The following is a 288358-nucleotide window of genomic DNA, read 5'->3' on the forward strand; positions in this document are numbered from 1 at the left end:
GGTTCCTAGCCTTGACCAACAGACTGCTTAGTGAACAGACCCAAAGAAGGCCAGAGGCCATGGGACCTGGAGTAAGGCCACGGGACCTGGAGTCAGGCCACATAGGCTACACTGAAACGGCAGTTTCTTGGGTTCTTCTTTGGGTACCCTCTGGGTCCTGGAATGGCTAGAACTGTGAAGTGGGCATCCCATGAAGATGAAGTACCCCATCAAGACTCAGATCTCCTTGGAATCCAGGCTATTGACTGACAGGAGAAGGCTGGGCCTTGAAGGAAGGCTGTATTGGCCTGAATAGAGCAGATTGGATCTAGAGATCTGTGGCCCCAGGGCCAGGACAGGGCAGGTTAGGGTCTTGGCTCTCTGGTCAGCCCCTGGCACTTCACAGGAAGGCATCTGGTGGCTCAGAGGTTAAAGCATCTGCCCACAATGTGGGGGACCTGGGTTCGATCCCTGGGTCAGGAAGATCCCCTGGAGAAGGAAATGGCAATCCACTCCAGTATTCTTGCCTGGAGAATTCCATGGATGGAGGAGCCTGGTGGGCTACAGTCCACCGGGTCGCAAAGAGTCAGACACAACTGAGCAACTTCACTTTCACTATCCTCAAGGGCTGCTTCATCAGTTTCACTACACACCCTACTCAGGGCTGCTTCCAACTCTGGGCGGTCCCCTGGGTTGGCCTCAGCTTCAGCCGGAGATTGTTCCTGTTTCGGCCCTTCCCTCAACCCCCACCCTAGGCTGAGTCCCAAGGGCATCTCCCAAGGGCATCTGTTCCTGCTAGAGCCTGCCAGTCCATTGAGGAAAAAGCATTGTAGTTTCTCCTGACCTTGGACAGATCTGGCCGCACACAGCAGACCTGGGCATAGTGCCCTGAGCTACTTGAGGCTCCCCTGAAGGACAGGGCCCCTGAGCATGCCTCTAAGATGGCAGGAACAGAAGAGCACAAGTCTCTGCCTCCTGGATCCCCTCACGCCCTGCCTCTCTCTGGGCCATGGCTGAGGGATGAGCTGTACTAATGATTCCTGCAACAACAATAATATTGTTACTAACAAATGTTTTTGAACACCCTCTCTGTGCCAGGCTCTCTGTGGCTGCTGGGGAAACATAAATAAATAAGATAGACACAGTCGTTGTCCCTACAGATCTCTCTAGCACAGCCCTGGGCAGGCATGGGCCCTGGCATATGGGAAAGCACTCAATATGTTTTTGTTGAATGAATAAAGAATGCATGAAGTGAGCAGTCTGGTTGTACCGAGCAGCAGAGATGCCTGGTGGGGTGTGCGATGAATAAGCGAAGGCCACCAGGGCAGAGGTGACGCATGACCCAGCTGCCACCATCCCCACCTTGGAGAGGGCTCCCAGACCCTGTAAACTGCCCTGTAACCTGGTGCTTCAGCATGATAGGGATTTAGCAGCACAGCAATCCCCCAGGGGATAAGAGCAACGAGCCTGAAAAGGAAATTCTGAGAGTTTCCTGGAGGGTGCATTGGGGATGGACTGAAGCAGCTTGCCTAACTCACTGTCCAGAAGCAGGGCATCTCAGCAGTGAGCCCACAGTGTGACTCCTAAGAAGGTGTGCCTCCAATCTTCAGGAACACAGCCTTGCCCAGGCCTGTGTCCTGTGGGAGGGTGCTGTCTGAAGCGGGCCTCTGATGTCCCCTCAAGTCAGAGGTGCCATCAAGGACCCACTGTGGAGGATGACTGCCATGGACCCTGGAACTACCCCAGAAACTGCTCAATGAAATGGGAAAGTTTATACCTCTGACTTTCGAGGAGCCACTCCCCACCACACCCCTGTCTTCAACGGTAAGGGAGAAGCCTTCAGAGATGGATTACCCAGCCCAGAGCCTCAAGGGCTAGGCCGACCACTCCTGGACAGGGGTGATATACTTCCCCCAAAGGAAGTAAAGAGGAAGGCAGTGAAGGAATTTCAGGATGGGGGTGGTGGTTGGGAGTCCTGAGGGTGTGTAAGCTGGGAGAAGTCTAAGGAAGAGTTTCAGGAATCCACTATGGGATGCCTTGGGCAGGAGCTTCCTCAGCCTCCTGAGGTCCCACCTCCCCACAGCAAAGACCTGCACCATTTACATTCACCGTGGCTCTCAGAGTGTCGATGAGGTGTCTGATCACCCAGTCATGCTGTGCACTTAGTTCTCAGGCAGTCAGCGACAGTGTTAGCTGCTCCCAATCTCCACATCATTCAGTGGGGTCCAAGTCTTAGGGTCCTCTGGCCTAAGGGCCCCTGAGAGACCATCCAGCCACTGACTCTTTACTAGCCCTTCTGCTTTGTTGGTCCCTGTTGGACACAAGTCTGTACAGAGTTGAGCAGAAACCTCCTTGCTCACAGAATTGAAAGTCCAATGGCTGGCACTCTCTGGTTATGTCCCCCCAACCCGTGCATTCCCATATATATCCTCCGACACACACACCACTGCTTCACACACCACTCATGTTTCTCTGCCACCTGAACAGACAGCAAACAGCACCCCTTCTCCCAGAGAGGCATCCACGTTCCACCTTGAAGAGCACACCCACTTTCTTGGACTACCCTAAGTGCGTGCCTCTCAAGTCCTCTTTCTTGAGGTGTTACAGATCTGACAGATCCATCTTACCCCATAACCTGTTAGCCTCCCAAGGGCAGCGTTCTTAACAGAAGCTGGACAAGAGGGCACACAGAGTTATCAAGAACGGCTAAATGAGGGGCCTCTTCAGGGTCTGGAAGAGCACACAGGCTTCCCTAATGTAGCCAGGCCAAAGTGTCCACGGTGGCCTGAGAGGGGTCAGTGGGGCCCTTACCAGGCCATAGCACCTGCAAACGTGGCACCCTGAAGGACGATGGCACCCTTCATGGCACCCTGAAGGACAACGGTTGAGAGAGAAGACCAGGAAGGTCCCAAGTGAAGGGCTGCCCCAGATTCCACTCCGCTCAGGTACTTCACACCCCTGCAATGCTTCACAGCCACAACCCGAGCCACACTAGTTGCTCCTTTCCTAGGTAGGCAGCTTTCCAAAACTCCTTACAAGGGAGGATGAAAAAGGGCCGTGAATGCAGGAAGAAAGCCTGGGAGGATAGGGCAGCTGGAGAAGGCCTGAGTGTCCTGGGGAAGCAGTGACACTTGTAAGGACACGACAGGGCGCCCAAGAGAGCCTTCCTGACCTCCCCAGACGAGGTCGGGAACTTTTCTGTTCCCCCCTCCATACTCGCACTGCCCGCTGTCAGCCTGCGTCTGTGACACCGGCCCAGGTCTGCTCAGGGGCAGGGCTCCCCATCAGTGCTCGCGGTTCAGGGGACTCCTCGCGGAGGTGGGGCCCAGAACTGCCTGCCAGGACCCTGCGGAGGTTCGAAGCAGGGCGAGGCCCCATCCCCCATCTGGGCAGCCCCTGCCCCTCATCTTTCCCCGGGCTGGGGCGCCGCCCCTCAGAAGCAACTTCAAAGGACCCGGCTTTTGCTTCCGCAGCCCGCAGAACTGAGGCTCGGGCAGGATCTCGGACGTTGGAGCCGTCAGGGTCCGGGGTCTCTGAGAACCTGGTCGGGGTGCCGGGCTGCCGGCGGTCGGGGCTGAGGGGCGGGTCCTCAGAGCCCCCCGAAGTGGGAGGGTCGGGTCAGCCGCGGGGCCAATCCCGGCGCGCAGGGAGCGGGGGCGGGGGCCGGGCGGAGGGGGGTGAGGGGGCGGGCGGGCCGGGGGCGGGGCGCGGCGTCCAGGCGGCGGCGGGGACGGCGGCGGCTCCTCAGTGTCCGGCTCAAGCTCCGGCTGCGGCTCCGGCTCGCGATGCCCCACTCGGTGACCCTGCGCGGCCCTTCACCCTGGGGCTTCCGCCTGGTGGGCGGCCGGGACTTCAGCGTACCCCTCACCGTCTCGCGGGTGAGTCCAGGGACCACAGGGCGGCGGGGTGGTCCTGAATCTTGAGACCCAGCCCTTGTGGTCCACTCGGGACCCGGATCCCCGACGTCCTGGAGGCTCGGAGGCCAAGCGTTGGCCTCGGTGACCCACAGGCTGTAGAGGCGGCTTCCAGGCTGGGCAGCGCCGCCCCAACCCCCTCCCCCTCTCCCTGGGCCTGCCTGCCTGTCCCTCGGAGGACCCCCCCCCCCCACAAAGAGTTCACAAAGCAGCCTTCCTGCTGGCCTCATCTGGGGGGACTCAAGCGCAGGCCATGGAAGGACCAAAGTCATAGGCCAGGGGTCGGGACTGGTCAACAGAGGCCCAGAAATGCTGCTTACATTTGAACCCTTCCTGAAGATTTGGGGCAAAATGACTGAGAGACCCCCCCCTTCCCTATCAAGGGTCCCTGCCAGCAGAGCTGTGCGACCCCAGAGAGGTCTGGGGTCCTCTCCGAAACTGAAGAAAGAAAGACCCAGCCAGTTCCCCCGACTGGTTTTGGTCAGTCGCTCATTCATGACCTCAGTTGTCCTAAGGGGAAGTGACCAGGAATTTTTGGCTTCCAGGGAAGGGGAAGCCTGTCTGTGCAGTTCTGAGACCCCTTCCCCACAAGACTCACAAGGCCAGGGGCCAGGATAACCTCAGCCCAGTTCCTCAAGTTTCCATGGCCATGCACTGCCCCAGGCTTAGGACAGCTGAGGAAGAGGAGGGGGCACAGCCTGGGTGGTGGCTAATCCAAGGGGAACAGGGGAGCAGAGGGGAGGACTCGGGCCCTGTCAGGGGGTGCCCAAACTGGGAAAGACGGGATCCTGGCCCAACCTTGGGGTCCCGTATTTGAAGGGCCAGAAGTGGAGACCCAGGCTCTGCCCCTTGGAGTCCCAGTGTAGGGGACCAAAGGCGACAGAACCCTGCCCTTGGGGGCTCCCAGTGCGAAGGGAAGGCAAGCAGGGGCCTGGGCCATCCCTTGACCCCACACAGGCTACTTTGGCCTTCGAGACCCTGTGTCAATGGAACTGAGAACACCTTCCCCCACCCTTCTGCCACTTCTTGCCATGGGGGCTGGACCAAGCTGGCTGGGCTTTCCAAGACGTCTTTCTAGTTCTTGGGAGGGGTTGGGCACCTGGTGGAGCATGGCATCATGGAATACTCTTTCTGGGGGCCAGGGTGACAGGCAGGCCCAGCTGTCCTGGGAGGAGTCCCACATCTGCCCTCACCCCACGGCCACTAGGTCTCTGGGGCTGAGTGAGATGGGCCTTCAGCGCATCCGGGAGCCTTTCATCTCCCACTTTCCTGAGAGAGCCCTGCGGGGTGTGGGTGTGTGTGTGTGTGAGGGGGCGGGAACACATCTGTGTCTGCCTGTGAATGTCATGCTGTGTGTCCACCCACCGAGGCAGGCCAGCCGGCCAGGCACCCTGGGCGTGAGGCCGCTGACAGGCTCAGTGGCGGCGGCTGACGGCCGCAGGCGGCAGGGAGCAGAGACATCTGTTGCCCACGCGGCTGCCTGCCCGCCGAGGAAAGGCCTCCACACTTCACAGCGGCAGCAGCAGCGGCCTTGTTTGGAGCCGATCAGGATGCAGGCCGCTGGCAGGCAGAGAGGCTGAAAAGAGTTTGCTGGGAAGAACCCCTTCTTTGTCCCCCAAAGTCACACAGCAGCAGCTCAGGCCTGAGGAGCCAGGATGGCTGAGCCTGGATTTGGGTGGGATCTGGGGAGATTTACGGGGCTGAGGAGGCACAGGCCACAGCTTGCCCAGCAGGTACCTCAAGGGTAATTCTACAGACACTGATGATATGTGGGAGTGTCCTCACCAGGGGGGTTCAAGACCCAACCCCTCCCACGCTCATGGGGCTTCCCCCACCCAATGGAGGCAGCCACACTCGGACAGTGAGGAGGCTGGCTGCCTGGCAGAGCCGGGACTATGCAACCTCAGCCCACAAAGCCTTGGGGAGCTCCCCCGCAAAAAAACACTGTCCAGGGCTCCTTCCTTGCAAACTATAGTGACTGCTGGCCTTGGCATCCTAATGGGTATTGCTACTACCAAGTCCCTAGAAACTAGTGCCCCAAACAAATACCACCAACTGTATGCCCAACTCCCTGGAGGGGCTTTTTGTATCTAGATCAAAGTGACACAGGGGCTTTAAAAGTAGCTGCCATAGGTGAGACTGCTGGTTCATGCCCCAGTCTCCCAGCTGACCTCCTTTCTCCTCTGTCTCTTCCTTTTATCTGTTTATCCTGCATTCAGCATCCAGAAAAATCGGCCTGCATTCAACTCTGTCCTGTGATTTCCCTGTTTAGAATCCTCCCTTTTCCCCAACTGCCCGGGAGAGATGCCAGCTTCTCTCCTGGGCCTACATGGCCCGCAGATCTGGTCCCTGCGTTTTTTTCTGATTTCATCTCTTCCATTCTCTCCTTACCAATGATATTTTGGCCACAGAAGCCTGCGTTCACTCTCACTCCAAGATGAGCCATTATACATGCTGATCCTCCTACTCAGAACACCTCTCTGTTTTGTAGAAATGCACACTGTGGTTAAGAGCAAAGGATTTGGAATCGGTTGGCCTGGGTTGAAATCCTAACTCTGCCGGCTATCAGCTGAGTGTCCTGTGCTTCTCTGGGCTTTGGTTTCCTCATCTAGGAAATAGGCTTGCCTTGAGGACTAATGAAACAATGCATGTAAAGGCAATTGGGAGAGTCACGGTTTCCTGGCCTTGCGCCCTCTCTGACCAGAACTCCCGAGCTAGCAGCGCTGGCAGAGCCCCAGCCACCCCTGCTTTCGAGAACTTCCTCCACCCACAGGGGCCTGAATGCACCCCTTGTACTGGCTGAGTCATCCTGCCGCTAGCCACCCCCTGAGAAAGAAGACTCCTCTCCAAAATGGGGAATGGGGCAAAGTACCCCATACCCCAAACCTCTCTTTCTTCATCTCTATATAAGGATGAGAACAGCCTCTGTCTCATTAGGTGGTTGAGAGGTTGCCATGAGCTAGTTATGACTAAAGCACTGAGCAGGTATCCATGAAGGAGAGGGTCCTGGCAGGGCCTTGAAGGGGGAGGGTGGGATGGTGCCAAGTGGGTGCTTCCCCTGGGAGGACAGACCTATGTTGGTGCCGGTGTCCAACAAGGGAATATTAATGGTGGCTGAGGGTATCATGCTCTAGAAGAATATTCCTTGGGGCAGCCTATTCCAGGGCAGGTCAGCTTGGCAGTGCCCACACCAGAACTCCAGCCAAGGAGCTGCTAGCACCTCAGCTTTGTCTACTCACTACAGAGAACTGGCTAAGCGGAGCCTGGCCAGGCTTCCAGGAGCTCCCGCCCCATAGGAACAGTGTCACTGACAGTTCTTGAGCCATAGCTTGACACTAGCAAAGAGGCTAGGAAGAATGAGGGTCCCTAAAATCTCTCTCCAGAGGCTGTGCAGGGACCAGAGACAGGGTAAAGGATGTCCTATTGCCTGAATTCCCCCCAGGCTGCTTACTCAGCCATCCCATGAGTCTATCCCCAACCTCATGTGACTCATGTCAAGGGATCAGCATTGAAGGAGGCTCCAGTGTGGACGCTGCTGACCCTCTGGGGTCCACAGTGGCACTGGGGTGGCCTCAGTGCCTGTCCTCCAGAGGAAAGGGAGCTGTGATTCAGGAATGCAGGCTGGCAGCTGGAAGTAGATGGCCTTCAACTTGCCTGGGGAGGTGACAACACAGAATGAGGTGCTAACACTATTAGGGGAGCTAAGTCGTAAAGGGGGCACGCAGGGTACAGTGGGGCACCAGATGAGAGACTCCAAGGGGGAATGCCTCTATGGAGAGCCTAAGACCTGAAGGATGACAAGGGAACTAGGGTCTAGGGGGTCAAAGGAGTGTGTTCCAGGTAGACGTAACAGCACCTGCAGAAGTGTGGCGGTAAGAGAGAGCTCTCTGCTGCCTGTGAGTAATTCACGTGGTCTGGATAGAGTGTGGGTAGGTGGAGGTAAATATGGAGGGATGGGGATGAGAAGAAACAAGGTCACTAAGGGTTTGAGTGTCGGGTCAAGGGACTTACTATGTGGTCTGGCTGGATGGGGCAATGTAGGCTATGTGTCCATGTTTTGTATTAACTATTTATTTGAGAGCACATATCCCTGTGTGTCCCCTGTATGTCCATCGGCATATATGCAGACTGCAAGAATGACATCGTACTTGTTCCAGCCCAGAGGAATCTCCTGTCAAATGCCATCATGTCCTCCCAGACCTCTGTGAGCTGGAGTTGGGGCCTTTAGTGCAGAGGCTCCAGCCAGGCCATGTGGGAACTCAGTCAGTCTTATGGTATGCCCACCCAAGGGTCACATTAGCAGCAGGGCCGCACTGGCACGGTTCTGGGGTTGGCAGGGGTCTGCATGGCCTTGAGCAAGGCCATGTAATGACCAATGCCCAGCCCTCTGGCTTGTCCATCCACAGGTCCATGCTGGTAGCAAGGCTGCCCTGGCTGCCCTGTGCCCTGGAGACCTGATCCAGGCCATCAATGGTGAGAGCACAGAGCTCATGACACACCTGGAAGCACAGAACCGCATCAAGGGCTGCCATGACCACCTCACGCTGTCCGTGAGCAGGTACGCACAGGGCCGACTGAGCCAGAACGAGGGGGCGAGTCAGGGGAGGGCGAATTCTGGGTCACCAGCACCCTGGGAGAGCAGGGCCTCACACAGCCTTTCTACTTCTGTTCCCTGGCACCCCAGGCCTAAGGAGCAGCGCTCTCACAGGGGCTTGGCAGGCACTGTTTGGAGATGTGGGTGGCTTAAGAAAGGAAGAAGCCCCCATTTAATCTATTGCTGGAGTCTATGTTGGGGTCTTTTGGCAGGGGGTAGACAACCCAAAATCAGGGCTGAAATAAGACCTGGGGCAGCCTCACACCGGGGGTGCCGGTGGTGTGTGATATCTGTCCTTTCCCCACCCATGAGTGATGAGCAGTTCAAAAAATTCTATCGACCAACACCTTGTTTAACTGTCAAACCCATTTGATACGGTAAAATCTGATATAGGCTCCACTTTACATGTGAGACAACTGAGATTCACAAAGTCTGGAGGGTGCTTCAGGTCACACAGTGGAGCAATGGGGAAGCACGGTTTGACTGACCTCAGGTCTCTCTCACTCTCACCAAAGAGGCCACTCCCTCTGCTTGACTGCTGACCCGTCAAGCCTTGCTGAGGCTGTTGGCACTTGGCTGGGGGGCAGTTGGCTGGGTCCTGCCTCAGCGGGATCTCCCTCCCCCTGTCTTCCCTGGATCCAGAGAAGTCAGACATAATTGCTCAGCTCTGCCACGTTCCCTGTTAACAGGGACTTTCCACGACCCCCTGTGGATGTGTGTAGGCGAATCCTCCCCAAACCACAACGTGGCCAACCAGGCCTTAGAGCTGGTGGGGCAGAGGGTAATCCATTGGCTCAGAGCCATTAAACATGGTGGGAAGGCTTCTGAAGTAGCCCCATTTGAGTCTGGCCCTGCTCTGGGCTGAAGTCAGGACCTCTGACTCTTCTCCGGGCTGAGTGGGCCCAGCTGCAAGTCCAGGACCTGGTACACTCCACCTGGCCCGCAGTGAGGAGGCACTGGCCCAGGAGTTCAGCAGAGCTGGCCCTCTTCCAGACTCTGAGGTCTGTTAGGTACACGAGATGACCTCCATGAGCCTGGGTTTCCTTCTCCATAAAGCATGATCCCATTCATCACCCTCTCTGAGACGGGGGTACAGGCTAGCTGGGGGAAACATCAGCACTGCTCTGCCCACAAGCCACCCAACTTGGCTGGGTTCTTGGGCCCTGACTCACCTCTGGCCTTGACTCTGCTTGGCTGTATAAAGGAAGCCCTGGTAGTAGTGGGGCGAGGGGCAGGGGAGGCTCACAAGGGGCCTGATTCAGGAGGTCCACAGAGGGAATAATGTCAGGGGAGGGTGGCAGGACGGGGGCAGGGTGGAGGTCCCCCTTCCTTCCTTCCTTCCCTGGTCATTTGTTCTGAGCCAGGCAGGGATGGAGCCAGGGGTCCCCTGACCTGTTCCACGCTGGGTGTTTCAGCTCCCAGACGCTGCTGGACATGGAGCCGGGGAGAGCACATTCTCTCCTATCACAGATTCTGGGTTCTAGCCCCAGTTCTGCACTTGAGAACTGTGCTGTCCTCCAGCTGGTGACTTACTATCAGAGCCGTTAGCTTCCTCAACTTCAAAACGGAGGATCTGGGATTGAGTGATCATGACATACAAGGTCTGCTCAGTCAGGGTGAAAAGCTGGGGTCCTTTCCCCCACCCCCTATCCCTAATTCTCATGCATGCAGATTCTGGGGGATCAAGACAAGGACCACCTTGACTTTCTGGGCCAGCATCTCTTATCCTGGGGACTTTCTCACCTACAAGGCCCCTGATCCTGCTCTGTCCTGCCTGTTGTGCCAGCACTTATGCCTGAGGCCGTGACCTGGGCCTGGCGAGCTGGCTGGAGGGAGCTTCTGTGTGGAGCTCTGCCCAGGCCAGCCTCCCTACCTACTCTCTTATGTACAGAGAGCTCTAATCCTCCACAGACTAATTCCAGTTCATCACAGGATGAAAAGTGAAGTAAAGGCCCAGCTTCCCCACTATGCTTACTTTGTCTGGAACTCAGTCAGATATCCAGCAGTCCAAGCTAACCTGCAATGTCTGGGTACGTTCTGTAGGTCCAGGACCTTCCTGGCATCAGCTCCAACCCCAAGGCCTTTGGTCGGATCCCTGTCACCTATTACATGTGACACAAGATGGATTTGCACAGCCCACCCTTTGGGGGACTTAAAGATGGCAGACAGAGCTACTTGCCCAGCCTAAAGTATGGAGATCTGGGGACGGAATTTGACATACAAATAAGCCTTTCATTCCAATCTGATGCCTTGGGCTACCCTTATGGCTCTGGGCACTTTGTACCCTCTGATCCTCAGACCTCAGGCTTGTACCTCTCTTCTGGGCAGGACTTCAAGGAAGTTTAAGGCCAAAGAGCCACACAAGATGTCCTAGGTTTATCCCGGCAGAGTTCTGAGTATGTCCAGGCCATAGTTAGAGCTGTGAGCTAGGGCAGTATCTTGGGAGCATGGCTGAGGGTGCTGGAGCCAGATGCCAGTAGGGGTGGCACAGCAGAGCCTTGGTGCCACAGGCTTCTGAAAAGCTGTGGAGGAGAGAGGTAGCCTGCAGGGGACCAAGGAATGGGCAGTGGTGAGCAAGAGCAGAGGGACTGTGGTGGTCAGATCGTTAAAATTCTCTTCTGAGTGGAGGGAGAGGGGCAGGGTTGAGCTGCTAGCCCAGTGGTGAGACCCCTGAGAAGTCTCAGGAGGCCCTGTGGGGTGGAGTTGGGACTTTATTCCCCTTCGATGTAACCAGCCTCACTCACACTCACCTGCCAGTCCAGGGTCCACACACCCTTCTGGCCTGCCCTCTCACAGGACTAGTTGGTGGCAGGACTGGGCCCCAGGCCTGTAGCCTCTCGGCCCCGCCTGCCCCACTGATGGCAGGTTTATGATGTTTTTCTCCCTCCTGAGTGTTTGGCTTTTGGTTTCTATGGCGAAGCAGGAATTTCCTAATGGCCTATTTCCCATCTGGGCTGGGCAGACGTTGGTGATGACTCTGCCGGCAGCTACAGGAGGGGAGGTGCACCCCACAGAGCCTCCATCTCACCTCCCCCAACAGTCCCCGGGTGCCTGACCCGCAGGCCTGGGCAGAGCTGTGGATAGAAGAGGGATGAACGGTGGGCTCCCAGCTGATCAGTGTGTGAGGCCTGGCTTGCCCTGCCCCGCCATGAGCTTGGCCCTCTTTGTGTGGAGCTTCCGGAAGTGACAGAGAGGGTGGAAAAGTGGGGAAGCTGTAGGGCTTCCTTCCTAGGAACCAGACCAGAGTGGGAAGGACCAGCTGGTGGAGAAGGGACACACAGCCTACCCCAGAATCCTGAGCTGTGTCTCCTTGCCATAACGGCCGCCATTCTGGTGCAGGGAAAGTGCTGGGGTGGTATCCTTATCCATGCAGAGTAACAAGCCTGGTCCAGAGTGGCCCTGGGCCCAGATCCCAACCCTTCTTGGTCCTCGTCCCAGGCATAGTGGGCTAATAAGCAGAGATTTGTGACCATCCTAATTTCTGCCACAGGCCTGAAGGCAGGAGCTGGCCCAGTACCCCAGAGGACAACAAGGCTCAGGCACACAGGATCCACATCGACTCCGAGGCCCAGGTTTGTACATATACCACCTGGCCTGGCCTGGCCTGGCCTGGCTCAGAGCAAGCCCAGTGCAGAGGGGCTGGGCCTCACCCACAGGTTTAACTGCGGATGTCCTCACCATAGTTCTCAGGTGCCCACGCCAGAGACTGAAGCAGAAGGCTTCTCTGAGCCCTGTCCATGCCCCTTCAGGTGCTGCAGTGGGCTCTGCTGGTACCCCAGGCAGTCCTGGATTCTGGGACAATAATGCCCGCGATGGGCAGGGACTGGGCCAGGCTTTGGCTCAGGGCTACCACCTACCCAGCTGGGTTTCACTCTGTTGCCCAGTGATGCCAGATCAGGAGGAAGTCACCAGGCTTGGGGGCAGGGTGGGGGACAACCACAGGCTGTGGAGTGACCACAGGCTATGGGGTACTCTTCTGTCTCATCCTAACCTTGGGCACCTACCTGGCCAGACCCAACCTTAGAATAAGGCACTGCCCTGCCTATCCAAGACTGAAGTTTCCTCCTGGCCATTCTGCAGTTGCAGCTAGCAGACCTCAGGCTGCAGGCCTGTCCGCTCAGCTACCTTTCTGTGTAGGACAAGAGTCACAGCTATGGTGCTGTCCTCAAGGAATGTAAGGTGGGGCCAGGCTGCTTTAGGGCCTCATTTTGCCATGGGCCGGAGGGGTAGCCTAGTAGCAAGGCTGAGGTATCCAGAGTGAACTTGACATCTCTGGGGCCACAGAGTTTAAACAAGGTAGAGACTCGACTGGTCTGTGATGGATCCAGAACTTGGGACCTAGTATGTGGGACTGTCTGTCTCTCCGTGGCGGCTTTGCTGTATGTACCAGAGGGAGGGATCTGCTGTGGCCTTGCCCTCACCATCTATCCCAGTCCCCATCTTTCTCTGATGTTTGTTTCCAACCTTGCTTTTACTGGCATCCCCGAGGCCAGATATATACCATATGCAGGAAGTGCCCGTTCTGGAAGGGGAGAGGCACCTAGCAGTTCCGGGATGGCAGAAGCCAGGCGTCGAAGGAGTCCAGAGAGGTGAAAAACTCAATCAAGGGTCAAAGAGGACTGGAGGAGGGCATATCCAAGCCATGACCTGAGGGGCTGGGAAGAATAAGGCAAGCAAAGGGGCTTGGAGAGAAGTGTGCCACATACAAAGTGAAGCACATACAGAGGCCCAGAGGTGAGACTGTGCACCAGAGGTTCAGGGAAAAGTCCCAGGGGTGGCTGGGGGCAGAGGCGAGGGCTGAGGGCTCTCAGCTTCCTCTGCCCCGGACCTCAGCTGTTCTCGCAGTGATCTGGGGCCACACCTGCATCTCAGGAGCTTGCTCCTGGTAGTCCCATGGACCCATGGGGACAGGGGGTGGGAGACATAGACAAGTCAGCCAGGCCTGATGTGGGGCTGACCAATGGGGACAGCATGGTGCAGGCCCCCAGCTCATGTGTGAGCCCGGCACTCACGTGTAAGTGTCCTCTGCAATGTGAAGCTCAGGCCTGCTGAGTCCTCCGGGAGAGGCTTTGGGCCAGGGGGGCTGGGGGCTGGAGGGCAGTTCCCCGTGCTCCCACACTTCCCCTCACTGACCTCCTCAAGGGCCAGGCTGCTGGTGGCTCAGGCTGGAAGCAGAAGGATTTTCCACAAGCAGCAGGGCAACCCCTTAGCTGCTGCCTCCATTCTGTACTTAAAAGGTCATGAGCTCCGTGGGTAGCGACAGAAACACCCCCACCCAGCCCCTGCCCGGTCGTGTCCTCAGTAACACAGACACAGGGCCCATTGTCCCCAGACTGTTCCCACCCTCTGCCTGCAGGGGGGATGGGGGTGGGCCCAGCTGGAGCCATCACAGGAGGGGAAAACCACAGCTGGCCCTCAGAGCTGCACAAGGTACCCTGGCACTCAACAACTGGGGTTTCAGGCCCTCCTTCCATATAGGGTCATAGAAGACTTCTCTCAGGCCTCACGTGGGAACACAGCCCAGAGTGAAGGAAGGATGGTGATCAGGAAAGGTTTCCCAGAGAGGGTGGCATCTGAGCTGAGAACCAGGTGATGGTTTAAGGCCAGCCAGGTGCAGCAGGCAGTGCAGGACTCAGCCTGTCCTCTCCAGACAAGTAGAGAGCCGAAGCTCGGCCTCTGGGAGGTGCCACCTGCTCACCTGGAGTTAGTGCCCACCTCTGTCCCAGTTGAGTGTCCCAGATTCTGACCACAGGCACGTGGGAGCTGATGAGCAAGCCCATGGTTACCCCCATGCTGTGGAGTGACACATAGAGGGTTCAACAACTAAATCAGCAGCTGGCAGGGACTCGGGCCCCGACAGCACATGGGCACATCATGGAGAGGGGCAGTTCAGGAGTCGGGGCTCAGGAATGCTCACGACAGCCATTCATCCAATGATGGATGCGTGCCAGGCACTATGCTCAGCACTTCATATGCAAAGGTCTCATTTCATACCCACCAGGAACTTATGATATAGAAACCATCATGCTCCCCTTTCACAGATGAGGAAACTCAGGTTCACAGAGGTAATGTAACTGGCTCAATGAGTGAGTGAGAAAGTTGGGACTCAAACCAACGCTGAGGTCATCACGTGTGTCTTAACCGCTGAGGCTGCTGCTTGGGTGGCCATGGGAAGGGCAGGGGCTCTGATGACCCTGCATTAAACCCCCACACCCTGCTGGGCAGGGGTAAGTGGAGGGCCTTCTTCCTCTAGGTCCTTCCAGCCCCGCATCCTGTTGAAGCCTCCTTTGTATGGGGCCCAGCCCTGCCCCCACAGTCCATGGCCCATCTGGTCCCCATTAGAGGCCAGGCCAGCCCCGGCCTGCCTGCCCTGCAGACACACGTGGGAGAGTGCTCGGGTTTCTCAGGGGCTTTTCTTGGACCCAGTGGGATAAAGGGTTTTCTGCTGCTGTTGCTTCATTGATGGGGGCCCACCTGGGCAGCAAGAGACCCTCTCCTTTGTCTTTTAGGGTGGGAGAATCTGGGACTCCAACCCTACCCAGTCACTCAGCTGCTAGTTCACCCATTCCTCATGCTTCTGCCCAGCTCAGAGGCTGTAGAAAGCAGCAGCTTGGGCAAAGCCCTGCAGGCTCAACTGTGCCCCAGCTGCAGGCTGCCCAAGTCCTAGGCTTGCTCTTTCCCCCGATGGTAGGCCGCCTCTCCTCCCACCTGACAGCCCTGTTCACATTGTAGAGTGGAGGGACAATTTATATGTCTCCTCCCAGAATGGGGCTGAGGATACCTTCACAGCCTGGGCTCTTGGGCCCTACCCTAAAGTCAGGGTGCTCTGGCCACCAACTGTGTCCCTGTCAATGGATAGGGACATGGTCACCCCCAGCATGACCAGCTCTGGTTCCAAGTACACATAAGTCTGTGTGACTGGGTGTATGTAGGTGGACTGGCTGACCCCTGTGTGTTGCCTTCCTGCATGGGTATGTCTGTATTGGTATTGTGAGAGTGTGCATACCTGTTTTCATACTGCTGAGGACAGGCCTGTGTGCCTACAAACTAGAGGCAACACGGCCCTGAGCACTGCAGGGACAAAGGTCCCCAGTCCCCATTCAGACCCACACCTGCAGAGAAACTTCCCTCTTCTCTTGGGTTGAGGAGGCATATTCAGGGCATCCCTCCCCTAGATGACTTGCTCATGGGCATCAGGCTGGCTGTGGGGTTGTGGGATGGGGAGCTTTGAGCCCTGGCCTGCTCTCTGCCCCTCATCTGCCCTGTCTATGGAAGGCCACCCATTTTTTGCCTGGGAAGCAGGAAGTGGGGGTGAAACTACAGGCCTAGAGGGGGCTGACCTCACAATGGTACCTTTTCTTAAAGAAAAAAAATTTATTTATTTGGCTGCACTGGGTCTTAGCTGCAGCATGAGGGATCTTTGAGCTTTGTTATCATTGCTTGCTGGATTTTTAGTTGCAGCAATCAAACCCTTAGTTGTGGTATGTGGGGTAACGTTCCCTGACCAGGGATCAAATCTGGGCCCCCTGCACTGGGACCTCAGAGTCTTAGGCACTGGACCACCAGGAAAGTACCACAATGGTACCGTTAAACCTCCTGCTCCTGCCAAAGGGTCCTGGGACACGATGATTGATGACCCTTCCTGACTGTAGAACAGGAGTTCCTGTTTTGCATTCCCAGCCATGGGCCCACCTAGTACCCAGTGCGGTTCTGACAGGTAAAAAATACCTGGCACCAGGACCACCTTCGCAAGGAAGCCAAACACTCTGCAACAGACATGCAGGCCTTAAAAGGCTTCTTGGGATGGTCCTGCCCAAACACCACCCACATGGGCACTGGGAGTCAGAACCACCACAGGGCTCATGAGCCAAGGTTGAGTCTCAAGGATTCAGGGCTTGCGTGTCTGACTTTCCGTAAGCATTTCTCATTTCTTCAGGGGTTGAACCAGGCCCAAGGCTTAGCCTTTCCTCCACAGACCCATTCCCTGACTAGGCACCATAGCCCAGAGGTGCCTGAGCAAGAGTAGCCAGGCAATGCCCAAGAATGCTTGGCGTAGCAGGGCATAGGTGGGTGTACCACAGACGGTCTCCCAGTGCCTCCGGTTTCTCTCTCTCCTAGGATTGCAGTCCACTGACAAGCAGGCGGCCCTCAGCCACCGGGCTTGGGCCAGAAGATGGCAGGCCAGGCTTGGGATCTCCTTACGGGCAGTCACCTCGCCTCCCAGTCCCTCACAATGGCAGCAACAGTGAGGCTACTTTACTGGCCCAGATGGGTGCCCTGCACGTGTCTCCACCCCACAGGTAGTACAGAGGCAGGACCTTTGATGCCCTACCCAGATCCCATCTTAATTCCTGATCCCTCAAATCTCACACCAGGTCCAATCTTGACCCTTAACCTTGGGTCTCAGCTGGTTGCATTCTGACTCATGAAACCTCACCAGAACCCTGAACTGGCAGGGGGAAGGCTAGTACTGCAACCCTGTCCCTTCGTGCATCTCTTTCGTCCAGCACTGACCCAGCCAGAGGCCTTCCGAGGAGTCGCGACTGCGGAGTCGACCTGGGCTCAGAGGTGTACAGGATGCTTCGAGAGCCAGCCGAGCCTGCAGCTGCGGAGCCCAAGCAGTCAGGCTCTTTCCGCTATTTGCAGGGCATGCTGGAGGCCGGCGAGGGCGGTAGGACTCTTCTCTTTACCCCACCTGCCTTCCCATTCCTTGGAGTCGTAAACTCCGCCCTCCGAACCTGCCCCATCGGCGCTTTTGCGACCCCACGTGTTGCTTCCCAGCCATTAGCCCCTCCCACGTGTCCCTCGTGACTTAGCGACTGAACAACGACGCGTGTTCTCTGCGCCTCCTCACACCCCTTGCTGCACCGGGGCTTTCTGATTACCACTCCACTTGTATCGCAGCTCCTCCTTTCACGCCCTTCCAACCCCCTCCCCAGTCTCTGTGCGGGTGGCTCTGGAAGTAGGGCGCAGCCCCGCACTCCGCAGAAGTGAAGTTTTCCGCTTTTTCTGGCCTCCGCAATGGGCTCTTCCAAATGGGCTTCTTCGCTCTCTGGCTTTCAGGGGAACGGCCCGGGCCTGGCGGTCCCCGGAACCTCAAGCCCACGGCCAGCAAGCTAGGCGCTCCGCTGAGTGGCCTGCAGGGGCTGCCTGAATGCACGCGCTGCGGCCACGGCATCGTGTGAGTACCTCCCCTACCTTCCCCACCTGCCCCCAGCGTCCTCCGTCGGAGGCTCTGAGTAAGGCCGCGCTTTACGGAGCTGTCAGCCCCTGACGCCGTCCTCTCCGATCACCCACTAGGGGCACCATCGTCAAGGCGCGGGACAAACTCTACCACCCCGAGTGCTTCATGTGCAGCGACTGCGGCCTGAACCTCAAACAGCGCGGTTACTTCTTTCTGGACGAGCGGCTCTACTGCGAGAGCCACGCCAAGGCGCGCGTCAAGCCTCCCGAGGGCTACGACGTGGTGGCGGTGTACCCTAATGCCAAGGTGGAACTCGTCTGAGCCGCTCCCGGAACGTCGCATCCCCGCCTCTGCTTTTTTTAACGTCCCCGCGCGGTCCGTGTAAATATGTGTTTGCGTCCTGGCTCTCTTAATAAACTTCCTCCTCTCCACCTGCGCTGTGTCGGTGCCCTGGCCTGCCTCCCTCCAATACAGGCTCTGACTCCCAAGTGCTGCACTGGTTCAGATCCCAAGCATTTTCTCAGGCACTGGGTATAACGGTGAGCAAGATAAATACTGTGCTCTCTGGCTCAGATGGTAGAGAATCTGCCTGCAGTGCAGGAGACCTGGGTTCGATCGCTGGATTGGGAAGATTCCCTGGAGAAGGAAATGGCAACCCACTCCTGTACTCTTGCCTGGAGAATCCCACGGACACAGGAGGCTGGCGGGCTGCAGTCCATGGGGTAGCAGAGTCGGACATCACTAAGCACCTTAGTGTACCTGTCCTTAAGGAAGCCACAGCCAGGGTGGATGGCAGACGTGAATCACAGGCGCAAGTCTGTTAACAGGGAGGGGAGGTCTGAGGTGCTTATAAGGGGACATCACTCTAAAGGGTTTGATTTGGATGGAGTCAAGGAAGGTGTCAGCTGGGAACTAAGGGATGAGGGAGGGAAGAGCTCCTCAGGGTGAGGGGCTGTGTGTGCAAAGGAATGTTAAAAGCGAGCACAGGCAAGAAAAGCCCCGTGTGGGCACCACCACGGAGAAGGCAATGGCACCTTACTCCAGTACTCTTGCCTGGGAAATCCCATGGGCGGAGGAGCCTGGTAGGCTGCAGTCCATTGGGGTCACGAGGAGTCAGACACGACAGAGCGACTTCACTTTCATTTTTCACTTTCATGCATTGGAGAAGGAAATGGCAACCCACTCCAGTGTTCTTGCCTGGAGAATCCCAGGGACGGGGGAGCCTGGTGGGCTACCGTCTGTGGGGTCGCACAGAGTCGGACACGACTGAAGTGACTTAGTAGCAGCAGGGCACAACCAGGAGCGCGGGCGGCCCCTAGCAGCCGCAGGAGGGACTACACCGCGGGGATTTGACGGGAGATCACCGGTTTGGCTGGGGGCGGTATCTGCCTCCCGGCCATCTCAGCATTCTCTCTTCCGGGTCTGCCCCCACCCCCGCGCCACCGCCCCCGCGGCCCCGTCGCTGAATTAGTTCCCTTCCTTCTCCTTCCACAACTCTGCCCGCCAGAGGGCGCGCGGAGTGAGTGAATGAGTGAATAAGTGTGTGCGTATGTGTGTGTGAGAGAGGAAGGTTTTAGAAAGAAAAGAACACTCGCCTCCAAAGTCGAGGGTAAACTCCACTCTTCCTCGGAAGCCCGGTGGTGACAGTGTGGTGAGGCGGTCCTGAGCCTTTCCCTGCTCCGTTGCACAGTCCGGTACAGACTCGCACTTTTAAAAAATATGAGTGGTAGCAGAGTTGATGAATCCTGGCTATTCACACACGGTGATGACGCGTCCTGGACTCCGAGTCACGTGGATTCACCCTCTTGTTAGGTTGCTCAGGACAGGAAGAAGCCTTATTTAGTGAGCCCCGAGTAGTGTACGTTTGTGCTGATTTCAGTTTTGTACTATCACACACCACAAAAGACTGCTATCAGTTCACACTCTCACCATCAGCATACGACAGTACTCATTTCCTCACGCTCCTGCCGACTCAGGGTATTATGAAGTTTTTTTTTTTTAATTTTTGCCAATTTGATAATAAAATGAGATATGTAGTTGCTTTAATTTGCATTTCTCTGATTACTCCTGGTGGCTCAAGATGGTAAAGCATCTGTCTACAATGCGGGAGACCTGGGTTCGATCCCTGGGTCAGGAAGATTTCCTGGCGAAAGAAATGGCAACCCACTCCAGTGCTCTTGCCTAGAAAATCCCATGGACAGAGAAGCCTGGTGCAGGCTACTGCCCATGAGGTCGCAAAGAGTCGGGCACGACTGAGCGACTTCACTTTCTTCTGATTACCAGGGATGAGCATTCATTCAACAAATATTTGTGGTGTTTGCTAGTGAGTGCTGAGTGAACAGGAAACAGAATGGTCTTCTCCTTCCAAGAATTCCTCTAAACCCTTCACTCATTTTTCCGAAGTTTAACTGCTTAATGATAGATAAGAACTTTTTATATTTTTGCAAGAATCTTTGTTACTGGACTCTATTCCACTGAACTGTTTTCTTGTTATTGAGACAGTATCATATTGATTTAATTATTACGTTTTAAAGAGGTTAACGTGCCAATCTCTCCTCCTTGTTCTTCATTTACAAGCATGCCGAGATTATTCTCGTACATTTCCGTTTGTCCAGCAATTTAGACTCAATATCGGGTTCTGGAAAAACAGACAACAAACCTCTTTGAACCGTGACTGAGGTTGCCCTGAATCTACAGACTCAGGTTAGAAGAACTGGCTACAGTCCTTTCCTCCCAGAGAAATCTGTGATCTCTGCTTATTCTGCATTTTTTTCAGGTTGATGAAATAAAAACTCAGATCTTAAGGCAAGACCAAAAAAATGTAAAACATAAAACTTTCTCTGCCCTTTGGCCTCCTCCTTTCCCTCAAGTGTGTATTGTGCAGCTGCCAGGTGGTTAAACAGACCTCCACACTGGCAGAGATGCCTGCTCAACCATAAAGATCAATTTTTCTCCAGGTACCAGCCATGTAATTCCTTAGAAAGTAACATTCCTTTCTCAACCTTGTAAGGGTTCATTCTGACCCACCACCACTTGCCTTGTATGTGCAAACATATTTGGGGAACTTTATATGCAATGCTAATATATAATCTCCCTTAAAGATAGCGACCAGTGCAGAATAGACTGGTCAGACCACCTGGGTAAATACTGTGCCACACCTAATAGACATTCTTAGCTTAAATACGTAACTTATGACCTTATTAAGTTACTAGATATATATCTTATAGTCTGCTTATTTTACCTGATTATTGTTTCCTGCATGATCAAATGTGTGACTGAGCCTCAGATAAAATCAGTGATGATTAGGCAACTTGAAATGACTGACCAAATATATAGTTCCATCAGAGTCATGATAGTGCTAGTATAACTAGATATGTGAAGAAGCAACAAGAGGAAACAACTTCCTGGACCAAAGCAGGCTAGTGAGATATGCAGTCCAAAGGCTTTGGGTTACTGTTAATAGGGCCTAGTCCAGTCATAGCACACTGAATGGCCCATCAGTGAAATCTCCGACTGACCTGGGAATGAACATTCCTAGTGCCGTGAGACAAATTGGTCGTGAAATGTACCAACTCCCCCCAGACCAACCTCTCATTATTATCTCCATAACTGCCTCTCTTCAGGTCTTCACCTCAGGGGCCTTCAAGTCAGAGACTTGGACATCATCCTTGACATCTCCCCAGACATCCCATCCCACCCGTCACTGTGTCTGGGGTTCTGCCTCCTAAGTATTTCTGGGGTCTGTTTCAGGACTCCTGGAGGATTCTCTCACTCCCTTGCTTCATGGACCTTCTTCCCTGGCCAAGGGCATGACCCTAGGGCCCAATCAATTACTGGCCTACCAATTAAAACCTCTCAGATGTCAGGTTGCTGACCAGCTGCCTGTTTTTACTTCCTCTGCTACACAGGACGGGAGAAGGCAATGGCACCCCACTCCAGTACTCCTGCCTGGAAAATCCCGTGGACAGAGGAGCCTGGTAGGCTGCAGTCCACGGGTTCCTTAAGGGTGGGACACGACTGAGCGACTTCACTTTCACTTTTCACTTTCATGCATTAGAGAAGGAAATGGCAACCCACTCCAGTGTTCTTGCCTAGAGAATCCCAGGGACGGGGGAGCCTGGTGGGCAGCCGTCTATGGAGTCGCACAGAGTCGGACACGACTGAAGCGACTTAGCAACAGCAGCAGCAGCCACACAAGACAGTTCACGATTCTCTGAGCAATCCTTCCTTTTCATACCCTCAGACCTTTTCTCAAGCTCAAAATGCTCTTTCTTCATTCAGGAAACACCTAATCACTTTTTCCAGCCCAGCTCCACTGTTTCCTCCTAGAGTAGAGCGTTGGCCAGCCTGACCCCAGGCAAAGTCAGTAGTAGCTCCCAACCACATGCCCTTCCTCCATCCTTCCCCTTCCATTCCTTTCTGGTGCCTCTGGCACAACCTGTTGTCTCCTCAGTCAGAGCCTGGCCAGACCTATCTCCATACTGCCAGATCCCACCCAGGGATGGAGAGGTGCAGGAGCCCTGGGGCCAGCACCTGCTCTCTCTCTCTCACACACACATACCCTGGGCCCCCCTGCCTCTTACCTCTTTCCTCCTCACCTTGCTGTCCTGGTTTCTGCTGGCATACTGCCTAAACCCTGAAAAGGAGGTAAGGCCACCTCAACTCATTCATTCAACTATTTACTAAGACTCTACTATGTTCCAGTCATTGTGCTATGTAATAGGAAACATTTTGAACAAACATATTTAAATGTTTTTTCCTTATTTTTTTGGCTGCACTGCATGGCACGTGAAATCTCATTTCTCCAACTGGGAATCAAATCCAAGTCTCTCGCAGTGGAAGTGCCAAGTATTAACCATTGAATCACCAGAGAAGTCTCCTGAATAAACATATTTTAAAAGCACAGATAATAAGCAGTGCCCTAAAGGAAATAAATAGGATTCAGAGTAGAGTATAAATGATCCCTTCTCATCAGGAGTGGCGGAGCTTCTGTGAGTACATCTGGGAAAACTACATTTCAGGCAGAAGGAAAAGCGGACACAGAGGCCCTGAATGGGGCAGAGGGGAGGAGACACAGGCTTGTGTGTTCCAAGAACAGAGAAGCAATGTCTGGAGTGGTATAAGTGAGGTGCTAGTAGAAGCAGATGAGCTCAGAGAGAGGTGGGGTGGAAATACGGCCCACGTTGACCTTTTAAGCCTCAGGAAGGACTTTGGTTTTTACTCTGAGAAGAGAAGCCAGAGGAGTAGCATGACCTGGGCTTTTATGTTTTAACCAGGATGACTATCTGCTGTATGGAGAATAGACTGTCAGGGGCAAAGGTAGAAGCAGGGAGACCAGTTCGTAGACCTGACTGCATTCATCCCTAACTAATCCCTAACTAGCCCACTTCCTTCTGCCTCCATAGCTCCAGCTCCAGTTCAGGTCCCCCACCTTCCCCTGCCTGGGGCTGTATCAGCCTCCTGCCTGGCCTTCTTGTCTCCTGTCTGGCTCCTCAATCCTCTCTCCACACAAGTCAAAGAGTTTTTTAAAATGCAAATCTGATTATGTCACTCTTGTTTTTTAAAGCTTCTCTGGCTCCCCTTTGTTCTTAGGACAAAGTCTAAATTCCTGCACACAAGGCCCCAGGAGGTGTTCAGTCCAGTTCAGTTCAGTTCAGTCGCTCAGTCATGTCTGACTCTTTGCGACCCCGTGAATCACAGCACGCCAGGCCTCTCTGTCCATCACCAACTCCCGGAGTTCACTCAAACTCATGTGCATCGAGTCGGTGATGCCATCTAGCCATCTCATCCTCTGTCGTCCCCTTCTCCTCCTGCCCCCAATCCCTCCCAGCATCAGGGTCTTTTCCGATGAGTCAACTCTTCGCATGAGGTGGCCAAAGTACTGGAGTTTCAGCTTCAGCATTAGTCCTTCCAAAGAAACCCCAGGGCTGATCTCCTTCAGAATGGACTGGTTGGATCTCCTTGCAGTCCAAGGGACTCTCAAGAGTCTTCTCCAACACCACAGTTCAAAAGCATCAATTCTTCAGCACTCAGCCTTCTTCACAGTCCAACTCTCACATCCATACATGACCACTGGAAAAACCATAGCCTTGACTAGACGGACCTTTGTTGGCAAAGTAATGTCTCTGCTTTTTAATATGCTATCTAGGTTGGTCATAACTTTCCTTCCAAGAAGTAAGTGTCTTTTAATTTCATGGCTGCAATCACCATCTGCAGTGATTTTGGAGCCCAAAAAAATAAAGTCTGACACTGTTTCCACTGTTTCCCCATCTATTTCCCAGGAAGTGATGGGACCAGATGCCATGATGTTAGTTTTCTGAATGTTGAGCTTTAAGCCAACATTTTCACTTTCAACTTTCACTTTCATCAAGAGGCTTTTTAGTTCCTCTTCACTTTCTGCCGTAAGGGTGGTGTCATCTGCATATCTGAGGTTATTGATATTTCTCCCAGCAATCTTGATTCCAACTTGTGCTTCTTCCAGCCCAGCGTTTCTCATGATGTACTCTGCATATAAGTCAAATAAGCAGGGTGACAACGTACAGCCTTGACATACTCCTTTTTCTATTTGGAACCAGTCTGTTGTTCCATGTCCAGTAGTCTCTGCTGGACTTCACTGACAGCCCTGCCGCAGGCCGCTGTAATCCCTGTTTTGCTAATCTGTAAATTCAGCCCCCTCAGGATCTTTTGCCAGATTCTAACAGACTTCCTTGACCTTCCAAAGAGTTAGCAATGAAAACTGAGTTCTCCCTTTTGGTTCTGTGTGACAAGCTTTATTGCCCTCAGCTTCCACCTTGAGAACCAAGGAAAGGGGTGAGAGCAAGAGAAACTCAGCTGCTGCTTCATGCTAGCTCTCCTTTCCTGTCCAGGGTCTGACGCCCTCTGGGGGCACTGCAGCCTGGCCCTGGGGGCATAGCCCATGAAGAGCTCAGTCAGGGGTGTGTGACTGCCCCTGTAGTGCCCAGAAGCCTGGGCTAAGAGCTCAGAGAGTCTCTGACCACTCAGGGAGTGCCCTGCCCCTCCACCTAAGGGTCTCCTTGTGTAGCTTATCTGCACTCCAGCTCCATCCTAGAGCTCATTCTTACCCAAGGTCACACCTTCTTGATTTGGGGCCTCTGACTTGCTTACCCACAGCTCTGGGTAATTTCCTGACTTATCCTTTTCTCACACAATATTCAAAATTTTCCCACAAAATAGTCCTTGGTATCTCTAACAAGAGGTGGAAGTCTAAAAAGAAACAGGTATTAGAGGAGTCTCTCTAATAAGCAGGGACTGTCCTTCTGTCCCCTTTCTACCACAAATAGGAAACTATACTTGGAAAACAACTTTATCGTTGCTCCTGTCTGATGTGGACCATTTGTCGCTGAAGGCAGAGTCTAGAAATCCCAGGAAAGGCTGCCAGAGGCCTCACTTCTTCCTGCAGTGTCTCGTGTTGGCCTCAGCCATGTGGGCTCAGAGACCTGACTGACCAGCCCTGAGCAGGTCTGTCTCTGCTGAAGCACCACACCACACACCAGCTTCTTTACCAACATAGATAGCAGCGAAAGGACACTTGGCTGCTCCCCAGGGTATTCTTGGCCTAAAGGTACATTTCACGGGAAGCCAGAGCACAGTTACGGAGAGAGAGAAATGCAGTTTGCATCTCAGGGGATGCAAATTGGATAAGAAATACGATAGGAGCTAAAATGTCCCAGGCCTTCATCTCAAGTCCTTAGTGAACTGATATTACTCTTCTTTCATCCTCACACAAACCTGAAAGGAAGTACAGTTATTACCCTCATTTCATGAAAAGCTGAGAAACTCGCCACGGTCCCATGCTGGTTAGCTGATCTCCACGGCAAGCACACCTAGAGCGACTGCAAGTCCGTGTCTTCCCTGGAGAACATTGCCTGTCCTGCCGATGGTCTGGAAACCCTTGCCAGGCTACCTCTGAAGGGTGCTGACCTATCTCTGCTCGTCAAGGCTCCCAGAGCAGCCCAGAGTGCAGGTTCAGATTCACCAAGTCCTCACACACAGCCAGGCTCCTCCACAGACCATGAAACGGTGGAAGATGAGTTGAGTCAGGGGCTTCCCTGGTGGCTCAAATGGTAAAGAATCTACCTGCAATGCAGGAGCTGCTCCTGCTGCTAAGTCGCATCAGTCGTGTCCGACTCTGTGCGACCCCATAGACGGCAGCCCACCAGGCTCCCCCGTCCCTGGGATTCTCCAGGCAAGAACACTGGAGTGGGCTGCCATTTTTTTCTCCAATTCATGAAAGTGAAAAGTGAAAGGGAAGTCACTCAGGCGTGTCGACTCTTAGCGACCCCATGGACTGCAGCCCACTAGGCTCCCCCGTCCATGGGATTTCCCAGGCAAGAGCACTGGAGTGGGGTGCAGGAGACCTAGGTTCAATTCCTGGGTGGGGAAGATACCATGGAGAAGGAAATGGCAACCCACTCCATGGACAGAGGTGCCTGGCGGGCTCTACTCCATGGGATCCCAAAGAGTCGGACACGACTAACTGACTAACACACACACACACACACACACACACACACACACAAGCTTTGGGACTGGGTGTAGACAAGGCTGGTGCCCACAACACTTGTTCGTAAGCTCTGGTCAGCACGAAACCACCCCCATACCTGCCTGACTCGTGCTTGAGGTCAGGTCCTGATCCCTGTGCTAAAGAACTACTCTGACTCCTCACCCCTTCCCCTCCTACTTCATGAGATGCCTTCTCAGCCTGTGTTCCTGTCCACTGCCCTGCCTGTCCCTGACCCAGCTTCTCCCTTCTCCAAATGTTCATCCTCAAGAGTGATCCCTTCTGAACTGCTCCTCGCCTCTTTCTATAGTCTCGCTCAGTCCCATTGGAATTGGTCGGGGGAACAGAGCCCAGAGGTCCAGCCAAGAGATGGTTCCTCCTCTACAGGCTTGATGTTAAGCAGACTATGATTCCAGTTAGGTTTGTCTACTTCCCAATACTCAGAACCACTTCCGCAGCAGATTTCTGCTTTTCCCTACCAGGTATCCAGCTCTCCCATCAATTCTTGGAGTTCTGTTCCTTGAAGTCTTTGTCCATGCACAGGGCCTCAGAAACTCTGCACTCAAGACCACTTCCAAACATTATACCTCCAGCCCAGACCTCTAACCAACTGGCCATCTCTACCTGGATGTCCCAAAGACACCTCAAGCTCAAAACATTCCCAGCGCACCTCATCATCTTCTCTCCAACACCTCTTATTCCTGTGCTTCTCAGACAAAGACACCACCATCCACACATCCACCCAATTCTCCAAATTTGTGATCCTCTTTGTCTTTCCCCCTCCCTAATCTCCATATCTAGTTGGTCATCAAGACCTGTCCTTGCCACCTCTTTAACAGCTCTGAATGCATGCTCAGTCATTCGGTTGTGTCTGACTCTGTAACCCCATGGACTGAGCTCTGTAGAGCTCTGAGCTCTATCCTTCCAGACCAATCCCAGGGGGGCTGGGTGAGGAGCCCATCAGGCTCCTCTGTCCATGGGATTCTCCAGGCAAGAATACTGGAGAAGTTGCCATTTCCTCCTCCAGGGGGTCTTCCTGACCCAGGGATAGAACCTGGGTCTCCTGCATCTCCTGCATTGGCGGGCGGATTTTTTTTTTTTTTTTTTTTTTTACCACTGAGCCACCTGGGAAGCCCCCTTAACAGTTCTAGAATCCAGTTTCTCAGCCACCACCACCATCGCCCTCTTGGACAGCTAATCATAGTCTCTTCCCTGGTGTCTCTGCTTCTATTCTAGCTCCCTCCTTTGCATTCTCAGCTTGGCCACCAGAGGGAATCACCCTAAAACATAAGGTTTTCCTCTGACTTCCACTGCCTCAGAATTAAATCTAAGGCCATTTAACAATCAAGAATTTTTAAAAGATACTCAACATAACTAATTATTAGAAAAATTCAAATCAAAACTACAATGAGGCATCACCTCACACCAGTCAGAATGGCCATCATCAAAAAGCCTACAAATAATAAATGCTAGAGAACCTGTGGGGGAGAAGGCAATGGCACCCCACTCCAGTACTCTTGCCTGGAAAATCCCATGGACAGAGGAGCCTGGTGGGCTGCAGCCCATGGGGTCGCTAAGAGTTGGACACAACTGAGCGACTTCACTTTCACTTTTCACTTTCATGCATTGGAGAAGGAAATGGCAACCCACTCCAGTGTTCTTGCCTGGAGAATCCCAGGGACGAGGGAGCCTGGTAGGCTGCTGTCTATGGGGTCGCACAGAGTCGGACACGACTGAAGCGACTTAGCAGCAGCAGCAGCAGAGAATGTGTGGAGAAAAAGGAGCCTTCCTACACTGTTGGTGGGAATGTTAATTGGTAGAGCCACTATGGAGAACAGTATGGAGGTTTCTTAAAAAAACTAAAAATAGAGCTACCATATGGTCCTGCAATCCCACTCCTGGGCATATATCTGTAGAAAACCATAATTTAAGAAGACAATTCACCCTAATGTTCATTGCAGAACTATTTACAATAGCCAAGACATGTAGGCAACCTCAATGTCCATCAACAGATGAGTGGATAAAGATGTGAGATACACACACAGACTCTCTCTCTCTCTCTCTCACATACACACACACACACACACACACACACACACACACACACACACACACACACACACAGTGGAATATTACTCAGCCATGAAAAAGAATGAAATAATGCCATTTGCCACAACATGAATAGACCTAGTTCAGTTCAGTTCAGTCGCTCACTTATGTCTGACTCTTTGCGACCCCATGAATCGCAGCACGCCAGGCCTCCCTGTCCATTACCAACTCCTGGAGTTCACTCAGACTCATGTCCATTGAGTCAGTGATGCCATCCAGCCATCTCATCCTCTGTCGTCCCCTTCTCTTCCTGCCCCCAATCCCTCCCAGCATCAGGGTCTTTTCCAATGAGTCAACTCTTTGCACGAAGTGGCCAAAGTACTGGAGTTTCAGCTTCAGCATCAGTCCTTCCAAAGAACACCCAGGACTGATCTCCTTTAGAATGGACTGGTTGGATCTCCTTGCAGTCCAAGGGACTCTCAAGAGTCTTCTCCAACACCACAGTTCAAAAGCATCAATTCTTCAGCACTCAGCTTTCTTCACAGTCCAACTCTCACATCCATACATGACCACTGGAAAAACCATAGCCTTGACTAGACGGACCTTTGTTGGCAAATTAACGTCTCTGCTTTTTAATATGCTATCTAGGTTGGTCATAACTTTCCTTCCAAGGAGTAAGTGTCTTTTAATTTCATGGCTGCAATCACCATCTGCAGTGATTTTGGAGCCCCCCCCCAAAAAAAAGTTTGACACTGTTTCCACTGTTTCCCCATTTATTCCCATGAAGTGATGGGACCAGATGCCATGATCTTTTTCTGAATGTTGAGCTTTAAGCCAACTCTTTTACTCTCCTCTTTCACTTTTATCAAGAGGCTTTTAGTTCCTCTTCACTTTCTGCCATAAGAGTGGTATCATCTGCATATCTGAGGTTATTGATATTTCTCCTGACAATCTTGATTCCAGCATGTGCTTCATCCAGCCCAGCATTTCATATGATGTACTCTTCATATAAATAAGCAGGGTGACAATATACAGCCTTGATGTACTCCTTTCCCAATTTGGAATCAGTCCATTGTTCCATGTCTGGTTCTAACTGTTGCTTCTTGACCTGCAAATATATTTCTCAGGAGGCAGGTCAGGTGGTCTGGTATTCCCATCTGTTTCAAAATTTTTCACATTTTGTTGTGATCAACACAGTCACCAAAAGGCTTTGGTGTAGTCAATTAAGCAGAAGTAGATGTTTTTCTGGAATTCTCTTGTTTTTTCAGTGATTCAACAGATGTTGGCAATTTGATCTCTGGTTCCTCTGCCTTTTCTAAATCCAGCTTGAACATCTGGAAGTTCACCATTCACGTATTGCTGAAGCCTGGCTTGGAGGATTTTGAGCATTACTTTACTAGACTGTGAGATGAGTGCAATCGTGCGGTAGTTTGAGCATTCTTTGGCATTGCCTTTCTTTGGGATTAGAATGAAAACTGACTTTTTCCAGTCCTATGGCCGCTGCTGAGTTTTCCAAATTTGCTGGCATATTGAGTGCAGCACTTTCACAGCATCATCTTTTAGGATTTGAAATAGCTCAACTGGAATTCCATCACCTCCAATAGCTTTGGTTGTAGCGAGGCTTCCTAAGACTCATTTGACTTCACATTCCAGGATGTCTGGCTTTAGGTGAGTGATCACACCATTGTGGTTATCTGGGTCATGAAGATCTTTTTTATATAGTTCTCCTGTGTATTCTTGCCACCTCTACTTAATATCTTCTGCTTCTGTTAGATTCATACCATTTCTGTCCTTTATTATGCCCATCTTTGCATGAAATATTCCCTTTGTATCTCTAATTTTCTTGAAGAGATCTCTAGCCTTTCCCATTCTATTGTTTTCCTCTATTTCCTTACATTGATCACTAAGGAAGGCTTTCTTATCTCTCTGTTTTATTCTTTGGAACTCTGCATTGAAATGGGTTTATCTTTCTTTTTCTCCTTTGCCTTTTCTCTTCTTTTCTCAGCTACTTGTAAGGCCTCCTCAGACAACCATTTTGCCTTTTTACACTTCTTTTTCTTGGGGATGGTCTTAATCCCTGCCTCCTGTACAATGTCATGAACCTCCATCCATAGTTCTTCAAGTGTTCTGTCTATCAGATCTAATCCCTTGAATCTATTTATCATTTCCACTGTATAATCATAAGTGATTTGATTTAGGTCATATCTGAATGGTCTGGTGGTTTTCCCTACTTTCTTCAAGTCTGAATTTGGCAATAAGGAGTTCATGATCTGAGTCACAGTCAGCTCCTGGTCTTGTTTTTGCTGACTGTATAGAGCATCTCCATTTTGGCTGCAAAGAATATAATCAATCTGATTTCAGTATTGACCGTCTGGTGATGTCCATGTGTAGAGTCTTCTCCTGTGTTGTTGGAAGAGGGTGTTTGCTATGACCAATATATTCTTTTGCAAAACTGTTAGCCTTTGCACTGCTTCATTTTGGAGTCCAAGGCCAAATTTGCCTGTTACTCCAGGTATCTCTTGACTTCCTACTTTTGCATTCCAGTCCTCTATGATGAAAAGGGCATCTTTTTGGGGTGTTAGTTCTAGAAGGTCTTGTAGACCTTCATGCTGCTGCTGCTAAGTCGCTTTAGTCGTGTCTGACTCTGTGCGACCCCATAGACGGCAGCCCACCAGGCGCCCCCATCCCTGGGATTTTCCAGGCAAGAACACTGGAGTGGGTTACCATTTCCTTCTCCAATGCATGAAAGTGAAAAGTGAAAGTGAAGTCGCTCAGTCATGTCCGACTCTTAGCGACCCCATGGACTGCAGCCTACCAGGCTCCTCCGTGCATGGGATTTTCCAGGCAAGAGTACTGGAGTGGGGTGCCGTTGCCTTCTCCATGTAAGTCTTCATAGAACCATTCAAATAATACTATTACTTAATTTGTATGACAACCTCACCCCTAAAATCAAGAGCTAGTGATCAGAAGGCTGATGACAACTGCCACAACAGTAAATAGTATTTCCTTATCAATTTCCCAGATTCAGACCAGTTCACAAGCTCAGAACCTATTGATTGAAAAGGAGGCCAAGTCTCTTTAAGGAATAACTCTCCTATACTGCCAAGTATATATATGATAATTATTTCCCCAGCTTTTCCCCACAAGGGATCTGTGACTGTCTCAGTCTACTCAGGCTGCTATAACAAAACACCACAGATTGAGGGGTTTAAACAATAGAAATTTATTTCCTCACAATTCTGGAGACTGGAAAGGCCAAGATCAACTGCTAATCAATTCAGTTCCTGCTGAGTCTTCTTCCTGGCTTGTAGATACCTCTCTGACATCCTTTTTTCATAAGGGCACTAATCCCACCATGAAAATCCCACCGTCATGATCTAAACCTAATTATTTCCCAAAGGCCCCATCTCTAACCACACCTCTATACTAGAGGTTAGGGCTTTAACATATGAATTTTGAGAGGGTACAATCAGTTCATAGCTGTGGCCTTTTACCTGAATAACTCTGGCCTGAGGAGAAGGAAAGACCCAGCCTTTTTGGATACAGAGTATGAGCTGGCACTGATACCAAGGGACAGCAAGCAACACTAGGATCCCCTAGTCACACTTGGGGCTCATGAAAGCCAGGTGGTAAATGGGGTTCTCCTGCAAGCAAATGTGATGGATCCAAAGATCCACACTGGATCTTTAGTAGTTCCCTGGTCCCTAAGTGCGTAACTAGGATAGATACACTTAGCAGCTGGCAAGACCTTAACATTTACTACCTATTAAATAAGAGCAATTATGGTGAGAAGGACCAAATAGAAGCCTCTAACACACCCACATTCTTGACCAATTTATTTCATCAGAAGTAAAACCACCTCCTGGGAAGAAATGTAGAGATCCACCCCAATAGAAGGTTTTCTTCTTCATATCCTTCAGTGAGGATAAAAATCTCTTCACTTTTATGTGGAATAAATAGCAGGACATATTACTGTCTTGCCCTGGGGTTATGTTAATTCTCCTGCTCTGTCACAATATAGTATTTAGTGACTTTGATTGTCTTAATATTCCATGGAACATCATGATGGTCTATGGAATTGATGTATTGATGTGTTAACGACATAATGCTACTATGTCATAACCTAGTGAGCAGATGTCCTAGAAGATGGGAGATAAAAAAGTATGATTGAGGGCTTTCAATGAAGTTGATTTTTTTACCTTTTTTGTTCCAGAATGAGTTAAATGTATAAAAAGTAGACAAACTAGCGAAAAATGAATCCTTAGGGCTACTATTATAGCCAGACTTATTTCATCTATATCCTTGCCCACTTCTCTCATTCCATATGATTTTGAAGCTAACTGGTGAAGTTATTAGGGATCCAGTTGCCTGGAGCATGCCAGGCCATCCTCTGTAAGGTAAAAGCAAGTTGTTGTACCTTGTACCCTCTACCACTAATAAAGACATAGTGCTTGATGGGAATACTACTGTAACCCACTTAATGGATATTTTGGGAGGCTCCCACTTTTGAGTGAAGCCCAGAGCAAGAGAGAGTGCTACAGAGTATCCAAGGTTCCCTGCCACTTGGACTATGTGACCCATCAGAATCAATAGCGCTAGAGATGTTCATGGTGATAACGATGCTGGCCAGAGTCTCTGATAAGCCCTAATAAAATAATTTCAATAAGATCTCTAGGATGCCAGAGCAAGGTCATGCCTTCTGCAGCAGAGAGCTATTTGCCTTTAGAAAAGCGGCTATTTGGCTATAGTAAAAACTGAGTACCTGGCAATGTGACATCAAGGGTCTATGCAACTAGAAATATCTAGTAAGAGCTGGGCACTGTCAGATTCTATCAAGTCATAAGATTAAGCAGGCACATCAGCAATCCATCATATAATAGAAATGGTAGGGTCAGGATCAGGACTGAGCAGGTCCATACAGCTCATGTAACTTAATGAACAGTGGCTCTAACTCCATGACACCTACACCTCAGCTCTACCAACACTTCTCAACTCAAACCTATGGTTTTATGGGGGTTCTCTATAACCAACTGACAGAGGGAAGAAAATACTCAGCCCTGTCTCACAGATGCTATCAACCAAAAAACGAATTTTTACTGCAACATAGCCCCACTTAGGAGTGGCCCTAAAGGACAACGGTGAAGGGAAACTTTTCAATGGTCCAGGTATAAGTAGGGTACTTGGGCATTCATTATGTATGGCAGGCAAAGTGGTTCAAGGTAGGGATTTACATATACTCGTGGGTTGGGGCAAACTGTTTTGTCAAGTGGTACCTGTTGACTCTCACATACGTGTACAGCCTGGAAGTACAGGGAAGTTGACCAATGGAGCCAGAACTAGTTTAAACCAAAAAAAAAAAAAAAAGCCTCTTCATTCTCTATGGCTCTTTACTTCATTCTCTATGGCTGTTTAGGAGATCCCAGCAGGATTGAACTCCAATTATCCATAGAAGTTAGGGTTGAGAAAAAGCTGAGGCAAGTGAAATGAGTGAGGCACTTGCCTCCGGTGCAAAATTTAAGAGGGTGCCAGGAAATACAATAATCAAGATAAGTAACACTTTAACACAGTATTTTAAAAAATCAAAACCAATATGAAACTCTATGAGGAACAAAGCTCCAAAATTTTAAGTAAAGATATGATCAGTTATTATTGATTTTTTCTTGGTCCTCAGGCTCGAGTCTTAGCATGGCACTGTCACTGATCCTGGTGACTACCAACGACCAGTTCAATTACACAGTCTTGTGTTGGCCTTACCTCCTTTCCTGTTCACTCTCCCTGGTCCTTCATTCCTTTCCCTAGGATCACTACTATAAATAAATGATCTCCACATACATTCTTATCTCAGGCTTTGATTTTTATTGGGGTTGAAGGGAGGATGAAATCTAAGCTAAGTAAGACAATGAGGGCAAGAAATACTGTTCAAAGAAGGAAACTTTTGAAAGGAAAGGAAAACACTTAATGAAACAGTGCTGTCCTGGCACATCCAGACATAAGGTCTTATTACACATAAGGAAACAGGTTCCAAGTGGATAGAAAGCCAGGCAAGACTACAGGTTATAAAAAATGGAGCAGAAATGCCTCCCACCTCTTAATCAGGGCCTGGACGCAAATGCATTTATATAAAATCTCCAAGAGGTGGGCCCTTCAGCCTGTCAATCCCTCCCACCTCAAGAACCCCAGGACTCCCATTGCAGTCCCGGACTCGCTCACACAACAGCAGAGGGGCCTTAGGCCTGCACACTAGCAGACTGGTCCCTGCTCTGGCTCCCCTGCCAAATCTGGGCGACAAACTGAACCTTTTCCTCCTCCCTTCCTGCCTCCCTCTGTTCCCCGACTGGGAGCGGTCACTTCTGCAAACCAGAAGCTTCTGGCAGCCATCCTCGAGGAAGAGCCCCAGGGAATCAAAATCAGAGCCCAGGAGTGGTGACCGCTGGGTCTCCATTACCGTGCTCTCACAAAGGGTCAAGCTCCGCGTAGAATCTTCTCCAGAGGCCCCAACAGGATCCTGGGACCGCCCGGTAGTCCCTGCTCCCCACCTCCCCTCAGTCCGAGCCTGTCTCTGACGAAGTGTGACCTCGAGCATCTCTTCGGGGCGCTGGGCTTGTTTCCCCCTATTCAAGGTGAGGCTGCGGGCTGTCCGGAAGCCGCCAGCAGGTGACCGAATCCGGCAGCCGAGGACTGGGGGTTGGGAGCTCCGGGTCGGCGGGCGCGGGCGCGCTCCTGTCACCCCTGCGCCCGCAAGGGTTTCCCGGGAGCACGGGCTCCACGGACTCGCCCGTCCGCGCCCGGCCCGAGGCTCCCTGAGCCCAGACCCCGAGTTGGAAGCGGCAGCGGAGAGAACCCAGCCCCGGGCGAGGCCTGAGGCGACGGCGACAGGGAGGTCCGACCTCTCAGAGCCCTTGCTCTGCGGCCTCGACTCTGCCCTTAACGCTCGACTCTGCCCTTACACGCTGCCCAGCCCGGCAGCCCGGGGCTGGGCGCTCAGCACTTAGGGGGCGCCGGGGCGCGCAGGGGCAAGGTAGGGGCGGCGCTGGAGCTAGTCCTCTTTTTCCTAAGCCCGCGGCCAGCTGACCTCCTGGCCCCCGCCGGGTGGCCGCGGGCGGGGGGCGGAGCCGCCCCGAGCTCCACCCGGCCCGGTCCCGCCCCGCCCCGGCCGGGTGGGCGGTGTGGTCCCGAGTTTCTGCTTCCAGAAAGTGGCTTCCAGCTTTGCGTCCAGCTCCCAGCAACCTTCTAACGCCCGCAGCCCGTTTCCCAGGAGAGGCCCCGACCGCGTGCCCCGCCGTCCCTCAGCTTGCCGGGTCCGCGAGAACGCTGTGACGCCCACGCCCTGCACCGCGCGGCGCTGCCGGGGAACGCGCTCTCATCACCCCACGTTGCCAGCTGCAGAGCCGCGGGAGCATGCGGGATTACGACGAAGTGACCGCCTTCCTGGGCAAGTGGGGGCCCTTCCAGCGCCTCATCTTCTTCCTGCTCAGCGCCAGCATCATCCCCAACGGCTTCAACGGTATGTCAGTCGTGTTTCTGGCAGGGACCCCGGAACATCGCTGCCGGGTGCCGGACACCGCGAACCTGAGCAGCGCGTGGCGCAACCACAGTATCCCGATGCGGCTGCAGGACGGCCGCGAGGTGCCTCAGAGCTGCCGCCGCTACCGACTGGCTACGATCGTCAACTTCTCGGCGCTCGGGCTGGAGCCGGGGCGCGATGTGGACCTGGAGCAGCTGGAGCAGGAGGGCTGCCTGGATGGCTGGGAATTTAGCCAGGACATCTACCTGTCCACCATCGTCACCGAGGTGGGTGTGTGAGCGACCCTTAATCTGCATCAGTCCCCCTGGAGACACCCTAGCCGTGCCTCCCTCAGCGTCCCCAATTCCTCATCAGACCTGGCTAGCAGTCATCTGGGTTATACTTGTAACACAGGTGTGCAGCCCAAGAGGGCAGGACTCACTTAGGATCATTCCTGGTCAGTTTGTCTAGTAGGGAGGGCATGAAGAACTGAGAAGGGAGGCAGCTGTTAACTGCCCTTTTCTCTGGCAGTTTCACAAGAGGAGGTTGTTTCCCAAGAGCCTAGACTATCAACCCCAGGCTCCCCAGATATACAGACTGAGTCCAATTCCTGCCACAGGCGTGAGAAGGGGTGTGGGGATGCTGCTGAGACCATGTGCAGACACAAAGAGTCTTATTGCTGGGCAGGGCATGGGCAGGTCTGGTCTGTTCCCTGGCCACAGACTTCTGGAAGCATCAGGGGCTCTCCTGATCTGCTATACAACTATGGTAAGGCTTGGGTCCTGTCCTGAGGCTCTAATTTCTCCACAAAGGAGCGGGAGGCCTCCTGATACTGGTGGAGAGGAGGGAACTAGAGGAGGTATAACCCTGGTTCCAAGGCACTCATGAAGGGACAGACTCACAGAGACAGTATAAGCATAGAGCTCAGGGGCTTCTCTGGCTTTGATCCCCTAACTGGGGCTCATAGTGCTTACCTGCCTTCTGCCCACAGTCGGATCCTGAGGCATCTAAAAGTAGGGGTCAGCTCATCCCAGTTCCTGGAAGTGCAGTAAGCATCTGGGCTAGAGCTGGCCCTGCTAACTGCAGTCCTCCTCAACAGTTGGGTTCACCTATCTCTTTCCCCTTCTTTAATAGTTCTGTTCACCTCAGGATGTGAGGGGTGGGTAGGTAGCTGCTGGTTTACAAGTCCGTGGCTATCCTGTTACACTTGGCCCAAGTGGGCCTCTGGGAAAATACATCATTCCCCATCTGAGCATGCACAACATTACACACTCACAAACACACAACCGGATTTGCCTTTTTCAGCAGCTTTTCCCTTATTTGCTTTCTTTTTGGGTACTATAAAAAGTAGTGTTTGAGTAAAATAAAAAGCAAAGGAGCACTAGTCATTGGGAGGAAGGAGGAGAGAAGCATGAAAGTGAGTAGGGTAGGTGATTCTCTCTAGAGAGGTGGTGGGACAAAGAGTTCTGGAGTCAGATAGGTAGACTGGTTCTGGCCCTACCCGTAAGCACTAGCCTTCAAATATTTGCATATTCATGTTTATGGCAGTATTATTCACAAAAGGTAAAAGCAACTCAAATATCCAGCAACAGATAAATGGATGCATAAAATGTGGTATATACACACAATGGAATAGTATTCAGCCTTCAAAAAGGAAGGAAATTCTGACACATGCTACAACATGAATGAACCTTGAAGATATTATGCCAAATGAAATAAGCTAGTCACAAAAAAAGACAGAGACTGTTTGATTTCACTTATATACTATATGAACAGTAGTCAAACTCATGGGAACAGAAAGTAGAATGGTAGTTGCCAGGGGCTGGGAGGGGAGAGAAATGGGGTGTTATTTAATAGATATAGAGTTTTGTTTCGCAAGTTGAAAAGAGTTCTGGAGATTGATTGCACAATAATGTGAATATATTTAATACTACTGAACTGTACACTTAAAAATTGTTAAGGTGGCACATTTTATGTTGTGTGCATTTTATTACAGTTGTTAAAAATGAGGATCATAAGAATGCCCAGCTTATCTGAGTTGTTGAGAGGATTCAGTGAGATCATGCACTACGCAACATCCCTTAGCATCAGCAAACGGGCATCACGGGTGGGTGGATGAGGAGCGGTAAGGGCAGGACCTCGTCATCTCTGGCTGGGCATCAGGGGCACTTGGGGAGCTGTTCTAAGGGCCAGGTTTCAGCCAGTACAATGGGTGATGAGACTTGCTGAAGGCAGAGCCCCTTTCCCAGGGTGGAATTCTAGGGCCAGAGAATAGGACACAGGTCTGAATCCACTGCCAGGGGAGAAATGCCCTCGTCTCCCTGACAAGAGCAAGCTGGGGACCCTGAGCAAGTTCTCTGCACCCCTCTGGCCCCACACTGGCAGAGGGATCATCCTCAGATGGTCTCTTCTGTATACCTCTGTATGGGATCTCCTGATGGGCATATCCTCGGGGACAGAGGAGCCCACCTGAACTGACCCCCTGAACCCTTCACAGGGAAGACAAGTCAGTCAGGGACCAAAGGAGGGCATGTTTTGCCATGCAAGTACTTTGCATGGGATGCCAGGAGGCGAGAACCTGGTATCTGAGTTGGGACCTGTGTGAGTGCATCTGTCTGGGTATATAGGTGTATGAGGTAATTTCCTTCCTCAAGGACTATTTGTGAAATGCAATTTATTTGTCCTGTTCAGAGCTAAGAATCACTTGAAAAAACAAAACCTTATTTTGAAATAATTTTCATTTAGAGAAACGTTGCGAAAATAGTACAGAGAATGTGCTGATCTCCCGGGGGCCTAGATTCAGGAGCAGGGCCACTGGACAAACCTTAGGGGTGAGTCTGGCTCCTGGCCAGAGTCTAGGCATGGGCTGGCCTTTGCCTCAAACGTGCCTTCTTCTCCCATGGAACATCATTAAGCAGACTTGACCCTCTTCGGTCCATGGGCTGGGAACCCTAGGCAGTCATCTCTGAGCCAGGGCGCACACTCCAATGGCTGAGAAAGCTAGGCAGTCATCTCTGAGCCAGGGCGCACACTCCAATGGCTGAGAACACTAGGCAGTCATCTCTGAGCCAGGGCGCACACTCCAGAGGCCCTGGGCGGGGGAGGAGGCGGGGCTTGTTTGGTAAAGAGCAGCTTTCTGTGGCAGACCACCAGCGACCTGAGGCAGGGCTGCTGCTCCACCATGTCAATTGCTATCCTCTCCTTCAGCTGGAAGCATCCTCTAGGAACCCGTGCAGGAGACCCGGGTTCGATCCCTGGGTTGGGAAGATCCCCTGGAGAAGGAAATGGCAACCCACTCCAGTACTCTTGCCTGGAAAATCCCATGGACGGAGGAGCCTGGTAGGTCACAGTCCATGGGGTCGCAAAGAGTCAGACACAACTGAGCAACTTCACTTTCACTTTTCATGCCCTTAACCATGATAGAATGTCCAAAGGGCCTGGGCCTCTGGAGGCACTAGCCTTGTGCTATCTTTCTTGGGACCTGGGATTAGGGCTTGAACAAAATAGGACACACTGATTCCCCACCCACAGCTCAAAGGTATAAAATAGGAACAAAGGAGCCTTATCCTTTGCTAACAGGGTGCTTACGGGAGGCACGAGGAGCAGTGAGAGAGGGAACGACGAGACCAGAATGAGCTTAGCATCTGACAGCTACTTGGGACTCTATATGGCAGCTCAAAGGGATGTACCTCCTTTGAGCCTCCGCCAAAGCTGAAGAGTTTGAGCAAGAAGCAGGTTTAGGCTGTTTTCTTTCCATCCGACTTACAGGCTGCCCTGGAATACTGCTGGCTAGAGTGAGACTGGCAGCTTGGTTGTCGGGACAGCCTGAATATCAGACCTGCCCTCTGGCAGATTCCAAAGGGGATAAAGTGGGAACCTCAGCCTCCAGCCAACACCAACAGACTTTTATTTCCAGGCAGTGCTGCAGAAAGAGAACAAGTACAGGAGACTGGGGGCCTTTTCCTAGCTGTGGCCTCCGTTTGCTTCCCTGTTTATCAGCTGCCTCATGCCAAACAGTTTGTCTCCAAGTTCTGTTCCTCTAACAAAGGCCACCAGGATCTCAGAATGTCCCTTCGTCCAGAGGCTGCTTCACCCAAGCCTCCTGCCAAGTTTCTGGATAAAGATTTTGTCCATCTCTCCTGGTGGGCAGCAGAGCCCTCACACTTTGTCCAAGAGATAGGGTGGTATATTGACCAAAACAAGCCTTGTCAGAGCTGGCCAGAGGAGCCTGTAAATGCCTTGGGCCTGTGAAGGGACTGTAATTTCTTCTTTGTGACAGGCTGTTTGTGTGTGCTAAGTTAGTTCAGTTGTGTCTGACTCTTTTTGACCCTATGGACTGTAGCCTGCCAGGCTCTTCTGTCCATGGGATTCTCCAGGCAAGAATACTGAAGTGGGTTGCCATGAGCTCCTCCAGGGGATCTTCCTGACCCAGGGATTGAACCCATGTCTCTTATGTCTCCTGCACTGGCAGGTGGGTTCTTCCAGGCTAATGCAGGCCTGCCTTGTTATCTGAAGCCTTGGTATAGTTTTAAGCATGTCTCTAGAGTCCAAAAAAATATATAAACAAATAAAATAGCAGGGATCTCCATTTGAAGTAGAAAGAATAGAGCCTCTGGGGAAAGGCTCTGTTGACTCACATATCCCAACAATTGACACAGACAGTCCAAGGCTGGTGGCGCCTGGTCTGTGTTTACAGGACTGGAAACAGGACTGAGTGCCCCTTCTTCTTCCCTCAGGCCCCTCCATTCCCATCCCTACCATCCCACTTAAACTCCCTGGGTCTTTGGCTTTGGCTCCACCTCTGATGACCAGAGAACTCTTCACCAATGCCTCTCCACCTGTGGGTGCTTTTTCTTTACATCTAATATAAGAGAAGAAAGATACTGAGATTTTTAAGAGTTAGCCTCCCAGCTTCTGAGCTCCAAGTGCAGAGGCTTAATTCCTGGTGCGTGCAGCCAGGAGATGGGGGATCCATCCTCCACTCAGTCCATACTCCTGTAGTGGCGCCTCTACTCTAGTGTCCACAGGCTGACAATACGGGGGCCCTGGATGCCCTTATCCCAGTGTGTTGTAGAGTGGAGATTCCATGCCAAGAGAGGCAAGCCAAAAAGGATACTACCACCTCCAACCAGTGTCTAACTCAGAGGGCACTTTCCCTTACCCCAGCCTGAGCAGGGGCTCAGATATTTTCCCCCAGGAGAAGAAGTAGTCTGTAACAATAGAGCGCTCTGAAGCTGTCCCCACAGGAAATAACTTCATTTCACACAGGATGTACAGAAATTGAAGCCTGAGAGTGCACTTTAAAACAACAGAAATCGTGGTGGCAAACAAATATGAGGAGACTGGTAGCTCCATTAGAGCAACAAGCTAACCCATAGGGCAGCTAGATTACCGGAGAGAACCGGAAAAAGAGACAGCTCAGAGCAACACTCCTGGAGTCAGAACAAACCTCACAGACTTGCCTCAAAACTGCTCCTTCAAAGGGGCTTGAATTGAATTGAACTAGTCTGTGGCATGTTTTGTGCCCCAGCGCACACTAAAGGAATGATATAGCAATTGGTGGAGCCTGACAGCTAGGTTGGATGGCATCACTGACTCAATGGACATGAGTTTAAGCAAACTCAGGAAGACAGTGAAGGACAGGGAGGCCTGGCATGCTGCAGTTCATGGGGTTGCAAAGAGTCGGACACGACTTAGCGACAGAACAACAACAGCTGGTGTGATATCAGCAGAGGGAGACAGCTTGATAGAAAATGTGGGGAAAGAGACAGTCAGAAAGAGCCCTGCTAAATCCATTGTTCTCCCAAGGTGACTGCACACATGCCTAAGGCTGTGTCCTCTGAAGAGCAACACCAGAGGCTTCACACTGCAGGGGAAATAGTCTTTAATAAGAGTCCAGCCAAGTCATTAAACAAACAAAAAAGCAAACAAAAACAAAGACAGGTACCCCTGGTGTGTGTCGGGGTGGGAAGGGGTGTGGGGGAGAAAATTCAATGCTCAGAGTTTCTACAATGTATTTTCTGAAATGTCCAGTTTTTAACCAAAAACTACAAGACATACAAAGAAACAGGAAAACATGACCCACACTCAGGAAAAAAGTAGGAAACAGAAACTGCCCGAAAGGGCCTAGATGTCAGGTTTAACAAAAACTTAAAAGCAGCATTGTAAGGATTGTCAAAGAACTAAGGAATTCATGCTTAGAAAGGAAAAGAAGGTACAATGACAGTGTCTCATCAAATACAGAATACCAATTAAGATATTAAAATGAAAGTTATATAAAAAAGATTCAAATAAAGGTTCTGTAATTGAAATAGACAGTAGCTGAAATTTAAAAGTTCACTAGAGAGCCTTACTAGTACTTTGAATAGACAGAAGAAAGAATCAGCAAATTTGAAGACAGAGAAATAGAAATTATGTAATCCAAAAAACAGGAAAAAAAAAAAAGAGTGAAGAAAAATGAACACGTTCTTAAAGCAGTGCGGAACATTGTTAACCAGACTAACGTGCATAAAGGGAACATTAGAAGGAGAGGAGAGAAGGAGAAAAACAGATAGTGAAAGAAATAATGACTGAAAACTTAGCAAATATTAAAAACATTAATCTACACAGTTCAGCAGCTCGATTCCAAGAAGAAACGAAAAGATTTTCGCACACAGGCACATCATGGTAAGATTACTTAAAATCAAACACCAAGGGAAAATTTTGAAAACAGTGAGAAAAATAGGACACATACAAGGGAACCCTAATAAGATTTACATTTGGCTTGTCATAAGAAAGAAAGGAGGGGACTTCCCAGGTGGTCCAGTGGTTGAGAATCTGCCTGCCAATGCAGCGTCCATGGGTTTGATCCTTGGTCCAGGAAGATTCCACATGTTGAGGGGCAACTAAGCCCAAGCACCGCAACTACTGAAGCCCACACACCCTAGAGCCTGCGCTCCACAGCTAGAGAAGCCACTGCAAGAAGCCTGCGCTTCACAACTAAAGAGTAACCCCCACTCTCTGCAACTATGAAAGCCTGTGCAAGGCAAGAAAGACCCAGTGCTGCCATAAGCAAATACATTTTAAAAAAGAAACAAAGGAGGCCAAAGCCAGGGGGGTAACATATTTAAACTGCTGAAAGAAAAAGCACATCAACCAAAAATCTTATTAATGTAACGAGCAAAACTATCTTTTAAAACTGAAATAGATATTCTCTCTCTCTCACACACACATAAGAGAATTTTTGACTAGCAGTGCTACCTTACAAGAAATACTAAAGAACGTTCTTCAGGAATAATTATTTTTCTAAAGCACAACTTATTCTTTGAAAACTACAAAGCATCTTTGAAAGAAATGAAAATCTAAATAAATGAAAAGATATCTCATGTTCTGTTCATGAAGCAGAAGGTAATATTGTCAAGATGGCAACTCCCCAAACTGATCTACAGATTCAACACAAAACAGATTCAATATCGTTAGTCATTAGGAAAATCACAACCACAATCAAGTCAAAACCATAATGAAATACTGCTTAATACCTCCTGGAATGGTTAAAATTAAAAAGATATACAATACTTTGATAGGAATATGGAAAAATTGAAACATTTATTCATTACTGTTGGGTTTATACAATGATACAGCCACTTTAGAAATACCCAAGAGAAATGAGAACATATATCCTTGCAATATCTTGTATACAAAAGTTTATAACAGCTTTATTCATAATAGCCAAAAAGTAGAAACAACTCAAATGTCTACCAACTGCTAAATGGCTAAATAAAAGGTGGTATATCCAAACAGTGGAATATTATTCAACCATAAAAAGGAATAAAGTACTGATTCTTAGTATTTGAACAAAGTACTGATACTTAGAACAACATGGATGAACCTTGAAAACATGCTACCTGAAAGAAGCCAGTCACAAAAGATTGCATATTGTATTATTCCATTTATATTAAATGTCCAGTGTAAACCCATCTAACGTTGTTCAAAATAGAGTAGCCCCTGTCAAGGGCCACTATCAAGTCTCTTTCAGACACCCAAGGACTGGAAAATTACTGAAGACAAGAAGTAACAGATTCTCAGAAAAAAACAAAAACAAAAAACACAGCCTATTGAAGCACAGCTAGCCCAGATGCAACTGTGGACCAGAAAAGATATGAACCCACCACCCCTTTCCTGCATCTTGCCCTTTAAACTCAATAAAAGACTCAAACCCCCACCACTGGGGGCCAGCAACCACTCTATGCATCTGGCCCTTTCCTCCCTTGGAAAGGAAATAAAAACTCTCTTTTCTTTTCTTGTTAATATTTCTGTGAATTCTTTCACAATCCGTGTCAGCTCACCCAACACCCAGAATAGGCAAATCCAAAGAGACTGAGTGTATGTTAGTGATTGCCAAGGCTGGGAAAAGAGAATTGGAAGTGACTGCTAATGGGCATGGGGTTTCTTTCAGGGGTGATGAAACTGTTCTAAAATTAGATAATACTGATGATTGCACAACTCTGTGAATACAGTAAATTATGAATGAATTATACACATATACACTGAATTATACACATAAGAATGAATTTTATGGTATGTAAATTATATCTCAATAAAGCTCTTATCATTTCAGTTCAGTAGCTCAGTCGTGTCCAGCTCTTTGCGACCCCATGAACCACAGCACACCAGGCCTCCCTGTCCATCACCAACTCCTGGAGTCCACCCAAACTCATGTCCATTGAGTCGGTGATGCCATCCAGCCATCTCATCCTCTGTCGTCCCCTTCTCCTCCTGCCCTCAACCTTTCCCAGCACAGGATCTTTCCCAGTGAGTCAGTTCTTCGCATCAGGTGGCCAAAGTATTGGAGTTTCAGCCTTAACATCAGTCCTTCCAATGAACACCCAGGACTGATCTCCTTTAGGATGGACTGGTTGGATCTCCTTGCAGTCCAAGGGACTCTCAAGAGTCTTCTCCAACACCACAGTTCAAAAGCATCAATTCTTTGGCGCTCAGCTTTCTTTATAGTCCAACTCTCATGTCCATACACAACCACTGGAAAAACCATAGCCTTGACTAGACGGACCTTTGTTGGCAATGTCTCTGGTTTTTAATATGCTGTCATATTAAAAGTTTGTCATAACTTTCTTTCCAAGGAGTAAGCGTCTTTTAATTTCATTGCTGCAATTGCCATCTGCAGTGATTTTGGAGCCCAGAGAAATAAAGTCAGCCACAGTTTCCACTGCTTCCCCATCTATCTGCCATGAAGTGATGGGACCGGATACCATGATCTTAGTTTTCTGAATGTTAGCTTTAAGCCAACTTTTTCACTCTCCTCTTTCACTTTCATCAAGAGGCTCTTTAGTTCCTCTTCACTTTCTGCCATAAGGGTGGTGTCATCTGCATATCTGAGGTTATTGATATTTCTCCCAGCAATCTTGATTCCAGCTTGTGCTTCCTCCAGCCCAGCATTTCTCATGATGTACTCTGCATATAAGTTAAATAGCAGGGTGACAATATACAGCCTTGACGTACTCCTTTTCCTATTCGGAACCAGTCTGTTGTTCCATGTCCGGTTCTAACTTGCTTCCTGACCTGCATACAGGTTTCTCAAGAGGCAAGTCAGGTGGTCTGTTATTCCCATCTCTTTCAGAATTTTCCACAGTTTATTGTGATCCACACAATCAAAGGCTTTGGCATAGTCCATAAAGCAGAAATAGATGTTTTTTTGGAACTCTCTTGCTTTTTCATAAATGAAAAGAATTAGATAGCAAACTTTCCCCCACCACTCCATGGTCAGTATATTTCTAGCTTTAAGTTTACAACTAAGTTATAAAGAAGAAATTGTGGATGGAGGTATATACTATTATTAACTAACTACTACTTCCTCTTTTCCCTCACAGAATGAAAAATAAGAGAACACAGAAATTCTTTCTTAAATGAACTATTGCTAGTTTTTCATTCACAGCTGTCTCTGAGATTGAAGTTCATTTATAAAGGGATTTTACACCTTGTGATGAAAACTTTTCTGGTTTTTAGTCATTGAATAGAAAGTTCTCACTTCTAACAATCTCTTCTGCCTAGTCAGATTTAAGTACAACCCGCTTTGCTTATTCATTAATGCTGTTTATAAAAGGCATGAGATTAGTAGAAAGGGAACTACCCTTCAACGAGGTCTGTAATGTGTCAGACGCTGTCAGACACTCTACTTACATTTCCCATCCAATGTTCACAACAGCTTTGGGAGGGAGTACTATTGTCACCTCTTTGAAGATGAGAAAGCAGGCTAACAGGGGTGAATGAGTGGCCCAAAGTCTCACAGTCAGAAATGGCAGAACCCAAGACAGCCTGTGCTCTTTGCTAAGCATCAAGCTGCCTTCCAGAGTTCTCAGTTCTATGTAGTCTCAGGGATACTCTTATCTTTATGACCCTTTATGGCTTTGGTAAAGGCTAAAATTACTAGACTTTGGCTACTTGCAGAGTTCAAGGTTGAGGGTGATTTTCAAAGGACTGTGTGATACCACACATTTCCAAACTAGTTTTCCATTATTCCTAACTGTTCAACATTTGTTCATCAACAATTTGTTAAGCATCTGCCACGTGCCTCGCCTTGTACACTTTAGTTAACTAAAATGATTACATGAATGTGTTCAGGTTTTAGAAGTCTCTCCATCTGGAGGAGGTTGAACAGGGAGGGAGGTGCCTCTCTTCCTGTCCTGCTGGAGAGCAAGGACACGATGGCCGAGAACATCCCACCCAGGATGGCTGGGCCCATGCGTGCACATGTGCACACCTGATCTGTCCTGTAAAGCAAGCTTGACCTTCAGCTTCATGGAGGCAGTGACCACGTCTGCTTTGTGCCCCTTTAGAATCTGACCCAGAGCAGGTGCTCAATGCCTGTTGAATAAATGATTAAGCAGTTCCTTTTACCAGTCCTTCCCTTGTGGCTCAGCTGGTAAAGAGTCTGCCTGCAATGCTGGAGACCTGGGTTCGATCGCTGGGTTAGGAAGATCCCCGGGAGAAGGGAAAGGCTACCCACTCCAGTATTCTGGCCTGGAGAATTCCATGGACTGTACAGTGCACGGGGTCACAAAGAGTCGGACACGACTGAGTGACTTTCGCCTCGCTTTACCAGTCCACCAGAACTTGGGCTAGTCACTTCACTGCAGTGTGCCTTCATTTGCTCATTTGTAAAATGGGGATAAAGGGAATACCTATTTTCAGATGGCAACTTTGAGATCCCATGAATGATGCAAGGCACACAGTGAGCAATCCATACACTGTACTTGTCCTTTCTGCTATTACTGTTGAGGGCATGAGATGCGTGTTCTTCCAGGTCAAGTGTCCTCATGTCATCAATTACCTTGGGACCTGGTTTTTTGTTCTTTAAGGCTACATGACCCAGGCAAACGGGGAATATTGATCTAAGACCTGGAGGATGAGACAGACACAGTAATCCTATGAGGGTATATCCAGTGCCTCAACCGTGCACAGTGTGGGACATTCCACTCTTTGTCCAGAGTGCATGTGGGAGTGTGGGCTATGTTTCAGAAATGGTAGTGTTTGACCTGAGGGCATAGCTCCAGGCCAATGCCAGGCAGCCTCTCACCAGGCCATCAGCCATTCGTCTCTAAGCTGACCTTGTGTATGTATGTTTGTGTGTGTATGTGTGTACACACGTGTGCAGAGACCCACAGGACACTTCTATCTCATCAAGGAAAAGACCGTCTCCCACTGGTCCTGCCATGGCATTGTCAACCACAGGGAGTTCCCTGGGACCTGACAATTGAGGCCCTAAGATACACCCCTAAAAGCCCAAGGAGCTGGGGCAGGCAGGGCCTGGCCTTCTCAAGAATGGCCCCATAGAGAAAAGGGTCCCCCTACAGGCTGGCAGCTAATGTATTGGAACACCAGTCCTGTGAGCTGAAGCCAATATTTTATCTGCCAATTTTATATCCTGTTACCAGGCCTCTTGCAACTTTCAAAGAGACTCTTTGGGTACAATGACTCCCCAAGAGGGAACCCAGCCTTAGAAACAACCATAAGCAGCATGAGGTCCAGCTGCCCTCCTCTACCAGACGTGAGCAGAGACAGACAGCGCTCTCTACCAAAGACAGACAGCACCCCCACGGGCCTGGGGCAGGTGCTGCTGTGTGCACACGGCCACCTTCTGTGCTGCGATGCTGATGGCTGCGGGGGCGCCTCTTCAGGGAGGGAAGGGGGACCTAGAGCAATGGGGAGCTGGCCCCTGCCTCACCTTTCTCAGAACCCAGTTCACAATTCCTTTGGTTGCTGCATTCCCCAAACAGACCAGGCTTGACTCACCATCAGGGCCAGCTTGATGGGCATCAATCCCTGCAGTCACCTAGGACCCCACATTTATTTTTAATGCTCTGCTATTGACATCTTGAAATTCTTAATCATTTTGAACAAGGGGTCCTATATTTTCCGGTTACACTGGGCCTGAAACTTAGGGAGCCAGTTCTGTTTACTATTTTGCTCATGCAAGGCCTGCCATCTGACAGGTGTACTCCTTCCCTTCTGTCTCTTAAGTCCTATCTATGCTGCCCAAAGGCAACGTCCTGATAAAAAAAATGTTTTTAAAACCGCAAAGGAGAGCACGTTATCTTGGGAAGAGCTTTTCTGCTTGGCTGCAGATGGAATGGTGATGGTTGATAATGGATACTTAATAGCCCCACCAAACCTGGGATTTTCTTAGTTCTGTTCAAGGGTAACGGCTGTGGTGGAGGTCTTCTGCCCCTAGTCTTGATGTCACATTCCTTGAAGAAGTGTAGGGGTGGTATGTAATAAACTCAGTTTATCTGGCCTTTGGTGTTCTTGTCCAAAGCAGAACATGGGTACGAGGTAATGTTCTAAGGCCCAAGTTGTTATCTCGCTTGCCCATTTACTTGCTTTGACTTCAGGCAAACACTAGTCTCAGAAACTAAATTTACTCTTCTGCATAATGGGTTACGAACCACACCATGAGGCTTTGGGGCTTCAATCTGTGACTTTTAGAAGTTCATATTTCCCTTGACCCGTGTCCTGGCAGAGCACGTGACTCTGGCCATACAGTTTTGGAGAGTTGGTGCCTTTTCCCCTGAAGCCCATTCAAGGTACCCCAGTTGAAGAAGCCTTCCTCTGGGTATGGTTTCAGACCTATCCTCAGTTGTGCCTGAGGGGCAGAGAGTTTCTGGTTCACGTCGGTTTTTCTTCTGCAGAGCTGTGCCTGGGCAGCCCACCTGTGAGCAGCTTTGTGAGCACAGTGTGAGGCAGTCCCATGAATCGTGCTGTTGTCTCCAGGATGGGCGTGTTCTCAAGGACATTATAGTCAGCATAACAGAGTGGCGCCTTTGTGGAAGGAAGTATAGAGGAGAGGCTTCTCCTAGGTCTCGGTACTCAGACAAACTGAGCTTCTGCAGAATGAGTTTATTACTCTGCACACTGTGATCCTGAGAGCCAAGCTGCTGGGATATTCAAAGCCAGATTTCAGGGCTTCCTTGGCAAGCTGACAGGCCCTTGGGCAGGACAGCCAGAGGTCAGTCTTGGTTATTTTTGTAACCCCTGCTCCTCTGAGATTTTCATTTGCCACAATTCCCTTAGCTTTTTGTTGTACACATTTTTCTTGTATGTATCCTTATATCCACCTCTCTCTGAGCAAATGGGGCATGATACAAATATGTGAATTCACTTTCAATTCTATGTCAGGGAAGTTGAAAGGATTAAGAACCAAACTGCCTTAGGAATGTCATGAGTGCAGTACCACTGCTGAGTAGGGGGCTGGGGTTGGGTGGGGGCCAGGGGATTTTTCCTATAGACTTTATCGTCTTACCACACACAGCAATCCCCTGACCCATTATCCCAAAATACGTATTGGCACCTGCTTCTTTTTGGATTCACAAAAGCTCACTGAACACATTTTGAAATTTTTGCAACCTCCCCTTGAGATTATGCTGAAATGACTTAAGTCAAGAGCTGGTAACAAACTCTAGCTGAAAGTATCATTTTGTGGGTCCACAAGCAGGGACTTGTTAGAGCTACAACAGCCCATGGGCCCTGGGGAGTGGGAGGGACCACACTTCTGGGAGGGCTGCATGGAAAGGAGGGTGGAGGAGTGTAGAGGGGAGATAAGGAGCACTGAAGAGGGGCGGGAACACCACCCTTAGCACAGTGGGGCTCCGGATCAAGCCCTACGCATGGCCTACGGGGTTGCATGGCCTACAGTGTTGCATGGCCTACAGTGTTGCATGGCCTACAGTGTTGCATGGCCCAGGGAGCACAGGGTTCTCTGGAGGATTCTGCTCAGAAAATATAATCACAAGTGTTTGGGGACCACTTGCATTTTTCAACAGGTAGAAGAAGCTTTTCTACCTGGATCAAGTGACCATGCCCACCACCCTGCCCTGCAAGCATTTTGAACACTGTCCCTCCATGTCAGAGGGTCATGCTTCAGTAACTTCTGAAGCAGAAATGGCACCTCTGCTTCATACTACTTCACAGTTGAGGGGTTGCCAGTCAAAGCCATGCCACAGCTCACTTCTCAGTACACAATGTAAGCAGGGCCAGAGGTACCACCCCTCCTTTCGGAAGAGGAGGGTGAGCCTCAGGAAGGACAGAGACTTGCCCCAGTGACTGACAGTCAGCAGTCAACCCCAGGACTGTGAAGCCTATGCCCTTTGCACAGTAGTGAGCCTGGCACAGGGGAGGAGAGCCTGCCTGGCTGCCACACTAATATGCCTTCGGAGCTGGGCAGGGGCCGGACCTGCTGGAGGGCTGGGCTCACACTTTGTGTTTTTCCCTGGCAGTGGAGTCTGGTGTGTGAGGAGGATTGGAAGACGCCCCTTACCACTTCCCTGTTCTTTGTAGGCGTGCTTCTCGGCTCCTTTGTGTCTGGGCAGCTATCAGACAGGTAAGAAAGGTGGGAGGAAGGAAAGGTGATTGTCAATACACTACCTGTCCTGGGGCTGGACTGAATTTAGGGTATTTTCACCAGAGAAAGGGAGACCCCATAGGCCACCAAGTGAGTGACAGGAGGAACTATGATTATCCTGTATCCTCTGTGCTCAGCCCCTTGTGGGGAACCACTGGAAAATGGGGCCCTTATATCGCCAACTGTTAGTTGCTTAGTTGTGCCCAACTCTTTGTGACCTCGTGACTGTAGCCTGCCAGGCTCTTCTGTCCACAGAATTCTCCAGGCAAGCATACTAGAGTGGGTTGCCTTTTCCTACTCCAGGGGATCTTCCCGACGCAGGGATCGAACCAGGGTCTCCAACATTGTGGGCAGATTCTTTACCATCCGAGCTCCTCAAAGACATACACTGCTGCCTCACGGCCTCCTCACCCCACCCTCAGTTTTTTGTTGCCATGTGATCTATCCACAACCAGCCATTAGCCAGAGGCAAAGCCAGATGGTGAGTACCCCTCCTTAACTGTGCACCTGCCTCTGCTGTGGGTCAGGCCCCTGGCTGGACACTGGGGCCGCAGAGCTGATCAAGGCTGCTTCAGGGCCTCCTGGAGTGCACTGTCAGGAAGAGACAGCATCGCAGCTTGGGGAGACGTGACCACACTGACCCCTGGATGTTCTGTAGGGACCAGAGCAGGAAGGTGGAAGTGCTCAATGGCAGTGTTGGGGAAGGCTTTCCAGAGGAATAGCTGTCCCTCCCTTAGTCGTGAAGCCCAATGTGAGCCCAATGTGAGCCCAATGGGACTCCCGACCCAAAAGCCTGAGATGACCCGAGTATGGAAGATGAGATGGGAGATGTCCTGTGTTCCCTTTGAGCTACTGGACAGTATCAGAAAATGAAATTAAGACTTAAGCCAACTGTAGTGTCATTTATGGATGTTGCTGGAAGCTACTTTCCACAGGGCAGTGGTTCCCAATATGGGATGCACAGTAGAGTCACCTGGGAAATAATATCTTTAAGCCCTGATACCCATACTGCATCCAACTGTCTACATCCAGACAATAAGAATCTCAGAAGGCCATCACAGTAGTTTTTTAAGCTCTCTTGATTCCAAGCACAGCCTAGTTTGGAGACCACTGACACAGAGGGACTCTTGGCTCTAGGTTGACAGAATTCTCATGTTGCTGACGTTAGATGTATCTTCAGTTTGTACTGTGCTCATGTTCTAGACGGAGAAGGCAATGGCACCGCACTCTAGTACTCTTGCCTGGAAAATCCCATGGATGGAGAAGCCTGGTAGGCTGCAGTCCATGGGGTCGCTAAGAGTCAGACACGACTGAGCGACTTCACTTTCACTTCTCACTTTCACGCATTGGAGAAAGAAATGGCAACCCACTCCAGTATTCTTGCCTGGAGAATCCCAAGGATGGGGGAGCCTGGTGGGCTGCCGTCTATGGGGTTGCACAGAGTTGGACACGACTGAAGCGACTTAGCGGCAGATGCAGCAGCAGCATGTTCCAGAAATGTGATGACAGCTTCTACCTACGACTCATTCTAAAGAGCAAATTTCCACGTGGTCCTTACATAAGCTGCTCTGTGATTTCGAGATATGCTGCCTCCACAGGAGGCTCAGAATCTCAGAAACTTACCTCCTGGGCAGAAGGATGCCTGAGACCTCACCCAGGAAGAATCTAGGAGGATGTGATAGGAGAAAAGCCTGTCACAGCCCTGAGAAAAACAGTCTGCAGGGATGCCTGACTTGGGGCTTCTCCAAGCCCTGAGTATGGTGCTGCTGTGATCTGCACAGGCCACTTCTTGTGTTGTGCTATACTCTACAGATTTGGCAGAAAGACCATCCTCTTCGCAACCATGGCTGTGCAGACTGGCTTCAGCTTTCTGCAGATTTTTTCCATCAACTGGGAGATGTTCACCGTGTTATTTGTCATCGTCGGCATGGGCCAGATCTCCAACTACGTGGTAGCCTTCATTCTAGGTAGGAATGGCTTCTGACCTGCAGGGCCCCTCCTTCCAGTCCTCTGAGAAGCCTTGGAAGAGGGGGCTGCTGAAGAGGGCACAGGGAGCGCTTTTACTCAGTGCAGAAGGAAGCGCTGTAATTCATGGTCTGTGCTTCCAACATGCAACTAGCTTCGGGGACATATGCACCGGGGAGGAGGCTGTGGTCACAGGGTCTTTGACAGGTCACAGGCAAGGCAGGCACTCATAGGGAGCCAGCTCTTTGCTGGCCCTGAAATGTGACTGTGAGTAAGAGCCAACCAAGTGATAACTGAGACACGTTTCAGGAGCACAGGGCTCGGGAGGGAAACAGAGGAGGGATTCTTGAGGGAGAGACAGACGAGGGATGTATCTGATCTGAGCTATGAAGGCTCAAGACTTCTGCCTGGGCCACGGCTAAATGGTCTCCCCTGAGCTGGGCCTGGCCCACAGGGGGATTAAGGGTGGTTGGTGCACAGGTGGAGGAGGCACGTGCCAGACAGGAGTCTGGTGCCAGCTGTCCATCTTTGGGCAGATCTGGCTTCACCCCTAAGTCAAAGCCCACCCCCAGAACATATCAGCTGCATACAGGACAAGCCTCATTGCTGGGAGCCGTCCTATCTCCTAGCAGCAGCCTTGCTTCTGGAATATCAGGCCGCATGAGGGGTACTCACAAGCTAAAGGTCAGGAGGAGGCCCCCAGGGCCTTCAGCAGCTTTTCCCAGGAGCCAGCAGGGTGAGCTCCAGGCATGTTGATAAGGGTCATCTGCAGGAGTGAGAGTCTCTAGCAGGCTCTCTAAGGCCACCTCCTCAGGTGAGAGAAGGGGTAATGCGGCCACCTCTGGAACAATAGACACTCATTCCTATAACCTCTAGTATGATCATATTTCCTTGTTGGCTGTACCAGTTTGTCCCTATTGCCACAGTGTGATTACCAATAGCATCCCTTTAATGTAAGTCTAAGGATTCTTATCTCAGAAGTCTGAATCTAGTAAGATGATTCTGATAGGTTTTAAGATTCTGGATGACTCATTAGCTTTCAAGATCCTGTGTTCTCTTCGTTGAGGATACGTACACCCTGTCAGATTGCCAACTTGGAACTGCTCAAATTCTGCTCCTTTAATCATTTGTGAAGCACTCCTTGCCAAAGGCCTAGCCTTGGCATATGAAGAAGGAGGTGGGGAGGGTATGCTGCAGTCACACGGCCCCAGCAGGAGCACCCTCTTCAGCAGGAGAGGACCCCTCTCCTTTCTGCAGGGGGAAGCAGGGAGTGGGGAAGGATTTGTTGAGAAGACACGGAGAGCCACCAGCCAGTGGTGCTGGAAACTGGATGAATCCAGGACAGAAGTTGCAACCTCCTAGTGCCAGATGACCCCAAGGACACAGGGCTCTTGGACACAGCAGAGTTTGTTGTTCTCATGGTTTAAACCCCACAGACTCCATCTTCCTTTTGGTGACCACCCCATACCTGGAAAGCCCAATGGGTAGCTTTGCTTGGGCCAGACGTACTAGACACTAAACAGAGGAATCTGCCTGAAGTGAGCAGAGCACCTTTAGGAGAACCTAAAGAATCACCTGAAATGGAAGGGCAAGAGGTTGTAGCGAAGCCAGAGAAGCCCTGTCCTTGGGATCAGGAGTCAGGCGGTGTCTGCGCCATGCACGGGATTCCCCAGGGCCTGCTGAACGGCAGCGCTCAGACCTGCCTTTCCAGGGGCACAGGGTGCTTCTGAAGCCACAGAGCCTCCTCCCCCGTGTGAGTGGATGAGGCCGGGAGAGCCCACTCCAGGCTTCCTGCAGGGAAGTCTCTGCCCAGCTGACCCTGTCACTACAACCAACTTCTCTCCCTGCCCCTTATGCTGACACGAGTGGGAAGGCCAAGGGAAAAGTAAGAGCTGTAAGGTCAGCCGGAGCCTAGATGTACAGCCAGCAACCAGCGGGCGGGCACTGGCTGTAGCAGGCTCTCCATCGGCTGTGCAGGGTGCTCTGGGGACCTCCCTGGCTACGGTGTTACTCCACTGTGTTCCACAGGAAACTGCTGGCTTGAAACTCCTTGTCCTGGATTCTCAGGCCTGAACATTTTGGTGTCACTGAAAGTCAGTCTGCCCCTTGGAGCAGCCAGAAGCCCCCGCGAGCGCCTGGAGTAGGGTGGGGATGGGAGGCACAGCGCCATCTCTGGCTCCTGGCAGCGCCGCAGCGCTCTCTGGTGTCCTCGAACTGAAATAGCCAAATTGTGCGTTTCATTTAACTAAAAGCAACCTAAGCTTTGGATCTGGCCTGAGTTCTGTCTGGCCCTTCACCTTCACTTTTGCCCTCTGGCTCCAGGGAAGGGTTGGCAAGACGCTGTGGTGATAATCTGCCATTTTAGGAGTTCTCGCATTAACTCAGGAAACTGAATTACTCCCACTCTCCACACAGTACAAAAATGGATTCTCTCCTTGCTTTGCTTTTTAACAATTATAAAGCCTGCCAGAGTCACAGGAGACAAGAAAGGGGAAGAAAGGAACAGTGCTTCTTAGAGAAACAACATGGATACACCTGAAAGTGAAGAGGCTGCCAGAACAATGCTGGCTCAGCAGCAAGTGACCACTCAGGACCTACCCACACTGACCCTACCCACACTCCAGCTCTCCCCTCACAATCTCCCACTGTTTCCCAGAAATAACACCCTTGACCTGTCCAAAGCCTCCGGGTGAAAACTAGAGGCATCCTCCTTTGTTTCTCATAACTAGCTGCTTGAATTTATTTTGCAGAGTTAACTGTCTCCTGTCTTGAGTGATTCATTCATTCACTATTTTCCCAGCACTCTTAACAGTATTTGTTCCAGCACGCTGAACTACTTAAAATGCTGCTTCCTCTTCATGTTTTCTTCCTTTTGATGAGTACATAACTGATGGCATCTTCCTTTGTAACTTTGGCTACCAGGAAGCTCAGGCTGTTATGCAGCTTTTATTAGCCACATAGTTTTTAAAAGTTTTAAAACTGAGTTTACATAGCATAATATTAACTCTTTTAAAGGTGTATAAATTCAGTGGTTATTAGTATATTCACAAAGTCATACAATCATCGACAGTACTTAACTCCTGAACATTTCATCATTCACAAAAGAAACTTATTAGCAGTTAACTTCCCCCATTCTTTTCTTTCCCCAGCTCTTGGCAACCACTAATCTACTTTCGGTCTGTATGGATTTGTCTATATTCTGGACATTTCTGATAAACAAAATTTTACAGTAGGTGGCCTTTGTGACTCACTCCCTCACTTACTGTTGCCAAAGTTGGTCTGTGCTGCAGAATGACTCAGTACTCCACTGGGTGCAGATACCATATTTTGGCCATCTCTTCATCAGGTGACAGTCATCTGGGTTGTTACCATTCTTTGATCAATTTGAAGAACGTTGCTATCAGCATTTGAGTCCAAGTCTTTTGTGGATCTATGTTTTCAGTTCTCCTGGGCGTGAACCTAGGAGCGGACTTGCTAGATCATATGGGAATTTTAGGTCTTACCATTTAAGGAAATGTCAGACTATATTTCAAAGCGATCTGTTGCATATTTTTGCTGTTTTCTCTAGGACATAGCTTTTCATTTGTATTTTACTATAATGTTACCCTTATTTTATTTTATTAAAATTATAAGCTACTTCAAGAGAGAAATGGGATATAAACACATAAGATGCAGGGATTTGCTGGCAAACCTTGTTTGCCCTGCCCTGAGAGGGAAGAATTGGGGGCCACGGGGAGGAGGTAGGACTCACTGCTGTCTCTCCTCCAAGAGCTCAAATCTGGTTGGCAGAGGCAGCCAGGGCAGCTGTTACAGAGAATGTGGGCCTTGGGTCTAGGAGTGTGGGGGGAGCACAGATAAACTGTCTTTTGTCTAAAAAGGTCCCTTTTAACTAGAATGATCATGAAAGTTTATAGAGAAGAAAGAGGACAAGGCAATATCTGCTATTTTTTTTTTTTATCTGCTATTTTGATGAGAATTCTGAGTCTTTTCCAGGAGCAAAGAGAGGTTCTTGCTGTCTTCTGTTGGATCTCTTGGTCAAAGGCACTGTGTTTTCCAGCATTCCCCTGACATCTGGTACATTTCAATTGTTTGACCAGGATAAAAGAGTTAACTATTCCCGAGTATCTGCCGCATGCTGGACACCTGACTAGGCTCCTTACCTCCATTAATCTCAGTCCTCATAATAATAACTCCATGAATTAGGACTTATCGAAGCCACCCTAGTAGCCAGTGAGCATCAAGGGGCCCCGCCCCTGCACATGGCTGATAGAGGACCCTGGGTCCTACCCTGTCTCCTGGCAACTGCACCGCAGTCATGTTTCTAGAGCTGGGGTCTGCAGACCTCTGCGAGTCATTCTTGGAGGGGCAGATCCTGCCTCCATCTGGAAGGGATCCAGTGGTTCCTGAGCTGACTACCATAGCAGGGCCCTGGGCAACATGACGGTAAGCCTGGCCCGCTCTGAGTCACTCACTCTCGGGGAGAGTGCTCAGATTCTGGAGGTGGTGACAGGCAGTGGGCAAACACTCCTGGCCAAGACGTGCTTCTTTGGCTTAGAAGTCAGAGTCTCACTCACAAGTGATACTCAGAGGCCCAACCAGATTGAGACCAAGCAGGCTTTGTTCTAGGAGCAAATACCTAAGGGGTAAAGGAGGTCAGGACAGGGAGCCCCTAGTGAGCAGAGCCAGAAGTCACCAGTCACCTCTCTCACTGCCAGCTGAACGCATGGAGTTTGTGACACCTGCTGGCAGTGAAAAGTCTGCAGGAAATAAGACTCCTCTTCCAGTGTCTCTGAGAGGACTGGTTGGCCTCTAGTTAGTTTGAAGACCAGTCCAAGTGGGTGAAATGCAAATCCTAACTTCTAAAATGCAGGTATGGCCCCACCCATCTCCCACACACGTCTCCACTAGAACTCAGTCGAAGGACAGCTTGACAGGGCGAAGGCTTTGGTCCCATGTAATTGTGCTTTTTTTGGACTGTATCCGTAGATTAAACTGATTAGGCTTAAATCCTATCTGTCCCACTTATTGCGTATGTGTGAATTTAGGCAATTTGCTTCAACACTTTAAGTCTCAGCTGATGATATGTAAAACAGAAGTAATATTAGTTGTTATATGATTGTTGTGAAGAGTCAAAGAGATAATATATGTAAACAGTCTGGAACCTGGCTCAAAGTGCCTACGCAAAACAATACTAACTACGAAGATGATGCTGATGATGCTCAAGGCAGGGTAATTTTCCAAAAGTCAGAGAGCAGGAAGTCGTGCTCCCAAGAAACTATTCAGATTTGTGCCCTCCCTGTTGCTCCACATAAGGGCAGAAGGGTATATTAATGAAGCTTCTGTCTGCCATGGGTACTCTGCAAAGCTAGAGCAACTCTGTCCTGGCCTGAGACCCAAGCTTAAAGAGGGATATTATCGAGAAATTCAGTGGGGTAACTTCTTTCTCTTCCCTTATCAGGATCATGGAAGTGTGAGGGAGCTCCCTCGGCCTCATGAGGCTACAAGATTCTCACTGGGTCCTGTGCACTCTCTCTTTTCCACAGTCACATCCTCTGCTGCTTCACTTCTGAATCTCTGCTTAGGAATAAAGCACTATTCATTCTCATATCATGATAATCACAGCCAAAGTGTTTAGAAACCATGGCCTGGTGAGTCTTCTTATGGAGTGACAGGAAGGTCATTATTGAGGTAAGAAAAGATCTGGGAACAATGCTCACGATCCTGAAAGAAGTCTGGCCGTATTCCCGGAAATGAGTTTAAAGGCTAAGAAATGCCCTGGGTGGTTTGAGCTATTGTCCGCAGTCCAAGATGTGAGAGATACACAACACTGGCCATTTCTATCAGTCTGGGTTTTAGAAATGGCTGTTCAAGACAGAAGCACCGAGACGCATCTTCGGTTACGCTGAGTGAGGAAGAAGAGAGGTGAGGAGAGGAACGTGGAAGAGGGGAGAAAGGGAAACCAGCAGAAGTGGCCATTTCACTGCTTCTCTGGAGTTAGTCCTTAATTCCTTAGCCTGTGCTCAGGGCATATAAACACAACTAAGAAACTCCTTCTTAAAACCCAAGCCTGAATAACCTTCAAATCATCTGTTTTGTATTTTCTGGGCTACTTCTCGGTAGTGGTGGGCAGATCTCAGACAAAAGATGGAGCTATTGCCACTGGCCACCTCTCCACCCTGGGGCAGAGGACCAAGAGTGGACTCTGTGGAAAGGGCCTGAGTTTTGTGGCAACAGAAGGAGCCTGTTCTCAGACTCCTTGTCTCAAACCAAGCACTCCAAGAAGCAAGCAACCTCTCTTGAAGAGCTGGGGCTGAGCCATCCACTGTGGTGCTGAGCAGAGCAGGAGCCTTTCCCGAAACAGGGCCAGATGCCAAGCATCTGGTGGTTTTGTGGTGTTCTGGGAAAGCTCTGTGAGTTCCCTCCATGTGCAGCCAGCTCCAGGGCTGCCGCCTGCCAGGCCAGAAGAGCAACTTCTTGTCTTTCACTGGGCTATAAGGACTGTGTCTGCCTGGGGCTGATCCCTGGGCACAGTGCGGCCTCAGTGGAATTCAGCCCTGGGCACTGAGGCCCTGCTCTGTGGACCTCCAGAGCCAGCTGGATCCTCTTTATCATTTCTTAGGGCTCAAGGGTAGCTAAGGGTGTCCTAACACAGCTCAGCAACTGAACTCTCCACTGTTTCTGAGAGACCCACATCTGCTTATTTACAGTGGTGAATGGTGGGAGAGGCTGAATGCCACATGAGCCGCACACCCTCAGGAGAGCTCCCACGCCTCCTGAGACACCCTCACTGCTCCTCACCCTGGGGCTTTTATTTTGGAAATGTGGCATTCTCAGAAGAGGTAACCTCTTAGGGCTGAGCATGATATTCATATGACATGAGGAAACATTAAAAAAAAAAATCTACAGCTCCTTTAAAATCTCATGAAAACTCATCCTTCTATGAAGTGGGAAGTCTTGGGTCATGCCCCACCTTCCTCCACGCTGGCCACTCCTGCTCTGGGCCAGGAGGCAAATAACTCTTTCCTCTTCTAAGTGGTTATATTTTTAACTCTTTAACTAGCAGGTATGATGTAAAAAAGCCAATATTAAAGTGAGTTAAAATGCTAATACTCCTCCCTTGTTTTGAACAGGAGCAGAAATTCTTGGCAAGTCAGTTCGTGTTATATTCTCTACGTTAGGAGTGTGCACATTTTTTGCAGTTGGCTACATGCTGCTGCCACTGTTTGCTTACTTCATCAGAGACTGGCGGATGCTGCTGCTGGCGCTGACGGTGCCGGGGCTGCTGTGCGTCCCGCTATGGTGGTGAGTGTGGCTCTGTCTCAGACAGCTCCCTACTGCGGGCCAGCAACCTGGAGCCCAGAGCCTGGTGCTGACCTTGGCGTGGGCCTGCTGATCTCACTGGAGCAGGCTGAGGCCTCAAAGCCCAGAGACCATTTCCCTTGTTGGGGGTGGGCATGTGTGCTGGGGTTTGATTCCCCACCGTCCCGCAAAGCACCATTCTCAGGAAACCCAGTCCCCCTTGGGCTCTCCCAACTCTTCTCTGTTACTGGGTGGTGGTTGTTGTTTGTGGAAATCGTACTGTTGGGTTTTGTTATTTTTAGCTCTGCCCCCCCTGCTCTTCACGGGAGAAGGAAATGGCAACCCACTCCGTGTTCTTGCCTGGAGAATTCCAGGGACGGGGGAGCCTGGTGGGCTGCCGTCTGTGGGGTCGCACAGAGTCGGACACGACTGAAGCGACTCAGCAGCAGCAGCAGCCGCCCTGCTCTTCGGACACTTTTCTCTCGGAATCTCTTTCTCCTTATGGCTTCAACTAATGTAGCTTCCTCAAGCTTCCCTGTCATGTAATGATTAGCACCTAAGATGTGACTGTTTATCTGCTTTGTCTTGAAGAGCCAGAGAATCACGTCTGTTTAATTAATTGTCAGAGAAAATATTCTCTTCACTCCTCCCACAACCCTTCAACCAAATTTTGACACATCAATGTGGGAATAACAAAGTGTTGAGATGCTGACCCCAATTTTACTGAGTATGACTATGGGGAAGACTTTATGTGAGAGAACAGAATGACAATAATGGAATAAGGTCCCAGCCATACGTTTTATTTGGGGGAGACTGCTCATTTCTTTGGTTTTTCCATATTTAAACAAGAGGAAAGGGGATTTTTCCCATTATTGAGTTCAGTACTCTCTCTCTCTCTCGCTCTCTCTCTCATTGATTAGTCTTGATTTGGTTTCATGATATCAAAATCAAATCTCCCAGCAGTGACTGGTTTTACTGAATTGCTTGACCTCTCTCTGCTTACAAACAATGAAAGTATTTTTGATCATGTTTGGGGACTCACAGGTTAGACTAGCCCTTGTGGTTGCCCTGTCCTATGGACATACTTAGAAAGTGTGCCTTAGGAAGTTTCCTAGAAGGACCTTCATCTTGCTGCAACTGTTAGGCAGCCATAGAGGCTGACAGGTAGTACTTCTTGGCCTTGGTAGACCAGATAGCGCAGATTAGACCACTCCAAACTGCTGTCTTTTTATGATCTCTAAGGCTGCTATGATTTACCAGTGCAAATTCCTTGGCATGAGTGTGCATGGGGAAAAGAAAGCACTTTTTTTTTTCTTATTTCCCTAGAATTTGAGAAACAGTGTGTTATATACTATTCTGATTTCCTGACCCCATCTGAGAGTAGGGCAATTTTCTTGAATGAGAATCACCATCATCACCATCATCATCACATCACATCAGCATCACACCCTCTCTCCACAACACACCCTGCTAACTGAATTTATTGTAGGAGGCGCTGGTGACCAGACAGTCTTGCAAGTCACAAGACAAGATTATTCAGAGGTTACTTTCTGCCTCTTCAGTTGAATGATTTTGGTAATCTGTGTTCTTTGGTTCTAATTGTCATTTCAGCATAAGAGACTAGTACTTTCAAAATACATTACAGTCAACTGTATTACTATATGATTCTATCAGAGAGAGAGAACAAAAATAGAAGGGCCCTGACTGACTGTAAGAGATTAGTACGGATTTTAATTTGTGGGTCTTGGATCTTTGCCTCGGAACCAGATGCCACAGCAAGGAACAGATCAGCCTCTTGGGTTTCTAGCACAGAAGGTCCATCCCACAAGGAGTTGCCTTACTCTTGCCCTGAGGAGAGTTGTTTCTATGTTGCCCACGGGCTGCTCCATGAGTGTTCCCAGCTGTGGGCACATTGTACCCAGGACAGGACTGCCCCAGACAGAGCGCAACCCGGGGCCAGGACAAGTAAGCTGAGTGCTTGTCCTGAAAGTTTAACAGTCTTATCATTTTTCTATAAAAATAAAAACAAAATAGCTCTCTTTTGAACATCTCATCCTTGAGGGTGGGATTTCCTGAAGCAACGCCTGTCCATCGGGGTGGGCTGGGATGATGTGGGGACGGCTTCGGGCTACTGTGACCTCTGCTGCCAACTCAGTATGTGATACAGACTCTCCAGCAACACTCTTCCTCTGTTCAATTTGAATGAAATCTATAGAGAGGCTGTAATGTAAACCTTATTTGGCCCTCCACTAATTTGAAATGATGAGCTAGGCTTGATTATTTATGCACCAAAAAACCATGGCAATTCCAAAGTTAAAATAGCAGCAACCCTAAGTACAATGGGCTGAAAATTGGAGCAGGTGGTTTGGGGACTTATTAATGTGCTCAATTTCCTTTAAAAGGCTTGGCAGTAAGTGACCACAAGTATGAATGGCGTGTTGTAGGTGGGGAAGGAGCCCCTAGGTGCAACATGAGGAAAGTTTTGCAATATCTAGCTGACTAAGCATTTGGAACTTGAGGCCAGTGATGGCTCTCAGAGCTGATAGTTAAGAAAGGTAGGATATGTCTAAGAACAACGTGGTTGGGGAAAGATACCTCTCAGAAGTAGAAGTGCCCATGCTGTATAGTTCTTCATTGATACAGTTGCCACTAGCAACGTGCAATGACATGCTAAAATTAAGAAAGTGCAAGTGTTAATCTCTCAGTCATGCCTGACTCTTTGCCACTCCATGGACTATAGCCTGCCAGGCTTCTCTGTCGATGGAATTCTTCAGGCAAGAATACTGGAGTGGGTTGCCAGTACCTTCTCCAGGGGATCAAACCTGGGTCTCCCACATTGCAGGAAGATTCTTTACCATATGAACCACCAGGGGCCACAAGTAAATATAAAATTGGATTCTTCGGTCACGCTAGTCACACCAACTCAATAACTACATTTGGTTAGTGGCTGCTGCGTTGAACAGCACAGATACACAGCACCAGAGAAAGTTCCCTGGGACAGGACGGCTCTAATTACCAAGGGTCAGTGGCCTAACATCATCACAGTTGCTACAGGGACCAACTGAGTGTGTATTCCGAGAAAGGCAAAGTGGGTTCATTTTTCAACTCATGTGCTTGTGGTAGGCTGGGGATGGAAGCTGGGGGTTAGCTATTTGATATGTTGTGTTTTGCTCTGAGATAATTCCTGTTGAGGCTTTGCAGGGGGCTGTTAATTATAGGAAGACTATATCTGCTACATATAATTTATTTTCTAGGACAACTTAATACGGACAAATAGATAAGGGAAACAAGAGCCAGCAAAAGAATGGCTAAGCAATTCTGAGAAATAAAGATTAGGAAAGAACAGAAGTCAGGGGGTAACATTATAAAAGATAAAAGATAAATAAAAATAGAAAAATTAGGAAAGAATAGAAGTCAGCCATGTCTGAGCATCAGTTAAAAATGTGGGTAGACTATGTAATAAAAAGTCAGTTTCCAACTAACACAACATTGTTAATCAACTATACTCCAATATAAAATAAAAATTTTTTAATGTTTCTAGGCAATTGAAAAAAAAAAAGACCACATTGGCTGTCTCCCCACAACTGGTTTGAGTACTCACTGAGTTGAGAATCTGTTGAAAGCCATGGGACATCCCACATGTCAATTGAGGTGTGTCAATGCGCTTGCCTCCTCCTTTGACTGCCTAAGGAAAAGCCCGAGGAACACAGATGCCTTCTTTTGCCCAGTAAACTTGTGAGCATCACCAGCTGGGGCACCAGGAATTCCCCTAGGGATGGACACACTGAAAAGATACTAGACACTGTTTCTTTAATGAGCCATGCTGGCTGTGAAGTTTTGGGTGGTATTCTCAAGCTGCCCTGGTGTAAACATGCCCATAGTTAATGTTACCCTTTCTAGGCGGGCCCTGGCTTCAAGCACAACTAACGATTGGTCTTATGATTTGATCAGAATTTTCAAATGTGAAGGTACTCTTATTTATTCCTACAAATAATGGAGATCTTACGAAGCCTCCCTCCTGATATTCTTTAAAAAGACAAACTAGAACTTTACAAAATAAAAATTATTTGGGGGCAACTTACAGTTGATAGCATCAAAACTTGTTACTGTGAAAAATTATAAAACATCCAAAATGAATTTTAGGTTTATTCCTGAATCTCCCCGATGGCTGTTATCCCAGAGGAGATTTAAAGAAGCTGAAGATATTATCCAAAAAGCTGCAAAAATAAACAACGTAACTGCCCCAGTGGTAGTTTTTGATCCTGTGGAGGTAAGGATTTGCAAACGTTTTCTCTTGAGATCAGCTGTGCATTCTTGATTATGGAATTTAATTTGATTCAATAGATTCTGAGTGCCTACTATGTACCAGGCACTGTTCAAGACCTTAGAGACAAAATGATAAAGTTCTGAGATAAAACCCATCTCAAAGGGCTGTGGACCAATTAAATATAATAATATATATATAAATTGCTTAGCAAATAGCAGTGACAGTGTTAGTTGCTCAGTCATGTTTGACTCTTTGCAACCCCATGGGCTACAGCCCACCAGGCTCCTCTGTCCATGGAATTCTCTAGTCAAGAATACTGGAGTGGGTAGCCATTCCATTCCCTTCTCCAGGGAGCATACAGCAAGTGTTGATTAAATATTAGTTCCTGCTCCGTACCACTGATGCAGCTACATACTGGTGATTTTTTTAATATCTATATTAAGTGGGGAAAAAATGTGTTTGAGAGATATTCCACCCATGGGTTCCCCACTGTATTCTGAATCTTACCAAAGTCTGCTGGGGAAGCTGTACCTGTCTTTAGTCTTGCTATATCGTGTCTAGAACACTAAGGCCTGAGAGCATAGGCTGGTGGATTCACACCTGCAGGAAGGAGGCCACGAGAAAAAGCAGATATTCAGTGGAAGCATACTCACTTCCTGACAGTCAGTAAGGACTCACCGTGACCTTGGCCATACCTCGTGCCAACTCCCAGAGAAATCAAGAAAACTTAGACACATAAGGAGCATAGACTATAACCCAGAGTGTTAAGAGAATTAGATGGAAATAAGTGATGAGGTGAGGAAGAAAATCCCCAAGGAGCAAACAGGGTGAGCCAGCAAAGAGAACAAGGTGATTCAGGGCTGAAGAGGCTGGTCCAAACCAGGGAGGACACTTAAATGATAGGGCAAGGGCACTCGTGGCTAGAAGGGTCAGGGACTGCTCAGGACACTCCAAGAAGACTACATACGTCTTAGTCTTGTATGCTTGCCTCCACGCTCACATCTGTACCCCTGGCCACCCCAGGACTTTAGATGGTGACGAGCGTGCCAGTCCTCTATCCTCCCTCTTGGCCTTTGGAACCTTTTACAGAAGCAGATACCTTGGTGATGGCTGGAGGTTTAATTACAGTGGCCATGAGCCCAAGCTTTCAGAGAGCTGCCAGGAAAAATATGTCTTAATCCTTTGCTCTTTGGATCAAGATTCCGTTCCCAGCCTTGGTCAATTTAACTGGATGCAAAAATAACATTGGGAGTGTCTAACACTTCTGGATCTCAGGGCTGTGCTGAATTTTTTTTTTTTTTTTTGATGTTTAATGGATACATGGTCTGACTTCTGTTTTGAGGACCTTAGAGTCAAGTAGTAGAGAGAAAGCCTATGTGGATGAAAGCCATCATAAAACATTTCAGAGATACATAGTTATATGGACAAATGAGAACAAAGTCCAGTGTCAAAACACATGCTTTCTTCCTGCCATGAGGCATATTGAACCTCAACTGAACAAACCCAAGGAGGAAAAGGGAGCTTGTGCTTTCCTGAGGCCCAGTCATCTCTCCCTATTCACCTCCTAGGTAGGGTCCTCTGAAGGAGGATATATAGGGCCCTGTGCCAACAAATGCAAACTGCTCGGAATGGTAATAAACAGCCCACCAGATGCCAGGCACATTGTTCAGCTCATCTGATGCTCATGCCAGTCATTGCTAGTACATATTATTATAGGCCCATTTCACAGGAGGGGTAACTGAGGCACAGTTCTTCTTAGTTGAAAAGTTAAATTATTTGCCCAGGATTACACAGATAGACATCTCACTCTAGTGCCAAAATGCACGCTTTTAACAGTTCTTTCTCATCTTGTGTTAAGGGCAGTGGCATTAACTTGGACAGGAAGGAAAACCATGTCATACCATCTTCAAACACAATCTTGGGCTTCTTTGGCTTCCTTTCTGAAGTACCTTCAGCCTTCTCATGGTGCCTGGTCCAAAGGCATTTTGGCAGCTCCGTACAGGCCAGGGACAAGCACTGGATATGGAAATGTGCTTGTCCTGAGGTTTCCAAATCTGGCTGCTTATCACCACCACCCAAAGAGCTTTGAGAAATTACAGATTCTCAGGCCCTTGAGCCCTAGGAAAGATTCAGACTAAGCAAACCCAAGGTGGGACCTGGAAATCTGCATTTTCACAAGGACCCTGTGGAAGTGCCAATTGTCAGCATAGGCCTGATCCCCAGGTCCTGTCTGTGCTTGGTACCATACACATAAAACTTTCAGGACTGCTAGTCCCCAGCAGTTTATGCAGGGACTTTCTTCCTTGTGATAATTGGGTATTACTGCCAGAGGCATGTTCTGGAGGTTTTCACTCCAGATAGAGCAGAAGCAGAAAGGTAACATGACTGTGAGCTGCACGAGGAGGTGCCTGATTGTTCTCGAAAAGAAGGATGCTAATATTTGGGAAGCAGCTACTACAAGGGCAGATCTGGCATTCTTACTTTCTTCATTGTGGAAATTCTCTCCTCGGCCTCTTACTGAATACACGCACAGAGTCACAGAGTTTAACTTTATCCTGAAGAGATTCTCCACCTCAGAGCCTCGTAACTTTTTTAGTTTCAATTCCTTTTTTTTTTAATTGAAGTATAGTTGATTTATAATATTGTATTAGTTTCAGGTGTACAAGAAAGTGATTCAGTTATTCTTTCAGATTATTTTCTATTATAGGTTATGAAAAGATATTGAATATATTTCCCTATGCTGTATAGTAAAGAATACTTGTTGCTTATCTATTTTACGTATAGTGGTTTGTACCTGTTAATCCCATATACCCAGTTTATCCCTCCAACCCTCCTTCCTCTTCCCTTTAATAACCATAAGTTTGTTTTCTATGTCTGTGAATCTATTTCTGTTTTTATATAGATTCATTTGCATTTTTATTGCACATATAAATGATACCTTATAATATTTGCCTTTCTCCCTCTGACTTACTTCACTAAGTGAATATTCTCCTGTTGCAAATGGCAATATTTCATTCTTTCTTACGACCAACATTCCATTGTATATATACCATATTATCTTGAGCCAGTCATTTGTTGATGACTGGCACTTGGGTTGTTTCCATGTCTCGGCTAATGTAAATAGTATAGTTTCAATTCTAATCAGCTTGATTATCTGGATTCCTAACACATGAAAAGTTAACGTCAGTTAATTAAAAGTAAAGGAAGGGAGCCCATTAACAGCAGTAAGAATACCACCAACCATTGACAGCTTACGTGTTTTCCTCAGCGGTGCAGTAATTAAAACAACAGTTAAAATGGATGGGGTGTTTACCATGGTTCAAGTACTATGTTAAGATTTATATATACGACCTCACTTAAACTTCTCAATGCTTAATTATTAGACCCATTTTACAGAGAGGTAAACTGAGGCTCGCAGAGGATAAATAGTAAATTTTTCAAGGTCCCCTAGTTAACCCAAGGGTGTTCTGACACTGAGACAAAAACAGGAAAAGTACAAAAAGCAGATATGAACCTCAAGGTAGTTTGGGGCTATATGGCCCTACCCACTCAAAAGGCCCTAAGGTTCAGTGTGGTTAGGGTCACCCATAGTGATGCCCATGAGTCAAGGCAAATCTATGTTAGCAGTCAGGCTTTACATAAAGAGATAGTGAAGCCAATTTTTATATTTTAAAGGTTTCTGTCTAAAATGGGCCACAAACATTTTTAAATATTAGAATAAGCATCCTTTATTTAGATGCCCTTATTGCATGCAAGGGCTTCCCTGGTGGCTCAGAGGGTAAAGCGTCTGCCTGCAATGTGGGAGACCTGGGTTTGATCCCTGCATTGGGAAGATGCCCTGGAGAAGGGAATGGCTACCCACTCCAGTATCCTGGCCTGGAGAATTCCATGGACTATATAGCAAATTCCAGACTTCTAAGCATGTTCAAAGTGAAGTGAGTTACATGCATAAGAATATACTGTCATAGCCAAAGATACTTCCTCATCATTTCTTAATCTCATAGTTGTGTACGTTACTTTAGCAACAGGAGCAACTCCCCCTGAAGCAGCAGAAAGTTTTCATTTTGGACCTGTTTAGGACTCGGAACATTGCTACAATAACCATTATGTCTTTGCTGCTGTGGTAAGTAATAAGAGATCTGGAAATGTGACATACAGCACGTAAATATAGAGCTGATTTTCTTTAATTCAAGGGACAGGGTCAAGACCTGGGTCCTCCTGAGGCAAAATTAAAATTTTAGAATCTAAGTTATTTGGAAAGCCCTTAACTTAATTTAAGAGCTTCCCTGATAGCTCAGTTGGTAAAACTGTATTGCTCTCGGCCTGCAATGCAGGAGACACCGGTTCAATTCCTGGGTCGGGAAGATCCCCTAGAGAAGGGATAAGCTACCCGCTCCAGTATTCTTGAGCTTTCCTTGTGGCTCAGCTGGTAAAGAATCCGCCTGCAATGCGAGAGACCTAGGTTTGATCCCTGGGTTGGTAAGAAGCCCTGGAGAAGGGAAACGCTACCCACTCAAGTATTCTGCCCTGGAGAATTCCATGGACTCCATGGGGTGGCAAAGAGTTGGACACAACTGAGCGACTTGCACTTCCAACTTAATTTATGGAACTGGATACTGAAAAAAATGTCAAAGGGAACAATATTAAAAGGGAACTTTGACCCACATGGAAAGGGTCCCCTGCCCCTCCTAAAGTTACTGGGATTAAAACTAATGGTATCCCGGATGCCTGAAGCTGAGATGCTGACTCAGCTCCTGCTTCCAGAAGTTGTACAGGCAATTAATTAGAGAGCTTAGAATATGCTGAGTCCCCACGGCCTGACTTGGAGTTTTGACAAGCTTTTTATACTTGCTAATAGCAATTTACTGAGTGATTTTTAAGACACATAAATAATGAACTGACTTTGTAGGCAAGGTTTAATAATATATCTGCCAAGAAATTAGGAAGAAGACAGAAAGGAAAGAACATGCCTACTCCATGATGGCAGCACAAAAAACGATGGTAATCAGAACTACCAGGCTCACACTGCAGCTAGTCTAATTTTAGAGCCACCTCAAATGTTCCCTTTGACATTTTTTTCAGTATTACAATTAGAAGTCATCAATAACAGAGTTTATGCCCCTAAATTAAGCAAGTGTGTCCTGGACACGTGGCTTTCCTCACAATGGACCTACTTAGTTCTTACATGTCAGCAGGTATCACTGATGCAATTGTATCTTGAGAAGGGGCACTACTGGGCCAACAGTGACGTAGTCATTAGTTTTATTCATGCTGCTCTTATTATCAAATGTGAAAATCACTAAGATCCTAGAGGAATAAAGTTTCGTTTTTTGTTTTGTTTTGGATTAGCCCTTGTGCTATCCAACGTAGTAGAGTATGTGTAAAAAGATCCAACAGTGTTCCTGAAAATATTTTTCAGATGTTCTCTGCTTTTCAGTCGTGTTGATAATAAGCAAATTTCTCCACAGTGGGGTCTGCCTAGTGTTATATATAACTTAGTGTTTTTTCCACAGAAAAGCTTTTATGTGGAAGTTAACTATAATGGCGGGATATGCAATATGCATTCTGTGATACCTTGAAGCATTATGAGACTCATTTTTTCCCCTAAAGTGAGTTTTACTAAGTCAATTGGAATTTACTGTAAGTGGATCCCACAGTATTACCTATATACCTTTTTCTTTTTCGGGGAGGTGGGGAGAATGAAATATGGATTTTATGTTCACTGATGTGACAGTCTTTCTTCAAATAATATCTCTAAGGAGATGAGAAGGTATTGTACAAGCTATTCTACTGAAACCTGAAATTAGCTAGATTAGGATAGGTAACTTGAATATTTGTATATTTAGACTTAGTGCTGTCCAACATAACTTTCTGCAGTGATAAAAACATTTTATATCTCTGTTGTCCATTATAGTAGCCACTAGCTCCATGTGGCTAATAAGGAATTGAAGTGTAGCTAATGCCAAAGTGAGGGATGAAATTTTAAATTTTATTTAATTTTAATTTTTACTTTTAAATAGCCCTATGTGGCTAGTCACTACTTGTAAGATACCAAGATATTGACAACTTCCTATCCATCATGAAATTATAAAGTGACTCAAGCCATCCTTTTGTCGTTTTTGTCTTTTGATTTCCAGGATGTTAACCTCGGTGGGTTACTTTGCTCTGTCTCTCAACACTCCTAATTTACATGGAGATCCCTACCTGAACTGTTTCTTCTCTGCCTTGATTGAAGTTCCAGCTTACATTGCAGCCTGGCTGCTACTTCGAACCCTACCCAGACGTTATATCATAGCTGGAGTACTGTTCTTTGGAGGAAGTGTGCTTCTCTTAATTCAGTTGGTACCTGCAGGTAAGAAGCTATCCAATATTAGCAACTTACCAGAAAAGATCCGCACCTCGACCAGGCTAGTTATTAGTCATGTGTGCGTCCGTGTTTAGTCGTTCAGTTGTGTTCGATTCTTTGCGACCCCATAGTCTGTAGCCCACCAGGCTCCTCTGTCCATGGCAAGAATGGACAAGAATACTAGAGTGGGTAGCCATTCCCTTCTCCAGGGGGTCTTCCTGACCCAGGAATCAAACCTGGGTCTCCTGCATTGCAGGCATGTGCTTTACCATCAGAGTTACTAGAGAAGCCCTAATTCTTAGTCACTGTTCTCTATTTATGTAGCTTTTACATAATAAACCATTCATAAGTCGGTTACACAAGAGAGAGCTCACTCTGTGATTTCCTTTGTTCAAAAGTAGTCCCTTCAAACAGAAGGGTTAGCCTCAGAGAGTCAGAAATCACCACCAGAAGAAGAGTCATGCTCCCAGTGCATCGCCTTCATAGAAACTTTCACCTAATCCCTCAAACCTTTCTTTGAGTCATAAACCTGAGTGCTACTTTCTTGGTGCTTTCAAACCTTCTCTCTGACTGATGGATACATACAAGTGTTAAGAGTTGGTAGTACATGCCAGTTCCAGTATAAATTCAGCGATTTTTATGGTCTGTATTCTTTAAGTAGTTAGAAAGCGCATGAAAAGATACATGCTTCTCTTTTCCTCTTATGTCCAAGTTTCTCATATTGTGACATTAAGTCAACAGATTATTGATATTTAGTATCATATATAGAAGTATATATCTCAATAATAATAAGTAGGATAAAAGGATTGGTTCTTCTGTTCAAAGATTAAACTTAACTGCATTAACAAGCCAACAATTGACTATGAAACTGTTGTAATTAAAGTGTAGATAAGGTCACGGAATGCATAAATGATCTGGAATGACAGTAGTGAAACTCAAAGCAACCTTCCCTCTCCATCTTTTTCTATGTCCAATTAGTAAGACTTTGAAGAAGAAGTGTAATTTGGGGAATATCTTTATATTAGAAAATATTTATATATGAAACATATTATAAGACATTCCTATACAAGCAGTAAGGACAAAACAAGCAACTGTTAAGAAAGTATTGTTTCTAAAAGTACCTCTGTTTACACTGGGTCTCTTTTCCAGGTTACAACTTCTTGTCCATCGGTCTGGCCATGCTGGGAAAATTTGGGATCACTTCCGCCTTTGCCATGCTGTATGTCTTCACTGCAGAGCTCTACCCAACCCTGGTCAGGAACATGGCAGTGGGGGTCGGCTCCATGGCCTCCAGGGTGGGCAGCATCATTGCCCCCTACTTTGTTTACCTAGGTGAGATGCATCTTATCAGTCTATCCTTTTTTTAAAAATATATCTATAAGTAATAGACTTTCTGTTGTGAAAAATGCAAACAGCACAGAAAGTACTGGAAAAAGTACAAGGTCACCTGTACTCTCTCAGTTCCTCAAATCACAGCCTTCAGAGGACCTAACACTAACATGTGGTGAGTAGCCCTCCAGACATTTCGTTTTGTACAACACACACACACACACACATTTTTAAATACACAAAATTATATCATAAATATTGTTTCATGACCTTTTTTAAACTTAACACTGTATCAGAATATCTTTCCTGGTTGGTATATATATAGTTTTCATCTTCCCTATACTTTCATACCATGCTCATGTGGTCTAATTGGTATGTATGTAGTTCTTTTCTCTTCTATTTAGTTAGTACATAGACTTCTAATATATGTGTACACATAATTTATTTAACTAGGTTCATGGATGAATATTTAGACCATTTCCAGGCTTTTGTTATTGCAAATAACATTACAGTGAACATTCCCCTACACCCCCACAGCCTTTGTATATATGGATCAATGGATTGCTGGAACAATTTAAAAATTTCATAGATATTTCCAAATTGATTTCTGAATACTATACCAGTTTACAATCCCACTATCAATATATGAGAGTGTCTGTTTCTCCACATCCTCACCAACAATGGGAATCATCCAATTTTTTAATCAGTGATAATCTGTTGTGTGAAAAATGGATATCATTGTTGCTTTCATTTCTTTTTCAACTATGAATGAGGTTGAACTTTTTTTCGTGTATTTATTGACACTCTATTTATTTTTAAGATATCTGACTGTCCATGTCTTTTCCCATCTTTCTAATGGTTTATTCAACTTTATATTTTGAGGGGGGGAGCTTTTTGTAATAGAAAAAATTAGCCCTCTGTATATATATTGTAAATATTTTTTCCTAGTTTACCATTTCCATTTTGACTTCATGACTTTTTTTGCAGTGCAGGAACTTTAGCTTTTATGTGATCATATTTATTCATCAGAAGGGCTTTCATGAGATGTTCCATGTATGTAGGATCTAGCACTCGAAGCCTAAACCTCATAAGAACTTCACTGGTGAGAGGTGGAGACACAGTTCCTTATTCTTCCTAGTTATTCACTGGTTACCTACTGGTTCAAACACACACACATACATCCCCAAAGACATATGTGAATTCTCAGACGAGGTACACCCTAAAACCTTACAGAGAAAGACAGACATTTTCCACACAGCTGCCCTGAACACCTGAGAAAGTCCATTATTATGTAGAATGGTGTCTTTTCATCTTCCCTATACTTTCAAACCATTCTCATGTGGTCTATTGGTGGACCATTTATATTAGAAATGCAGGAGTCTGAGAAAGAGCTTTCCATTCCACAGTAGCAGCTCCTGTTGCTGACAACAGAGGCCTTGGAGAAGCTTCAAGATTTATACATTTTTTGTCAAATAAAATTCTTGGTTATGTTATTCCTCTGTAATCTCTGTATGTAGAATGGAAGCAAGATGAAGATCTATTATTCTCCTGTCTGAGTAACACCAGATAAAGAAGAGGTGGAGTGGTTCTTCCAGTTACATGTAAAACCAAGACATATAAATGCTTCAGAAAGAAACCACAGTGCCTGACATTTATTGATTTAAATTGGATTGAATATATTACTGAGATTTTCTTTGAGAGTCTCACAGCTCTGTGGACCTAGCTTTCTACAGCAGCCTACTGGTCTGGGCAAGTGCAAAGGCCGTATCAGTCATCACAGCCAGGACCTGTCCCTGCAACATCCTGGTCCACCTCTTTCCCTGTGGTGTCTTCCCATCCCCCATCTCCAGTGACTTTTACCTTAAGAGAACTTTGGTAGGCAAAGATTTCTATCAAAAGAACATCTATCACACCTGATTAAGTAGCAGCTTAGAGAATACCAGTTGACATGAAAGACTTTTTGATAATACAAGATCAAGGGTGAATAATTATGGAAATTCAGAGGCAATGACATCTTCCAAACAGAAACTGTGTATTTTGCACACTTCTTCTGTAAGTATTCAGATTTAAAACTGTGTGCCACCATTACAAAGTGATTCTCAAGAGCATCTGGAGAGTCCCTATATCTAACTGATATCCTTACGTCCTGTGTCTTACAGGTGCTTACAACAGAGTTCTGCCCTACATCCTCATGGGTAGCCTGACTGTCCTGATCGGAATCATCACTCTTTTTTTCCCTGAAAGTTTTGGAAGGACTCTACCAGAGACCCTAGAGCAGATGCAGAAAGTGAAAGGGTAAGTGAAACTTTAAAAAATTACATGCATAAAAAAAGAATGAACATGATAGGATAAATAGGAAGGTTCTGAAACGGAAGAATAACAAGTGGAGAGTAGCACTATCAGATAATAAAACATATTATTAAGCAATGGCAATTCAAACAGTATGATAACAGTATAGAAAAATAAATCACTGGAATGGGATAGGGTTCAAAATTAAACTGAATAAAATAAGAGAATTCAGTGTGAGATAACAAGGAGCACTTCAAAATCAGTGGGGAAAAGTTAGATTATTCAGTAAAAAGTGGTAGAATATTCAACTAGCCATTTTGGCTACATAAAAAAAGCTGAAATCCTACTTTAAAATATATCATGATAAATTCCAGAAAGATTAAAAATTGAGACCTAAAAATATAAAGTCATATATGTACCAGAAGAAAACATAAATATTTTATAACCTTAAAGAAGGCCTTTCCGAGTGTGATATGAAAAACAAAATGCCATAAAGGAAAAGATGGACATGTTGGATTAAGCAAATTTAGATATTGTCAGTAGGGCAAAAGTGAAACCATAAATTAGAACAAAGGTCGGCAAACCAGGGGGGAAATATTTGCAACACACTAGACAGAGTTAATAAACTCAAGATATGAGATAGACAGAGTTAATAAACTTAAGATACAAGAAGCTCTTAGCGATCAGTGGGAAAAAGACCAACAACTCAGAAAGCAAACTGGTAAAAGTCATGAACAAGCAGTTTATAGAAAAGAACATTTCAGGGGCAAATATATTTATGAAAAAGAAATACCTGTCCACATTATCAAAAAGAATTTTTAATGCAATATCATTTTTTGGCCTATGAGATTGTGCGAGAGTTTTCTTCCTGGTATCAACCAATTCTGACACCAAAGAAGTGTCCTATAATATCATCCAGTTATGACACTAATTACCCAGGACTAGCATCAGACCCTACAGGTTAAAGGCTCAGTCCCCTAAGACAGCTTACTCTTCAGCTGCCAGTCATAAGTAATGGGTCCCCGAGGTTATCCACATTTCTGGCTCTTGGGGAGGGGGAAATTTACTGTCTGGCTGAACTAATAATAAAATTGACACAAGTCAAGTCAGGAGGAGAAAAACATTTTAATACATGCATACAGAGATTTCTCAGAAAGAGGACTGCAGACATGGCCAAAGCAGGCAGCTTTTACACTTTTTAGACAAAGAAACAATAAAACTGAGAGGAATTGATAGGACAAAGAAATTTAGGTTTGAGTACTTAATTGTTATCGTTCAGTCGCCAAGTAGTGTCAGACTCTGCGACCCCATGGACCACAGCAAGCCAGGCTTCCCTGTCCCTCACCATCTTCTGGAGTTTATCAAAGACATGAACTTGGGTACTTCATTAGTAAGGAATTTAAATGAAGTGTGGGCCTGGGTAGTAAATTAGTAAAGAAGCAGCAAGGCTTATTTATACAGATTTTTTGGTCTTGCCCTGAATTCTCCATCTCTGGTAATAAGGGTGTCCTTCTACCTCCATATGTGGGGAGTGGGCATTTTCCAAGAGGGATTTATTTCCTGCTTTCAGGGGCACAGAGGAGGCCAGAGCTTCCTTCTGCATCAGCTCCTTCACAAGCAATTTGAATTCAAAATAATCATAATGGGGACTTCCCTAGCAGTCCAGTTGTTAGGATTCAGTGCCTTCATTGCTGAGGGCGCAGGTTCAGTCCCTGGTTGGGGAACTAAGATCCCACCTGCTGCGTGACCAAAAGCAAAAACAAAATCAAAATGCAAAATAATCAATATGCCGTTGTGGCATGTTTGGGGGCAGCCTGCCCTGAGCTCCAACATGTCCAACTTGACTACAAAGTCTGGCGTTTCCACAACCCCCCTCCTCACGTTCAGGAATTTGCTAGAGTGATGCACAGAACTCAGGAAAACATTTTACTTACTCGTTTGTTATAAACAACACAAATGAACAGCCAGGGGGAAACGTGAGGTCCAGAAGTGTCCAGCGCACAGGAGTCTCTGTCCTGTGGAGCTGGGGAGCATCACCATCCCAGCATGTGGATGTGTTTGCCAATTCAGAAGCTCTCCAGACCCCAGTAAACGTTTAGGAGATTTTATGGAGGTTTTTCACCACGTAGGCATGATCAATATTGATATAACCTCAGCCCTACTCCCTTCTCTGGGGGCCGGGGGGTGGGCGGAAAGTTCCAGGCTTCTAGTCAAGGCTCGATCTTTCTGGAAACCAGCCTCCATTGTGAAGCTATCTAGGGACTCACCAAGAGTCACCTTATCAGAATAAGAGGCAAGACACTCCTGTTACCCTTGTCACTCAGAAAATTACAAGGGATTTAGGAGCTCTATTCAGAAACCAGGGACAAAAATCAAATATCTTTCTATGACAACACAGACGGGCAAACATTTAAAAGATCAGTGGTATGGTAGTAGAAGTTTAAGGTTTATTTATCTTTGTCTGCACTGGGTCTTCATTGCTGCAGGGTTTCTCTAGATGTGGCAGGCAATGGCTGCTCTTCACTGTGGCGTGCCGGTTTCTCACTGTAGTGGCTTCTCTCGTTGCAGAGCACGGCTCTAGGCCCACGGGCTTCAGTAACTGGGGCTCGCAGGCTCCAGAGTGCTGGCTCAGCAGTTGTGGCTCTAGAACTTACTGGCCCCGCAGCACGTGGGAGCTTCCCCAGCCAGGGGTTGAATCCATGCCCCCTGAATTGGCAGGCGGATTCTCAATCACTGGGCCACCAGGGAAGTCCAAGAGAAGTTTAGATCCTAGAGTGAAACTGCCTGGCTTCAAAACCCAAATCTACTGCAAACATGGGCAATTTGCTTAGTTTTCACTAGACCTCAGTATTCCCATCTGTTATGTGGGAATAGTTCATATGGCTTTTGTGACATTATATAAGATACTGTGTTTTTAGTGCATAGCCATGATAAAAATAAATCTATATGTGAATGGATTGTGATCCAGACTGGATGTACATAGCAAAAGATGCCCAGTTTTGATAGGTTGTTTCTCCTAATGGTAAAACTAGTTCAATATCAACTTTAACTTACCAAGAACTTCATGCTTACCACTCTATTCTTTCCTCAGTGAAAACTATAAAATCGTGAATACTAGTGCTAGCTATCCTCATGAGGTTCTTTTTAAAGTAATTACTTGCTCATTGACTAGAGAAATGTTTTTCTGTGTCAATCTGGCATTTTTTTTCGTTTAATTTTCTTTGGCATTTATCTTATTTTCAGGTTCAGATATGGGAAAAAAACAAAAGGTTCAATGGAGAAAGAAGAAAATCCCAAAGTTATAATAACTTCATTCTAATAAAATTCCCATCCTATTTGGTGAACTGAAAAACATCCATAAGCCTGTGAAGAAACTAAAGCTGTTCCTGATGAAAAGGACTGACTAGGAGGAAAAACACTAAAATGGACCTTGCTATTAAGAAATGCTTGCTATATGGCAAACTCTGGACCAGACTTACAGATAACTCCTTATTGTTTAAAACAAACCATTTCTAGAGACTTTTCCTAATTAATTCGATGAGTTGGGTTTGTCGGATTTTTAGAAAACGTGTTGGTCAAGGACTGGAAAACTCATATATAAAGATTAAACTCATTTCCAAATACAAAGACTATCCAAATTTTAAAAAATTCATTGAATTAACACAACTATCAGGCTTGTGTGTATGTGTGTGTGTGTATGTGTATAAGTAAACCAGCTCATTCAAAATGACCAATTATATGCAGTATTCCTACCCAGCAAATTTTATACACTCCTTTGAGAAGAATTGATGGCAGATACTAATAGCATTTACAAGTGAAATGCATCAAGAGATCAGACAGCCTGGCTCTCTGGCCTGTCAGCATTTAAGAAGGAAACAAGGCAGCTCCTGGCTACCATGTCAGCAGCTATGGCTCACAGGCTATCGAATGAGTCACATTTGTTGTGCTCTTTGTGAGCACTTGACTAAGCTTTCTGTTCCCTAAGCCTGGCTTAAAGGGCCTTTTTTTTTTTTCCTTTTTGGTAAAAAGAAAATCAGGAAAACCGCAAACTAGTTAGATTGGTAGAAGTGGTTTGTGTGCCCCATAGCCAAGAGAAATCAGCACCACAGAAGAAGACTATCCAAGCTAACAATCTGGAGACCCTTTTAAACCAGTTCTTTCCTTTAATACATACCTCCCTAAATACAATACGCAGTTGTAGCATCTTTAACCACGGGTGCATCTGGTCAGCAATAGCGGAATCTCAGTTCCAGGAATGAGCAAGGTAAAAGCCACAAATGGGATAATGTATTGGCATAAGCTCAGAAGATAAATGTCAGCTCTGTGTCTCACCACATTTGAGGCATGCTGAGATGATAACATAGCGAACAGTTCCTCCCGAAGACCTGGGCCCCATACTCTCACCAGGAGCAGCTCCTTTCGGAGCAGCGAGAGACAAGCTGGTGACCCTTTAACACCAGTTTTCCAGTCCTTGCTTACAGTACAGGCAGCCACTGGTTTTAATATGCTGCTCGTTGGCATCATCTCCTAAAATTAATTATCCCCAAATATAAATGTTCACTATCTAAATATGTTTCAAAGGAACCTTTGATGAAACATCTTGGTAAATAATCCTTATTGCTTCAAGACCCTTATCTTGAGCTTTTCAGATTATCTCAGAAGTTTTTCTTTATATTACCATATTTCTAGCACATATTTATATCCCTACTGACACACTAGTCCCACTTTTGAGTGTTACCTTAAAACCCACTAGAATTCTTGAGATAGTTTACACTTTCTCACTGGGGACTCAGGTACACAGCTTCATCTACCCAGCACCTATATCTCCCCCACTGGTGCAACCTGTCTGAATCACCTTTCTACCTACCCTGCTGGATACTAGCTGCCTGTCATGCAAAGAGCAGGTCCTGCTGCCTTCCAGGAAATGCTCCTTCAACTTCCCACCAGCAATGGCTGTTCACTCCTCTGTGCTCTTCTGGTACTTGTTTTTATACCTTGCCTCTGTTGGGTTCTTGTCTAGTTGCCCACACCCTTCCCCTTCCCCACATGTCTATAAGCCTCTGGGAGGCCAGGGACCTCGCCTTGCTTATCTTTTTATCCTTACTGTGGTGCTTTCTTGCATGTAACAGGCATTTGATGATACTCCTTTCAATTAAAATACTTGGTAATGCTAGCTTGGTGAAAATGTTGTTTGAAACATAGACATCTAAATTTTTAAATGCTGAAGTATAAAATGCTCTTAAAGCTTTTATTTTTAATGTAAAAATGAAGGATATGATCATTGCCTTTTACTGCAATGATCATATGCAGATTATATGGGTGCTTTATAATTATATTTTATAACTGTAAAAACATGACTTTTAAAAATCTATTTATAAGAAAGCAATGAGTACACAAATGCATTATCTCTTTGGTAGTTCAAAGCCCAAATAGATCAATACATGCCAAAATAGATGTATTCCTGATTTTGAAAAACAACTTTTAAAATTAGGCCTACAAGGCAATGATCTGAACTGGCTTATGAATATCAGTCTCAGACTGACAGCCAGTATTACACTGTATGTTAGAATGAAATATTGGAGGCATCCCATTAACAGTAATTTTATGGATATGTGTTTTAGCACCCTTTCAACATTTTTGGGTTTTGGTAACTATAGTCATAGTATAAAATATAGATAAAAATAAAACTATTAGAAAATAGGCAAAATTATCAATATTACAAGGATTCTAAAATCATATTCTATTTTATTTTTAAAATCCAAGAGAATTAACTAAAAATTCTAATATTTAGGAGTTTCAGCTTAAGTGGAGGCGTATAAGAAGTGTTCCAAAATCAGTAACTATTTATGTGCTAGAAATAATCAGCTAGAAAATACACTAGAAAAAAACAGATTCCATTCTTAATAGTCATAAAAACAAAAAATATCTACAAATAATCTCTAAACAAACATATAAAGTCTAAGTGAAAAAATTATTCCATTTTATTAAGAGTTGAATAGAGACATGCTGTGTGTAAAATGAATGCTGTGGACCTACCATTCTTACCAAATCAACTCACTAAAATTAATATTTCAGTGACATATTTTAGGAACTCAAAAAATAATTTTAAAGGGCATCTGAAAGAATAATAGGCAAGACTAAGAAATTTGGGGGAAAGAAGAGTTGTAAGGTAAAACATTCTTCAGATTTCAAAATACAAAGATAAATAGGAAGGCCAGAAACAGACCCAAATGTTTATAAAATTATAACATATGATAAAGTACATTACAAATTATCAAGAAAAAGATAAACTATTCAAAACTAGTTCTGGGACAACAGACAAGCTGGAGAAAAAAACAGCATCTTACCATAAAACACATACCAAATCAATTCTTAATGGTTTAAAGATTCAAAGGTAATAAATAAGCTGAAAGAAAATACGGTGATTGTTTAATCTCAGGATGGACAGGGAATTAAAGATAAGGTAAACAGATTTTGCCATAAACTTTAAAAATTTTCTGTACACCAAAAACCTTAAAATTAACACAAATTTGAAAAATGTTAACAAAAATCTACTGGACAAAGTTAGTTTCCTTTCTGTTTATTCCTCAATTTAAAAGCACCAGCTAATACGCCAGTTGAAGCACATAGTAGGAAGGTTAAGTGCATCTTTGGAGACCAGTGTCCTTGGGCCTAGTGCAGGGTCTGTCGTTTATTGGTTGGGTAGCCTTGAGCAAGTTATACGGGCGCACCTCATTTTATTGTGCGTTGCTTTATTGTGCTTCACTGATACTGCATTTTTTTTTTACAAAGTTTTGTGCAACCTTCCATTTTCAGATGATGGTTAGCATTTTTCAGCAGTAAAGTATTTTTAAATTAAGGTTTGAACATTTTTTTTAAGACACCATGCTATTACACACTTAACAGACTGTGGTGTGGTGTAAACATAATTTTTATGTGCACTGGAAAACCAAAAGATTCTTGTGGCTCACTTATTGTGATATGATGGTGGTCTGGAACTGGACCCGCAGTATCTCTGAGATATGCTTGATATCTCTGATATTCTTGAATCCTCCTAAATCTCAGCCTCTTCATCTCTGAAGGAGGCCAAGCAGTTCCATGGGGTGACTCTGAGGAGTACATGAGATAATGCACATATTTAGCCCCCTACCTAGCAGACTTAGATGTTTTCCTCTATCTCACATCTCACTGTACCCAACAGTTAATCATTATAATCAACTTCCCTGCCCCTTTCTTAATCCACCTTACTCTCCTGGGCAAACTGCAGTGCTGGTTAAATCCAGCCCCCCTCCTCCTTCCACCAGCACCTGCACAGCTAGATAGCGCTGGGGGGAAAAGTATGCAAACATGCTGACTGGTTTCATTTAAAATTAATCATCAGTCATCAAGAGGAACTTTAATGCTGACTGACAGTCATGCTCCACTGCCCTGGTCCATTCTCTATCCTCAATGACCTTTGTCTTCAGGACTCTAATGTCTCCTCCCCCATGCTCACCCTCAGCTGTGCCTTTTCTTCCTATCTCACTTGAGCACGTATCGTCTTAATCTACCAATCTAACTGCATTTGTATCCATACACTCTGTCTTTTCTCCTATTATTTGAGATTCATGGTCTCTGCTCCTAGCAGAGAATTCTCTCTCTCTCTCTCCCTCTGTATGTGTGTGTTTCTGTACTTGGTGCCCACATCCCCTCCTTACCTACTCAAGGACATTGCTCCAGCAATTAATTATCCTGTCTGCTCTATGACTGATCTATCAATCTTTTCTCTCTCTACTGGATCTTTATCATTCAGCATGCAAATATATTGGGGCTTCCCTGGTGGCTCAGAGGTTAAAGCATCTGCCGCCAATGTGGCAGACCCGGGTTCGATCCCTGGGTCAGGAAGATCCCCTGGAGAAGGAAATGGTAACCCACTCCAGTATTCTTGCCTGGAGAATCCTGTGGATGGAGAAGCCCCGTAGGCTCCAGTCCATGGGGTCGCAAAGAGTCGGACATGACTGAGCAACTTCACTTTCACTTTCATGCAAACATATTATTTCTAAAATACTGAAAAAGCTCTCCCTTGACCCCACTTCTGCCTTTAACTACTGCCCCATCTCTCCCTATCCCTTTACAGCATAACTTCTCAATAGATACAGATAGCTCTATATTTGCTACCTCCAGGTTTTTCTTTCCAGTTTTCTCTTGAGCCCATTACAATTAAGTTTTAGTCCCCACCTCTTCACCAGAGCAACCTTCAAGGTCCCCAGTGGCCTATATGTTTCTGAACTGAATGGTCAATTCATAGTCTTCATCTTATCGCCCCTCTCAAGGGATCAGACAAACTGATTTCTCTTTCCTTGAAATGTTTTCCTGATATCACATTTGCTTGGTTTTCCTCTTGCTTTGTTGACTGTCCCTTCACAATTTTCTTCACTGGTCCTTTCTCGTCTCCTCTACTGCTAACCACCAGAGCGCCCAGAACTTAGTCTTTGGTCTTCTTCCTTTTCTAAAAAATCAGTCTTACAGTTTTAAATGTCACTTCTATATTAACGACCACCAAACACAGAGAGAGCTTAACTTCAGGTTCACACACCAATTTACTGTCCTCACAGATGTCTAATGGGAATCTTACACTTAACACACCCCAGTTTACTTTGTACTCTTACTCTCTCCCACTTCCGTCCCAAATCTGCTTTTCCTATTCCTATTCTGTTTCATTGGTCTGTATATCTGTCTTTCTGCCAGCACCACAGTGTTTTCATTACTGTAGCTTCATTTTATTCTTCTCAATTTGGTTACTTTTTATTTCTTCTTCTTGCCTAATTATTATGATGGTCAGAACTCCCTACACAGTTCAGTTCAGTTTAGTCACTCAGTCATGTCTGACTGTCTGCAACCCCATGGACTGCAGCATGCCAGACTTCTCTGTCTTTTACCAACTCCCGGAGCTTGCTCAGGAGTCTCATGTCCATCCAGTCAGTGATGCCATCCAAACATCTCATCCTCTGTCATCCCCTTCTCCTCCTGCCTTCAATCTTTCCCAGCATCAGGGTCCCTTCCAATGAGTCAGTTCTTCGCATCAGGTGGCCAAAGTATTGGAGCTTCAGCTTCAGCATCAAGTCATTTCAATGAATATTCAGGACTGATTACCTTTAGGATTGATTAGTTTGATCTCCTTGCAGTCCAAGGGACTCTCAGGAGTCTTCTCCAACACCACAGTTCAAAAACATCGATTCTTTGACACTCAGCTTTCTTTATGGTCCAACTCTCACATCCATACATGATTACTGGAAAAACCATAGCTTTAACGATTCAGACCTTTGTTGGCAAAGTAATGTCTCTACTTATTAATATGCTGTCTATGTTCGTCATAGCTTTTCTTCCAAAAAGCAAGCATCTTTTAATTTCATGTCTGCAGTCACCATCTGCCATGATTCTGGAGCCCCAAGAAAATAAAGACTCTCACTGTTTTCATTGTTTCCCCATCTATTTGCCATGAAGTGATGGGACTGGATGCGGTGGTCTTAGTTTTTTGAATGCTGAGTTTTAAGACCTAGAATCTAGCTTCTGTGAGCTTCCTAACTGGTTCCCCCTCCTTAATCCTGCTCCTGCTTTCCTTCAGTCTGTTCTTAGCAGGGCAATATGAGTTATCTAAATGAGATCATATCTTGTTACTGCTCAAAGTCTTTCTGTAGATTTCCATCTCAGTCAGAGTTCTTAAAAGCTAAAGTCTTTACAGTAGTCTATAAGTAGGATGATCTCACGACCCAGTTTTCCCAGGACACTTGCAGCTTCTATCTATAGACCCAGTGTAATACCTATTAATGGACCTCTCTGGTGGCTCAGACAGTAAAGAATCTGCCTGCAGTGCCAGAGACCCAGGCTTAATGCCTGTGTCAGGAAGATCCCCTGGAGAAGGAAATGGCAACCCACTACAGTGTTCTTACCTGGAAGATCCCATGGACAGAGGAGCCTGGTGGGCTACAGTGCATGGGGTTGCAAAGAGTCGGACACGACTGAGCGACTAACACTTTCACATACTTCCCAATACCTACTGATACCTCCCACCTTTCACTCTAAAAATGTCCTGACTTGGATAATACATTGCATATGGTCACCCAAATTTTAGGACCCTGCTCCACGTGTCCCCACCCTTTAGTTCCCTGACTTCGTCTCCTATTACTCTCTCCTTTGCTGTCTTCATTCAGGTTGCTCAGGCCTTGTTCTCCTTTGAACATGCTTCTTCATTTTATTGAAATATAGTTAATGTACAATGTTATGTTTAATTTCTGCTATACAGAACAGTGACTCCGTTGTGTACATATATATGTATACACACGCTCTTTTTCATGTTCTTTTCCATGATGGTTTATCACAGGATATTGACTATAGTTCCCTGCCGTCTACAGTAGTCCTCGTCGTTCATAACGTGTGCTTCTTCTTGGGAATGCTCTTCCCGTATCTGCGTGGCTGGGTCCCTATTTCCTTTGTGTCTTTGCTCAAATGTCACCTGCCTAATCAATCCTTCCTTGAAGACCCTATTTAAAACTGTAGCCTGTTCTCTCTTCATCTAACCTTACCTGTCCCTGCTTCATGTTTCTCCATATCACTCCCTGACATCCTAACTATTTACTTCTTCACTTTGCATTCTTCTATTTTCTCATGGAACTTACATCCCATGAGGAATACGTTTGTCTCCTCAGCAGTTAAAATAGTGCTTAGCACAAAGCAGTGCTCGATAAATGTTTGTTGAAAAAAATGAATGCATGTGTTACTGTTATCATTATTATAGTTAAATGGGTAAAAGAAATTATTAATTTTCAAAGAAGAAAACATTGGCTGGCCAATAAATATGCCAAAAAAAAAAGTGTCCTTGGGAATTCCCCACTGGTCCAGTGGTCTTGTGGTTAGGACTCTGAGCTTTCACTGCCCAGGGGCCAGGTTTAATCCTTGATTGGGGAACTAAGATTTCATATGCCTTACAAAAGAAAAAAAAGTGTTCCTGCTTCACAGGTGAAGTGACAATGTGATTCCATTTTCCATGTAACACTTTAATAAAGAATACAAAATGACTGTGTCAATATTGAGTATGATGAGATACACATTCATACTCTTCTCATGGAAATGTAAACTGGTTTATTTTTTCTAGAAAGAAAATGGTAAAGTGTATCAAGAGTCTTAAAATGCCTGGGTTTTTTTTTTTAATATAGTAACTCAACAGTCAAGAAATAATCGGCGATACATGAAATATTTATGAACATAGATGTTTATCAAAGCATTATTTGCAATCTTAAAAAATTAAGTATGGCCTAACAAGGGACTTCCCTGGTGGCTTCGTGGTAAAGAATCGGCCTGCCAATGTGGGAGATAAAGGTTCAATCCCTGGGTTGGGAAGATCCCCTGAAGAAGGAAATGGCAATTCATGCCAGTATTCTTGCCTGGGAAATCCAATGGATAGAGGAGCCTGGCAGACTACAGTTCATGGGGTTGCAAAAGTGTCAGACACGATTTAGTGATTAAACAGCAAAACATGGCCTAGCAAAGGAGGTAAAAGGCCTGAAAATATGAAACACTGCTAACAGAAGTTAGAAACAGATGGAAAGACATGCTGCGCTTATGGATTGGAAGTCTCAGATATCAGTGGAATGTCCCTACTAACCAAACTCATCTACAGATTCAACGTCATCCTTATCATAACCCCAACGGCATTTTTGCAGAACTAGGAAAAAGAATCATCCTAAAATTCATGTGGAATCTTAAGGAACTCTGAAGAGCCAAAACAATTTTCAAACAGAAGAAAAGAACTGGAGGCCTCTCACTTCCCAGTTTCAAAAGTAATACTAAAGAGCAACAGCAATCAAGATAGTTTGATACTGGCATAAAGCAAGATATATGAACCAACGGAACAAAGTAGGGGTGCCAGAAACAAACTTGCACATATAGCCAATGTTCACAAGCGTGTCAAGGCCTCACAATGGTAAAAGGACAATCCCGACAGCGAATTTTTTTAAAAAACTGTACATTTATGTGCAAAACAATGAAATTGGACCCATATCTTACACCATATATAAAAATGAGCTCAAAACAGACTTAACTGTAAGACCTAAAACTATAAACTCTGAGAAGAAAAGCTTCAGGACTTTGAATTTGGCAATGATTTCTTGGCTATGACATTGAAGCACTGGCAACAAAAGCAAAAACAGACAAATGGGATTGCATCATAATTTTAAACTTCTGAGTGTCAAAGGAAAGATCAGAACAAAAAGACAACCCGGGAAATGAGGGCAAATATTTGCAGATCATATATCTGCTAAAGGGTTAATACCTAGAATACAAAAAGAACTCATACAACTCAACAACAAAAAAGCAAATAACCTGTTTTAAAATGAGCAAAGGAACTGAACAGACAGTTCCCCAAACAAGATATGAAAATGGCAGGCATTTGTAAGAAATGATGCTCAACATCTCTCATCATTGAGTTCAGTTCAGTTCAGTTGCTCAGTTGTGTCTAACTCTTTGCAACCCCATGGACAGCAGCACGCCATGCCTCCCTGTCCATCACCAATTCCTGGACTTTACTCAAACTTATGTCCATCGAGTTGGTGATGCCATCCAACCATCTCATCCACTGTCATTCCCTTCACCTGCTGCCGTCAATCTTTCCCAGAATCAGGGTCTTTTCAAATGAGTCAGTTCTTTGCATCAGGTGGCCAAAGTATTGGAGTTTCAGCTTCAACATCAGTCCTTCCAATAATATTCGGGACTGATTTACTTTAGGATGGATTGGTTAGATCTCCTTGAAGTCCAAGGGACTCTCAAGAGTCTTCTCCAGCACCACAGTTCAAAAGCATCAATTCTTCAGCGCTCAGCTTTCTTTAATAGTCCAACTCTCACATCAATACATGACTACTGGATAAACCATAGCCTTGACGAGACGGACCTTTGTTGGCAATGTAATGTCTCTGCTTTTTAATATGCTGTCTAGGTTGGTCATAACTTTGCTTCGAAGGAGTAAGCATCTTTTAATTTAATGGCTGCAGTCACTGTCTGCAGTGATTTTGGAGCCCAAAAATATAAAGTCTGACACTCTTTCCACTACTTCCCCATCTATTTGCCATGAAGTGATGGGACCGGATGACATGATCTTAGTTTTCTGAATGTTGAGTTTTAAGTCAACTTTTTCACTCTCTTCTTTCACTTTCATCAAGAGGCTTTTTAATTCCTCTTCACTTTCTGCCATAAGAGTGGTATCATCTGCATATCTGAGGTTATTGATATTTCTCCCACAATCTTGATTCCAGCTGTGCTTCATCCAGCCCAGCGTTTCTCATGATGTACTCTGCATATAAGTTAAATAAGCAGGGTGACAACATACAGCCTTGACGTACTCCTTTTCCTATTTGGAACCAGTCTGTTGTTCCATGTCCAGTTCTAACTGTTGCTTCATGGCCTGCATACAGATTTCTCAGGAGGCAGGTCAGGTGGTCTGGTATTCCCACCTCTTTCATAATTTTCCACAGTTTATTGTGATCCACACAGTCAAAGGCTTTGGCATAGTCAATAAAGCAGAAATAGATGTTTTTCTGGAACTCTCTTGCTTTTTCAATGATCCAGCAGATGTTGCCAATTTGATCTCTGGTTCCTCTGCCTTTTCTAAAACCAGCTTCAACATCAGGAAATTCATGGTTCATGTATTGCTGAAGCCTGGCTTGGAGAATTTTGAGCATTACTTTACTAGCGTGTGAGATGAGTACAATTGTGCGGTAGTTTGAGCATTCTTTGGCATTGCCTTTCTTAGGGATTGGAATGGAAACTGACCTTTTCCAGTCCTGTGGCCACTGCTGAGTTTTCCAAATTTGCTGGCATATTGAGTGCAGCACTTTCACAGCATCATCATTCAGGATTTGAAATAGGTCAACTGGAATTCCATCACCTCCACTAGCTTTGTTTGTAGTGATGCTTCCTAAGGCCCACTTGACTTCACATTCCAGGATGTCTGGTTCTAGGTGAGTGATCACACCATCGTGATCATCTGGGCTGTGAAAATCCCTTTGTATAGTTCCTCTGTATATTCTTGCCATCTTTTCTTAATATCTTCTGCTTCTGTTAGGTCCATACCATTTCTGTCCTTTATTGAGCCCATCTTTGCATGAAATGTTGGTATCTCCAATTTTCTTGAAGAGATCTCTAGTCTTTCCAATTGTTTTCATCATTAAAGAAATGCAAATGGAAATTGAAACCATAATGAGATACTACCTAATACTCATTAGTATAGCCATTATCAACAGAACAGAAGACACGTATGGGTAAGGATGTGGAGAAATTGGAATTCTTGTGTACCACTGGTGAGAATGTATGATGGTACAGCCATTATGGAAAACAGAAATTTTCCATAACACACAGATTATAGAGTTTTCTCAAAAAATTAAAAATAGAATTATCGTACCATCTATCAATCCCAATTCTGGGTATATATCTAAAATGATTCAAAGCAGGATCTCAAAGAGCTGTTTTGCACACCCATGTTCATCACAGCATTATTCACAATAGCAAAGAGCTGGAAGCAGCCCAAATGTCCATCTACAAATGAGTGGATAAAGATAATGTGGCTTATACATATAATGGAATGCTATAAAGCCTTAAAAACAGATGAACCTCAAGATACTATGCTAAGTGAAATAAGCCAGTCACAAAAGGACAAATTCTGTATGATTCCACTCATAGGAAGTATCTAAAACAGTCAAAATCATAGAAATTAGAAAGACAGTTACCAAGTCAGGGGGAAAGAGAGAAAAAGAGATAAAGAGGAATTAGTTCTTGGTACCTTTTGGTTTTGCAAGATGAAAAAGTTCTAGAGATCTGTGCACAACAATGTAAATATATTTAGTACTACAGAGCTGTACTCATAAAAATAGTTAAGATGGTAAATTTAAATTTTTTTAATTACAATTTTAAAAACTCAGTATGGAAATAGTTAAATCAATAACGGTGTATTTTTATGAAAGTATGTTATTCAGCCTTCAAAAATATTGCTTAAGAATTATTTTTAATAACATGATACAATACTTGCGGTATAGGGCAAGTATTTTTAAATGTATACGGTAGTACTGACCAATTAATGAATTCATGGATGAATAAACTATGTTTAAAAAACGTGAAAAAAATAACCTGAAGGAAATATCTCAAGGTATTAACAATAGGTATGTTTGGATGGGGGATTATAGATGACTTCTATTTTAGTTTCTTTTCTGCAGTCTTTCATACTTTATAATTGTTTATAAATAACATATTTTTATAATCATATAGAAGTTAAAAATTAAACTTTTTATTTTTTACTTTCATTTTATTAACAATAAAAGTTTTTCTTTTTTAATTTCTATATGATTATAAAGTACAAAGTCCTGGGGAGCAAAGATGAAAAACATAAAGAATATAAAACTGGAGCTCTCCATGGACACAGTCTAGCCAGATCATAAGCTCCTTCCTTTTGGCCTCAGTAACTAGGCCAGTGCCCCAACCTGGACCTGAGCTCTGTGGAGTTGAAACCCAGGTCAAAGTCATTTTCTCCCATCCCAACCTGGCATTTTTATCTCTCCTCTCACTCTGCTTAAGCAGCAGTCACCTCTACCCTGATTTAGATCAAGTCAAACTTGCTCTGCTGAGGTAAATTACCTTATCATGAGGTCATATTTAACAGACTGATGAATGGGTCATAAAAAATTATGAAGATCTGAACTATCACTTAGTGTCTCTGAGTTAGAACAAAAATGTCTGAAACCTGGTTTTTGGAACCTTGAAAGCGGCACTGCAAGTTTAAGCCCTTTCGTTGAATACTCTCATTCTGGCTCCCCTCTGGCTGCTCCCTGTCCCGGCATAGCCCACCGGCTCCCATTCCCACTGCCCCCTTCCCTGCTACTGTGTCCTCTGAAACCCTGCTCCACTGTGGAGAGGCAGCTTTCCTCCATCAAGAACATCCCTGGTTGCTCTCTCCACATCCTCGCCTTGACAGAGCTCCAGCTTCCCCTGAGCACTCCACTTCCTCGTGCTCTTGTCTCTCAAACGGAGGCTCTCTCTTTTCGACCTCCTGTGAACTTCAGAGCCAAGTAAGATCTTAGGACATTCCTTGTTCTCCACCATAACTTTCTCACCTTCACATATATAAAATGTTTCCTTCAAGGTTTATGCTCTGCCCTTCTGTTTCCTGTTACCAACGACGTGCCAGTTGTTTATCCACATTCTGTGAGTTGTCTGGAATCCAACCTGAGGTATTGATGACTTTCGTGCTCAGGTAATGAGTAATCCTACACCACATCCTCATACTAACTTGACCCTTACAGTTCTATAATCCCTCCCTGACAAGGACACACCCTGGGTCCCATCATCAGTCACAACAACTCCACCTCATTCCAGGACCTTTTATTTTCTTCACAACTGTTTAGCTCTGACCTTGACATCCGTTCCTTTCCCTTCCAGTTGATACCTCACGATCCCTTCATTACAGTCACACTGCTACCCGAGTCATTCTGTTTACCCATCTTACAAACTCTAAGCCCAAGATAAATCAAAACCATTTTACTCTTCACTCTCAATCTGCTCCTGAATCAAGATGAAGAAGGGAAGGGGGATCACTGATGGGCTGGAGGGACATGTGAGTTGGGAGAATAACAGACGGGGCAAAAGTCCACCTGTGATTGAAACGGTAAATTTGTAGAGACACCAGTTCCCATAGTTGTGTGATCTCTACTGTCCCAGGGTCAGAATGAAATGCACAAAGGGCTGGACTGGGGGTTTTGCAGCACAGGAGAGAATGGCAAGACAATGGAGGAGCTGGGACTGAGGCAAAGTGAGTGAGTGAGAGTGAAAGGCGCTCAGTCGTGCCCGACTCTGTGATCCCACAGACTATACAGTCCATGGGATTCTCCAGGCCAGAATCCTGGAGTAGGTAGCCTTTCCCTTCTCCAGGGGATCCTCCCAACCCAGGGATCAAACCCAGGTCTCCCGCATTGCAGGCAGATTCTTTACCAACTGAGCTATCAGGGAAGCACGTTTGAAGCAAAGGACCATAATATCTAGGAAGAAGATGAAAGGGAGTAAAAATGGGACAACTTCTGTTGTTTCTAGGGTGCTGTGTCCATCAGTTTTTTTCTTTTCTTTTTGGTGTATGAGAACCTGGCACAGTTTTAAGATCCAGAGTGTTCAAAAGAAGAGCCTGCAGGTCAGCCTAACTGAGGTATCAGGATCGGTTCCACCTTTCCTGGACCGTTCCCACCAACAAAGACGTGACTGTGGTGATATGAAACCTAAGGAGACTGAATGTAGCCAGCTGGTAAAGGCCGGGGGATAGATTTCATTTTTCATAATAATGACATTAATAATTAATAGTGTAGACTTGAGGTAGACCAACCAGAATTTTAATCTGGCCCTGCCACTTACTAACTATAATAACTAGGTGAATTACTCACTTTGGTTTCTTTATCTGTAACGTGGGGACAATAAGAATATCCTAAGCAGCCACTGTGAGGACTAAATGATGTCTTAGGCTATTGTTAGTATTATTATTGTAATAATACAATAGCAAAGAGGGTTGATACTTTTCCAGGAGTTTCTAATTTCTAACCAGGCATCTAGCTCAGAAGATTAAGATCTTCAATAACTCATATTACTCGAATTTAACTCAGTCAAAACCTTCTGATGAAAGCTTACTTCAGTATGACTGTATCCTATTAGGAGACCTATGTGTTCCTATGTATCTTCTCTTTTGGTTGGTCTCATATAGACCCATGGTTATAAATACCATCCATACACTGATAACTCTATATCTCATTCAGACCTCTCCTATGATCTTCAGACTTGTATGTCTGACTATCTCCAAACTTTATATTTAAATATTAGTTTACTTTTATATTTAAAATAAAACTCTTTTGCACAGGCAAGAAAAGAAAATATAGATAAAATTGAACTTCATCAAAACTTAAAACTTCTTAACATAAAGGGATTTAATCAACAGAGTAAAAAGGCAACCCATGGAATGGCAGAAAATATTTGGGAGCTATACATCTTATAAGTGGTTAATACATAGAACATAAAAAGAACTCCTACATCACAAACAACAACAAAATCACCCAATTAAAACTGGCAAAGAATTTGGATAGACATTTCTTCAAAGAAAACACACAAATGACCAATAAGCATATGAAATGATGCTCCACATTACTAATCATCACAAATCACAATGAGATATCACTTTGTACCTTATTATTAATAGAATAGCTACTATTTTTAGAAAAGGGGAAAGTAACAAGTCAAGGAGGATCTTGTTGCACTGTTGATGGAAATGTAAAATGGTGCAGTCCCTATGGAAAACAGTATGGCAGTTCCTCCAAAAATTAAAAATAGAGTTACCATATAATCCAGAAACTTCATTCTGGATATACACTCAAAGAATTGAAAGCATGAACTTGAAGAGATATTTATACACCTATATTCACACTATACACAACAGCCAAAAGATGGAAGCAACCCAAGTGTCCACTGACAGATGAATGGAAAAACAAACTGTAGAATATCATACAAACAATGGAATATTATTCAGTCCTAAAAAGGAAGAAAATCCTGACACATGCTTTAGCACACAGGAACCTTGAGGACATTATGCTTACTGAAATGAGCAGTCACAAATACCATATGATTCCACGTAACTGAGGTTCAAAGGATGGTCAAATGCACAGAGACAGAAAGTAGAAAGGTGGTTGCTAGGGGCTGAGGAGGGTGGGGAATGGGCAGTTATTGCTTAATGGACACAGAGTTTCAATTCTGCCAGATGGAAAGAGTTGGTGATGGTTGTAAAACATCATGAACATACTTAATGCCACTAAACTGTACTCTTAGAGTTACGATGATTAACTTGACGTTATGTGTATTTTATCACAATAAAATTTTTAATTAAAGTAAAATTCTTAATTTCCCAAATCCCCCACCCCACCCAATTTCCTCATTCCAAAACCTGGCACCAGGTTACTTAAGCCCCAAACCAGGAGTCATTCTTAATTCCTTCTCTCGTGCTCATATGCAATAGTAAGTCACGTTACCTTTTGCTTCCAAATTGTATTCTGAATTCACCTACTTATCTCTTCCACTCCACTTCAGGCCATCCTCCACTCTTGCCTGTGATGCTCCAAAAGTTTCCTAACCAGTCGACCTGTTTTCATTCTTATCCTCTACGGTCAGTTCTCCACGTAGCAGCCAGAGTGCTCTTTTCAGGATAGAAACCATGCCTTATCCTTTCTCTGCTTAAAAATACTCTGATGGTTTCTCATTGCACCAAGTATAAAATTCAAACTCCTTGACACTGTCTACAAAGCACTAGATGGTCTGGCCTCTTGCCAATGTCTCTGACCTTATGTCCCATCACTACTCACTTTGATCACTATGTTCCAGAAATGCTGACCTTCCCTCTGTTGCTCAAACCTCCTAAGTGCATGTCCTCACCTCACAGCCTTTGCACTTGTTCCTCTGCTTGGAACACTGTCTCCCAGTTCTTCACATGATAGACTCCTTCTCACCTCTGCTCAGATATCACCTGCTCAGAAAAATATTCACTCACCATTCAGTCTAAAGCAGCCACCCACTGACTGTCACTCTTTACACCCTTATGCTCTTTTATCTCTACTTGGCACTTAACCACTATTTGACATTCATACTTATTTTCATAAGTTTGAGGTTGGTTTCATCATCCTCCAATTATCCTACCATCTGAGCTCCCTGAGAACAGTGTCTTTCTCAATTCCAGAACAAGGTTGGGCATATAACCTAATTTGCTGAATGAATGAAGAAGTAAATTACATTAACAATCCAATTTTCCTTCTATGTCCCAGATGCTCATAAAATCTTTTGGGGTAAATTTGTATTTCTAATATTAGCTGTCACCAAAGTCTCTTCCATCTATTCTAGAATGTGCTAACCAGCCTTTAAAATGCAAGCAACCTACTTCACATCTCATTCTCTGTAGCTGTACCTGAAGGGAACAAGTTTATATTTCTACCCCCACTTTTGTGGCAGTGAGTATTTATATGAAATTTTTAAACTCTCATGTGTTTCTTGAAGCTAGATTGTGGGGGTTTGTATTGGAAATTACACTCATTCAAAGGAAAAGTCTGGATATCTGATAAGTCCTTTGAAAACTGTTCAAAGTATTTGATTATATAATTTTTTAGTCTGCAGAATGTTTCAAGGCCCATTCTCTTCATGATTAGCTACCTATCTGTCCAGGACAAAATAGTCTAGCACAAATGTGATTTATCTGGCCCTTCTATTTGTGCAACTCCAATATCCAACCACAGCTGGGCTCATGAACATAGACTTCTCTCCCTTTTTTTTTTCCTGAGATGTGTCTGTAGTAGACACCTGGATAATAGCACAAAAGTGCTGCATATCCACTGGCAACTGAAGTCCTGCATGCCAAGCTCAGCTGCAGCTGCTCTACTGTGCCCAAAATGCTGATATACATAGGTGATGACATGCCACTTGGGATGTTGTCTGATGATGTGGATAGAGTCCTGTTCCTTCACTCTTGAGTCATACTCTGGTGTTTTGAGGCCAAGGCAAACAATGTCTACCAGAGATCTTGGGCAAAAAATAGCTATTTAAAATTTTACTCATGGTCCCCTTTCTATAAAATCCATACACAGTCCAAGGGATCACCTGAAGAGGCTAGACAGACCTTCTGCATTCTCCTCTATCCTGATGCAGAAGCTCTAATATTCGTCTAAGCCTGGACCCTCTAGTCTTTTGTTTCCCAAAAGAGTTCTTTAGAGCTTTCCTCTTCCTCAGGCAAGTAAGTACTGACTGCTTCATCCCACACAAGCTACAGACACATCCAAAGGTGTTTCTTTAAAGTCAGTAATCAAAATAGAACCATTAGTTACGGCCAATATTTATTTCACACTTAATGGGTCCTAGGCGCTGAGTTAAGCACTGCTCTGAGTTAAGCACTATCATCTGGGAAATTGAGGTTTGGAAAGCTTTAAAAACCTGCTAAGCTAAGACGTGAAAGAGTCAGCAGTTGAATACTGATCTTTATTCAGAGGTTATGCCTTTAACCAATACAGTATGCTATCTCTTATCAGGGAAATAAATTATAAAGCTTATCTGTAAAATTCTATTCTGTTGTTTAGAAGGTAAAACAAATCAAGGAGTTACAGATGTTTATTCTTCTGTATTTTAAGTCAACATATTGTTCAATAATCTATGTATTAGTTATATATTGCTGCATAACAAGTACCTCAAAATTTAGCAGCTAAGACAATGAACTTTTTTTTTTTTGACAATGAACTTTTATCTCTTCAATTGATGAGGCTCAGGAATCTGGGAGCTACCTTAGCTGGGTGGTGCTGGCTCAGTTTCTCATGAGGTTGCAGTCAAGCTATTGGTTAGGGCTGCAGTCATCTAAAGATTCAACCGATGCTGAAGTTGCCCCTCACAAGCTCACTCATATCAGGTCAGAGAGCCTTGGTTCCTCATTGGCTGTTGGCAGGAGTCTTCATTCCTTGCCATCACTTGGGACAGTCAAAGGGCTGTTCACAACATGGCAGAAAGCTTGCTTCTCCTAAAGAAAAAGACAGACAGAGAAAAGGGTGGGAGGGGTATCTAAGAGGGAGGTCACTTTAAAATGTAATCACTGGAGTGATGAAATATCACGTGTGCTATATGCTGTTGGTCACAAAGACCAATCGCGGTACTAAGTGGGAGAAGCCTACACAAGAATATGAATACTGTCAACAACAACAACAACAAAATTACAGGAGGCTGTACATAAGAATATAGTTTACCTGGGTCTTAAGAATTACAATTCAGGAGACACAGATTAGGGGAACCCTGAAGGAGTGTTCCATGGAAGAGAAAGAGCCAGGGACTTATAAAGATAAAAAGGCATGGAAGTTGTTAAAAGTTGCCTGGCAAGAGCTGTAACTGACTCTGACGCAAGTCAGAAAGCAATTGCCCTTAAGGAGCATGAGCTGTTTTAGGGTAGGAGTCTGAAAAGTAGATAGACTATTACAAGTTAAATCAGAGTAAGGGTCCCAAACTGATCACATGGACCACAGTTTTGTCTAATTCAATGAAACTATGAGCCATGCCATGTAGGGATACCCAAGATGGAGGGGTCACGGTGGAGAGTTCTGACAAAGCGTGGCCCACTGGCGAAGGGAATGGCAAACTACTTCAGTATTCTTGCCTTGAGAACCCCATGAACAGTATGAAAAGGCAAAAAGATATGACACTGAAAGATGAACTCCCCAGGTCAGTAGGTGCCCAATATGCTACTGGAGAAGAGTGAGGAAGTAACTCCAGAAAGAATGAAGAGATGAAGCCAAAGCAAAAACAACACCTAGCTGTGGATGTGTCTGGTGATGGAAGCAAAGTCTGATGCTGTAAAGAACAATATTGCATAGGAACCTGGAGCGTTAAGTAAATTGCATGTATCAAGGTACGTATCCATGAATCAGGCACATTGCAAGTGGTGAAACAGGAGATGGAAAGAGTGAACTTAGACATTTTGGGAATCAACGAACTAAAATGGACTGGAATGGGTGAATTTAACTCAGATGACCATTATATCTACTATTGTGGGCGAGAATCCTTTAGAAGAAATGGAGTAGCCCTCACAGTCAATAAGAGTCTGAAATGCAGTTCAGTTCAGTTCAGTTCAGTTCAGTTGCTCAGCCATGTCTGACTCTTTGCGACCCCATGAATCGCAGCACACCAGGCCTCCCTGTCCATCACCAACTCCCGGAGTTCACTCAGACTCACGTCCATTGAGTCAGTGATGCCATCCAGCCATCTCATCCTCTGCCGTCCCCTTCTCCTCCTGCCCCCAATCCCTCCCAGCATCAGAGTCTTTTCCAACGCAGTACTTGGGTGCAATCTCAAAAACAACAAATGATCTCTGTCTGTTTCCAAGGCAAACCATTTAATATCACAGTAATCCAAATCTATGCTTCAACCAGTAATGCTGAAAAAGCTGAGGTTGAATGGTTCTATGAAGACCTGCAAGACCTTCTAGAACTAACACCCAAAAAAGATGTGCTTTTCATTATAGGGGACTGGAATGCAAAAGTTGGAAGCCAAGAGATACCTGGAGTAACTGGCAAATTTGGCCTTGGAGTGCAAGCAGGGCAAAGGCTAATGGAGTTTTGCCAAGAGCATGCACTGGTCATAGCAAACACCCTCTTCCAACAACACAAGAGAAGACTCTACACATGGACATCACCAGATGGTCAATACTGAAATCAGACTGAGTATATTCTTTATAGCTGAAGATGGAAAAGCTCTATACAGTGAGCAAAAAAGAGACTGAGAGCTGACTGTGGCTCAGATCATGAATTCCTTATTGCCAAATTCAGACTTAAATTGAAGAAAGTAGGGAAAACCACTAGACCATTCAGGTATGACCTAAATCAAATCCTTTATGATTATACACTGGAAGTGACAAATAGATTCAAAGGATTAGATCTGATAGACAGAGTGCCTGAAGAACTATGGACAGAGGTTCATGACATTGTATAGGAGGCAGTGATCAAGACCATCCCCAAGAAAAAGAAATACAAAATAGTAAAATGGTTGTCTGGGGAGGCCTTACAAATAGTTGAGAAAAGAAGAAAAGTTAAAGGCAAAGGAAAAAAGGAAAGATATACCCATTTGAATGCAGAGTTCCAAAGAATAGCACGGAGAGATAAGAAAGCCTTCCTCGGTGATCAATGCAAAGAAATAGAGGGAAACAACAGAATGGGAAAGACTAGAGATCTCTTCAAGATAGTTAGAGATACCAAGGGAACATTTCATGCAAAGATGGGCACAATAAAGAACAGAAATGGTATGGATCTTACAGAAGCAGAAGATATTAAGAAGAGGTAGCAAGAATACACAGAACTATACAAAAAAGATCTTCATGACCCAGATAACCATGATGGTGTGATCACTCACCTAGAGCCAGACATCCTGGAATGCAAAGTCAGGTAGGCCTCAGGAAGCATCACTACGAACAAAGCTAGTGGAGGTGATGGAATTCCAGTTGAACTATTTCAAATCCTGAAAGAGGATGCTGTGAAAGTGCTGCACTCAATATGCCTGCAAATTTGGAAAACTTGGCAGTGGTCACAGGACTGGAAAAGGTCTGTTTTCATTTCAATCCCAAAAAAGGCAATACCAAAGAATGTTCAAACTCCTGCACAATTGCACTCATCTCACACACTAGCAAAGTAATGCTCAAAGTCCTCCAAGCCAGGCTTCAACAGTACGTGAATGGTGAACTTCCAGATGTTCAAGCTGGATTTAGAAAAGGTAGAGGAACCAGAGAGCAAATTTCCAACATCCGTTGGATCATCAAAAAAGCAAGAGAATTTCAGAAAAACACCTACTTCTGCTTTATTGATTACACCAAAGCCTTTGACTGTGTGGATCACAACAAACTGTGGAAAATTCTGAAAGAGATGGAAATACCAGACCACCTTACCTGCCTCCTGAGAAATCTGTATGCAGGTTACAAAGCAACAGTTAAAACGGGACATGGAACAACCGACAGGTTCCACATTGGGAAAGGAGTACATCAAGGCTGTATATTGTCACCCTGCTTATTTAACTTATATGCCCAGTACATCATGGGAAATGCCAGGCTGGATGAAGCACAAGCTAGAGTCAAGATTGCTGGGAGAAATATCAATAACCTCAGATATGCAGATGATACATCCTTATGGCACAAACAAAAGGAGAACTACAGAGCCTCTTGATGACAGTGAAACAAGAGAGTGAAAAAGTTGGCTTAAAACTCAACATTCAGAAAACGAAGATCATGGCATCCGGTCTCATCACTTCCTGGCAAATAGATGGGGAAACATGGAAGCAGTGAGAGTCTTTATTTGGGGAGGGGGGCTCCAAAATCACTGCAGATGGTGACTGCAGCCGTGAAACTAAAAGACGCTTGCTCCTTGGAAGAAAAGTTATGACCAACCTAGACAGCATATTAAAAAGCAGAGACATTACTTTGCCAACAAAGGTCTGAATAGTCAAAGCTATGTTTTTTCCAGTAGTCACATGTGGATGTGAGAGTTGGACCATAAAGAAAGCTGAGCACCAAAGAATTGATGCTTTTGAACTGTGGTGTTGGAGAAGACTCTTGAGAGTCCCTTGGACTGCAAAGAGATCCAACCAGTCCATCCTAAAGGAGATCAGTCCTAAATATTCATTGGAAGGACTGATGCTGAAGTTGAAGCTCCAATACTTTGGCCACCTGATGTGAAGAACTGACTCATTGGAAAGGACCCTGATGCTAGGAAAAATCGAAGGTAGGAGGAGGAAGGGGATGACAGAGGATGAGATGGTTGGAATGGCATCACTGACCCAATGGACAGGAGCTTGAGCAACCTGCAGGAGTTGGTGATGGACAGGGAAGCCTGGCATGCCGCAGTCCATGGGGTCACAAAGAGTCGGACACAACTGAGTGACTGAACTGAGCTGAGAGGCGTCCCCCAAATCAGCTTGAGTTTCTGGTAGGTGTTTTGGGTGACTTCGTCAGGTCAAAAGGTCAGATTCCACTCAGATTAAGACATTCATAAATCAAACTTCTTTAATGGCCTCTGATTCAATTATAAAGTTCTCTTAGCAATACTGACTCTGTTTTGATTTTTGTTTTGTAATAACACAGGACACAATGATCATTGTGTACTATCCTGGAGACCAACTACCACATCTGCTAACATTTTAATCCATTTAATATAGGGTTCTAATCCTGAATCTGCTATCTACCATAAACATCAGTTTTATTTTCTTTTATTTTATAAAGTAAGAATATCCTAATTCAGAATCTTGAGGGTTAAAAGGACTCAGGTAACTGATTCAGATTCTGAGTTCAATGTCTTTTGAAAAGATGCAATTCAAATAATAATAACATTCAGAGAGTAATCCCTGCCCCACCAAGAACTGAAAGGCCCTGAGTTGCTCTTGGCTTTGTGCATTTGGATACGCCATGCAAGAGAAATGGTTTTTCAAGATCTGCAACCTCTTTGGTAGCCTACTGAATTGTTTCTAAACCCTTTCAGGTCTGTTTTCTGACGCCCAACTGATTATTTCTTGAAATAAGACTTTTTCACCTCCTTTGGTCTGGACATAGGTCAGCATTTTTCTCACAGCTTTCATTTGTTTTGCAATATTAAAACAATTCTGAAAGTTTATTTTAAAAGTTTATGGAAGCATCATTTTCCTTTCTGTTAGCTCCAGCAAAGGACTGTTACTTGAGATAAGATCCTAGAAAGGATTAAGTACATTTAATCCTAGCCAGGCATCTTCAGGAGGCCTAAGAGTAGCAGGTTACAGTTGGTGTAAACAAGCAAGACCTGTTTAGTAAGACTAAAACCTGTATTAAGAATTTGAGCCTAATTTTTTTAAAAAATCCTTGCCCCATAATAAACATTTTATGGAAATGTTTATTTCTTTGTATAAAACATCCTGTCAAGGATAGCTTCTCCTCTATTTTTATTTTCAATGTAGAATCCATCACAATTGGTTTAGCCAACAGGTTATATTTTAAAGTGAAAGTTTAGTTCTCCATCACTAAGCCACTATTATTACAAAAAGGAAAATGCCCCAATGTTAAATTTAACAACCCTAATTCTTAAAGTCCTTAGAACAGCGCTGTCCAATAAAATAGCCCACAAGCTACATGTGGCTACTGAGCTCTTAAAAGTGTGGCTAATCCAAACTGAAATGTGCTATAAAATTACACACTAGATTCTTATGATTTAGTATGAAAATTATAAAAATATAAGATCTTATGTAAAAATGTAAACTATTACAAAATTTCTATATTGATTACATTATGAAATATGTTATGGGTATATTGGGTTAAATAAATGTTATTAAAGTTAATTTCACCTGTTTCTTTTGACTTTATTATGTAGGTTTGCTCTACACAATACATTTGAATTTCATATGTCCTTGTGCACATTTTATTAGTATAAAATTATACATTGTTTGCGAGTTCTCTAGCGGTCCAAAGCTTAGGATTTCCAGCTTTCATTGCCGTAGCCAGAGGTTCAGTCCCCTGATCTGGAACTGAGATTCCACAGGCTTCATGGTTTGGTCAAAAAAAATTTCTTGTATATAAGAAATTCAAATTTTAACTGGGTGTCCTACACTTTTACCTGCTAGATCCGGTAACTTAATTAATATGACTACTAGAAAACTTTAAATTACAAATGTAGCTACTTAACCTATCGGACAGTGCAGCTTTAGAATCACGTAGTTGCTTTTTAAAATTACCCTTCAACTCTTAACTCTGTGCAAAAATAACTGATCTGAGGAACATTTAATCCTAGACTGAGATCGTCAATAACCCTGAAGTTAAAATTTGACATTTGCTTGAACAAGTTAAAGGACAACAAAAAGGGCCTGTTATAGACCACAATGTGAAAAGGGCCTGCGGATTAGAATTAAGTCGTTGCTCCCAGTCTCTCCATTGGGGTAGTTAACGGTTCCGGTTTCAAAATAATCACGGTCTCTTTTACAAAAATGGGCGGTGTCAAGGGCAGTACACTAACTACGAGACCCTGGGCTGGTCACCTAGCCCTTTGGGCCTCTGTAAAGGGGGTGGGGGGGGAGGGACGCGGCAGTCTTTTTAACACCTGAGCCTAGCTGCCGGCTCGCCCACTCGGGCGCTCCCCGGGCTCCGCGCCGGGCCAGCGAGCTTGGCCTCCGACGCCGGCGAGGTCACAAGTCTCGCGGCCTTCCTCGGCCCAGCGAGGGCTCCTTCCGCTGTAACCTCAGGGCTTGGCCCACGGAGGCGAGCGGAGACCGAGAGCGCCCGGGGGCAGCGACCAGCCGCAGCCCCAGGTGCGCCGGCGGCCCGGGCCCGCCCACCGCCGTCACGCGCGGTCCAGCTCCACCCCCGTCCACGCCGCACCACCGGCGGGCTGGGCGGGCTCGGCGGCTCAGGCCCAGAGCCCGCCCCGGCCTCGCGCACTATGTAAGGCCAGTGGCTTCGGCCGCGACGGCGGCAGGAGCTCGCGAACCTGTTCAGTCAGCGGGCCGGCCCCAAGCCCCCAGCCTTACTCGGTCGCGTTGTGGGGATCCGCCGCGCACGCGCGCAGGCTCGCCACGCTCCGCCCCCGCGCGCCGCCGCGTCCTCCGACCCCCGGCTGCGGGCCGCGCGCCGCGCGCCGGCAGCTGAAGACAGCATGCGGGACTACGACGAAGTGACCGCCTTCCTGGGCGAGTGGGGGCCCTTTCAGCGCCTCATCTTCTTCCTGCTCAGCGCCAGCATCATCCCCAACGGCTTCAATGGCCTGTCGTCGGTGTTCTTTACGGCGACCCCGGAACACCACTGCCGGGTGCCGGACACCGCGAACCTGAGCAGCGCATGGCGCAACCACAGTGTCCCCGTGCGGCTGCAGGACGGGCGCGAGGTGCCTCAGAGCTGCCGCCGCTACCGACTCGCTACGATCGTCAACTTCTCGGCGCTCGGGCTGGAGCCGGGGCGCGATGTGGACCTGGAGCAGCTGGAGCAGGAGAGCTGCCTGGATGGCTGGGAGTTCAGCCAGGACATCTACCTGTCCACCATCGTCACCGAGGTGGGTACCAGCTCCGCGCCCAGGGCTTGAGACCTAGACGTAGGCAGGACCTTCAGTGTCTTTAAAGTCGCGCACTCCACCCGCCAAGGTGCGTGCTGGATGCTGTCACTCCCTCTCCGCGGACTCACTACATACTCGTGACGGACATCCTCCAGCCAGGTGGCTCAGGAGCACTTTTCCTGGTGACTTCCAGAGAGATGGTGGCCATCGCAGCACGGTTGTCAGTCTGGCCACCCATCCTTGTTAGCTACCTTGGAGAGGAAGCCAAGAAGGCCCTGGCAATTCCTTGTAAATACTCTTAAGATACTGAGTAGTCCGTCATTCCCCATAAAAAATTGTTTACTTTTTACTCATGGTCAGTTATCATTAGTCTTTTAGGATTCTGTGCATCTGAAGATCCATTTGGAGCGATTTCTTGACCTGGAATGTTTTAGGGTATTCTAAGGAAATCTCTTTACCCAGATTTAGTTAAAGCATACAGCCTTAGCTCATCGGAAACAGGGGGAAACCCTTTCTCATTCCCCAGTCCCTTGGATTTTCCTTTTGCGTGTCCTTTTCTATCCCCAGTGACCTTGTAGTCATTAAAGCTGGGTGTATGATGTGATACTTATGGATGCATGTGGTTCTGCTTTGCATCTTACTCCAGCTCTGGCACTCTGACTCTGTGTAGTCTCGGCAGAACTGAGCAAGCAGAACATTGGAAAGAGCACTTAGTGAAAGACTCTTGGGTGCCCAGGTTCACTGAGTGTCAGGAACAGGGGTTTGAGGAGTAGGGAAGCCTTCTTGGGGAAGGAGGCTTGTCGATGAGTCTGGGGTGTATAGTTCAACAGACACAAAGTCTGGAACAGCAAGACACAACCTGACATAAGGTCAGGATTCACAGGGCAGAGGCTGAAGGGAATGGTCCATAGTTCCTGGTATGGCATCAAACCCTACTGGAGCCTCAAGGAGGTTTACATGGGTTCTGGAGACTGTGTGTGTATGTTGCTCCTGGGGGTTGTCACCCTTCAAGGTAGTCTGAGTGCTGCCGCAACAAACTTGTGTGTGTGTTGTGTTTTGTATATTTGGGCATTTGATGTCCCCAGCATCTGTGCCTCCTTACTCCACATGTGTGTAGTAGGAGTGTGAGAAGAGCCCCACTGGGATCTCAGCAAGTGACACCATTCAGGTGTCCTCAGGCACTGCTGCTTCAGAGAACAGGCACTGGTTGGAGGTAGTTGACTGATCTGTGGCCGAAGCGTGCACCGAGTATTAAAACTTCCAGTCATCACAAACCCTCAATCCTAGCCTCCCGAGCGAGTCTGGCACCCTCCTGGAAGCCAGTGAGCATTGTGAAAGTAGAGGCTGTCCCTCAGATTGCAGGCAAAGACCACGGAGGGGAAGCCATACTCCATGACTTAGAAGTCCCTGCAAATTCTGCATCAGGCTGCCTGTGGAAGGAGAAGGCAGTGAAGTCAGGAGCAGCTAGTGGCATTTCTTAAGACTTTGCCCTAACCCCTAATGTTTCTGACTTACTCTAATCATTTGCTCTTTCTTTGCTGTCCCCACCCTACCTTTGGCTGAGAGCAGTGATGGCATTGATGAGCTCCCAAAGGCAAACTGTTCCAGAAGGGTCCTTGAGCTGTTGCTACCAATATCAGCCTTTCCTTTTGTATATTTAGGCTGTTTCTTTAGCTGTCTAAACAGTTTCGTAAGAGCTCTGTGCCCTTTCACCTACTTCCAGGTTGTCAGTCTTTGCAGGGAGGCAAGATTAATACATTACTTAGCTCTTTGTCTCAGGATGCCGGTATGCCAGACTTTTAGGTTCAAGGCTGCTCATTCTCTTCTGGTGAACAGTCACTGTTGGAAGCTGTTACATTAACATTCTGATGGCTCCATTTTTCTAAGGCCCATTTTCCTTCAATCGGACCTGCCCGGCTGACCACTGCAGCTAGTCCTGTGCCTGTTAAATGTCTTCAAGCCTGCCCTCTCCCCCAAATCATGCCTAGAGGTATTTGTAAGTACACTGGTATGGAATTCCTATTCATGTTTTTCAGCAGAAGATGAAACCCCCGGTTTCCTGTTTGATTTTTTTTTTTTCTTTGCTGGAGTTGAGTGCACCCATTGTACTAAACTTTGTCGTGCCCTATATCTTGCAAATCCTGACATTGATGCTGGATGCAGATTAACATGCTGGATGAACATTTTTGTTGAATGGATTAGTGAATAATTTAAAAATCTTCTCCACCGTGGGAGAACTGAAGAAGAAAAGGACAGGTTTAACTCATAGAAGAGAAACTCAGGGTGGTCAAAAAGCATTAAGTGGAATATTTCAAAGTAAATGTAACCCCCCACTCCAGAGACTGGGGCTTGTGCCCGTGTGGATCTGCAACAAGGTGTTGGGATTGGCAGAAAGAAGGGGACACTGTTTATAAGGTGAAAGAGGTTATTCTCCCATGTTTCTGGAATAGGTGGTTCGTGAGCTTCTAGGCTGAACCCTTCTGTAGCCCTTCCGTCACCCCAGGGGTGCTGGGGCATCAGCCACTCCACTGTGCAGTGGCGTTCCAATCCCTGAGTGTTCCTTGGCCCAGCACTGCCTCCTTCTCTGGGAACATGGGTGATTTTTCAGGCTGCCTGGGTCACCTGCTTTTTGGTGTTGCCATAGCACAGCCTGTGGCTGTAGAGTTTTCCTTTGGAAATGTGTAGCTACCCCGGCACTCATGAGTTAGGGTCTCTTCAGCCAAAAATCCAGCAGTTCTCTGGGTCCCCTTTCCCCTTGCCAGTCTCTGCTTCTCAGAAGCCCCCTGCCCCGGCCTTTGGCAACACTCTTACTCACTCCCTGTTGTCCTGGAAAGCCTCTTTTTCTCGACCAGCTTTTCCATCAGCCTTATCTCTTATGTGCATAGTCTTAGAAAATAGGAGAACACCCACTGTTATCTCCACATCCACCTAAAGAAAAAGCTACATCAACTGGGGAGGCAGGCCCCGGGCTGACTGACTATAGGGTGCGGAGACCAAGGAGACCTGGAGCCAGTGCCTCACTGCTCTGCCTTTCTGACTCGCCTCACTCTAGGGAAGTGCGGGCCCTCTTCCCTGCCCCTGCAGCTCATGGCAAATCCCTGAGGGCCCCTGTGTACATACAGTCACAGCAGACCCATCTGACCGTGAGCGGTCAGACTGAGACTCTAGCTAGCTGAGAACCAACACCCTGGGTCAAAGTTCTGAGAGTTGACACAGAGAAGGGATGAGGGAGAAAGGAAAATAATCTGTTCTTGAGAATGAAGTTCAGGGTTCATCTGGGCTTTGGGCAGCCAAGCCCAAGGACGAAACCCAAGGGACAGTATGGTTTGGAAGGTTAACAGTCCTTTATCCATCGAGTCACTCATTCACCTAGGTCTCAAACAGGTACTGAGTCTCTCTGCTGCAGGGCTCTGCCAGGCTTTTAGAGGATGTGATCTCAAATTCTCGTCCTTGCCCTGACAGCCTTGGGTCAAGGATTCACCATTAACTGCAACAGGAGGCAGGATGAAATGTGTGTAGGACTGCACGGCCTTCAGTAACAGGTAGTGCTTACCAGTGTGTTTGACCACTGGTGCGGTCAGGCTAGGTACATCTTAGGAGAGAGCTTCTGCCCTGTGGGCACAGGCTCTATCACTTTTTTCTTCCAGTCATTTCACAGGTAAGAACATTTAGTCCCAGGGAACTACATCATCTCTGTGCTTCTCATAATTGAGAAGTAGCACCAATTACATGCTGCATTCAAGAGACACAGTTCTGTTTCTTTTTAAAAATTTAAACAGCTTTATTGAGGTATAAATTACATAAAACAAACTGTGCCTAACTAAAGTATGTAATTTTAAAAGCTTTATATATATAAGCTATCTCCAAGAAGCCATCACCACTAGAAAGGCACATTTCTAACCAGGAAGGGTAGCAAGCCTAGGCCCCTTGCCAGGGTTATGCTCAGATTTTTTTTTTTTTCCCTCAGTTTGCTCCTGCTTTAATAGCTCACCCAGCTGAGGGGTAATAATGCTAGGCTCATGGCATAAATCTTAAACCTACACATTCAGTTCTAAGGTTAATACTTATTATCATCAGCCAATACAGTTCCTCCTTCATACCAGGTGGCGTCTTCAGTGAGCTGATCTGTGGCTGCCTTAGTCACGGCTGCCAAGCCAGGAACTCAGTATAGAGATACTAGATTCTTTTTGCTGTGAAGACAGCAAACCTTGGGTCATAACCTGGACTCGATGGGCTTCTCATCCCACCCCTCCTTAGGGGGGTCAGGCCAAGTCTTAGAGCCCGCTGCAGTCCAGCTGGTGGTTGCCGGGTGGGTGGGTTGGGTTGGCTGGGTGGAACCTAGTCCATGCTTGCCCTTCTGTCCAGTTTTTGAAACCTAGTGCCTTTCCTGACCCTATATACAGGGCCCTTGTGGCCAGTAGGAAGGAATTGTTAGCCCATGCTTGCTTTTGGAGGGCCCAGAGCCAGGCCATGAGAATTGTTAAGACATGTTGGTAGTAGATGAAGAGCCCAGTTACTTCAGGTAGTTACATGCTTGCCCAGAGTAAGGACACTGAACGGTGGGGGTGAGGCTGCTGGAGCCGGAGAGATGCTCTGGGGGTCCACATGATGAGCACTACAGTCACCTTATCTCCTGCAGAGCATCGTTTGACCTGGTTTCAGGTAACATCTGGCCTTGCGAGTCGAGAAGTCCCTAGAAGCCTATACTGGGAGGCCCAACATGAGGTGGGCGGTTAGAGGTTCCACTCCAGAACTCACTGAAAAAGCCCCTCTGGACTTCTAGTCCGGCTCAGCTGTATCAGACCCCAGCTCTCATGAGAGACCTATTGAGAAGCAGCTAATGACTCTATTTAGTCTTTTTTAAAATCTCTGTCACTACAAAAGTAGTGCCTGCTAGCTGGGAATAGATCCCATCACATTCAGTTGTGACCATAACCATAATCTAGCCCTGAAGCTCTGTCTAGCACCCAGAGGCTGGCACCCCCTCACCGAGTCCCTCAGCTCTAACTCCCTGCCACTCCTATCCTGACTTCAGCAGCCGTGTCTGGATGGCAGCTGCCCCAGGAGCACACACCTTCCTACAAGGAAGATGGTATCTGGGTGCTGGCACCACTGAGACTGCAGAGATGAGAAGGCTGCCATTGCCTGAACATTCGGGCCTTAGTGCTCCTTGCTGTCTCCTGCTAGTCTGGGCTTCCTCTAGACTCGAGTTGGTGACCTCCAACTCTTCCCTGGAGTGGGGATCACCACCCATTCTCAGTCCAACCAAGGCACAGGCTTGCTCCAGAGCGGAGAGCCTGCTTGCGGCTGAGTGAGCCTTATCATCTTCTGCAGGGGTTCTTGATCCATCCTGAGGGCTGCCCTTCTACCCATTCTGAGGTGCCTGGAGGCTTTCTGCATGCACTGCCCAGCAGGGCTGAGAAGCAGACTTGTTTTTCCCTCTGACCTTGACCTGGAAGAGATGCTTTCTTCTTGGAAGCCGCGCACTCCCCAGGAGCCAACAGGATCCATGGAGGGCAGGCCTGCAGCCTGTCACCGGGCAAGCATGGGGCTGAATTCCATGGAAGGTGGCCTTCTTGGTTATTACAGAGCACCATCTCTCTGTTTTGGGAAACATTTTTCTGGGAACCAGCAAGCTTCCTATTTTGGTTTCTCATCCTTCTCTTGGCCCTTGTTAGGTTGGAGCAATCTCATCTGTGAGTGTTCAGTGCTTCCCCATGCCCGCACATCTCTTCCCATGCCAACTGTGGGTGAAACTCTACACCAGGTTCTGGGAACCAAGCACTGCAACCTGTTCTGTCCCCCAATCACTGTTTCATAAATGGGGAGATTAAGGCACGATGGGGTTGGATAACTAGTTAACAGAGTAGGAGCTACAACCCAGCTTCTTGGCTCCCAGCTCAGATCTCTTGGCTGTAATTGGGCCGTATGTTGGCACAGCATCAGGGATGCCAGCTCTAAATGTCAGCAGGAGCCAGGGGTAATTGGCCCAGAGTCAGGACCTGAGCAGAGCTGAAGGAAAAGATCCAGAAGGTGCATCCTAGGCCTTCTGGCTGCATCTCCTTGCTGGATGCCTTGACCCTTGGAGCTGCAGAGCCCTGCTCCAGAACCACTCATACGCCATCCCTGCCAATGGCCTGGACCCCACTGAGAGGTTGCCTGCTCCACCCACAGTCCCAGCTTCAGCCCACCTCCTTAGAAGTGACCATGTGAAGCCTCGCCCTTCCTCCTTGGTTGGCATGTGGGCAGAGTACCTGCTCCCTGCCTGTCTCCCTTCCTGAAACTGATAACAAAACAATGAGGCTAAAAGCTGTGAAAAACAAGATGGCCAGTCTCTCCACTGAGGGGAAACCTGTGCCATGCCTTGCTGCCCGATGGGCTATCACCTGCCTTAGTGAGCTCACACACCCCTGCGGTCATGTAAACAAAGCATGCAGGGATATGGGATGTTCTGATTTCATTTTCCAAGAAGCTGAACATTTACAGCACTTTTAAAAAGAAATAATACATCCCTCTCTCCTCTTTCAGTGGAACCTGGTGTGTAAGGACGACTGGAAGGCCCCGCTCACAATCTCCTTGTTTTTCGTGGGTGTGCTGATGGGCTCCTTCATTTCGGGGCAGCTCTCAGACAGGTAAGGTGGGTATCTGTCTCCTGCAGCTGCTGGGGCCCCCAGCACAGAGCCAGGTAGTGTCCTCTCAGCCTGGGCTGGGTGTTTGAAAAGAGGGAAGGCACATCAATACTATAGACTCCATTTCCAGTAAGGAGAGTCAGCAGCCTCCTCTCACTGACGCTTGCTGAGCAAAACAACCTCAGCTGAGTGTATCCATGATCCAGTTGACCAGGAAATATGCCTTGATTCACTTCTGTGGCGCCTGGCTGGCCTTCCCTAGGTAAGCGTAACTCTTTGGTGTCTTCACTCATTAGGAGAGGGAGACACCACGCACAAGCACATGAGCTGTATTGTAGATCTTCAGTTCAGTTCAGTTCAGTTCAGTCGCTCAGTCATGTCCGACTCTTTGCGACCCCATGAACCATAGCACGCCAGGCCTCCCTGTCCATCACCAACTCCCAGAGTCCACTCAAACCCATGTCCATCGAGTCGGTGATGCCACCCAACCATCTCATCCTCTGTTGTCCCCTTCTCCTCTTGCCCTCAATCTTCCCAGCATCAGGGTCTTTTCCAATGAGTCAGCTCTTCACATCAGGTGGCCAAAGTACTGGAGTTTCAGCTTCAACATCAGTCCTTCCCATGAACACCCAAGACTGATCTCCTTTAGGATGGACTGGTTGGATCTCCTTGCAGTCCAAGGGACTCTCAAGAGTCTTCTCCAATACCACAGTTCAAAAGCATCAATTCTTCAGCACTCAGCTTTCTTTATAGTCCAACTCTCACATCCATACATGACTACTGAAAAACCATAGCCTTGACTTAGGGCATTCCGTAGACAGTTGCCTCTGTGTTCCCAAAAACCATCACTCTTTCCTCAAGGTAAGAGGAGGTCTCACTAGCCAATGGCAGTGTGATGGGCAGAACTCTCATGTCCACAGGGCTGATTCCAGTTAGCTAACAGGCTTGTGGTTATGGTACTTCACAGCAATCAGGAAGTGTGCTCTTTCAACCCATAAGCAGGTGATTTGTATAATTCCAGGGCTCTTGACTCAAGGTCTGGGCCTTAGGGAGTTCCTCTCCTCTGGAGATTACCTACAAAATTTTAGAGATTGTATGCGAGCATTTTTCTGGAGAAAGTTCTAGAGTTGCCACAATATTCAAAGAGGGTTTCATGCTATTGTGTCTTTCTATCTCAGGACTTCAGGGTCTGTGAGAGAAGCCTGTGGCAAGGAGAATAGCCTTCAGCAAGGTCCTTGGCCACGGTGGATCACCTAGTGGAGAGGAGTCCCAGCATCCTCCCAGCAGGGGGAGTCTCTCATAGAGAGGTTCAAGCTGAGGATGTCATCCTGCTTTGAGAACACAGCCGTTTTACCCTGTAGCTTTCATGCAGAGGGATGTTTGGGCATATTGCATCTATGGATTAATATCTTTACCTGAGAAGGCTTTCCTCCAAAGAAATACGTGCGTTTTTCACTAGATTCGTCTTTTCCAGTGTGTAATCTAGTGATTTTTGAAAGGGACAAATTCCCACAGTCACCTGTGAGCATTAAAGAGTTAAGTAGGCTGTGACCACTGACTAGATGAGCCTGAGAAACTTGCTCCTTTAGGGGAAAGGCCTTTGCTTCCCCAGACTCTTAACCTAGCAGCAAGTATCAGTTAGTCACTTACATTTATTTAATAAACATAGAGGATCTGAGAATTCCTTGGTAATCCAGTGGTTAGGACTCCGTGCTTTCATTCCCAAGCTCACAGGTTCAGTTCCTACTGGGGGCGGGGAACTAAGATATCTCAACATTTACATACTTAAATACATATTTAAATGAAGCTTTTTTTCCCCCCTGTTTATCCTTTATAACTACACGTAGAGCACAGCAGTATTTACTGAAGATGAATATACACTTACTCTATGACTCAGCTACCCGACCCAAGAGAACTCGTAACCTACAGCAAACATTGGTTAGTTACTTACATTTACTTGATAAACACAGAGCATCTGAGAATTCCCCAATGGTTAGGGCTCTGCACTTTCATTGCCAAGGTCACAGGTTCAGTTCCTAGTCGGGGCAGGGAACTAAGATCTGATAAGCTGCACAGCACAGTCAAAGTAAATGAATAAATAGACAAATACATACATACATGCGGAGCTTCTAACATGTGCCATTCACTCTTACAAGTACTGTATAAAGAAACAACAAATAATTTAATCTTTGTAACCCTATGATACAGGAAGTATTATTATTCTCATTTTACAGATGGGAGAAATGAAGCCCAGAGGAATTAAATGACTTGCCCAGAGTCACATAGCTGGCAAGTGGCAGGGCTAGGATTAGGGCCCAGAGAGTCCTGATCCTCTGTTTCCTGTGAACTACTATTCCAGGTGCCCACTGTTCTAGAACTTGCCTTCTAGCAAGGCAGAATGTATTAAACAACGAATTGAGGGAAGTACTTATTACCCTTTGTGATGGTAGGTGATACAGAGAAGTACAAGGTACTCAGAGAGGGTATGACAGAGGAGGCCTGAGATGATGAACCATGTGCTAAGGGTTGAAAAATGAGTAGGCATTAGCCAGCTAAAGGGATGGAGAGAGGAAAGAGTGTTCTGTGCAGGAAAGCTGAGAGTGCTTAAGCCTAGACTCAAGAAAAGGCATGGTACACTGTAGAAGCTTGGAGACAGTGCTCTGGGGTGGTGTGGAGAGTGGAATAGAGACACAGCAGTGAGGCAGGCTGGGTCCCAAGCAGAAGAGCAGGCTGGGCTTAGCACATAGCAGGGTGGAGCTTTTGAGAGTGTGATGTCATCAGATTTGCATTTTTTAAAAAATGTTGTTTGATAACTTGGTGGAGAAAGGATTGAAAGGAAGGAAGAGGGATGGCAGAAAGACCAAGTGAGAGGTTATCACAATAATTTATACAGGAAATGAAGGTGACTTGGACTAGGCTGAAGGCAGTAAACACGGAGAGGAGTAGAAGCAGGTAAAACCAACAGGACTTCGCTCTGTGCGCACAGGAAGTGAGGGGAGGGAGACTCCTGGCCTGCACAACTGTGTGGATGGTGATGCCCTTCCCGAAGACAAAGCCCTGTGGAAGAGGATCAAGTTTGTAGGAGAAGATATTGAGTTCCATTTGAACATACTTAATTCAGGGTGACTATGAGACTTCGGGTCTCATAGGAGTAATTGAGTATGGAGCTGGATGTATGGATAGGGTGCTCCATGAGAGGTTTGGGCTAGAGAAAGACATTTGGGAATTGTCCGTTCACAGAACCCTCATCAAAGCCCGGAAAGTGGATGGGAACAGTGTAGAGTGAGAGGAGGGCATGCCGTGGACTGAGCTTAGAGGCCTTCCTGGAGCGGAAGTGGGAGTTCCTCCTCACAGGGTGGGGTGGCAGCTGAGACTCAGAGTAATTACCTTGATGTGAAAAACTAGAAGGAAGTACCCCAGTTTCAGAGTTGAAACCCAGTGCATTTCTCTGGTCAGCTGTGTCATAGAATAGGTAGATCATTGTGGGTCAGCTTCGGAGCCTGATGACCACGTAACACCATGATGATCTGAGGAAAGTGTTTAAGTTTCAAAAGATCTGCTCCCAAGGAAACAATAGAAACAAAGTTAGTGACTGTGGTGAAGACTACCTTATTCTTCAGAAGGGCTAGTACAGTGCTTCTCAAACCTTTAAAACAGTTTGTTTGCTACCAGACTTCTTTTAAGTAGGATCCTTTAAGTCCAGTAAATGAAATAGCCAAAAATGTGGCTGTTCTGGGTGTGGCATCTGCCTTTAGCTCCTTGTGCCACCCCTCAAGCTTGTCTGCACCCCCTTGGGCAGCCCCAAGGCTCTGCGGGGTGGACAGTTTTCTCCTAAGTGAGCCAGGTCAAAAACCTAAGCCTAACAGATTGCCTTAGAGCAGTGCATTCATGCCAACAGTGTTGTCTGTGATATCAACAGTAACTTTTTCTAGGACTCCTTTCAGGACTATGAATAAGCCTAAAAATCAAGAGCGATAAAATAATCCTGGGTTGCCAAAGCATTTTATCTGAGGTCACTGAGTTACCTTTAGGTGCAGAATTATAAGGGATGCACAACCCTAGGGAAGAAGTAGCTGATATTTTTATTTTTGTGGACATGTGTGTGTTTAACCTTTTGTTGACAGATTTTAAAAGTGAGCCTCTCTTGCAAATCAAAACTACAGTGACAAGTATCACCTCATACCAGTCAGAAGGCCATCATTAAAAAGTCTACAAATAACAAATGCTGGGAAAGGAAAAAAAAAAAAAGAAATGCTGGAGGGGGTGTGGAGAAAAGGGAACCCTCCTGCGTTGTTGGTAGGAATGTAAGTTGATGCAGCCACTATGGAGAACAATGTGGAGGTTTCTCAGAAAGCTAAAAATAGAACTATCACATGACCAACAAGCCCACTCCTGGATAAAACCGTAATTCAAAAAGGTACGTACACCCGTGTTCATAGTAGCACTGTTCACGATAGCAGAGACATGGAAACGGCCTAAATGTTCATCGGCAGGTGAATGAATAAAGGCAATGTGGCGTATGTGTACAATGGAATTCTACTCAGCCATAAAAAAAGAACGAAACAATGCCATTTGCAGCATCATGGATGAAACTAGATATTATCACGTTAAATGATAAGTCAGAAAAGGAAAGACAAATACCGTACAATATCACTTATATGTGGAATCTAAAATATGACACAAATGAACCTATCTACAAAACAGTAACAGACTCACAGACAGAGAACAAAGCTGCGGTTGCCAAGGGGGAGGGAGGTGGGGAGAGATGGACTGGGAGGTTGGGGTTGGTAGATGCAAACTATTCTGTTTCGAATGCATAAACAGCAATATCCTGTTGAATACTGTATAGCACAAGAAACGATTTCCAATCTCCTGGGATAAACCGTAATGGAAAAGAAGAGGAAAAAAGAATGTCTATATGTGTATAACTGAGTCACTTTGCTGTACAGCAGAAATTAGCCCAACACTGTAAACTGGCTATACTTCAATTTAGAAAAATAAAGAAAAAAAAACTGCTAGTGGCTGTGAGAGAATATAGCTGATTTTTATTTTCTTCTCTGTGCTTTTCTGTATTTTACAAATGTGCTGTGTACACATAAATATAATATCAAAGAATAAAAACAGACAAAGGTTTCTTTTAAAAAGTGACTGTTTTGAGCCCCAAACCCAGATTGCCAAGGATTGTTGCAATGGAAGGGCTCCGGAGTTGTCCTCTTCACTACTCTCCAGGGAGCCCTTGGGAGGGGAGAGCAGGGTAGGGAGGCCCCACCCCTTGGTTGGCATGCAGGGCACTATTGTTACAGAACAATGCAGGGGAGTCTCCTTTTAGGCTAGGGTTGCTTAAGCTCGGCACTGTTGACATTTTGTCCCAGAGACTGCTTTGTTGTGGGAGACTATTGTGGGTATGTTCAGAACATCTCTGGCCTCTATTTACTAGATGCCAGTATCATCAAAAACAACAAAACCCTGTTGTAATGAGGAGAAGCACCAAACTCTTTACCGTGGCTGAAGGCCTGTGCAGTCTGGCCCCCTGGAACCCTCTGCAGTCTCCTCCTGACCAGCTGCCCCTCGCGTGTGTTCATCTTGCCCCTCCAACCACAGTTATACGTGCTCTTCTCATAGTCACAGTAAAACATTCCCAGACCCCCACCCCCATGCCACAGCCTTCCTTGACCACACAGGTGACCTCCTCAGGGTGTCTGGTTTACATTATTACACTGGTTCCTTGTGCCTTGGCTTCACATTGCCTATCAGAAATAAAATAAAAGATGTTATCATAGGATTAATGTTGACCTCCCCCACTGTACTGTGAATATATATCATCAAAAACTTGGTCACTCTCCCCTACTCCCTCTTGTCAACAGCTGCTTCACGTTTGGGTCTGATCTTGGTGCCCCATCTTCAGGGAGACCTCCCCTGAATGCCCAGGTCCCCAGCCTCTACCTGCAGTCAGGATAGGTTCCTTCGTTGGGTCCCTGTGGGTCAGGATGCTGACCCTTCAGCACTCTTGTTTCAGTGTGTGATTGTACACTGAGCAGAGTGATTAAAATGTGACTACTGTCTGTCTCACCAACTACACACTATACGCTCCCTGAGGGCAGAATCAGTGTCTTTTTTTCTTATTCAAATACATTTATAGTGACTAGTATATAATAGATGTTCAAATAAATATTCATTGAATGAAAATGGGTGTCTGCTAGCCCTGGCCAGGCTCAAGCTGAATCTGCTAGGTTGAATGAACTAGGTCGACTTGTTCCTACTTGCTGTAGCACTGCCTTTGAAATGAAACAAATCCAAAAAACACGACATTTTAAAACATTTTAAATTGAACATAGGTATAGAAAACCACACAGAACAAATGAGGTTTAATGAATTATTTCAGGGAAATAACCATATAAATATCAAGTCAAGAAATAGAACTTTGCTGGCCACCAGGAAGCCCCACTCATCTGTCCCATCCCAAGGACAATAGCCTCCCTCACCTATCAGTAAACACTAGCTTGACTTATAATAATCACTTCCCTGTGGGTTTTTGGTAGTTTTATCATCCAAATGTGCATCCTTAAACACAAGTTTAGTCTTGCTCACTTAAAAATTTTTACATGTCTGTTAGTCTGCTTTAACCTAGGGGTTCTCCATCCTTTTCTTTGCCTGGGCTATTCTACTTGTAGAATTTTCCAGTCTGAATTTTGCTGAGGGTATACAGTGCAATTGAACGTATTCCTTTTCTCTCTGCATTTCTTGCAAATTGCAGCTAGATTCAGAGACTTCGTCAGATTCAGATCCAGCCCCTTTGGCAAGACTGTAGGAGTCATACAACGTTCAAGTGTCTCTTTTTATGATGTTAGCAGCCACTGAAACATGATGCCCATATCTGTTCATTCACTGGGAGCTGTAAAAGGATGATGTTCTAATTTTATCACTTTGGTTTCATTTAATAGTTGGAATACTTTTATGAAATGATACTTTCCCTCATCTGTTACTGGTTACTGTTCATATAGTTTATATAGAAAAGTTAGGACAAATGTCTTCCCCTTTATTTAAACAGTTTTCATCTATAATGAATTGTTTCTCCATTATCCTCCAAAGTAAACCAACTCTTTCAAAATATTAATTATGAATGTATGAACTTAAGTATAATGAATGTGTTTCAGTCCCTTGTGATCATTGTGTTAACTCTGGCACTGCCTTTTGGGCAACGCTGGTGCCCAGGCTGTGCACTGGTAACAGCCTAGGGACCGAGAGACCAGGACGGCCCCCACACCAAGTGCCCTGGCAGCACTGTCCACAACCCCTCCCTGAATGACCCCGGGGAAAGCCCCCCTTGGGGGGCCCGTTCCTGCTGCCTTCTCCCAGCTGGTTCTCTGCCACTCTCCTTTCCTTCCCAGGTTTGGTCGGAAGAACGTGCTGTTTGTGACGATGGGCATGCAGACAGGCTTCAGCTTCCTGCAGATCTTCTCGAAGAACTTTGAGATGTTTACCGTGCTGTTTTTCCTTGTAGGCATGGGCCAGATCTCCAACTATGTGGCAGCATTTGTCCTGGGTATGGCCATCAGTTTGGAGTTGAGTACTTGATTCTGTGTTTCACCATCATCCCACCACCCACTTTCTGGGGACAGCTGTGATGTCCCTTCGGGGAGGTGGTCTCTGCCAGTGCCAACCAGGGATCCTTGGTGGACCCAATTAGGAGGCATAGAAAGGGAGTCCTCCAAGTGCCCACCCAGCCTTGTGTCCCCAGCAGCACGATAGCCTAACTGCTGATTTCCAGTTCTTCTCTGGCCCCCAACGTGTGGCACCTTGGTCTCATTAGTACTTGATGGCCATTTTGCTAGAGTTCACCTAAACATCTTCTGTTAAAAATAGGGCCTGCCATTTCCCAGGGCTGGGGTAGCTAAGGAAAGAGGAAGGCATGACATGAGGACCAAGGGCCATGATTGGCAGGCTCACCAAGGAAGAAAACTGCCTCTTCTGAAACACACAGTGGCTAGTGAAATTGACTGGCAAGAGTGAATTGAGGGACATCCTTGGTGGTCCAGTGGTTAAGACTTTGCCTTCCAATGCAGAGGGTGAGAGTTCAATTCCTGGTTGTGAAGCTAAGATGCCACATGCCTATGGGCAAAACAAAACAAAACAAAACCCGAAACAGAAGCAATGTTGTAAAAAAGTCAATAAAGACTTTAAAAATGGTCCACATTTGTTTAAAAATCTTTTTTAAAAAAGAATGACTTGATGGGGGTGGGCTTTAGTCACGAGACCTTCACGGTTTTAATTCATAATCCACAGTGCAAGGGTTTGGCCTGCTTTCACTGAGAAGCTGCCAGTTTCACTGTTCAGAGGACCCTAACTCTAGCTTTTGGGTCATTAGGTTCCTTGGGTTGATTGTTGAAAGGATTATTTGTTTCTCTTCACATTTAATAGAAAATTTTTTCTTAAAAGTGCAATAGTCAGTACATGTGGCTATAATAGCAACTTCTCCTTTAATGAACCCTTCCTCAGTGAAGATTTAAATTTGAGGCCCCACATGGCATCTTTAGCATAGGGTTTCAGGAAGTGATGGCGGCAGGTGGTCAGAATCCTGTCCCTCCCAAAGGCTTAGAAACTTTTGAGATAATTCTGCCTGATCCCTTATCTGTATGTTGAAAATTACACAAGAGAAGATGAATAAGGAAATGACCAGAATTAAAATACTAACTCGACTCCTCCCTTGTTTTGAACAGGAACAGAAATTCTTGGCAAGTCAGTTCGTATTATATTCTCTACGTTAGGCGTGTGCATATTTTATGCATTTGGCTACATGCTGCTGCCACTGTTTGCTTACTTCATCAGAGACTGGCGGATGCTGCTGCTGGCGCTGACGGTGCCGGGGGTGCTGTGTGCAGCGCTGTGGTGGTGAGTGTGCCCTGTGCCTGGCACCTGGAGGACTCTCACTTACAATGTGCTCCCTCTTCTTTCGGTCCTGTGGCATGAGGCTGTAGAAGACACCAGCAGGGTGTCTTCTGTCTGGCTTTCACTAGGGGGCAGCAGCAACCCACACATCCTAAGTTCTTTCAGAATGTTTTTCCATCCACAGAAAAGCCAAAAACAAAACAACTTCAGGAAATCAACAGACTTGTTCTCAGCCCTGTGCTGGGTTGATCGGAGTGTAGACAGAGGAAAAAGCAGTAGCTGCAAGACGATAGTCCAGCATGACCTCCAGGAAGCTGTCAGACCGCAGGACAAGACAGCTTAGGCCCTGGCTGTGGTTGCGTGCTGCTACAGCCTCAGGCCACAGGACTGAGAGAAGAGGTAGCACGTTGTGAGAGTCCTCCAGGCAGCAGGATGGAGGAAGCCAGGCTCCATCTTAGCCTCCAAGATAGAGCTGGACAAGCAGAGAGAAGGCTATTCCATACGAAGAGAGAGAATGCAGCTGAGGCGGGAATCCCACGTTGCAGGTAGGGATGGTGAGGTCCCTGGCCCACGTGGATGTGAGAACATTGCAGAGGATAGTGGGAGAAGATACAGGGCACAGAAGACACAGATGAGTCCTGGTTATGACCCAAGGGCAGAGGCCACCTGGTGAGGTAGAAAATAAGACCCACAAAGTCTCAGAACACCCAAGTGCCCTATAGAGAGTCAAGTGGAAAAATCAAGGAGGGAGGGATGACGACAAACTAGAAGCTGTCAGAGGCCAGTGGAAAAGCTTCTGGGGATGCCAGGAACAAGCAGGGGAGTACAGCAAGGTGAGGTGTGTCCCCCCCCCCGCCCCCCCGCCCCAGCTCAGCCCATGACAGAAGCCGGGCTGCAGGAACCCACGTTACGCCTGTCTACTTAGTGTCCAGCAGGTGGCACCACCACTCCTCAGAAATGGGAGGTGGCCAGCCAGGGAGGAATCCCACCCATCAGGGTGTGTCGGCCCCTGTAAATTCTGTGTACTCCAGTGTGATCAGAGGCTCACACTTACTGGCTGTAGCACAGTGCATCTCTTAGCTTCTGGCATGGAAGTATCAAACATTCCTCAAGCCTCGCTCTGGTTCTGAAACCCCACTTCCCACCTCCACGTGTGCTCCACCTGGTCTGAGGGACAGAAGGCTCAGTGAGATTGCTTCTTGTACTTCCAGGTTCATCCCTGAGTCCCCCCGATGGCTCATCTCTCAGGGACGATTTCAGGAGGCAGAGGTGATCATCCGTAGGGCTGCCAAAACCAATGGGATCATTGCACCTTCAACCATCTTTGACTCCAGTGAGGTGAGCACCGTGCAGGGGCTGGTGGGAGGGTCCCGGTGACCACAATTTTAGGTCAGCATCACACAGCCCCAAAGCCCTCCCTTTACACAGCAGCCTGGCCCTCTCTATGCCCAAGCCCCAGCTGCCCCCAAGGCAGGTCCTGTTAAAATTCAGAAATTGAGAAGGTGCCAGCTGCCTCAATTCCTTTACCTTTCCTGTGGATTTTAGATTTTCATACTTTGTAGACATCTTCTCTTTTAGGTGATCATACAGTTAAACCATTACTTTTCATAATAAAAACTCTTTATGTGTAAAAGGTCTTCCATGAAGTTGGCATTCTGGGAAATCATTGTTTCTTATACCTTGGGCAGTTTCTAATTTTAAAAAAAAATGCACTGCCTAAAATATGAAACAAAAATAGATTAGGAGTTAAAACTGTCCTGTCTCCTTCCGCCTACCAGTGGGGAGTGGTTGAGCATCGTCTTAGAGCCAGGTCCTTTTCGACATCCGCCCTCCCCCAACCTCACACCCTCCTGCAAACCCTGTTCTCCCATGCAGTGAGTAATTTCCTGGCTCTGCCTGATTCCTGGGTCTTGCTTCTCTTTCCTGTTCCCTGTGTTTCCACCCTGTCTGTAACGAGCAGTTTTCCTCAGTCCCGTGGCTCCCAGAAGAGCTTAGATGTCATTGTTGGCTGATGGGATTCTGGAGTATGTCTCTGCTCTGACAAAGACAAGGGCCTGGCTGTGGAAAGAGCCAGCAGGAGCATATTGCTGGGTGCAAAGGCGCGTTCGAGCCAGTCTGACTTCCAATACAGAGTTTAGGCTTGGGAAAGAGAGACCAGTTACTAGAGGAGGCAAAGAAGCCACTGGCCACTGATGGCTCTGCCAGCCTCACAGTTAAGAAGTGGCCCAGCACCAGCTCCTACTCGGATGTCCTAGAAAGGACTTGGTCAGAGTTCAGTAAGGGGTAGATGGCAGGGAAGGCTTCTGAGTTAGGTAGCCTTGGTAGCTTTGCAGAGGTCAGTCTGGTGAACCCATGAATCCACTGGCATTTTTATAGGAATGAGGCTATTTCAGGGGATCAGTTAGGTCAAAAGTTGACCTTTTGTTGAACTGCTAACTCAGGAAAAACAGACTCCAAAGCTGGGTTTGCTTAAGAAAGCAACATCAGTGTGTTTAGACGTGTAGTTTATTAATGTCCTTGGCTGTGCCAAGTTTCATAGGAAGTTACACTGGGTGAAGCCAAGGTCAATTTTCCTGTTTTTCTATCTGAAATTTTTTTTTCCTTGGAAGTAGACCAGTAACTACATGGTAGGAGGACCAAAAAACATTAATTCTTTAAAAAAAATACCATATCAATAAACTACACAGCCAGTTTCTCTCTCTGACCCAGAAGGCTGGGAGCCAGGCTTGGGAAGGAATGCTCAGAGGCCTCCCTGGAATGTGGCCATTGACGGGGTTCGGGATGGTGCTAAGAGAGAGCAATCAGCGTAGGCCTCCTCCTTGGCTGCATTACGTTACAGGCTGGTCACTTACTTTTACTCCTCTTTCTTGTTCACTAATTTGTTATCGACAAGGCCTGGTGAAGCCTTCTGCAGCCCAAGAACAGCCTCTACACCTACTCTTCTTTTCAAGCAAGAAACACGAACCACTCCCCAAGTCAGAGACACAGAAAGCTAAGATGCCAGGGTTTCGAGTCTGTTCTGGGGTCTCTAAGTCTCCAACCCTCTCTCCCTCCCATACCCTTGTCCTGTTGCCCACAGCTACAAGACCTAAGCTCCAAGAAGCAGCAGTCCCACAGCATCCTGGATCTGGTTCGAACCCGGAACATCCGGATGATCACCGTCATGTCCATAATTCTGTGGTGCGTAAGTGAGACCTACCCGGGGCCTCCAGACGCAGCTTCTGGCAGTAGCTCTCAGGCTTCACATTTGTAGACCTGTCTCAGACCAGAATTGAAAGCCTGTGTCATCAGAAAGTGGCACAGATGTGCCTTGCAATTAAAGAAGTGGGCAGGTCCTGGTTCTTAATGGAATTTCAGAGGAGGAGTACAAAAACTGTTGTGGGGGCTCTTGAGGAAAATACGGGATCTTTGGGGATCCCTCCGGGTCATAAGGTGAAGAGCTGCTCACGTTGGGTCCCCAGTTTAGTTGTTCTGTCGACAGCGCATCAGACGGTGACGGAGGAGGACTGCTGAGGGCTTTAAGAAGTTCTAAGTGAAGACTCCACGTCCTTTCGGTTACAGAGGCTGCCATGTACATTCTGGAAATGTGGAAGCAGGAAGTCTTCCCTCTGGAATGTTTGGAGACTGTCCTGGAAGCAGAGCCATGGCCCGCATGTCCTCTTCAAGTTCCTTCTCACATGGCATCTCCCCAAGTGTGTCAGGCAGGGATTTGTGACTTATCAGAAAGAAGGAACACATCTGAGTGCCCAGAGAGTGTTTGCTCGGTGGCCAAACCCTTGGGATTACAGGTGACTACCTGAGCCTGCAGTGGGGGAGGGAGGCAGGCTACATCTCAGAGTCCTTATTGCTAGAGTCAACAAGCCTTGGCAACCAGCTGGGTTGCTCCCTGGGGGGTACTATGCGTCACCCATTTCCAAGGAATGGCCCGGGATCCCTCAGGGCAGCACACCGCCCCTGAGTTGGCCTCAGACAAAACCAGCATTCAGCCTGCACCACAGACTTGCCAGCCTGCAGTGAGTCACCCGTCCTGAGGTTCACCCAGGCTTTCCACCTGCTCTGGATTTCCCAGGGACTCCTGTATGAGCCCTCTTCCCTGGTTATGGCAGCTGTGGCTTCAACCTGCTGATGAGTTAGAAAAAATCTGATTCATGTTGGTCTGGTTTGCCAAAAAGTGCTGACCGTCAGCAGAGGGAATGTCTGCTGGAGACAGGCACTCAGATGGCCCACTGGGAGCTCCCTTTCCTCCTCGCAAGTCTGGTGGGGTTGGGATCAGCTGCTTCTGACCAGTCTCTTGGCTCATCGCTCCAGAGGGTCTGCCAGGGATCTTTCTCTAAATATTTGACCAGTGACTGATCCTTATTTTATGTTATGTCACCAATCTTACCACACCCCACTTAATAGCTGCCTCTTTACTCATTCCCGAGCTCCTTCTGCATTTGCTGGATCTGGGAGGTTCGGAGAGTAGAGAGGTAAGCTTTTCTGAGTGCTTCAGCTTAGGATTCCTGGGGGGCTCAGTGGTAAAGAATCTGCCTGCCAGTCCAGGCAGGAGAAGACGCAGGAGAAGAAGAAGATGCAGAAGACTGGTTCAATCCCTGGATCAGGAAGTTCCCCTGGAGGAGGGCATAGCAACCCATTCTAATATTCTTGCCTGGAGAATCCCATGGACAGAGGAGCCTGGGCTCCCCTGTCAGACACTGCTGAGTACACACAACTTAGGATTTGTAAAGTCAAAAGGCCTGTTGACAGGTTGTTGGGTCTTGGTTTTTTTTTTTCCAACACAGGAAATCTGTCTGAATTATATGTCTTTGTTGGGACACTTTGGAATGCTTTGATAGTAGTCTCACCCAAAAGGTACCCTGGTCTGGGGGAAGTTATCTTTGTTTCTAAGAAACAGGACTCAAGGTTAAATCTGCTGCCCTCCTGGTGAGGATAGTTTTGAATTTCCTGCAGTAATGATATTTTAAAAGTCACCCAGGTAGGGAGGCACCTGGATGCTGCTTCTCCAGCTTTTCTCGGCACTCTGTTTCAGGCTGACCATATCAGTGGGCTACTTCGGGCTCTCCCTTGACACCCCTAACTTGCATGGGGACGTCTATTTGAACTGCTTCCTTTCGGCCGTGGTTGAAGTCCCAGCATATGTGTTGGCCTGGCTGCTGCTGCGGCACCTGCCCCGACGATACTCCATGGCCACTGCCCTCTTCCTAGGTGGCAGCGTTCTTCTCTTTGTGCAGCTCGTGCCCCCAGGTAAGTCCCATACGTGTCTGCGGTCTGAGATATCCACTGAGTCACTCAGTTTCTACCACACTGTCTCACCCAGTTAGTAAACAGCATGAAGTGATGCCGTTAGAGCTTGCCTGCATATCTGTGTTCTTGTTCAACAAATCAGGAGAAAGTATCTCCCAGGACCAGACAGTCATCATGGCCTGGCTTTGGGGGCAGGAGGGACAGCAGCCATGTGGGGCTGGCAGTTGATGGTACTCTTCTACCCAAGTTAATGTGTGCATGTTGGTTTTTGCAGAGTGAGGGGGAGGGAAGAGAGCCATCCCTGTGTCTTTTCAACCTGGCCCCGTCTTTGTCATTTATTCATTCAATAAGCAGCTGCACAGTGTTTACTGGGGGGGAGGCACTGTGCTTGGGGCTAAGGAGCAGAAGTAAACTAGCTGGGCAGGGCCCCAGGTCTTCCTGGAGCTCACGTTCCAGTTGGGAAGACAGACAGTGAACAAGTAAATAAAATGCTTAGTATAGTACAGACAGTGTTACCTTTTATAAAGACAATGAAGGACACTGGAGAGCTAGTTTATATAGAGTGGTCATAGACAGTATCCCTGAAGAGGGGGCAGTTGAGTAGCAACAGATGAAATGATGGAGAAACCTAGGAAAAAGTCTAGAAGCAGAACATTTCAGGCCAAAAAAAAGCAAAGGCCAAGACCTTGAGGAGGTAATGAGCCTGGACTGTTGGGTAAGAGGTGAGGGGAGGGAAATGGGAGGATCAGTCCACAGCACGGTTCTCAAAGGCCAGCTGCAGGAGTTTATTTGTAAAACCGTCTTTGTATCCTACAGAAGGGCGTGAAGTCTTTGAAAGCTCATGAAACGGTTTATGGACCCTCATGTCCGTGGTGGGAGCCTGAGTTGTTATGGATCAGGGGACCTCTGGGTCCCTGAGGCTGGCAACACTCTGCATAGTGTGGCTAGGAGCCCAGGGGTGTATGTGGAGGCCCACACCAGAGCTCAGGGAGACCCACAGGGTGCTCGCAGCATCTCTGCGTTGGCACAGCAAGCAGGGGAGATCAGAGGGTCATTCCTGAAGGTCTGCTGGTCTGTGAGGTGCTGAGCAGAGTGAAAGCATGAAGTGAGTTATGATTGAACTTCCCATTTATACACAAATCCTTAGATAATTCCACAGTGCTGGCAGCAGGAGGTTCCATGTCTTCAGTGACTTTGTGACTGGGGAGCAAGTTTCCTTTGGATTATTGAGGGGCTCACTCTGGTGATATCTAGGCTGAGGAGAATGTCCTCACACAGCTGCCAGTCCCAGCCTCCTCTCAGTAAGCAACTTGGAGGGACATAAGCCCCTTATCCCACAATAAGAAATTATAGAAACTTCCCTGCCCAACCCTTCCCAGAAAAAAAAGGGAGAAAATATGTCTGTTTCAGGCAAAAAAAAAAACACAAAAACACCCACTCTCAGCAGCATTGTACCTTGGGTTGTTGCCTCCTCCTACCAGCCTCCCTTTGCCTCCCCAGAGCTGTATTACTTGGCTACAGTCCTGGTGATGGTGGGTAAGTTTGGAGTCACAGCTGCCTTTTCCATGGTCTACGTGTACACGGCCGAGCTGTACCCCACAGTGGTCAGGAACATGGGCGTGGGAGTCAGCTCCACAGCATCCCGCCTGGGCAGCATCCTGTCTCCCTACTTCGTTTACCTTGGTAAGTCCCTCGGGGCAGAGCGCACATGGGAGGGGTGGGGTGGAAGCACTGATTGGCTGTGATGTGGGCTGGGGACTGCTCGACAGGAAAACAAGTGTACACACAGCCAAGACTGGGTCTGTGCCTGGAGAGGGTTCCTATTGAGGCGCACTGTGGTGGAAGCAGTCATGTGGAAAACAACCTATAAACAAGCTAGAAATTGACAAGAGTGGAGGGCTTGTGCCTGTTTTAGCCTTCCTAGGCCTTCCGCCTGAGAACATAATTCCCCAGTCCTAAGAAATTGCAGCGTGTCTAGGGAGCCAGTGTACTTAATTGGGGAAATTCCTTCTTGGAATTTAAAAGGAATAGGAAGGGAAAGATGTCCACTGAAGAGATCTGATGAACAGAGAACCTCTGTAACTTGAAGCAGTCAACGCAGCAGTTTTACACTGTGCAAAGATCTGCGTTTTGGCATTTTATGTGACAGGGCCCCAGTTTTATCTTTCTCAGGATTATTTCCTCACAGCAGCTGCAGTGCCCCTGCACATTCCTAGCTGGCACATCTCTGGGGAGGGGTGGCCCCACCTTGGGAGCACTTTGTGAACATGCTGCAGAGATCTGACAAGCAGAAACACCTCCTGACCTGGCCTGAAGACAAATCAAGTGGGTTGTGACACGTCTGGAGAGGTGGAGGAGTTATTCCTGTCCCTGGATAAGTACCTCGAGTTCCTTGGAAACCCAGCATTAGGAAATAGGAATGGAGGGACTTCCCTGGCAGCCCAGTGGTTAAGACTCTGCAATTCCACTGCAGAGGGCGTGGATTCGATCCCTGGTCGGGGAACTGAGATCCCGCATGCCACAGGGTGTAGTCAAAAAGAAAAAGGAAAGGAAATACAAATAGAAATGGCCCAGCCCCATCTTTCCAGTCTACACCCCTCCCCTGCACCAAGGTACTGCTGGTTTGTGCCAACTCTGGGTTCTGTGATCTGCCTAGGTGCCACATTCCAATATGGCAGCTCAGACTGGGAGATGCCAAGGCTGAGAAGCCAGGTGATACCCATTAGAGTCCCAGAGACATGAGAGGAGGGGGAAAGACCACGTCCAATTGCATCCTCAGCTTGGGACTCTGTCTGCTTTGCCACAGGTGCCTACGACCGCTTCCTGCCCTACATTCTCATGGGGAGTCTGACCATCCTGACAGCCATCCTCACCTTGTTCCTCCCAGAGACCTTCGGCACTCCACTCCCAGATACCATTGACCAGATGCTAAGGGTCAAAGGGTAAGGCGGCCTCCTTCTTCACAAAGTTAATGCGCTAGATCTGGGCCTGGCAGAGAGTTCCCCACGGACTCAGAAATGCCATGGACTAGTTGAGCCGTAAGAGGATCGGACGTGTCCAGGTGCTTACCGCCTGTTCTTTCTGGCTGGACCCAGACCGCCAGGTCATCATGCACCTCTCCACAGCAACAGCAACTCTGGGACAGTACAGAGACAAGGAGAAACCTTTCAGAATCTGCTGTATGCTTTTTTTTACCCCCCTTTAGTGAGATAACTTCAGCTATGGCAGTGGCGGGGGTGGGGTTTGTTTTGAGACTGGTAGATAATCTTTCTAAGATTTGTTACTAACTTTTGTTTGACTTGTCTTTATAGAATAAAATACAGGCAGACTCCAAGCCACACAAGGATGTTAAAGGATGGTGAAGAAAGCCCCACAGTCCTTAAAAGCACATCCTTCTAACACAGCCTCCAGTGAGAAAGTGAAGAGGAAAGACTATCTTGTCAGAAGTGGCTTGTGCAAACACTGGTCCTTCAGTGGCAAAGGTCTTTGCTATTGATTCTATGGATGCTGTGTCGGCCTTGCTCATGGATGGACACCCAAACTCAGCTGCTTATGGTCCTAGACACTACCTTTCTCCAGGGACTCTGGCTACTGATAGACAACTTTGGATAAATCCTAACCATTACAATGATGGACTGGCACTTCCTAAGAAGTTAACCACTAACTGGAACCAGTAGGATCTGGAAAAAATAGGAGAGGCATTTGTTAAATTTACATTTTAATTTCAGACTGCCTAAAAAGGCCTCTGATAGACCTGAGGGTCTAGTCCTCCCCTCCCCAACCCCCACCCCGCGAAACATCTGTTCCCCGTTTCCCTCTAATGGTGCCCTTTAGAGGAAGAGAAGAAATTTCACAGGAAGTTTGGTTTCTCATACTTTCTCAGTTACAAAGGATATTGTTGCTTCCCCAGGGCAGGAGAATACAGGTCTGGGGAAAGCTAGAAGAATTCAACATGGAGGAAACTGAGCAGATACAGAACACAGACAAGCGCTTTGACGCACGAGCACTTAGGCCACTCAGACTACTGGGTAGACTTGTTTACATCTGATCGAAGCACTGGGCTTGTCTGGGCCCACAGAGGTGCATCACCGAAGCTACTATACGTGTTTTCCACTGCTGTGTGAATCAGGTCTCCTAGCTACTATGGTTTCTAACATATGGTTTGAAGGAAGTAAATCAGTGAAAGAGACAAGCAAACTTGTCTCTTCTCCCAAAACTATAATGTGGATTTTGATTGTTTGTGTTTTATTTGCTGGTTGTTTGTTGCTATGTCTTTTTTCTCCTTAAGTTATTTGCCCTTCAGAATAGACTTAGGAAAGGCTGGTTCCTCAGCCTCCGGGTTTTGTCTTTTGTTTCGTGGTTTGTTCGTTTCATCTCAGAATCACTCTGGCAACGGTTTGCAGTTGCCACCTCTGCAAGGCCTCGCCAGCCTTAGCTATACTAGCACTTCTCTGAGTGCCAAAAATGATGTCATTGTATGTGTTCCTTTTGTGACACTTAATCATGGGGAAAAAATTACAAAGAAGAAAGTTAAGTTGTGCTCACAGTCTTTCGGAGTTGCTCGCTTCAGTGGTTTAACACTGGGAGATACTCTGTGTTCAATGTAAAATTGTCTTCTCTTTTCTGAATATGTTACCATGGTACTCCTAGAGCATATGCTTCACCTGGTTTAAAAAAAAAAAAGTATTTTTGTGAAAGCTACTGACGTGCCTTGGGAAATGAAGATGTTTTAATAAATGATTTTTTAAAATAATAACTGCCCACAAATTTTATTTTCACGGTCTGGTAAGTCATACCACACCTTCATGTGACTTTTCTCTGTGTCAGTTGGTTCAGTGAGGTAAGTCGCTCAGTCGTGTCTGACTCTTTGCAACCCCATGAATCGCAGGACATCACCAACTCCTAGAGTTTACTCAAACTCATGTCCATCGAGTCAGTGATGCCATCCAGCCATCTCATCCTCTGTCATCCCCTTCTCCTCCTGCCCCCAATCCCTCCTAGCATCAGAGTCTTTTCCAATGAGTCAACTCTTGGCATGAAGTGGCCAAAGTATTGGAGTTTCAGCTTTAGCATCATTCCTTCCAATGAACACCCAGGACTGATCTCCTTTAGAATGGACTGGTTGGATCTCCTTGCAGTCCAAGGGACTCTCAAGAGTCTTCTCCAACACCATAGTTCAAAAGCATCAATTCTTCGGCGCTCAACTTTCTTCACAGTCCAACTCTCATATCCATACATGACCACTGGAAAAACCATAGCCTTGACTAGAGGGACCTTTGTTGGCAAAGTAATGTCTCTGGTTTTTAATATGCTATCTACGTTGGTCATGGTGGAGAGGTCTGACAGAATGTGGTCCACTGGAGAAGGGAATGGCAAACCACTTCAGTATTCTTGCCTTGAAAACCTCATGAACAGTATGAAAAGGCAAAATGATAGGATACTGAAAGAGGAACTCCCCAGGTCGGTAGGTGCCCAATATGCTACTGGAGATCAGTGGAGAAATAACTCCAGAAAAAAAGAAGGGATGGAGCCAAAGCAAAAACAATACCTAGCTGTGGATGTGACTGGTAGAAGCAAAGGTCCAATGCTATAAAGAGCAATATTGCATAGGAACCTGGAATGTTAGGTCCATGAATCAAACCAAATTGGGAGTAGTCAAACAGGAGATGGCAAGAGTGAACATCAACATTCTAGGAATCAGCGAACTAAAATGGACTGGAATGGGTGAATTTAACTCAGATGACCATTATATCTACTACTGCGGGCAGGAATCCCTTAGAAGAAATGGAGCAGCCATCATGGTCAACAAAAGACTCCTAAATGCAGTACTTGGATGCAATCTCAAAAACGACAGAATGCTGTCTGTTCGTTTCCGAGGCAAACCATTAAATATCACAGTAATCCAAGTCTATGCCCCAACCAGTAACACTGAAAAAGCTGAAGTTGAACGGTTCTATGAAGACCTACAAGACCTTTTAGAACTAACAACCAAAAAAAATGTCCTTTTCATTATAGGGGACTGGAATGCAAAAGTAGGAAGCCAAGAGATACCTGGGGTAACAGGCAAATTGGCCTTGGAATATGGAATGAAGCAGGGCAAAGGCTAATAGAGTTTTGCCAAGAGAACGCACTGGTCATAGCAAACACCCTCTTCCAACAACACAAGAGAAGACTCTACACATGGACACCACCAGATGGTCAACACCGAAATCAGATTGATTATATTCTTCGCAGCCAAAGATGGAGAAGCTCTATACAGTCAACAAAAACAAGACCAGGAGCTGACTGTGGCTCAGATCATGAACTCCTTATTGCCAAATTCAGACTTAAATTGAAGAAAGTAGGGAAAACCACTAGACCATTCAGGTATGACCTAAATCAAATCCCTTATGATTATCCAGTGGAAGTGAGAAATAGATTTAAGGGCCTAGATCTGATAGATAGAGTGCCTGATGAACTATGGACAGAGGTTCGTGACATTGTACAGGAGACAGGGATCAAGACCATCCCCATGGAAAAGAAATGCAAAAAAAGCAAAATGGCTGTCTGGGGAGGCCTTACAAATAGCTGTGAAAAGAAGAGAAGTGAAAAGCAAGGAGCAAAGGAAAGATATGCCCATCTGAATGCAGAGTTCCAAAGAGTAGCAAGGAGAGATAAGAAAGCCTTCCTCAGCAATCAATGCAAAGAAATAGAGGAAAACAACAGAATGGGAAAGACTAGAGATCTCTTCAAGAAAATTAGAAATACCGAGGGAATATTTCATGCAAAGATAGGCTCTATAAAGGACAGAAATGGTATGGACCTAATAGAAGCAGAAGATATTAAGAAGAAGTGGCAAGAATACACAGCCAAGTACTGTACAAAAAAGATCTTCACAACCCAGATAACCACGATGGTGTGATCACTCACCTAGAGCCAGACATCCTGGAATGTGAAGTCAAGTGGGCCTTAGGAAGCATCGCTACGAACAAAGCTAGTGGAGGTGATGGAATTCCAGTTGAGCTATTTCAAATCCTGAAAGATGATGCTGTGAAAGTGCTGCACTCAATATACCAGCAAATTTGGAAAACTCAGCAGTGGCCACAGGACTGGAAAAGGTCAGTTTTCATTCCAATCCCAAAGAAAGGCAATGCCAAAGAATGCTCAAACTACCCCACAATTGCAGTCATCTCACACGCAAGTAAAGTAATGCTCAAAATTCTCTAAGCCAGGCTTCAGCAATACGTGAACCGTGAACTTCCAGATGTTCAAGCTGGTTTTAGGAAAGGCAGAAGAACCAGAGATCAAATTGCCAACATCTGCTGGATCATGGAAAAAGCAAGAGAGTTCCAGAAAAACATCTATTTCTGCTTTATTGACTATGCCAAAGCCTTTGACTGTGTGGATCACAATAAACTGTGGAAAATTCTGGAAGAGATGGGAATACCAGACCACCTGACCTGCCTCTTGAGAACTCTATATGCAGATTAGGAAGCAACAGTTAGAACTGGACATGGAACAACAGACTGGTTCCAAATAGGAAAAGGAGTACATCAAGGCTGTATATTGTCACCCTGCTTATTTAACTTATATGCAGAGTAGATCATGAGAAACGCTGGCCTGGAAGAAGCACAAGCTGGAATCAAGATTGTGGGAGAAATATCAATAACCTCAGATATGCAGATGACACCACTCTTATGGCAGAAAGTGAAGAGGAACTAAAGAGCCTCTTGGTTAGAGTGAAAGAGGAGAGTGAAAAAGTTGGCTTAAAGTTCAACATTTAGAAAACTAAGATCATGGCATCTGGTCCCATCACTTCATGGGAAATAGATGGGGAAACAGTAGAAACAGTGTCAGACTGATTTTTGGGGGCTCCAAAATCACTGCAGATGGTGATTGCAGCCATGAAATTAAAAGACACTTACTCCTTGGAAGGAAAGTTATGACCAACCTAGACAGCATATTAAAAACCAGAGACATTACTTTGCCGACTAAGGTCCGTCTAGTCAAGGCTATGGTTTTTCCAGTGGTCATGTACGGATGTGAGAGTTGGACTGTGAAGAAAGCTGAGCACCAAAAATTGATGCTTTTGAACTGTGGTGTTGGAGAAGACTCTTGAGAGTCCCTTGGACTGCAAGGAGATCCAACCAGTCCATTCTAAAGGAGATCAGTCCTGGGTGTTCTTTGGAAGGACTGATGCTAAAGCTGAAACTCCAGTACTTTGGCCACCTCATGCGAAGAGTTGACTCATTGGAAAAGACTCTGATGCTGGGAGGGATTGGGGGCAGGAGGAGAAGGGGACAACAGAGGATGAGATGGCTGAATGGCATCACTGACTCGATGGACATGAGTTTGAGTGATCTCCGGGAGTTGGTGATGGACAAGGAGGCCTGGTGTGCTGCAGTTCATGGGGTAGCAAAGAGTTGGACACGACTAAATGACTGAACTGAACTGAACTGAGGTTGGTCATAACTTTCCTTCCAAGGAGTGTCTTTTAATTTCATGGCTGCAATCACTATCTGCAGTGATTTTAGAGCCCAAAAACATAAAGTCTGACACTGTTTCTACTGTTTCCCCATCTATTTCCCATGAAGTGATAGGACCAGATGCCATGATCTTAGTTTTCTAAATGTTGAACTTTAAGCCAACTTTTTCACTCTCCTCTTTCACCCTAATCAAGAGGCTTTTTAGCTCCTCTTCACTTTCTGCCATAAGAGTGGTGTCATCTGCATATCTGAGGTTATTGATATTTCTCCCACAATCTTGATTCCAGCTTGTGCTTCTTCCAGGCCAGCGTTTCTCATGATCTACTCTGCATATAAGTTAAATAAGCAGGGTGACAATATACAGCCTTGATGTACTCCTTTTCCTATTTGGAACCAGTCTGTTGTTCCATGTCCAGTTCTAACTGTTGCTTCCTAATCTGCATATAGAGTTCTCAAGAGGCAGGTCAGGTGGTCTGGTATTCCCATCTCTTCCAGAATTTTCCACAGTTTATTGTGATCCACACAGTCAAAGGCTTTGGCATAGTCAATAAAGCAGAAATAGATGTTTTTCTGGAACTCTCTTGCTTTTTCCATGATCCAGCAGATGTTGGCAATTTGATCTCTGGTTCTTCTGCCTTTCCTAAGACCAGCTTGAACATCTGGAAGTTCACGGTTCACGTATTGCAGAAGCCTGGCTTGGAGAATTTTGAGCATTACTTTACTTTACTACTTTACTAGCATGTGAGATGAGTGCAATTGTGGGGTAGTTTGAGCATTCTTTGGCACTGCCTTACTTTGGGATTGGAATGAAAACTGACCTTTTCCAGTCCTGTGGCCACTGCTGAGTTTTCCAAATTTGCTGGTATATTGAGTGCAGCACTTTCACAGCATCATCTTTCAGGATTTGAAATAGCTCAACTGGAATTCCATCACCTCCACTAGCTTTGTTCGTAGTGATGCTTCCTAAGGCCCGCTTGACTTCACATTCCAGGATGTCTGGCTCTAGGTGAGTGATCACACCATCGTGGTTATCTGGGTTGTGAAGATCTTTTTTGTACAGTACTTGGCTGTGTATTCGTGCCACCTCTTCTTAATATCTTCTGCTTCTGTTAGGTCCATACAATTTCTGTTTTTTATTGAGGCCATCTTTGCATGAAGTGTCCTCTGTGTCAGCTTGGACTAATTCTAACAGAAGTCTATAATTAGTCTCTAAAGCTAAGATTTAATCCCCGTGTACTAGAGACCCTCGCTCTATTGACTAAGGACTCAGCCAGAATTCTTGCACAAATGTCATAGCTTGGGTTCCCCTGCAAGTGGAGCATAAGACCAGTGCCTCTTTGCAGTTGTGTGTGTGTGTGTGCTCAGTTGCTCAGTCACGTTCAACTCTTTGAAATTCTCCTGGCAAGAATACTGGAGTGGGTTGCCATTCCCCTCTCCTGGGGATCTTCTGGACTCAGGGATTGAACCCAGGTCTCCCACATTGTAGGCAGATTCTTTACCATCTGAGCCACAGGGAAGCCCATAGAAATAAGAAAGAGCAAAGGAAGTGGAGGAATAATTCAGATATTAAAAATAATAAAAAGTTTTCTACCACAGATCAAAGTGATAACAGGAGTGTACCCTATAATATTTTCCTATTCTTGGCAAATCGTTCCTGCCTCCAGACTTCCCTAAACACTCATCTGAATTCCAGAAGCCTGCTGCTGCTGTTGCTGCTGCTAAGTCGCATCAGTCATGTCCGACTCTGTGTGACCCCACAGACAGCATCCCACCTGGTTCCCCAGTCCCTGGGATTCTCAAGACAAGACACTGGAGTGGGTTGCCATTCCTTCTCCAATGCACAAAAGTGAAAAGTGAAAGTGACGTCACTCAGTCGTGTCCGACTCTTAGTGACCCCATGGACGGTAGCCCACCAGGCTCCTCCATCCATGGGATTTTCCAGGCAAGAGTACTGGAGTGGGGTGCCATTGCCTCCTCTGTCCAGAAGCCTAGCATTTACCAGACAGAATTAGTCTGCTTAACATCTAGAATAATGATGGTGAACATGTTGGGCAGAGGGTCTTCTCTGTCAGGTGGTAAGTAGCACAAGAAATCTTTCCCTTGGGTATTTGTCACTTATTTTCCTAAAGGACTTTTTAAATATTTATTTTAATTGGAGGCTAATTACAATATTGTAGTGGGTTTTGCCATACATTGACATAAATCAGCCATGAGTGTACATGTGTTCCCCACCTATAGGACTTTTTAAGGTGACAGAAAGAGGCATGATGCAATTCAGCATTAACAATACCTTATGTTATGTGCCATTGCTATAAAAACAATTTGGAAAAATACATCTGTATTTTCATTTGAGTCTCATAAAAGTCTTATGAGATTGAGAAAGGATGCCCAGGATGATACATCAGAGGTTTCTCAGCAGAAATCATAGCTACCTGGAGTCTCAGGCAGACCCACCCCAGAAGGTCTCACCTTGGGAAGAAGGGGCCTCATTTTAAGCACTCCCCTAGTGGCTCAGAGGTTAAAGCATCTGCCTGCAATGCAGGAGACCTGGGTTTATCCCTGGGTTGGGAAGATACCCTGGGGAAGGAAATGGCAACCCACTCCAGTATTCTTGCCTGGAGAATCCCGTGGACGGAGGAGCCTGGTGGGCTACAGTCCACTGGGTCACAAACAGTCGGACACAACTGAGCGACTTCACTTTCACTTTCTTTTCATTTTAAGCACAGGTGTGCAAGAGGCTGCCAGAGACACTGGGACATCATCTCTCTGCTGGACCAGCAAGAAAGCAACAGCCAAGGACCAAGAACCAGACTGACTCTTCACCCCAGGAGTCTCATATGAGAAACTCTTTTCTTGGATGCGTAGGGAAGGTGTGGAAATACACCTTATACATCAAGGAGAGTTTGCTGAATGCATGCAGCGGTACCAGTATTTCCCAGGCTCGTCTACTGGGCCTTCAGAACTACTTTATTCTTAATCATGTAGCCTTTGATTATGAACAAAATAGTTCTGAAAAAAAAAGAAAGAAATGTCATCTTAGAATTGCCTTCCCCTAGATGAAACAAAAAGAGCATTAAAATGTAAAAACCTATGAGTTTTTTTTTTTCACCAGAATGAACCGAACAAGAAAGCAGCATAACTTAATACACTTTAGAAACTGGTGGAAGGAAAGAAGTAGAAGATTCTAACATTGCCCCTCAACTCTTCAGCCATACTATGAGTAAAAAGTCATCAACATCTGAAACAGTCTCTACTTACTCCCACATCTGACAAATAGCAAACTGGGTGAAGGTCTCTGTTTCTCTGTTCAAAGATTTTTGGGAACTACCATAGAAAACAAATGGATGAAATGGAGAAGATGGACCACCAGGCTAATCACTCTGAAAAAAGTGAGACCTGCTTGGGACTTCCCTTGTGGTTCCAGCACAGGGGACGTGGGTTTGACCCCTGGTTGGGGAACTAAGATCCTGCATGTTGCCAGGCATGGTCAAAAAAAGAGAAGTGAGACCTGTTCTATGAGAAATGCTAAAGGGAGTCCTTTGGGCTGAAATGAAATGAACAACACTAACACAAAAACATGTGAAAGCATAAAGAATACAGATAAACTGGAACTAGCTAATAAATATAAAAGACCGAGTTAATGAGAGGGAGGTGATCACTACCAATAAGAGAGGACTATAAATAATCATTTGCAAACAAATTAGATAAGCTGGATGAACTGGACAAATTCCTGCAAACACACAAATTATCAAAATTGTCTCAGTTCAGTTCAGTTCAGTTCAGCCGTTCAGTCGTGTCCGACTCTTTGTGACCCCATGAATTACAGCACGCCAGGCCTCCCTATCCATCACCATCTCCTGGAGTTCACTCAGACTCACGTCCATCGAGTCCGTGACGCCATCCAGCCATCTCATCCTGGGTCGTCCCCTTCTCCTCCTGTCCCCAATCTCTCCCAGCATCAGAGTCTTTTCCAATGATTCAACTCTTCTCATGAAGTGTCCAAAGTACTGGAGCTTCAGCTTTAGCATCATTCCTTCCAAAGAAATCCCAGGGTTGATCTCCTTCAGAATGGACTGGTTGGATCTCCTTGCAGTCCAAGGGACCTTCAAGAGTCTTCTCCAACACCACAGTTCAAACACATCAATTCTTCGGCGCTCAGCCTTCTTCACAGTCCAACTCTCACATCCATACATGACCACAGGAAAAACCATAGCCTTGACTAGATGGACCATAGTCAGCAAAGTAATGTCTCTGCTTTTGAATATACTATCTAGGTTGGTCATAACTTTTCTTCCAAGAAGTAAGCGTCTTTTAATTTCATGGCTGCAGTCACCATCTGCAGTGATTTTGGAGCCCCCAAAAATAAAGTCTGACACTGTTTCTACTGTTTCCCCATCTATTTCCCATGAAGTGATGGGACCAGATGCCATGATCTTCGCTTTCTGAATGTTGAACTTTAAGCCAACTTTTTCACTCTCCTCTTTCACTTTCATCAAGAGGCTTTTTAGCTCCTCTTCACTTTCTGCCATAAGGGTGGTATCATCTGCATATCTGAGGTTATTGATATTTCTCCCAGCAATCTTGATTCCAGCTTGTGTTTCTTCCAGTCCAGTGTTTCTTATGATGTACTCTGCATATAAGTTAAATAAGCAGGGTGACAATATACAGCCTTGACGTACTCCTTTTCCTATTTGGAACCAGTCTGTTGTTCCATGTCCAGTTCTAACTGTTGCTTCCTGACCTGCATACAGATTTCTCAAGTGGCCAGTTAGGTGGTCTGGTATTCCCATCTCTTCCAGAATTTTCCACAGTTTATTGTGATCCACACATGAAATCGGAGCAGACTTTGAATTAATAAACAACCTCCCAACAAAGAAAAGCCCAGGATCAGATGGTTTCACTGGTGAATCTAACAAGCATTTAAAGAATTAACACCAATCCTTCTCAACTTCTTCCCAAAAGTAGAAGACACTTCCTAATTCATTCTACGAGGCCAGCATTATTCTGGGACCAAATCCTGACTAAGACCTCAGAAGAAATCTATAGATCAATATCCCTTATGAAAATAGATGTACAATATTCTACACAATACCAGCAAACCAAATTCTGCAGTATAATAAGAGGATTACATATTTGACCAAGTGGGATTTATCCCAGGAATACAGGGGTAGTTTAATGTACAAACATCAATCAATGTAATACAGCACATTAATAGAATGAAGGATTTCAAAAATGATGATATAAATTGATGCAGAAAATAATTTAACAGGGAATTCCCAGATTATCCAGCAGTTAAGTCTCCATGCTTCTGTTGCATGGGGCATGGGTTCAATCCTGGTCAGGGAACCAAGAGCCCACAAACTACACAGCTGAAAAAACCCACATCATTTGATAATATGCAACACTTTTTCTTGACACACACACACACAAAGGACAAAACACTCAGCAAACTGGAAATAGAACTCCCTCAATATGATAAATGACCTCTATAAAAACCCCATAGGTAATGCCATACTCACTGGTGAAACTGAAAGTTCATCCCCTAAGATCAGTAACATGACAAGGATGTTCATCTGGCCATTTCTGTTCAACACTGTGCAGGGAGTTCTGACCATAATAATAATTAGGCAAGAAGAAGAAATAAAACATAGCCTAAGTGAGAAGAATAAAATGAAGCTACAGTATGGTTTTTCCAGTGGTCATGTATGGATGTGAGTTGGACAGTGAAGAAAGCTGAGTGCTGAAGAATTGATGCTTTTGAACTGTGGTGTTGGAGAAGACTCTTGAGAGTCCCTTGGACTGCAAGGAGATCCAACCAGTCCATTCTAAAAGAGATCAGTCCTGGGTGTTCATTGGAAGGACTGATGCTAAAGCTGAAACTCCAGTACTTTGGCCACCTCATGCGAAGAGTTGACTCATTGGAAAAGACTCTGATGTTGGGAGGGATTGGGAGCAGGAGGAGAAGGGGATGATGAGATGGCTGGATGTCATCACCGACTCAATGGACATGAGTTTGGGTGAACTGCGGGAGTTAGTGATGGACAGGGAGGCCTGGCGTGCTGCGATTCATGGGGTCACAAAGAGTCAGACACGACCGAGCGACTGAACTGAACTGAACTGAACTGACAGTAATGAGAACACTGTGGTACTGGCAGAAAGACAGACATATAGACAATGAAACAGAACAGAGAGCCCCGAAACAAAGGTTCACATACATAGTCAAAGGATTGTCTTAAAAGATGGCAAGACCATTGAATGGGGGAAGGACAGTCTTTTCAACAATGGTGCTTCCAAAACTGGATGTGTGTGTGTGTGTGTGTGTGTGTGTGTGTGTGTGTGTGTGTGTGTGTGGTGTGGTGTGTGCTCAGTTGTGTCCAATTCTCGGCGACCTCATGGACTGTGTATTCCACCAGGCTCCTCTGTCCATGGGATTTTCCAGGCAGGGATACTAGAGTGGGTTGTGATTTCCTACTCTAGGGGATCTTCCCAACCCAGTGATTAAGCATGTGTCTCTTGCCTCTCCTGCATTGGCCGGTAGGGTTACTTAGTGAAGTGAAGTCACTCAGTCATGTCAGACTCTTTGCTACCCCATGGACTGTAGGCTACCAGGCTTCTCCGCCCATGGGATTTTCCAGGCAAGAGTACCAGAGTGGTACTCTGGTACCATTTCCTTCTCCAGGGGATCTTCCCAACCCAGGGATTGAACCCAGGTCCCCTGCACTGACAAGTGGATTCTTTACCACTGAGTCAGCAGGGAAGCTTGACATTTGATGGTATGGGCAACAAAAGAATAGAGAAGTTGGACTTCATCAAAATGAAAAACTTTTGTTGTATGTTGATTGTATTTCAGTCAAGCTGGAGAGGGTAAGTTTTGTGTATTGCCCAATATTTTGTCCTTGGAATAGGAGATTACCAGGAGATAAAAAGGCAATCTACAGAATGGGAAAAAAATGTTTGCAAATCATATATCTAATAAGGGGTTAATATTCAAAATATATAAGAAACTCTGACAATTCAACAATTAAAAAAGATTTTTAATGGGCAAAGGATTTGAGGAGACATTTCTTCAAACAAGATATACAAATGGCCAATAAGCACATGAAAAGATGTGTTAGGCATGAAACATGTATTAGCACATGAAAAGATTTGCATTAGGGAAATGCAAATCAAAACCACAGTAAGATACCACTTCACACCCAATAGGATGGCTGTTATTAAAAACAAAACAGGAAATATTAAGCATTGGTGAGGATGTGGGGAAACTGGAACACTTGTGCATTGCTAGTGGGAATATGAAATAGTACAGCTACTATGGAAAACAGCATGGCCATTCCTCAAAAAAAAAAAAAAAAAAAATTACCATATGATCCAGAAACTCTACTTCTAGGTAGGAAAGTGAGAGTGAAAGTCGCTCAGTCATGTCTGACTCTTTGCAACCCTATGGACTATACAGTCCACGGAATTTTCTAGGCCAGAATACGGGAGTAGGTAGGCGTTCCCTTCTCCAGAGGATCCTTCCAACCCGGGATTGAACTCAGGTCTCCCACATTGCAGGTGGATTCTTTACCAGCTGAGCCACAAGGGAAGCCCACTTCTAGGTATAAGCCCTAACAAACTGGAAGCACACAGTTAAACATATTTGTATAATTATATTTATAGCCGCCTTATTTACAATAGACAAAAAGTGGAAACAACCCAAGTTTCCATTAATAGATGGGTGGATAAGCAAACTGTGGTATGTATACACAACGAAATACTATTCAGCCTTAAGAAGGACTGGAATTATGAGACATGCTATAGCATGGATGAGCCATAAAAACACTGTTAAGTGAAATAAAGCAGATACAAAAGGACAAATACTATATGAATTCATTTATATTAGGTACCTAGAATAGTCAAATTAATAGAGACAAAATCAGAATAATGGTGACCATGGGCTGAAGAGGAAGAGGTAATGGAAAATACTATTTAATGGTAAATAGTTTCAGCTTGAGATGAGAAAAACACCATCACCATTCTGGAGATGAATGGTGATGTTGACTGCACAACAATTTGAATGTACTCAATGCCACCGAATCGTACACTCAAAAATGGTTAAAATGGTAAATTTTATGTTACATATATTTTACCACAATAATTAATTTTAAAAGAATTGTTCAAGTATAATGGAAATAAACATTCTCAAATATGAAATTCAAGCAATAAAGTACCCATAAATCCTTTTTGAAGGAATTTATTTAACAATTAAATCCAGCCCATTGCTAAAGGAATCCATTTGCAACTCATATTCTGTTGTTGTTCAGTCACTAAGTCATATCCGACTCTTTGCAACCCCATAGACTGCAGCATACCAGGCTTCCCTATCCATCACCAACTCCTGGAGCTTGCTCACTCATGTCCATTGGGTTGGTGATGCCATCAAACCATCTCATCCTCTGTTGTCCCCTTCTCCTCCCACCTTCAATCTTTCCCAGCATCAGGGTCTTTTCCAGTGAGTCAGTTCTTTGCAACAGGTGTCCAAAGCTGTTGGAGCTATTGGAGCTTCAGCTTCAGCATCAGTCCTTCCAATGAATATTCAGGGTTGATTTCCTTTAGGATTGACTGGTGTGATCTCCTTACAGTCTAGGAGACTCTCAAGAGTCTTCTGCAGCACCACAATTTGAAAACATCAATTCTTCAGCACTCAGCCTTCTTTATGGTCCAACTCTCACATCTGTACATGACTACTGGAAAAACCATAGCTTTGACTATATGGACCTTTGCCAGCAAAATGATGTCTGTTTAGGTTTGTCATAGCTTTTCTTCCAAGCAGCAAGCATCTTTTAATTTCATGGCTGCAGTCACCACCCACAGTGATTTTGGAGCCCAAGGAAATAAAATCTGCTACTGGTTCCACTTTTTCCCCATCTCTTTGCCATGAAGTGATGGGAAGAGATGCTCTGATCATAGTTTTTTGAATGCTGAGTTTTAAGCCAGCTTTTTCACTCTCCTCTTTCACCTTCACCAACAGGCTCTTTAGCTCCTCTTTACTTTTTGTCATCTGCAAAATCTGAGCGTGGTATCATCTGCATATCTGAGGTTGTCGATACTTCTCCCAGCAATCCTGATTCTAGCTTGTGATTCATCCAGCCTGGCATTTCGAATGATGTACTCTGCACAAACTTAAATAGGCAGGGTGACAATATACAGCCTTGACATATTCCCTTCCCAGTTTTGAACCAGTCTGTTGTTTCATATCTGGTTCAAACTTCTTGCTGCTTCTTGTCCTGCACACTGGTTTCTCAGGAGACAGGTAAAGTGGTTTGGCATTCTCATCTCTTTAAGAATTTTCCCCAGTTTACTGTGATCCACATAGTCAAGGCTTTAGCATATCAATGAAGCAGATGCTTTTCTGGAATTCCCTTGCTACTCTACAGTCCAACAGATGCCGGCAGTTTGATCTCTGGTTCCTTTGCCTTTTCTAATCCAGCTTGTAAATCTGGAATTTCTTGGTTCACATACTGCTGAAACCTAGCTTGAAGGATTTTGAGCATTACCTTGTTAGTATGTGAAATGAGCGCAAGTGGGCAGTAGTTTGAACCTTCTTTAGCATTGCCTTTCTTTGGGATTGGAATGAAAATGGACCTTTTCCAGTCCTGTGGTCACTGCTGAGTTTTCCAAATTTGCTGGCATATTGAGTGCAGCACTTTCACAGCATCATCTTTTAGGATTTGAAATAGCTCAGCTGGAATTCCATCCCCTCCACTAGCTTTGTTCATAGAAATGCTTCCTAAGACTCACTTGACTTCACTCTCCAGGATGTCTGCACCTCATATAACAAAGAGCTAATTTACCTAGTATAGAAAGATTTACTACAATAATAGAATAAAAAATAAGAAATAACAACCCCAATAGAAAATTGCTCAAGAAACAAAAACAATCTGCATTGACATACAGATGACATTTACTTTTATTTTTCGGCTGTACTGGGTCTTCAATGCTGTCAGGCTTCGCTCTAGCTGCAGGGCCCAGGCTTCTCATTGTGGTGGTCTCTCTTGTGGCAGAGCACCGGCTTGAGGGCCCTGAGGCTTCGGTAACTGCAGCTCCTGGGCTCTAGAGCACAGGCTCAGTAGCTGTGGTTCACGGGCTTCGTGGCTCTGTGACATGTGGGGTCTTCCCCGATCAGGGCTCAGAGCTGCATTGGCAGGCAGATTCTTGACCACTGTGGCACCAGTGTGTGCTAAGTTGCTTCAGCTGCGTCTGACTCTTTGCAACACTGTGGACTGTAGCCTGCCGGACTTTTCTGTCCATGAGATTCTCCAGGCAAGAATACTGGAGTGGGTTGCCATTTCTATAGGGGATCTTCCCGACCCGGGGATCAAATTAAAGTCTCTCATGTCTTCTGCATTGGCAGGCAGGTTCTTTACCACTAGTGCCACTTGGGAAGCTCCTAGAGATAACTTTTACACCTATGAGAAGCTTCTGTACCTCTCTCCTAATAAGAAAAGTACAAATGAAAACTGTACTGTCCATTCATCCTTCTCTCTGAATAAGTGGAAAACTATCTAATAATATGTTCCTAATATTAGTAGTAATATTTTTTAGAGAGAAGGATTTCTGGAGCTTTTAACACATTTATTGTTGTATTTGCTATAGTGTTTATATTTCTTATAATGAGCATGTATACATTTTCAAGCAGCTCTAGCTAAAAAACAAAACCGGAAGTAAATGTGCAAGATGAAAATGAGGATGGATTATTTTCCTCTGTGTACTTTTCAGTACTTTTTGAATTCCTCCTACCCACTCCCAAGCCTTCACAAATTTTAATGCATCTCAACTCCTGATATGACGCACTTTCAGTTTTACATTTCTTTTTGTCACGCCTGCCTTCATATATACATTGTTCTCCTTCATCTCTGATTATCCTAATTCCACCCATGTCCAAGGTTTACTTCAAAGCACATCCTCTCCTGGGAGGCACTACAGCTACAGCTAAGTGTGCACACCAGAGCAGATATGTGGTCCCTGAGATCCAAAATAGGCTTCTCCACTTCCTATAAGTTTGAGCAACTCACTTAACCGTTCTGAGACTCAGTTTCCTCAGTTATTGAATAGGTGGTCTATTTTAACCTGTCTCATTAGGTTTTTATAAGGATTCAATTGGATCATGCACGTAAAGTACATAGCAGAACTAAATTTGTGTTGATAACAATATTGCTATTTCTCCTCCCTCCAATGTAATTTTTGAGTCTACAAATAATTAATCTTTATTTTCTGTTTGGTTTCATGAAGGGAATTATAACTACCTTTGGGAGAAAAAGACAGATCTTCTAACCCTAAAGTACATTTGGTTGTTTTTCAACAAATACTTTTACTCATTCATTCCTTAATGAGGGACAGACCTCTCAGGAAAATATATTTCAAGAAATACATATATTTCACACAGACTTCTTTTTCTTTTTAGTCCAAGCAGACTAATGGAATCTGGGCTTCTCAAAAGCTAGGTAACAAAACATGTAAACTCACCTACTGTCAGCCTCCACACGTCACAGTGAGACGGGGATGGATTTTCTGGGGTCTGGGATTAGTGAAGGAATTGTTTGTCCTTTGAGAAAGCGCAGTAGTAGTCATGATTTGTGTTCACGCCTGCTTCAGTAGGATAAGCCGGTGTTGGACCTAAAGAGCTCTGCCCTCTCACAGGTGATTCACTCCAACAGGCATTCTCAATGGCCAGGTCATCCTATGCCACCAAGCTCTCCAAGGGAAACTTGCTCAGGGAGAAAGATATCAGAGCAAGAGTGACTTTTGGTGTGCTAACTTATTTTTCACACAGAATGACAGAGATTTCCATCTGTACTGCCAAATATATGTCTTTCCCTTTGGGAACACTTATTAAAAAGACTTCTTTTTCCCAGAAAACCAGGGTCACCTAAAGAAAAATAATTTACCTTAGATTGTTCAAGAATAATTGCTCACTTCTTTCTATTTTTTGATTCTTGCCTTCTCCTCAAGAATGTTGAAAGATATTTTTGCTGTTGGTTGGTCATATTTCTGTAGAGACCAAAGTTACAGGACTGAGTTCTAAACTGAGGTTCAGAGATTATCCATGGAACAAACATTTTATAAAGAAGATACCAGCTCACACAGAGGACACAGCTGATAGTTTAATAGTAGAGCAGAATATATCTTATGAATGGGAAAGTGGATAGAGAGGTCCCCTGCCCATCTGACACCTCACCCAATGTGGGCAGAACCAAAGTCCTCCAAAATAGGGTCCTTTTCCAGACTCTCCAGCTCAGTGAAGGGCATTGTTGTGTCAGTTTGAGTCCTAGAGCAGATGGCAAGATGGAATTAAACATGTGAGCTTAATGGGGAAAGTGCTCATGAAGGGTTAAGATGAGAAGGAGCAAGAAAAGGCAGAGAGACTCAGATGACGATGCAGGTACGTCGCCTTATGAAAGAGGAGAGGGAAGGAAGGAGGACTAGGTAGAAAGAGCCTCAGACTGCAAAGCAGTTCTGGGAAAGTGTTGGCCACACTTACAGGAAGTCCCGGAATATAGATTTGTTGTTGGAGTCCCACCTTGGGCAGAAATGACCTGGCTCTGGAACCTGCCCTGTGATGGTTCATTGACTGGTAGCAAGCAGAGTGTGAGGCCTTGTGTGAACGCTGCAGTGGATCTGAAGGTGCAGTGGTTGCAGGCTCACAGCTATGTTTATCGTAGAAGGGGGCTTTTTTTTTTTTTTTTTAATGTGCTGGGTCTTTGTTGTTGAGAGGGCTTTTCTTTAGTTACAGAGGGTGGGGGCTACTCTCATTGCAGTGGCTTCTCTTCATGGGAAGCACAGGCTCTAGGGCACCCAGCTTTAGTAATTGAGGCACGTGGGCTCAGTATATTTGTGGGTCCTGGGTTCTAGAGCACAGGCTTAGTTGCTCCGCAGAATGTGGGATCTTCCTGGATCAGGGATCAAACCCATGTCTCCTGCGCTGGCAAGCAGATTCCTTACCACTGAGCCACCAGGGAAGCCCTAGAAGGGGCTGTTGAAGAGAGAGCTGAATACCTACATGGCTGCCAGAATCATTCATTCAATTATGCAACCTGAGAATCATGCCTGGTGTCTCCTTCTCTCTTATCTCTGTGACCCAATCCATTGGTATATTCCTAGACCATTTTATCTCCTAAACCGGTCTCACATCTGTCTATTGCTCTCCATCTCCTCTACCACTACCACCATCATCTTGCTCCCAACTGGTGACCATCTTTCAATCCATTCACCACACAGCAGACAATCTTTCCAAAACACAAGTCTGATGATATAACTCCTTGCTTAAACAACATCAGTGCTCATGGAATAAAGACCTAAGTCCTTAGCATGACCTTCAAGGCTCTACTTGATATGGCTTCTGCCTTGCTCTCCAGCCTCCTGGGACTTGGGTTCTCCTAACTGCTCAACTGACCCTTTGGGGTATCAGATAGATAATGGTTCATATGCACCAGGTTGGTTCTTTCCTGCCTTGGGACCTTTGCACATGCTTTCTTTCACTGATTATCTCTTCTCCAACCATATCCCCCTTTACAGTTAACTAATCCTCATTCTTCTTCCCAGTTCAAACAACACTTCATCTAAGCAGACTTCTCTGATTCTCTCCCTCCCCCTAGGGAAGTTCTAATCCTACTCATAGAATCAAATTCCCTTTGTAACATTCAGGACACTATTCTATAATTGACTGACCATTTGATTGTCTGACTATATCACTAAACTGTGTTTCCTGAGGGCAGAGACTATCTATTTTCACTCATTATTGAATCCCTAGGATTAGCAGAGTGGCTGCATTTTGTAGTTGCCACAAAACACTTTTTGAATGACTGAAGTATCTAAAAGATTAAAAAAATTTTTTTCACTTTTTATTTGAATCACACACCAGGTGTTTTCTTTTCTAACCATCTATTTCCATTTATATCATTCTCTAGCTACATATGGAGAAAGCAATGGCACCCCACTCCAGTAGTCTTGCCTGGAAAATCCCATGGACAGAGGAGCCTGGTAGGCTGTAGTCCAGAGATCACTAAGAGTCGGACATGACTGAGCGACTTCACTTTCACTTTTCACTTTCATGCATTGGAGAAGGAAATGGCAACCCACTCCAGTGTTCTTGCCTGGAGAATCCCAGGGACGGCGGAGCCTGGTGGGCTGCCGTCTGTGGGGTCGCACAGAGTCGGACACAACTGAAGCGACTTAGCAGTAGCAGCTAGCTACACAGCATTATCTCCATCCTCAATTCCATTCCTCCTCTCTGACCATGATAAAATTTCTGAGCTCTCACCTTGGACTTAGATTTTTGGGTCTTCACTGATGAGCACTGCAGGCTTGGATAAAGTGCTTATTACAGAACTTGCTATTGCATAATATTTTAGATTTAGAAGGTCAAGGAGGGTAAGAAAATAAAGTGAGTTACCCCCAAAGAGTTGGAACACACAGATTATAAGTCAAGTCAATCAGAGCAAAGATACACTTCCATAAAAAGAAAGGAAGACTCTAGGACCTAAAAGGCCTACCAATACTGTTATTCAGTAAGGCCTTATTTTATCTAAAAAAGGAATGTGCACATCTGAGAAGGAGCAGCCCATGAAGCATAAATAAAATTTGAGGGTCGATCGGGCACCGTCCCAAGGAGAAGGGCCAGCCAGGACAGCAGGAATGAGTGCCCAGTCCTCCCAGCAGGTCATTTGACCTTTGGTGTGGAAGAAGACATACCAGGCTACCCAAGGCTGTTATCATTAAACATTTAAGGCAGATAATTCACTCTTCCGATTCTCTGTCAAGCTCGTGAACCCACTTTCTAATGTTTAGGCTCCAAATTGCACACTTAGGAGAAGATAATGCATTCATTAGGAAAACTCTAGAGTCCAGTTCTCTAGACAGTTTTGCTTCTCACAGAAACAGTTAGGCTCCAGATTTTGGAATCAGATGACCTTTATTTGAACCCTGATTCTACCATTTATATACACCCTAACTGTGGGATCTTGGGGATTTCCTTCATCATTTTTCCCCAAATGAAAAATGATCACAAGGTACCACATGACTGAAGAGAGGATTAAATGAGGCCATATATGTAATGTACTTAATATAAGTGTCTAGCAAATAGTTAATGAAATCAGTAAGTTTGCATTCTGATTTTATACTTCGCTGATTTTTAATCAATGTTGGAACACTGAAAAAATGAAAGTTTTGATCCCACAAGGTCAAGGACCAAATCTAGACCTTGGGAAATCACCGAGACTCCAGGCTAGCCCTTACCTCCTGGCACCTCCCTGTTTCCATGGGTAACATCTATAAAAGGTAACAAGGATTTGACTTTATCTCCAAGTGTCTTTTCTTCTCATTTCCCTGCCCCCAATCTCCTAGACATATTTCTTATGCAGAAGCAGATTCAGGTCTACTTTGCTGTTAGAGAGTCAAGCATCATCGCCCTTTAACAAGGGAGAGGCTCCTAGGCTGTTTTGGTTTTTGTTTTTTGTTTATCTTTTTACTTCATACTGCACACCAAAAGCATCATCTTCCAGAGGCAGATGCATGTTTTTCTAAGGTCATCATTTGGCCTGCCCCACCTCCCCACCTGCTCTTGAGGGAAACACTGCCAGGACACATAAAAAGCCACAACATCAGTAACAGATGAAGGCCTCCATCGTGCAGGGAACTGCCTAAACTACACACAGGCAAACCAAAGTGATTCTGGCAGATTAAGCAGTTTGTTTTGTTTTTCTGTTCCAGTTATCAGACCACTCTGTGACAAAAAACACCAAAGAAACCCATGGTAAATTGTGTTTAGAGTATGGAGTCTTGACAGTGTGTTTTGGTTTCTATGGAAGTGCCTACTGCTGCTGCTAAGTCACTTCAGTCGTGTCCAACTCTGTATGACTCCATAGACAGCAGCCCACCAGGCTCCGCCGTCCCTGGGATTCTCCAGGCAAGAACACTGGAGTGGGTTGCCATTTCCTTCTCCAATGCATGAAAGTGAAAAGTGAAAGTGAAGTCGCTCAGTCATGTCCGACTCTTAGTGATCCCATGGACTACAGCCTACCAGGCTCCTCTGTCCATGGGATTTTCCAGGCAAGAGTACTGGAGTGGGATGCCATTGCCTTCTCCGTCATGGAAGTGCCTACAGAATTATTTTTCAGATGTCAGTGGCTGATGCTGGACAGAGCTGTAGAGTCTTCTGTCAAACTTTGTAGCAGGGGCATAATTACAGGGGCTAATTGTCAGGCTCAGTGTGAGGTGCCCTCCAAATAGACTGCATTGACCCCCTCCCCCTCTGTTCTACGTCAAGATTCAAACTTTGGAAACGATCGCTTTTCAGCTGACCGTTAGAGAATGTCTATCAAGCATCCAGAAAAACAACTTGATCGCTGCCCTCACAGAACCCACCTAGAGCCTAATAGAAAATACCAAGTATTTTCTCCCGTATATCATTTAATTCCCACAACCCCGAGGTAGGTATGGTTTTTATCCCCATCCTAGAGGAGAATAAACTAAGGCTAAAAGGAATAAATATTTTGCTCCAAATCACACAGCCAAAAAGTGCCAGAATCTGTGCTTGATCGAACCTGGAATCTCTAAACCCTCGGGTATTGATGGGCACCACTTAGGCCAGGGGGTCCAAACCTTAAACTTGCAGTTTCAGTTTTCCTTATCAAACGAAGCGTCCCTCATTTCACAAACATCACTGACTTTTAGTTCTCCGCTGGCCCAGGATGAGGAGCCTGGTACCTCACGGTCAGGACCCGACTGTCAGCCCTGCTGGTGCCCCCAGCTCGGCCGAGGGACCAGTGCGCATGTCTGGGCTGGGGAGCGCCGGACCCCGGGGGTCTGCGAGCGAAACCCGCCCGTTCCCTCAGCGCCTCCCACGGGGACCCCTCAGTGACGTGCTCCCGGCCACAGAGGCCGGCACCCTCCTGCTCAGGCCAGAAACCCACGAAGCGCAGTCAGGTTTGGGGTCCGCCTGCAGCCGCGAGGCCCCGGCGGGCGCTGAAACGAAAGGCAGACGAGGGAAGCAGCGCCAGGGGACCGAGGCGCCGCGGGCCGCGTAGCCGGGCGAGGGCACGCTGCGCCGCCGCGACGAGCGCCTTGGGCTGGCTTATCTCGGGGACGCGGCTCCAGCCGGAGCGCCGCCGGCACCGCCGTGCGCAGACCCGAGGCCTGGGCCCCCGCTTCTGGCTGCCGGCCCGCGCTCCGCGTTCTCCGCGCACTCGGGCCCGCCTCTAGGCCGTTTTCGCTTTCGCTTTCTTGCCGAGAGCGTTGAGGAAAATGAAAGTGGCAGTGTCCAGAGCCTGCGCGGCAGCCGTCGGGCGAGGGGCGCACCGTGCGGGGCGGCCAGCCTGGAGCGGGCGAGCCGGAGCCTCAGCCCGCACCCGGCGAGGTAAGCGCGGCCCCTTTCGCGGTCGCCTCGCGGGCTCCTCCTTGCGGACCGCGCGGGCGGGACGCCAGGCGGCCGTTGGACGCTGGCGGGCCGGCTGGGGGGTGTCTGCCGCGGGGTTGGGAGGGCGTGAGATGCGGCAGCACTGGGGCTTTCGGGGCGCTGGTCCTCCAGGCCGGGCTGGAAGACTTGGGCGAGCCTCGGACTAACGTGCCAAGGATCTGGCAGCCTGAGGTCGAGGTGGGACGGGTGCAAGCCAGGCCACCCCTCCCAGCACACATTCTCTTTTTTGTAAAATGCCGCCCCAACCCTCCCCCGTCCCGCCCCACCCCCACTCCCACAGAGTTTCGATAAAAATCAAAGTGGGAGGATGTATATAAAATGCTGAGAAGAGTGTCTCACCTGAGCCCAGCAGGGAGGAATTCATAGTTTTACCCCTTCTTACCTATCAAACTCCTCTGTTTCCGCACGCGGCCCCAAAACTCGCTTGTTTAGCCAAGTTTTTCAGATCTGGTGCGCTTGCACGCACTTGGGATGCCCTCCAAGCGCGCCCTGAACCAGGAAGCTTGCGACTAGTCTCTTTTCGTCCTAGGTATGGAGAGGAGCCAGGTCAGGATCCCACCCGCTTCCCAAGGCTCTGTCCAGGTGAAAACAGGGGCTGACTCTGCAGGAGCCCCTATCCATGACTGGCAGAAACGGTCAGGGATAGCGGCTGATAGAGTTCCTCATTGCACCCAAGACAAGGACGCTTTCTGTGCAGAGTCCGCCAGCAGAAGGGTGAAAGATGAACGCCCAGATCTTGTATGCCCGCTCAGAATTGGGCTCCTCCTCAAGGCTGTTGGGACAGTCTCTGCTTTTGGGTGCCCCCCATTCCCTTGCAAGAAAAAATATACATATGCAAAACCAGTTGTGTAGATGAGGGAAGACACTAAATGTTAGGAGTAATCTGCAGGCACTTGATTTAACATTTGAGTGAAGATGGTTTCTGTAGGCAATACCAAGAACACCACCCCCATTTTAGTCAACTTTTGTCTAATCACATGTATCTGATCATAACACTCATTACTGAAAGAAAACTTGAATAACCTTAACTTTGATAACAGCCTTAACCAAAGATATAGGTCCTTCCTAGTTTTTAAAACATGGAGTTCCTCTTTTATACTCTGCTTCAGGATGGTGGTGAGAATTCACCACCTTTTAGAAAATACCACCTCTGTCATGAGCCAGAAAATCAGATTCTTTGATTTGTGCCATGTGCTTTCAACAAGCTATTTCTTTTCTTCGGAATTCCATAATGTCTCTCTCTCCTCTCTCTCTCCTGTTAACTAAATTTAAGCTGTAATGCATGGTTCTCTCCCTTTCCTCTTCTGTCTGTGGGTGGAGAGGCAGGGGGTTGTAGTAGACACCATCCACAGCATTTTCACCATACCGGGTTCTTTTGTTGTATCACCATCTTCCATGATGGTGAAAACTGAATGACTCCACTAAAGATCAGGCAAGCCTCTGTCTTCCCCACTGCCTTCTTTCCTCCTGGCTTTATTACTCATTGGTTTAGCATGTGATGAACTTCATTACATTTTTCAGAAAAAAATAATGCGTGGGATTTTATTTTCCGTAGGATGCCAGGACTTCAGAACTAAATTGCTCATACTCTGAAGTTAATGGCGCACTATAATCCTTGGTCTGTTTAGAGTCATCTGTTTTATTTTATTTCCTCCTTTTATCTTCCATTTCTCAGCACCCTCCCTCCCATGCTTGCATACTTGGGCAGGCATGGTGACATATTTGTTCTTACATCTTTCCTTATATCCTCTCAGAAAATGTGTGTCTTTGAAAGGTATGTCATGTTTTGCTTTTGTTTTACTTATCTGAATAAAAGCCATCATGCTATAAATCTCATACTGTTTCTCTCTTTTCTTTGGCCACATTGTGTAGCTTGTGGGATTTTACTTCCCAAGGATCAAACCCGGACCCTTGGCAGTGAGAACGAGGAGTCCCAACCACTGGGCAGCTATAATTGCCTCATACTGTTTCTTTTTTCCCTCAGCATCATGTTTTTAAGTCAAACCATCTTGATATATGTGAGTGTAATTCATTAGTCCTGGCTGTTGTGCACTTTTCTATCAAGAGTGTACACCACACGTTCTTAAGCAGTCTCCTGGGAATAGTCATTAGGTGATCTTCATCTCCTTGCTTCTACTAACAGTGCTGCACCAGAAAGCCATGTGTTCTCCAGCAAGAACTTCTCTGAGATAGATAGATGGGTTCAGTTCAGTTCAGTCGCTCAGTCGTGTCTGACTCTTTGTGATCCCATGAATTGCAGCACACCAGGCCTCCCTGTCCATCGCCAACTCCCAGAGTTCACCCAAACTCATATCCATGGAGTCAGTCATGCCATCCAGCCATCTTATCCTCTGTCAATAGATGGGTAGATAGATTGCTAATTTTGGAATATGTGTATGATGTCGTTTACTAAAAACTGCTGCTTTGTGCTGCAGAATGGCTTCATCAGTTTTCTCCCATCAGGAGTGCATGAAGGGTCCCTTTCCCATCATCTGCCAGCACTTACTATTATCTAATTTACTAATTTTTTTGTCAAACTAGTAGGTTAAAGCAGAACTCCATTTCTGTTTTAGTTGAGCATCACATCATATTGTTCTGCCATTTGTGAACAGCCTGTTTGTCTCCTTTTCTCTTACGTTAGGTTTCTGATATTTTTCTGTCTGGTTTTCATTTTGATCCTTATATATTGGTATGCTCACTAAACTGTTAATCCTTCATGCAATGGCAGTGTTATAAATCATCCCCTAGTCTGGTCACCCATCTGTTAACTTCATTTATGGTCTTCATTTATTATTATTATTAGCACCTTTATTAAGATATAATTTACATACCATAAAATCCACCCATTAAAAGGATACAGTTCAGTGGTTTATAATATATTTGCAGAGGGTGTATCTCCATAATCTAATTTTAGAACATTTATATTATTTCATTAGCAACCACTCTCCAGCAGCCCTTAATATTCCCCTCTCCAGCCCTAGGCAAGCATTAATCTACTTTCTGCCTCTATATACTTGCCTTTTTCAGGCATTTTGTATAAATGAGATTGTACAATATGTGGTTTGTTGTGACTGGCTTTGTATACTTAGAGTAATCTTTTGGAGGTTTAGCCACATTATAGCATGGATCAGTAGTTTGTTCCTTTTTTACTGCCCAGTATATTCCATCCTGTGGCTATACTGCATTTGGTTTATCCATTCATCAGTTGATGGACATTTAGATTGTTTTTGCTTTCTGGCTATTATGAATAATGCTTCCGTGAACACCCATGTACAAATTTTTGTGTAAGCATATATTTTAATTTGTCTTGGGTATATACCTATCAATAAAAGTGGAATTGCTGGATCACATGGTATTTCTGTGCTTAAACTTCCAGTTCATGCATGCAAAGTCACTTCAGTCGTGTCTGACTCTCTGTGACCCTATGGACTGTAGCCTGATGGGCTCTTCTGTCCGTGGGATTCTCCAGGCAAGAGTACTGGAGTGGGCTGCCATGCTGCCATACTTTTCCAAAGTAGCTACAACATTTTACATTCTTACCAGCAGTGCATGAGTGTTTCAATTTGTCTGCATTCTCACCAACACTTGTGTCTATTTTTTATTATAGCCATCCTAGCAGGTGTAAATTTCTAGCTCATGGTGGTTTTAATTTGCACTTCCTGGATGACTAATGATATTGAGCATCTTTTAATGTGCTTATTAACCATTTGTATATCTTCTTTGGAGTAATGTCTGTTCATATCTGTTTGGAAAATTTGATTGTATTTTGTTACTGAGTTGTGTTGTTTATATATCGTTTCTTTTTTCTTATAACATCTGAAATCATCAAGGTGTCTTTGGCTCCATTCTTTCTTTCCTTCATTTCGTTCAGTGACTTGGAATTCTGTATCCTATTAGGAGCCCTAAGCGTAGGTAAACATTTTCCTACAAAAGCTAAAAATTAATTAAAATCTCCAATTTCATCCCAAACATAAGAAGCATTTTAGCATGTTTTTAATTCTCTTCTTCTCCCACAGGCACATGCATATGTGTGTGTCTGCCTGAGAATTATTGAAATAGTCTGGAAGCTTCTTATTGTTATTTACTCTTCACGCTTCAAAATACATTTTTATTTTTATATTTTAGAAGTCTTTTCTTAAGAATTGCATTAATTTGTAACATATTTGCAATTACCTATCATACCAAGATAGGAAGGCTTGAACATATATTTATTTTAGAGTTTTGATTGACATACTGAAAATTTTTAGTGACTTGTGTCTCAAGAGTAGTGCCTCTCTGGGTCTCTCTATTTCTCAAAAGTTTTATGTGAATCCATGTTATTCTGATCCTCATTTGACCTTTGCCAGAACAAAAGCATTCTAAAATATTTGCAAATGCTTAAGTCACTTCCTCATATTTTACTGAGTTTACTTTAGCTTGGTTAAACCAAGTGCAATATCAGTTTTGCAATATCACTAGCTGAAGGTTTATATAATTGCCTTCCCCCCAGCGTCAGAAACTGGCCAGAGGAATATGAAAGAAAATAGCTTTGAAAATTCAGCTGCTGAATATCTTACACTACAAAGCTTACCATTTTTGTTTATGGCAGTATTTGAGGGTGAAGTAAATCAGGCACTCTAATGGTAAAACTAACTTGGATGGAGTTTATCAAAACCTTCTTAAAGTGTCCATATGTTTTTATCCCAGTGATTCTACTTTCAGCATGTATCCTAAAACATGCTTGCCTTTGGGCTTTTTTCAGGTGGTACGGGGTAATTCTAGGTGGGGTATATTTGCAGCGTCACATAACACTGACTCCCATGGTGAGAAGGTTATTCCTCTGGTCAACTCCTTTCCAATCTTCTGATCAGGGGAAGGAGAACAATCTCAGCTTGGTACTAGTATGTCTTTAACACAGTGTTAAACCTTCCTAATCTCCCACTTGATATGAAAGGGTGAGCAAAGGGATAGCAATATCAACTATATTTTCATGACACCATTGTGTTTCCCATTGTATTGATTCTTATGACTGTCTTCATTTATGACATTTAATGCTGGCTTTCCATTTACGGTAGTAAATAAGGTTTGCTTTTAATACATTTATTTAAGGGTAGAGATGAGTTGATTTAAAGGGAAATGTTAAGTACAGTATATATGACATTTAATTATGGGAAAATAATAATAGTGATGTATGGATGGCTGAAAGGTGTGAAACACGACCCTAAGAAATAATCTGAGCTTCAGACACAGATTTTAAGTGAGGAGGTTTTCTTATAGAATGGGCTGTTCCTCCCAGTCTGACTTCTGTTATCATGAAGTTAGAAACCAGTTAGTTGTCCAGCAATTAGGGATTAATTAAGAGATTTTAATACCATGGAAAAATAGTGATAGAATAGCGCCAACTATTAAAAGTATATTTAATGACATGGAAAAATTATATACTATTAGATAAAACAAAGCTGGTTGCAAAAGAAAATATGCACAGTATCCTAATATTGTTAGAAAGTGTATGTTTGTATGTATGTCTGTGTGTGAGAATCTCAAAAATTATTGGAAGAAATATTTACAAATAAGTTACCTCTGAACCATTGGGACTACAGGAAATGTTTGTTTTTTCCACTAATAAACATGTCACTTTTGTCAACAGAAAAACAGTTTATACAATAACTGTTTTAAAATTAACCCATTTGAATGTTCCCAGGACTGCCTAGTATTTGCTATCTGCAGGCACTCCTGCGTCCTTGTGTGTCTGCTCCAAGCTTCCAGCCAGGTCTCTGTGGTCTGCAGAGCCACAGCAGGTTGGCAAGACTTCCTTGTCACCACTGAGTGCCCTCCAAGGTACTTCTTCTTAGTGTGTCTATATTTATGCTTTTGGTGTAAAATAGAATATATCTAAAATTCCCTCTTCTCAATAGCCCTATTAGGTTGGGCCAAATTAGAATCCCACTTTCTTAGCGGGTCTGAATCATTAGCTAGGAATGGAGGAGATGGTGAGAGAGGGTCTCCTAGTTTCTCCTTTATTCTCTTTCTGTAACTTCTGCATTATTCTACTGACCATGAAATTTCTACATGTTAGGTAAAACCATGTTTGTGTTTCACCTGGGTTTAAGATATGTGTATTTAAATTTTAGATGCCTCCTTTCCAGGATTACAAAATCTCTCTTAGGAATAAAAAAAGGTTCACAGCAAGGCCTCATGCTTGGCTGGAACACTTGCTACTTTCTTCCTGGTAGAAATTCCTAGGTTGTTACTTCTTAGAGCATGTTCCTGGAAGTTCCTGGACTTCTTTGTGGGAAAGGGGTTGGCAGGTCCCTGTCAAGTAAGCACATGGTGTCTGTGTCTGGAGGTGGTCTTACCCCCCTGTGCAAACTTCCTCCTTCTACAGAGGGTGCTGCCTAGGGTGAGCTGGGCAGGTCCTGAGCCTAAAGAAAGCCGCTTCAGCATTCCAGTAATGTCTGGAACTTGACTGGCCAATACCTCCCCTCCTGGGGTCCTTCTGCTCCTCTTCACCTCTCTGCCGCTGCTGTGGTTCAGGCTCTCACATCTCTTGTCTGGGGGACACAGTGACCTCCAGCTGGTCCCTGCTTCCACTTCCCCTTACTTATAATCTGTGTTTTACAGAAGCCAGTGTGTAGTAGTGTATTGTTGCTATAACAAATGAACACAAAATTAGTAGCTTTTAACAATCCAAATTTATTATGTTACCAATGCAGTTTTCAGAAGTGCTCTTTTCCTTCTGGAGCTCCTGGAGGAGAATCATTCTGTTGACTTTTCCAGCTTCTGGAGGCTTCCTGCATTCCTTGGCTCATAGACCCTTCCTCCACCTCTAAAACTAACAAGTGTTTCTCACGCTGCAACACTCTGACACTCATCTTCTGAATCTTACTTTGCCTCCCTCTTACAGGGACACTTGTGATTACATTGGGTCCACCTGGATAATCTCCCCGTCTCGAGATCCTTAATCACATCTCCAGTGCTCTTTTTGTCATTGGAAGGCAATATAGTCACAGCTTCCGGGAATTTAGATACTGACTTCTTTGGCGGGACCATTATTCCGTCTACCACACAATGTAATCGTTTCAAAACACACACATCCAACCATGTTACTCCTCTGCCTAAGGCCCTGGTGTGGTGCTCTCCTCAGAGGATAAGGACCTCCTGTGGCTGGAAGTGCCATGCAGGGCCACACCCCTCCTCCCCTCCTTCCTCTTCCCATCTCCCCACTCTGCCTCTGGCCTGCGGGCTGTGATCCAGCCTTTGCACATGGTCTGCTTTCTACGAAGGATGCTTCTCCTTCTCCCACTCCATCCCAGGTTCCTGAGCTCCCTAAGATGCTCTCACTGGGACCCGTGCCGTTCTGCTATCGTAGCTACTACAGGCTAACATCCTCGCTTTTACTTAGGTGATCGTATGCCTCTCCCATGTGAGTAAGTAACCCTTACAGTCAGGGGTCATGTCTATCTTCGTTCCATCAGTGCATCTCAGTACGGAGTCTGCTTGTGGCGAATGGTTAGTAAGCACTTGGAAATGAATGAATAAGCGAATGAATATTAGCATCATGGTCATCACCCTCTATCCCCTTTACCCTGCTTTTTTCTTCTGTACAACATTTATCATCTCCTCTATTGTGGCTTCCCTCCACCAGAATGGAAGCTCTGTGAGAGCAGGGACTTGTCTTTTGCGTTCATGCCGTTGTTCCCAGGTCCTAGAGCAGCGTCTGCTCTATAACGGGCTTTTGATAAATATTCAGGGGATGGATGATCTGGGGATGTTCAGAATCTGTCCCAGAGTTTTCTTATTTGACCCTTCTTTGAAATCAGGTATTGTATTACCAAATTTTTCATTTTAGTTATTCAGCCTAACTCAATAATCAGGCAAATTGGCAGAGACCTCCTAAAACATTCACCCAATTTTTATGAGGATTAAATGAGCTAATAAATACAAGGCATTCAGAGCAGTGTCTGGCACATGGTGAGCCTCGTATAAGGGTTTGCTGATGTTAAGATGTACTTGAGCCCTTGGTTGTTTAGAATTTTTGCCGTGTCTCAACTCTGTGGTGGGATCCCAGACGCAGAGCTGAGTGAATTCTTCTTTTTCTTGCACCTGGGCAGGATCCAGGTGTTTCAGCCCAGACAGGAGTGTTTCAGGTGGGTGATTTGAACCATAACCTGTGTTTTTTTCTGTTTTGCCTGCAGATGGCGGTAGGCCCTGGACTTCCCTGCACTGCAGGCAGTGATGAGGCTGGGCAGCAGAGAAAGGAGAAAATGGACTCCCTCCTCCTGTAGACAAGAATGCCAGCTACCAGCCATGGGTGAGCTTCCAGCTTGACCAGAATTTTTCTCTTATTTGTTCCACGTTATTTGTTGTTGTTGTTGTTATACAGGATTGGTGTAGACCATACTTGTTTGATTTTGAGGTCGTTTGTTGATTTTCATAGTTTGTTTATAAAAACAGAAAAGCAATAGAAGTGAAACCGGAAATATTACTGGAATGTTTCTGAGGGAATGGAGGGCCAGGTGGTCATCCTCTGCACTGGGAGTGTGGTATCCCTTCACTTATGCTCCTTGGGCCTGTCCCTTTTGCCATCCTAGGAGATGGTACCCACCCAGGCAGTCCCTTTAATTCAAGTGTGTGGTAAGTCGGAAATACGAGGTGTTCTTTGCATGGACTTTGTGGTCCTTCTTGCCGTTGCTCACTGGGAAGACTGTTCCTGTGCTGCTGGAGAGACACCCATGGCCAGCAAGGCCCAGGGTTTCTTTCTACTCACCCTGACCGAGTTGCCCCCACAGAGGGCTTCTTCTCCTGATCTCCCCCGATCCCGCATTGGGTAATTTCACAGCTCTAGTTTATCTGTCCTAAAACCACCATTAGCGTTGTAATCTGAGCAGTTTGAGTAGAGATTGTTTCTGTTCTGTTTTAACCCCATTTGTGAGATTTGTGCTCAGCAGGCAGTAATTCCAAGTTTTCTATCTGGTAATAAGAATACTTTTTGTCCTTAATGCTAAGGACAACTACACCACTTCTTGGCATTCTGATGGGGTCTAGCAAAGGCCTTCCTTGATTTTCAGCGTCTACTAGGTATGGTGGTGTCCTTCCCTTAGCTACGACCCCTTTAGGGCCCTGCCCAGCAAGAATTCTGGGAGATCTTCCCTCTCAGTGTCACACGTCTTTGCGAGGAACTTGATGTTCCCTCGACCTTCACCCCAATCTGCGCCAGCTTTGCCTCAAGCCTCTATGTGTTAGGCACTATGCCCCACGGTTTACATCTTTTTCAGTCTCCTTGCAAACTTGGTCAAATAAGTGATACAATTCATTTGTTTCAAATATGGAAGCCAAGACTCAGAGATTAGATTACTTTCAGAGCTAAAATGTAGCAAGGCAGAGTGGCAGCCCAAGGTCTTTGAAGCTCTTGCCTGTTATCAGAAACTTAGGCTGCGCCTTCTCTGATAGCTCAGTGATAAAGAATTCGCCTGCCAATGAAGCAGATGTGGGTTCTATCCCTGATCTGGGACGAGCCCACATGCAGCAGAGCAACTCAGCCCATGCACCACACTCCTGAGCCTGTGCGCCGCAGCTGCTGAAGCCCTGGAGAGTAGCCCCTGCTCGCTGCAACTAGAGAAGAGCCCACACAGCACCGAAGACCCAGGACAGACCCCCCAAAATAAATAAAATTATTCTTTTCTAAAGTTAGACTGGCCGCCTACAGGTAGAAGATGAATTATATTTGCATACACGTGTCTGTAATACACTTCTGTTTCCATATTTTATTTGACCTGAACTGTTGGCACACACTGGTAAAATCTGCCTTTATTACTGTTGGCCTTACGTGCATTATTATGTGTGCCAGTTGATGCAGGGTAGTTCAGTAGTTTATCTGAAGAACCTTAACCTCCATAAATTGGAAAGTGTGATTTCAGGAATCTGAAGTCTTCCTCTGCACCTGGGAGGTTTTGTGACCTGTTTGAGGAGGAACAAACTGACAAACTCCAAGCGTAAATCTGTCTCAGCCTAGTTCTAGTAAAACTGACACAACCTCAGTCTGAATTGTTGTCAAGATCAGCTGTTTTATAAACCAGAGTCACTAATAAGTACCTGCTGATATCTGAATGTTTTAAAATATTACAGTTAAAACTGTGGTCAGTGAAAGAAAAGCTGTCCTTTTTCCCATGGGACTGCTTTAGGGCACTTATTCTCAGGCCACTCAGGACACCCTTGAGGGCACATGAATTCTGGATGTTTCAAACTGATAGACTTGTACAGGAGTCTCAGAAATCATGGGCACTAGCTTGAGGTTGTGGAGTACTTTTTCTGTGTCCTCTTTTTAAAAAAAATTTTACTGAAGTATAGTTGATTAAAAATGTTGTGTTAGTTTCTTCTGTACAGCAAAATGGGTTATACATAGATATATCCAGTTATACATATCTATATTATTTTTCATCTTCTTTTCCATTTATGGTTTATCATGGGATATTGAATATAGTTTCCTGTGCTATATGGTAGGCCCTTGTTATTTGTGTATTCTGTGTATATTAATAATCGTTTGCATCTGCTAATCCCAATTCCCAGTCCTTCCCTTACCAGTGCCCTGCCCCCTTGGCAGCCACAGTCTGTTCCCTATATCTGTGAGTCTTTCTGCTCCATAGATATGTTCATTTGTGTTGTATTTTAGAATCCGCATGTAAATGATACTGTATATTATTTGTCCTTCTCTTTCTGACTTATTTCACTTAGTATGATAATCTCTACGTTTATCCACGTTGTTGCAAACAGCATTATTTTATTCTTTATGACTAATACTCCATTGTATATACATGGTACATCTTCTTTGTCCATCCTAATGTCAATGGACAGTTAGGTCGTTTTCACGTCTTGGCTATTGTGAATAGTGCTGCTATGAACATAGGGGTGCGTGTATTGTTTTGAATTACACTTTCGTCTGGATATATGCCAAGGAAAGGAATTGCTGGATCATGTGACAATTCTATTTTTAGTTTTTAGAGAAACCCGCATACTATTTTCCATAGTGTTTGCACTAATTTACATTCCCACCAACAGATCGGAGGGTTCCCTTTTCTCTACACCCTCTCCAGCATTTGTTATTTGTAGATATTTTTAATGATGGCCATTCTGACCAGTGTACCTCATTGTAGTTTTGATTTATATTTGTCTAATAATTAGCGACGATAAGTATGCTTTCTTTGGAGAAATATCTATTTAGGTCTTTTGCCCACTTTTCAGTTGGGTTGTTTGGGGTTTTTTTGTTATTGAGTTGTATGAGTTGTTTGTATATTTTGGAAATTAAGCTGTTGTTGGTCATGTCATTTGCAAATATTTTCTTCCAGTCCATAGGTCACCTTTTTGTTTTGTCTGTTATTTCCTTTGCTGTGCAAAAGCTTATGTTTGATTAGGATTCATTTGTTTATTTTTGCTTATTTCCATTGCCTTGGGAGACCGACCCAAGAAAACATTGGTATGATTTATGTCAGACAGTGTTTTGCCTGTGTTCTTTTCGAGGAATTTTATGGTGTGATGTCTTCTTTATGGTGTTGTGTCTTCTTTTTAAGAAACAGCTTTATTGAAATATATTTCTCATACTGCGCAATTCACCCATTTAAAATGTACAGTTCAGTGGTTTTTAGGATGTTCATGGAATTGTGCATTCATCACCAAAGTCAACTTAAAACATTTTTCATTACCCCTAAAAAAAACTCTGTACCCCTAATTATTGCCTCCCCAGTCTCCCCATTTCCCCCAGCCCCTGAAAACCACTAATCTACTTTCTGTCCCTATAGATTAGCCTATCCTGGATCATATGAATAAAACCATACAGTATGGGGTCTTTTGCGTCTGGCTTCTTGCACTTTAGCTTGATGTTTTCAAGGTTCATCCACATTGTAGCATATGTCAGCATTCCATTCCTGTTCATTGCCAAATAATATTCTATTGTATGGGGATACCACATTTTATTTATTCATTCATCATTTGGTGGATGTTAGGGTTACTTTTATTTTGCGACTATTACAACTAATACTGCAGTGAGCATTTTTGTGTACAGGTTTTGTGTGGACTGTGTTTCGTGACTCTGTAAGCTGTAGTGACCAAGTCCTGTTTTTAAAAATATGATAAAGGAAAAGAACTAAGTTGACATTGTTTGAAATTTAAAGGGGCAGTTTCTTCGTGTCGATGTAGAATTGCATTCAAAAAGATTATCTAACGCCAGGTTAAAATCAAAAGATATTAGATCTAATTCTTCTCTTGATACTCTAATATATCTCTTGAGTTTTCTAAGTGGTATCTTGTAATATTCTTTTAAAAAACACAAGAAAGAAATATACATTGGTCCTTAGGTCTTACTTGAAACAATGTAGAATTAGTTTACTTGAGGGGTTATGCAAGTACTTTTTTCCAGATGTATTTGGTAGATGAGTGGGGGAAGCGGAGGCATGGGCCCCAGAGAGGAGCAAGGCAGGAGGGAAATCTCAGCTCCCCCAGGGCCCACCCCTGTGGCCACAGGCGCTGGCCAGTCATTCTTGGTGTGCCTGTTGCTTGCTCGCTGGGTGTTGTGCTTCACAGCTGAGTGCTTCTGTGTCCAGTTTCACTCTGCTTCTGACTCACAAAGCTCTGGAGTTGAGCTGTTGGTTTTTAGTAAAAGCAGGTGTTAGAAAGAATATGCTGAAGGGTGAATCAGCCCCTAAGGGTCTTTGATAGACCTGGTCCTAAAAAACACTTCCTGTCTGTCTGTTGTGCGTGTTTTGGTTTTTTTTTTTTTGAACACCAGTTAACTGTTTTCAGTTTAACTGTGTTTTCCTTCCTGAAATCTTGAAGTGAGACTAGTCCTTGTGATTTATTCAATGCATTGTTTTCAGGGAGTTCTTTTACTTGTCAAGTCTGGGTTGGAGGTAGAGGTGGGGTTTTTTTTTTTGTTTTTTTTTCCCCTTCCCTTGGGTAATAGAGGTAGTATTGGGGAGCATTTTAACTGAATTCTAACTTCAGATGAGTCAGCAAGAATTTTTATGTATTATTTAATGCCTGGTAGGGAGGAGACATCATAAGAGAAGAGACAGTTGCCCTCAAGGATCCCACAGTCTGGTTGGAGAGTCAAAACTTTGTTCCTATCTGTTAACATGCAATACTTACACCAGTGAGTGCCCAGAAAAGCCCATGTTGGGGAGACTTCGTGCTGCCTGCCCCTGGGCTTAGGTTGACTCTGGTAGGAGAGAAGAAAGTGGGTGGTAGCCCAAAGTGCGCAGATATGAGGAGGAGCGGGAGTGTCGGAAGGAGTCAGAGGGACCATACCTGGTACACTGGGCTGACCGGATTTTGGTGATAGTGGGATTTGATGATCAAGCCAGGGAGTTTGACTTAATATCACAAAGGGTAGGAAGTAAAGACTTTTGAACAGGAAGACAAGCTTACTATATAAAAGGGGGACATTTATTTCCATTTTGCACCTGAGAAAAGCAGTGTTTTTCAAACGTTGTCTTCTCAAATGACTCTCCAGAATCACACGGCTGATGGAGGTTGGATCTGCCAGACCCCAGAGTTCACACACACACACACACACACACACACACACACACACACACTTGCGTCCACACAGGCCTGCGTTATCTGCAGAGCACAGGCTGGCCTCCAGTTCACGAAGGCTTCCCCCAGCTCTGACCTCGTGTGACCCTCTGAATCTATACATGGCTGCCCTTGTTTGTGTCACTCCCTGGGCTGAACCAACTCACTTGCCAGCCTGTCTGAGGCCCTGGGGAAACAGGGACAGGAACCTAGCCAGGCCTTCATGGTCTGCACAGCAACAGCCCAGGCAAGTTCCCAGAGCTGCAGAGACTGACAGGGGAATTTTGGAGGTAGAGGTCCCCAGGCATGTCTTCCCTCCACGGTGGGAGCCACAGGGCTGATCGAGATCTGGGCAGGATGACAGCACAGCTGCAACCGTAACACAAGTTGACTCTTGCTGCTACCTTAATCCTCCAGCGCAGGCCAGAGAATGTGAGGACGCGTGCCGAAGTTTTCCATTCATTCCTTTGTTTATTCCTTCATAAAGTTTTCAGCAAATAGCTAAGCACCTTAAAGGTGTCAGCCTCTGAGCTTACAGCAGTAAACAAAACAACCTGCCTTCGTGGTGCTTGCAGTCTGCTTCTGGAGGCAGGCAGTGCCCTTTTTTGTTGTTGTTGTTAATTTTATATATTTGTTGTTGGCTGTGCTGGGTGTTCACTGCTGTGCGGGCTTTTCTCTAGTTGCTGAGAGTGGAGGCTACACTCTCGTTGCGTTGCGAGGGTTCCTCATCGCGGTGGCTTCTCTCGTTGTGGAGCACCACTCTAGGTCGCGGGGGCTCAGTGGTGGCGGTTCCTGGGCTCTAGAGCACAGGCTCGGTAGTTGTGGCGCACAGGCTTAGTTGCTCCATGGCGTGTAGGGTCTTCCCAGACTAGGGATCAAACCTGTGTCTCCTGCACTGGCTGGTGAACCCTTTGCCACTGAGCCACCAGGGAAGCTCCGACAGGCAGTGCTTTATGCAATGTTTGGGAGCAGTAGATGCTGTGGGGAAGAGTCAAGCACGGAAAGGGTTTAGAGTGACAGGATAGTCCAGGAACACTTCTTTAACGGGGTCTTTGAGCAGAAGTCTAGGTGAAGTCAGGGAGCAAGCGAAGTGAATGTCTGTGTTCCAGGCAGAGGGAACAGTAAATTCATAGCCCTGAGTCGGGATTGTTTGCGGAACAGGAAGGAGGCCAGTGCACCAGAGAGCCCTCTCCTCCTGCCAGGGAGGAGAGGCAGCAGCGGGAGGAGGGGCCTCGCAGGGCACTGAGGGAGGGTAGGATCTTGCTCTCCTCCCAGCTCTAAGGTGTGGTTGAAGCACTGTTCCTGGTTGGTTGTCCTCGATCTCAGAATTCTGTTTAGACCCTTCCCTTGCAGTATTAGCCACTATTATTAGTTCTGTTGTCTGCAACTATCAGTCCTGATACAGAGCTTTGCCAGGAGAGGGAAGACCAACTACGGTCTGAACTCAATATTGACCAGCTTTGTCGTGAAATAAAATTTGCTTTTAAGGTTAGAAAGGGTGTACTTGAATATTAGATTAAAAGGTTTAAGTTTTGATTGGAGGGGCTCCACCTTAACACAAATGGGAATCCTAGTTCTGTCTTCCTCTTAATCTCCCGGCGGAGGACCTAAGTTGGCCAACTTTGCTTAACCTTTCTGGTGTCATCCATAGAATTTGGCTCGTCCTGGGATTCTTGCCCACAGGGAAGCAAGGAGGGGAAAAAATAACTTATTGAGGGTCTTTCCCCTTCTTGGAGGTCTCTGATTCAGTGGACACATTCTGCAAAATGTGCTTCAGGGGACTAGGGTTATACCTTAAGCGACGTCCAGGGAGTTGTGATTTTTATTTGTATTTTGAAGCCCCTCTTCCCTTTTTTTTTTTTTTTTTTTTGCTTTGAAATGATTTTACAGGTGTCCTTTATAAAGTAACTCTGAATGTCACAGTGGGGAACAGCATGGAAAACACGCGACCCCGAGAGCCAGAGCCGCCCTTTCTGACTGTGTGGCTCTGGGCATGTCTCCTAACTTTCCTGTTCCTCCACAGCTTCCTGCGAACGGCAGGGAAAATGTCAGCTACCTCAGAGGAGCCTCAGAAGATGAATGTGATGATGCATCCAGCATGGGCCTGGCCCAGAGTAAGACCTCAGTGAATGTCAGCTATGACGACGGTTTAGGCCAGGGAGGTTGAGTGACTTGCTTAAGGTCATGTGGAGAGTTAGGAGCAAAGCTGGAAACAGGCGCCATGGCTCATGGGGTCCCAGGCCAGTGCTTTCTCCCCAGGATTCACTTTGGTGTCCAAGAGAAAACGGTAATATCCAGGAACAATTCTGAGTCTAATCCTCTGCAGCTGGTACTGGCTGTTGTAGGGGATTGAGGCACAAGGCCTTCTCAACACACGGGACCCTCAGCCTTGGGCGTTAGGAGCCCCTCATAGAAGGGCATCCGTGGTAACAGATGCTGGGAGCCTCCTTTGTTTTCTGAGGGCTGGGGACAGTGTGCTTCCAGTGTCCTCTTCCCCATTCCCCACCAGACCAGACCAGACCTGCACCACCCTTGCCCTCTCCCCGGGGTGACACAGACTAAACCTGGAGTGTGGAGGGGCCTGAGCAAACGCGCAGGGGGCAGGTGGACACTCTAGAACTCTCTGTCCTGAGCAAAGCTGGGCCCTTACTCCTACAGCAGGACCCTATACCTCAGGCCTGCAAAGTGGGTGTGGGAGGAGTCTCCTAAGACCCTCTGGGAAAAGAAGCCTGACTTGCCCTATGGGGCAGGGATGGCAGATGCCCTTTCCAGCTGCCCTGGTCACCCTGCAGCCCGAGGACTGCTCCCACTGCTCTTAGATACACAGTTGTGGCCCTTGCTCCTAAAAAAGTAATTTTAACATCTACCCAAGTGGGTCTTCCCAGGATACGCACAGCTCTTGAAATTTTGCTTCAGCTAGTATAGCACAGTGGAGAAGCCCACAGTCGGTCAGGCCGGGCTTGAATCCCAGGTGTGCTTCTTTGCGTGTGTACACAGGTGAGTGGAGGTGTACTTGGGAAATTGTTCAGCTTCTTCACCTCTCACTTTCTACATCTGTAAAATGGGAACTAAGAATGCCTACCTCACAGATTTGCAGCTTGAATTAAATGAAATAGCCTGCGTGAACTGTTAGCGTGTGCATGGCCCATGGTAGCTATTTTTATCATCCTTGTCAAGCAGGTCGGTAGACTCCACCAGTCTGTGGGTGGAAACAGCTTTCATGTGTGGTTCAGTCTGTTGTAGGCTGTACATCAGGAGCCGGGAATGACTGAGCCAGCTGTACTGTTATTTGTAGTCACTGCTGGTATCCAAGGCGGGTAATTCAGTTTCTGCTGGTGTGTAATGCCATGCCATTTAATTCCCTGTTTCTCTTCTGTTTAGTTCATTGTTCTTAAAAGAAAAAATAGTTCCATAGCTAAAATGTATTGAGGGTTTTATAACTAAAAGTTTCATGCATATTATCTTCTTTAATTCCCGTAACAACCGAATGAAGAACCAGGGGTTAAATGATGCCTAAGGCTACTCTGCTGTCATGCAGCAGAGCCAGGCCTCGTAGGTCCAGTTTGAGAGTCCATGCTCAGCCCTGTACCGCCTCCCTAAACAGGGCAGTGGTTGACCTTGGTGGCCTTGAGGAGTCAGGTAGTCTGGTCTGTCCCCTCCCTGTGTGTCACAGAGAGGAGAATGAGAGTCTGTCTTATTGTAGAAGCTTCCCTGAGAACACTGTGACGTTTCCTTTGGTAGCCATTTCAGGGTCTGCAGGGGCAGTGGCTTCTCTCTTAGGCCCCTTGCAGTGTCCTCTTGAGGCCAGTTGTCCATCCTTGAGGGTCGTTCTGTCGAGGGTGTGCTCTGTGGTCAGGTGGACACGCTGACAGTGAGAGTGGCGTTCCCCTGGCATGCTGAGGCTGGGACCTTCTGCCCCTCTGACCATGGTGCTTGGCATCCAGTGCAAATGTGGCCACTCTTCATCCCTGTCTGCCCTCCAGCCAAGCTGCTTGACCACAGCTGACGCCTTCCTCACAGGTCTGTAGGACTTCTGGCTCTGAGAGCAGAGAAAGTGGCCTGTGGGCCCGCTGGATCTCTTGAGGAGATGAGAGGCCGTGATTAGCGTGGCCTGCAGTCCCTGGGTTGACCCAGGTCGTGGTGGATCTGCTCCAGCCACAGCAGCCCCTCCAGGGCTACCCAAGGTGCCTTGAGGCCTGAGAGCTAGCATCTACCCTGGGGGACTCTTGGTTCAGCAAGCAGTTATTGAGCACCTATTTTGTGTCTCCAGAGCCCATGTGAAAGAGACATCAGGTGTCAGTTGGTGTAGGGCTGTGTCCAGCCCAGCGGGCAGGGCCTCTGGTGGCCACCAGGGAGCACCACCGCTCTCAGAAGGACCCGAGGCTGGCAGAGGAGCCAGGTTGGCTGTGTTGCTGTTTATCTGAGCAGCTTCCATGACAACCAGAAGATAATTACCTGAGGTCAAGTAAATCCTGGAGCAAGATTAGGGTGTTTGGATAGGGTGGGGCCTGCACTGTGATTTGGAGACCCTTAAGTGACCAGAATCTTTTGGATGGTATATTCAATATGTTTAACTAGTTTGTTAATTAATTAATGCCCCACTGTATTCCAGAAAGGATTCAGAGTGACTTTCCATTCAGTAGGTTTCTTAGAGGGAAGAAGGTATCCTAAGCTTGCTCTGAGCTAAATGTTAGGGTTTAGACCTCCCAGGGGTCATTTACCAGCTTAGCTCCATGCTCCCAGGGCTGGCTCCCTGGAAAGCACAGCCTTTGCTGCCAAAACTGGTTTGCAGCATTTCTGTGCTCACCTCCTGGTTCCTTTGCAACAAGTGGCCCTGATGTCTTCCTGCCTTGAAGCAAACCACGTGACTTAAGAGAAGCAAATCTGACCTCAATTACCAGGTGCAAATATCAGTCACTGGGAGTAACCAGGAGGCCAGTGTCCCTGGTCGTTTTGGTCTCTGGCGTTAAACATTAAGAGTGCACTGTTCAGGGTGTGATAAAGGCTGTCTCTCACAGTTTATGGTTTCCAGTAAACCAAAGGACTTCAAGGAAGGACCAGGGGCAAGGGAGAGACTCAAGGCCTGGCCCACCGCTGAGCTGGCAGAGCAGTTTCTGCAGGAGCAGAGGGGCAGGAGGGAGGCCACAGCTTCTCAAGGCTGTTTCTGTGGCAGAGCCAGAGAGACATGCTGCCAAGCCACGTGAGGCAGGGCCAGTTGCTATACCCAGCCAGGCAGCTCCGTGCACTCTCAGGGTGGTGATATGGGAAAGGAAGATGTCTGTTCTCGGTGTGCTGGACACTGCGCTTCCTTCCTGCTGGATGCCAGCCCAGCTGGGAGCCCTGAGCATGTTCCTCTGTCAGTCTGAGCAGTGAGCATCTGGAGCCACTCTCACAGAAACCTGGAGGAGCATTCTCAGCATCTGGAGCCTGCAGATACATGGGCCCAAGATTCCTCAGCCTCTGGTCACAAGGACGCTGTAAGCAGGCAGCATGTCCCACCTTGGCCTAGGAAGTAACTGAAGTCCCCCTCCCGGCCTCTGGTGCCATAAAGGAGACTCGTCTCAGTTTCTCTGGCACACCTACTCCAACAGCTAAGAGAGAAGATATACATCAAATTAAATCAAAATACAGTAAGAGTTGCATGCATTCATTTGACAGATATTTCACGAACACCCTGCTAAATGGCACGTACTTTGCCAGGTGCCAGGCATACAGTTATGAACAAGGTTCCTGCTCATATGGACCTTAGAGTCTAGTGGTGGAGATAGAAAATAATTAAAATAAACACATAAATAAAGTGTCAACACAGTAAATGCTATATAGCAAATTAAAATAACTGATGTGTAATCAAGTGACTGAGTGACTGCTTTGGATCAGGAGTCAGAGGCAGCCTCTGAAGAAGTGGCATTTACGAGATTCCTGAAAAAGAAGAAGACTGAGGAAGGAGCAGGTGAGCAGCCGTAAGGTCACCTGTCCTGCCTGCTGTTGGTGCAGGAGAGGCAGGGTGACAGGAGGAGAGGAACAATGCTCTGGAACATATAATGTGGTTGATTTGATGCCTTGGGATTTGTGACACTTCTCTTTTCTGAATTATTTCTTAAACATTCTTTCATTCAGTATCCTTTGTGTGCCTGGCATTCTGCTGAGTGGTGATAAACCAATGTGAGTATGTCAAGGTCCCTCAAGAGGTTTTCAGTCTGTTGGGAGAGTTAGGCCAGGAAACAGGACAGTATAGTATGTACTGTGAGGCGATCAAAGAGGGTTAGTGGGAGCAGACAGAGGGCTTCCCAGCCCCTTTGGGTGTTGAGAGGAGGAGAGATGTTCAGTAAGGCTTCCTGAAGGCAGTGACATCTGGGAGGGTCTTAGAGGATGAGGTGAGATTAGTCAGGAGAAGACAGAGTGTATGTTCCAGGCAGAGAGGATGGCCTGTGCAAAGGCTTGGAGGGAGAGAAGGAGCAGAGAGACAAGAATGTTCTGCTCTGTAGCCTATACCAGACACTCAAGAGTAGCTTGTAGAGTTAAGACAGATTCCTCAGGGGCCACGTCAGCAGCAGGCAAAGGCTTAAGGAAAGGATTCTGGGGTTCAAGAGCTCAGACCACTCTCTGGACCTCCTTGCCTACTGGGAGTCATCTCATGAGAGGACTAACTCACTCCAAGCAGACACTCCCCAAATCAGAATATAAGATTCCCTTAAACCAGGCACATAGATGCGAGCATGCATGAACATCCATGTGAACAAATTTGACTACTTCATTTTTGGAGGAAAGAGGGTACTGAAATAAAACCTATTAATCTATGGGTAAGAACAAGATTTGCATTTAGGGTAGGAATACCTCTTCACATCCTTAGAAGTCTCACTAGGCTTTCTGGAAAGTCTCACTAGGCTGTAAAATTGCAAAGGTGCTGTTGTTATGTCCCAGTATGTGCTTAATTTGATCATAAACTAAGATAATCCCATGTCCACTTCAGCCTGATAGGGAACATACAGCTTTCTCCCATCCTTTCCTCTTGCCTTTTCCCCTTATTTTGTTTCTCTCTCTCTTCCCCAGCCCCCAGAGCCCCTGGTTATCTTTGGTATGTACTTATTGCACCCTCAAAGTCCTGTAAGAGTGATAATAGCAGTTTATTACTTGTAAGACACCTCAATCTTCCGTGACCTATTAAAATTCAGAAAGCAAGCAGTAAATTAAAAAGGCAGCCAGAAAGAGAGCAAGTGAGAGAGAGACAGAACCAAAGTTCAGAATGAATTAACATTTATTGAGGACTTATGGACTTACTATGTTCAAGGCCTTCTGCTAAGCTCATCACATTCTCTGTTTTATTTAATCTTTCCAAAAGCTCTTCCATTTGTGCCTCCAGATCTGTGCTCCACCATCTCCACCTGCTCTGTGCCGTGGAAGACTGACCTGTATGCACTGCATCACCGTCTGCCTTGCCTCTGACTGCTGGCTAGGTTTGGCTAATAGGGAGTACTGGCCAGAGATCGGTGGACACAGGAAAACTAGATCAAGAATTTATTTCCCTGGTTTGCCATCGATTCACTGCAGGCCAGTTGGATCCTCCACTGAATCCTGCAGCTCCAGTCAGACACCTGTTCAGACAGCAGCCTTCCCTGGGCTCGTTTACCTCTTCCCTTCCTTCGCATCTTCAGGCTAGAAGTAGTAGCAGCTCCCCATTGTCGCCAGCCCTAAAGTGCTTCACTAACCGTTGTTGATTTCCTTAAACCCGTCCAATGAGTGTGCCATCTGTTTCCTCCAGGACTCTGACGGTACGATAAACTTTTTGAGGGAAGCACAGTTCAGTTCAGTTGCTCAGCCATGTCCAACTCTTTTCGACCCCATGGACTGTAGCAGCCAGGCTTCCCAGTTCATCATCAGCTCCTACAGCTTACTCAAACTCATTTCCATCGAGTCGGTGATGCCATCCAACCATCGAGTCGGTGATGTCATCCAGCCAAGAGGGAAGCACAGTATTATCCCGTTGTAAGATAAGGTACCTGAGGTTAAGAGAAATTTAATAACTTGTTCAAGAACACACAGCGGGCAAATGGTAGAAAGAGCACCCAAATCCAGGTGTTCCTGCTACATGAGACTAAACACACATATGTTCAGTCATATGTCACGTTGCTTCCCAGGACTAAACACCACCTCCCCCAAACTCCACTAAATATCAGTTTGCTCTTGTATTTTGTTTCCTAATCCACAGCTATTTAAAAAGAGTAGAAATTATAAGTCAGTGCTAAAAGCAGCCTTTCAGTTAAATAGTGAGAAGTGATGGTGACAGTTTGAGATGGAGAAAAGGCATAATTGCTATTAAAAATAGGCCTAAAAGCGTAAGAAGCTTTCAGAGTCCGCAGTTGGCTGTGTCTTCTCCATGTTTTGCAGGATGGTAGTGCTGACACTATAGTCCACTGGAGCCCAAAGTAAAATTTCTCAATTGGCCAGAAGAGTTAAGCTGGGGTTGCCCAATTCTCTCTCACGCCATTCCTTATTATAGTGGCCAGTTTTCATGCTTGGTTTGTGACACTCCAAGCAAAGGGGCAGAGGTTCTTTTTAGTTCTGAAACTGCTGATTCAGTTTGCATGAGGATATTACTTTTTAAGGAACTTTCAAAAACACCTAAAATTTAATTGTAGCCATAGCTGAGTTAGAGAACCCCTGGGTGTACAATTTTCTCCACCTCTGGTATTTATAGAATATGACATCATTTGGGTTTGGAGGGAGACTCTGGGGAGAAAGGCCAGGAGACACTCAGCAGGTGGAAGGGCCTTTACCTTGGGATTCTTATTGATGGGCAGTTGTATGGGAAGTTGTCATAAAGACTGTCAGCTCCTGAGTGTCCTCGTGATGGCTTGTCTGGCCAACAAGATCTTAGCATGAGAAGACTATAAGAAGACTTCTTTACATTTATTTAAAGTAAAGTTGACCTTCTAAAAACACTTTACGTTTGCATTTCTTTTGAGAATTATTTTTCTTCTTTTCAGCCATATCATGAGGCATGTGGGATTTTAGTTCTCTTCACCTGTATGTTAGAAATTGCTAGTTGTTTTCCAGTTTCAATCCCCTCCCCCTTTCTTAGTAACAAATCCAATTCTTTAGCTGAGCCCTTTGCCACATGACTGCAAGCCTGTGTTTCCTTGAAGCTTGGTATGGCCATGTGACTGAGCTCTGGCCAGTGAGATGCAATCATTGTGTGGGATTTCTAATAAGTCCCCTTGAAAGGAGAAGAGTGTACTGTTCTACCCACCCTCCCTTTCTCCATCCTACCTCCATAAATGAGGGCATGTTGACTAGAGCTCTAGCAACCAGCATGGGCTGAGAGCCGCACCCTAAGAATGGGGCAGAATGAACAAGATGCCTGTCTCTAACGACTCCTGGAGTTACCATCCTAACCCTGAACTGACTCTGAACTTCTTTTTTTTTTTAATGTAAGAGTGAAATAAACTTACATCTTGTTTAAGCCCCTATTGTTTTCTGTTACATGTAATTGGACAAAATTCTAATCGATACAAAATGCTTGTTTTTTTGTCTGAGCCATATTTTTATTAGCTTTTTTTTTAACATATGAATGATATTTCTTCTCTGTAAATGCTGTGAATATTCACCCTATTTTTGCTTGCCTTTTGATTTTGTTTGTGTTTTGTTTTTAAAGAACAGGTGTTTATTTTTAATGTTGTAAAAAGTTAACAGACTTTTAAAATGCTGATTGCATTTGTGTTTAAAGTCCTTCTCCATTCAGATCGGATAACATTCACCGATATTTTTTCTAGTTGCTTTTTTTTAAACAGTTTCACTGTTTATATTTAGCATTTTAGTCCATTGGTAAGTGCTGCTGGTGAGTTGTGACTCTTCCATAGGTCATAAGTTTCTATCCCCAGCTACCCTCCTAGCTGTGGGACAGAAGCCAGCATCACTTCTCATTTACACCACCTGGCTTGGCCCAAGCCTCTGCACTCAGGCCAGCACACTCAGCACACATCCCCTCTCCATCTCCTTCCTCCACTCACTCCGCCTCTGCAGGTCATGTACTCACTACCCAGGATAGCACTCTGGGCTTCTTCTGGAACTTCTGTCTTTGCCACCCTGCATTCAGCTCTATTCCTGATCATCTCCAATTCCTGTTTACCTAGACCAGGCCATTGACATTGACAGACCTCCCCAATATCCCAGAAGCTTTTTGTTATATTTTCCTCTGGATAAGAAATATGAAGAATTTTTATATATATTTTCCAGGAGGACATGGAGCTTTTTAAATTGCAATTTTGTTTTAAGAGAGATGATATGTGTTTATCACCTTAAAAACTGGAAAATACAGAAAAGCACCAAAATAAGTAAAAATAAAAGCCTGATTCTCTCTCTTTATAGTACTTGGTAAAAACATAAAGTAAAAAAGTGAAAGCCCTCCACCCTGAGGAATAACCTTTATCAGCAGCTGATGTATCTCCTTCCAGACCTACGTGTGTAAGCACGTGTAGAAGATATGTATATGCACACTTCTGTTCTTGAAAACTGGATCACGCAGTATATTTGTTCAGCACCAGGCTTCTTACAAATGGCAGTATAATGTAAACCTCGTTCTAAGACAGTACAGAGAGGCCTGCTACATTCTTTTTAAAGGCTGCATAGTACATTATTTTATTGTGTGGATGTACCATTTTTTATCTTCCTTCCTACAGATGAACATGGAGTTTTCTAATGTCATGCTAATATATATAAGGCTACTATAAACATCCTCATCATTATATTTTCATGCATTTGTCCTAGCATTTCTGTCAGATTTCTAAAATTGGGATTGTTAAAGAGTATATACATAGTAAATTATACACGCTGCCAGTTTCTTCATGTCAAAGTCTTGTAGCAGTAAATGCACTGTCCTTTTAAATGGTCCTTTCACCACCATGTTCCCTCCCTACTGGTTCGTTCCTCCCTCTGTTGCTAGATAACATTTATAAAATTCATATTTTATCATGCTTCCCATATTTGAAAGACCTCAGTGGCTCCTCCTTGCCAACAAGTCAGAGTCCAGACACTGAGGATTCATCCAGGATCCGTCTCAGTTTGGATCCTCTGGGTAGCCAAGATGGAATTCAGAGTGCAGGAGATTACATGGGGGCTGGAGGGTAATGCCTATGAAAGATAAAAGGAGGACTTCCCTGGTGGTCCAATGGTTAAGAGTCTGCCTGTCAGTGCAGGGTACATGGTTCCATGTCTGGTCCTGGAAGATTCCACATGCAACTAAGCCCACGTGCCGCAACTACTGAGCTAGTGCTCTCGAGCCTGTGCTCTGCGACAAGAGAAGCCACTGTACTGAGAAGCCCGCACACCGCAACTAGCAAATAGCCCCTGCCAACCGCAGCTAGAGAACGCCCACAGCAGCACTGAAGACCCAGTGTGGCCAAAATAAATAAATTAATTGAATTCTTTTAAATAAATAAAGGGCAGGCAGCAGGAGTAGGCCAGGAGAAGGCAGCCTCCAGAGGGGAGCCCAGCAGCTGAGGCCGACCTCCTGGGGAGGGAGGGGGGAGGCAGCAGCGTTGGGCAGCAAGACCCTCTGGCTGTAACGCAGCTTTGCCAACCTCTCAGTCGGCTCACTGGGAAGCTCCAGCACAAAGATTGCCCGTTAGAGGAGTACCACTAGGAGCAGAAATGGACAGGCCCTAACACCCCTGCCATAATCTGCTCCTGGCTGGGAACTTCCTAGGAGGCAGTGGGGCCTTGACTTGAATGGTTGGTGTGGAAGATGCTGAAGCTGCAGGTGGCCGCTCCACACAGCAGGTCCTCTGAATGGCACTTATCCACGGCCATCATGAGCTGCAGCCTGCCTTTTATTTTCTCATTCCCTGCCCCCAGACCTCAGGCTCTGGCGCCGCTGGCCTAACTACATGATCTACCCCATGCAACCAACTGTCCATACCACTCCCTCCCCACACCCTAAGCTTTGTTCTCTCAGTTCTTTCTGCTTGGAATGTCACTCCTTCCCAGCTATACCCATCAAAATCCTAGTATGTTTTCGAAGCCTGACTTAAATGTCGCCTCTCTAGGTCACCTTCCGGGACCCCACCATGCAGAACTAGTTGCTCCTCAAAATCCTAGTATGTTTTCGAAGCCTAACTTAAATGTCGCCTCTCTAGGTCACCTTCCGGGACCCCACCATGCAGAACAAGTTGCTCCTTGCGCCTGAGGCGCCATTTGTAGGTTAGTGCTTCCCAGGTCGGATTATTCCTAGCTACTCTTTTCTCAGATTCTTGTCCCTCAAACTTAAAAACCTAGCACAGTGTAGGTATACAATAAATGTTTACTGAACTGTTTTCCTGCTCCTCTCAAAATGCCCAGAAATTGCATAACTCCAGCTCCTAGAATGGTAGGACACAAAGTCAGTGGTCAATAAATGTTTGCAGAATTATCCGGGATCTCATGTGGGTGAGGCAAAGTGGGCTGAAGGGTGCTGGGGAGAGGTTGTTTACTGTTGTTAAGGATCACTTGGTTTGGTACCAAGTCAGAGTTTTAAGCCTAGAGCATGTCTTTGTCTGTTTATATTTTCCTCTGTGATTTGGAAAGACCCCAAAGGTTTTGTGTGTGTGTGTGTGTTTTTAAGTCATTATTTTATTGCCTCTGGTCAACAGATGGGAACTTTTGGGGGGCTTCCCTTTTTCAAACACATTTTTATGTGTTGGGATTTTGCATTTCTTCATCAGTCATTCTCTTTATGGATATAAGAAGAGCCATTAGGGTACCTGGCATGAGATCTCCAGTTATTTTCTAACTGAGTATATTTAGAGAGTGGAGGGAATTGGGAGGCATAGAAATATTTTTCCTCTTCCTCTTTCCCACACCCACCGGTTAAAGAAGTTCCCTGGGAGGGGACCTGTGGGAAGTGGCGGAGGGTTTTCAGGGTGGACATAGTAGGACTGACATTAGGGCTTGGTGTGGGGGTAAGGGTGAGTGGAGAGAGCAGAGAGGAAGAGCTGCTGACCCCGACTCTTCAGCCCCCTTTTCATGTCCCTTGGCCACTGTCCCTCAGCTGAGGGAGGTTAGGGCTGGGGTGGCCATGCTCTCCCTCCTCTCTTCAACCGCTCCAAGCTGTGAGGCCTGAGCAGAAACACGAGGGTTTTCTGTCAAGGTGGGATGGTCCTGCGCCTCTGCATTCTGTCCAGGGTGTTCAGTGCAAGTGGAGGTAGGGTCCTGGACTGAGGCCTCAGCTGCTGGTGCTTGCTTGGCAGTGGTTAGGAATGCTTAGAGGCTTTGTGTTATCAGAAAGCCGCTCCAAGGCCGAGGTTCTTATCTCTAGGTTCACAGGCTCATCTTCGTGGGCTGTGAACCCATTCTCTCCCCCTCAAATGGTATTTTACTGTGTATTTGGAGGAGACATAGCTCTCATCAGATTCTTTTTTACTGGAAAAGTCTGTGATCCAAACAATATTCTAGCCCAAAGAAGAATAGCCTTTCTAATTTAAAATAACAACAAAAAAAGGAGATGTTTTTCTGTAAAGGCTGGATTCTAGTTGGATTGCCAACCGGGCGATCCCAGGGTGATTCTAGAAAGAAGCCCAGACTGTCACCTTCACCCTGTGAATGTCCCTCAGGAACTTTTCATTTCCCCTGTAATCAAAATCTGTGGTTTAGGGACCAGGACCTTATGGGTTCTGTTGGTAGAGATCCAGAGAGCTGAACCCCTGAGAGTTGTGCCAAGTAGTCTGATGCCCACCTCCAGGGAGACCAACCCAGAAGCAGAGCAGACCCTGCAGGTGTGTGGAGGGGAACAAGGGAGCCATGTTGACTCTGGTGGGCACAGAATGTTTATGAGAATAGAGTGTTCCCAGGCTTTTAAACGAATTCCAGCATAACCATGCTAAAATCCCCTAAAAACCTGAATTCTGGGCAGATTCTGGTCTCCATATTAGGGAAACAGTTCTGATGCTGCAAAAGCACAGAGCTTTAATATGACAGCCTCTGCAATTTTGACAACCCCTCTACTTTAATTTTTTAAGTCCTGGCCACAATTATAAATAGGGAACCATATCTGTTGAGACTTCCCAGGAATTACATAAACAGTTTTTGGATGGTTATATTTTTACACGACAGTTTCTGAAAACACTGGGAAAAAATCCCACTTATTTAACAGCATATGCCTGAGCCAGCCCTGGGAGTCCCTGGGAGGCCTTGCTGCAGAATCACTTCCTCCTGGCTGCAGCGGGGGCAGGGCCCTGGCGTGATCACGAAGCTCGCTGACCACGCTGACCACGCGGAGAAGGACTAGCAGGGCACGGTGGGAGGGGCAAGGAGGCCTCAGATTGCTCCTCAGGACAGCTGCTGTATCTTATCACCAGCAAAGAGTAGGGACCCAGGATGTAGCAGCCATAACTTTTCTGAAGGCTTGGCCTTTTGTGAAGGAGCATATGCTTCAGATGCCTTCCTCCCCCTTGAGGACTGCTGTGATCATAGAAACAGGGTTCCTGGGTCTCTAAGTCACAGTGAGAATCTTCCCTTCTTTCAAAGGCCTTAACAGCCTCAGTGGCCTTGGAGGTGTCTTGAACCTGAGGGACTGAGCTTCATCTGAGAAATTCCTATGTCTCTTTTGACAACGCCTGCCTCTCCAGTAGTAGCCTTCAAGAAGCCATATAGACAGAAAAGCCGATATTCTGCACTGGTGGGAGCAGCTGAAAGGATAGCAGGAAGGCCTCTTGCCTCAGTGTCAATCTCTCCACCTCAGGTTTCAACTGTACTTCAATTTTGCCCTTAGAAATACGCTTTCAGTTAAGCATTCTCCTTCCTGAGGTGTTGTTTTGAAAATGCAGTTAGCTAAAGACGCATATAAGTCATTAGTGTAATTTAACTTTATACTGTAAACTAACTTTATCTTTAAATAGAGGGCTTGGTCCAGTGGGTCTCAGCATTTTTTAAGTCACACACCTCTTTCAGAACCTAAGGAAATAGATGGACCATTCCCTCAGGAAAACTCATGAACATCCAGGATTTTGTATACCACTTGTGGATTTCAAGGAGCCCTTTGACCTTACCCTGGAGTTGTGAGTTCTTATGAGAGGATGGTAAATGGGAGAAGGTAGTGGTGATGGGTAGGAACCAGAACAAACAAGGAAATTGGGTGCTGCTGCTGTGATCACTTTGCGGTTTTCCCCAAGACCTGTCGTGTGAATACGTCAGAAATGAAGTCTGTCACCTGGCTAGTGCTTCTGTGGGTAGTGATGCTGGGGACCTGTGCACCACATCTCTGAGCTCCCAAGACCATGTGTGTGTATCTCCATGAAGCTGCATAAGGAGAAAACTACCCTGGGGATGCTGGAGCTGCCTTTCTCCTGGAGGAGCCTTGTGTCCCTCTGGTGGCCCAAGGTCCTGTTGGCACCAGCCTGATACCTGATACCACCCTGATAGGGGCCACCAGCCTGCTACCACCACCCCCCAGCAGAAGAGGTGGTGGCTTGGTCATTCTGGACTACGTACTCATAACCTTGAGTCTGAGATCTCTTTTATTTTCTTTGGGGAAGTCAGCTTTATGAGGCAGCTTGTGATTCTCTGGGTATTGTTCTGTTCAAACTGGGGGAAACATGGGGGAAGTTTTTGGATCTAGACTTCATCTGAAAGCCTCGCAGGGGATTTTGGAAGTGATGCAGCATAGTGAAACAAGCATGCGATCATTTGTAGTCCCATGCTTGTGATGCGAAGCTCCTTCTGTTTGTGGTGACTCGAGGAGGGGAGAATTCCCCCACTGCGAGCCAGCTGGACAAGTGTCAACTCTGCTCTCTCTGCAGGTTCCAGCATGGAGGAGGAGGAGCAGGGCATGGACTAGGGGAAGCCGCCGGGGTTTGCGGGGCTGGACCCAGTTTAACACACGTGAAAGGGGGTGGTCCTTCTCTTGAGCCAGTCAGCCAGGGTTCCCCTACCCCCACAGAGCCATTCTCAGACCTGGCACAGCACCCTATCCAAACTGGACACCAACACCTGCTTGTTGAACTGATCAGAGACTCGCCTCTCACCTACATCACATCCTAGAATGAAGCACAGGCTTTGCATGTCACACTCAAGTGGGCACACCCTCATGGACAAATGCAGTCTTTCCCCTACTCAGTCAGACTTTGTCCTTTCAATTCTTTGTATTTTTAAACATTAGCTTTTTGTGATTATTTCTGTATTTGCTGGATTTATTGACATTAAAATAAATATTTCTTTTTTAAAAGAATTTAGTTATTTTTATGTTTATTTTATTTATTTTTGACTGTGCTGGATCTTTGCTCCTCCATGGGCTTACTCTAGTTATGGTGAGTGGGGGCTACTCTCTATTGCATTGCCTGGACTTCTCATTGCACTGGCTTCTCTTATTATGGCTCCCAGGCTCTAGAGCACAGGCTTGGTGGTTGTGGCCCTTGACCTTACTTGCTCCTGGCATGTGGGATCCTCCTGGATCAGGGATCGAATCCACGTCTCCTGCATTGACAGGTGGATTCTTTACTACTGAGCCACTAGGGAAGCCCCTAAAACAAAGGTTTATTAAACAGTGTACAAAAAACAATAGTCATAGATGAAAAAATAGGTAAATTGAACTTTCATGGTCTTTGGTTCATCCGAAGAAACCATTAAAAGAATGAAAAGGCAGACCACAGGCTGATACTTTCAGTAACATACCTGACAGAGGACTTGCAGTCAGAATATATGAAGAACGCCTGTAGGTCAATAAGAAAAAGACAGGCAAAATCAGCAAAAGCCTTGAGCAAGAACATGTTTAAAGTGGATATCTAAATAGTATTTTGCAAGTTAGAACTTATAACACTGTATATCCACCCTAAAGGACCAAAACCTTAAAGACTGATAATACCAGATATTGGCAAATCCTCGTGTGTTGCTGGGCTTGCCTGGTGGCTCAGCCGGTAAAGAATCCTCCTGCAATGCGGGAGACCTGGGTTTGATCCCTGAGTTGGGAAGATCCCCTGGAGAAGGGAAAGGCTACCCACTCCAGTTCTGCCCTGGAGAATTCGTGGACTATACGATCCACGGGATCCCAAAGAGTCGCACACGACTGGGCGACTTTCACTTTCAGGTGTTTGTGATAGGAGTATAAGTTTGAGCGTTTGGAAATTTGGAAAACTATTTAGCAGTATCTACCAAAGCTGAGATTACACTCATTCCATAAACTATCAGTTCCCCTCCTAAGTATGTACTCAGTAGGAATGAGTGTGTATATCCTCCAGTGTTTATAGTGTTCTTATTCATCAACTGGAAACAGCCCAAGTGGCCATCAGCAACAAAATGGATAAGTAAATTGTGTCATATGCATACAGTGGAATACACCACAGCGATTGGAAAAAGAACAAACTATGCTGGCACATAGCAATACAGATGAATCTCAGGCATGTTGAGTAAAAGAAGCCAGACACCGAAAAAGTACACATTGTACGATCCTGTGCTCCTGGAGGATAGGACCACACCTTTTATCTCTGAAAGTAAATATTTGTTGACAGAGTGAGTAAAGGAAGACGTGGCTTTTACTCTCGGAGATGTTTTCAGAGTAACGTGTGTGTGTGTGTGTTAAGGTGAAATTAGTTTGGGATGCAGTTAACAAATGCTCGGTTTGCTGTAAAATGAAGCAGAAAACATGCTAAAAAAAAAAAAAGAAGAAGAAAAAGCAGAAATGAATCCATTTTACCTTAATGGGGAAGGGAATGACAAGGGGGCTGTGGGATTCAGGAAGAGGCATTCACCGGTGCTCAGGGGATGAGGAGGGCTTCCTGAAAGGAACAGTATTGAGCAGAACTTTGACAGAGATTGAGATGACAACAAGCAGAGAAGGCCTGAGAAGGACACCCCAGGCTTAGGGAATGGCACATCCAGGCGGTTCTCAGGCTTTAGCACATGTCAGAATCATCTTGGAGGACTTTTGAAAACACAGGCAGCTGGGCCCCACCCAGAGATCTTGGTTCTGTAGCTCTGGAGTAGGACCTGAGAATTTGCATTTCCAACAATTTCCAGCTGATGCTGATGCTGCTGGTCGGAGAACCACACTTTGGGACCCACTGGCTGGTCCAGGTAGTTGCATCTTACATGAGTCACATTCACTTACTTAGGTAAGTGAAGTGCAAGATGGGAGGGTGTTTTTAGGCAGGTAAAGTGGGCCGTAGCCTGGAGGCCTTGGGCTGCGTCTGAGCTTAGACCTAATCCTATAGACTTAATTTAGAGCCATGTGGATAGATGCGTGTTGTATCTGATTTCCAGGGTGTCCCCATACAGGATCTAGATTCCTTCAGCCTTAAGGCTTAAGTCTTAAGCTTAAGGCTGTACAGTTGTGCAAGTGATAAAATGCATACTGAGTTTGGCCTTGTAGAGACAAGCCCTGCACAAAGCACACCTTCAGAGGGCACACAGTTTACACTGATGGGCCAGCAAGGATTGAAGAAAGGCATTATTTTAAGTATGCAACATCAGGGGTATTTGTAGCCATGTAACACATGCACGCAGGGGCTTCCCAGGTGGCTCAGTGGTAAAAAAAAATCCACCTGCCAATGCAGGAGCTGCAAGAGACATGGGTTCAATCCCTGGGTTGGGAAGATCCCCTGAAGGAGAAAATGGCACCCTGCGCCAGTGTTCTTGCCTGGAGAATCCCGTGGACAGAGAAGGCTGGTGGGCTACAGTCCATGGAGTTGCAGAGAGCTGGACATGACTGAGCACACAGAAGCAACAACATATACTGTGGGAATGGCAGGTGGAAACGAACCTGCTGACCTGACCATTCAGGCAAAAGCAGCAGTTTTACTTTAAAGAAGAGATCATTGCTTTGCATGTTTCTTTCTCATGGCCCACAGCCCTCCCACATTCCCCAGGACAAGGATGTTACACCATACACCCAGTCCGTTTCTGTCACTGGAGACACACACAGAGTCAGGAGATTCCCCCCAGATGGTCTTTCTTTGGCTCGGGAAAGGAGAGTTAGTCACCGGGGTGGGATTTGGGGAGGGAGGCACACATCTTGAATAGCCCAGCTGAAGAGTCCCTGCCCCTCCCTGGGGCCATCCTGGTCAGGACACTGGACTAGCAGAACCGCCCTTTCCGGGTTGACCCTGGCACAGAGAGCCAATGCCATCTGTCCTCCTTTATACTGGCTTCCAGTTATACCTCAGTAAGCTGCAATTCAGTTGCTATTACCGAATACCAAAGTATTCTACTAGGTGTGGTAGAGACACAGATGAATCAGCCACAGACCTGCCCTCCAGAAACGTACAGTTTAATCAAGGGGAGAGGAGACAGAGGTTGGTTTTGGTCGTTAAAAACCCTCCTGCCTGGTCCCTTCTTTCCTCCCTCCACATCCCTGGTTTAGGTCTAACTGCTCCCTCTCCCTTAGTCACCACTGTTGGAGGCTGGAGCCTCTCACTCATTCAGTAGGATCCTGAGGTCATGGAGATGAGTAAATCAAGATGTTTGTGGTCTGATAGGGAGCTCGTCCTGCCCCACAGTTGAAGCCAGGCCATCCCTGAGCAGATACCCTGAAGCTGCCACCCCTGTTGCTGGGGCCAAGACTATCAGCTCTAGGCTGGAGAAACCTAAGTCCCTCTGCTGGCTGGGTTCCACACTGATAGATGGTGCCTGGGATCCCCACCTTTGCATCAGCCTGTCCCAGGCCAGCTAAACCACAGGCCTCTGGGGGTTGCAGCTTTTGCATGCATGGTGATCCACAGGAAGATAAGAGGGGGCTCTGGTGACTGCTGGTGCCCTGACAACTCTCCAGCTCCCTGAAGACCCCACTCCTCTTGCTGGCCTTTTCCCTCGGGGGCCCTGGGAACTAGCTTGCTTCCTCCTTACCCCCCGCCCCACGCTATTTGTAAGAGAGTCACCTAATAGTGAGCAGGGGCCCAGAAATCAGAACTGGGTTTAGATCTTGCTCTGCCGCACCCTGTCTGTGCAACTAGGGCAAGGCACCTAACCTTTCTCAGCCTCAGTTTCCTCATCTGTAGAATGGGAATACCAACCTTGCTTATTCCTTCATATTGTTGTTCAGAGACACAGAGGATACAGACAGAATTCTTGTCCTTAAACTGCCCTAAGCCTAAGGGGGTAGCTGGACAAGCACACACAGTAATGAGTACCACACCAGAGACACATTTGGGACGCAGTGGTGAGCAGAGTAAAGGTAAACTGATTCTAACAGGTGAGCTGCAGAGCTTCACGTCAGCGCCGTGTGCAGAGCACGGTGGAAGCGCCTCTCCAGGGCTTTGGCTGCTAGTGTTTCTTGAATGCCTGACACTGTGTTAAGTATTTACCCATGTTTTATTTTTTAATTCACAACAAACCAGTGAGGTGTTATCACCCCATTTTATGGATGAACAAACTGAGGCTCCAAAAGGAGCATACATTAACCTGGCATAGAATTTATTAAGCACCTGCTGCTGCTGCTGCTAAGTCGCTTCAGTCATGTCCGACTCTGTGTGACCCCATAGACGGCAGCCCACCAGGCTCCCCTCTCTCTGGGATTCTCCAGGCAAGAACACTGGAGTGGGTTGCCACTTCCTTCTCCAATGCACGAAAGTGAAAAGTGAAAGTAAAGTCGCCCAGTCGTGTCCAACTCTTAGCGACCCCATGGACTGCAGCCTACCAGGTTCCTCCATCCATGGGATTTTCCAGGCAAGAGTACTGGAGTGGGGTGCCATTGCCTTCTCTGATTGAGCACCTACTACATGATAAATTTTACAGATATAACAGTAAACAAGAGAGACCCAAGTCCCTCCCTCCTAGAGCTTACATTCCGCAGGTGAAGTCACTTGCTCAAGATGAGGCTGAAATGTGCCAGAGCGCAGATTCAAACCCAGGTCTGAGGACCTCCTGGGCTTGTGCTTTTCCCTCTCACTCCAGAACTCACTGTCTCTGAGGATATTCCTTTCATGGGAGGCACAAACTGTCCCTGCCAGCTCCTCTGAAGAATTCAGGGATTCGGGAGCAAGGCTGAATCAGAAGTAAGAGAGGAGCTCCTATTTCTGCAGAGCCCTCTCTTTCACAAGCACTCCCCAGCAGCCCTGCCCCAAAGAAAGACAGCCTGCCTGACCCCTCAGATATTTTCCCCGGGGAGGGGTGGACGGAAGAGCTTCCCAAAGGGGATTTCAAGGGAGGGGTAGTGCTGTCTGTGCTCAGGTCAGAGAGAGACACCCCCTTCCTGGCTCCGGTAGGGAATCCCTTTGGATTTCACTTGGCCTGTGGGAGGGGCCTGTTATTTTCCTACTCCTCAGGTCCTCTAGGGAGGAAGTCAGGCCTGGGCTATGTCAGAGGATTAGATCAGGCTCTGGGGCTCTTGGGTGCAGGCCTCAGCCCTGCCCTTCCTCTGCCCTCAGCCTCAGGCTGCCTCTTGATGCCAGGAGATCTGTGGCACCCCCACTGCGCGGTGACATTTTCTCTTAATCCAAGGAAACAATGAGAAATTTGCAAGCCTCTTCCACTAAAGAAAAAAGATACATATAGGATTACTCATTATAATATTTACTCATAGTAGCAGTCACCTGGAAACAATCTAAATGGCCAGCGTTTTGGAATTAAATAAAATATGATAAAAGTATACATTCAGTGAAATACTATGCAGCCATTAAGAATCATATGGAGAAGAAAATTATATGAGTGCTTATAATTTAGTCACAACTCATGACTTAAACAGTGTACACAAAACAGAATATACAACATGATCCTTTATTTTAAATTTGTGTATATGTGCATAGAAAAATGTCTAGAAAGATGCACACCAAATGTGAACAGTAAAAATAAATAGTGTGAGCAATAATGATCTCTGGGTAGTAGAACTGAAACTTCTGTTTTCAGTATTTCCAAGTCTTTCAGTGAAAGGAATGTGTGTATTTTCTAATTATGGAGAGAAGAATCCCCACAATATATATTAGAGAGAGATGAGACTGTCTCTTTTTGGACCTGTACTTAGCTGGTTCCAGTCCCTACCTAGCCTTGGGACGTTTGAAAGCTCAAGAGTAGTGTGGGATTGGGGACAGCTCAATGAGAATGAGCTGCCCTCTATTCAGTTCAGTCACTCAGTCATGTCTGACTCTTTGCAACCTCATGGACTGCAGCACACCAGGCTTCCCTGGGTCTCATCTGAAATGTCATCTGCCAGAAAGGCCTCCTGACCGCACACCCAGGCTGAAGGGGGCCCCTCCCACATTCTCTCTCCCTCCCTCACCCCATTTTATTGTCTTCATTGCACCTAACTATGTCTGCAATGACCTGCTGCTCATCTGTTCTGGGTGGTTATTCATCCTCTCCACCAGAAGGCAGGCTTTGTGAGAGCAGGACCCCTGCCATCTTGCTCCTCTGACTTCCCATCAGGAGAAGAGACCTGAGCAAAATCTTGGTTTATAAGAAGCAGACCAGGGTGTTCAGCAGGCCTCTAAAGTTGTGGGCATTGATCCTAAGGCTCCAGGTGACCTGGAGAAAATGGGATTAACATCTTGGGAGTCTAGAGACAAGCTGATTACTCTCTCTGGGGACCATAACTGGTTGAAGCTCAGCAACATGGAGAACCTGGTCCAGCTTGGTAACAGCAGCTGCCAAATTGTTACGTGTGTTGTAGAAGTGCCAGCTTCGTGCTTTACAGCTTGTGAATGAGTGAAGTGAAGCTAGAAGCAGTTTATCTGATCATCCCTTACCTCTTCGCTTCCAGAGCTCCTGAGGCCAGCCCCATCTGTCCTCTAGCTCACGACTTGGGCTCCTCTCTTTCGAACCTGTTCCAGTCAGGTTCTCATCCCAACCATTCCACTGACTCTGCCCTTGACTGAGATCGCCTGTGCTTCCAAGACACTAAATCCAGTTATTAATTCTCTGTCCTCATATGACTTGGCCTATCACAGTGAATTGCTCTATCTCCTCGAAACCCTTTCTCCTGGTTTCCTTCCTATTGTACTTGCTACTCCTTCTCAGTCTCCTTTGCTGAGCAATTGAATGGAGCTTAGCCAACTTCCCTGGTGGCTCAGACGGTTAAGCGTCTGTCTACAATGTGGGAGACCCGGGTTCGATCCCTGGGTCGGGAAGATCCCCTGGAGAAGGAAATGGCAATCCACTCCAGTACTATTGCCTGGAAAATCCCATGGACAGAGGAGCCTGGTAGGCTACAGCCCATGGGATCGCAAAGAGTCAGACACGACTGAACGACTTTTCCTTTTTTACCTTTACCTTTTAGCCTCATGAGGGCTTCCCTGGTGGCTCAGATGGTGAAAAATCCGCCTGTAATGTGGGAAACCTGGGTTCGATCCCTGGGTTGAGAAGATCCCCCTGGTGGAGGGCGTGGCAACCCACACCAGTATTCTGGAGAATCCCCATGGACAGAGGAGCCTGGCAGGCTACAGTCCATGGGGTCACAAAGAGCCGGACACAACTGAGCAACTACATATACACACAGTCCTCATGAACTGAAGGCAGCTTGTATATTGACAGTTACCCCCTTGGTGACCTCCTCCTACACCATGGCTTCATAACAACTACATGCTGAGCACTTGCAAATCTTCACTTCCAGTCCGGATCTCTCTCCCCTGAACTCCAGACACATATATCCACCTGCTTACTCACCTCTTCACTTGAGTGTCTAAAAGTCATCTCATGCTTAACAAAACTGAGTTCCTTATCTCCCTGCCAGACATGCTCCATCATCAGGCTTCTGCATGCAAATAATGACTATTCCTTCTTCTCATTTGCTCAAACCAAAATCTCAGAGTCCTCTTTGATTCCTTTATTTCATATTTCTCTTCTAAATCCATCAACATATCCTGTTGGCTCTACTTTCTAGTATCTGACTAGATCTCAATACCTGTCCCCCGCCCCATGCTACCTCTTCAGTCCAAGCCACCACTGCCTTTTCCAGGATTTCTGCAGTATCCTCCCAATTGGTTTGACCTGTGCTCCCCAGGTTACTCTCAACACAACATCCAGTGACCTTGTTAAAGTGTGAGACACATCGTGTCCCTTCTCTGTGTAGAACTTCCCAGTGGCCCCCGTTTTGAGTCAGCGCTCAAGGTCAGTGCTTGATGAACTTCAGTGCTCTGCACACCCTGGAGCCTCTCACTGCCTCTCCGCTCCCCTCCCTTACTTCCTCGTCACTCACTCTTCCGGGGCCACACTCCCCTCCTCTCTGATCTTTACCATCTCAGACAGGCTCTTCCCTTCAGGCCTTTTCACGTGCTGTTGACCCCACCTAGGAAGCTTATTCCCCTCTTATTCTCAGGGTGCATGTCCTCATTTTCTCAGGTCTTTGTTCACAAGTCATCTCAGATGTCTGGAATTCCCTGGCTGCAATATTTACAGGTTTAGCACTCCTTTCCACCTTCTGCTCCAACATTTCCTTCTACCATCTTTTGCTTTGTTTTTCCTTCAGAGCAGTTAACTTTTCTGATTACTGTTTAATTAATGTATTTGGTTGGTTGGTCTTCAAGTCCCACAGGGGCAGGGTTTTCACCTGTTTTGTCTCATGCTGTATTTCTAGAGCCCAAGGAGAGTGCCTGGCATATGGTAGGTGCTCAGTAAATAGTCGATGAGTGGATATATGAGTACCAATGTATGATGGGGACTTCTCTAGTGGTCCAGCGGTCAAGACTCCACACTTCCACTGCAGGGGGCATGGGCTTATTCCCACGTCAGGGAACTTAGATCCCATATACCATATGACATGCCCACCTCCACCCCCCCCCCCCCCCCGCAAAAAAAAAAAAGCATGACAAAACCACTTACTGTTTACATAAGGCCTTGAGACAAGGGGAAAGGGGTTTCTGCCAGCAAAAGACTGTCAATGAGCCGAATGAGAGAGAACTGCCCTGGGCAGGAGCGTACCCCTGTGTGGATGTCAGGGGCCTGTTTCTGCCTTGGGCCAGCATGCAGCCGACTCATAGCTGAGTTCCCAGAGATGAGCACTCATCACTCAACTTCCTTTCAGGTTCGCTTTGCCCCAAGGCTCCCCCTTAGCGCTCTCCCTTAATCGCTTACTTTCCTTTCTACCTACAGCTGCCAGTTTGCAGCCTGCTGAAGGAAAACAACATCAAGGTAAAAGAACAATAAGACTTTGTGTCGGTTTAAAACTTCTCAACTTGAAAGGCCTTGAAATGTGTTCAATGAAGACCCAGAGGGCTGAAAGTGTTGGCAGTCAAATAAAATGAAGGTGCGGGAACTCGTGTTGACTTCTTGGTTAGAGTGAGAGCTGGGGACAGTGAGAAACAGCTAAGTATTGAGGAATGGGTCAGCAGAGGTGACTCTCCAGTCTTCAGACCCAGGAAGACAATGCTTCCCTTGGGAAAACCTGGCACCCTCCCCCACGCCAGCCAGTCACGGGCCCACCGCCTGGTCCTCCTCCCCTGATTTCCTCCCTCCAGGCCTCTCCTCTTCTTTGCTCTCTCCGGAGGTTCCACCCTGCCTGCTGAAGTCAGAGCAGGCCTTGGCAGAGTGTTTGGGCTTTTTGGTTTTTTTTAAAGCAAGAATGGTTTGGTTCTAAATCTAGAGGACTATATAGGATGCTTCCAGCATAGAGGGGTCTCTGTTTCTGTGTTAAATCACAGTCCAAATTTTTAAAAGTGAAAATATTCAGTAAATAATGAATGTGGGGGGAATGTGCAACGATGTGTACTGCTGATGTGATTGGAAAAGGGGCCGCTTTTAAAAATGTATCTAGCTTTTGTCCAAGCAGTTCTACCATCTGGAATTTATCCTCTGGAAATAAACACATTTTTGTAAAGGTGGATGAATAAAGATATTTATAACTGCATTGTTTATAATAGAAAAAAAAGGAAACATTGGAAAGCCCAACAAAAAGGAGTTGGTTGTTTAAAATCTGGCATATCTACACAAAGACCTGTCTTGCATGCAACAGCATGACCTAGGGGTGTATATATATTAATGAGAACAATGTTTGCGTATACTGCTAGGTTTAAAAAAAAAAGTGTATGGTCAGGCCACTCAGAAGAGCGCTTCTCTTTTTTGTTTTGTTTTGTCTTTTAACTATAATTTTATTTATTTATTTTTGGCTTTGCTGGCTCTTCACTGCTGCTCAGGCTTTTCTCTGGTTGCAGAGAGTGGGGTCTCTTCTCCCATTTGTGATGCGAGGGCTTCTCATTGCGGTGACTTCTCTTGTGGAACACGAGTCCTAGGGCACACAGGCTTCAGTAGCTGCGGCACGTGGGCTCAGTAGTCGCGGCTCCCCGGCTCTAGAGCACAGGCTCAGTAGTTGGCACGCAGGCTTAGTAGCTCATCAGCATGTGGGATCTTCCTGGATCAGACCTTGATCCCACGTCTCCTGCGTTGGCAGGTGGATTTTTCACCACTGAGCCACCAGGGAAGCCCAGAATGGTTGGATCAGTGCCTACTTCACCTACACCCTATTCACATGACTGACCTTCCTATATATGCTTGCCACAGGCCCCAACTAGAGATTGTTCTTGTCCAAGAGGCAGTGAAGGGCGTGCCCCTCTGCTAGTTTCCCTGGTAACCGATGAGCCAACCTGCCCTCTATTCCCCCATAACAGGCAGTCTCCCCTCCCCAGGAGTGAAGGCTGCCCCTTGTCTTGCTCACCATCACATGGTGAGGCATTGCTCCAGGACTTTGCTTTACACTTGTAAGATGAATCCTCCTATCCATTGTATCACTGATGTCTCTGTCACTGACTCCAGGTTCTTTTTCCAGTCTTGAAACTGGGCAAGTACAGGCCTTAGAGGCCTGTGAAATGCAGCCCAACAGAGAGAAAAAGAAAAATGGAAAAATCTTAACAAAACATGCAAGGAAAGTAGCTTTGTCCTCAGCCTAGTGGGTTTAAATCGAGATCAGTCTCTTAACTCACATGAGAACTCAGGCAAGTAATGTGATCTCCCTAAGCTTCTGTCTCCTCCTGTAAAATGGGCATAGTAAGGCCTGCCTCGCAGTTATGAGGATTTAGTTGGATTAACACCTCTAAAGGCCCAGCTCAGAGTCCAACATGTGGTGAGTGCTGGTGGTATTCAGATGAGACATCATGAACCAGTAGTACCTTTCCTGGGTACCTGTGAGGAAGCCTTTAAACATTCTGCAAATTCATAGACAAATATTGATTTTATTTGGCTGGTTAGAATTATAGAGGATTTTCAACATTAAAAAATTTTTCTGCAAGGAATACATGTTACTTATGTTGACTGAAAAAAAAAAATATGCAGCCTAAATGAGAATTGTGTTTTATTCCATGAATTTTATGAGGACTTCAAGCCTGGGAGTCAGCCTTTCAGATAGCTCTGAGGGACTGTTCTCAAAGAGGTAAGGTAAGGGAGGAGCCAGGATACAAAGGAGTTTTGCCAAAAAGAGCAAGTAATAAGAACATTCAAAAATTACTGTTAATTAAAGAAAACCAGACACCTCAAGTTAATGAATTTAGTGCTTTTCAGTGTATGGGAAGATGCAGGAGTCTGGGTTCATTGAAATCCTTCTTTTCATATGCACCTTAGGTGGCTAAGGCCAGGATTCTGGCCAGTATCTCAGGCTCACTGTTGGGAGTGGTGGTAATGACTGACGGCTTGATGGTCATAGCATCCCTTGTTTGCTGATATGGCAGGCAATATTTTTCATCCACACTTATATAGTGATGATGTAATTTTTAAAAAGGAAGTAACAGTTGAAAAGGTTTAAAAGAGAAAACAAACTTCAGGCAGGCCAACTGAGTGGTCTCCAAGGCAAAGCTCCTGAGGACTGAGGTAGAAGGTAGTGGAGAGGGGTAACAGGCAGCGGATGAAGGAAAAGGATGGTTAGGCTTGAGGGCTGGTGCCCGCTTAGATGTACCTCAAAGGTAAGGCTCCAGACCTCACAAGCACGTTCCCCACTTTGCCACCCCCCCACCACCCAGGGAGCCTCTGGTAGGAGATATGGTGACCCATCAGATGATAATGGGTGTATATAGTCACCGTTGGCTGCTGAGGCAACCTGACTCGTGCACCTGCAAGGAGGGATCTGTGACTCCAGCCATGGGCTCAGCTCTTAGCCCACCCTCAGAATCCATGCTCCAGGGCAGGGTCTCCCAAGCAAATACCACCTGCTGGGAAAGGGATCTGGTGATGACTGCCCAAGGGCTGCTCTGCCATCCCCCATCCCCACCCCTACTCCCACCCACCAGCTGCTGGCCAGTGATATCAGGAGACTTCTTCCACATGAATGAGCTACATGCTGCCCACGCCAGTTTATTGAGCATTCTTAGGGCATGGCTTGCCCACCTGGGTGGATTTTCCAAATAATTAAATTTAATCCCATCATACTGCAATTTGTTTATTGGATTCATTTTTAATAAATTTTTATTTTATCAAATTTATCGAAATAATGCACACATATGGTTTAAAGAAAACAGAGGCTTATAATATTAATAAAAATCCTCTCTTGATGTTTTTGTGCCCCACTCTATTCAAAGGATAGAGTTAACCTTTTATTATTTTCTGTTTCTATTTATGATGTTATTTCTTGATTTACCAGTTTTAGACCTCTGTGGACTTCTTGTGGTAGCTGAGAATTGAGCTCACCTACAAAACCACCTCCAGTTCTTCTTCCTCCATCCTTCCAGTAAGACTAACAAGATTTTTGGTTAACTCTATATATAGTGAATGTAGACATTCTTTACTGCTGTGCTAAGTCATGTGTGATGTATCTGTCCTTGAGTTCTTGGTGCGGGGGGAATTAATTCTTTGATAATTTTCTCCCCTCTGTTTTACCTGTTGAACCTACTGGATCAATCAGCTAATTTTCTTATGTTATCTTTTTTATTTCCCCTCCGTTTGCCTTTTGGAAATACTTTCTTGATTTTTAAAATTTTTGGCCTTTATATTTTTAGTATACAAGTACTCATTCTTATTTCTGATTGCTTCTTTTTCATAATATTGCAGTCTTGTTTTATGGATACACTATCTCCCATTTATTTCTCTGAAGGTATTACTTAGTTTTCATTTGTCTGTTGGTTTTGTTTTTAATATTTTTCTATTCTCTAAATTGTCTTTGTTTCCAACTGGCTTCTTTTTGTTTTCTCTCTCTCTCTTCCACGTTGGAAGTTTTCCTCAAATATCAGAAATATCTATTGATATTTATGAATGAAGCAATAAAAAGCTGAATTAAACTGTATTGGGGGAAAACTTGACTGGGGCATCACTCTAGGCAGCAAGCCAGTCTTTTCATTAGCAAGCCTCTAAATGTCAGACTCGTTTCTCTAGAGCTGGCTTTCTCCACCCTGGCATGTTGACACTCGGGGCCAAATAATTCTTTATTGTAGGATGTTTAGTAGTATCACTGAACTCTGCTCACCAGGTGCCATTAGTAACCCCCCTCCCAGAATTGTGATAACCAAAAATATCAATAAACCCCAACAAATGTTCTCTGGGGAGCAAAATTACCTCCTTAAGAACCATTGCTCTAGAGCTACACAGCCTCTCAAGAGAAGTATTCTAACTCCTGTTCCAATTACCGTTACTGCCTAACAAACCGCACCAATACTTAGTAGCATAAACAACAACCACTTTGTTGTGCTGCAAGTCAGGAATTGGGAAAAAGCATGGCTCTTCTCTGCTCAGCAGTGTCTGAGATGGCTGAGAGTTGGAGCCAGCTGCAGCTGAAGGATCCACTTCCAAGATGGTTCTTCACTTGGCAGGGAAAGCTGGAAGACTGGGTACAACAGGACTGGAGACCAGGCAGACGACACATGGCCTCCCTGGGGCAACAGCCTGGTAGCTGGACCTCTTGTATTGTAGCTCAGGATTCTAGAGTGAATGTTCCTGCCAGCAATATGGAAGCTGCAGGGCCTTTTATGGCCTGGCTTTGGAAGTCACATAACATCCCTTCCCCTGTAATACAAGCCCACCCAGATTAAGGAAAGGAGAAGAGTCCTCCCTCTCAAAAACTTTTGCCGCCATGTTTTAAATTCACTATACTTTGTTACAGGACGATACACGCCTGGGCAAGGTGGGGTCTGCAGACTTGCCGTCATTCCTCCATTTACATCCTTGTGTTCATCTGCCCTCTCTTCTGCCAGGGTCTCTCCCACTTAGTGTCTTCAGTCTCCTGGGGGACAGAGTATGACGTGGGATCTGAGAGGATTCCAAACAATGGCCCTGGTTCCTTTCCCTACCCTCTTTGTACTTGACCCCCACCATCATAATACCTGGGCTCCCCAAGGTCTGAGCTCCCCCACGGTTCTGAGACTGGAGTGGCTTGCCTCATGTCAGTCTCCCCCTCTGGGAGCCCTTAAGAGACTAACGTTTTCCATATCAGCCCTCCCTCATTCTTCCATCTGCTTTCCAGTTTCCCAGCGTTTGCTGAGATCTCTCATCCGCTCATGTCTCTTTACCATTCTGTTTGCTCTTGAGCGTATATACCATTTTACTTCTTGTTTGGCATTTTTAGTGACACTTCAGGAGAGAAAGGAGGTAGAGACATATGAATAAGCAGATATGTTTAATGGTAGCTTGTTACACTTCTTTTGAATGGATGTGTGTGTGTGTGTTCAGTTGTGTCCAGCTCTTTGCAACCCTCTGCGAGGCTCCTCTGTCCATGGGGTTTCCCAGGCAAGAATACTGGAGTGGGTTGCCATTTCCTTCTCCAGGGGATCTTCCTGACCCAGGGATTGAACCTGGGTCTGTTACATCTCCTTCACTGGCAGGTGGGTTCTTTACCACTCTGCCACCTGGGAATCCCCTTGAGTGGATATATGGTATCTCTAACTTGTGTTATAATCTTCCCTTCCCTGTTGGAGCTCTGTTAAGTAGTACAGTGACCACATTTAATGTGTTATTGACAATTTGGAATCTTCTTTATGAACACACATGTTTGCTTCGGAATTATTAAACTGAGTAAAGCTATCTGTCCCCTTTCATGCTGAGGATGCAGATCACTGTGCCAAAATTCCTTAAACCTCATTTCATGGACATCTCTGCCTCTGACTGCCTCTTTTCCCATTTATATGTGGTGAGGGGGCCACATTACAGCACGTTAACTTCTAATTTACTCCTTTTAAATGGCTACTGCACTAGGTGACCATGCAGGATACTGACTTCCCTGGTGGATCAACAGAAAAGAATCTGCCTGCCAAGGCAGGAGACGCGAATTCAATCCTTGGATCGGGAATGTTCCCTGGAGGAAGACATGGTAACCCACTCCAGTATTCTTGCCTGAAAAATCCCATAGACAGAGGAGCCTGGTGGGCTACAGTCCATGGGGTCACAAAGAATCGGACACGACTGAAGTAAATGAGGACGCACACATGCAGGGTATCCCCCACCAGCCTGCCCCTACGCATTTTCTACCCTTTCCCACACCTCCCAGGATTTGACCTTTGTGGATTGCACCAACCAGGCTCCATGCCCTTGTGCTTCCAGTTGGGTTTGGCCAGATGAAGTCCCCTGCAGGAGATAAGAGAGTAATGCTGGGGTGTATTAGGGTACTTTATCCACCCCTCCCCGCCGCCAGCTCCCTCCCTTGCCAGGCCTCAGATCAAGTCTGTGTTCTTCTCCTTAAAGCCACTGCAACTCCCCGAAGCCCTTCCCTGCAGCTCTCTCAGGGTCCTAGGAACAGTCCCACCTCCTCCTCCCTCCAGGCCATGGTAACAGCTCCCCATTGTCACTGGCTCCAAGGTGTTTCTCCTTCCCTCGATGCTGCTCACCCCCTTGGAAACAGTCCTTCCTTAAGCTCTGCTCGTTACCTGTGCAGTGTGTGTGTGTTTCCTACCGGGACCCTGCCCAGACAGAAACTTCTTCTGATTTGCTTCTAAAACAAGAATGGTCCCTGCCTGAGCCCTGAAGCATCTGCTTTGAAATGTTCTGTGTGAGCTCCCTGACATCTCTGGGTTACTCAGGGGCTTTTGAAAATTCAGTTCCTAGTTGTTAAGCAGAATAGATAGTAGAGGGTACGAGATTAGTGACATCTTCATATGGGGAAATGTTACTGGAGTGTTTTGAAAAGGAAAATAAGCATGTAAATAGAAGGAAACCAGGAGAAAGAGTTTATGATGACTTTCAGAAATTATATGACAGGCTGGAAAATATCAGGGGTTTTAGAAAGGATTAAATCCCTTCCTGCATAACAGATCCTTGCTGGGTCTTAAGGTAAAGTGGGTATTTGGGGGACATCCAGAGCAATTCTGAGTGGGATTCCCCCAGTGTGACATTAGAAGTCCCTCAGTTCAGACCTGCCAGGCCTCTGTGCTTCCCGGTCAGTAGCTTCTCTGATGCTTCTGCTCTGGCAAGTGTCATGTGCTTGTCTGTCCACTAGAGCCCAGTGAGGCTCATGGCCCTGCAGCAGCATCAGGGCTCACACCCTACAGCAGCCGAGCTCTCCTGTGGCACCTCTGAGCTCAGCCCTCACGACTCACCTTCTGGAATGCTCTCTGGATTCTCTTACCTCCTCACCTACTGTCCAGTCAACCCTTGGTGAATTTATGCACCCCTTTCAAGCAAGAACTCTTCCTGGCCACCCATTTGCTAAAGCAGAAAAAGGAAATGTATCATAAATGCTTCTCAAAGATGATGACAGGAAGGGGTAGTGTCACTCTGGCTGGCCAAGGTTGCCACTGTGGCAGTTCACAGACAGGCAGTGAGGTGGCACATGGGGGCTGATGTCCCAGCCAGGGGTAGCACAGGCACAGCCCTCAAGGCCCAGCCTCCCCGCCCTACACCAGCAGGCTCCTGGACCCTCAGCCCTCCTGGGCAGGAGGCAAAGGCCTGGAGGCATTCCCCTGTTTCACAGGAAGGAGCCCAAAGCCAGGAGAATCGAGAGTTGCAGCTTCAGTAGAGAGACATGCTTATACCCTGGCTTCCTTATTCATGATTCTCTTACCTCTAAAGACTTTTTTTTTATTAATAAATAAAATTATTTTATTAATAATTTGAGGAGTGGGGACTGGGCAGTTGGAGAAGGGCTTGTTGTTTTCAGTGTGGCTGCCCTCAAGTGATGTAGCCTTTTTCAGTTTACCTTATTCTCTTTCAACCTACACCACTCTGTGTCCTTCAGCCAAGTGAGCCCAACCAAGGACCCCAGCGTCCCGCCCAACAGAGTTGCAAGAGGCCCCAGGCCCCATCCTGTTCATTCTTGCTCTGTAAACGTACTGCTGGGAGGCAGATACGTAGGAACATGGCCAGAAGAGCCAGCCCCTAGTGGGAAAGTGGAGGACCCTGCAGGGCTGGGGGAGGTTTCTGGGGCCTCTCTGCACTCCTCCCATAGCCAAAGGTTCAAGGTCCACGTACTTCTGGGAGGGTGGATCGGCCCCAAGTGGACAGAACACTTGTGTAGTCTATAAGTCCATGTCCTGTCTTGTCCTTTCCAAACTGCCCATAGTTTGCTTCCGTTCAGTTTAGTTGTTCAGTCATGTCCAACTCTTTGTGACCCCTTGGACTGCAGCACACCAGACTTAACCTGTCCATCACCAACTCCTGGAACTTACTCAAACTCATGTCCATTGAGTCAGTGATGCCATCCAGCCACCTCATCCTCTGTCATCCCCTTCTCCTCCCACCTTCGATCTTTCCCAGCATCAGGGTCTTTTTCAATGAGTCAGTTCTTCTCATCAGGTGGAAAAGTATTGGAGTTTCAGCTTCAACATCAGTCCTTCCAATGAATATTCAGGATTGATTTCCTATAGGATGGACTGGTTGGATCTCCTTGCAATCCAAGGGACTCTCAAGGGTCTCCTCCAAAACCACAGTTCAAAAGCATTGATTCTTCGGTGCTCAGCTTTCTTTATAGTACAACTCTCACATCCATACATGACTACTGGAAAAACCATAGCTTTGATTAGACGGCCCTTTGTTGGCCAAGTAATTCTGCTTTTTAATATGATGTCTAGATTGGTCATAGCATTTCTTCCAAAGAGCAAGCATCTTTTAATTTAATTTAATTTAATTTAAGCACCTTTTAAAGGCTGCAGTCACCATCTGCAGTGATTTTGGAGCCCCCCAAAATAAAGTCTCTGTTTCCATTGTTTCCCCATCTATTTGCCGTGATGTGATGGGACCAGATGCCATGATCTTAGTTTTCTGAATGTTCAGCTTTAGGCCAACTTTTTCGCTCTCATCTTTCACTTTCATCAAGAGGCTCTTTAGTTCTTCCTCACTTTCTGCCATAAGGGGGGTGTCATCTGCATATCTGAGGTTATTGCTATTTCTCCCAGCAATCTTGATTCCAGCTTGTGCTTCATCCAGCCCAGCTTAGGGTGTGCCAGAATTCAGCCATTGCTTGGGCGACTGCCACTAACCACTTTGAACAGAAGGAAAATTCTGAACCCAGGCACGTGCACCAAGCCTGATGTGGTCCTCAGCAAGATGTCGCAAGTTCCTAATCTGGACGCAGAGGCAAGAGAGTTTGCTCATCATCTAGAGCCCAGAGTGGGCTGTTACCCACAAACATAGACACATTGAATGGAACCTACACACCCCACCTTGCCTGAGGAGGGGCCAGGGCCCATTTGATTCCCATCATGCACCGCTGGAAACTGACGCACCCAGCTTTCAGCAGACCCTGCCAGGGAAGAAACGCATTACAACAGCATACTGCAATACTTCCTCTGCCCAGGCAGGAGGCTTCATCGCATCAGCAAAGTTGGACTTCTCACCCCAGCATCTCACTCCACCAAGCTGGAAGTGCCTTTTATCAAGACCATTTACAGCCTCTTAGTAGATCTGCTTCTCCTAAGAAATTAAACCAATGGCTTTCAATCCTGGCTGTACATTACGGTTATCTAGAATATTGAAAGTACTGATGCCTCAGTACTTGAAAGTACTCGTCCTCACCACAAAGATACTGACTGAATTGATCTGGGCTTTTATAAAAAAAAAAAATTAAGTGTTTATTGACAGATAACATATATGCAAAAAAATAAGAAGAAAAAAAAAACAACGTGAGTGTAAAGCGTGGTGAATTTTGACAAAGTGAATTTATCCTAAGCTGCTTCCAGATAAAGAAACATCATGTGCATCCCCTGGTGCCCCAAAGCATAATCACCATTCTCATTTCTAATGACAGAAATATAGTTTTACCTGTTTTATGCTTTATATTATGTAAGTAGAATCTAATAGAATATATTCTTTTATATCTGGCTTCTTCTGCTCAACATTGTATTTGTGAGGTTCATCAAAACTATTTTACAATTGCTTGTAGTTGTCGTAGCTAGTTCGTTCTCATTGCTATAAGTTGTTCCACCATGTGGATATTCCTCTGCTTCTCTGTATTTGACTATCTGGGTTGTAGTTGGCCATTTGGGGTTATTATGACTACTGCTGCTATGAGCCTTCATTGGTGTCTTCAAGTACATTTGGTTGCGTTTCTGTTGGGTCCATACTTGGACATGGAGTTTCTGGGCAAGTATGAAAATCCATCTGTACAGCTTTAGTACCTTATGCCAAATAATTTCCAAAGTGACTGCACCAATTTATACTTTCTCCATGATGTATGAGAGTTCTGGTTGCTCTACATCTTTGCCAGTGATTGGTGTTTTCTAACTTTTTCATGTTAGCCATTCTGGTGGGTGTGTGATGATATCAGAGTGTGGTTTTAATTTGCATTTCCCAAATCACTGCAGATGGTGATTGTAGCCATGAAATTAAAAGATGCTTACTCCTTGGAAGGAAAGTTATGACCAACCTAGATAGCATATTGAAAAGCAGAGACATTACTTTGCCAACAAAGGTCCGTCTAGTCAAGGCTATGGTTTTTCCAGTGGTCATGTATGGATGTGAGAGCTGGACTATGAAGAAAGCTGAGCATCAAAGAATTAATGCTTTTGAACGTGGTGTTGAAGAAGACTCTTGAGAGTCCCTTGGACTGTGAGGAGATCCAACCAGTCCATTCTAAAGGAGATCAGTGCTGGGTGTTCTTTGGAAGGACTGATGCTAAAGCTGAAACTCCAATATTTTGGCCACCTCATGCGAAGAGCTGACTTGTTGGAAAAGACTCTGATGCTGGGAGGGATTGGGGGCAGGAGGAGAAGGGGACGACAGAGGATGAGATGGCTGGATGGCATCACTGACTTGATGGACGTGAGTCTCAGTGAACTCCGGGAGTTGGTGACGGACAGGGAGGCCTGGCGTGCTGCGATTCATGGGGTCGCAAAGAGTCGGGCACGACTGAGCGACTGAACTGAAGTGAATGACTAATGCAGCTGAGCACCTTTTCACATGTTAGCCATTAGGTCCTCTCTTTGCAGAGTGCCTGTTGAAGTCTTTGGACATGAGTACTTTTAAGAAGTTCCTTAGGTGGCTCTAGTGTGCAGCCAAGGTTAAAAACCATTGAGCTAAACCACAGCTTCATATCTGCTGTTCTGCTTCTCAGTGTTCTGCCTTTGAGCTTAGAGTATCTTGGATCTGAGGGACCTAGTGGACATGGAGAAAGATGCCTGTTACCTGCCATGCCACGATGAGCCTCCCAGGAAGAAGCAAGAGATTGGAGCTAGAGTTCAGGCCATTGAAAATCTTTGGGAATGTGGTCTCCTCTTCAGACGGGTTCAGGGAGGGGCTGTGGTGTCCACAGCTGCCACAGGCATTTCCTGACCACAAAAATCACCCCTTTCTGGTCCCCGTGGAGCTCTGGGCAGTCATGTGGAGGAAGTGGAGGGGCCCCGTGCCAGGTACTTCCCAGTTTCCAGGCCAGCATGAATGGGACACAGCTCGTGTGGCATTGTGGTCAGGCTGAGGGCAATGGAGCATGTGCTCCATGTGAAGCTGAAGGAGGCCTGCTGTCTGTGGCCTCTGTCCTGAGTCGAAAGGCAGCCTGTGGGGCTCTTCCACATGCGGCCAGGCTTGGCTCGCTCTTGAGTTCTACAGGTTTGCATACAGATCCCAGTTGCTTCCCTCACCTGTACTGGTCTTCTCTGTCCTCTGTGCCCCACCTTGGGGGCCCTGCTCCGGGACCTTCCTTGGCCTCCTTCCCCGTACTTGGTCCTTTACTCCTCTGAACTTCTGCAGCACTTAGAGTGAGAACACACCGCGTGGCTCCCAGTTACACCTTGCCTTTTATTAAGTCTTTCTTGCATCATCTGTGCTCGTCTCCTCCCCCGCTGCAGCCTCATCCAGGACTGCTGAGCACTTCTCTGTGCTCCCCCACAGTGGATTAAGTGGCAGTTGGTAACTCAGTGATAATGTCCTCCAAATTGGAAAGGAAGATGCGAAAAAATACAGATTACACACAGAGTCCTTCCCTCAGCCTGGAGCTCCGCAGGTTTCAAGCAGTGCTATCCCGTGAGGGCTCCGTGTTGGCACACGTGCCGCTCTTCTGGTAGAGGGCTCAGATGCTGGTGCCTGACTGGGTATGCATACCCTGATGGAGTTTACCACAGTGCCCAGAGCTGGCACCATGTGTCCTTGAAAAGAGCAGAGTCCACCTTCTGCTGACTGAAGTCCTGCCAGCTCTCTGACGTGAGATGAGGTCCATGGAGGCATGTGGGCAAAGTTGACAGTTTGGAGCCTGGTGAGCACGGAGCCAACTCTGCGCTCTTGGTTGCTCCATGTCCCCTGGATTCAGGCCCGTCTTAGAAAGTGCTTTGGACATAAAGCATTTCATGTCCAGTAGTCCGAGTGCAGATGCTACGGTGCCCTTGATTGGCCCAAATGGTGGCCTGAACCAACCAGCAGCCAGAGTGCTGTCTGAGGCTTGGAAGCACCCTCCCGGCAGTGTGTGAGAGCTCCAGTTGCTTCACATCCTCGTCAGCAACTTGCATTTCCTGTTTTCTTCGTATTGGCCATCCACAAAACATAAAGTGAGAGACCCCTCTCCTCCCACTGACCCTGCACCCCCGTCTCTCCCTTTCACCCAGACCCCTGTCCAGCAGTCAAGCCCTTCAGCTCTCTCAAACCTGGTCTTCAAACTCTCCTTCTCCCCTGGCTCCTGGGGTGCAGTACTTGGCATGTTCCTGTCTCTATCATCCCTGTGATGTTTCCCTCCATCGCCTTCCCCATGGAGTACAGCCATGATGTCTGCCTCTAGTGGCCAAGATTCTGGAAGGAGACATCTCCTCTCCTCTCTTCCTTCTCCTCACCTGCTCATTTATTCAGCAAGTATTCATTTTATCCCTGTCTGTGCTGGGCAGAGCAGGTTCAACAATGAGCAAGACTACGTGGCCCTGCTCTCATGTAGCTTATAATCAAGTAGGGAAGAGAAGCATAAATCATTACCAAGCGCTAATGGAGGGGCCGCCACAGCCCAACAGCACAGGCCAGTTCCTTTCTGCCCTCACACACCTGCAAACGTCTGCTCTTCTTTTGGGGCACAGCTCACAAGCCACCTCATCCGTGCTGCCTTCTCCACAATGTACCTGAAGACAGTGTGGCCCACTGGGCCCACAGAAGCCTTGGGTATAACTACTTCCCACAGGGGTTGGAATCTGAGGGCAGAGACCAGACTACGCTCACTTTAGTGCCTCCTCCTACCCGGCACAGAGCCCAGCACGTCAGCAGTGTTCTAGATGAATGCACGCCTCGGCCAAGGGTGAGCCAAAGGGCCTGAGGATCCACATATTCCTTCTTCCTTTTTTTAATAGCCTTTTGGTTCTTTGAATCATTGTAAAATTTGGTCACAACAGTGAATTTACTTAGCGATATTGAACTGTACATTTACAAATGGTTACGAATGTAAATTTTGTGTTATGTGTATTTTACCACCATTTAAAAAAAAACATAGTATAAAGATTAAGTATTGTAAAAAAATGAGGAAAAGGTCCATATTATTAAGAAATAAAGGACAAATGATTTGATTCAGGCAAAATTGGATTAAAAATAAGCAGTTTGGGACTTCCCTGGTGGTCTAGTAGCTAAGACTCTGTGCTCCCAATGCAGGGGGCCCAGGCTTGATCCCTGGTCAAGGAACTAGATCCCTTATACCACAACTAAAAATCTTGATCTCCATGCTGAAACTAAGCACAGCCAAATAAATAAATATTTTTTAAAATAATAATTAGTTTGGATTAGGGAAATGCAAATCAAAACCACAATAAGATACCACTTCAGACCCTTTAGAATGACAGTTATTAAAAAAAAGAAAGAAAGAAAATAACAAGTGTTGGTGAAGGTGTGGAGAAATTAGAACCCCTATGGAAGTACTGATGCTGAAGCTGAAGCTCCAATACTTTGGCGAAGAACTGACTCATTGGAAAAGACCCTGATGCTGGGAAAGACTAAAGGTAGGAGGAGACGGGGACGACAGAGGATGAGATGGATGGATGGCATCACCTACTAGATGGACATGAGTTTGAGCAAGCTCTAGGAGTTGGAGTTGGTGATGGACAGGGAAGCCTGGCATGCTGCAGTCTATGGGGTCGCAAAGTCGGACACAACTGAGTGAATGAACTGAACTGAACTGAACTGAGGCCCTGCCACTGTGGAAACGGTACAGCCATTGTGGAAAATAGGATGGCAGTTCCTCAAAAAATGAAAAATAAACTTACCATATAATTCAGCAATTCTACCTCTGGTAGAATCAAAAAGAACTAAAACCAGAGTCTCAAAGAGGCGTTTGTATACCCATGTTCATATTGTGCAAACAGTTGACAAGCGTCCATTGACAGATGAATGGATAAACAAAATGTGGTATATACACACATGGAATATTATTCGGCCTTAAAAAGGAATGAAATTCTGTCACATGCATGAGTGAAATTCCTGAAATTCATGCTGCATGGATAAACCTTGAAAACTAAAGTTATTTCACTTTCTAAAGTAGGAAGTGAAATAAGCCAGACACAAAAGGGCAAATATTGTATGATTCAACTTATATGAGGTACCTAAAATAGTCAAATTCACAGATAGAAAGGAGAACGGGGGTTACTAACCACCGGCAGTAGGAGAGAATGAGGAATTAGTTTGCTGGGTTTGGAGTCTATGTTGAGGATGATGAAAAAATTCTGGAGTTGGATGGTAGTGATGGCTGCACCACAATGTAAGTGTATTTAATGTTACTGAATTGCACACTGAAAAATGGTTAAAACGGTAAATGTTATGTTATATATTATTTACCATTATAAAGTAATTTGGGCACACTGTAGACGTTTTAGAAACTATTGATAAGCTCAAATGGAAAAAATTCAAATCATTCATAATCTTACCAGCTAGAGAAAGCCTGCTGTTAAAATTTCAGTGTGTATCTTCCTTTCTCGCTCTTTAAAAAAAAAAGCGAGTGTGTGTGTGTGTGTGTGTGTGTGTGTGTGTGTGTGTCTTTGGAGACCACACTGGACCTATAGAAAGCCTCATCACGGGTCCCTCAATTGCCTTAATTGTTCCTGTTGATGCTGCTTCCTCTTTTCCAGACATTCAAAACGAGGCTATCCCTGTTTTGTACAGCAATCCTTTGAACAATTTCTCACACCTGTTATAATTTCACTGCTTCTAGGGTTACTCTTCACTGAAAATGCCCATTTCTTCCATTGGTGTGAAATGTGGTACAGAGCGGGCCTGGTAATACGTCTGAAGGGGTTGGAGCGAACAGCGAGGCCTCTCCCACTATCTCAGACACTGCAGGTCTTAGTGCGTACTTCTGAGCATGTCAGCTTCCTTGGATGACGCAGTTGCTGTGGCTCCTGCAAAAGTCGCTGACAACTAAATGCCAAGCCTGTTGGTCCAGGCTGCGCTTAGCCCAGGTCCATATCCACTGCCTTCGGGGTGGGGAGGCGGTCCTTGCTTCTTGGACCTGGTGCTGAGCCTCACATTATCGCTGCTGATTCTAGCTCCTAGATCCAGGTTCTGCAGCCAAGAGCCTGTAGCCTCAGGCCGCAGTGAGCAGATCCACCCTCTCCACTGTGAGGGAACGCAGAGAGGAGTAGGGTCCCATAGACTCTATGCCTGCTGGGTCCTGGGAGAAGCAGCCACTTCCTCTCTTCCTCCCTTGACAAGTGGGCCTTCTTCTTCACACCAGGCACCACTCTGCCCTGCACAGCCCTGAGTCATCAAGAATGAGCCCAGCTATCAGAGATAAGCGTGCCTTCCCCCACATGGGCTCTGTGGGCTTTGGGGGCTGCCATCAGGCCTGGCCTCCAGAGCTGTGCCACAGCTGTCGCACCTTGGGGAAATGCTCCCAGACCCTCACGTCTGGGCCCAGCTGCAACCTCCCTCCCCAGCTTTGCCACCTGGTCCAGGAGCCAGGACATAGCCAGCTTCATCACTCAGGTGACTAAAGTTCATGTCTGTGCCCAGCCTTCATTTGTTTCTAAATCCAGCCACAGACGTGAGACCCTTCTCTTGGCTTTGAGGCCTCCACAAAAGGGTTTATTTAAGGTTTCAACCAAAACCTTTATAGCCCAGTCCTGAGAAGACTATCTTTTTATTGCAACTTTGATTAATGATTGATCAAAAAGTGATACTAGAAACACTGAAGAACAAATTTGCCCGAGAGATTAGCAAAGGTCTACATCTGCCGGGCTTGGGGGCCTAACCACCTGCTTCCTCCAGGGTCAAACCAGGGCAAGGTACTTGGGAAGACCAACCCCACACACAGGTTTTCTCTCTTTCTCTCTGTTTCTGTCTCTGTCTCTATCTCACACACACATAGGGGAAAATACAGATGTGTAAATGTTCTTAAACCCTTTCCGGAATTAGCAGGGACAGAACAAAAGGGCATGAGGGCTTAATAGAATTTTTCTTTCTTTTGTTTCTGTTAATGCCTATTTTAATGTCTATTACAAATTAGCATCTTAAAGGGAGATCTGGAGTGTGAGGAAGAAAGGAGGTTGTGTGAGGACCACAGCCCGGGCTTCCTCAGATCTCCCCCCGGCAAAGAACTGACATCTGAAACATGTCCAATTCCAGGCAGGGAAGAGGCAGGGCTTGTGGAACAAAGCTTCACACGCAGTTGTGGGAAGAGCCGTGGGGAGTGATTGGGCTCTGCTCAGCTGAGATCTGGCTGTTTTGATGGTCTCTGAGGCCGTGAGTCCTTGTAAGGTCCAGAGGCCACGTCAGAATCAGAAGGACACAAATCTACCACCTCAGAGACAGGGGAGCCAGGGATCTGCATTTTAACAATCTCCCGTACCCAGGGTTAGCCCAGTCCCCACCTCTGTGAGCTCAATGGAGCAGGGTACTGACAGGGACACATTCTATTTTCTTCTGCCTCTCGGCCCCTCTGGTGCCCTGGGGCATGAGGAGTGGAGAGCTGGCAGAACAGCTTCTACATGGAAACTGAAAAATGAAACTGGAAATCACAGTCTCACAGCGCAAGGAAGTGGGGTTTCTTTTCCACAGGGAGAGTCCCTGAGGGTAAAAGAAGCTGAGGAGCGAGGAGAAGCATGTTTAGTGAAGGCCGCAAGGTGTTTCTTAAGGAGCCTGCTGGTGGGCACACTGAGACAGGGTTGCAATGGCGCCCTGCAGGCCGGGCGGTGACGGCAAGGATGGCTCTGGGGGCTGGCTGGCTGGCTGCTGTCAGCCCTAGAGGGCTTCCTCTCCTGCAGAAGCTAATTTCAGGCTTTATGTTGAACAGCTAATTTCAGAGTTACCTTAGGAAGAGCCCTAGCTCTCAGTTAATCTGAAGATGTTTCTCAGAATTGAAAGTTTCGTACCAGCATTTCATCCCAGCAACTTCTTGCCCCGCCAGGCTCTCCCACACGCACACACAGTCCTTTGATGAGGATTGAAGAGGTCTGAGTTTAGCTGAGGATCAAAGATCAAGCACCCTCATCTGCCCGCCCCTCTGGTCTCCCACACCACACACACCTGAGTTTGTGCTCAGCCAGGCACAAACGCTAAAAGAGCTTTCACAAAGACACCGCTTGAGGCAGCCTTGAAGATACTTAGCAGAGCAGCCTTCCTGGAAACAGATTTCCTGAAGGGACTGGAATGCGGGGGAGACGAGGCCAGTGGGATAGGGGCCAAGAACTGTCCCTACCCACTAACTCCACATCATCCTGGCTGCCCAGCCCCCCACCCCATACACTCCTTCTGTGATTAGGACCTTGAGGGCGAATCCTCTCAGAGGACACTGTGTTTTCCAGACTTTTGTGTAATTATTTGCCTCATGCCTGTGTCCCTCATTGGAACTAAAGACTCCTCAAGGCCTGGAACATGGTCTGAATCCTTGATCTTTTGCATAGTGTTTGGCACTTGGTAGGGACACGCAAAAATATATGTTCCATGAGTGAGGGCCGCCTGAAATGCCCAGCAGAAGAACGGCACTCTAGCGCACTGGCGTATCTCAGTGTCCACACCCGCCCTGGCCCCTCGGAGCACCTTCAGCTGAGGAGGCGGTGGACAGATAGGTGCCCCAGCTTGGCTGTCCACAGTCTCCAGGCCCACGGACTGCCTTTACTGTCCCAGTGTGTACGGGACAGGGCTTAGGGTGGGGTTTTTCTGTGGCTCATCCTCCATAGTCCTGGCTTTGCCTCCTTCACCCAACAGGTGGGCTCATATACCCTCTTCCCAGCAAGCCAGGGCCTGGGCTCTCTGGGCTACCCAAAACACAAAGGCCACTTTATGATTATTTTTATTTTTGGCTGCAAGGCATGTGAGATCTTTCCTCAACCAGGAATCGAACTCGCATTCCCAGCAGTGGAAGAGTGGAATCTTAACCCCTCTACCTCCAGGGAAGTCCCAAGAAAGGCCGTGTTAGCATATAGGTCAGGAAGAGACAAGCTGGCGTTGGGTGTGGGGAGAGGGGGAAGTGTGACAGTGATTAAAAAAAAATAAAAAGAAGATGCCAGTGAGTGGTCCTCCGGGAGGAGCCGTGGACATGAAAGCAACTCTGATTTCAGGCCCCTTGTCTTTTATTCTTCTCAGCCTCACTTTCTCATCCAGAAATAGGATTTGTTCTTTTGAATGTGCCTCGAAGCCAGTATAACAGCAGATAATAGGGCTTGCTTTGGAACTGGGCTGTCTGGGATAAAATGTCAGCTGTGCATTTATGGACTACAGGACCTTGAGCCGGCCACTGAATCTATCTTTGCCTCGTTTTTCTGTCAAATGGGAACAATCATAGTGGATTCTGTGCACTGATTCACATTCCTGACACTGGCTGAGGGCTCAGTCATGTTAGCTGTTATTACCTTACCAGTGCTGGTGAGGATCCAACAAGATGACAGATGTGAGCATCGTTCCCAGACCCAAAGGTGCTGGGCAAAGACGAGGAAAGAGGGGAATATGTTGGAAATACTGAAGGCACAGCTCCCCTCCCACATTTGTTCCGGGTGGGGCAACAGTTAGCTGATTTAATGTTAAGTTAGAAGATGCACCAAAGGAAGGTGACGAACTGAAACCGCCAACCGTTTGAGCTGTAGGCTGCACTGAAACGTGTGGCCGGTGCAGATGGTGAGGGCCTGGGCAGGCCCACTTCCTCCCTGCATGCCACGGGTCTTCCTCATACCAGCCGCTTCCCAAGGCTACAGGAAGTGGGGCCAGGAACACTTCAGGGTGTGTGCGGGTAGGCTTGGGCTGGAGGTCGGCAACTGCCGGGGTGAGAACAGAAGGCTTCCGGGTCCTTGGTGGGTCCCAGGGCCACCTGTGCAGTAGACCCTGCCCTTTCCCTGCCCGGGCCTGTCCAGAGCGGGTTTGTAGCAGACTCTCCACCCAGGCTCTTCTCTCTTGAGGTTGCAAGCCACTGTACACAAGACGTCCAGCCCAAGAGAGGCAGGCCAGAGAAGAGAGCTGAATCTTTTCTCAAAGGAAATGCAGTTGTGGTTTTAAGATGTTCACTTCACATCTGTGGTTGGCGTTTCCCAGGGTTCTCAGAGGTGATTGCAGGGTCAGCCTGATGTTGTCAAATAAGGTTCACCAGTGACCCTAGCAACAGGCTTCGCTGCCCATTGGCTGCCACTGCTGCTGCTAGCCAATGAGACTTCCTGCAGGCCAGCGCTGATGCTTCCTCTTGAGCAGGGATCCAGCTGCTACCTGTCAAATCACTGCCCTTTGAAGCAGCACAGATAGGTAGAGAGCTTGGGGCAAAGGTGCCAGGACAGTAGGACTTGCCTGGGTGCCCACATTTTAGAGTCCACTGGGCCAGCGTGCCACTGAGTCTCCACACAGCATTGGTCTGCATCCTCAGCTTAATGGCCTGCTCCCAGCTTGCCAGGATGAGTTGTTCCCCCCCACTCCCACCAGCTCCTAGCTTGGAACTCCATAGTTCCTATTTCATAGCTCTGTCCATTCCTCATTTGCACCAGGCACTCTGCTAAGCTCCTTCTACTCATTATCTCTTTCAGCTCTCTCAATAACCCTGTGAATGAATTAGCCCCATTTTACAGATGAGGAAACTGAGGCTAATAGAGGTAACTGGCCTGGTGTTGCACCAGTAGGTAGGAAAGCCACAATTTAAACCCAATTTAAACAAATCCATACCCACGCTATTAACTGTCATACTGTATTGCCAGTTGCTCAATGTCTGTGACTCAGTCTCTCCTTCTGTGGCATGGGATGCTAACACCTACCTCACAGGTTTGGGGTGAGGATTACGTGGCCTAACTTATGTGCTGGAATCTAGTGCAAAGTGGTGGCTTGTCCAGTGGCACACCTTGGCACCTGTGAGCTTGGAGCCTGAGAGGTGTGCAGCCTGCACATTCCTCTCCCACGGAGTGTGCTGCTGAAACACTGAGGTTTGTGGGCTGGACTTCTCTGTGGCCCTCATATTTGGTTTCCACTTCCTCATTCTCAGCCTCCTCCCACCCTCACCCAACTGTATCACTGAAGTAGGGAGGCTGGAGAGGAGTCTGCTGTGAGAGGCCCTGGCCTATGGGTGCCAGAGGGGATAGGATGGCTGGGCTGAACAAGACAAGTTTGGAGGACAGGAGGTGGGCCGGTCAGATGCAAGGGCAGGAATCCTTCATTTCCTCTATGCCAGATAGAAACATTTTCAGAATTGAAAATACGTAAATGATCTGATAACAATGAAAATACATGAACCCTATAACCCAGCAACCCCACTTCTCAGAATCTGCTCTAACCAGAGTCTCACCCATGTGCAGCACAATATTCACACAGCACCAGCAAGAGTCCAGATGCCCATCAGCACTAGAGAATGCGAATAAACTGTGCAATATTCCTGCAGTGGAAAATGAATGAACCACAGTGACCCACAATACTGTAATATTGGATAATAATACCACAATAATACTGTGGCTCTCATCAGCATAATGTTTAAGTGAAACCACAAAAGAATACACACAGTGTAATTCCTTTCATGGAAAGTTTAACAGCTGGCAAAACTGAATTGTATTGTTTGTTTAAGGATATGTGCAGGGAAGGTAAAACTATAAAAAGCACAGAAATTACCACAAAAGTCAGTGTAGTCATGACCACAGGGGAGGGTTGAGGTTGTGATTTGAGGGTGCTGGCATTGTTTTATTTCTTGACCTGGTGGTGGTTGTACAGATATTTGCTTTATATGTTGTACTTATTAAACTGAATGTGTGCTTTGTGCATTTTTTTCTGCATAATTATTGTTTCGCAATTAAAAAAAAGGGTGTGTATGTCAGTTCTAGCACTGAACCGTGCAGTGAATGGACAGGGCAGCAGAATGAGCTCTGCCCGACATGAGCCTTTTTTTTGGAAACAGCATGCAGGAGTTCCACACTGTTTGCTGAAGCACAGCTGTCAACTGCAGATGAGGAGCCTTGGCAGGAATGGAAGATAAAGGCCATTGTGGAGTTTAGGACTGACAATGTTCAATGGATTGGACAATGATATGTCCTTTGACGTATCATTGCAGCCAGTGGTTGTGAAAACAGGGGCTGGATCACACCATGGTCAAGACCTGGCTGAACTTGAGGGGATATGAATGGGCAGAAGGACACACGCAAAGACCATAGCCAGGACCCAGACTCAGACTGCTTGGCCCCCATAGAGGGTTGATTCAGCCAGAGCTCCCATCCCAGGATCCCCTCTTTAGGGATGTGTGTATTTGTTGATTATCTGCTGTATGCCAAACCCCTTCAGGATCCAGGAAGAAAACAGCCCTCCTCGGTGGCTGAGAAGGGCCTTATAGGATGCACAGCACAGAGTCGAAGGCTACAGGATGCCGCTTCCCGACTGGACCTCTGGGGGTGCTGGCATTTCCAAGGTGGCAAGCTTGCTTTATTTATCCTCATTTCCCTACAGTGAAGTAGGCAATGAATGACTGTTAATAAACCTTTATATAGAATATATGCTGTAGAGAGTAAGGTCTCATCAGGCTCCAGAGGCGCAGCCTGCCAGGCAGCCTGCTTCTCTGGCCCATCTCCAGCCATCCCAGCCAGCTACCACAGACTTCCTCAGGAGCTCCCAGGGCTCTGGCCCAGCAGCAGCCCATCAGGTATCAAAGGTAGCCCTCTGTTTTTTTTTTTTTTTTTCCTTTCCAACCTAAATATCACCAGTTTCCACAATCATTAGTCTTATAGCCCTCAGTATTCTGGTTATCCAGTCTGGAGAGGCGATAAAGATATCCAGACATGGTCTGAACAGGCAGAAACATGCCTGCAGATGGCAGATTTAAGTTTGTGTGCTTTGACAGTCAGTGTATCAAATCTGTGATGGTGATAGCAGCTGACGTGGCCTTGGACATGGTTGGAAGGTTCATGGTTACTGCTAAGTGTCTTTCTTTCTTTGGTATTCTCATGGCCTTTGCATGACAACTTTTTGATGTAAAGCCCCAAGCTGTAACCCTTGTCACAGTGTCATATTTCTCCTCAATTCTCCTGGAGACTCCCTGATTGTTGGCTAAAGGTAGGCACTGGGGATATTAGCTCCTATTATTTACTTTACTATTTTCTTTATTTGAATGGACAGACATAACTTCAGTGTCATTTACTGAGCATGCACTATACGTCAGGCACTGCTAGGTGCTGGAATATAACAGTGAACAGAGTAGGCCTGTCCGTGGCTCCCTGAGAGCTCCAGACACTCTGGGAAGACTTGCTGATTGAATGGTTGAATGCACTGTGATCCACACCACCACCGGTGACATTCAGACATTCCTTGGGTGCTTTCTGTGGGTTCAGTTCAGAATGCATCCTCCTTGCCCTTCAGTGCTGGACTGTGAGAGTTATTAAGGAAGGTACCACTGTGGGAGTGAAAAAACTCTGAAGCTGAACTGTCTAGAGATCAAGTCCTAGCTCTGCCACAGACCCACTGTTGACTTGACCTCTCTGAGCGTCAGTTATCTCCTCGGTGAAATGGAAATAACAATCCATCCCTCAGAGACGAAGATGATCAAATAGGGTCCCTGCACTGCACAACTCCAGGGGTGCCATTCCCGTTTTAGTCTCTGCAGCTGCTGGAGGCCTAGGGTTGAATGAGACCACTTTTGCTGTGTGACCTGAAGTTAATGGTCAATAAATGGTAGCTATTGTTATGTACAAGTTAGGAGGGGAGCAGGGTTCGCGGCAGGCTGGCAGGCTGCTTAGAATTCGACCAGGCTTTGTTCTTCAAGGAAGGGCAGGGCTCTGAGAAGCACAGACTGTGATGCAGGCAATTGCCAGGAGGCAGCGACTCCCAGGGCAGATCTGGGGGAAAGGAAGCTGTCGAGGGAAGTGGTAAGGAATTCTCTAGAAGCCCACTGGAAGTTGGGCATGGAGCAGAGACGGATGTGACTAAGATGACTGCTCTAATTATTGAGCTGCAGAGAATCCTAGAGCAGCTTGTCCAGCATCCAGTCTCACTGGGCCCGCAGAGACCAGGGAAGGAAAGCAGCTGAAATCTCTGAGGTTCTGCAGCGAGGACCAGAGTCAGGACTCCTGCCTTTGCAGCACCCAGCTCAGATGACTTCCAGTCCAGTATGTGGTTACACAAAAGGAAGTATCTGGCATTTTTCGTACATACATATATATATAATTTATCTAACTGTCACAGTACTTATAGGTCATTGTTGAGCATTTTTAAGTTACAGCAATATAAAGAAAATACACAGTCCTACCAACCAAAGATATCACCATTAGTATTCTGATGCATTTCTTCTAGTAGGTATCCCATGTGTAAAATTATACATTATATATTCATTAGATTGGAACTGTATTGTGTAGAGTTTCATGTTCTACCTTTTCCCTGTAAAATTGTGTTTCATGAGAAAGAAGGACCATTTTTTATGCAAAAGAAATTCTAGAAAACTACTTTGCTTAGGAGACAAAAAAAAAAAAAAAAGTGCAAAGCCCCAGTCTGCAGTGGTGGGAGGACATCCGGAGGTGCAGGGTGGCTCTGTCTCACGTCCGGTCTGAGCTCTGAGGCAGCGGCACCAAGAAAGACGAGTCCTTCTCTCCTCCCCTGCCCAGGCTGCAGCCTCCTGCCTGCGGGCAGGCAGAGGTGGTGAGTCTGCACTCAGCCTTCCTTCCCTGACACAGCATGTGTCTGTCACCCACTCCATACAGAAGCCTGCAGGACCGCGATCGTTATTATGGATGGCTACTGCTCGTGAACGACAGCAGCACCTCAGTCTGCGCAGCACAGCGTGTCCTCATGCGTTGTCTTTCCCGAGACTCACACACACACGGTCAGGCAGATGAGACAAAGGCTGTCTCACCCATTGTACAGAGGAAGAGGCAGTCTCCTAAGACGTTTAGTGCCTTATTTGAGGCCACACAGCCACTAAGTAGCAAAGCAGGGATTTTATGAAGATCTGGCTGACTTTAAATCACTTTGGTGATTTTTTTTTCCCTCTCACCTTTTTTTCTCTCTAGTCCCAGCTTGTCCTAAGCTAAACAGAAAGAAAATCCCTTTAGTGAAGCCAAAGACTGTCAGACTGTGCGTACTATGGGTGTGTGGAAAGGACACAGAATGCCACCCTGGGAGTGTTAGGCCAAGTGCTGTCGGCTCTGGCTGGGTCTGCTGGGTGGCCTGACCGCAGGGCAGCTCTTCAGGACAACTCAGAGCCGGCACCGTCGGAGGTTTGGGGAGTGGGTTTAGGGAGGCACCTGCTTCCTGTAGGCTAGCCCCGCAGAGGCACCACTCTTCAGGCATCCTTCTTGACCCACCCAGTCATGGGGCGCATGCCCTGCCCCGGACTCCAGAATCACAGTGTCTCCCAGGACAGAGTCAGCTCCTTCCCAGAGAGGCTGTGGAACTCTGTGAGGCTAACTCTAACCGAGGGATTCTGAGCAGTTACATCCCTCAGGTGGTACTACTTCTCTAACAAATTACCATAAACTAAGTGGCTTAAAACAACACAAGTTTATTGTATTTCTGTAGGTCAGAAGTCCAAACCGGGTCTCACTGAATTAAACTCGAGGTGTCAGCAGGGCTGCGTTCCTTTCTGGGGAGCTCTAGTAGAGAGTGGGCTTCCTTGCCCATTCTGGCTTTTAGAGACCACTTGCATTCCTTGCCTTGTAGCCCCTTCTTCCATCTTCAAAGCTGGCAGTGGCTGGTCAAGTCTTTCACATAATGCTGTCTCCCTGATCCTGACTCTTCTGCCTCCTTCTTCATTTAAAGATGCTAGGACGCTTGCAATTACATCAGACCCATCCAGATAATCCAGAATAATCTGTTTATTTCAAAGTGAGCTAATTAGCAACCACAATTCCCCATTGGCATGTAACAGAACACATTCACAGATTGCATGCATTAAGATGTGGACGTCTTGATTCCACCATGGACCATTATTCTGCCTACTCCTCTGGGTTCTCCAAAGGCCCCATTCTGAGGCACAGAAAGCAGGCCAGACCAGACCACAGTCAGGATGTGCCCACCCTTATTAGGAGAGGTCATTTATGCTTAGGTCCTCTCCTTCAGCTCAACCCGTCCTTGATTCCTCTTTTCCCATCCTCTGCTCCCAGTCTTAGGTAGAGAGGAGTTAGGTAGGCAGCACCAGGGAGGGTGGACACGGAGGAGGGGAGGTGCAAGGCTAGATGCACCAGGGCTGGAAGAAGCCCTGGGAGCTGTGCCCCTCCCATGCAAAGACCCTTGGGCTTCTAAGGACTGGAGCCTGAGCCTTGTCGCAGAGCACTCAGGCGCTGGGGTCTAAGGGTAGGTCCAGGCCTACCAAGTAGGCAGGCAGCCAAGTATTGAAGCCCCTCCACCTCAGCATCTCTGACTGCCCTTGACAGCCAGAGCTCACCTCGCCTCTTTCCCTACTGCTTGCCTGCCTTTACTCATTCCCTTCTACCACTCCTTCTCTGGGCCTCAGGCTGGTACTTTGTGGGGGCCTGAGGGAGCCATGGGCCCTGTGGAGCCTCTGTCCCTGGGCTGCTTGCTGACGTCCGCAGGGATCTAAGACCCTGGAGGAGGGCTGCCCTCCAAGTAAGGTAACCAGCTTACCCCAGTTGACCCAGGACTTTCTCAGTTTTAGCACTGAAAATTCCCACATCCCATGAAACTCATCTGTCCTGAGCACACTAGAGCACTTAGTCATTCTGGCTCCAAGGCCCTTTGCCCCTGCTAATCTACTCTAGATTACCTCAGCAGCCTGGATGGCTGGCCCTTTGGACTCTTTGATGCCAACCTCTGCTTCGTGTCTGGGAGCAGAGATCTGGGGGCTGATGAAAGGCTCCAGTCGAGTGCCGGGGAAGCACAGATCCTGGCTTGCAGTGTTCCCAGCAGAGTCAGCACTCCTGGACCCATGCCATGTACCTGCATGGGACAGCGCTCCCAAATATATGGACAGGGGAGTGGAAAACTGTGCTTCCTCCTGGTCTCTAAACATTTTTTAACAGCGCGATTACTTTGGGGTGGTGGATTGCAGGTGGCTTTAATTAATGTTTCTGTTTACTCATCTGTATTTCTTCACTCTGTACAATTAAACCATGTTCTTTTTCACTTGTGTACATTTTTTGATAAAAGAAACTAATTAATGACTCAGCCTTCCATCTCCAGCAGTCCCGCTGAGGGACACAGATGGGTTGTGCTGAGTGTCGTGGGACACAGGGGCCCTTGCTCTGGGGCCTCTGGCCTCTGGCTGGTCATGGCCCATTCTGCCCAAGACTGCCCTGCAGGGTCTGAGCTAGTCACCACTCTGTGCCCTCCCTGTCTCTCTGCCTGCTCCCTGCTCCCCAGAGTCCAGCCGTGACTGTCCCCCAAGGAAAGACTCAGACAAGCCAGGTGCACTGTGGGTAGAGAAGGGGAGCAGACGCTAACTGCAGGGCTTTGCCAGCCCAGCATTTTGCAGAAATGTTCTCAAGCGCCAGTCCTGCCTGAACAGGATCTCCTCCTGTGAGAATATGGAGATGAGCTGCTTGCCTTGGTGGAGCTTCCAGTCTGCTCAGAGAGGTTGGGCATGTGGGGAAGTAGCAGACAAAAGGGAAGAGGCACTGGCTGGTGAGGTTTTGCCTGTGTGAACAGTCAGATCTGCCAGGGCCCCAAGGCTGCATTGCACGTGTCTCAGTCTAGCCAGAGACCAAAACTGGGGTCCTCCTGAGTGTCCTGAGGAAGGCCCCTCAGGTGGGTGGCAGATGGTCTCCTAGGAGCAGAACTCAAGTGGCTTGCCAGTTGATGACAGAAGTGTGGCGACGAACTGTTTTTAGATGCTCTTCTGAGTCCTAGAAGTTTGAACATCCTTCAGGCCCTCTCTGCCACACCCCTCCGCCTGGCAAGCTCAGCAGGAGCGCTGGGAGGGGAGCTCCCCATCAGAGGCAACCACGGTCCACCTCCCACAGGCAAGGGCAGCAGCCCCACCCCAGTTCACCATCGCCGTGGTATGGGCGACATGAAAGGACTTCTTGACTTCTCTCAGTTTTAAAGAAAGCGATTGCCCTTCTGGCATAATGACTCCCTCCCTCCCTGTTTACCCCAGATCCCTAAAGACCAGCTCCACACAACTGCACAACTTCCTCGTTCCATGAAGTCAGCTTTCTCAGAGAAGCCTGACACAACAATTCCCTCCCCCCAATCCCCACCTGAGGACTCAGATGGCCTGGGCCACTTACTTTGCTCCTGAACTCTGATCCCAAGCATACCCCTTCACCTGTCTGAGCAAAGGTGTGGCTGGAAATTTTTAACTGCTATGCACCTGCCGATTTGGGATTGACAGTGTGAGGGAGAAGTTGCTAGTAGAACCAGATACCCCCCATCCCCCTGGCCGGTAAGGGAAAGGGGAGAGCAGAGACAGAGAAGGCCCTGGGCCAGTTGAAGGCAGACAGCCAGAAATGGAGGTGAGTGGCGCCCAGGCTGTCTCTCAGCGGGGTCCGGAGGGCGGGAGAGGCCTTCCCTGAAGGAAGCTTGCCAGTGCCTCTGAGAGCCCACCTGATGTAGGGCTGCCAGAGGTGCTGGGCTTTCTCAGGGGTCACAAAGCCAGGATTAGACTCAAAACAGCCAGAGGGTGGCCCCAGCCTTGTGTCTGAGAGGTAAGATGCACCATTGACAGGCTTGGCTCATACCCAGAGCCAGAGTCCAGATCTCTGAGGGCCCCAAGGACTTAGCAAAGGCTGTGATTTACAGCAGAACAAGAGAGACCCGGTTGCCTTGCTCAGACAGCAACACAGCTGAAAAAGTCCTCTTGGATCCCTAGGGCTGAGCCAAGGCCAGGCAGGCTGGAGTCCCCTGGAGCTGGGAGCTGGTTCACAGAGACTTGCAGGGCTGAGCCCTGCTCTGAGGCCAAGTCACAGGCCAGTCTGTGTTCCACCCTCAGGGGCCCCGCCCACTGAACTGCAGGTGGCCTCCAGGGCATTTGCATCACTTCCCTTTAGGACCTAGTCGAGCCTCACTCACTGGGGCCCCCGGGGCCAGTGGCCCACAGCCTCGTTGCCTGGGGTGAGGGCAGGGAGCTGAAGAACGGGGTCCCACACAGAGTCAGGGCAGCTGCAGCTTCTGCTGCCTTCCCTGTGTCTACAAATGATTTTTGTGCATGAGATACTAGCTGCCCCAGGCAAGCTATCCCAGACATCTTCCCGAGGTCTCAGTTTCCTCCTCTGTGGGCAGTCTGACACTGTGGAACCAGTCTGGGCTCTGGGCAGACAGACGTAGGTTGGAATCCAGGCCCCATGCTGATTAGCTGAATCATCCCTGACAAGCGCCTTGTGCCAGCTGAGCTTTGGTTTCCGTGTCTGTGAACAGGGGCTGCAGTGGGGTGCCAGAGCCATGGCGCGTACAGGGAGCTTTGGCAAGCACCGGGTGCGAAGTGAGCACTCAGGGCATGTTGTCATTACCTAGCCGGACTCGGAGGTCCTTTATCAGTTCTGCTCCTCTCTGAGCTTGTGGAGCTGGATGAGGGATGTTGCGGTGGGCAAGTGTCTATCTCTCCCCTTGTACTCAGTCCCCATGTCCTGGCCTCCTTGCCTCCAGTATCTTCCCAATTTAAACTGCATAGACTCCCTCAGCCTGCCTCACCGTTGACCTTACAGAAGTAGGGAGTTCTTCTACAACTCCCCACCCCTAGGAAATGGGCAGAAATGGGTCTCTTGCGAGCTGCCTAGAGCTGGGAAGACCATGTGGCCATGTGAACCCTCGTGCTGCCTTAAACTTGGCCTCCCAGGCGAGCCCTGGCTGACAAAGGCAAGCCTCACTCTGTCCAGTACTTTGACTCCTGGGAAAAGAAGTCCATGAGCTCCTCATTCTCCCTGCAAGCCTCTGCCCCTTTGACTGGCACAAGTGGGAAAGGTGAGTGCAGAGTTCTGATGAATTTCAAATGTCATTGTGATGGGAGGGTTCAGTTCAGTTCAGTTCAGTCGCTCAGTCGTGTCTGACTCTGCGACCCCATGAATTGCAGCACGCCAGGCCTCTCTGTCCATCACCAACTCCCAGAGTTCATGCAAACTCACGTCCATTGATTCAGCGATGCCATCCAGCCATCTCATCCTCTGTTGTCCCCTTCTCCTCTTGCCCCCAATCCCTCCCAGCATCAAAGTCTTTTCCGATGAGTCAACTCTTCGCATGAGGTGGCCAAAGTACTGGAGCTTCAGCTTTAGCATCATTCCCTCCAAAGAAATCCCAGGGTTGATCTCCTTCAGAATGGACTGGTTGGATCTCCTTGCAGTCCAAGAGACTCTCAAGAGTCTTCTCCAACACCACAGTTGGGATGGTTAGTTGTGCCCAAATTAAGAAAGGGCACTACCTCTGACAGAAAAAAGCTTCCTGGGTGCTCCAGCAGGGCTGCTGAGGAATCCTGTACCTTGCTGATGTGTGCAGACTGTGTAAAAGAAGACCAAATGTTCCCAGAGAATGACAGACAGCCTGGGTGTGACCCAGCCCCACCAGCCTGGGGGCATCACTTCCAAGGGAAAGGACTCCACCTCCAACCAGGCGCAGGACTTTTTCCAAGACTTAAGTTGTGTCTTTCGCAGTCCCCACCCAAGACTTCCAGAAAGATCTGAGAAAGCCCGTATCTTGCACACAGTGCACTGAGATATTGCACACTGATATGTCAAGAAGGGATGATTGGCATGTCTTCCCTAAAGGTTTTCTAGGAAGCTAGCATACTAGCCTCTAGCTTTCTTTCTGTTGCCAAGTAAGCTGAATGAGTAACGGCACAATTAAAGTGACACCTTCAGAGTAAGGTTAGGAAATTCCTCTCACTAACCAGAAATGCCCTGGAACATCTGTAGATTTGGCAGTTCGGCCTGGTGTGCCTGAATCCTACTTTGTTGGTTTATCCCATTGGAAGGTGGTCCTTCATGACAATGATGTTATCACAACCCGAGCAAAGCAGATCGTTCTATGAGCTCCTAGTCCCTCAGCCAAGAGCTTCTACCACCAGTGCTTCAGCTGAAGTTCTTGGGAGTAAGCCGCAAAAGCATTGGCAGGTTCTTTGAATGAATTTAAATTATTATTCCCAAATCTGACACAGATTATACTGAGGTTGCTCCATTTCAGGCACTATTTGGCTAATGAGTTAGTGTCAGCTGCCATCATCCTTAGGTGAGCATTGGACTTTCCTTTTTCTCCTCAGGCGTGGTGGGGTGTGGTAAGATAGCTCACCATCTGGCTCCATCTCACACTACCCCTCCAGGTCTGGCCCCTGGGACCAAGCTCCTTTGTGATGGGGAGGAGGATATTTTTGGGGTCCCTCCTGGACATTCCAAGGAGGTTCCAGTTGTCTCAGATGCCTAGGGTATGAAGAGTTGGAGACCAGGACTCTAGAAACTCCATCTTGGCTCTAGAGATTGGGAGCTCATTGCATTGATGGAATTCCTTTCCCATTTTGGAAACTTATAAGTGATGAACTTTGTGTACTAAAACTTGAGAGATTTCCATATCTACCTGGACTTCAGCATATCCACTGCCTACTTAGCTGTCAGGGATTAAATCTGAGGTCCCTGCTGTTTGTTCTGGGTTACATGCCTTCTCTGACATCCCTCCTAGGTCTGATCTACCTGGCTTCACACTACTTCCAGCCATCATTAGTTGGAAAAGCCACCCACTAGCCCTTGCCAAACCCCCAGTTAGAAGCCACAGAAGGCTGGCCTCCCCAAATACTATTTTTCACAGTAAGGGCTGGGCCCTGGAAGAGCTGGGAAAGGCCTTATTCCTCTCCTGTCACCAGGTGATGTCACTCTTGGAAAATCCAGGTGGACCTTCTGATGGGCAGGGCTTGAGATGAGTCTGTCTAGGCCTCCACAAGTAGAGTGCCCACCCAGCAGGAGGCCACCTGCCATTCAAGGAACAATACTTCCTAAGCTTTGCAGAGAACGGCTGACTGAACTTTTACCCATTTTCCAGTTTTTTATTTTCCCACTCTGCCTTCCCCCCACCCCAAACTCTTTCCAGACAGCTCGGCCCAACAAGGGGTTTCTCGGACCAAGAATATGGAAGATCTGTCCACAGGGCTTGATTTTCCTGAGCAAGCCCTTCACTGCCATGGCCTCATTCCCTAGAGGATACTAGTGATGCCTGCTGGCTTTCCTGGGCGAGCCTGCCTACTACTGGGTGCTGTTTAGCCCCAGGGCCAGCCTGCAGAGAGAAATGAGAAAAGCCCATTTCCAGACCTCTGACTCTTCACTCTGACTTGGTCCTTCATTGCCTTGTATCAGTGATTCCCACCCTGCAGTTTTCAGAAACATTGTCCTGATTCTTCACCCAGATTCTGTGTGTGTTAGCCTAGCCAGAACCCTGAAAAGATGTGGAATAAGGACGTCTGCATCATGTAAGTTCATCCAAGGTTTTCCTAACACATTTGTGCGTGGAGCTGTTTCACAGTACACTGCAGGGTTGATCTTCAGCACCAGTTATTATTGGCTGTCAAAACAGTAAAATACTTTTGAACAGTCAGGTGAATAGTCCCAAGCCCCAGTCCCCAGTGTCCTCCAGCCACCCCAGCCCCTCCCCCTCAAATCTGCTCCCAATCCAGTATCTACCTGTACTATTCAAATATGGTAGCCACTGGCCACGTGTGGCTTTTTGAATTTTAACTAATTAAATGAAACTTTAAAAACCCAAGGAAATCCCTGGCATCCAGTGATTAGGACTCCAAACTTCCACTGCAGGGGGCATGTGTTCTATCCTGGATCCAAGAACCAAGATCATGCATGTGAGCAGTTCAGTTCAGTTGCTCAGTTGTGTCCGACTCTGCGACCTCATGAACCACAGCACACCAGGCCTCCCTGTCCATCACCAACCCCCGGAGTTCACTCAGACTCACATCCATCGAGTCAGCGATGCCATCCAGCCATCTCATCTTCTGTCGTCCCCTTCTCCTCCTGCCCCCAATCCCTCCCAGCATCACAGTCTTTTCCAGTGAGTCAACTCTTCGCATAGGTGGCAGAAGTACTGGAGTTTCAGCTTTAGCATCATTCCTTCCAAAGAAATCCCAGGGTTGATCTCTTTCAGAATGGATTGGTTGGATCTCCTTGTGCATGTGAGCAGCACCGCCAAAAAAAATTTTTTTAATCCAGTTCCTCCATTGTACTGGCCACATTTCAAGTGTTTGGTTTAGCACATGTGACTACACCACTACCTACTGTAGTGGACAACGCAGACGAGAACATTCGCATCACTGCAGAAAACGGACAGCAAGTTATGCTCAGCATAGAAGGCCTCAGGGACCTTTATGGGGCTGGTATCTGTTCTGATGGTGACCATGCTGTGCCAACTGATAACTTGGTGAAGTAGCACCTGAGTACACTTGCATTTGAGTTTATAGCAAAACATTACAGCTTATGGCACATTCCTCAGAACTCAAAACCTAACACTCAAGTCAACTCATAGCTCTACCTGTACAGCCAAGGGCAATGACTGTATTTACGTGAACATATCCCTGTGCCACAACTGTCCTTTCTCCTGCCATCTTCTCCATGACCACAACTGAAAGGATTTCACAACAGGTGTGTTACCACTCATCCCAAAGTTAAGCTCAGGCAGGATGCCAACAATGAACCCATCAGAATGTATCTACAAAAAGTAAAATCGCCTATGATTTATCTCTAAATAAAAGGCCACAACCCTTAGAAACAATACAATTTTTATAAAAAGACAAATGTACATATTTACATACATGTACATGTGTGGTCACACATGACTTAGTGGTCAGATGATATTTCCAATTTTAAATCACACCAAGGCGCTCACACTTGCCTCCCTGGGCCTGCTGGGGGCTGCCGGGGCCTGCCTGAGGGGGCACGTGGGTGCAGGGCAAGGCACAGTATAAATAAATGCAAAGGCCAAGAGCTTGGGAAAACGTTAGTGTACACCTCTGATCAGAAACGTGGCAAGGTCCGCAAGAAAAAGTGCCAGGTTTTTTCACAAGCCCTTCAGCCTAGGCAGGGAGCAGGGTAGAGCTCCTCTGAGGCAGAGGGGGCACTGTCCCACAGGGACCCCATTCTTCCTTCACATTTCACTGGTGTTGGAACAGTCCTCAGGGCTCAGCTAGGAAGGGAAGCGGTTACTTTGGGAACAGGATTCACTTAGTGCAATCGTCTCTTAGTGCAGAGCCAGCCCTGGAGTTGGTGCCATGTTTTCTGAGGTCACTGGTCCGTTCTCTCGGGCCAGCTCAGGAATAGTAAAACCCTCTCCAGGCAGTGGGACTCAGAGGGGAAAGCTGGAGGCTGACTCCTGTCTGAGACTGCCACCTGACACACCAGTCTCAGAACCCCATCTTCCCAGGAGGCAGGGCCAGCTTTACCCCACAAGATGAGTCCAGACCCTGCCCTGCCGGACTGCAAGAGGCCACTGTCCCGAGGCGGAAAGACCCATCCTTGGTCAGCAGTGGGGTCATACTTCATCATATCAAGGGGCCACAGGATTCCTGCTTCTTTGCACCATGATGCCAGGCCCTGTCGCCTAAAGGAGTCAAAGGGGGTCAGGGGCCCATCTATGGTGCACAAGGAATGGCCTGGATGGAGGGCAGCCTGACTGGGGTGAGCAGGCAGTCCAACCAGCTGGGATCCATGTTCTTCATCTCTGAAGATACCAGGCCAATATACCCTAGAAGATATAAAGAAGGTTGTGTGAGGACTGGAGGGTGAGGAGGCAGGTGTTTTCCCCTACCCCACCAACCCTCCAGCCCATTCCTGGAAGGCACAAACACAGCAGCTCCTGTGTCGACCCCTCAGCAGCCTCATCTTAGGCAGACCCGGGGGCCTGGGAGCCACAGCCAGTCTGCAAGCTGTCTGCACCCAGATGAATTTAAGAAGAACACTTTGCCTCTGCTGCTGTCTCGTAAGCCTCCCCTACCACCTCCATGCGTTTCCCATCTTTGAGAAACCATATGGGTCCAGGGTCTTCTTACCCCCAGGGCTGTCAACTTCTGGCTCCTCCTTGCAACTGAACTCTCCATAGACAGAGGTGGGCTGGGCCCCGGGTTCATTAAGCAGGTACCCCTTCCCATCCACGTTTGTCTGCTGCCACCCTGTTTGCTCCAAGAGCTGGGGACAGATAAATAAGAAGCCATCAGCTCACTTCCAGTACAGACTCACCCTCTGGCCATGCCCACAATGAGCCAAAGCTTCTCAGCCAGGATCAGGTCCTTGGCTATTTTCATATTCTCAGATGGATACATATGTGGAGTGCAGTTAGGATAGAGGCCCAGAGGTGAGGGTCTGCCCTGGGACCCTGGGCTAACATTCCCACATCTACCTTCTGGCATAGAATCTCCAAGACCTCCCTCTCTATAGGGTAAGGACATACCAACTGGGAGGGTGGCTTACAGCAATGGTTAACATGCTAAGAAAAGATGCCTTGAAATTTCAGCTAGAATTAGGGAATTATTCCCATATCTCCATTTTCTGTGCTGAAGGAACACAGCCTGGGTATAGCTACTACGAAAACTTTTTTGTATTTATTTTAAAACCTGAAGCAGAAAAAAACCTAGAGAATAATTTGCTTAAAAAAAAAAAAAAAAAAACCATCATGTTATAGATCCCAAAGGGTGATTATTGAAACCTGATGTGCATTTCCCAAACTAACAGGACTGGGGCATGTTGGGGCGGAGGACGCGGGCCAGGGACCCAGCACTGATGGGAGCTGAGTCAGAGCTATCTGAGGCCTGCTTTAGGACAGCATGTCAGAAACCCAGCCTCCGTCCTCCCCTCATTCCCACAGTGTTTCTTTCCCATCAGCCAAAAAGGTCAGTGGTCCCCAACCACATGGACATGACACTTGTCGGACTATGCAAGCCAACAGGTCACAACAGCAGCAGCAGCTGCCTACCCTCCAGTTTGGAAGCCCTCACTGAGAAGTAGCCACCTCTAAAGGGCACCAAAGGAGGAAGGAAGGGGCTTTTACCTTCATGATGTCCTCAGTTAATTTCCCTTCCTCGTCCTCATCTGTTGCAGCTGTGGATGGGGAAGAGCAGAGAGGTTAGCTGAGGTTAGCACTCACCCTGAAGTGCTAGCCCACCCGGTCCCCCTGCCTCTTCCCACACGCACACACACACCCTGGCCTCCCAGCAGATGTCTGCCTGCCATGAAGATCACAGAGCAAAACGCTGTCCTGGTGACTCAGCCTCTTGAACCCTGAAGCCGCACCTCTTCCCACCTCTTCCCTCTCCTTTCCAGCCCACCAGTCAGCTCAGTGCCAAGTGGAGTTCTGAGCGTCTTTTCTCCCTCAGGAAACCCCTCCTTGGACCCCAACAGGAAGGCCAGGCCCCAGAAGCACGAACCTTCAGAGGTGGAGGGCATGGGGGACACCTGAAAGTTGTACAGGTCGCTGGTGCTGTCTGGCACAATTTCCACTGGAATGGGCCAGTTAGGGAGAGTGCTGCTGACGCCACACGGTGACAGCGCTTCAGGACAACAGAAACCGAGGGTCAGAGCTGGTGCTGCCTTAGTTTGCCAGGATACCCAGCACCCCCCGCCCCCACTCATAGCCCGCTCCAACAGGCCACCGTCCACAACCTCAGCGCCTGCTAGATCCAACAGTAAGAGCCTTCCCACCAGTCTACACGGTCCCCTGACAGACCCGGCCCTCCTCACCTGGAGTGAGAGTCCGTTCGATGTCCAGGTCCTGCCCTATGTAGCTGCGAACTGTGTAGTTGCTGTGGTCATCAGGCAGGGTGGAGCTACTGAGTCCATCAGAGAAGGTATCGGGGCTGTATTCCCCATACGGCTGTAGAAGGAGAAAGACGCTTAGGCCCAGGCTTGCTGTGGCACTCCTTTCACTACCCGCCCTGACCCTCAGGAGACCAAAGGCTAACTGCTTAGGATCACACTCACCTTCTTCTTGGCCTTGCTCCTAGCATCTCGGCTGGACTTGGACTTTCTCTCTGTGGGGCAAACAGGCTGTCAGCCCGGCCCTGGTAGAGGCAAGCATGCCGGCCCCAGCTGCCCTTCCTCCTCCTTCCCTCTCTCCCTGAGGGCTTCCCCAGGACCCAGAGGCCTTTGGGTACCTTTCCTCTGGCTCTTGGTGAGGGGTGGGAGCATCCGGTACACCCGCACAGCTGAACTGCCCTTGTTCCTGCTCTGGTCCTTCACCTCTTCAATATCTGGCAGCGAGTTCATGGCGCAGCGAAAGTTTGCCTTCCAGGTCTTGGGATCCGGCTCCTTTTCCCCTGCTTTGTATCGGCCTAGTTGGCAGGAAAGGGGGAGAGGATCATCAGGGCTATCGGTGGGAATCCTCATTTGTGCCCTGGCTCAGAAGGACAAAGACAAGCGTATCCCCAAAGCCTGCATGCTGCCAGAGGTCCACAGTGATCAAACCAGCAGGTATTCCTGGCTGACACTGGTGCAGACCCTGGGCTTCTCAAACGCCCAGACGTGGGCATCTGATACACCCAGCAAGCCTCTGGGAAAGCCCTACCCAGAAGCACTAGAGAGCCCAAGCCCAAAGTGCCACCTCTGTCACAGATCAAGGCAGTCTCTCTTTGGCTGTCAGCAGCCAGAAAGAAGGGACTGGTGCTTATCTGATCGTTCCAAACACGGGAGAGGACACAGAGTAGGCAACAAAGAATATTTACTGATAGGGGGACTGAGTGGTCCGAGATGGGCCAAGAGCCCCATCCTTGAAGGATAAAAGGAGGCTGCCAACCAGATGGGCCCAGGACCATTAGTCAACATCAAGAAAAAGGAAGGCCTGGATCTTTTTCAGTGTCTACGCTTGCCTCTGCTTTTGCCAGGGAGAACTTTAATTTAGCCACAAACTCCATGAAGCCATACTTTTTAAGATTTTGGCTTTATAAATTCCTTTGTGAACTTGCTGAAATGATGAACCTCTCCCCCCAAAACACAGGCCTGCTCCCTGCCCACCCTGAATTATGTACATCTCAGGGAACTCAGAGACCCCAGTGAAGATCCTCTGTGTTAATAGAAGTGCCTCCCTTTCTCTCTTTCCAGCTCCTCTTAAGCTAGAGTCCAGCACACTCACCTGTGTGAATGGCCCAGCTCCGAAACAGACAGGCATCCTTGTTGATGTCCCAGCCATGCTTCGCAGCGTGCTTCCATGGGATCTGGAAGATCATCTCCTCCTATACAGCACACGTACACACAAAGCTGTGTCAGCTCAGAGACCACAGGTTTTTGGCCTTAGTCTGCCCAGCCCCCGAGGTCTGGGAAAAGACTGACTTCCCTTTTTCACCCTGACATCTGGCTGGGGTTGACCCACTCCAACAATGGCCTAAACAGACTGGTCCATCCCTCTGGATCTCTCAGAAGAGGCTCTGGGTTCTGATGAGCTATGGCATCATCAGGTCAGCAAAGACCTCCTTCTGCTCATTACAGATGTGCTAGGACCCATACAGAGGACCCCTGGATGCTTCTCTCTGGCTTGTCAGCACCAACATGGAAGTGAGAACTCGGTCCATTATATGGGGCTTCTCAGAACAACTGTGAACACTGGCTCCTACGAAGGGAGTTCTGGTCATATACCTGCAGCAGCCCAGGACCAGACTTGGATGGTGACTACCTGTGTGACCCTGGCACTGACACTGTACCTCTGTATCCCTCACTGGTTTCCATGACATGGGGGAAAAAAAACAATACCGCAGTAACAAATATAAAAGCTAAGGTCCCACTGTTATCATTACTGCTGGTTAACAGTATGGATTTTTGAGTTGAGTTGCTCAGGTTCAAATCTTGGCTCCATCGCTTTTTGTGTGATCTCATTATCTACTTCTCAGTGCCTGTTTCCTCATCTGAAAATGGAGATATTAGTAAAATCTTCCTCGCATGGCTACTTTGAGGATTAAATGACACAATGTAAGTAACATACTTAACATGGTGCCATGCTCACTCCTAGTAAGTGAGCAGAGTAAGCATTAGCTATTATTATTAGTACTACTAAGCCTTCAGAGTCTGTTCTTTTTGCAGCAGCAAGAGGCCTCTTGGGTCTGGACAACTGGTGCAAGGTTAATTCTTGGCTCACCTGCTGGGTCAGCCACCTCTTCCTGCCAGCAGTGCCCACTTCTCTGTCTCCTATCTGCCCAAGTGGAGCCCTCTAGAAGGCTGTGTGTACCTGTAGAGGTCTCCCTCAGTACAGGCCAGAACTCTGGCTCTGCAGATGCTGGGAGAATCTTGCTGCTGGAAAACTGTTAAGTGGCCTCAGAAGGGAGGTGGGCAGAAGGCAGCCAGTGGGGCCCTGCCTGGGCTGTGTCTTATACACTCCCTGCAGGATCCACTGGGAAATACATCTACCTACTCCTTATCACTTCTCTTTTTGAACTGCATCTGAAGCGTTGGACCCCCAAAGAACATAGGTTAAAACAGTGGCAGAAAAGTCCAAAGAGTAACACTCACTTTATTAATCCAGATCAGCCCTGGGATTTGGTTGGAATTAATCTGCATCTCTAGCCAGGGTCTCATGCGCATCCGAGTGATAGGCATGTTGGCTGTGAAGAGAAGACAGAAGGCTCCTGTTAGGAGTCTGTTGAGCAGTCCCTGGCCACTACCCACCCCCACCCCAAGTCATTCAGTTACCCTCTCCTGCCCTCATCTAGATACCAAGTACTACAATCATGCAGAAGGGGACTTTCTCTCTAATAAAACCTCCCTCCAAATCTTTTCAGCATCTTGAGCAACACACTCCCTCCCTCAGCCCCTCCTAGACAGTCTTGGGAGAGGACAGACATGCCAAGTGATACTTTGAAGATTTATGTTAAGGAAAAGAAACAAAACACACAGATATCTAAATACTAGAACTTTACTCCCCAAATTCAAATTGTTTGGGAAGAGAGGGGCTTCTTTTGCTTGATGCCAAGAAATTTCCCTGTTTGAGCTGTTGTCACTAGCCGTGCACCTTCGCTAATGGACAGTCACCCTGCATCCTCGTCACCACCCCCCCCAATCTATCCCTTGCCTGCCTGACAGCCACAGTGCCAAGGCCGGTACGCTAACCCTTTGGGCCTGGCTGCCCTCCTTGGGCAAAGTGGCCCAAAGAACACCTGTGGCGCCTCTTCCCGCGGTTCCGGGAGGTCCTCCAACCACCCAGCGCAGCCGGCCCCAGCCTCCGCCACCTGCAGAGACAGCCCGAAACCTGGGGGCTGGGCCTGAGCTGGAACCGCCGAAAAGCGGGCGCAGGGAGCAAAGGGCGCCCATGCTTTGATATACAGTCGAATCCCCCGCACAGCCCTTGGATGCGCGCAACCAACACAGAGGGCCACCCAGAGGCCGCCAGCGGCTCTGGCACGGACAACCTCGGCGGGGTGGGCGGTCCACGCCGCTGCCCGCCCTCCCCGCGCAGCTGCTTGCGGCTCCTCGGGCGCCCTCCGAGCCCGCGCGGGGGCCCCGGCAACGCCGCGCACCCGTCACTCTCCCGGCAAGGGTTTTAGTCCCCCACTTCCTGGTGCCCCGAGAGCGCCTTTGTCCGAAGCCACCGGTGCCCCCTGCGGCGAAGGCGAGCTCACCTCGACGGCAGGCGCTCCCCGACGGCAGCAACCGAGGGTCCCGGCGAGGACTGCTTTTGCCGGCGCTAGGCGCGCGATTCCAGTGGGAACGGGGAGAAGGCAGAGGATGCCCGGGTCGCGGAGCCGCTGGGCACGGCTGGCCTTGACTTGGCACGGCTGGCCTTGACTTGGCACGGCTCTCGCTGGCCTCTGCTAGCCAGACTTGGGCGCACGTCCTGCCTCGACGAAGGAGTGGCGCGCTCTGCCTGAACCGCGGCGCCGCGGAGAATCTAAACACTTAGCGGGATTCCCCCAGCCCGGGCCGGGCCCCGCCTCCTAGAGAGCCGAGAGGACGCCCATTGGCCAGCGCCGCCTCATCATTTCGGGGAAATCAGGCTGTTGTAGAGCTAGCGGCGAAGGGGAAGTACAGGGCGGCTGCCCCTCCCCACCCCCTCCGGCCTGGCGCCGCCGCCCCGGGGCGACCGCGGGCCCGCCCCGCCGGCTCCCACTCCACCCCCATACCAGCGCACCAGCGCTCCTGGAAAGTCGAACGCCCCCGGCCCGCAGTTGCTCCCCTCACTCGGCGCTCACCCAGCCTGCTAGCTCCTGAGGCCATCTCCTTGCTCTTCTTTCCTGGGGATGCCCCGGGATCTCTTGTCATCCCAGCCCCGGTGAGGGGGTTCACCCCGGCACCTGCCGTCCTCTTCAGAGTGGACGCGAGCATTGAGTCCTTGAAAACCAACCTGCTTCCTCAAGCCCATTAATGGGTGTCAAGCAGGGAGCGTTTCGGCCTTCAAACCTTCGAGGGGTGGCCCACCTCCGGGGGGTTCACCTTCCCCGGGGAAGTAAAGGAAATCCTACCCTGCGTGGGGCTGCCAAGACGAGAAGAAATCCCTGTTTGGCAGCTGTAGTTTCCTCAACTCCAAAACAATAGCCCTACTTTGCTGCTTTCCCGTGACAGAGAGATGATGTCTGAAACATCATGCCCTACTTGGGCAGCAGATGATGCGTGGTTTTCGAGGCCCCTGCTAGAGTCTGTGACCAGGGACAGACCTCTTCCGCTTCTCCATCTACATTCTTGGGACTGCCCCGCTGCTGGCCTTAGGGAAAGAGAGAAGGGTTTCAGAGAAGCCAGGCCTGCTGAGTTGGGGTGGGGGTGGGGTAGCCTTGGTTCCTCCTAGCACTCCTGCCTTAGGCCACCTCCACAGCCTCACTTGGTCCTTGCATGAGAGCCTTCCCTGGCAGCACGGGTTTAGTTTCTGGGGCCTCAGGGCTTGGTCCAGAGAGATTCTGGGCAAATGGGGTATTTGCTTACTTTGATCAAGGCTATGGGTCTAGTTAAACGGTTGGGGAGCCCAGGTCCCAGGTGCTTTGGGAATGATAGCTATCGAACTCCTGTGCTTACAACTAGACCTTGCCCTACTTGTACACCTAGAGGTCGGGCTGAATCTTCATTTTTCTCTCCAGAGCTCTGGCCAGCAGGCTTCTTCCTTCATCTCCCCAAAGCTGCTGACTCAGAAGTAAATCTCTCTTCCAGGTCAGGTTGGTTGTGTCATTCCTGTCATCCCAGCTCTCCCTCCATAGCAGCACCCAGTTGCAGTGCTGCAGGCTGGAAACAGACACATGGATGCACCATTCCACCTGTCAGTCACGCTATAGCTTTCCTCCCACAGAGGAAATGGATGGGTTAATCCAATTCTGGTACACCAGAATCTGATGCTGTGACTAAGGCCACACTTGGTTCCCAGGAAACCAATAGGAATGGGTCAGAGCTGTCTCCCAGATACTGACGGGCGAGGGAGCTGAGAGGCAGAGAGGCAGGAGAAACTGTGAGGAATGAGACTACCTGGGTGTTAAGCAAATGGAAGGTGCTGAAACCCTGGAAGGGGGAGAAGGGTTGGGGTGCTTTAAATGACAGAAGGGAGTGGGAATGCACTACAGAAACCAAGACCTTTCGAGCAAGAAGAGAAAACAAGTGGCTTCTGAGTTGCTAAGTCTGTTTTCTGTGCAGCAAATGAGTGCTTGTCCTACCCCTAGGAAACTGACACAGCTGCTGGAAAATGCAGAGTGAGATTAGGGAAGCGAAGTTTGCATTTCATGTGGTCTGAGAAATTGACCTTGGGAAGGCAACAGGAGAGAGTAAAGTGTGCTTTAAAATAAAAATTTTAATTCATAGATAATCATCTGTAGGTATACATCTATAATGAGCGTCTTTCTGTGTCATGAAACGTACTTCTGCAACATCATTTGTAATGGGTATATATTATTCTTCCATAAGGATAAATAAAAATTTACCCAATTAATCCCCTATTGTAGGACATTTAGGTTATTTCCATTTTTTCATAATACAGACAGCACTGTGTAGCTAAATCTTTGCGCACACCAATCATTTTTTTGCTAAGGAGAAATTCCCCAGTGTTAGTATTTACCAGTGAAATTGTCATTTTACATTTTTGAAGTGATCTTTGCCTTTTTTTAAACTTTTAACTTTGGGGATTCTTTCATACTCTTGATGCTTATTATGATTGGGGGTGCTATACTCCAATCAGTGAAATAAAAGCTAACCTCTGTTTAAGCATCTCACATTTTTATTGTAACTGTTCTTGATGAATCCCATTCTAAGATGTATCACGCATTCCTTGTGAAGCTAGACAGACGCATTTTGTCCTTTTTAGGTTTCTGTTAGTAATTCAGGGCTGGCCTTTCCACATTTCTGACTCAAAATACTCTTCTGTACTTCCAGCCATCCCCTTTGGGCAGGTGACCTCCAAAACCACACTGTGGCTGCCTTCTGGCTGCTCCCCTACAAACCTATCCGCAGATTCCACACACAGCAAACAGAACTCTTGGCCTCCCACTTCCGCACTGCCCCCAGCAGATTTCTTCCTAGTTCCAGCTCCCTCTCTGGTGAAGTCTTTCCCATCCTCCTCCCCTCTTGGCCTCATCTGGTCCTCTGGGTCTTTCTTCCCTACATCAAGTCCTGCTTTCACATTTGAGGATCAGACTGTTGTTGCCACAGCCTCCCCTTGGGACTGCCTCCCTTTCTGGCCTGCCCTCCAGGCACCTCTGCTCTAGGATTATTTCTGTAACTTTGATGATCTCCCTAACATTCAGGGTACACATGGGAGCTTTGTGAGTTCCCTTAGACTCCTTAGCCCCACATTCAATTCACTGCTGACTGTGGTCGCAAGCGTCCCATTCCAACCTTCTGTCCCACAACTCCCCTACCCTTGGACTATAGGGCCATGGAAAGAGAACACAGAATTTGAGTTGTGAAACTGCATTCTTGTGCTTTTTGCCACTTTGCTGTGTGACCTCAGGCAAGTTATTGTCCTTCTCTGGGTCTCAGTTTTCTCATCTGTAAAATAGAAGTACTCTCTGCGCATCTGTCCTAATTTGTTACAAAGATGAAAGAAATTATGTAGACTATCAAACTCCTTTCTCAAGTGTAAGACATTAGTCAAATGACATGTATTCACAGTAATGCATGAGCCTTTCACTGTATTTCCATTCTCTGAACACACTTTGTATTTTCCCCCTGTCTTTGCTCTTTCCATTTGCTCCTCATCCCTGACTTCCTAGGATACTTAGTATCACTCACCTTACCTGCTGCTCCCCAACTCCCCCCACTTCAATTTCAGTCTCTGTTTTAAGGCCCAGAGCAAATGCCTGGTCTTCTATGAAGCAGCCAACCAGAAATCCTTCCCCTCCTCAAAACCCCCTAGACCTCAACTTTCATGTTGTCTTTTCTCTTCCACTTATCACCTTCTGGGTGGTGACTTTCTGTAGAACAAAGTCTGCATTTGTTTTTGTTTTTTTTTTTTTAACCAGTCGAACATTATGCAAGATCTTAGTTCCCAGGGATCAGACCCATGCCCCCTGCAGTGGAAGTGCAGAGTCTTAACCACTGGACCACCAGGGAAGTCCCAAAGCCTGTGGTTTTTCTGCAACAGACCCGAGGGTTTTCTGCAGAGTTCCTCACACTGCAGCTGGAGTTAGCTCACTCAAGGATACCTTCCATCTATACCGTCACTCAATAAGGGTACATTTATTGCAGTTGTTCTGTATTAGGGTCTGGAGTTTTCTGGGCTGGCAGATGGGGCTGGCAGATGAGGCTTACCGGCTGGCAGAACCACCTTTGAGATGGCCTCTGCAATCAGGCTGCTGAAGGCAAGATCACCCCTCTGGAAACCTTTTCCTTGATGGACCAAATCATGCCCCCAGCCCCCTTCCTCAGACTCTCCGAGGCTCTCAGTGTTCACCACCCAGGGTGGGTTCCAGTTAGTCCTGAAGTACAGAACCCAGCAAGGCTTTAACTAGGTTTTTGAGAGTAGTGCAGTCCTGCATCCCTGTAGGGCCTGCTACCCAGAGAAGAGGCCACAGTCCCCAAAGCAGATGAAACCCAGCAGGCGTTTCACCCCCCAGGTCCAGAGGGAGGGCTATCTTAGATGCTAAAAGTCCATCCCAGCCATCATCTATACAGCAACTTGGAAGCAGGGCAGTCCTAAACTATGAAGTGCAGAACACAAAGTCAGGCATAAAATAATCTAAAAGCAACCCAAAGCTTTAAGATAGAATCTAGGCATCATCATCCTAGCTGAAATGAGCCTAACTGGAGATGAAGAAAGTCGTTTCTTAATTCATTCAGCAAATATGAATGGCACTCCTGCTCTGGGTCAATTCCAGGTTTGGCCCTGGGGATGTGCTCAGGCACGAGACTAGCCCCTCCCGTCTCACAACTCAGGCAAAAATGGTGCATGACACAGCAGAATAAACGTTGTGCTGTTATAAAAATCCTAAACGCAGAGTGGGAGGCTGCAGCTGACTGCGAAAGCACTAGGGGTCTGGCGATACAAGAGTGGGCCGAGGATTGCTCCAGCGCTCCGGGACCGGAACCCCGGAGGGGGAGCTGGGTGTCAGTGTGGGCTGCCACTGATGCCCTCTGCAGTTTCATTTCTTATAAACACCGCGTTGGGAGGAAAAGCAGCCTCGGCTCTCCAACCACCCCAAGGGGCCCCGAGACGGGGCTGAAGCTCTGTGGCCGCGACCCGGAGTGGGGCTGGATGGGACCAGCCCCCTCCTCCACCCTTCCTACTCCCACCCCACCCCCGCCAATGGGTCTTGCACCGCTGCCAGCGCCCCGGCAGGCTTCCTGGCCTTGCTGGGGGCAACAGCACCCCTACTTCGTCCTGGGTAATCGAGTCCCAGTCTGGAGCCCCTCGCCCTAGGTGACCCAAGTTCGCGCTTCCCGGGGTCTGAGATGGGTGTGTTTTTGGAGGGGAGGGGGCGCAAGCTCTTCCGGCCAACTTCCACATTCCTGCTCGGCCCAGGCTGGGGGTGAGTTGGGGTGAGCGGCCGGCTCTGGGCTGGCCGGCTTCCTGGAAAGGGAGGGAGGGAAGGAGAAAAGCAAAGCCTCCAGTCCTCGCGGCCCGGGTGGCGGCCTGGGGCCGCCCCTCCCCCTCCGCAGCTGGCTGCCCCGCCCGTGCCAGGCAGCTCACCTGCCGGCAGCCGGCCGGGGCACTTCCTCCTTCTTCGCTCAGCCTCCCGCTGCGGGCCACAGGTTTGCAGCCAGCTTCGCAACTACAGGCTGTGTGAACTCGGGCAAGTTGCCAAACTGCTCCGTGCCCGCCGCCCCACCCCACCCCCTACGATGAAGGGGTGCAGAGTCTGGTACAGAGCTCTTTGTAAACGCCCCTGCCCTTCCTTCTTATCCCCCCTGCCCGCCTCCCCTGGTTTGGCGGACGCACAGTAGGCGCACACAAATGGCGCCCACCTCTACCTTGTTGCAGGGGAGGCTATGTTGCTTGCCACCCCTCGCTGGGCACTCCGCCATCGGATGCAACCTAAATGATTGGGTTAGAGTTGCAGCTTTCCCGCGGGCCGTGCTGAGCCGCTGGGGAAGATACCCTCAGGGGGTGGGCGCCGAGCACAGCCCTGGCACTCAGAAGGGCCCCCCACCTCCGCCTCGGGGCCGTCGATCCGGGAGGGGCCGCTCCGGCCGCCCAGTTCTGACCCAGCCCCGGGCGCAGGCCCCAGTTGCCAGCTCCCGGCTGGCGCGGGGGGCGGGGCCTGGGTTTCGGTTTCTTGCAAACGCGGCGGCAATAGGGAAATCGAGGAGTTTCCGGGAACCTCGCCGGGAGCGCAGAGGCTCGCGAGCTGCGGATGCGCGAGGAGGAGGGGGACGGGCGGGTGTCCAGTGTCGCGGGCCCGTGGCCCTCTGGAAGTTCCAGCGGGAGCCGGGGAAAACCGGCCTCGGAAAAGCCCCACCTGCATGCACCTGCCCCCAGCCTGCTCCCGGGTGGCGTTCGTTCCTAAGGGAGCGGGGTGCGGTGTGGATGCAAGGGCTATACTTGCGTGTGAGGACCGGACTGTATGCAGGCTGGAGGAGTCAGGAATGTGGAGGCCCCCCTCAAAGGGCCGAGGTCTCCAGTTGTAACACTGGCTTGTTGTATTGTCTTCATAACTCTTATCATTGTCTTCATAGCACTTATCATTGCTGAAATTATCCTTTGTGTGTATGTGGTGGTGGATTCCTCCCACCTATCTTGAAGCCCCTTGAGGGTGTGGCCCTGCCTGCCTAGTCCAGCCTGCTGGGTCCTGAGAGCCTCCAATGGGCCTAACACAAGGAGGATGTCGGGTGACTGCTTATTGAATGGATGAAAAAATGGAATGAGTTAGAGGCATTTAGGGTGGGCCCTGTGGCCTTCTGAGCTGCTCCCAGGGGACCTCTGGGCCCCCAGCTGTTCTTGCCCCCTAACCTGGTCAGGTCAAGCTGATGCCCCCAGCTGAAGGAAGTCCCACTCTGTAAGAGAGGCCTTCACCTCCTTGGGAGGGAGTCCCCTGTGACTTCCAGAGAACTGCCTTCCAGATGGGGTGGCTGGGCAGTGAGCACACTGTCGTCATCACAGAGGAATGCTGGCTGTGGGGGTCGGCCACTTCCTTCCCTCCCCAGGGCTTGCAGCTCAGGCCAGGGATAATTGGGGGTTGGGCCTGTATCTGAGCCAGGGAGGCTGGGAGTTTGGGATGGTGCGGGCCGAGTCTAGCACCCTACCCTGACCTCTTCAGACCAAAGTCATGCCTGCGGTTAAGGTGAGCTGTGCACACATATTTCCTAAATCCTTGCTTTGGAGCTCCTGCATAAAGATCTCCTTGCTTGTAGCCTTGAGAAAGACAAATCAAACAGATAGAGCTCCCTGTGTCCAGAGAAGCTGAGGGTGGAGCGGTGAGCAGCAGTGGCCACTCTGAGGCACCCAGCTAGCCAGTGGAGGGGCAGACAGACCCTCAAGCATCCCTTGTCCAGTCTAGCACTGGTTTCCTCTGGCCCAGGCTCAGGAGCAGGGTGGCTGGCCTGGGAGAGGGCCAGGGAAACTCCAAACGCTGCAAGAGTGGATCTTGTGCTATGAGCACAGTCCCTGGTGACCCTGGTGACTCAGCCTGGGAATCCCAACTCCAGGGGCTGCCATGGAAATAAGGGTTAAGACATTGAGGGGGTGCCCCTAAGGGGTCCAGAGACCATGGCAGCAATTTAGTGAGGCTCCAGACCAAATAAGGTCTTGTCTCCTCCTTCTCTTGTGGCCCAAGTCTGGACCCACTGTTGCTGGTCCTCTGCCTAGTCCAAACAGTCTCTTTGAGGCAGAGAACTCAACCCCGATCCCTGATCCTCTCCCATAAAGTGGACTTGGAGAAGAAACCTGGTCTTCGAGTGTCTACATCGGACTTCATTTGCTGTCTCATTTTGGAAACAGTAGATGTAGCTTAAGCTAGAAAATATCAACAAGAATATGTCTTTGTAGCTTGGATTCAGCAACTGCTGAGTTATAGGAATGTTCATAGAAGGAAAACAGGGCAAGAGACAGGAGAAAAGGGGATTGGCCCAGCAGGTGCTCTGTCCTGTTCACTGCTATAACCCCAGGATCCAGCTTCGCCTGAGCACAGCAGATACCCTATGAGCGAGGTGCGGCATGGATGGGGATAGATGGATGGATGATGGATTCGGATCAGTATGCCCCCAGTGGGAAGGAAGAAGGGAGGGACATGGCTTTCCTGAGCATCACTGTGGTCATTTCTGTGCGGTTCTGTCATTCCAAGAGGATCTTTGCTCCCTCTTCAGTTGTCTTCACACGTGTGTCCTCTCCCAGTCATGCAGAGAGACTGGGTGTCCAGTGACATTGGCCAGCCAGCCACATAAAAGGGAAAGGGGCTCTTAACGTCAGGTAGGGTTTCTCTTCCTCTCCTGGAAGGTAGGTCCACAAAGGCCTCAATTTAGATAGAACCTCAGCTAAGTGTGAGAGGTTCCAGTCCTTTCTCTGCATGAGTGAGTATCAAGAAAGTCTCTCTTGACTGACTGACTGACGGGCAGGAGGGATGAAGGGTCAGCAGAGAGCCACCTGCCTGGATAGTCCGGAGAAAGCATGACCGACTGCCCTCCAGCTTGGCAAGTGAGAGACTACAATGATCATGTCACCAGGTCAGATAGCCATTGTGATAGCTAACTCCTAGATTGCTGCTCTGGGAGTATTTCAGAGGACTCGGTCCACATTGGGGGTAAAATGGACCAGGGTTTGCTGGGAGAAGGCACTCTTAGCCAGGAGGCCCCTGGTGACTCATCACTGCCAGGAAACAAAAATTAGTCTCCTTTCCTCAAGAACCCTCAAGAATGTTGGAGAAGACATCCCACAGCTGCATGGGCTGGAGCACACATGTATTCTTTGTTGCTAGTTGAGTGGTGACTCTAGAAGGCTGAAGACATAGGGGCATCTGATGGGCATGCAATGTTTCTCAGCCTCATGCCTGTACCAGCCATGCAGAGGCACTTCGAAGTGAGTCGGCACGGTCCCCACCGCTACCCTGGATATGAGCTCTCTGCGGACAAAAGATGGGGTTATTACCCTCAGAGCCCCCTCCTGGCACCCAGCTCACTCCTTACAAACAGCAGACAATTAGTAAGTGCACTTGATTCCAGAATGACAGATGTATATCCTACCTGTAGTATGAGGGAAAGGAGCAGAGATGCTGGGACGTAGGGATAGAAGTGATTTATCTCTGCCAGAGTTCACAGGCAGCCACTCTGAGGAACTAGCATTCAAGGGCCTGGAAGGGTGATGAGTCAGCCGTGGGAGAGCGTGTTTAGATTGTAGGCACAGCCCAAGCAAAAGTCTGGAGGCTCCCAAGTGCAGGACAGATCCTGCTTGTGGTGTGGCCTTGTGGCCTTGTATGGCTGCTCCAGGAACTAAGGCTGGACCAGCCCACAAGAGCCATACCGTGAAGAGGCTTTAGTGCTCCTCAGAAGTATGGACTTGATCCTGGCTGTGCAGGGTGAAACTGAGAGTCTGATCTGTGCTTCAGAAATCTCTCTGTGGAGGAAACGCTCACGCAACTGTGTTCCTGCTTGACCACGAGAGTGAGTGCCTCCCCTTGAATGTCATGCCGCAGGCCCCTACTTGCATTGCCCTTGTCTGGGACCCTGGTGCAAACCGAGGCAGGGCAATGGATAGGAGGCAGCTCGGGTCGCTCCACGTGGGTTGGGGCTCTGGCCACAGGGGATGGAGAGAAGTGAGTTTAGTTGACAGCAATATCCGTGGATGGCCCGGATGTGAGGTGGGTTGGAGTAGAACCCTTCCCAGGCCTTCCCAAGGTTCCCCATTCTGGGAGAAATGTAGGGAGATTCCCCACTTTGCCTAAGGGGCCATTGCTTTGATCTCAGGCTATGAGTCTGGGGGGCTGAGGGCATTGAGCTAAAGTGTAGGAAAGGTGATAAAAATTCACACATTGTCCCAGGAATACCCAGGTCACTGGTGATCACAGCCAGAACCTGAAACGACATACCAGCACTGTTTGGCCCTGCCCTTTGGACGCTGGGTGTGTGGGTACAACAGGCCAGGAAGGCTGGATAAGGGTGCCCCACTGCTGGATGCAGTGTTCTATAAATTCATCATCCCTCTGCTGTCTAGCAGGACCAGAGTCCACCCCCATGTCCACCTGTGTTCCCAGGGGACCCGAGTCCTACTCTCAAGTCCCAGCCCTCTGAAAGCTCTGACCCTGTGACCGCAGCGCCCCCTGCTGGATAGCACCCTTCTTGGAGTCTGCTGCTGCAGCTGCTGCTGCTGTCTTTTCAGTCCTGTCCAACTCTGTGCAACCCCATAGACGGCAGCCCACTAGGCTGCCCCGTCCCTGGGATTCTCCAGGCAAGAACACTGGAGTGGGTTGCCATTTCCTTCTCCAATGCATGAAAGTAAAAAGTGAAAGTGAAGTCGCTCAGTCGTGTCTGACTCTTAGCGACCCCATGGACTGCAGCCCACCAGGCTCCTTCGTCCATGGGATTCTCCAGGCAAGAGTACTGGAGTGGGGTGCCACTACCTTCTCCGTTCTTAGAGTCTAGGGAAGAAAAAAGGGTGCAGAGACAATGCTGGCTTAAAGGGTGTGAGCAGGAATTGAGGGTGGACTTTGGCTAAGGGAGATAGGCAGGAGCCACCTGGTAAACAGAGTACCTGTTTCCTGGTCAGTAGCCTTTAGCCGACTGCAAGAAAAGGAAGAGATGGGGTTTTCTATTTCTGCTTTATTGACTATGCCAAAGCCTTTGACTGTGTGGATCACAATAAACTGGAAAATTCTGAAAGAGATGGGAATACCAGACCCATCTGAGAAACCTGTATGCAGGTCAGGAAGTAACAGAACTGGATGGAACAACAGACAGGTTCCAAATAGGAAAAGGAGTACATCAAGGCTGTATATTGTCACCGTGCTTATTTAATTTATACGCAGAGTACATCATGAGAAACGCTGGGCTGGATGAAGCACAAGCTGGAATCAAGATTGCCAGGAGAAATATCAATAACCTCAGATATGCAGATGATACCACCCTTATGGCAGAAAGTGAAGAGGAACTAAAGAGCCTCTTGATGAAAGTGAAAGAGGAGAGTGAAAAAGTTGACTTAAAGCTCAACATTCAGAAAATGAAGATTATAGCATCTGCTCCCATCACTTCATGGGAAGTAGATAGGGAAACAGTGGAAGCAGTGTCAGACTTCATTTTTTTGGGGCTCCAAAATCACTGCAGATGGTGATTGCAGCCATGAAATTAAAAGACGCGTAATCCTTGGAAGGAAAGTTATGACCAAGCTAGATAACATATTAAAAAGCAGAGACATTACTTTGCCAACAAAGGTCCGTCTAGTCAAGGCTATGGTTTTTCCAGTGGTCATGTATGGATGTGAGAGTTGGACTGTGAAGAAAGCTGAGCGCCAAAGAATTGATGCTTTTGAACTGTGGTGTTGGAGAAGACTCTTGAGAGTCCCTTGGACTGCAAAGAGATCCAACCAGTCCATCCTAAAGGAGATCAGCCCTGGGTGTTCTTTGGAAGGAATGATGCTAAAGCTGAAACTCCAATACTTTGGTCACCTCATGCAAAGAGTTGACTCATTGGAAAAGACCCTGATGCTGGGAGGGATTGGGGGCAGGAGGAGAAGGGGACAACAGAGGATGAGATGGCTGGATGGCATCACCGACTTGACTGACATGAGTCTGAGTGAACTCCAGGAGTTGGTGATGGACAGGGAGGCCTGGCGTGCTGCAATTCATGGGGTCACAAAGAGTAGGACACGACTGAGCCACTGAACTGAACTGAACTGAAGGTGACTTCTCGGGTGGCAAGAGAACGAGGACCCTGTCTTCTCCCCTGGGGTCATGGCCCAAGAAGGCCCGCATCCTAGGCTGAGCACACATCTCTTCAGGTGGGCCCAGGAACCCCATCAGGTTCTCCCAGAGTAACCCCTCTGATCCCTAGAGTGATTTGTCTTGGGACTGAGGGCCAAGGGTTAGGCCTGGGAGGGGACAGACAGTGCCCTAGGCACTCTAAAAATAGGAAGAGTCATCCCCAGACAGAATTCCTGCCCAACCATCCAATCCTGGCTGAGAATGGAGACAAGGGCCTGTCACAGAGTCCAAGAGCAGCTGCCTGGCTTCTCAGATTCAAACCTTATCTGGACTCACTTCCCTCCTGAGCCCCAGACCAGTGCCTGGGACACAGGGAACAATTTGGAGCGCAGTGAGATGCCTAGTGGACAGAGGAGTGGGAGGACCCCACAGGTGCCACTTCCGCCCCCCATCTCTGAGCCAGGAAGTCCACAATTAGGGTCATACCTTAGGCAGCCACTTCCCAGAAAGTGACTTTCCCTGATGAGTCGTGCCCTCCCATGAGCCTGGCATCTGGAGTGCGAACCTCCGATAAGGAGCTGCTGGGAGTTTGTTTACACTGTGACTCTCGGTTAGAGTGAAGGCCGAGGCTTCAGCTGGCTCCTTGGAGCCCAGGCAGCAGTCTTGACCCCCCAGGAAACTTGTTTCCCAGGCCAAGCCAGCGCGTCTGCTGCCCTCTCTGGGACTGGGCCCTAGAGAGGGCCTAGTGCTCAGGAGAGCAGCTCCTCTCCATGGCCCAGGCGTGGCCTTGGCAGCCATCCTGATTCAGCGGCTTGAAGTAAGCTCCTCACAGAGACTCTTCAGAGCCCTCACCTACCAGGTTCTTGGGGAGAGATGAGGCCTGGAGGAGGGTCCTTGCAGAGAAGAGACTGATGCTGTGTGCTAAGGCTGCCTGTGTACACCAGGTGCCACCTCACCCAGCAGCTGTTCACTGTTGTCGTCCAGTCACTAAGTCGTGTCTGACTCCTTGTGACCCCATGGACTGCAGCATGCCAGGCTTCCCTGTCCATCATTATCTTCCAGGATTTGCTCAGACTCGTGTCCATTGAGTCGGTGATGCCATCCAACCATCTCATCTTCTGTCGTCCCCTTCTCCTCCTGCTCTTAGTCTTTCCCAGCATCGAGGTCTTTTCCAGTGAGTTAGCTCTTCACATCAGGTGGCCAAGGTATTGGAGCTAGAGCTTCAGCCTCGGTCCTTCCAATGAATATTCAGGGATGATTTTCTCTAGGATTGACTGGTGTAATCTCCTTGCAGTCCAAGGGACTGTCAAGAGTCTTCTCCAGCTTCATAATTCAAAAGCATCAGTTCTTCAACGCTTAGCCCTCTTTATGGTCCAACTGCCACATTTGTACACGGCTACTGGCAAAACCATAGCTTTGACTAGATGGACCTTTATCAGCAAAGTAATGTCTCTGCTTTCTAATATGCTGTCTAGGTCTGTCATAGCCTTTCTTCCAAGGAGCAAGGATTTTTAAATTCCGTGGCTCAGCCAGGCGCACTGGTGCCAAATGGCCTGAGAGAGAGTGGGGACGATGGGAGCAGTGAGCTATTACCCATTCGTGGGGGAGCTCACCCACCGTGCTGAGGGTTGCGGAGTGGGAAAATTACCGTGCAGACTCCAGGAAGCAGAGGAGCAGAGTGAACAGTGGATTAGGTCAAGAGGGTCTAATTTCCTTGGACAAGCACGCCTCGTGCAGGTCTTGGGCCTGTGCCTACAAACTGCACCATTATCTCATGTGCATTATGTGTGGGCCTAATAGCACATTAGGCTCCCTTGGGTGGGAGCCCATACCAAAGCCAGTGATATGACAACTCTCTCATGAAACTCCCCACACACTTCTAGAGGAACTGATTTTCTCTCAAGCTTCTCTGCAATTTTTCTCTTGTCATTTTCCTAAATATGTGTCTTTTCTCTCCGTGTTCTAGTCTAGGGATGCTCTTTGATCACTGGTGCCATGGGAATGGATTCCTTGACAAATTCAGACAGCAAACATTTGCTTTCTAGCCAGATGACAGGCACAGAGGTAGGTGCTATGGGCACAGACATTCAACAAGAATTTATTGAGCCTGTACTATGTGCCAAGCATGGCACTAGACACGAGGGATATTAAATTGAATGAGATCAAGTCCCTACTCCCATGAAACATATTCTAGTGAAGATGGGCAACAACAAGGAAAGTGTCACACTGTGGTAACTATTCTGCAGAGAAATAAAATAGCTTGAGGTCAAGACAGTGTGGAGGTAGCAACTTTAGATTTTGTGTTCAAAGAATATCTCTCTAAAGGGGTAATATTTTAACTTTCTAAATGACAGAAGGGGCAGCAATGTGCAAAACAGGGTGAAGAACACCCCAGGCAGAAGGAATAGCTGGTGCACAGGTCTTGGGAAGAGAACAAACTCAGTGTGTTTAAGGAAAAATGTTCTTGTGACTCCAGCATGGTGGCCAAGGGGAGAATGATAGAAAAAGCATCCAGTAAAATAGGCAAGGGTCAGATAGTGTGGGGCATTTGGGGCTTTAGCATTATGCCAAGGCAAGAAAGAGCCTTTGTATGACGTTATGCACAGAGGAGAAACGATTCCGTGTGCTTTTTTTTTTTTTTTTCCTGTAGCCCCTTTATTTTGCTGATAACAGTTTGTTAGAAAAGCAGCTGCAGGTTTGTTACCTAAGGTCTGAGACAGTAGAAGAATCAAAGGTGTCACGTATTCACCTGTAAACAACTTTATGCCTGAACATCAGCTAATTCTGGAGGAAGTGGAGTCTTAGGATGCTTGCTCTCAAAGTGCTGCTTGAAGGTCTTAGGGTCTGGCATTTGTGTCCTACAGACAGTGCAGGTATATATTAAGGCAGCTTTGGCAGCAGCCTTCTGGTCATGTCCTTGTTTCTTCTTTTGTCCAGCTTGCTTTTTGGCATTTTTCTGCTGAGACTGAATCTTCTGCTGTCCACGCGGCCTCCTCCACCCGCCAAGGAGGGGAAAGGCGAGAGCCCGCGACTCGCACCCGCCGCCGCCGCCCTCCGCCCTCCGTGTGCATTTTTAAATGCCCAGTGACTGCTCAGTCCATTTGCAGATTGGACTGTGGTCCAAGCCAAGTCTTTCTGCAAGTGTGAAGCAAGAAGACCATGGGGAGGCCAGAGTAGGAGGATGATCCAGGAGAGACGAACAAGGGTGGTGGTGGTATCAGTGGAAAGAACAAGGAGTGGATCCAGGCAGAGGATGGAGGGAAAGCCAAACAGAGCTAAACAAAACACAATGGCTGCAGAATGGGAGAACATTTTGCAACTCATGTCTGATAAAGGACTTATATGTAGAATATAAGTTTAAGCAAAGAATGTTTAAAACTCAATAATAAGAAGACAACACATTTTCTAATGGTCAGACTTGAATGGCTGTTTTACATCTTCCTGGGTATAAGAAACATGCAAACTAGAACCAGAATGAAATACTGCCACACATCTACTAGGGAAGCAAAATGAAAAAGACTATACCAAGTATGAGCAATGATATGGAACAAATGGAATGCTCCTAAGCTACTGACAGGAATGTAAAATGCTACAACTACTTTGGAAAATGTTTTGGCATTTTCCTAAAAAGTTAAATATACACCTACCATGTAACCTAAGCTTTCCATCCTTAGGTATGTATGCAACATAAATGAAAGGATGTGTCCAAGCAGACTTGTACATGAATGCTTATTGCTGCTTACTTTGTAAAAGCCAGAAACTGGAAGCAACAAAAATGACCATTAATAAGAGAATTGATAAAAAGATAGTAGGATATCTATACAGTAAAATACCACTTGGCAGAAAAAAGGAATGAACTAGGTAACATGGAGTAAACATTCTCCTCCCTGTCTCTCCCTGTAAATGCAACATTAAAACCTGGACTGAATGTGTGAAAGACTTTCAAGAGTAAATATCAGGGGCATCCCTGGCAGTCCAGAGGTTAAGACTTCACCTTCCAGCGCAGGGGTTGTGGTTTGACCCCTGGTTCAGGAGCTGAGATCCCACATGCCTTGGGGCCAAAAAGCCAAAACACGAAAAACAAGCAGTATTGTAACAAAGTCAATAAAGACTTTAAAAATGGTCCACATTAAAAAAAAAAAAATTCTTTTAAAAAGTTGTAAGAAAAAAGAGTAAATATCAATAGTGGGTGAACTGGGAAAGAAAAACAGAATTTGGAGTATCATTGACATGGGATGAGTTTCTTGTTTTCCCTCCAATATTTCTTGGCTGGGCTCCCCAGGTGTTTCAGTGCTAAAGAATCTGCCAGCCAATGCAGGAGATGGTGGGTTGGATTCCTGGGTCAGGAAGATCCCCTGGAGAAGGAAATGGCAACTCACTCCGTTATTCTTGCCTGGAAGATCCCATGGACAGAGGAGCCTGGTGGGCTACAGTCCATGGGGTTGCAAAGAGTCGGACACGAATTAGTAACTAAACAGCAACATTCCCTGGCCAGACTCAAAGCAGCCTGGAACTTTCAGGTGAAAGTGGGCAACTGGGCCATAGTGAAAACTCTAGGAGAACCCTTCTAGTTTGGGTTTGAAGAATGGGAAAGGAACTCCTAATGTTCAGAGTGAGTGAAGAAACACCGCTTTAAAACTTTTTCTCTGCTCCTCATGCCCCAGCCACCTAATATTCCTGCTACAGTGACATCTGAGGCATTAAGGCACCAAAAATTCTTAAGGAAGAGACACTTTCCTTCTGATTGCAGGTGTGTCAAGAGATTGGGACAAATCTAACTGCTCTCCTCTTTCACTTGCTCTGTTTCTCTTTTCTCCATCCTTTGGCCACTTAGCCCTGGGTGAGGGCACAGCTGTAGGAAGTACACAACAAAGCAAAGCAACTAAAGAACCAAAAGGAGAATCAGAAAGAGGAGCCCCAGAGAGCCCCGAAGTGCCAGGGAAATTGTGAAGGCCCTTGGGAAATTAATTCCATAAAACTGTTTATGAACTGTGCTCTCACCCCCAAGATGAGCGGGCATGGATTCAATCCTCAGCAGCACATCCGAGACCGGAGGACTAAACTGAACCACCGCCTGTTCTCAGAATTACCACTAGAGGGTGCACGTACAGGACAAATCTAAACAGCACCAGAAAGGTTTTGAAAATGGAACTTGCCTTGAAACCACAATCCACAGAAGGCTATTCAGGATTGGTGGCTCAAGCCCAATTGCCTGCTAAAATATACATGTCAACGTTCTCCATAGTATTCAAACAGGACCCGGAATCTCATAAAATTCAAATGTCCAAGACTTAAAATTATTTGGCATAAAAAGATCCAGGAAAACCTCGACTTGCATGGTAACATATGACCAAAAGGGGCCAACAGTGAGATATTAAAATTAAGTGACAAAGACTTTAAACTGCTATAATGAAAATGCTCCAAAAGGTAAAGGCTAACACTCCTGGAATGAATGAAAGTCTTCACAGATAAATAAAAGATAAATAGAGAAACTAAAATTTTAGAACTTAAAAATATGAGCCAAAATCAAATACTCACTAGATAAGCTCAAGAGCAGAACAGCAACGACAGAGAAGTCAGTAAGTAAACTTGAGGGTAGACCAGTACAAAATTATCCAGTTTGGGTAACTGAGAAAAAGATTTTAGAGCCTCAAAGTCCTAGAAAGTCTATCACTGGAGATCCATAAAGAGAGGAGAAAGAGTGCAATGAAGGCAAAAATAATGACTGAAAACTTCCAAAATATGAAGAATGACATAAACCTCTGGGTTCAAACACCTCAGCAAGTCCCAAAAAGGGTAAACCAAAGAAATTCATGCCTGTATGTATCATAATGAAACTGTTGAAAACTTCAGACTACATAACATCACATAGATGTGTATGTGTGTATTTCACTATTGTTATTGTTCAGTTGTGTCCAATTCTTTGTGACCCCATGAACTGCAGCATGCCAGGCTTCCCTGTTCTTCACCATCTTCCAGTGCTTACTCAAACTCATGTCCATTGAGTTGGTGATGCCATCCAAGGATCTCATCCTCTGTCGTCCCCTTCTCCTCCTGCCCTGAATCTTTCCCAGCATCAGGGTCTAAGTCGGCTCTTTACATCATGTGGCCGAAGTGTTGGAGTTTCAGCTTCAGCATCAGTCCTTCCAATGAATATTTAGGATTGACTGGTTTGATCTCCTTGCAGTCCAAGGGACTCTCAAGAGTCTTCTCCATCACCACAGTTCAAAAGCATCACTTCTTTGGTGCTCAGCCTTCTTTATGGTCCAACTCTCACATCCATACATGGCTACTGGAAAAACCATAGCTTTGACTAGACAGACTTTTGCTGGCAAAGTAATGTCTCTGCTTTTTAATATGCTGTCTATGTTTGTCATAACTTTTCTTCCAAGGAGCAAGCATCTTTTAATTTCATGGCTGCAGTCACTATCTGCAGTGTTATATGCTACATATTTGTGTGTAAATACTTTAAAATATGTATATATTTTGATATATGTATATGCATACACACACAGACACATATCTGCCAGAAGAAAATATCTCATTGTGGAAGCCCAAATGAAGAGGATCACATCTTCAAAGTACAAGAGCAAAAGAACCATCAACCAGAATTAGATACAATTCTGTATCCAATAAAAAAGAGTGAAGGTGAAATTTTCAGATGAAGGAAATCTGAGAGAATTCCTTGCCAGCAGACCTATTCTAAAATAATTTCCAGAATTTTTTCAGATAGACTGGAAATAGTACCAAAAGTATACTTGGAGTGAATGAAGGAAGACCAACAGAATGGTAAAATATGGGTTAATTTAACATTCTACTCTTTTGCTCTTGAGTTCTTTAAAAAAATTTATATTTAAAACAAAAATTGTGACATTTTCTGATGGTATGTTCAATGTATGTATATGTAATATGTAAGAAAACTACAACAGATAGAAGGGAGAATAAAGGGAGCGATACGATGGTTAGTTTTTACATTCTAAAATGGTAAAAATATCTATCCTAAGCAAGCCTAAAAAGGAAATATGTATCTTATAATCCCTAGAGTAACCACTGAAAAAAGAGAGGTAGTTAAAAACACAACAGATGCATTTAACTGGAATGCTTAGAGAGATGTTCAAACAATCCAGACAAACTCAGGATAAAGGGAACAGAGGAGGGAAAACAGAAAATAAATAATAAAATCGCTAGATATAAGTCCAACCATATCAATAATTACAGTAAGTGTAACCAGACTAGGAGAGATGTGGCGGAGCAGGGAGCGCCCAATACTTATCTCTACACAAAAGCAGCAGATAAACTGGCAGACCTGTCAGAACTGGCTTTATTGGAACTCTGGATACTTACCAAGATTTTACAGCAACTAGAAAAACACTTGGGCTTCCCGATGGCTCAGTGGTAAAGAATCCAACTGCAATGCAGCAACCTCAGGAGACTTGGGTTAGATCCCTGGGTCAGGAAGATCCCCTGCAGAAGGAAATGGCGACCCCCTTCAGTATTTTTGCCTGGAGAATTCCACAGACAGAGAGCCTGGTGAGCCACAGTTCATGGAGTTGCAGAGTTGGACACAACTGAACGACCAAGCAAGCAAGCAAGAGGAATACTCCATCAAGAAAAACAAAACAAAAACAAAATGCTAAGTCTTGATAGGAGAATTTTGTGGTGTTTTAACTTACCAAGGTGAGTAAGCCTTGTGAATCCTTTCTCCTCAGCCTGGTGAAGGCCTTGAAGACAGCAGCCTGAATTCTCAGTTCAGTTCTTAGTACCAGAGGGAGCAGAATGGGCTGGGTTCTGAAGGAACTGCTGCATTGCAGGTGGATTCTTTACCACTGAGCCATCGGGAAGCCCAAGTGTTTTTCTAGTTGCTGTAAAATCTTGGTAAGTATCCAGAGTTCCAATAAAGCCAGTTCTGACAGGTTTTCCAGTTTATCTGCTGCTTTTGTGTAGAGATAAGCATTCGGCGCTCCCTGCTTCACAACATCTCTCCTAGTCTGGTTACACTTTTGTTTGTTTTGATCTATATTTTCAGCTACACAGGGGACGTTCTCAAGGGTAAATCATATGGTAAGACATAAAACCAGTCTTAGTGACTTTAAGATTAAAATTATACCAAGTATCTTTTTTCTTCCCCTGCTGTGCCATGTGGCATGTGGGATCTTAGTTTCCTGACCCAACCGGGAATGGAATCTGTGTCCCCTGCAGTGGAATCGAGGAGTCTTAGCCACTAGACCAGCAGGGAAGTCCCATACCAAGTATCTTTTGGATCACTCGGTTTAGTTAAGTCACTCCGTTGTGTCTGACTCTTTGCGACCCCATGAACCGCAGCACACCAGACCTCCCTGTCCATCACCAACTTCCAGAGTTCACCCAAACCCACGTACATTGAGTCGGTGATGCCGTCCAATCGTCTCATCCTCTGTCGTCAGCTTTTCCTCCTGCCCTCAATCTTTCCCAGCATCAGGGTCTTTTCCAATGAGTCAGCTCTTCGCATCAGGTGGCCAAAGTACTGGAGTTTCAGCTTCAACATCAGTCCTTCCAATGAACACCCAGGACTGATCTCCTTTAGGATGGACTGGCTGGATCTTCTTGCAGTCCAAGGGACTCTCAAGAGTCTTCTCCAACAACACGGTTCAAAAGCATCAATTCTTCGGTGCTCAGCTTTCTTCACCGTCCAACTCTCCTATCTATACATGATCACTGGAAAAACCATAGCCTTGACTAGATGGACCTTTGTTGGCAAAGTAATGTCTCTGCTTTTCAATATGCTATCTAGGTTGGTCATAACTTTCCTTCCAAGGAGTAAGTGTCTTTTAATTTCATGCCTTTAATCACCATCTGCAGTGATTTTAGAGCCCCCCAAAATAAAGTCAGCCACTGTTTCCACTGTTTTGCCATCTATTTGCCATGAAGTGATGGGACCAGATGCCATGATCTTCGTTTTCTGCATGTTCAACTTTAAGCCAACTTTTTCACTCTCCTCTTTCACTTTCATCAAGAGGCTCTTTAGTTCCTCTTCACTTTCTGCCATAAGGGTGGTGTCATCTGCATATCTGAGGTTATTGATATTTCTCCCGGCAATCTTGATTCCAGCTTGTGCTTCTTCCAGCCCAGCATTTCTCATGATGTACTCTGCATATAAGTTAAATAAGCAGGGTGACAATATACAGCCTTGATGTACTCCTTTTCCTATTTGGAACCAGTCTGTTGTTCCATGTCCAGTTCTAACTGTTGCTTCCTGACCTGCATACAGGTCTCTCAAGAGGCAGGTCAGGTGGTCTGGTATTCCCTTCTCCTTCAGAATTTTCCACAGTTTATTGTGATCCACACAGTCAAAGGCTTTGGCATAGTCAATAAAGCAGAAATAGATGTTTTTCTGGAACTCTCTTGCTTTTTCCATGATCCAGAGGATGTTGGCAATTTGATCTCTGGTTCCTCTGCCTTTTCTAAAACCAGCTTGAACATCTGGAAGTTCAACGTTCACATATTGCTGAAGCCTGGCTTGGAAAATTTTGAGCATTACTTTATAGCGTGTGAGATGAGTGCAATTGTGTAGTAGTTTGAGCATTCTTTGGCATTGCCTTACTTTGGGATTGGAATGAAAACTGACCTTTTCCAGTCCTGTGGCCACTGCTGAGTTTTCCAAATTTGCTGGCATACTGAGTGCAGCACTTTAACAGCATCATCATTCAGGATTTGAAATAGCTCAACTGGAATTCCATCACCTCCACCAGCTTTGTTCATAGTGACGCTTCCTAAGGCCCACTTGACTTCACATTCCAGGATGTCTGGCTCTAGGTGAGTGATCACACCATCGTCATTATCTGGGTCGTGAAGATCTTTTTTGTACAGTTCTTCTGTGTATTATTGCCACCTCTTCTTGATATCTTCTGCTTGTTAGGTCCATACCATTTCTGTCCTTTATCGGGCACATCTTTACATGAAATGTTCCCTTGGTATCTCTAATTTTCTTGCAGAGATCTCTAGTCTTTCCCATTTTGTTGTTTTCCCCTATTTCTTTGCACTGATCACTAAGGAAGGCTTTCTTATCTCTCCTTGTTATTCTTTGGAACTCTGCATTCAGATGGGTATATCCTTCCTTTTCTCTTTTGCCTTTCACTTCTTTTCACAGCTATCTGTAAGGCCTCCTCAGACAGCCATTTTGCTTTTTTGCATTTCTTTTCCATGGGGATGGTCTTAATCCCTGTCTCCTGTACAATGTCACAAACCTCCATCCATAGTTCATCAGACACTCTATCAGATCTAGTCCCTTAAATCTATTTGTCACTTCCACTGTATAATCATAAGGGATTTGATTCAGGTCATACCTGAATGATCTAGTGGTTTTCCCTACTTTCTTCAATTTAAATCTGAATTTGGCAATAAGGAGCTCATGATCTGAGTCAGCTCCTGGTCTTGTTTTTGCTGACTGTATAGAGCTTCCCCATCTTTGGCTGCAAAGAATATAATCAATCTGATTTCAGTGTTGACCATCTGGTGATGTCCACGTGTAGAGTCTTCTCTTGTGTTGTTGGAAGAGGGTGTTTGCTATGACCATTGTGTTCTTTTGATAAAACTCTATTAGCCTTTGCCCTGCTTCATTCTGTACTCCAAGGCCAAATTTGCCTGTTACTGCAAGTGTTTCCTGACTTCCTACTTTTGTGTTCCAGTCCCCTATAATGAAAAGGACATCTTTTTTGAGTGTTAGTTCTAAAAGGTCTTGTAGGTCTTCACAGAACCATTCAACTTCAGCTTCTTCAGCATTACTGGTTGGGGCATAGGCTTGGATTGCCGTGATATTGAATGGTTTGCCTTGGAAACAAACAGAGATCATTCTGTTATTTTTGAGATTGCATCCAAGTACTGCCTTTTGGACTCTTGTTGACCATGATGGCTACTCCATTTCTTCTAAGGGATTCCTGCCCGCAGTAGTAGATATAATGGTCATCTGAGTTAAATTCACCCATTCCAGTCCATTTTAGTTTGCTGATTCCTAGAATGTTGATGTTCACTCTTGCCATCTCTTGTTTGACCACGTCCAATTTGCCTTGATTCATGGACCTAACACTCCAGGTTCCTATGCAATATTGCTCTTTACAGCATCGGACCTTGCTTCTATCGCCAGTCCCATCCACAACGGGGTGTTGTTTTTGCTCTGGCTCCATCCCTTCATTCTTTCTGGAGTTGTCTCTCCATTGATCTCCAGTAGCATATTGGGCACCTACCGACCTGGGGAGTTCCCCTTTCAATATCCTATCTTTTTTGCCTTTTCATACTGTTCATGGGGCTCTCAAGGCAAGAATACTGAAGTGGTTTGCCACTGGACCACAGTGGTACAAAACTAGGAATCAACAACACAAGGAAAGCTGGAGACTACACACAGTGGAAACCAAACAGCACACCCCTGAACAACCGAGAAAATCAAAGGGGAAATCAAAGAATATCGCAGAACAGATGAAAACAGAAACACAATTCACCAAAACCTACGGGATTCTGCAGCGCTGTTCTAAGAGGATTTTATGGTGATAAATGCAGTGTTAAGAAATTAGAGGGCCTTCCCTGGTAGTTCCGTCTTCTTTGGTGGCTCAGACGGTAAAGACTCTGCCTGCAATGCGGGAGACCCAGAAGTCCTTGGGTCGAGAAGATTCCCTGGAGAAGGGAATGGCAACCCTCTCCAGTACTCTTGCCTGGAGAATCCCATGGACAGAGGAGCCTGGTGGGCTACAGTCCACGGGGTCTCTGAGAGTCAGACACAACTGAGCGGCAAACTCTTAAGGATGCATCCCTGGTGGTCCAGTGGCTGAGACTCCGTATACCCAGTGCAGGAAGCCTGGGTTTGATCCCTGATCAGGGAACTATTAATAGACCGCACTTGCTGTAACTAAGGGTTCAAATGTTACAACTAAAGATCCTGCATGCTGCAACTAAGACCTGGCACAGCCAAGTAAGTAAATAAATAAAAAAGAAAGAGAGAAAGTGCTCATTCAAAAAAGAAAGAAAGAAAAGAAATTAGACACATTGTAAATAAAAGCTTAGCTTTTACCTCAAGGAACTAGAAAAAGAAGAGCAAATTAAAGTTGAAAGTTAGCAGAAGGAAGAAAATAATAGATCATAGTAGAAAATAAATGAAAATAATAGAAATCAATGAAATAGAGATCAGAAAAACAATAGTAAAGATCAGTGAAACTAAGAGCTGCTTTTTAAAAAGATGAGCAAAATTTGACACATCTTTAGTGAGACTAGTGGGGAGAAAAAGAGGACTCAAATAAAATAAAAAATAAAAGATGAGAAATAATAGCTCACACTACAGAAACACATACAATCATAAGAGGCTACTATGAATATACCAATAAATTAGATAGCTTAGAAGAAAGGGATAATTTCCTAGAATCATACAACCTAGCAAGACTGAACCAGGGAGAACTAGCAAGTTTGAACAGGCCAATAAAGAGTAAGGAAGTTGAACCAGTAATCAAAAACCTCCCAATATAGAAATCTTGAGGGCAAGATGGCTTCACAGGATTATTCTACCAAACAACTAAAGAGGAACCCCAAGCCATCTCCAACTCTTCTCAAAAACGGAAGGAGGGGGAACACTCCCAAATTCATTTTATGAGGCCAGCATTACCCTGACACTGAAGCCACATAAGCACACCACAAGAAAAGAAAATTATAGACGAAAATCCCTGGTGCATACAGATGCAAACACTCTCAACAAAAATTAGCGGACTTCATTGAAGAACTCATTATAAAGGTTATATACCATGGCCAAGTGAGATTTATCCCTGGGATACAAGGATGGTTCAACAAATGCAAGTCAATAAATGTGATAGCTCACATTAATAGAATGAAATAAAGCATATGATCATCTCAATAGATGCACAAAAGGCGTCTGGCAAACTTCAACATCACTTCATGATAAAAACCCTCAATTGGTTGGGTGTAGAAGGGACACACCTAAATGTAATAAAGGCCATATACAGCAAACCCACAACTGGCATTGTAATTGATAGAGAAAAACGGAAGGCTTTTCCGGTAAGATAAGGAACAGGATGAGGGTGCCCACTCTCACCACTCTTATTCAACACAGTACCCTAAATTCTACCTAGAGCACTCAGGCAAAACAAAGAAATAAAAGGCATACAAACTAGAAAGGACGAGGTAAAGTTATTGCTATTTTCTGGTTCTATGATCTTTTATGCTGAAAACCCCAAAGACTCAACATAAAATTTTCCTGGATTTAATCCATGAATTTTGTAAAGTTGCAGGATGTGAAATCAATGCACAGAAATGAGCTGCTTTTCTATACACTAAAACGTCTGTAAAAGAAAGTGTCTCATTCACAATAGCATCAAAACAATAAAATAACTGCTATTATGGCAATTATGTTGTAATATAACTGTACCAAGTCAATACATTGCACACCTTAAATTTATACAGTATTGTGTTTCAAATATAACTCAATGAAAATAAAAATTTTAAAACTTACTATAATGCTACTGTAATCAAAAAGAGTATGGTACTGACACAAAGATAGCACATATCTTATTCAAATTTATACACATATATATTTGGAACAGAATTGACAGTACTAAAACAAATTCTTACATTTATAGTCAATTTGTTTTTAGTAAAGGTGTCAGGACAATTCAATTGTATTTACAACAAATGGTGCTAGGACAGTTGATTATCTACATTCATGAAGAAGTTATATAATTACCTCACATAAATATTAAAAATGGATCATAGACATAATTGTAAGAGTTAAAGCTATAAACTGTTTAGAAGCAAACACAGGAGAATATCTTTAAGCAAAGAGCTCTGAGCTACACTACCAAAACCACAATCCATAAGTGAAAAATTGACAAATTAGACTTCACAATATAAAACTTTTGCTTTTCAAAAGACATCATCAAGAAAATGAAACGTTAAGCTTAAGATCTGAAAATATTTGAAATCCTATATTGGATAAAGGACACACCTAATGTATAAAGAACTCAGAACGTAGAGAAAAGAAAAGCAAGAAATGAGAGAACAGAAAACGAACAGAAAGAAATGGAAGATTGAAGCCACAATATATCAACAATTACATTAGATGCAAATATTTCAGCATCATTAGCTACTAGATAAACGCAAATTATAACTATGATGAGGTACCACTACACATCTGTTGGGAGAACATAAAAAATATTGGCAAGACCAAGTATTGGTGAGGAAATGGAGCAACTGGAATTCTCATACATTTCAGATGGAAGTACAAAATGACACAGCCACTCTGGAAAAGAATTTGACAGTTTCGTATAAAGTTAAACAACATTTATTCTGTGATCCAGCGATCCTCCTTCCAGGTACTTATCCTAGATAGATGAAGATGTATTGCATGTTCACACAAACACCTGTGCCCAGATGTTTATAGCAGTTTTATTTGTAGCTGTCAAATACTGGAAGCAACTCAGATATGCACCGAGTGAATGGATAAACAAACTCAGACACCCATGCAATGAAATACTACTCTTCAAAAAAAAAGAAAGGGAGGGAGGGAAGAAAGAAAAGGAAAAGAGAAAGAAAGAAAAGAAAAAGTAGGAAGGAAAGAGAGAAATGAACCCACGATTTGGGTGAATTTCTTAGTCATCGTGCTGAGTAAAGGAAACTGATCTCAGAAGGCTACATGCTGTCTGATTCCACTAATATGACATTCTCGAAAAGAGGAAACTATGTTGACGGATATCAGATCGTTAGTTCCCAGACATTCGGGGTGGAGATAGCATCAAGGAGTTTTCTGTTCTGTATTCTGATTCTGTGGTGTTGGTTACTCAAATCCATACCCATGTTAAAATTCATAGAGCTGTTCACCAAAAAGCTTTCCCCGGGGACTGTTTTGGTGGTCCAGTGGTTAGGAATCCGCCTTGCAAAGCAGGAGACACGGGTTCGATCCCTGGTCATGGAACTAAGATACCACATGTGGCGGAGGAACTAAGCTCTTACTGCTGCAGCCAGAGAGTCCACACACCACCACAAAAGACGGAATAAGAATCCCGTGCGCCTCAGCGGGGGCCTGACGCAGCCAAATAAATAGATATTTTTATTTTTAAAGTTTTTTGTTTTACTGTAAGCTAATTTAAATATAAATCTAAATAAATAAAAATAAACAAAGAATAAACTAGTTGACCCTGAACCACGCTGGGTTAGGGATCCGATTCCGCCATATAGCCAAAACCTGAATATAATTTTTGACTGCCCCCACACTTGACTACTAATATCCTACTCTTGCCTGGAAACCTCACAGATAACACAAACAGTTGATTCACACACACACACACACACACACACACACATTTTTGTTTTTGTTTGCCAGCACCTGGAAGCTTGTGGGATCTTAGCTCCTCAATCAGGAATCAAACTCTTCCCCCTGCAGTGGAAACACAGAGCCCGAACTACTAGACCTCCAAGGAATTTCCTAACACATATTTTCTATATGCATTATGTACTGTATTCTTAGAATGAAGTAAGTTAGAGAAAAGTAATGTTACTAAGAAAATAGTAAGGAAGACAGAATACATTTACAGCACATAGGTGTATTTATTTTTTAAAATCTTCATTAAGTGGATTCATTGCCAAGTTCAAACCCAGGCTGTTCAAAAGCCAGCTGTACTGATGTATACAGTCAGTTCAGTCACTCAGTCCAACTCTTTGCGACACCATGGACTGCAGCATGCCAGGCTTCCCTGTCCAACATCAACTCCCGGAGCTTACTCAAACTCACGTCTATCAAGTCAGTGATGCCATCCAACCATCTCATCCTCTGTCATCCCCTTCTCCTCCCACCTTCAATCTTTCCCAGCATCATGGTCTTTTCCAATGAGTCAGTTTTTCACATCAGGTGGCCAAAGTTGATGTATACAACAATATGATAAATCGCAAAGTAATTCTGCCAAGACAAAGAAGCCAGTCCGAGGATGATCCCATTTTTATAAAATTCTAGAAAATGCAAACTAATCTATAGTGACAGAAAGCAGATTCATGACTGCCTAGGGGAGGAAAGGCCCAAAAGAAAAAGTGGAGGAAAGGATTGCTAACTGGCACAATGAAACTTTTAGGGGTGATTGATCTGTTCAGTCTCTTGATTATGGTGATGGTTTCACAGATGCAAACATATTCCAAATTTATTAAATTGCCCAATTTAACTAAGTTCAGTTTCTCCTTTGTTAATGATACCTCAGTAAAGCTGTAGAATAAAATACAGTGGTTGCCCTCAAGGAGCACAGGTTCCGGTGACAAGGAAATGGACAGTTCTGTGACCCAGAGTTACAGGAATAGAAACTGTGGGAGCCAAAGCTGGAACACCCCCACCCACCCCAAGCCCCACCCAACTCAGACACCCTCCTGCAGCTGGTTACCGCTAACACTTTAACTTTGCATCCTCAGCCTGAGTGACAGATTGCTCTCCCAGCACGTATCTTTTGTCCTCATTCCATATCCCAACCATTCACAAGCTGTGTGACTTTGAGCTAGTTACTTGGCCCTCTCTAACCCTCACTTTCCTCACCTATGAAAGATGGGTAATTAAAGTGCCCACCTGGCAAAGTGAAAAAGACCAAGGCTATAAAGTAGCAACATATCCCCAGCTGACTGGAGGATACATTTGGGAAAATCTTGCTTTACACATCATGAATACACACACACACACACACACACACACACACACACATTTACACCGTGCATGTAACACTTTTGATCAGAGAAAAAGAGAAAGAACTGCAACTCTGGGTTAGGACACCTCAGTCCTAAGTAAGGTTGGGCACCTTCTCATCCCACTTACTTCCTAGGGCTGGGAGTGCCCCATTTTGGTTATAGTTGGGGACACGAGAGCCTCTGAGAGGTCACTGACAGCGGAGCTGGGAGTCCAGACACCGAGCTCAGTGTTCTGACAGCAAGGGCGGACCTTGGGGACCGAGGCCTGGTGAAGAACCAGAAAAATGGTCACTTGGGGGCTGGAGATGGGAAAGTAGGGGAGATGGTGAAGTGGGAAGCTATTGTAAGAGCCGCAGCACGCTGCATTGTAGAGGCAGGATGAGAAGGCAGGAGGGAACGAATGAGCCAGGCTCGTTACACGCCTTCATTCCCTGCATCTGATCACTGTGCCCTCTGACGCTTGTGGATTGCCAGCACTGTGCTGGGATCTGAGGGCGGAGTCGAGCAGGCCCCTCCCCACCGCTGAGCTAGCCCTGACGCAAGCCTGAGGGTGAGGAGAGAAAAGGGACGCTGGGACACAATCTGAGTTCTGCCAGTGTATTTGGGGAAAGGCCATTGGCCATACTCACCCTTGTCCCCCGGATTTGTTCTCGCTGCCCACCGGGCCAATGCTTAGGGTGGAATCAAGAAGCTGTGAGATAGGGAGGGGTCAAGAGATGGAAGATGGGTCATCTCTACTTCCCCTTGGCCTTTCAGGTTCAAGGTCCCACCTGACCTCTTCCCTTGACTGAACTCAGATAACTGCTGAGACTCAACTGGGTAGGCCCCCAGAAATATAGTGGCCCCTTCGCAGAAGACAGAACTTGGTCCGAGGACTTCTCTGTCTCCATCTGGGGGTTCAGCCGATCGGCATAAGGTTAGGGAAGGCTTGGCGGTAAGAGGTGGGAACAGTGGGTTTTAGAATTAACATCTGTCAGCCACCAGAGGGCAGTGTTGGGGCATGTGAATACCCCAAGAAACTCTGTCCCTCAGCTGGGGGACAGTAGAGAGAGCTTGGTTTCCTTTAGCCTAGATTTCCGTGTCAGACCGTTTTCATTTGTTTCCTGATGTCTAAAGCACCTTAAACTCTTAGGACCACTATATGTGCAGAGGCTTCAATGGCAGCCTTGCCGCCAGTCACCGTATCCGGTTTCAGTAGGAATTATTAGGGAAATACCCGAGTCAGCCAGTAGAGGGAGCCAGGAGGCTGAGATCGTGGGTCCCTTGGTGAAAAGAGCTGAGGTCCCCAAACCTCTAGGAAATCGCTCTGTATAACGAAGAACTGGAATTGGGTGAGTAGGGAAGGGGAGCTGGCAAGATGGTACGAGGTTGGAGACGAGGGTCGTGAAAAAGGAGATGGAGAAGCGGAAAATCCACTACACGACTTCACAGACCAGGAACACTAGGGCTTCTGTCTTAGAGGTCTGGGTGGCTGATCAGCCTTGCTGTGTGAACAGGATTCAGTGGAAAGGGCTGCATGCTAGGAGCTGCACTCAGAGAGTATCTGGATAGACCACAAATTGCAGGAGCAGGGAGCCAGCGGTGGTCCTGCGAACACAAGCCCCTGGAACCTGCGGCTACCTTGGCAAAGACCGTGGGTGGGCAGATGGGAGCTGGAGCCTGCTCTTCCAGGTCTCAGGAGCCAGGCGAGACTAGCATTCACTCATCTCTGAGTTACAGGAGAGGGCTCCCTGGCCATGAAGCAGCAGGTGGGGAGATAGGGGGCAGGGACCTTAGGTCCACGCAAGAAGCCGCAGGGGTGGAAGAAGACAGAGATCAGGCTCCCACATGATGGGATTCTGCTCCCTCCAGCCCATCCCACACCATTCCCCTGTATCACACAGACCCAGATTCAAGCCACCGACGCTAGAGAATAGCCTCCTAACTGATTTCCTTGATTAAACAGTACCCTCGTCTGTTTCTACACAGAACACTGGAGTGGGTAGCCAGTCCCTTCTGCAGGGAGTCTTCCCAACCCAGGAATCGAACCCAGGTCTCCCACATTACAGGCAGATTCTTTACCATCTGAGCCACCAAGGAAGCCTGGCACATAGAGGTGCTCAGTAAATAGTTTTTGAACATATCAGTGTTCAGCCAACTCTATACAGTAAGTTTGATTATCACTGCCAATTTATAGAAAGGGAAACTGAGGCCTAGAAAGGTTAGTTAACTTGCCCAAAGAATGGGCAGTAGGATTTGGACTCAGGCAGCCTGACTTTTGGCGCCAGTGGTAAAGAATCTGCCTGCCAGTGCAGGAAGCGGAAGAGGCACGGGTTCGATCCCTGGGTGCGGAAGATCCCCTGGAGGAGGGCATGGCAACCCACTCCAATATTCTTGCCTGGAGAGTCCCATGGATAGAAGAACCTGGAGGGCTCCAGTCCGCAGGATCGCAGAGTCAGACATGACTGAAGCGACTTCGCACATAGCCTGACCTTCACACTTACACCTTGACCTGGCGGTTGTTTTCCTCCACCTTTGTCCAGCACTCACCACAGTTTACAGTTTTTCTGTCTGCCTGTTGTCTGGCCCCTCGGCTGGTGTAATGGTGCTCGAGCAGGCCAGGGTCCTGCTCCCTGCCGCGTCGCCAGTACCGAGAGCAATGTGGTGCATCACGCATGTTCGGTGAGTGTTTTCTGGCTGATGGATAGTCAACCACATGACCAGGCAAGGGAGGGATGGATGTGGAGGAATTGAGGGTGTGGGAGGTGGCAGACGTCCTAGGCCCCAGCGGGAGGCCACTCCCAGAGCCCAGTGCCGTCACGGTGGCACAAGGCTTCTCTGAGGGCAGGTGGCGGACGTGACCTTGTTGGCTCTTACGACAAACGCCATCAGTCTTCACAATGGGGTTCATTCCCCAGCGAGGGGCCTCCGCTTGGCCTCTGTTCCTGACCGCAGCTGGGAGTCCAGCCTGTCCAGCCCTGTCCAGCCGGATACCCAGGGTTCTGAGTGGATCTGTATAAAGAGCAGCCTGGCTTCCACTCATTACTTTATGTCAGCACCTTACTCAACTTCTGAGAAACAGGAAGCACCATGATGTGTGGTGGGGTTTGAAAGGATGATAAGAGACGTAATCATATTTCTCTGGTTTGAGCATGGAGGGCTGGGGTTCCTGTTTCCTCTGACTCTAATGCATCACCTTTTCCCTTAAACCAGAATTCTGGAGGATGAGGACGGTGTGGAAAATGTGCTTTGGGAGGAGGGGGAAGAGCAGGAGGGTAAAGAGCTTTAAAGTGATATTATGAATGTATCATACATATAAAATATAGTGCACGTGGACAGTTTAACAAAATAAAAGCCCATGCGCCCACCACCCCATCCTCATCGAATGTGTTTCTGCCACAGCGTCCCTCTCAGTCCCCACCAGAAGTAACCACTATCTTGATTTTCTGGTTAATTATTTCTTTGCTATTCTTTATAGTTTTATCACTTATGTAAATAGCCTCAAATTATATATGATTATGTTTTGCTGGGTTTTGAACTTCTCATAAATGGAATTGGTATTTAAAACTGGCTTTTACTGCTCAACAAAATGTTTTCAAATTCATCCATGTTGACCCATATAACTGTACATTTATTTACTGTATTTACTATAATCGGGTGAGTGGATAAACCATAATTTATTTACATTTCCCCTCAACGTTTATAATTAAAAAAAATTTTTTTGGTTTATTTTTTGCTTATTTTCGGGCGCGCTGGGTCTTCATTGCTGCCTGACGGCTTTCTCCAGTTTCGGTGAGTTGGGGGGCGGCGTTCTCTCTAGTTGCAGTGCCCAGGCTTCTCATGTTGAGGTGGTTTCTCTCGTTTCAGAGCACAGGCTCCTGGCCTGTGGGCTTCAGTGTTTGTGATACACAGGCTTAGTTGCCCCCACAACTAAGATGTGGAATCTTCCCTCATCAGGGGTCAAACCCATGCCCCTTGTGTTAGCAGGCAGATTTTTTACCACTGGACCACCAGGGAAGTCCCAAGTGTTCGCTATTAAAAACAATGATCAAAAAGGATTAGATAAATAATAAGGAAATCTGAATAAGGTATAGACTTCAATTAATGATAACGTATCAGTATTGGTTCATCAATGTGACCAGTGTACCTTACTGAAGCTAAGTCGCTCAGTCGTGTCCGACTCTTGGCAGCCCCATGCACTGCAGCCTGCGAGGCTCCTCCTTCCGTGGGATTCTCCAGGCAACAATACAGGAGTGGGTTGCCGTGCCCTCCTCCAGGGATCTTCCCAACCGGGGGATCGAACGCAGGTCTGTTATGTCTCCTGCATTGGCAGGCAGATTCTTTACCACTAGCGCCACCTGGGAAGCACCGCATTACTTATAAGTGAGTAAGTAAGTGAAGTCGCTCAGTCGTGTCCGACTCTTTGCGACCCCATGGACTGTAGCCTACCAGGCTCTTCTGTCCATGGGATTTTCCAGGCAATAGTCCTGGAGTGGATTGCCATTTCCTTCTCCAGCGAATCTTCCCAACCCAGGGATTGAACCCAGGTCTCCCACATTGTAGACAGACGCTTTACCATCTGAGCCACCAGGGAAGTCCTGCGTTACTTACATAAGACGTTACTAATAAGAGAAATTCAGTGTGGGGTACTCTGTACTCTCCTCACAAAATTTTACAATTTTTTTGTAAATCTAAAACTATTCTAAAATAAAAATTTATTTTAAAAAAAGCCAGTGCTGCTATGAACAAACTTATGGTTTCTGGTGTCCACATGCAAGGACTTTTGTAGAATACACAGTAAATTGAATTTCTGGGTCCAAGAGTGCATCCGCCTTCCATTTTACTCGGTACTACGTTTCAAAAGTACCAGTTTACACTGTTGCTTACACTTATACTTTGTAACGTGTAAGAATTCCTTTTACTTCACACCCTGGGCAAGACTTGTAATATCTGACTTTTTCATTTTTGCCAATCTGGTGGGTGTGAACTGTTATCTCACTGCGGTGTAAGTTTGCATTTCCCTGACTACTAACAAGGTTGAACATCTCTTGATATGTTTATTGGCCATCCGAGTTTCCTGTTCTGAGAAGTGCTTATTCATGTCATTTACCTTCTTTTTGTAGTGGGTTATTTATCTTTTCCTTATTGATTATGAGGACTTTGTTACATGGTCTAGAAATGAATCCTTTGTCTTTTATACATGATGCAAATATTTGTCCTAGATTGTGGCTTGTGTTTTCACCCTCCTTATGGTACATTTGAGAAATGTTGACTGTATCCATCTTTCCTTCAATAATCTATACTTTAGGGATTTATTTGCAACATCATTGTCTTGGTGCTGGAGAGCACCTGTGTGCCCCTTCAGATGCCCTCACAGCCCTTCTTTAGCCTGTGTCCTGGGAGGCATACTAGTGTGGACTCCGGAAATGATTCTTTGCTCTAAGGCCCCCCATTGGGTTTGGCTGGGAGCTCAGTCAAGCTAGGATACGTGTCCTCCCAGCTCCCAACTTGCAAGGTTGCTGAGCACTGTGCTACGCAACAGCTGTGTCCCTTGGCTGAGGGTCCTGGCTCCTACCAGTGACCCTCTCCACACAGCTCTCTGGAGCTCAAAGTTTTAGATACTATTCTCTCTCTTGTTGCAGTTCCTGTGATTAGTCTCAGGGGACTGCATTTTCCTTCCCAGTTTTCCTACACCCTGTTCTCACTTTTGGCTTCCCAGGTGGCTCAGTGGTATAGAATCCACCTGCCAATGCAGGAGACACAGGAGATGCAGGTTCGATCCCTGAGTCAGAAAGATCCCCTGGCGGAGGAAATGGCAACCCACTCCAATATTCTTGCCTGGGAAGTCCCCTGGAAAGAGGAGCCTGGTGAGCTCCAGTCCATGGCGTCGCAAACAGTCAGACAAGACTTTAGTGACTAAACAGCATTAGTTCGATTTTTAGCTTTTTAAGAACCTTCCATACTGTTCTCCATAGAGGCTCCACCAATTTACATTCTCACCAACCGTGCGCAGGCGTCCCTTTTCTCCAGACCCTCTCCAGCATTTGTTTTTTGCAGACTTTTTGAGGGTTTCCCTGATCGCTCCCCTGTAAAGCATCCACCTGCAATGCAGGAGACCCCAGATTGATTCCTGGGTCAGGAAGATCCGCTAGAGAAGGGGTCGGCTACTCACTGCAGTGTTCTTGGGCTTCCCTTGTGGCTCAGCTGGTAAAGAATCTGCCCACCATGTGGGAGACCATGGGATTGATCCCTGGGTTGTGAAGATCCCCTGGAGAAGGGAAAGGCTACCCACTCCAGTGTTCTGGCCTGGAGAATTCCATGGACTGTATAGTGCATGGGGTTTTGATGATGGTCATTCTGACTGGTGTGAGGTGATACCTCATTGTAGTTTTGGTTTGCATTTCTCTAGTAATTAGTGATGCTGAGCATATTTTCATGGGCTTTCCTGGCATACGTATGTCTTCTTTGGAGAAATGTCTATTTAGATCTGCCCATTTCTTGATTGTGGGTTTTGGTTTTTAAAAGACTGGTTTATTTTAAGACTGGTTTATTTCTGAGAGCATAAATCTTCAAGGGTCCCAGCTGAAAACGGCAGTATTTACAGGAACTGTTCCTACCTGGTGGGCACAGAACCCCCATTTTCTTTCCCCCTTACCCATGAGACTTCGTAAAACTCTGCTTTATGCACAGTCCCTCAGCCACAGCTCTTCTCTTAGCGTCTCCGTGGCTCAGGCCCTCAATCTCTAGACCAATGGTTTGTTGCTGTTCAGTTTCTGAGTCATGTGCCATCCTTTGCCACCTCGTGAACTGCAGCACACTAGGCTCCTCTGTCCTTCACTCTCTCCATAGTTTGCTCAAATTCATGTCCATTGAGTGGATGATGCTATCTAACCATTTCATTCTCTGCTGCTCCCCTCTCCTTTTGCCTTCAATCTTTCCCAGCATCAGGAGCTTTTCTAATGAGTCAGCTCTTCCCATCAGGTGGCCAAAGTATTGGAGCTTCAGCTTTAGTATCAGTCCTTCCAATAAATATTCAGGGTTGATTTCCTTTAGGATTGACTGGTTGGATCTCCTTGCAGTCCAAGGGGCTTTCAAAAGTCTTCTCTTGCACCACAATTTGAAAGTATCAATTCTTTAGCACTCAGCCTTCTTTATGGTCCAGTTCTCACATCCATACATGACTACTGGAAAAACCATAGCTTTAACTATATGAAACTTTGTGGACAAAGTTATATCTCTGCTTTTTAACATGCTTTTTTGGAAACTTTCCCTTCAAGGAGCAAGTGTCTTTTAATTTCATGGCTGCAGGCACTGTCTACAGTGATTTTGGAGCCCAAGAAAATAAAATCGGTCTCTGCTTCCATTTTTTCCTCTTTTATTTGCCATGAAGTGATGGAACCAGATGCCTTGATCTTAGTTTTTTGAATGTTGAATTTTAAGCCAGCTTTTCCACTTTCCTCTTTCACCTTTGCCAAGAGGATCTTAGAGTGGTATCATCTGCGTGTTTGAGTTGTTGATATTTCTCCTGGTAATCCTGATTCCAGCTTGTAAGTCATCCAGCCCAGCATTTCGTATATTGTACTCTGCACATAAGTTAAATAGGCAGGGTAACAGTATATAGCCTTGATGTACTCCTTTCCCAATTTGAAACCAGTCCATTTTTCCATGTCTGGTTCTAACTGTTGCTTCCTGGCCTGCAAATAGGTTTCTCAGGAGACAAGTGAGGTGGTCTGATACTCCCATCTCTTTCAGAATTTTCCAGTTTGTTGTGATCCATACTGACAAAGGCTTTAGCAGAGTCAGTGAAGCAGAAGTGGATGTTTTTTGGGACTCTTTTGCTTTCTCCGTGATCCAACGAACGTAGGCAATTTGATCTCTTGTTCTGCTCCCTCCCAGGAGGCGCTGACAGTAAAGAATCTGCCTGCCAATGCAGGAGACATAAGAGACAGGGTTTCAATCCCTGGGTTGGGAAGATCCTTGGAGTAGGAAATGGCAACCCATTCCAGGATTCTTGCCTGGAGAATCTGTGGACAGAGGAGCTTGGTGGGCTATACTCCATATGGTTGCAAAGAGTCAGACACAACTGAAGCAACTTAGCACACACATATTCTCTGCCTCTTTGAAACCCAGCTTGTATATCTGGAAGCTCTCAGTTCACACACTGCTGAAGCCTAGCTTGAGGGATTTTGAGCATTACCTTGCTAGCATGTGAGATGAGCACAATTGTATGGTAGTTTGAGCATTCTTTGGCATTGTCTTCTTTTGGGATTGGAATGAAAACTGACCTTTGCCAGTCCTGTGGCCACTGCTGAATTTTCCAAATTTGCTGACATATTGAGTGCAGCACTTGAACAGCATCATCGTTTATGATTTTAAATAATTCAGCTGGAATTTCATCACCTCTGTTAGCTTTGTTTATAGTAATGCTTCCTAAGGCCCACTTGACTTCGCACTCCAGGATATCTGGCTCTAGGTGAGTAACTACACTATCATGGTCATCTAGGTCATTAAGACCCTTTTTTGTATAGTTTTCCTGTGTATTCTTGTGACTTCCTCTTAATCTCTTCTGCTTCTGGTAGTTCTTTACTGTTTCTGTCCTTTATTGTGCCTATCTTTGCATGAAATGTTCCCTTGATATCTCCAATTTTCTTGAAGATATCTCTAGTCTTTCCCACTCTATTATTTTCCTCTATTTACTTCCATTGTTCATTTAAGAAAGCCTTCTTATCTCTCCTTGCTATTCTCTGGAACTCTGCATTCAGCTGAGTATGACCAATGCTTATTAGTTAGTAAATGCCTCAAGTTAAAAGCTATGCCATGTCTGGCTCACTTCTAAGTTTCCTTCTCTCTAGGCTTTGATATTTTAAGTCTTTATTGCCTTGTTGTGCTCTGATTTTTAAAATAGATTTTAAAAACTATTTAACCAACTTTCCTAATTGTTCTTAGAGTTTCCTGGGTAGGTAGTTCAAACAGTAAAGAATCTGCCTGCAGTGCAGAAGATCTGAATTCCATCCCTGGGTTGGGAAAATCCTCTGGAAAAGGGAATGGCTACCCACTCCAGTGTTCTTGCCTGAGAATCCCATGGACAGAGGAGCCTGGTGGGCTACACCCAAAGGGCTAGTTTGTGAAAGCTGGTCTGCTTAAACCTGAGGGATGACTGTACGTTGAATGGCATTTGATTATCCACCTTTCTTGCTCTAGGAGCAACTCAATGTAATAGCCATCACAATAAATCCCTGAGAGTCAAAGATCAAGGGACCCTGACTGCCGCTATGGCCTTGCTGCCAGTTGTAGGATGATGCCCACCTTGCCTCTGATGATCATGTCCCCCCAAACTGTCTACTGCCACTCCAGGGATCCGATCACGCCCACTGATATCAGGAAACTCATGTCAATGGCGGCATCCTCCACCTTCCACCCAGCTTACAGAGAACATCCACTACCAAGCTGTGTCATGATGCCTGTTTCTCCTCACTAGTGTTAGTGAAGTTACTGTTGCTGTGTTAGTGAAGGAGCGTCCCCTGTGCTCTCTAGGCCCTAGAATTTAGGGAATATAGAGCTTCAACACTACAGAAAGGAAGTTCTGACATCACTATTTCATAGGCCATCATCGAGGTCAGGTTTCAAAGCGCCATTCCAGCAAACTGTCAGGATTGGCTCCAAGAGTTCTTGCCAAAACATTAAATCCTGAGCCACAGTGAGTAGCCCGCATGTTAATGAACTCAGCCCTACTCAACTCTGTGTTCCTCTAGACTAATAGCCTCAGGTCCGCTGTGCTCTGGATTTGGATAGCGCATATTAGTGAGCTCCTGCAGGCCTGTTGCTTTCCTGCCAAGACTGAATGTCAGTTTTGAAGCTATTGCCTTTCAGCTCCGCACCTGCCTTCTATACTCTTCTAGGACTGGGTTCTGCAAACCAACTTCTCCTTTGCCAGCTGTTTCTCTGTTAGAATCTGTCAATAGCGGGTGCTAGACGAGGAAGCTGGAGGAAGAAGGCACTCCCTTCTTCCTGTTTGTTTCCTAGTCCTTATTTTTGTTTCCTACTCTCATCTTTGATATTCGTATTCCTAACCCTAAGGTTAACCCTGGCTGCAGCAGTTTGTTCTGAGAGCAGCAAGTGATTACACTTGGCAGGTTTTCCAACGTTCATAGAACCAAACTCGGCACAAACTTGTTTCCCTTTGGGATCCCAGCACCAGCCACCCGGCACCCTCTCAGAGGGCTGGATCCCATCCCCAGAGACCCATTTTCTCCCCTGGCTCAGAAACACTACCGTCAGTAGGGCAGTGCCTCCAGGGGCCTGAGTTTCAGGCCCTCCAAGATTCTAGGTTTTAATATTACTACTCCTTCCGTTTGATTCCCAGCCATAGGGGTGAGAGCTGCTTCCAAAAGTTGTTAGCTCCATGACATACCTTATTGTTCCCCTTTTGCGCTTCCTATTTTAAAATGCCTGCTTAACGGTTATTAACATTCAATTCTATTAACGTAACCAGTATAGTTTCTGTCTTCTAATTGGGCCCTAAATCATACAGGCTCTCTGAGATCTGACTCTGATTACTGGCCTGGAGGCAGTGAGGGTTGTTGAGGGAGGGTTACAAGAACAAATGTCATCATGTAAAGCTCACTTTTCAGGAAAAATGATTATTCTGTCTCCAAGCAAGGAGACGCTGCTCTACTCTGGTAAGGGGGAAAGGGCTGCTTACGCCAATTAAGGAGACCTCAGAAAAATTGGGATCTTCAAGCGTCTCAGGTTTTCTCACTCAAAATTTCCTATGCCAGTTCTCATGGTCTCACTCTTTCCCTCATAAGAGCCCCAAGAAGAAGAAGAAGAAGAAGCCCCTATGGAAGAATGCCAAAGGTACACAACTATTCTCCCTTGAAGCTCTACAAAGACCTTCAAGTAATCGGACCCTGAGCCTAATTTTCAGCTCAGTCTGCCCTGAGACTGTAGGAGATAAGGGCCTCCTTTGAAGTTGCCATAGAATATTCTAGCAATTGGAGCACATCTTAAAGTGGAATTGGGTTGTCCCAAGCCTATCATTCATTCTCTTTTGGTAAGGTCAAGAGAGTACTCTGCAATCCTGGTAATTATCAACAGCATGGTTCCCATACGTTCCCAGCCGCTTTAACTGCCATTGCCTTGTTCTCCATCTTCCCTTCACCGAAATTAGCCAGAGTTTAAAGCTTAAGACATTCCCAAGCTGCTACACATCAGAAGTTATTGCCAGTCCACTTATTCTCAGCAAAAAGGTTCCTATTATTTTACAGAGGTGAGTGATCCAACTCCGAAATTCCATCCCAAGGATTCATTACACCTGATACCGATTACCATAGCCCAGTTCTCCTCAGAAAGCAGAACGTGAGGTCAGGATTGGAGAGCTGACGCTTTGTTTGGCAGTTATAAGCCTAGGCTGGTGATACTGAGGAGAACGGGGATGTGAGGGAAGAAAGATGTGAAGGAAGACGACGTGATGTACTGGCCATACAGCCTTTCCTAGAGACTAGGAAACCCTCATGATTCATATTCAAATGTCTGTGATGTAAACTGCTTCCTGCTGACTGTACAGTTCACATATACCTTCAGTGGTCCTGCAGGGTTTCTTGCATGGTCCATGCTTTCTAAGAAATACTTTTAGTCATCACCATTGAGTGTGGTATTTGCTGTAAGCTTATCAGCTGAAAGACACTCCTTTCTATTTCAACCCTGCTGAAAGTAGTTACAATAAATGGATTGTAAATTTCAGTAATTGTTTTATTTCATTAATATAATGCAGTTTATCTCTTTGGATAACGTGGTAAATTTTATTAATGGATTTTTAGTCTATTTAATCTTGAATTCTTGAAATAAATTCAACTTAGTTTATTACACAATATATTTTTATATGTACTGGACATGAATTGATAACATTTGTTTACAGTTTTTGCCTCTATGTTCCTGAGTTTAGGATCATAATTTTCTATTCTTATACAATCCCCCTCGGATTTTACTATAATATGTATTAGTTTCATAAAATGAACTGTAAAGTATTCCATTTTATTTTTTGTAAAAGTTTATGTATGTTTGGAATTACATGTTGACTTGGAAATTTGTGGAGACTTACCAATAAAACTCTCTGGCCTTTGTGTATTCTTTGTGGGAAGATTTTAGATGATTGATCAGATTTCTTTATTGGTTATAGAACCCTTCTGGGTTCCTTTGCCTTCTGGCATCAGTTTTGGGAATTCCTGTCTGGAATAGGACACATGTTTGTATGCCCTCTCTTGCAGGTGTAGATGGAATGTCACACTGTGAAATGAGGTCTGGGCTCTCATGTGGTTGCCGATGGCCAGAAGATGTGACTTGAAAGTACAGGGAGGTAAGCTCTGGTGGAGTAAACCTTGACTCATGGGGTATGGGAGAGAAAAGGGAGCCCAGCATATCAGCTTCCCTCTCCTTTGCCCTTTCTCTGTACTAAGGTATTCTTTCTCCTTTCAATGCTTCTGCAGGATGTGATGGGCAGACATACTTGCTGAGACTTGCTGTGTGTCTTCCTGCTTCCATGTATTGGTATGATTTTTAGAACTGAGGTGTAATTCTCCAAGGATAATGGAAAAAGCAATTTTTTGTTTGTTTGTTTTGGTGAAACCATGCAACATGCAGGATCTTAGTTCCCTGAACAAAGATCAAACCCATGCCCCTTGCAGTGGTTAACCATTGGACAGCCAGCAGCTGTTGCTATGGCAGCACCCTGGGATGGAAGCATCTGGAACACTGAGCCAACCCGTGGAGGACAGCTGCTGTGCAGGGCTGTCCGGTTGACACCCACAGTGCGATTAAGAAAGAAAATCCCCTCCTGTCCCTCCGCTGGGATTCAGAGGTAATTTATTACTTTAGAATCCTCTAGATGATTCTGACTGATGCATATTTAGAGTTGTATAAGATAGATCTGAAAGGCTACAATATAAAAACAAGAGCTGTAAAACAGGAATTCTCTGGCAACCCAGAGGGTAAGACTGCACTTTCATTGCTGAGGGCCCAGGTCCCATCGCTGGTCGGGGAGCCAAAATCCAACAAGCTGTTCTGTAGAGATGCAGCCAAAATAATAAAATAAAAATAAGGTCTCTGATAGAGGAATGCCCAAAGTAATGCAGGGCATCTAATACTGCTGGGCTAGGCAGAGAGAGAATCAGCGATGTTAGTGTAACTAATTAGTGTAATTAGCTAGTATTGGAGCCTGGCTGTGAGAGCAGAGATGGAGGGATGGATGAAACCATCCAAAGGATCATTGCAAGTTCCCTGTGTGGGAAAAGACAGACGTACTGAGACAGGGTGGGTAAAGGCACAGAGATGAAAAAATTCCTGGATATGCTAGGAAGAGCTTGCATTCCCTACAGAACTTCTTCCCAGTTTTCCACATAGAACATTTATTCATAGAACACATATGCCTTTCGAAATACAATACTAGGTATATGTCCCCCAACCCTGATGCATTTTTAAACAGAGTGATGAGGCAGGGAGCTCAAGAGAGAAAACCTTTAGGTTTATTCCCAATATAATTGGTAGCATATCGAAGGTCACAGAATACAACTGGAATGGCTCAGAATGTCAACTAAGCGGACATGTAGCATGTTATTAGGATAAAGAAGCCATAATAATTGTTTCATGATCAGGAAGTACAGTTTTAAATATTTTACATTCTTATTTCACCACAATTTATTAAACAAACAAATACAGAAATATAAACCTTAAAATACTTTACAGCCTAATATGTCAGCTTGTTGGTTATACACAGGCATTTTACTGTGTTTTATGTTTTGGAAAATTGGTTGAGGATTTTGGATTAAGATGTAATGCACGAAAAGTTTTCCCATTTAAAATGATGGTGGTGAGGCTCCTGTTTAGCATTTTCTTTCAAGCAATGTTTAATGAGAGATGCCTGTGTTTCTGAATGGTAGCACTTGGAGGGTTCAACAGTATGACCTGTAAAGAAAATGGACTTGAGAGCCAGAGGGTTTTGTTTGCAGCAGACTCATGTGGACATGAGTGTATTTTATCAACAGCCCTGACTTGGCAGGTGTGGGGAGAGCCTTAAGTAGGGAGCTGGTGATGGCTGAGTCTAGGTGACAGGTGAGGGCCTCAACTGAGACACCGATGGAGAGGGGGAATCAGAGAGACATTCCAGAGGCTGAATGGCTGATGGAAGGGCACAGAGGTTTAAAGTTAGGGAGTCTTCCAGAAGGGTGATAGGAAGGTTCAGTTCAGTTCAGTCACTCAGTCGTATCCAACTCTTTGAGACCCCGTGGACTGCAGCACACCAGGCCTCCCTGTCCATCACCAAGTCCTGGAGTTTACCCAAACTCATGTCCATTGAGTTGGTGATGCCATCCAACCATCTCATCCTCTGTCATCCCCTTCTCCTCCTGCCCTCAATCCCTCCCAGCATCAGGGTCTTCCAAAGAGTCAACTCTTCCCACGAGGTGGCCAAAGTATTGGAGTTTCAGCTTTAGCATCAGTCCTTCCAAAGAAACCCCAGGGCTGATCTCCTTCAGAATGGACTGGTTGAATCTCCTTGCAGTCCAAGGGACTCTCAAGAGTCTTCTCCAACACCACAGTTCAAAAACATCAATTCTTTGGCGCTCAGCTTTCTTCACAACTCTCACATCTGTACATGACCACTGGAAAAACCATAGCCTTGACTAGACAGACCTTTGTCACAAAGTAATGTCTCTGCTTTTTAATATGCTGTCTAGGTTGGTCTTAACTTTCCTTCCAAAGAGTAAGTGTCTTTAAAATCACTGCAGTCACCATCTGCAGTGATTTTGGAGCCCCCCAAAATAAAGTCTGACACTGTTTCCACTGTTTCGCCATCTATTTGCCATGAAGTGATGGGACCAGATGCCATGATCTTCGTTTTCTGAACGTTGAGCTTTAAGCCAACTTTTTCACTCTCCTCTTTCACTTTCATCAAGAAGCTTTTTAGTTCCTCTTCACTTTCTGCCATGAGGGTGATGTCATCTGCATATCTGAGGTTATTGATATTTCTCCCAGCAATCTTGATTCCAGCTTACGCTTCCTCCGGCCCAGCGTTTCTCATGATGGACTCTGCATGTAAGTTAAATAGGAAGGTAGTCATGATTATGTTAGCCAAGTAGGGAACCTCGAAGGAAGAGGACGAAGAAGGACAAGGAAGAGCAGCAGCAGCAGATTTGAGGGGACAGGGACGGATGACAGAGAGGGGGCTTTGGTTTTAAATGCATTGTGTTGAGGTGTTCTCTGGGAAGGTCTCTCTGTGTCCCTCCAAAACTTAGCCTGATATTTCACTCTGGCGCCTCCCACTGGACATTAACAGCAGCATCACTAAAGTGAAAGTGAAAGTGAAGTCACTCAGTTGTGTCCGACTCTTTGCGACCCCATGGACTGTAGCCTATCAGGCTCCTCCGTCCATGGGATTTTCCAGGCAAGAGTGCTGGAGTGGATTGCCATTTCCTTCTCCAGGGGATCTTCCCGACCCAGGAATAGAACCTGGGTCTCCCGCATTGCAGGCAGATGCTTTGCCCTCTGAGCCACCAGGGAAGGCAGAGTGCAATAGATACTCTTTTATTGGAATAAGCTTTTGAGAGGGAAAACAAGACTCGTGAAAGTCTTTTTGTAACCTGGAGCCTGCCAGGCCCTCTCCTCTGCTGTTGTAGCTTCTGGAGCCCCTCAGTAGTCAGGCCTAGGTGAGGAAGCGGTTCCTATAACTTGTAGGAGTCTCCCTCTCCCTGACCAGGGAACACCAGATTGGAATTGTTTTACAGACTCAGCTGGGGAATCATTGTTTCCACCTTAAAAATCCTTGGTAGGTGTAAGAAGTTCCATTTCTGTGAGTGTCATGCAACCCTGATAGCTTTTAGCTTCTTTGAGACTGGTAGGTTGGTAAGAGTTGATGAGTAGGACTTTAGATAGGATATTCCAGCCTTAAATCCACAATAACTATATTGGACCTTGATAAAGAAGTGGGAAAATGACAGTTTTTTCCTTCCAAATTAATTTTATTTTTATTTTAAAAATTGAGGTACAGTTGATTTACGATATCTAGTTTCAGGTCTACAACATAGTGATTCAAAATTTGTATAGATTATACTCCACTTATATGATTATAAAATATTTACTGTATTCCCTGTACTGCACAATATATCCTTGTAGCTTATTTATTTTATACATAGTACTTTGTGCCTCTTAAGCATTACCTCAATATTGCCTCCCCCCGCCCCACTCCTCTCCACTGGTAACGTCTGTTCTCTATATCCATGAGTCTGTTTCTTTTTTGTTACATTCACCTGTTTAATTTTTTAGATTCTGCATGTAAGTGATAATACCCAGTATTTGTCTTTCTTTGTCTGATTTAATTCACTAAGCATAATACCCTCCAGGTCCATCCATGTTACAAATGGCAAATTTTCATTCTTTTTATGGCTAAGTAGTATTCCATTAGATACATATATATATAGAGAGAGAGTTATATACATATATAGAGTTATGGTTATAGTATAGTTATATACATATATATAGTTATAGTTATAGTATAGTTATATACTACATATATATAGTTTCCCTGGTGGCTCAGCAGTAAAGAATCTGCCTGTGATGCAGGAGACCCAGGAGATGCAGACTTGATCCCTGGGTCAGGAAGATCCCCTAGAGGAGGAAATGGCAGCGGACTCCAGTGTTCTTGCCTGGAGAATTCCATAGACAGAGAAACCTAATGGGTTACAGTCCGTGGTACCGCAAAGCATAGGACATGACTGACTTCACACAGACGCGTACATTTACAAGGGCAGGGAATTTTGTCCTTTTTATTCACTGATGAATCCTAGTTCCTAGAACAATCCTGGAACATATGGGAGCTCAATAAATACTTGCTGACTTGAGTTAAACTGACATTCAGTCTCTTCTCAAACTGAGCTTCCTGTTTCCTGTCAGTTTCGAGAGTACTCAGCATGGTGCTGTGCTGGCATCTCTTAATCAGCTCAGCCCCAGCTCTTGGGGCTTCGTGGGTGCACAGATTGGGATCCTAAGCCACAGCAGAGTGCTGACTATCTGGCCTGAGTTTGCACTGGAAGGCAAATGCATCTTTTTGCACCAAAGGACTTGCCTTCTCCCACTAGGAGTCTGTGTGTGATGGCCCTGGCCCCTCCCACTCCCAGAAACAGCAGGAGCAGTTTCTTCACACAAGCAGCGGCGCACAGCACGTGCAATCCATGCAGCTAATGCCAGGTGAAGGGCACCATCTGCAAGGCCCTCTAGCGCATGTGCGCAGCGCTCTCCCAGCTCGCCGTACTGGACCTGTGACCAGTAAATGAAGGGAGGAATTAGTGGCATAGTAAATGTTGTTACTGGGCCTCTCCTCAGGTCTCAGGGTTGTTTTTTTTTTTTTTTTTTTTTTTTCGGCTGTTCAGGCTTTTCTCTAGTTGCGATGAGCGGGGGCTGCTCTCTTGCTGTGGTTGGAGGGCTTCTCATTCCCGTGACTTGTTGCAGAGCATGGGCAGCAGGGCGTGTGGGCGTCAGTAACCCCGGCTCCCAGGCTCTAGATCACAGGCTCAGTAGCTGTGGCTCGTGGGCTTAGTTGTCCCGTGGCCTGTGGGATCTTCCCAGATCAGAGATCGAACCCCAGGTCTCAGTTTTAAAGTATATCTTTAAAACACGTATTTTCTGAATCCTTCAGAGATTTCCTCAAGCAGAGGAGCTTTCAAATATGGTACCGATAGTGGCAAACAGGCTGATTGGGTTGTTGTTCTGCCTAATGCTATTCTTCCCTGGGAATACAGACAGTGGGCACCTCTAGAACAGAGTCTCCCCATTATAACTGCTTGCCAGTGCTTCTCTGCCCGTTGTTAGGCCACAGTGTCAGGTAAGGTGAAGAACTCCCCCAGGTCCACAGTGCCCTGGGCTCCACAAAGAACATTTCCAGCCCCTTCCCCAGACTGGCAGTGTGACTGGTCTGCCACGTGCTTCTCATAGACTGGAAAGAGACCTAAACACAGATTCCTACAGTGCTCTCCTCTCCTAGCGAAGTGGTGAAACTCATTTGAGTTCTCTGGCCAGCCCTCATAATCATTCATTCATTCACTCACTCATTCATTCCTCACCTGCCATTTAGCCTGCACCATCCTAGTCTCTGGGCATAGTGGAGCAGAAGCCAGGCTTCAGCCCCTGCCCGTGTCCCTGCTGCCTCCTTCCCCATTCAGTCCCACTTGGTCGCATCCACCCGCGGTACACCTAGCAACCTGCCACGTCTGCCACCCGGAAGATGTGAAAGACCTCCAAACTCAGCATGGTCTCACACAGATTGTGCTCACTTCAGGAGTAAGATAAAGGCCAGCAACAAACTGAACTAGAGTTGTCAAATTTTGTTTTATTGAAACATAGCTTAAGGTGAAATAAATATTAATTTTCTAAGTTCTCAATTATTTCATAAATAATATTAAATTAACAGACATTTTACAAAATGTTATGTTAAATAAGATATATAAAAGTATATATATATGTATCTGTTTTGCCTGGAGCAAACTGGTGGAAAATACTTCAGTGATTCTGACATCTGAAATACAACTCAGATTTTTTGTTTTTATGCACTTTCTGCCTGTGTGAGGTAAAACAGTTGTATGCCTAAAATATTTACTTTGCTTCTGAAGTTTAATTACACTGAATATAAAGACTCCACCATTGGCTGGCCCTCATCCTTGTTGCATTAAAACATCCTTCTCCTCCTCCAGAAACTTTCACTACAGTGAAAGAGGTAGATCTCAGCTTTCCATCGTCCACTCTGTGTTTATCACACCAAGGAAAACTTGCAGGTAGTCGAGGAATTGTTTCACTCTCCATCTTTCTCCTCCACACTTCCTCTGTGAAAAGAACAGACAATAAGCATTGTAGGAAACTGTCAATTCCTATAAATGTAGGCAGAGCCAGACAAATATACATAAGTTTCCACTAAATGTTTTTAGCTTACTTTTTGGAGGTCTATGTATTCTTTTATTAAAGACAAGTTTCGGAATATTTTTTTCACAGCATCCCCTTGTGCAGTTTGATTCTTCAACGTGTCTATTCCCTGAAAGACTTCTTCAATGCATAGTTGGTGCTAAATGAGGAAGATTTAAAAACAGTAAATAATCAAGACAAGGTATAAAAATTTGGTCCCAGAAGTTAGTTGTGTTGTTTACATGAGTTCTGTTCTCCAAAGAATGTTTTACTTGTTCTTTTCCCAAGTAGCAGACCACTTCACAGTGAGATATAATTTCCAAAAGTAGATAAAATTTTTGTAATTACTGAGGAGTTTTACAAATGATATAAATTAACTCCTTAACCAAAGTTAAAACGTTGACGAAAATACAGTATTGTAAAGTAAAATAAAGTAAAAATAAAAATTAAAAAAAAAGTAAAAGCAAAAAAAAACAACCTTGAGGAAGTATAATGTAACTACGATACTGATTGACCTCACATGAGTTTCCTTTTGTAGTTCTAGCTGGTAATTTTATTTTATTTAGACTAATAAAATCATATATTTTACAATTTAATACAACCATGACTTACTTTAAATGTATGCAATTCCTTTATACAATCATAATAATTTAAATATGTAGAAATGACACACGTATTAGTATAGGGCATTCATTGTATATTTTAATGTCTACTGATCATGATTCTAAAAGTATAACCCTAACTTGCTCAAGTTTCAGAAAGATGTAAAAGTGAGGAAAGTCATAGTTAGTCAGAGTTGAATGGAGACTAGGAGGCTCCTCTCACAGAATATGGGATTCTTGTAGGAAGAAGTGCTATTTACAATAGCCAATGTCCATTGACAGGTAAGTGAATAAAGAAGATGTGGTGTATACACACACACACAATGGACTACTGTTCAGCTGTCAAAGGAATGAAATAATGTCGTTTGCAGCAACATGGATGGACCTAGAGACTACCATACTAAGTGAAGTAAAGACAGAGAAAGACAAGTATCATATATCACTTATATGTCGAATCTAAAAAAAATGATACAAAGGAACTTATTTACAAAACAGACTCACAGATATAGAAAGCAAACTTATGGTTAGCAAAGGAGAAAGGGAGAGGGAAGGGATAGATTAGGAATTCGGGAGCGACATATACACACTACTCTATATAAAATAGATAAACAACAAGGACCTATTGAGTATCACCCATCGCTCAGTATTTTGCAATAACATATATGGAAAGGAGGGAAAAGAATCTGAAAAACAATATATATAAAATAATATATATGTAAACACACACACATGTAACTGAATCTTTGCATGCCTGAAATTAACACAACATTGTAAATCATCTATACTTCAATTTTAAAAATAAATTAATTTTTAAAGTATAGCAAAAAAGACATTAAATACCTAAAAATAAAAAAGAATTCCTGACTCAAGGCTCTTTGAAATGTAGAACTGACATCACCAGAGGGCCTGATCCACTTGTTTGATGGATTTTACTTGTTATAAAGTCATTCTTAATATTTTTAAGTACATACTTTTGTATTCACATATATAAAAACAAAATGGAGAAAAGTAAATCATTCCAGTGATAACTTTGCTTTATAGCTTAAAATATGAAATTCACTTATTCACTCAATCATTTATCAAATCATGATTTAACTTACATTTGTATGCTGAGGAGTAGGAATCATCAAGTTCTGAAAAGGAAAGGAAATACATTCATTTTAAAAGCACTCTAACACTCGTAAGTTTTAGTAAAAATGCTTGCTAGTTGTATGGTTACCAATTATATTTGTACTAACTCTCTCATAATTTCATGACTAATGACAGATCTTTAAAAATTAGCCACCACAAATGATTAGCTATATATTTTAAAGGCTGTAGGAATCAAAAAGAAAATTACCCCATCACCTATCAGCAGAGTTTGATGCGTGGAGAGCAGTGTCAAGGTCTCTGCCACCAGTCTATTCATGGTACTTTCTACAGCATTGGCACAAACATAGGCAGCTCCAAGAGCTACCAAGGTCAAACGCAGATGCATTCTCTTGACTCTGAAACGTTCAGCGTTTGCCTTGGCAAAGAAAGTGCATAGTACAAGATTGCATACCCAACCAATTTATTCTCTCTCTTTGAGGAAATGAATAATTTCTAACAATCAGATACAGAATGCCTAATAGTGGCATATCATGAAACTAAATATTTCCAACGCCTGTATCTTATAGTTTTATCTTTCAATAATAATCAAAAATCCCTATTTCCCCCCCCCTTTAAAAACATTTCTTGTTACCAAAGAAAATCCTTAGACTTATATATCATTGCCCCACATTTGCATGTCTTAAGTCAGAAGATTGAATTTCCTTTTAAAAGATGAGTATACAAATAAGTATAATGTAAACCACTACGTAGAATTTTATGCTGAAATACATAAATACTGAGAAGTTCTTTTCAGATTAAGTAAACTCTAATGCAGTTGTAAGCTCGGTTGATCTGTCTTAAAAGAAATTGAATATACTGATGAAGAGTGGAGACCATCAAAACTTAGCAGTCAAGTTGTGTTCACTGCACTCTTGATTAGGGTCCTTTCTAGTGGCTCAGAGGTTAAAGCGTCTGGCTGCAATGTGGGAGACCTGGGTTCGATCCCTGGGTTGGGAAGATCCCCTGGAGAAGGAAATGGCAACCCACTCCAGTATTCTTAAGCGTCTATTTGCAATGTGGGAGACCTGGGTTCAATCCCTGGGTTGGGAAGATCCTCTGGAGCAGGAAATGGCAACCCACTCTAGTATTCTTGCCTGGAGAATCCCATGGATGGAGGTGCCTGGTGGGATACAGTCCACAGGGTTGCAAAGAGTTGGACACAACTGAACAATTTAACTTTCACTTTCTTTCTATTGCCAGTAATCAAAACCTAACTCAAACTGGTTGAAGCCAAATGAGGGATTCGTTATCTCATACAGTCAAATGATCCAGGGTGGAGGCTCATTTATGTTGCTTACCTCAGGGACTTTTGTCTCCATTCTCAGGCAGTGACCCATTCCTTGGGTCACTGTAGACCCAATATGATGTCCAAACCCTTAAATCTGTATGTACCCTGTTCATGAGCCACAGAGGAAAGCAAATTGTGTTTTCCTGATTGCTCAATTAAAAGTTCTAGAATTCAGCCTTATTCACCCTTAATCCCATGTTCCCCCCTAAACTGTGGCCAGGGCTATGTGATATACTGATTAGCTCTCCATGTAGCTGGAGGTGGGCTTCATCCCACTTGAACTGCATAGCTGAGAAATTTGGGGTCCTAGGTAATAGTAGGAGGGACCTAGATCCTAGGAAGGCAACCAAAAATACATGTCACATTCACATCCCACAAAGTGGGGGGATATCCTTCCACACCCGGGGTAGGCCACATAATCCCGGGCGGGAGTGAGATGGGGCCCTCTTCTAGACCACATTCTTCCTTATTCCCTGGCCTGAGCACACATAATGGAGGTGCAAGCCATGGCTTGTGATGGGGAACTTCAGTGAGCCTCCCAAAGTGGTTCTGTGTCAATGCCCTGGATGCATGTGTGTAGTCACACCTCTGCACAGACAGGGTAAAAGTAGTGTGGGAGTCCAGTGGCAGCCTTCACGTCTGGTTTCGCTTGTGCTAAACTTTTGGACTCTTTGTTTAAACACTCGAAAAACCTTATTTTTTTGAGATTTCAGGAGTGAGGTAGTGAGGTAGGAATCACAATAGACTAGATCAAGTGAAAGTGAAAGTGAAGTCGCTTAGTTGTGTCCGACTCATTGCGACCCCATGGATTGTAGTCTACCAGGCTTCTCTGTCCATGGAGTTCTCCAGGCAAGAATACTGGAGTGGGTTGCCACTGTCTTCTCCAGGAGATCTTCCCAACCCAGGGATTGAACCCGGGTCTCCCACATTGTAGGCAGACGCTTTACTGTCTGAGCCACCAGGGAAGTCCAGTGCTCTTGAAATGGAGCTCTCAAAACCAAAGCTGATTCTAGCAGAGCCTTCTCCCCCTGGAAGATTTCACAGAGAGTTTCCTGTTTTTCCTTGACTTCTACGGGCTATGCCGAGAAAGTGTGGGCTTAGATGAAGGTTTCAGAGGAACTGCCACATGACGTGTTATTTTAGTACCTTAAATACACAAAGTTCTGAGTTTTAAACTTCTCCCTCTTAGAGAGTTGCATAGGAAATCTAGGTGGTGGAGGACTAAGATACCACTGTACTAGTGTTCACTAAAGCAGGAGAAAAGCTCACCAACCACCCACTATGTTTAGGGGGTCATGCTGGCTGGTTACGATAATGAGTGAAACGGGCCAGGTGTGGCACAACACAGATGGTGGGGCTGCAGAGAACTGCAGCAGCGTGACCTGTCTCCAGGTGGCAAGCGCTGCTCAGCTCCAGCGCTTTCTCCTTGGGCTTATGTTGCCAAATCATCCAATTTTTCAAAGAAGCCAGAAATCCTGATTTTTAAATGTTGGCAATTCATAGTTTTCAAAACCATACAGGGTGCTATTTCTCAGCCTCTGATCTATAGTATAACTGTGGGTCCCTATTGGAGGGCAAGTTATTTAAAAATCCTCTTATTCAATATTAGATAACCTCAAAGCTTTTAAAAACTGTGGTAAAACACATGTAACATAAAGTGTGGCATCAACCACTTTAAAGTGTAGAGTTCAGTAGGGTTAAGCACATTCATAATGTCTTATAACCCATTTCCAGAACACTTCCTTATCTTGCAAAGCTGAAACTCTGTACACATTAAACAACTCTCTTTTCCCCCGGTCCCTCCCAGCCCCTGGCAACCACGCTTCTGCTTTCTGTCTCCACAGATTTGACCTATTCTAGGTAACTCACATAAGTGGAATCATATAGTATTTGCCATTTACTGACTGGCTTATTTCACCTAGAATAGTGTCCTCAAGGTTCATCCATCTCGTAGCATGTGGCAGAATTTCCTTCCCCATTTTTTTTTTTTTGGTTTTTTGGTTTTTTGGTCATGCCACACTGCCTGTGGGATTAGTTCCACAATCAGGGATTAAACCCAGGCCATGGCAGTGAGAGCCTGGAATCTTCCATTGTATGTATATATCACATTTTGTTTATCCATTCATTTATCAATGGACATTTAGGGTTGCTTCCATCTTTTAGCTACTGTGAATAATGCCATTATGAACATGAATGTACAGGATTACATCTCTTATAATATTGTCATAAGTCATTAACTATTCCTCTATTAGTCTGATCTCCCCAACCTGATTGCAAACTCTGAGCAGAAATTTCTGAGCAGGGACCATAAAATAATGTATTTGAAAGAGGTTTATTAATGTAAAACTTCAAACAAAATTAATAATTTTAATCTCTTGTGCAGAATTCCAAGTAATTAAAATTTTTTATTTTATATTGAAGTATAGTCAATTAACAATGCTGTGATAGTTTCAGATGGATGGCAAAGGGACTCAGTTAAACATATACATGTATCCATTCTCCCTCAAACCTCCCTGGCATCTAGGCTGCCCCACAACATTGAGCAGAGTTCCTTGTCCTGTACAGTAGGACCTTGTTGGTTATCCATTTCTAAAAAGAAATGATACAAATGAACTTATTTACAAAACAGAAACAGACTCACAGACCTAGCGTATGGATTTATGGTTGCTGGGGTTCAGTACTAGGGGGGAAGAATGGGGGAAGAGGGAAGATAGGGAGTTTGGGATCAACATGTACACTCTGCTCTATTTGAAATGGATAACCAAGTAATTTTTGTAGATATTCTAGCCTCAAGGAAATGGAGTATAATTCCCTTTCAGTGTGGGATACACTTAAGGTAAGTGTAGGATAAAATTCACTTTAAAGAGTGCAGTCTGGAAAGGGGATTATGAGAGGAGTAACTTTGCATTGAAGAAGCCTGGCAAACTTCAGCTGGGTGATCAAGGTCAACATCAGCAGTCATCGGTCATGTTGCTTGTGTGTTCCCTTAACATGATGTAATGAGAATGGCATTTTATTTTTGTGGTCTTACCCCCCAAAACTCAAAACCTCTATCTAACCATGAGAAAAATATTACACATACCCAAACTGAAGGAATAAATACCTGACCAGTACTCTTAAACTGTCAAGGTGATCAAAAACAAGTAAAGTCTGAAAACTGTCACAGCCCGGAGTAATTTAAAGCAACCTGATGACTAAATGCAATGTAGTATTCTGGATGAGATCCCAGACAGACAAAGGATAAGGAAAAACTAAGAAAACCCTCTCAAAACGGTGGAGTCTAGTAATGTGCTGGTGTTGGTTACCCAGCTGTGACAAATATACTATGGTAACATGAACAAGAGAGGAAACTGGGTACAGAGTACCTCAGAACTCTATAATCTTGCAACTTTCCTGCAAATCTAAAGCTACATAAAATAAAAAGGTTATTAGAAGTAACCTTGCAAGTTGAAAAAACGTTAATGATTGTTTATATTATTATTATTATGTAAAAAGACTTTGTATCCTGTAAGTGTCATGCACTTGGGAACTTTTTACTTTACTAGATTGTAAACACCTTGAGAATAAGGGTTTTATTTAATTGATCTCTTTATCCTCATTGAGCAGCCTATTGTATACACTCAATGTTTATTGAATAAACAATCAGGCACTTAGTTGTGTCCATTGCTACAGTCAATGGAGTTGCAAAGAGTTGGACACACCAAGCAACTAACACAACAATGGTTGTGTTAGATGAACACAGTAATGTGAATACTGTGGAAACTGAAGGAGTCTATTCCCTGGGGCTAAGAGCCTGATGACAGAAACAACTTTGGTAGGACTCCTACAAAAAAGATAGAGCAGAATTGTGAGCTCATCTATAGAGAACAAGTCAATGTGAACTACCATGCCATTAAAAAAAACCCACATTATTTTAGGAGACTAGAAAGAAATTAGGGTTTTTCCAGTGGTCATGTATGGATGTGAGAGTTGGACTGTGAAGAAAGCTGAGCGCCAAAGAATTGATGCTTTTGAACTGTGGTGTTGGAGAAGACTCTTGAGAGTCCCTTGGACTGCAAGGAGATCCAACCAATCCATTCTAAGGGAGATCAGTCCTGGGTGTTCTTTGGAAGGACTGATGCTAAAGCTGATACTCCAGTACTTTGGCCACCTCATGCGAAGAGTTGACTCATTGGAAAAGACCCTGATGCTGGGAGGGATTGGGGGCAAGAGGAGAAGGGGACGACCCAGGATGAGATGGTTGGATGGCATCACCGACTCGATGGACATGAGTTTGAGTAAACTCCGGAGTTGGTGATGAACAGGGAGGCCTGGCGTGCTGCGATTCATGGGGTCACAGAGTCAGACACGACTGAGCTACTGAACTGAACTGAACTGATACAGAATTTTATAGTTTAGAAGAAGGACTTTGTTGTTGAATCGTTGTATTAGTAGGCAGCACCCATCCTGTTTTCCTAAAATCTTTATTAGTAAGAAAGAAAAAGTAAGTGTTAGTCTCTCAGTCGTGAAGTAAATAAGTGTTAGTCACTCAGTCGTGCCAGACTCTTTTCAACCCCATGGACTGCAGCCCACCAGGCTCCCCTGTCCATGAGATTTTCCCGGCAAGGATACTGGAGTGGGTTGCCATTTGCTTCTCCTGGGGATCTTCCCAACCCAGGGATCGAACCCAGGTCCCCTGCACTGCAGGCAGATTCTTTACCAACTGAGCTACGAGGGAAGCCCTTTGTCTCTATTAGTGGCTTCCAAATTGGTAACATGGTTTTTAAAAACTGATAAGGATAAGTGATTTTTTGCTTTTTTTTTTTTACTAACTGTATAGTTCAGTTCAGTTCAGTTCAATCGCTCAGTCGTGTCCGATTCTTTGCGACCCCATGAATCACAGTACACCAGGCCTCCCTGTCCATTACCAACTCCCAGAGTTCACTCAAACTCACGTCCATCGAGTCAGTGATGCCTTCCAGCCATCTCATCCTCTGTCGTCCCCTTCTCCTCCTGCCCCCAATCCCTCCCAGCATCAGAGTCTTTTCCAGAGTCAACTCTTCACATGCAACACCGCAGTTCAAAAGCATCAATTCTTCGGCGCTCAGCCTTCTTCACAGTCCAACTCTCACATCCATACATGACCACAGGAAAAACCATAGCCTTGACTAGACGGATCTTAGTCGGCGAAGTAATGTCTCTGCTTTTGAATATGCTATCTAGTCATTAAGGTCAAATGACTTTTCTATGTACTGATTGTAATCAATCAACAGGGCATGCTGCCACATTTTTTTTTTTTTTGCAGTGACTAAATGTAAAATGATAGCATCTCTTTCTTTTTCTTGATCTTACTCTAACTCTCATCCTTTCAATCTCCAAGTATATCTTTTGAATAATTTTTAAATTAATAAATAACATCATAGGAAAATAAACACAGAACAACTTCCCCTTGGCATAGCAACTATCAGATTTTTGTTGACCATGTCCAGTCTTTACTAAAACAGCTTTACAGAGTTATAATCAATGAATATGTGCAATTTTATCCTTTTTTTTTGCTTATTAATACTTCTCCTCCATATAGTATTTTAAAGGTTACATTGATATGTGCTCAGTTGTGTCCGACTCTTTGTGATCCCATGGACTGTAGCCCACAAGGCTCTTCTGTCCATGGGATTTTCCAGGCAAGGATACTGGAGTGTGTTGCCATTTCCTTTCCAGGGGATCATCCCAACCCAGGGATCGAACCCACATCTCCTGTGTCTCCTGCACTGGCAGGCGGGTTATTTACCACTAAGCCACTGGGGAAGCCATTTTTAAAGTTTACCTGCTGTTAGATGAAATTAGTGTACCACAGTTTACCTCACCATTTGGGTTGCTGCTAGTATTCCACGGTTACAAGTAATGCTACTAAAAAGCTCTATGTATAATTTTTAAAATATTTCCTTCTGCTGAGAAACTTACATGCTCATTTCAATAGCTTTGTTACATTTTACCAGATAAACCCTGTAAAAATAGTCAATGCACAAAAAATAAATCATATTTTTACAGTGTTTTACCATTAAAAAACAACTTTATTTTTGGCTATGCTGGATCTTATTGCTGTGCGGCCTTTTTTGTCTAGTTACAGCGAGCAGGGGCTTCTATAGTTGTAGTGCGGCTTCTGCTGTGGAGCACGGGCTCTAGGGTGCGCAGTCTTCGGTTGTGGCTCCCCGCCTCTGGAGCACAGTCGGTAGTTGCGGTGCATGGGCTTAGTTGCCCCGCCGCGTGTCATCTTTCTGGATGAGGGATCGAACCCGTGTCTCCTGCATTGGCAAGCGGATTCTTCACCACTAAGCCACCAGGGAAGCCTGTGTGTTACCATTTATAAAGCACTTTCACAAAATAACTTTGTTTAATCTTGATATCAGCTCTGTGGGATGGATTTCTTTCCCTCAAGATTCTTTAGCACTAGAATATAATGAGAGAAATGAACCAAAAAGGAGTGCTATGAAATGAACCAAAGAAGAAGTGATAATGAAAAAGTTGATAAATATGTTGATAAACATAAAGAATCCTGGTTTAGAAAATAAGTTAGGGTATTTCAAGACAATATGGAAAAATATTCTAAACACTGATAATGTGGAAAATTAAGATGGAATTAAAGTCAGTGGTTCTTATACTGTTTGAAAGGATCCTTAAGATATTCAGATTTCAAAATAGGCAGGTGAAAAATTCAAGAATATCTATGAAAAGAATCAGAATAGAATGTACAACTTCAAAACCAGTAAAATGAGAGAATAATGAAAAATCCATCAATCTAGAAACCTAGAAAGGAGAAATAGAAGGAAAAAGCATAAAATATGAGAAATACAATCAAATTTATCAGGAATAACAGTTCACTTCATGCAAAGTGACACTGTGCTCAGTCAATTCAGTAGTGTCTGACTCTTTGCAACCCTATGGACTATAGCCCACCAGTGTCCTCTGTCCATGGGGTTCTCCAGGCAAGAATACTGGAATGGGTTGCCTTCTCCAGAGGATGTCCATCTCCAGGGGATCTTCCCAGCCCAGAGATGGAACCTGTGTCTCTTGTGTTTCCTGCGTTTTCTTTACCCATTGAGCCACCTGAAGCCTAAAATGACATTAAAAGGGTTTTAAAATCAAAGGATAGAAAGACACATTGCGTGCATGCATGCGTTTGTGCCCAGCTGTATCTCACTCTTTGCAACCCTATGCACTGTAGCCTGCCAGACTCCTCTGTCCATGGAGTTTTCCAGGCAAGAATACTAGAGCAGGTTGCCATTTCCTCCTCCATGGGATCTTCCTGACCCAGGGACCCAACCTGTTTCTCTTGCATTGGCAGAGGTTCTTTACCACTGAGCCACCTGGGAAGCCTCAGAAAGACACACTAGACAAATACTAATCAAAGGAAAGTTGATAGACTTTCCCTGGTAGTCAAGTGGTTAAGAATCTGCCTGCCAACACAAGGGATACAGGTTTAATAACTGGTCCAGGAAGATTCCACATGTCTAAGGGTAACTAAGCCAGCATGCCCTAGAGCCGGTGCTCTGCAACAAGAGAAACCACCATAATGAGAAGCCCGCACACCACAAGTAGAGAGCAGACCCACCAGAACTCAAGAAACCCAGCGCAATGCACCAAAGACCCAGCACAGCCATAAATAAATAAATAGAATAAATACACAAATTAAAGAAAGCTGGTACACTGATATCAATATCAAAAAAAGACAGGGTTTTGTCAGAAAGTATTATAAAGAGATTCACTAATAGGTATACTAGTAGGTATTTCATGGTATTTTATTTATAATGAAAATTTCCCTTTCATTGATTATAAGTGAAGCAACATTTTTAAGTGGTAGTTTACTGAGAACTGGGAACTTGACTGATCTGCCTTTTTAGTCTTTTTTAAAATTAATCATTTTTATTGCAAATCTTTCCACCCCTCCTCCTAGAGTTTTATAGATTCTATAGGTTCCTACCATTAGCAAAAGTGGGGTCTGGCTGCTCACTGCTCAAAAGCCAATAAAGAGGCCAGGTTGGTGGAAAAGAAGGCTTGCTTTATTTTGGATGCCAGCAACAGGAGCAGCAGAGGTGGAGGGAGGATGGATTACTGTCCAAAAGCTGACCCTTCCCCCCTCCCTCAATCAGGGGGCAAGCACTTTTATAGGCAGAGGGAGGGGGCAACATGCAGAAACAGCACAGTCAGCTCTGGCATTCATGTTGAAATCAGTCACTGGTGGTCTGACCAGCATCATCTTGATTGTTTTGGATACAGTTAGTCTTTAGTTCCATGGTCAGTTTTTCCCATTTCCTTGAGGCTAATTCTTGGAATTGAGGCACCTTACGTCATGGCTATGGTCTGATCATCATGTAATTAACGTCTTCCACCTGGTGGAGGTTTTGGTATTTGTGTAAGTCAGCTCACAGGATATGGCTCAGAATATTATCTACGGCCCTTGAGAAGAAATTGAAGGTCCTCAACTATGTTTAATGACCGCATTATTATTTGGTCTCCTTTGTTGTTTTTCTTTGTTTCTGCCTGTTTTTACTTCTCTGATTATTTTTTTGGCTAAAGTTTTCCAGTCTTATAGAATCTACAAAACTCTTTACTTTAATGACACTAATCTGAGAGTCTGGGGCAATGTCTTGTAACACATTCTGCCTTTCAGATTTGCCTTTTTCATCCTCATGTTATTATTAATACTTCCTACAAACAGGAAGCTTAATCTAAAGGTGCTAAAGATTCAAGTTAAATTTTTTCTTAATCTAACTTCATAAAAGGTAATGTGGGCTACTTCATATTAAGACCACAGCAGGAAACGTATAATGTCTGGTTGTCCAAATATTCAACGCCATTGATATATCCATCACCTCCAAAAGTTTCTTCTCATCTTATTTTCTATTATATATATTTTTTGTGATAAGAACAGTTAACACAAGATCTACCATCTAGGCAAATTTTTAAGTATATAATATAGTGTTGTTAAAAATACCCATGATGATGATATACAGTATTCATCTTGTATTACAAAACCTCTTATTTTAAAGGTGTCTATTCCTTTCTTGTGGTGGTACTTATAATAGGGACAGAGTGAAGGGACAAAGTAGGTAATTAAATAGCTAATCCCACTACGGATGGTAAGTAGAAAAAAAATATGTATGCTAATGATAGGTATGTAAGTTAATGATTACTCAAGAAAACAGGTTTGCTTAACCACAAAACCAAGCATGTTTGCTCAGCAACAAAACCATGCAGCAGAAGCATGCGACGTGCCCCAAAACAACGAAATAATTGTGGCATGAGACTCACAAACTGCCCAGTGAGCTCAGAAAATTAAAGATTCCCTACAACATGCTCTCTGCACACACAGACAACAATAATTTGTGGAACTAGCTTGACCCAGTAGGGACAAGAAAACTCCCCTCCTCAGTCTGGAGAAGGAACTGATGATGGAAGCATGACATCTACTCTAGAAAGACAAAGAGGCCCTTCTTCCCCTCCGCATTTTTCCTTTGATTATAAAACTGCAGCCCAGTAAATTCTCAAGGTGCAGCATCGCTCACTCGCCAGCTTGTAAGCCTCAGAAGTGTCCCATTCTAATAAGTCACTTCTTATCACTTAGCTGTGGATGAATTCTTCTTTGCGCTGAGACATAAAGGACTATGGTACCAGAGCTGTTTAGAGCCCCCGCCCAAACAACACCAATTAGTTCTGCTTATAAAAGTGGGTTTCCTTCACATGTTTGTGTAATTTTATAGTCTTATAACATGGGCTTCCCAGGTGGCTCAATAGTAAAGAATTTGCCTCCAGTGCAGGAGTTGCAGGAGACATAGGTTTTGATCCATGGGTCTGGAAGATCCCCTGGAGAAGGAAATGGCAACCCACTCCAGTATTCTTGCCTGGAAAATTCCATGGAAAGTAGAGCTTGGCAGGATACAGTTCATGGGATCACAAACAGTGGGACACAACTGAGCGACCGAGTGCAAACACATGCACACACAGAGACTAATAACAGCTCTTGGTCTACAATAGTAGTTTACAATTTTTTGGTATTAAATTCCTGTCTGCACTTATAGAAACTACTGAGGATCCAAAAGTTATTATATATATATATATATATATATATATATATATATATATAATGTGAATTATAATTAAATTATAATTATATT

General features: G+C 46.3%; 5 protein-coding genes, 2 long non-coding RNA genes and 1 pseudogene across 11 annotated transcripts; 4 read left to right on the forward strand and 4 right to left on the reverse strand.

Moving 5' to 3' along the window:
* Positions 3689-18111, forward strand: PDLIM4 (PDZ and LIM domain 4). Of its 2 annotated transcripts, XM_018050732.1 has the most exons (7): positions 3689-3857; positions 8300-8451; positions 11978-12059; positions 16606-16787; positions 16995-17158; positions 17551-17668; positions 17788-18111. In XM_018050732.1, exons 1-7 carry the CDS (start codon positions 3765-3767, stop codon positions 17990-17992), a joined length of 996 nt encoding a protein of 331 aa, XP_017906221.1. In that variant the 5' UTR covers positions 3689-3764; the 3' UTR covers positions 17993-18111. The 2 variants fall into 2 exon arrangements, with proteins under 2 accessions (XP_017906221.1, XP_017906222.1); XM_018050733.1 differs by lacking the exon at positions 17551-17668 and having other exon boundaries at positions 3690-3857; positions 17788-17858.
* SLC22A4 (solute carrier family 22 member 4) lies at positions 35047-77762 on the forward strand. The gene is made up of 10 exons (XM_013965330.2): positions 35047-36032; positions 50511-50614; positions 52448-52602; positions 59731-59902; positions 64043-64169; positions 68189-68289; positions 70304-70518; positions 71662-71844; positions 74001-74136; positions 77374-77762. The coding sequence occupies exons 1-10, from the start codon at positions 35640-35642 to the stop codon at positions 77447-77449; spliced, it is 1662 nt and encodes a 553-aa protein (XP_013820784.2). The 5' UTR covers positions 35047-35639; the 3' UTR covers positions 77450-77762.
* SLC22A5 (solute carrier family 22 member 5) lies at positions 102082-128240 on the forward strand. Its single transcript, XM_005682678.3, has 10 exons — positions 102082-102728; positions 109257-109360; positions 116746-116900; positions 118075-118246; positions 119455-119581; positions 121323-121423; positions 123273-123487; positions 124988-125170; positions 126294-126429; positions 126799-128240. Exons 1-10 carry the CDS (start codon positions 102336-102338, stop codon positions 126884-126886), a joined length of 1674 nt encoding a protein of 557 aa, XP_005682735.3. The 5' UTR covers positions 102082-102335; the 3' UTR covers positions 126887-128240.
* Positions 127761-150065, reverse strand: LOC108636386. Its single transcript, XR_001918331.1, has 2 exons — positions 149787-150065; positions 127761-128151 (listed from the first exon to the last, which is right to left on the reverse strand). It is a non-coding gene; the product is annotated as an uncharacterized LOC108636386 (long non-coding RNA).
* LOC108636385 lies at positions 148518-226839 on the forward strand. Of its 3 annotated transcripts, none has more exons than XR_001918330.1 (3): positions 148518-149344; positions 157579-157694; positions 225448-226839. It is a non-coding gene; the product is annotated as an uncharacterized LOC108636385 (long non-coding RNA). The 3 variants fall into 3 exon arrangements; XR_001918329.1 differs by lacking the exon at positions 225448-226839 and adding an exon at positions 187928-189424; XR_001918328.1 differs by lacking the exon at positions 225448-226839 and adding an exon at positions 178717-178900 and having other exon boundaries at positions 148752-149344.
* On the reverse strand, positions 221125-228369 carry IRF1 (interferon regulatory factor 1). Its single transcript, XM_005682621.3, has 10 exons — positions 227952-228369; positions 226846-226937; positions 225479-225578; positions 224505-224681; positions 224332-224381; positions 224092-224224; positions 223779-223901; positions 223403-223452; positions 222408-222543; positions 221125-222103 (listed from the first exon to the last, which is right to left on the reverse strand). The coding sequence occupies exons 2-10, from the start codon at positions 226930-226932 to the stop codon at positions 221991-221993; spliced, it is 969 nt and encodes a 322-aa protein (XP_005682678.1). The 5' UTR covers positions 226933-226937; positions 227952-228369; the 3' UTR covers positions 221125-221990.
* LOC102188306 lies at positions 242223-242655 on the reverse strand (annotated as a pseudogene). The gene has a single exon (XR_001918327.1). The product of XR_001918327.1 is annotated as a zinc finger protein 706 pseudogene (transcript).
* On the reverse strand, positions 274717-277265 carry IL5 (interleukin 5). Its single transcript, XM_005682619.2, has 4 exons — positions 277128-277265; positions 276889-276921; positions 275218-275346; positions 274717-275110 (listed from the first exon to the last, which is right to left on the reverse strand). The coding sequence occupies exons 1-4, from the start codon at positions 277263-277265 to the stop codon at positions 275012-275014; spliced, it is 399 nt and encodes a 132-aa protein (XP_005682676.1). The 3' UTR covers positions 274717-275011.

This window comes from Capra hircus, chromosome 7 (assembly GCF_001704415.2).
Source record: "Capra hircus breed San Clemente chromosome 7, ASM170441v1, whole genome shotgun sequence".
Lineage (NCBI taxonomy): Eukaryota > Metazoa > Chordata > Mammalia > Artiodactyla > Bovidae > Capra > Capra hircus.

Bases quoted from the DNA above. Each gene is read 5' to 3' on its own strand.
- SLC22A4 (XM_013965330.2), top strand. From the start codon at position 35,640: ATGCGGGATTACGACGAAGTGACCGCCTTCCTGGGCAAGTGGGGGCCC. The intron at 36,033-50,510 runs GTGGGTGTGTGA...TTTCCCTGGCAG, and splicing joins TGTCCACCATCGTCACCGAG to TGGAGTCTGGTGTGTGAGGA. The intron at 70,519-71,661 runs GTAAGAAGCTAT...TCTCTTTTCCAG, and splicing joins AATTCAGTTGGTACCTGCAG to GTTACAACTTCTTGTCCATC.
- IL5 (XM_005682619.2), bottom strand. From the start codon at position 277,265: ATGCATCTGCGTTTGACCTTGGTAGCTCTTGGAGCTGCCTATGTTTGT. The intron at 276,922-277,127 runs GTAATTTTCTTT...TTTCCTTTTCAG, and splicing joins CTCTGCTGATAGGTGATGGG to AACTTGATGATTCCTACTCC. The intron at 275,347-276,888 runs GTAAGTTAAATC...TTCCTCATTTAG, and splicing joins CTACTCCTCAGCATACAAAT to CACCAACTATGCATTGAAGA.
- SLC22A5 (XM_005682678.3), top strand. From the start codon at position 102,336: ATGCGGGACTACGACGAAGTGACCGCCTTCCTGGGCGAGTGGGGGCCC. The intron at 118,247-119,454 runs GTGAGTGTGCCC...TTGTACTTCCAG, and splicing joins CTGTGTGCAGCGCTGTGGTG to GTTCATCCCTGAGTCCCCCC. The intron at 125,171-126,293 runs GTAAGTCCCTCG...GCTTTGCCACAG, and splicing joins TCCCTACTTCGTTTACCTTG to GTGCCTACGACCGCTTCCTG.
- PDLIM4 (XM_018050732.1), top strand. From the start codon at position 3,765: ATGCCCCACTCGGTGACCCTGCGCGGCCCTTCACCCTGGGGCTTCCGC. The intron at 3,858-8,299 runs GTGAGTCCAGGG...GTCCATCCACAG, and splicing joins TACCCCTCACCGTCTCGCGG to GTCCATGCTGGTAGCAAGGC. The intron at 12,060-16,605 runs GTTTGTACATAT...TCTCTCTCCTAG, and splicing joins ACATCGACTCCGAGGCCCAG to GATTGCAGTCCACTGACAAG.
- IRF1 (XM_005682621.3), bottom strand. From the start codon at position 226,932: ATGCCTATCACTCGGATGCGCATGAGACCCTGGCTAGAGATGCAGATT. The intron at 224,682-225,478 runs GTGAGTGTGCTG...CCTGCCAACTAG, and splicing joins GAGCTGGGCCATTCACACAG to GCCGATACAAAGCAGGGGAA. The intron at 224,225-224,331 runs GTGAGTGTGATC...CTCCTTCTACAG, and splicing joins GGAGCAAGGCCAAGAAGAAG to CCGTATGGGGAATACAGCCC.